The sequence below is a fragment of the Hyperolius riggenbachi genome, chromosome 8 (genome assembly GCF_040937935.1).
Source record: "Hyperolius riggenbachi isolate aHypRig1 chromosome 8, aHypRig1.pri, whole genome shotgun sequence".
NCBI classification, from domain to species: domain Eukaryota; kingdom Metazoa; phylum Chordata; class Amphibia; order Anura; family Hyperoliidae; genus Hyperolius; species Hyperolius riggenbachi.
In genome coordinates, this window is record NC_090653.1 from 237,499,899 (window position 1) to 237,788,256 (window position 288,358).

A 288,358-nucleotide genomic window follows, 5' to 3' on the forward strand; every position below is an offset into this window, starting at 1 on the left:
TGCGTAGATGAGCAGAGTAGTGTGTGTGCCAGACAGCTCATGAGTGGGAGAGCGGAGAGGAGACTGTCGTGTGTGTGTGTGTGTGTGTGTGTGTGTGTAAGAGCGGAGAGGAGGCAGGCACCAGGTGGCCCAAACCGTTTGTCCAAAGGCCCGCCCCCTAGATTTTGCCGCTTGAATCACGTAATTCAGGTGGCTTCATGGTAAGTCTCCCCCTGAGTCCTCCCAAAAAACAATTAGTATCACCAAAACAGCATTTTCTAAAATAACAAAATTAGGCGTTTCTCCAAAATAACATAATTAGACAGCCGGTGCCAGTTAAAAACTAGACCCTGTGATAGATCACTAGTAGCAGACGGTACCCCACGACAGTCCCCCAGTAACAAACAGCACCTCAGTAACAGACAGTGCCCATGACAGGCCCCAGTATCAGACAGCACCCCTTGATAGTCCCACAGTAACACACAGTAACCCATGATTAGTGATGTTCGTAATAGTAAATTTCATAATTTCGCGTAATTTTCTTAACAACAATTACAACCATAATGGCAAAAACGTAATTGCGAAAATGTACATGACACTTCACATAACTACGAATATACACATAATTATTGTAATTACAATTATTTTCCTAATTATGCATAATTACACATAATTTCAATGATTTTTCACATAATACAATTGATTACAATTAATTTTCATGTCATTATGATAAATTAATTAAAAAATTACAAGTAAACTCAAAATTAAACATGAAATTACAAGGAAACGCAACATTATGATGACATTATGAATTACGGTGAAATTAATTACGAGTTTGCCAAAAATTACAAATTACGGTTTCTCATTGTAATTGCAAATTTTGATGCAAAATTATGCAAATGTAAAATTTAGGCTCATCACTACCCACAATAGACCCCCAGTAACAGCACCATATGACAAACCCCTAGTAACAGTATCCCAAAACAAACCTCCCAGTATCAGACAGCACCCCCTGAGAGACCTCAGTATCAGGCCTCTATGAGAGACCAAGAATGTAAGATGGAGACCCATGACAGCTTCCCCAGTAACAAAGGCAGGTAGCGAGTGGTAATGTACAGAACTGGTGGTCCTGTGAGGGGAGTTCTGGAGCTTCGTAACCCCAAACAGCTAGCCTATGTTCTCAGCTGTGCAGAACGGCTGAAACATAGCAGCTAGTCTCCTCTCCATCCACAACAATCAGGAGCCTATGGTACATGTCATGATGTGCCATACACTAGTTACGCTTCTGATGGTTTGAGTGTGCTAGGTTTGAAATCAGATTACCGTATATTATTGCTTCATGAGGTGAATTTTTAGATTGCTTTTAAAGATGGTGGGTGATCTGCTTCTGGTCTAAGGGCTGATTCAGACAGGCGTCTGCGGAGCGTTTACCGCCAGCGTTCGGGACTTGGCGTTAAACGCTCCTATTCAAGTGAATGGGAGCGTTTGTACCAGGCTTTAACCGGCGTTTACGCAAATGCAGCGTTCGGGTCCCGATTTTCCCTGGCGTTCAAGGCGACCCTGGGACAGTTAACCGCCACAGGTAATGTTTCCCTAGGGGAAGAAAAACGCTGACCGCATCCGAAAGCTACGTGAAGGCTGCTGAGAGCCCGACCGTGTCACCGCCGCAACGCCAAACGCGACGCCACAGAAAACCGGGCAGACGCCCGTGTGAACCAGCCCTAACAGTGTGCACTGCTCTATTGAAAGGGAAAGGAACAGGTGTGTAAACAGTACCCTGTTGTGGAAACTTTCTTTGAAGACACCGGACAAGGCAATCCACTGAAGAGCAGGATAGGTACTCCCGAAACGTCCCCATGTATTATAGCAGTGTTGCTTCAGTTGGGCACCATGTGATTACAACCGGGTGGGTCCCAACCATCAGCGGCAGCTGAGAATCATATAGCATGTGTACCAGGCTTTTGTTTATGCCATGTAGAGCAGACCTTGGTCAGTATACTCAGTGTAATGCAGACCTTGGTTAGTATACTCTGTGTAGTGCAGACCTTGGTAAGTATACTTAGTGTAGTGCAGACCTTGGTTAGCATACTCAGTGTAGTGCAGACCTACCTTGGTAAGTACACTTTGTGTAGTGTAAACCTTCGTTAGTATACTCTGTGTAGTGCAGACCTTGGTAAGTATACTCTGTGTAGTACACACCTTGGAAAGTATACTCTGTGTAGTGCAAATCTAAATTAGTATACTCTGTGTAGTGCAGACCTTGGTAAGTATACTCTGTGTAGTGCACACCTTGGTAAGTATACTCTGTGTAGTGTAAACCTTAGTTAGTATACTCTGTGTAGTGCAGCCCTTGGTAAGTATACTCTGTGTAGTGCAGACCTTGGTTAGTATACTGTGTAGTGCAGACTTTGGTTAGTATACTCTGTGTAGTGCAGACCTTGGTTAGTATACTCTGTGTAGGGCAGACCTTGGTTAGTATACTCTGTAGTGCAGACCTTGGATAGTATACTTTGTGCAGTGCAGACCTTGGTTAGTATACTTTGTGGAGGGCAGACCTTGGTTAGTATACTCTGTTTAGTTTAGGCCTTGGTAATTATACTCTGTGTAGTAGGTTAGTATCCTCTGTGTAGTGTGTAGTGCAGACATTGACATGTATACTTTGGATCTGATTAACTAAGGCATCTTTATTGGGGATGTCACAAATGATTCAGAAAACCTGCACTGGAATAAAACTTGCAGATTTAAAGGGAGATTGAGGGAGAGGCTTTCACCTCTTGGACAAGAACCAGCTACCAAGTACCATCTAGTGTTCGCACAAGGCTTTATATATATATATATATATATATATATATATATATATATATATATATATATATATATATATATATATATATATATATTATATATATATTAGTTCAGATGGTGTCAAATGTGTGTGGCGGCAACAATGTGAGGAGCGCAAAGAATAGTGTGTCTTGCCTACAGTCAAGCATGGTGGTTACAGTGTCATGGTTTGGGGCTGCATGAGTGCTGCTGGCACTGTCTGGGGATCTACAGTTCACTGGGGGAACCATGATGCCAACACTGAGGACCCTTTCAGAGCCAAAGGAGTGCAATATCACAGATGCCATGAGAGACCAGAGTCTTTTGTAGCGGATCATATGAATCATATTTTTATCGATACCATGCACAAGGCACTTGTCACCTTATCCCTATCTTTAGCTTTTTTGGCTGGTCACCTGCCAATTATAAATGGGGTAACTTTCTTATTGACCCTTTTCACTCACATTGTTTTTGCCAATAACTTTTAGGGCATCATTGCATTGAGTTTAGAATTGAATGTGTTTTGGAGAGTATGGGAAATTAGGATAAGAGATTTTACGTGCAGCTCCATCAGATAGTATAAAATAGCTGGTTGTCTATCGCCATCTAGTGGCCACCTGCCATGCATATTTCGTGATATATGATACTTCTATAAAAGCTAAGGTTTTTTGCTTCTAGTTCATTAAAAATATGAATAGTGTATGGCTAGCTTAATACTGCTGAATGATAGGCAGATCTGTATGAGAGCAACATAAACCACTCGCTGATGCATCGGTAATGGCCGGGGCTGACAAACACACACTAGATTGTTGGCAGAGGCTTAAAGTGTACCTGAGATGGGGACACTAAAAATGTATGCATACCTTGGCCGTCTTCCTGTCCCCTCCAGCCTGATCGCTCCCTCATCATCCTCAGTTGCCTCCTCTTAGCCTTCGGCCCGGAAAATCCTCCAGGCGGGGCCAGTGGGCGCAGGCGCAATCCAGTCAGGCACGCTCCCCCTCCTCACTCCTGTCTCTGCACCTGCGCAGTAGTACTGAACAGTAGTACTGCGCAGGCGCAGAACGTTTACGGCAAATCGGCAATATGAATGTGGCAGGAGCAGGCGCGGCCGGGCTGTGCATGTGCAGTTGACCTCGGACCAGAGGATTTTCCGGGGCCAATTACGGACGAACGGGGAGTCCGAAGAGGACGACGTGGGAGCGATCTGGCCGGAGGGGGCTGGAAGAAGCCCCAGGTGTGTATATTTTGTCTTTATAAGTCCATCTCAGGTTCCCTTTAAGTGGTTAAAGAAATAATTACTTCTGTTGGGATTTGGGCCAGGGCACTATCTGCAGAGAGTTTGCATGTTCCCCCCATGTCTGCGTGGGTTTGCTCCAAGCACCCTAGTTTCCTCCCAAATAACTAAAACATACTGATAAGATAAATGGTTTCCCCCTAAAAACAAAACAAAACAAAACAAAAAAACTGTCCCCAGACTGTGATGGACATATGGCTGTGGTAGGGATTAGATTGTGAGCTTTTCTAAGGGGCAGTTAGTGACAAGGCTTAGGCTACATGCCATGTAAAGCGCTACAGAAAATGTCAGCGCTATATAAAAACACTAAATACATTTAAAAATAATAATTAAAATAAATGATGCCCTGGTTAATTTTCCAGAATGTAGTTTGTACTTTTGTCCACCAGGTGGCAGTGAATGATTATGCTGGGCATACTACTCGTCACATGCCCATAAAAAATACCTTGTGTGCCATGCCGAGTTGGGATGTGATCTACTCTTTTGTAATTTCTGAACGCCTGCGCTAACGATACAATTTGCAGGACGAATGATTCTTCGTATGAAGGACCGGAAATGTTTGGGACCAATCTGATCAGATTGACGGGGATCAATTTGAAAATCGGATCGATTTAATTCATCTGATTGGATTGGTTAGATTTTATTTCTTTTTTTTCATACAAAGAATCGTTCATAAATGGTCGTTTGGCAAATTGTATTGTTAGTGGCCGCCTCTGATTATCAAACACTATCAGATATTTGAAATACAGTATATTTGAGATTAGGTTTGAGTAAAACACTGATTTTAAGTTCTAACAAACATCTCTTGATGTAACAAGGCAGCCCAATCGTATTTTAGCAAAGTTTTTTTTAAGAACAGATCAGGGATGCCCATTCTTTAAAGAGGAAACATAGTTTATTGACATGTTGTAAATTATTCAGGACTAGCAGACCTAAGCACAACCCCCGTCTCCTCCCGCCAGTGTCTGCAGCTGCCGGTCGCATGTCAGCACACTTGCGCACGCCCCCTGCACGTATGCACGCTCTGCACCCGCACATGCACGCCCCCTGGCCCCGTCCTCCTCCTGTCCCAACGGCCGCCCGTGCTGCACATGCGCAATAGTGCAAAAGCACAGACACAGGAGGGGACTCAGAGGCACAGGCAAATTATTATAGAGGATACCTACTTTTACATTGTTTTTCCAGGATTTAGCATCAGAAACACTTCCTATAGCTATATATTGCCGTATAGTGGTATGTATTGCTTTGCACTTCCAGTCATGTTTAGCCTAGTTTTTTTTTATCTATGCAGAATTCTCCTCTCAAAGCATTCTGGGAAAGATATATTTTTAATGGCTTCAGATTCAGAACTGTCAGTAAACAAACATTCCACAGAGATCACCTGCCAGTATTAAAGATGCCGTCACCTATGATAAATTTTAGAAATTGGGGCGAGGAAAGATTTTACGATGGACAAACACTAACTAAATTTGCAAATGAATATTGTAAAAAAAAAAATAATTATACATTTTTATTCAATACAGTTCCTCTTTAAGTAACAGATCCATTCAAGAGTATGTGGCACCAGGGGCCTGAGCAGTGTGAAATCCATGGCTGCACTGCTTTGGTAGCAGCGCAATGAATGACATTAGATCAGATAATGCTGAAATCTGATATAAAATCAACTTATACAAGATGGTACAACAGCACTTTTCACTAAAAGTGATATTCTACTAAATCAGCAACAAGACAAAAGAACTACAATAAAAAATATTCTACTCCAACACCTACCGTATATTTTTTTTACTAAGCCAAGAGAGAAATAGCACACTGCAGTCAGCTTAGTGCTTCCAAGATTGACTAGGCAACAGTGTACAGAGAGTTACTGTGCTGTTCTGTGTACCAGAATCCACGCCGTTACTGGTGCAAGTGCAACCACACATGGGTCCATTGTAATGAATAGGGAAATGACGGAAACAGTCAGTTTCCCTATTCACCACCAGCCACAACTCTGCATAAGTGGCAGCCTACATGCACATTAATTAAATATGCAGATACCAGGTAGCTCTAGGCAAAAGTGGGACGTCAGAGGTCATTCGGAAACCATAATGATGGGGCTCCTCCCCATAAGCAATACCAGCCCTCATAATCCTTGATATATCAGGGGTACTCTGCAAAAGGGGCACTGCCTTGTCCTGTTCTCACAGGCAAGAGGCTGCTTTCCACATACAGTGCCCTGGAGTAGGTGAGTATAATTATAAATAGTCCAATACTGCTGCGCTTGTACTTCTCAGGAATCCAGCAAGCATATGTGGGGAAAAGAACAGAGAGGGGAACATAGGGTGTAACGTAGGAACTGCTTCACCCTCAGTGTAACTCCACACACTACCAGAGAAAGTGAATAAGACCCAAACGCACCGGGACTGCCACCACCTCTCCCTATGAATTGGCTGCTTACCCCCAGTATTCTTGCTATCATGCACAATCCCCGGCAGCCATTGCCATCAGATATAATATCCTAGAGTCAGTATAATTATAAGGGGAAATTATTGGTGGGCTCTGGAAGCCCTCTTTAATATGAGAACCCCTGGATATGTATAATTGATTTTGATATTGTGGGTGTATTTTTTTGCACAGTGTGTGTGTTTATCTCTTTATAAGAAGGGGGCATACATTATCTATTTACCTGGAAGGGTGCAGATACCTTGGGAGCTCCTTATTAAATCTTTGACAATGGATGTAAGGGCAATCCCAAATGGTGAACACCACACCCACTTGTTATAAAAAAAAATATTTTGAGGGGGATACACAGAAGGAAAAAGAAAAAGGTCCGTTCAAAATTTGCAAACTTTATTAACATACACAAAAACAAAGTTCCAAACTCTTATTTTTAAGGAAGCAAAATATGCTGTATTATTCCACTATAGATACAAATTGATGTACGATGGAGATGACACTGGTCCGTTTTAGACTTCAACAGGTCCTTTATCAAGCTTTTAGATTTAGGTATATAAGTACCAGGCGTGTGGAAGACACAATTCCTACAACACTTCCCTTTACAGGCAATGGTGTCTTCTATGCTCCTGAGTCCTGGCACTTTAAGATTTATACCCTACCATATACGGCACATTTACAAGAATAACATATAAAAGCTTGATAAAGAACCCATTGAGTTCTGAAATGGACTATTATCGTCGCTACTAAACATCAATTTTTATCTTTATTGAAATAATACAGCATATTTGGCTGCCTGGGGAGTTTGGAACTTTTTTTGGTGTATGTTAATAAAGTTTACTGATTTTGAACTGACCTTTTTTCTTTTTCCTTCTTTCTAAGTATCCACCTCAAAAAACTCCTCATTAAATACAACTTCCAGATTCCATCCCCACTATTATTCCCACCTGCTCCTGGTCACCGGACTTGGAAAAGAGCCTCTTGTCCATAACATAAGGACAATGGTGCTTTGCAAATGGGAATGGGACATTTTCTGCTTCTATTTGCTCCCTTTTCCTGACTATACTTTGATGTAAAGGGCCATGTCAGTTGGTATTACTCTTGGGGTGGACGCCTCCTTCATAGGCTCTGAATTCCCACAGGTAGATTTTTGCAGTGAAGCGGAGTTTCCCTTCAAGGTTTGGGCCTCACATACGACCTCAAAACTGTGGAACCAAGTGTCTTACCTAATTCACATCTGTCTCATTTGCAATACACAATGTTTAGCTGGGGGAACTGACAACAAGGAGTTAAACTTACTGATCCCAAGTGAACAAAGTGAGTTTTCATTTAACTAGTATTCAAATTTGTGTTGAGCTTTTTGCCTGGATTTCTTTTAATAGGCTTACGGTTACCTAAGCTATTTTGTCTAACATTTCCTCCTGCAAACCATCCCATAAATGGTGAAAGAACGTAGAATGATGTTTAGAAATACCTGGTACATTTTGCTTTTTAGCATTCTGTAGATTCCCTTGGGCTCTGTTGGCACCCACTCATGAGCAACCCACAAAATGCAGTCAGATGTGCTGTTTCTGGACATTTTGGTGCCCCAGGCAAGGTTGGTGTTGTTATTCCGCCTCCTTTCCATGCTATGCAGATGCTTGTGTAATATGGAGAATTTTTGGTTACCTTCTTCAGACTAACCCGAAGAAAATGAGAAAAACAACGTAGTATTCACTCCCATATTCTAATTAAAATATTAAGCATGCATTAATCGCTTAATAACAATATAAATATGAATTGCCATGCTATTGTTTTTGCTCATCAGAAGGTATTGACCGAATTGCATTTAAAGCAATCCTTATGCTGGTAATACACCATAAGATTTTTTGGCAGATAGATGGTTCGATAGATAATTTCTGACAAGTCCAATCTGATTTTCAATCGGTTTTCTGATCGATTTCTCCTAGAAGTGAATGAAAATCAATCAGAAAAAAGATTGGAAAATTGATCGGACAGTAAATCTGAAAAATCTTGTGAATTTCCAGCATTAAAGGAAACCAGAGACGCTGCAAAAGAAAGATGTGATACTTACCCGGGGCTTCCTCCAGCCCAATAAGCACCGCTGAGTCCCTCACCGTCCTCCCGCGTGCCTCCATTCAGCCGCAATCAGCCCCAGTAACTGGCTAAGTTGCGTCAGTCAGATCCGCTGAAGCCCCGGGTAAGTATCAAATCTTTCTTTTGCTGCATCTCTGGAACGCTTTAAGTGAGAAAAAGATAAAAGTTAGATACTTACCTCAGTAGTGGCAAGGGGGAAAAAAGGTGCCCAAGGAGTAGTAAAACTGCGTTAAAACAGCTAAAATTGATAATATTGAGGTGACTTACTTCAAGGATGACACATTTGTATGGTAAATAAACGAACTTTAATATGCATGAGGCACTTTGACTTTTTCCTTGCGGTAAGCCACCTCAATCTTTCCAATTTTAGCTGTTTTACTACTCCTTTTTCCCTCTTTTATTACCCACCCTCCTTCAGGAGGGGTATTCTATGTGGTTAGGTGTTTTATCCCAATAACCATCTGGAATCTGTTATTAAGAGCGCGACCTCGTCCAGTGGAGCTGGACACCCGAGTGGAGTAGGGTTTGTTGATCTCCACCTGCCTTCAGTGGTTAGTTGCCTATATGCCACCCTCCTTTGTGAGCACCACAATCCACCACTAGATATTTTACTCAACACTGGGACTTATTGCACCATTGGGACTCCTGTTGTCTCTGTGTCTTTTTCCTCTCATGGTGTTTTTTGATCACCCAACACATCAGTAGTGGCAAACCTCTGGCTAGGAGCACAGTTGTTAAAAAACGCATCTGCACCGGGGCATGCATGAGTATCGTCCGCACTTGCCCAGTAGAGGGAAGTGCTCATGAACAAAGGGAAAAAAACTGTGCTTTCTTCTACTGATCATACTCACAAATGCCCAATACGGACGTGCTTATTCACAGCCCTGCTCTGGGTCAAAAGATAAAGAGGGACCCAGCAAAGCCTTTGGGCCATCCAGAGGTTTCTGAGGTAAATAGTTAACTTTTAGTTTTTTTGGATTGCTTTAATCAGCTATAGTGTTTAAATTGCATTGATCAAAACCGAAAGTATCGTACTGTTTAAGTAAGAATAGATTGTGTTAACCCTTTTTACTTAGCTCAGATTAGATAATGGGTTCCTTTTTATCTGAATAAAAGAGGTGGTGACCTTTACCGTAAAACAGTGTGAAGTAAAGTGCGTTTTTCATGCGTTTCCTCCTGGCCTGTCTGGTTTCCCAATTCAGCCTGCTTCCACACATCAATTGCATCCATGAGATTGGATGGTCTGTGAGCTGAAGCAGATTGGGAGGCACAAAGCGTCCGGCCAGTAGGGGGCATGTGTTAGTCATAACTACTTCCTGTGGTAAAATATTACACATTTTAACCACTCTTACTGAAAATAACCCTTTCCTAAATAGATGGCACCCTTTTCTCCATACACAGAGTATGCCCAGAGTATGCCCCTTTGTCATTTGTACAAGAGATTATTTGCATATTCAGAAGTGATGCTTTGTGGTAGACCACAATCACTCACTTAAAGCTTAATTTTAGCAAATATCTTCTGTTTTAAGAAGGCAAACTACCATGGCTGGATTTGTGGGCAGGCCACAAAGGCCATGGCCTAAAGCGGCAGCGTGGCTGGGGCGCTGTTGCAGCTGACAGATCAGCTGTTTCAATCACCAGTCTGTGTGGCCGCCGGGCTTGTAATCTAGTGCCGCTCCGTCCTGCTCGCTAACCTTCCCGCACTTTGTAAACATAAATCCAAACTACACTGAGTGTTGCTTTTTAGTAGGAGGGCTTTTAGGTCTCTTTTAGTCCCCTATACTTTCTGTAACGATTGGTGTCAGCAAGCACCGATACCTAATTATATGGTGATCTGCAGAATCACCAATAATGCAAGTATAGCGTGACACGGAATAAACGGATGCAAGAAGGTGCTTGGTGCAATAAAGTATCTCTAGGGTACAGAAATACAAGCTCCAGCAAGCTGGAACAGCAGACAATGATATACAGTGTGAATCACAAGTTTGTGGAAAAGTCCACCACACAGTAATTCCTCAGAGGTGTGGTTACCTCTGAATGGGAACCCCGTGTATGAGATCCTCCAAAGGATGTAACAGAGGAGTCTCAGCCTCTAGCAGCAAGGGTTTGCTAGAGGCGGTCGTCTCAAAGAGGCAAGCCTCTGATAGAACCCTACAGTGGGAGACGTTCCACTGAAGGGAGAAAGGTCAGACAAAATAAGGTTCGGCAAAAGATCAGGCGGTAACAGTACAGAATCGTGAGACAAGAGAATAGTCAGAAACCAAGTCAATAGTCGATAACGGTACGGGCTGGCGAAGTACAGAATCAGGAAGCAGAAGAATAGTCAAGAAAGGCACAGAATCATACACGGTAAATCAAGACAGTATAATATGTGTATATATTGGCGATAAACCAAAATATAACACAATATCAAATACAAGGCTGACTAGGTGTGACAAGAGCCGGGGTCCTGCCGGATTATCACACGGGAACTGACTAGGTCTGAGTGCTGACACAGGGTATAGCAAACACAGACGAAGTGTGACTGAAAGGCACTTCCTTATATACTGCCTGGGAGAGAAGTCTCCACCATCAGAGCAGGCTAAAATGTCAGCTGACCTACAGGTCAGCTGACACGCTTTCTAAGAGTATAAAGGCGTGTCTGGCGTGCGCGCACACCCCCTAGAGGCAAGATGGCAGAGCCCTGGAGAGCAGCATGCTGGTGAGTTTGGAGCACAGTGCTCGGACGGGTTGGCGCAGCGGATGCGGACGAATTTCCACATCCCGTGTTGGAAAGTCCGCTTGCCGGACTGGATGCGACCATTTTTCCGCAATCCATCCGGCGTTGCGGATTTTTCGTTACACTTTCCTAGTAGTTTTGAGTAATCCCGAGCTGCTTTGGTATTCTGTCAATTGTACAAGCATAAGGGGGAAAAAGTTAATCTGCTAAATTTTTTAATTGCCCTCTGATGTACAGTGGCTTGCAAAAGTATTCGGCCCCCTTGAAGTTTTCCACATTTTGTGATATTACTGCCACAAACATGAATCAATTTTATTGGAATTCCACGTGAAAGACCAATACAAAGTGGTGTACATGTGAGAAGTGGAAAGAAAATCATACATCATTCCAAACATTTTTTTACAAATAAATAACTGCAAAGTGGGGTGTGCGTAATTATTCAGCCCCCTGAGTCAATACTTTGTAGAACCACCTTTTGCTGCAATTACAGCTGCCAGTCTTTTAGGGTATGTCTCTACCAGCTTTGCACATCTAGAGACTGAAATCCTTGCCCATTCTTCTTTGCAAAACAGCTCCAGCTCAGTCAGATTAGATGGACAGCGTTTGTGAACAGCAGTTTTCAGATCTTGCCACAGATTCTCGATTGGATTTAGATCTGGACTTTGACTGGGCCATTCTAACACATGAATATGTTTTGTTTTAAACCATTCCATTGTTGCCCTGGCTTTATGTTTAGGGTCGTTGTCCTGCTGGAAGGTGAACCTCCACCCCAGTCTCAAGTCTTTTGCAGACTCCAAGAGGTTTTCTTCCAAGATTGCCCTGTATTTGGCTCCATCCACTTTCCCATCAACTCTGACCAGCTTCCCTGTCCCTGCTGAAGAGAAGCACCCCAGAGCATGATGCTGCCACCACCATATTTGACAGTGGGGATGGTGTGTTCAGAGTGATGTGCAGTGTTAGTTTTCCGCCACACATAGCATCTTGCATTTTGGCCAAAAAGTTCAATTTTGGTCTCATCTGACCACAGCACCTTCCCCACATGTTTGCTGTGTCCCCCACATGGCTTGTGGCAAAGTGCAAACGGGACTTCTTATGTTTTTCTGTTAACAATGGCTTTCTTCTTGCCACTCTTCTATAAAGGCCAACTTTGTGCAGTGCACGACTAATAGTTGTCCTATGGACAGTTCCCCCACCTGAGCTGTAGATCTCTGCAGCTCGTCCACAGTCACCATGGGCCTCTTGACTGCATTTCTGATCAGCGCTCTCCTTGTTCGGCCTGTGAGTTTAGATGGACGGCCTTGTCTTGGTAGGTTTACAGTTGTGCCATACTCCTTCCATTTCTGAATGATCGTTTGAACAGTGCTCCGTGGGATGTTCAAGGCTTTGGAAATCTTTTTGTAGCCTAAGCCTGCTTTAAATTTTCTTTGGACTTCATGGTGTTGTTGCTCCCAATATTATCTTAGACAACCTCTGAGGCCCTCACAGAGCAGCTGTATTCGTTTTGACATTAGATTACACACAGGTGCACTCTATTTAGTCATTAGCACTCATCAGGCAATGTCTATGGGCAACTGACTGCACTCAGACCAAAGGGGGCTGAATAATTACGCACACCCGACTTTGCAGTTATTTACTTGTAAAAAAAAATGTTTGGAATGATGTATGATTTTCGTTCCACTTCTCAGGTGTACACCACTTTGTATTGTCCTTTTACGTGGAAATCCAATAAAATTGATTCATGTTTGTGGCAGTAATGTGACAAAATGTGGAAAACTTCAAGGGGGCCGAATACTTTTGCAATCTACTGTATTTATACATATTGATCAGGTCAACTCTTCAGCATCTTTTTTCAAAACTAAATAAGGGCTGGTGCACACCAGAGCGGTTCTGAAGCAATTTTTAAAACGCTTGCAGGGGGAAACCGCTTGGCTAATGAAAGTGAATGGGCTGGTGCACACCAGGGCGGTTCGTTTTTCCCCTAAATGCAAACTGCGGTCCTGCAGCATTTTTTAGATTTCTGAGGCGTTTCTGCCTTAATGTTAAAAGTATAGGAAAGTGAAAAACAGCTCTGAAAAACGCTAGATCAGAGCGGTTTTCCAGGCGTTTTTGTTACAGAAGCTGTTCAGTAACAGCTTTACTGTAACAATATTTGAAATCTGCTACACAAAAACGTTCTGAAAAAAACTTTGTCAATGCCCTTTCTATAGTGTGGTGCCCAAAACGTTATCACTTTGGAGTGAGAGTTCTCCTTAAAGAGAGTCTGAAGCTAAAACGCGGCAGAATGCGGTCATTAAACCTCCCCAAATACCGGGGCAAAATTCCACAACTTTCGAAGTGATAGATTTTGCTGCCCGGGGAGGCAGAGCTTAGCGCGCGGTAGCTCTGCCTCCATTAGCGTCAATCCCTGCTGATCGCCGCCTCTCTCCCCTTCCCTCTCCGTGAAAGAAGACTGAGAGGAGCAGGGAGAGTGGGCAATCAGCAGGGATTGACGCGAGTAGAGGTAGAGCTACAGTGCTAAGCTCTGCCTCTACAAAGAAGCGATCCCCCTCATTTTGCCCCGTGGATTTGGGGTGTTTAATGATATCGTTCTGCCTCGCGAATGTGGCGTTTTAGAAGTGCTGATAGTGCTAAAGATAAATGTCTAATAAAAAGATGATTTTTTTTAAAGGCTTCAGACTCTCTTTAAAGAGAACCCGAGGTGGGGTTCTGACAATGCTATTCGCATACAGAGGCTTGGGTGTGCCTATGCTGCCCAGCCTCTGTTGCTATTCAGATCCCCCCTAAGCCCCCCCCCCCCTGCGCTCTGCTATTCCCCATAAATCACAGCCGCGCTGTCGACAGTCGCAGCGGGCTGTGTTTACCTATGTACTGTCAGTCTTTGCGTTCCCCCCGCCTCCTGCGTAGCTCCGGTCCTCGCCCGCGTCCCTTCCCTCCCCGGCGATTGGAGGGAAGGGACGCGGGCGGGGACCGGAGCTATGCAGGAGGCGGAGGGAGCTGCGAGACTGACACCACAGAGGTAAACACAGCCCGCACAGCACGGCTGTGATTTATGGGGGATAGCAGAGCGCAGGGGGGGGGGGGGGGGCTTAGGGGGGATCTGAATAGCAACAGAGGCTGGGCTGTATAGGCAGACCCAGCCTCTGTATGCGGATAGCATTGTCAGAACCCCACCTCGGGTTCTCTTTAAGGGCCCTTTTCCACTTCTGCCTGTGTGTACGCCCACAATCAAGCTGTGGTGCCTACCCGCAAGCAGTAATTTCCACTAGCCGCGATTGCGCAGTTTACCCATCAGGAACCAAGCACAATCGCATCAATAATCGCGCAGCCTGACGTTTGCATGCGGTTAAAAAGCAATGCGCAGTAGTGGGAAACGAGCACTGCAATTTACTTGTAAATTGCGTTGCTCTGGTGATCGGCAAAACTGCTGCAATCTGCTTTTTTAAGCAGGTCGCAGTCAGTGCAGTGGAAAAGGGCCTATAACTCTTCTGCTGTGAAATTAGCAGCAGCTTTTTGACAGTGTTGATGACAAGTAAAAAACAGAAACATTTATACTACAGTTTACACAGCTTTATAAAGTGTAAATTGACAGGGTGGTCTTTAGAAAAAGGCAGATCTATCGTTGAAGCAGCTTTTTATTACCATCAGTGCCCAGCTAGTATATCCTAATTCCTGATTACACTTTGCATTATATTTTTCTGGGTGAATCTGATATGGACATGCAAATGGGATGATCAAACTCATATTTCTACTGTTTGTGCAGAAGCTAAACATGACTAGTCTGCTCTGCAGCATTCATGAGAAACCAGCACTTTGAAGTGCTTGGCTATATAATATTGCATGAACCTGGTTTTGACATGTTTGTGATCACATTATCATTTAGAGTCCACCAGGACTAACTGTGAATTCAGAACCCCAACCATGGTGACCACTAATGATCCAATCATTTTCAACCAATCTTACCATTTCTATGTAATATAAGGGACTGTCTATAGTATCCATTCACTATATATTCACTCATTTTACTCTTCTACTACATAAATTTGGTAAGATTGGATGAAAAAGGTTGGATCATTAATGGCACCATTAGGGTCCATTCACACTTGAGCGGGAATTGTGCGATTCACGAACGATCGCGATTAGCATGTATAGAACCACTAATCTCCCAAAACGCTAGTGTCCAGTGATTTTTCCTCGTTAATTGCGGAAAAAAAATCACTCCCGCAAAACGCCAGCTGTAATCGCTAGCGGTTTGCGATTTTAGGTGTGAACGGGGCCTCAGTAATGACAGGAAATAATTTTTCTGATTCTGTTTCTGGCTTAAGAAGCCATTGCTAAGTCACCAAAGACTTTGCTTAAACTCAGATCTGCCAGACTGCCACAAGAGTACATTTGTGTGGTTTTGGGGTATGTATCTGGTGCAATAAAAGCATGTACCCTTTGAAGCTTGTGGGTATCTGGTATTTACAGCTTTATGTCATTAGGGGTTCTTCTAGAGTGAATACTGTTTATGATTTTGGAGTCTTCGAAGGGTAATCGTAGACTTTTGTTTTGTGTGTCTATGGCCCCACCACTCCTCCTCCTATCTTTCCTTATTGGTCTTTAGTTTGATGAATGACTTCACTGACCAATAGGAAACTCTGTAGCTCAACTAAGTTAATTTGACTTTTTTTTTTTTAAGTAGTCAACAGCGTATAGGTACAAACAGAAATCTGATAGTCAAACCCTCATTGGTGATAGTTATAAGAGTTCCCCGTCTTCTTTGACCATCAAATGATTGGGAGAAAGCAACTGGCCTCAGTGGAAGTCTTTAGGGCAGTTTTGTTTGTCTCTAGACATTGCGGGGAGCCTCCTGCTTTAGCTCCCACTCCTCTCTAAATGCAGAGTACAAGCAATGTTCAAGAACTAACAGTAATGGTCAGATGAGTATCAGCCAAAATCATCACAAATGTTAATTTTGCCAAATAATACTATGTTTTATACTGTATATTACTTTAATATGTGGAAGAGATGGATATTTTGACATTAAAGAGGAACTTCAGCCTAAACAAACATACTGTCATTAAGTTACATTAGTTATGTTAATTAAAATACTGTCATTAAGTTACATTAGTTATGTTAATTAAAATAGATAGGTAATATAATCTCTTACTCACCCTGTTTTAAAAGAACAGGCAAATATTTGATTTCACGAGGGCAGCTATCTTTTTGGTTGAAAGGAGGTGACAGGGAGCATGAGACACGGTTCCAACTGTCCTGTGTCCTGATCACCCCTCCCAGTTGCTAGGCAACATGAATAACAATATAGGAAATCCCATCATGCTTTGCACAGCATCAAGGGAAAAATGCCTGGGCTGTTTTCTTTGATGGGGCGGAACTTAGCTTTTGTGCAGCTAAAAATAAGGCTTAGGTAAGAAAAACAAAGTTCTGATGCTGTGAAACTGTTAAAGAGACACCAAACCTTTTCAGTGCTGCTTATATTTTCAGTCTGGAGGTTCACTCTAGGTTTTTTAGTAAGGATAACCCCAGTGTAAACTATTGTTGGGGTCGGATCAGGAATCAGTTTGCAGGAACCCATTACTATCACGAGCACCATAGCCTCTACCCCCTATTGTTTACATGTACACCCAACTTTTTATGCTATCTCCACGAAGCAATTTTTCATATAACAATAACAATAATATTTATATAGCGCTTTTCTCCCTGGGGACTCAAAGCGCTGTGACCCTGCATTATGCAGTCTCAAAGGCTAGGGAAAAGAGGTGAGTTTTTAGCCTTTTTTTAAAGCTGTCCAGAGAGGGAGCCTCTCGTACTGATTGTGGAAGTGAGTTCCATAGAGTAGGGTCTGCGTAGGAAAAGGCCCGAGCACCAAATGTTAAGTGTATCCTGGGAATAATCAGCTTCATCTTGTTGGCAGAGCGGAGGGTGCGTGGAGGGGCATAAAGTTCCAATAGATCCGCTATGTATTTGGGTCCCATGTGGTGTAGAGCCTTGAATGTCAGCAGGCAGATCTTAAAATTGATTCTCCATTTTACTGGCAACCAGTGAAGAGTTTGCAGTACTGGGGTGATGTGTGAGCTGCGGGGGGCATTGGCTAGGAGTCTTGCTGCAGCATTCTGTACTAGCTGTAAGGGGCGCAGAACCTTATCTGTAGATCCGATTAACAGGGCGTTGCAGTAGTCTAGGCGGGAGGATACAAATGCGTGAACCAGGGCAGGTAGGTCTTCAGCTGGGATTAGGTGTTTTATTTTCGCTATATTTCTTAGATGGAAGAAGGAAGACTTGACGACAGCTGATACCTGCTGTCTGAGTTTTAGATTTCCATCCAGGATCACCCCAAGGTTTCGCACAGAGTCTTTATACTGTACAGTATCTCCCCAATTGCTAGTTTGAGGTGGTGAGCGTTTTGAACTTTATCCATCATGTGTGGACCACCTACCACCAACACCTCTGTTTTGTCAGAGTTCAGCCTCAGCCAGCTGGTGTTCATACAATTTTGTAAATCCACTAGACACACATTTATGGATGCTGATGGGTCTTGGGTGCCAGGCTTGAAGGACAGATACAGTTGTGTGTCATCTGCATAACAATGGTATCCTAGGCCATAGTTCTGGATTATTTTGCCCAGTGGGAGCATGTAGACTGCAAAGAGTAATGGTGATAGTACAGAACCCTGTGGAACTCCATAGGGAAGTGGCACTGGATTAGAGTAGTGTGTGCCCACTGCCCAGACATACTTGCTGTGTCCTGCCAAATAGGAAGGTCTGAAACCAGCTAAGAAACAGTACCCCTTAGGCCACAGTAATTCTTCAGTGGGTGGATTAGTATTTCATGATCCACGGTATCAAATGCTGCAGACAAGTCAAGAAGAATCAAAATTGAGCAATCACCCTTGTCCCTTGCAGTAAGTAGATCATTCATTACTCGGACTAATGCTGTTTCAGTGCTGTGCCTTTTCCTGAATCCTGACTGAAAAGTATCAAAGATGTTGTTATCTGTAAGCCTGGCTTCCAGCTGGTTGGCGACTACTTTCTCGATAACTTTTGATAGGAATGGTAAGTTCGCAACAGGTCTGTAGTTGGTTACAGAATCAGGATCTAGTGATGGTTTCTTCAAGAGGGGTTTTATGATTGCTTTCTTTAGTTCTTCTGGGAAAAGTCCACTTTGCAAGGAGCACTGAGTGATTTTGTGAAGTGCTGGCCTGATCAGCTCTAGGCACTGCATTAAGGATCCAGTTGGGCCAGGATCCAGGTCGCAGGTAGTGGGGCGGAGACTTTGAATGAGAATTCCAAAATCTTCTTCACTCAGAGTGTCAAAGACTTGCCATGGTGGTACGGTAGTAGGCAGATGCAAAGTCCAGTGGTCAATTGATGTTGGTGTAATGTTGGCACGGATGGTAGACACCTTGTTTGTGAAGAAGGCAGAGAATTCTTCACACCTTTCCCTGGAGAATGTGGTTGGGGCTTTTAGGCAGGAAGGATTGCAGAGTGATTCCACTGTGTGGAATATGGTATGGTATGCTTTATGATATGCAATATATTAATATGCATCTTGTTACTGCAGAATTCACTATAGCATAATGTACTGTCTCTTGTCTACAGTTTTGTCCCCACGTTTATTGCCTGATAAAGCGGGCTCGGCCTGCGAAACGCTTTGCACTTTTGGGGTACTATATAATATATGTGATTGCTACTGTTCAGACAGTCTTTCGTGTCTGCTTTATGGAGGTAAGTCCACCACTTCCTCCTAGCAAATTTTAAACATTTTATCCACTTTTATTCTGCTGGCGCCTCTGTTCTCCTACTGCAGGAATCTTATGCTTACTTTGCTAAGTGGTACTGGAGGGTTGTGCTGTAAAGCACTGACTAAAGTACATGTGATTATACATGTTACAAGTCATCCCTTTCAACTGGTAATCACTTTCCCCAGCAGCCTAAAACACAATCCCCCACACGCAAAGCAATCAGTGTTCAAAATACCCCCCAATTACATTACATCACCTCTACCTCCCCCCCCCCCCCGGCCAGAGGAGGACTCCCAGCAGAAGCTGTTCATTCACTCAGTGCCCGCCGAAGTACATCATTGCACCAGCCAGTGAAGTATACCCGGCTGACAACCTGATGTCTGTAATGATCTGCGCTGCTGTCTGCCTGTGATCTGCGCTGCTGTCTGCCTGTTTGGCCATTTGTTAGGTCTGAGTGCTGCAGGTCCCTGGAAAGGAGACCTGTCTCCACTCTGCAAGCTGCAGAGTTGCTGTTCTGGGGAGGAATTTGCATCCACTTGTCATGCAAATTGCTTAGCTGCTTCCTCTGATGGCTTGCAGTATAAAAACCATTTCCTCCCAGAATTCCTTGCTGGTCATGATGGTTTGTTCCTGCTAACTTACCTGGAGTCTCAGCCTTTGCTAATTGTGTGCTAAGATTATCTTAGAGTAATTCCTTGGGAGTGCACTAGCATTCCTTCTAGCGTAGTCAGGTTGTATTATCTGTTTTGTCTTGTACTGTCTATCTGTTGCGATTGTCTTGTCGCCAGCGGCGGTCGACAGGAAATCGTTCTGTCTGTTGGGATTGCATTTGCCCTAGCGATAGTGGCGGTGGTTACTTCTGTACTCTGTCTTAGGGGTGCAAGCCAGAGCAGCGGTTGCTACTGGTTGCTCTATCTGTCTGTCTGTCTGTCTGGATCGCATCCACCCTAGCGATGGTGGTGGTGGGGCCTTCTGTACTCTGTCTGGGAGTGTAGGCCAGAGCTGCGGTTGCTACTGGCTACTCCTTCTGTCTGTCTTGTCTGGAACGAACGTTTGCTGTAGGCTCAGTGAGATAACCGTTTAGCAAGCGTTTGCGTTCTCTATTCGTTTTTGTGTTACATTGGTTAGTTAGGGTTGGCGTGCTTTGTCTCTGTTGCACTTTTCGTGCGGAGACCGTGCCATTAGCGTGCTTTGTCGCTGTTGCACTTTTCGTGCGGCGATCGCGCTTAGCGAGTGCGTTTGTTATTTTCCTTGGTGTTCTGATCATTGTTATTTGCTGTGTCTTTCTTGCTACACTTGTGTTCTGTCTTACTCGGTCTTGTGTCACTGTTGGCAATCGCCACTCTTGCGACTGCGTTCCCACTTGGTTTCCGCTGTTGTGTGTTCACCATCGCCGGGTGGCGACTAGATTGGTGGACACACATACATTCTGTCTCTGTGCTCACTTTCTCTCTACAGGTGCATTGCACCCAAGCTGGGTTCTGTCGTTTTATACGCTTGTGGAGGACTTCCGCAGTGTCAGCGCACATCTTGTGCGCTGAACATGGCGATAATTCCACAATCGTTACAATGTCAAATTGGACAGCAGCACACCTGACCGGATCTGAAATTGTATTTGAAGCCAGTGAATGAGTACTCGCTGGCTTCCATGTGGATGGGTAGTGCCAGCACTGCTATTTCATATGCGGGCCACCGATATTTAGAGGTATAGCGGACCGCATCTATAAGTAATACAATTTGACACTGGGGGGGCCAGTGAAAAATCCTCAGAGGGCCACATTTGGCCTACGGGCCTTAGTTTGAGGACTGCTGCTCTAAAACCTCACCATTTCATCTGCAGAAGATACAAGCATTCCGCACGACACACCCCACCTTAATCCAGCCATAACCCCTTTTGGGTGGACTGCCTTTTAAAATGAATCAATCATATATGAATTCAAGATGATCCTTCCGTTCAGTGCTACATTGTGTACATGTCAAAGTGTAGCTTTCTTTTTAACTTGATAATCCCATGAGTCACCGGCAGTACCATGTGACTTATTAGAAGTGTCACCTTTCTGGTTTCGGGTATTTGTGATGTGCTGTGTATTACCGGTGTAATTACCATGGATGTCTGGGTAATTTCAGCTAACATTTAGAGAATTGAGCTTCTGCAGGGAGGACAGCAGAACTATTATAATTAGCTGCTGGCTGGCATGCTGGCTGATTTCTAATAGGTGCTGCAGGCATGGAGTGCTCAGGTGGACTAGGAGCAAGCAATTAATGTGTCAAGTGCATACCACATGTGTCTGGCAAAGTGCTTCACTGAACATAATATAAGCATTGAGAAATGGGGAGAATGTTATAAGAAACTGCTTAAGGCTGCGTTCACAGTGGGACGTTAACTACCTGCGGACCGAGCGAGTATGAATCTACGGCGGGCAGGGGGCGCTGTGGTTCTGACCGGACGTAAACTCTACGTCCCATTCACCGCGCGCCCTTGCCCGTTCCCACCGCTCTCGCCACTCTGTCCCCGCCGCAATGTGATGCCCTGCCGCCTCTATGACGGCAGAGCACTGTGAGCCGGGCAGGAGCCGTTTTCATTGGCTCCTGGCCCTGTCATTCATGTAAGCCGTTCCCATTGGCTTACATGGAGTGACAGGGTCAGGAGCCAATGAAAGAGGCTCCTGAGTCTGACCGGTGCACAGCACTCTGACGTCATAGCGACGTCAGAGAGAGCAGCCTGCGGCGGGGACAGAGCGGCGTGTCCGGCGGGAGCGACGAATTATTGCAACGATTAGTCGGGAAGCGGTGGTTTGCTGGACCAGCACCCTCTGATCTTTAAAGGGGCAGAGGGTGCTGGTCCCGAAGGGGTTAAAGTCCCACGTTACAGCAGCCTGTAACGCAGCCCAACTCACAGTAATGAAAAATCAATGTGCTGTTCACAGTGCCCGCGTTGCGTTACATTGTAGCGCTACACGTTGAATGAAAGTGCAGCATGTTGTGCGTTATACTGGGCTTTAGCTGCGTTAGACTGCTTGCACATGCTCAGTGACTAGTCACATGGCTAATTAATATTCACTGCACTGTGGTAAAGTAACCTGGACTCCTAGTGTTGTCCAGATCATGAATGAATCGTTCATTTGATCCGGATATTTTTTGTGAGTCGAATCGTCCGGATCATCACAATGAACGATTCGGTTCACAGTGGATGTCTGTCTGGAAGAAACAAGAACATACAAAATGTACAGTGCAGGGAAAGTCTGTCCTGCTAGTCATTTCACCCCCAGTCTGCTTCCCTAGTAAAATGATTCAAATGATTCGGTCAAAGATCCGGATCTTTTCAATGATCCGATTCAAATCATCCGAATCCTTGAAAAGATCCTGACTTCCCATCACTATCCTGGAGCGTCTGTTCTATCAGTATAGATAGATTGAAAACAGCGCACCAAGAGCCGTATAACGCGGCTCAATCTGACGTCCAACTTCAACACCACCATGCGTTGCTTTAGGGGCACGTTATGCGACCTTAACGCCCCCTAAAATGCAACGTCCAAGTGTGAAAGAGGCCTTAAGGAAATCTGAAGTGAAAATAAATTGATGAGATAATAAACGGATCTATCCTTCTACTTCCAAAAATTACTTTTTTAGGATCCCGAAGTTTTCTTTTCCATGTATCAGCTAAGAAAATAATGTTTAATGTTGTATTGTGTCATATGCTGACACAGTCTTTCTGTGTCCCAGAAGCTAAAATATATGAACTATTGACCTTTTTTATCTATCCCCCACACTAAGAAGCTATTCCCTGCCAGGAAAGAGTTTTAAGACTATAATTCCTTGCCAGTGTGGGTTACTTTATAGTTTGACTAAAGGTGCGTACACATGTCCAACTTTTTTGAACAACTTGTCGTCCGACTTGTCATTTGAACTACTTGGAGTGTAAACAACGAGTCGTTCTTACATCGTACACACTGACCAACAAAGCGGCTGATATGCTAATTTACCTAATTTACAGTGCTGCACAAAATTATTTATACCCCTGGAAAATTTTGATTGAAAGTTACTTTTATTCAACCAGCAAGTAATTTTTTTTTAATATTCTTTATTTTAGATGAAAATCAACTGAAGTCAACATATAGCAATCTGATTTAACATAAAATCTGCAAAGGTTGGTGAGAAAAGGCATTGCTATACAGTACAAGAATTTAGGAGACGCAGCTCTAATAGCATACAATCATTCTCACTATTGGTACAACTCTATTAACAAGCATATAGAACAGTTAACAATCATCGTTTTTAATTAAATTAACTCAAATGTCCATGACCGGGTGAGCCGGACATGGGTTCAAACTTGTAGAACTCTAACCTATACATACAATCTTCACAAATATGTGTGACGAAACCAGATACTCCTCCTTTTATAAATCATATAAAGCTGTCATCTCGAGTCCAGTCCAGGTGCGGTTCCCTATCCCCCCGGTCCCCCTCTAAAATACACCATCGTGACTACCAATCTATTTTGTTATGTCGCGTCAACCCCATTATGGACTTCAAGGAGCATGTTCCAGTTCTATTCCAATATATATATTAGGCGGCCTTGTCTTCAAATAATTTTTCAGATTCTCTAAACATTGACCAAAAGGCCCATGTTTTTTTAAACACCTCAGGTCTATTTGTGGCTGTGAGTGTAAGATCCTCCATTAATTGGATATGATCTATTTCTTTCACCCGCTCAGAGGAATTTGGGGGAGTATTGGTCCGCCATTTTCTGACAAGAACGACATTAATGACCTTCAACATGTGTCTAATAGCTGATCGTTTGTAAGATTTCATAGACCAGTCGTTACAGTGTAGAAGATAGAACTCTGGCTCGAATGGTGTGTTGCGATTGGTGACGTGTTTTACTAGTCACTCAACTTTGTTCCAGAATTCTTTTAGACTTGGGCAGTACCATAGTAAGTGTGATAAAGTACTTTGGGCGCCATGACATCTCCAGCACATTTCATCAGTTTCTGGATACATTTTATGTAGTTTATAGGGGGTGTAATACCACTGAGCCAGGATTTTATCACTAGTTTCTTGGATCTTAGTTGACAATGATGACCTGTGAGCATACACACACACATTCTTTCTATTTGAGCTGCTGTGAATGAGCATCCCAACTCCCTTTCCCATAAATTGAAAAAGGTAGTTTCTTGTTTTGTCTGAGACGTTAAGATCAGATAAATTCTGGAAAGTGTTTTTTTCCGACGGGCCTGCTTCTGTACATAGTTCTTAAAATTCCGTTAACTGCCTTACCTGTGCTGGCACTATTCTTAAATATTTCAAATAAATGTCTGATCTGGAAATAACCCCACCAATCCAAGCCCGGCTTTCTTTGCCTTAATCTGAGTTCCTCAAGTGCCATCCAGTCCCCATTCAAAGAAATATCTGCTAGCTTCAAATGTCTCAGGTCTTTCCAATGTTTGTGTGCATATGCCCCACAGTTCAAGCAAGTCATTTTTTGATGGGAAATTACATACGGTAGGTGTCTCCCAAAAATAATAAGATGATGTACAAAAGGCATTATTGTGGAAAAAAAAACTATTCTCAATTTTTATTTAAATTTGAGCAAAAAGTGTCCAGTCCAAAATTATTCATACCCTTCTCAAACTGTCACAGCCTGTAATAAATATGAGTCACATCACATGGGCAGAAAAAACATTAACAAGCTGTGTTACTCTCATGCTCTAGCGCAGTGTTCCCCAACCCTGTCCACAAGACCCACCAACACTGCATGTTTTGCAGAAATCCACACAGGTACTGTAGGTATTCTGTGCATGTTTGTGGTTTTCTGTAAAGCATGTACTTTGGTGGACCTTGAGGACAGGGTTAGGGAACTCTGCTCTAGCGGATGTGCATGGACATGTGCAGGAAGGATGCATCAAGACACCAGGCTAGCCTAATGAAATTGTGGGCTGGCAGCAGGACACTGCTGTAACCTCTGCAGCTCCAGAGAGTGCTGTGCCAATGTATTCAGTTACTCAGCATTTGTCTGATTACCTGTTAAGACCTCAGCTAGTTTGATCGCTGCCTACCCTGACTTTTGACTTGAAACAAACTGACTGTGTTTATTCGCTGCCTGCCCTGACCAATCTCTTGTTCATTAAGATTGCTGTCTAGTTTGACCTTGTCTCCAGTCTTCAGCCAGAACCGCACAGTCAAATCAAATCAAATGAAAAATAGCTTTATTGGCATGACCAAGCTTCAATACAGACATTGCCAAAGAAGGGGGAATGAGGGACATGGGATGGGATGGGGGTGCAGTGAGTTAGCAGTTCGTGGACATTTGGGGGGGGGGGGAGGGGGAGTTTACAGTTCATTTATGCTCTTCTCAGTCTGTGGCATGCTGTGACAGTGTGCAGTGATTGTCACTGTGGATTTCTCTTCTCCTAGCAGAATGCAGTGTTTTCTATCATCCTCTAATGTGTGAAAGTCTGGAAATCAGTTCCATCAGTTTCCACAGTCTGTGCTCCACTTGGTAGTATCTCCTGTTCTCTTGGTCTCTAGTGGGGCAATTCCAGGAGCCAGGACCTGGTGACCACAAGCAGTAAAGTGAGGTTGCAAGGATATTTTCCATTACTCACCTTTCTCCTGCCACTCTTCTGATGCAACATCTTTCATGCAGGGGCAGGGCCTCCTCCATGCAGCTGACAATCACAAAGCAGGGCAGAGTGACTGATGGGGTGCTAAGAGACCTTACCTGCTGAGCTCCAGGCTCCTGCAGCTTAAATGGAACACCAAATGGTAGATATTAGATAAGGGACTCAGGTCCTGGAGTGAACCTTCAGTTCTGATGATGCTACAGGCACAAGCCTTGGCAGCTTGTGAATAGAAATGGAACTATTTTTCCCTTTTCATTCAAACAGAATCATAAAATCTATTCAACTATTTATACCTATGGCCTAGGAACTCTCATTTGTTTGTTTATTTGGCTGATGGTGCCAAAATTTATGTTTTCGCTCCTGATATCTCTGCTATGGCATTTTGTGCTCGCAACTGTCTTAAAGCGGATCCGAGATAAAATACTAACTATAACAAGTAACCTTCTATATATCTTATCTAAAGTTTAAATAGTTTACACAGAATATCTAGCTGCAAACAGCTTCAACAGTTTATGATTATTTATTCCTGTGATACAATGAGAGCGGCCATGTTCTGTTTGTCACATTACACACAGGTAAGCTGATCTGTTTCTCCAGCCCTCAGCCTGTGAAAACTTCACTCCCATCTTCTCCTCCCTCCTCCCCTCTGCCTCTGAAATCTCTGGCTAGTAACCTTCTCCTCCTCCTGCCCAGACTGAGCTCACATAAGCCCTTGCTACTAAGGCTCAGAGTGCCAAGGCACTCTGGAGAAGCTGTGGGAGAAGCTTGTTTAGTTTATAGGGAATTAGAGTATTAAAACAAAACAAAAAAAGTATTTGGCTTGAGGAATGCCCTTTAAACTATATGAAAGGAACACAATTATGCAATGATTAAAAGTTTATCTTGGATCCAGCTTAACTACTCTAAGACCGCTTCACGCCAATGGGCGTGGCCGCAGTGGCAGCCCCAGGACCGCCTAACGCCAATTGGCGTCAGGTCTAGGGGGCCGGCTACTGAAGGAGATCACGCGCAGGGTGCGCGCGCATCTCCTTCTCGGGGGGCGGAGCTCCTCCCCACTTTCAGTCTCCGAGTGGCAATCGCCGCTCGGGAGACTGTTAGACGGCGTGATCGATGTCTATTTACACAGTACAGCGCTGTGATCAGCAGCAGCGCTGTACTGGGGACAGCAGTGTGACATGGCTGACCCCCTGGGGGACAAGAGAGCGATCGGCTCTCATAGGGTAAAGCCTATGAGAGCTGATTGCTCTATGATTGGCTGGCTGGGGGGAGGGAGGGCTTTAAATAAATGTAAAAAATAGTAAAAAAGCAGAAACATAAATATTGATTATAAAAAAACCAAAAACACTTGGGGGGGGGGGAGGGGGCGATCAGACCCCACCAACAGAGAGCGCTGTTGGTGGGGAGAAAAGGGGGGGGGGTCACTTGTGCTCTGTGTCGTGTGGCCCTGCAGCTTGGCCTGCAGTGGCCAATAATGAAAAAAAAAGCCTGGTCTTTAGGGGGGTTTACCACTGTGGTCCTCAAGTGGTTATTGTCATTTTCTCCTCCATGTCCTCCTGCTTCCTGATACAGGGCAGAATTAAAAATTATGCATTTTCCCCCTTTTGATTCCATTGTTTTTTCTCAAATAACAATAATTAACAATGACACACTGATTTATCACACTGTTGTAGGTATCCGTTGTTTGTGCCACTCCTATAATAAACTATAATAATAAACAATAGATGGACAGATAGGCATCAGTATGTTCATTAATATGAATTCTATTCACATTGCACTGCAGCAATATGTACCTGTGACTCATATCGCAATACTGCGCATAGTAATAACATGTAATAACATAAACAGCATCTGAAGTATTACTGCACAGATAAACACACAGCCTTCCTGACACACATTTCTGGCAGGCACACAAATCTCCTTGGCAGACACCCTCTACTGCCATGCTGGGAAGAGCTGACTTATTTGCATCTCTTATAATGTTTCCAAAATTAAGAAAAAAAAATGAAACAGGAAAATGAGAGGGTATTATGTGACTGGCTCACATTTTTAAAAAGGTAGTAAGGTTGAAAGGTACTGCCATGTGACATGATGAGATAAACGTGCCATTCAAGGCGTAACTACAAATCATGCCCCCCCTCCCCCATTTTCCCTTGCCAACCCCTGGTGATGCTCACAACCTGGGGGCCCAACTTGCAAGGGTCATGAAGTGCTGTTAAAAAGGCTCGGAGGGGGACCCCACATCATGTTTTTAAAATTTCCCACACTCTGAACAAAAAAAAAATATTGTAGTGGTTCAAAAGAATAGGTAAAGTTGCCAGGGCTCCTTATACAGCCATATAGCGGCTGTATAGCATCCCTGGCCAAAGCGTTGCCACATTTCCACAGGGTTTCCAGGTGGTCATTACACACTGCGTACTGACCACCTGGAAACCCGTCATGAAATTCACTGCTCTTTCTTTCAATATATGTAAATCTACACACTACCAATCGGATGATGGATTATCTGTCATTTAAAGAGACCCTGAAGTCTCTTTTTTACCCTTTTTTATTTTTATTTAGTCCTGTTCAGCATTAACTTCTAAGTTTATTTGCATTTTTGAAAACTTTTTTTCTTCATTAAAAAAAGGAAAAAGTTTGCGCTTGTGTGGATGAATGTGTTGCTGCTAGAGGTGGGCTTGGCTCAGACCCAATGATGAAGGAGAAAATGTGTATAGTACCTCAGCGCAAAAAGGGTGTGGGCACCTCCAAACTACCCGCCCACCCACCTGGTCGATGGCAGCGAGACCTACGCAAGCTCATCCCTGGCGTCCTTGCTGACTCCCTCCATGGCCTCTCCTCCACTCTCCCCACACTAAACTGTTCTAATCTTGCTGCAGCTCAGTATCACCAAACTCTCCCATCAGCCCTAGAGAAAGCTGCACCAATATTCCGCCACAACCGACCCCCTAACCCCCATCCCTGGCGCACTACCCATACTCGCAACCTCCAGAGGGAAACACGTGCCACTGAACGAAAATGGAGGAAAACTCGACTAAACCAGGATTTCTTACAGTACAAGACTAACCTGCTGCAGTTCCACACCGCCCTTGCTCATGCGAAGCAGGAATACTTTACCAAGCTCATCGGAGCACAAGCTTCCAATCCCCGGCGTCTTTTTGGCACCTTCAACTCCCTGCTCAAACCCCCCCCCCCCCCCCCCACCTTATGTTTCTTCCCTCTCTGCCACAGATTTAGCCACCCACTTCACCAACAAAATAGTCTCCATCCGTCAGGAAATATCCAATCTTCAATCTTCACCTCCCACCCGCTCACAACCTACTCCTCCTCCACCCTATCCTCCCCTCACCTCCTTCTCTCCTACTACCACTGAGGAAGTCAACCACCTACTGCAGACTTCCCATACCACTACCTCCCCCCTTGACCCTATCCCTTCTGATCTACTTCAGCCTCACTTCACGGATCTGGCCCGAGTCCTCACTACACTGTTTAACCTCTCCCTATCCACAGGCACCTTCCCCTCAGACTTCAAGCAGGCCACCGTACTGCCCCTGCTCAAGAAACCCTCCCTCGACCCCTCGCTACCCTCCAACTACTGCCCGATCTCCCTCCTTCCCTTCGCCTCAAAACTCCTTGAGCGTCTGGTACACAAACGCCTGACCCAGTACCTCAATGCCAACTCACTACTAGACCCACTGCAATCTGGATTTCGGCCTGCCCACTCAACCGAAATGGCTCTCACCAAAGTGGTCAATGACCTTGCCTTAGCTAAAGCTGAAGGTAAATACTCCATTCTCCTCCTCCTTGACCTTTCAGCAGCTTTTGATACAGTAGATCATCCCCTACTCCTCCAGCCCCTCCAATCCATGGGCATTCATGATCTCACCCTGACCTGGCTTTCATCCTACCTCTCCAACCGCTCCTTCACGACCTCCTTCAATGAGTTCTCGTCCACCCCCAACCACCTCTCAGTGGCAGTCCCCCAAGGCTTGGTCCTTGGCCCCCTACTGTTCTCCCTATACACATCCTCCATTGGCAAGGTTATCTCCTCCATGGGTTTTAACTATCATCTGTATGCAAATCTACCTCCACACCCCTGACATATCCACCACTACCATGGACAAGGTCTCCTCCTGCCTATCTGCCATCTCCTCCTGGACGTCCGCTAGGTTCCTGAAACTAAATCTAGACAAAATGGAATTTATGATCTTCCCACCCCGGTCATCCCTGGACCTCCCAGATGTGCAGGTCACTGTTAACCACACTACCATTCGCCCTACCTCTTAAGCCCACTGTCTGGGAGTCAACCTGGACTCCACACTCTCCTTCACTCCCCACATTCAAAACCTCACAAAGTCCTGCAACTTCCACCTTCGTAACATCTGTAAGATTCGCCCCTTCCTGACCTCTGCCACCACCAAACTCCTCATTCATGCCCTCATAATTTCCCGCCTCGACTACTGCAATGCCCTTCTGTCTGGTCTCCCTATGACCTGAATAGCCCCACTGCAGTCCATCATGAATGCGGCAGCCAGAATTAGCCACTCCTCCCATCGCTCCACCAGGGCGGCTCCCCTTCGTGAATCCCTCCACTGGCTTCCTATCCAGTCCAGAATCAGATTCAAGATATTGTGTCTGACCTACAAATCCGTCCACAAAACCTGTCCAACCTACATTTATGATCTTACTTAGAGATACACACCAAGCCGCTCACTCCGCTCCTCCAATGAACTTCGCCTGACCTTCCCCCGCATCACCCAGTCCCATGCACGCCTCCAAGACTTCTCAAGAGCCGCTCCAACACTATGGAACTCCCTACCTCCAACCATTAGGGCAGCCCCCTCCTTCAACACCTTCAAGAAGGTCCTCAAAACTCACCTTTTCACACTGGCCTACCACCCCTCATAATTGCTCTAAACCCACAGCTGAACTCTGGTCCCCTACCTCTCGTGTCCCTACCTCTCCCTCTAGATTGTAAGCCTTTGGGCAGGGTCCTCCTCCTTTTGTGTCCTACCTGATCATGCACCTCCATTACTGTGCACCCATGCTATGCATTTGAGTGAACCTAACTTGCATAATCTCCATGCTCCCCTCCAGTGACTGACTAAGCATTACCTTGTACTCATACTTTGCTGTGTGATCTGGTTTTCTTGTATTCCTGTATTGTCATATTGCTGTTTGTCACCCCTAAATATTGTCTGTAACCTAAATTAATGTCCAGCGCTGCGTAATATGTTGGCGCTTTATAAATACAATAAATAATAATAACTTGCCCCGGGCTATGGAAGCCCACTCCAGATGTAAGCAGATGACAGTGCAGTACCTTAATAGAGGTTACATCTAGGTGCCCAAATACTTGCTGTAATCCTGATCTCTGTATATCAAGTAATCCCGATATCACAGCGGCGGGGGATGAGAGCTAGCTCACTCTACCACTTCCTGTTTCCGGTCCGTCAAACCCTACTGCCAGTAGGGTGCGTGCTGCACTGCAATGTAGTTCCGTGCGCCAATAAAATCGCACCGGGAAGCCTAAAAAAAAGAGATAGGCAACATATAGTGCAGAGCGAAATGAGTGGCCAGCGCCTAGGAATCACTTACTAGAAGCAGAGCTTGTTTATTGCACATAATAAAACACGTAGACTCCTTTTTTGTTCATTGTTCCCACTCTTCTTCTTAATATATCCTGCAAATCTTGTGTCTCTATCATGTACGGGGACCTTGCTATTAACTGCTACAGGCGGCGGCCATTGACTAATGTTAAATGCAAACGCAAACTTTTAACAGGAAAGTTAACACTAAATGCAAACAGCGAAAGTTCGCCCGGGAATGGTTCGGCCTGGCAAACTGTTCTGCCATCACTAACTGACTCTGATGGTGCCCACACATGGTACAATTTTTTCATTTTTTTTCCAATTAGATCATTTCATTCGATTATTGCGTTAGATCGAATATAAAGATTTTTCCAACGTGTTTGATTGGATTTTTATTGAAAAAACCTGGATAATCGTTTGTTTTCCTTGATAAAAAAAAGATTCTTTTTCACTTTCATTCAATTTGATCGTTTTGGTCGATTAAATGGGAAAATTGAACGTTTTTATTGTAATAATAATGGCAGTATTTGTATAGCGCCTTTCTCCTGTCGGACTCAAAGCGCTTGCGAGGCAGCCACTAGAGCGCACTCAGTAGGCAGTAGCAGTGTTAAGGAGACTTGCCCAAGAAACTCCTTACTGAAATAGGTGCTGGCTTACTGAACAGGCAGAGCCGAGATTTGAACCCAGGTCTCCTGTGTCAGAGGCAGAGCCCTTAACCATTACACTATCCAGCCACTGCACCATTGTACCGTGTATGGGCACCATAACCGTCTAAGACAGAGGTGCCCACACTTTTTCAGCTTGTGGGCTACTTTAAAAAAAATTAGCAAGTTAAAATGATCTACCTATGTACAATTTTAGGAGCACACTTGTATATGTTACGGCCAGAACCCGAAGTTTGGCCACTTCTAGTTCTGGCTGGCCACTTCGGGTTCTGGCCGGCCAATGTGCGAACTGGCCGCTGCGCTGCGGGCAATGTGAGAAATGGAATAATTCCTGTAATGTTAATGTATCTTCTGGCCGCAGCGCAGCGGGCAAATGTATCACATCTTAGCTAATATGAAATTAAGCCGGCAGCAATGTAACAGATGGAGCCGCCGGCTTTTGCTTTGCCTCTCTCTCCTTCTCTTATGGGCAGCCGAGGGGGGACACGCGTGTCCCCCAGAGTCATTCTTCGCGGCAGGAGAGCAGAGCGGGGTGGCTGCAGACATTGCTTCTGCCAGCACCCACTCTGCAAGAATGGCAGGATTCCCTGCCGCAACGAGCGACTCTGGGGGGACACGCGTGTCCCCTTTCCGGCTGGCCATAAGAGAAGGAGAGAGAGGCGGAGGAGAGAGAGGCAGAGAAAAAGCCGGCGGCTCCATCTGTTACATTTCTGCCGGCTTAACTTCATTATATTAACTAAGATGTGATACATTTGCCTGCTGCGCTGCGGCCAGAAGATACATTAACGTTACAGGAATTATTTCATTTCTCACATTGCCCGCAGCGCAGCGGCCAATTCGCAAATTGGCCGGCCAGAACCCGAAGTGGCCGGCCAGAACTAGAAGTGGCCAAACTTCGGATTCTGGCCGTAACATATATACAGAACGGAAAATGTACTGGGGTCGGGATCTACCATGAAGTCCTTGGCAATCTACTGCTAGTTCGCAATCTACCTAATAGGCACCCCTGGTCTAAGAGTTTGTGGTTATTTTTACCTACTTTCTCAATATAAACCTATCTGCATATTAACAGATTCAGCAGAGACTACTGCAGATCTTCATTTGGTTAGAGAGTGCCTAATCTCCCATAGACTAACACTAGGTGGTGCATGTACATGCTTAGTCTAGGAATTGCCAGAGGACAATGAACTGTGATATCCTATGGGCCACGTCACATAAGTTTCTGAGTCACTATCGCAACTACTACCAGCAATCATAGCAAACAGTTGCTATGGCTAGTCGCTAGAAAGCAAAAACTGAAATGAGTAATTGCTAGCACTAGAAACTAACTGCTATTACTATTAAACTTTATTTATAAAGCGCAAACATATTGTGCTTTGCTAGTAAATGATTAGTCACTGTTGCTACGGGATAAAAGACCCGAGTCCAGGGATCCTGGAGATCATTCTTTACCAATTTTCAGATTTTTGTGCGTTTTTTTGTGGGGGGTTTTTTAATTGCAGATTGACATTATTATTTAGTATTTATATTGCGCCAACATCTTCCGCAGTGTTGTACAGAGTATATTGATAATGGGAATCGATAAATTAAAAAAAAAAAAAATCAATCAGCCAGATACTTTTCTGTATTCTGTGTTACCTAAGGAGAGGGAAGGCTCTTGGTCCTATAGAGCCTTCTTGCTCATCTTTCGGTCCTCGGTAGCAGTATTCCACCAATTTGGTCAAATACTGCTCTCTCTGCCGCCGAAGGAGGCTTTGGACGACGGGCCACTCCATACTGCGCATGCGCCCTCTCTCGAGCACTTGCGCGTGCCCAGAATAGAGCTGCTTGTCTTCGGGAGGACTTGGCTACCGAAGACTTCCGAAGTCCCCCGCGGCGGGGGACAAGCTCTTAATGGAGGGGACTGAGAGTATAGCGGGAAGGCTCTATAGGACCCAGAGCCTTCCCTCTCCATAGGTAAGTATCTGGCTGATTTTTTTTTTATCGATTCCCATTGACTTTAACTGTCCCTCAGAGGGGCTCAGAATCTAATCCCTACCATAGTCCTATGTCTATGTATGTATTGTGTAGTGTATGTATCGTAGTCTAGGGCCAATTTAGGGGGAAGCCAGTTAACTTATCTGTATGTTTTAGGAATGAGGAGGAAACCGTAGTGCACAGTGGAAACCCACGCAGTTATTATTGAATAACTGCTGCAAGAGGCACGTTATCCGTTATCAGCCGTACATTGTTGTGTATAACAAACATTTATTGGTAACAGAAGAAAAAACTATAAAAGCAGTATAGAGCTACTTGTTCAGTGTGGGAGAACATTATGCACTAATGAATGAACGCTATATACAGACATGGCTAAACCCATATGGCGAGCTTCATTCCTGAGGCACTAACCCTGTCAAAACATGTGAATGTCAGCAGCGTGGCTGAGCTTAACATGGACGCTGCCTCGGGCACCATAAGTGAATATTTCATAAATCAGTGATCACGCCGCCTACGTTTCTGCAATCTGTCAATCGATTCCTCTCGTCCGCTGCACAGAACTAGTAGTATGTGAAGTAAAGAAAGTCGAGGCACTGCTGCAGTAAAAAAGAGAGGTACCTTTAATCCACGGTGTTCGGACACAGCGGGGTATACAGTGGGGGTGAGGGGATGCCTGACAGCTGTTTCGCTAAGAAAGCTTCTTCAGAGGCAAAATGTAAGGAACAATTAGACCCAAGTGATGTCCAGCATTAAGTAGCCTCACTTACCACCTCTCGGTAGTTCGCAACGCCCCCAGGATCGCGGACACGGCGTCCCGGCATATAGGCTCCGCCCCCGGAAGTGACGTACACTCTGCTTCAACCTATCGGGAAGCGGCAAGTCTCCCTGCTTCCTGTGTGTCGTCATGAGCCGGGTTATGCGTCACAGCCTGCCCGTTCGCCGGCCAAATCCCAGGTTCTGGTTGCTATAGTGATCATCAGCCATAGCTGTAAACATACAAGGGGACACAACCGTCAGAGTATTCAAACAAAGAAGACACACATTACAAATAGGACCATTATTAGCCACAGAGCTGCTACGAAAATAAAGATCAATAAATATATAAGGATAGAGTATTAATATTAGTACTTAGAAAGAAAGCAATGGAGCTCATTCCTTTCATTAAGCCCAATAGGGCCACAAGCTCCAGTTTCAGATATTAATCTGGCTTCATTCTGGAGCAGAACCTGCTCATGATTGCCTCCCCTATGTGGAATGGGAACCTGCTTTAAACCCATAAACTGCAGTGAGGTGGTATTCCCATTATGGCATTCCCGCATGTGTTTAATAAATCTGCCAGCACCTACGCCTGTCAAAACAGAGTTGACGTGCTCCTGGAATCTGGTACATAACATGCGGGTAGTCTGACCTATATAGAATCTGTTGCATGAGCAGACTATCGCATACACCGTATTTTTAGATCGGCAATGCAAAAATTGATCAAACTTAATAAATTTAGTGCCAAGATATGCGCTTTTACCTGTTTTGAACTGTGCACAATGGTTGCAATTTCCGCATCTGAAATTACCAACCGGAGTGTATTTTTGCAACCAGTTCTGCTCATGCACCGATCTACACTCACTGTTGGTGATTACATCACCAATTGTCCGTGCCCTCCTGAAGGAGACCAGCGGTTTATGGCCGGTCACGTCGGATGGACCCACATTCATCTGAAACTCACACCAATGCTTTTGAACTATTGCCTTAATTCTGTCTGACATCGGAGAATAGTCAAATACACAGGTAAATGGTTGTTTAGCAGATCTTGGACTTCTTATGGCCCTTTTCCTATTAGTCAGCAACTCCTCCCGGTCGCGGGCATCTGCCCTGCGAAATGCCTGATTTAAATCGTTCATGTCATACCCCCTAATGGACAGTCTGATGGCTAATTCTCTACTCTGATGGATGAAATCATCCCTTGTAAAGTTGTTCCTTTTCTCAGCTCTGTGGCTAATAATGGTCCTATTTGTAATGTGTGTCTTCTTTGTTTGAATACTCTGACGGTTGTGTCCCCTTGTATGTTTACAGCTATGGCTGATGATCACTATAGCAACCAGAACCTGGGATTTGGCCGGCGAACGGGCAGGCTGTGACGCATAACCCGGCTCATGACGACACACAGGAAGCAGGGAGACTTGCCGCTTCCCGATAGGTTGAAGCAGAGTGTACGTCACTTCCGGGGGCGGAGCCTATATGCCGGGACGCCGTGTCCGCGATCCTGGGGGCGTTGCGAACTACCGAGAGGTGGTAAGTGAGGCTACTTAATGCTGGACATCACTTGGGTCTAATTGTTCCTTACATTTTGCCTCTGAAGAAGCTTTCTTAGCGAAACAGCTGTCAGGCATCCCCTCACCCCCACTGTATACCCCGCTGTGTCCGAACACCGTGGATTAAAGGTACCTCTCTTTTTTACTGCAGCAGTGCCTCGACTTTCTTTACTTCACATGATCACTGTTTATCTCTGAGTAGCACGCTGCAACATGGAGTACATAACCCGGTGAAACCCAGGACCTCTCTGCCCGCATTTAGTGCCTGTCTTTTCCCCTCTCACTGCCGTATCTACATTGTTGTCTCAGTGCACAGATGCAAGAGGCAGATGAACCGTTTGTTGAGGCTCCAGGCACGTCTGTGGACACTGTTGCTGAATTGAAACGCCTCCAAGCTGGTAGGTCAGATTGGGAGACATTTTTCACTGACACAGCGAGCGGGTCCAGCTCCACTTCCAGCAAAACAGTGGGGGTGAAGGTCATTGAGCAAGATCTCAACCGCCTGTCTGACAAAGAAGTTAAACTTTTTTGGACTGTAGCCACTCTTAAACGCTACGAATCTAAGGCGATAGCATCCAGAGGCTTTCGAAATTATAGGGAGGCAAGCGAGTATAGGAATGATGCCGAATTTATGAAGGAATGGGATGAGGAGCATTTACAGCATGCCTTAAGACTGCAGTCCATTGTCCTTAAGAGAACTGAACGAGAGTACAACAGTACGGTGGCTGAAATCACCCTATGCAAACAAGAGCTCTTGAAACTTACTTCTGCTGACCATATAACCAAAGTTGAGGAAAAAATAGAAAATCGGTTGGTACCGATACAAGACGATATCAAACAGAGGAAACTTGGCAAGTTTAGACGAGATCGTCAGGACTTCAAGGAGGGTAAAGTATTTGATTGGGGACAACCTAACAGAAGATCCAGGTTTAAAAGGAGAAAACCATCACTTGATAACAAAGGTTACTGGACTACAGATTCAGGAAGCGACTCAAGCCCAGAGGAGGGCCGAGGCAAACCTAAACAACAAGCTAAACCCCAACCAAAGGCTAAACCAAAATCTGCCTTGAAAACCCCTCCAAAGAAAAGATGTGTCGAGGTCCCTTTAGAAGAGCCATCAGAAGAGGACGAGGAGGAAGGACCAGGTTCCACCAGAACCCCGAACAAAAGAGTTACATGGGGGAGGGGGACCTATGGGAGGGGAAAACGCAAGAGGAGATAGAGCATCTCCAAAAGGTTGAGACTGACAAAAACCTCCAAATTATCAACTTATCTGGGGTACAACTACCAACGGGTAGTGAATCGCTTCTTAAGAAAGGCCTCAACTATTCCCTCACTTGCAGTTTCAACAAATTCAACTTTGAGGTAGATTGGTATAAAACCATACGTAGGTTGAACATCGCACTATGGCAGGAGGGGAAGAATGAAATGCCAACTGAAGAGATTCGTTTAAATAGCCATACGACCATTAGCAACCTTGGCTTCTTTGCCCACAATCTGAATAATAGTCGAGATCAGGAAGTTCTACGTGATTTAGAACAACTATGGACTGAGAGCAACCCTGAAACTGAAATGCAGGTGGATGTAATGGCCTTGCCTAATGAGGAGTTTCGCCCTTGTAAATCTACCAAGGAGTTTAGGTCAGCACCCGGATCACCAGTGGACATTCTCAACCGAAGGGTCCTTCAGGACATTCAGGCTCTTATATATCCAGAGACCGATCCGAATATAACCAAGGAAGAGAGAGCTGCCTTAGAATGGCTTAGAGATAACCAGCAAATAGTCCTGAAAAAGGCTGACAAGGGGGGAAACCTTGTTGTGATGTCTAGGGAGTTTTATGTCAAGGAAGCTCTTAGACAATTGGAAGGATCGGATGGTTTTTATGCCAAATTGAGAACCAATCCCATACCACAACACAGGACTATCCTGCAAAGCCTTTTGAGACAGGGAGTGGAAAAGGGACTCATTACCAAACGAATGGGGGAGGGTTTGCTACCAGAGTACCCTAGGAAGCCTGTTTGGTATTTTCTCCCCAAGGTCCACAAGGACCCGCTTTGTCCTCCGGGACGCCCGATTGTGTCAGCCAGGGGCTCATTGACTGAGCCTCTGTCCAAATTTTTGGATTTTAAATTAAGACCTTTTTTGAGGGTGGTACGCACCCACCTGGCTGACACCTTGGACGCCCTGGGGAAGGTTGGGGGTGTGGAACTTGGGGAGAAAGAGATCCTGGCCTCCATAGATGTAGTCAATCTCTATACCCGCATTCCCCAATCCCAGGGGGTTCAAGTGATTGGAGAACTCCTGCTTGAATGTGGGGAGGAAGATCTCTGGGTAGACTACCTGATGCAATGTTTAAGCTTTGTGTTGTCACATAATGTCTTTTTATTCAATGACAGATGGTATCATCAAAGATCCGGAGTAGCCATGGGAACGCCGGTAGCCCCGACGTTTTCCAATCTTTTTCTTTGGTTTTGGGAGAAAAAATATATCCTTGGGACTTCAAACCCCTTTGGGGAGAAAATTGGCCATTGGTATCGCTATGTGGATGATGTGGTTCTGACCTGGAGGGGCACGGTACGTGAGTTTGAGGATTTCCTCATCTATATTAACTGTAACGATCTCAACATGCAGTTCACAGGGGTGCTGGCTAATCCAACTTTGCATTTCCTGGATTTAGAGCTGTATGTTGAGAACAGGTTTATACGTAGTAGGGGATATCGCAAAGATACTGCTACTAATTCCGTGCTCCTCCGGTCCAGTTTCCACCCTCCACATACGATCCAATCTATCCCCTATGGACAGTTTGTTCGGCTGAAAAGGAACAACTTTACAAGGGATGATTTCATCCATCAGAGTAGAGAATTAGCCATCAGACTGTCCATTAGGGGGTATGACATGAACGATTTAAATCAGGCATTTCGCAGGGCAGATGCCCGCGACCGGGAGGAGTTGCTGACTAATAGGAAAAGGGCCATAAGAAGTCCAAGATCTGCTAAACAACCATTTACCTGTGTATTTGACTATTCTCCGATGTCAGACAGAATTAAGGCAATAGTTCAAAAGCATTGGTGTGAGTTTCAGATGAATGTGGGTCCATCCGACGTGACCGGCCATAAACCGCTGGTCTCCTTCAGGAGGGCACGGACAATTGGTGATGTAATCACCAACAGTGAGTGTAGATCGGTGCATGAGCAGAACTGGTTGCAAAAATACACTCCGGTTGGTAATTTCAGATGCGGAAATTGCAACCATTGTGCACAGTTCAAAACAGGTAAAAGCGCATATCTTGGCACTAAATTTATTAAGTTTGATCAATTTTTGCATTGCCGATCTAAAAATACGGTGTATGCGATAGTCTGCTCATGCAACAGATTCTATATAGGTCAGACTACCCGCATGTTATGTACCAGATTCCAGGAGCACGTCAACTCTGTTTTGACAGGCGTAGGTGCTGGCAGATTTATTAAACACATGCGGGAATGCCATAATGGGAATACCACCTCACTGCAGTTTATGGGTTTAAAGCAGGTTCCCATTCCACATAGGGGAGGCAATCATGAGCAGGTTCTGCTCCAGAATGAAGCCAGATTAATATCTGAAACTGGAGCTTGTGGCCCTATTGGGCTTAATGAAAGGAATGAGCTCCATTGCTTTCTTTCTAAGTACTAATATTAATACTCTATCCTTATATATTTATTGATCTTTATTTTCGTAGCAGCTCTGTGGCTAATAATGGTCCTATTTGTAATGTGTGTCTTCTTTGTTTGAATACTCTGACGGTTGTGTCCCCTTGTATGTTTACAGCTATGGCTGATGATCACTATAGCAACCAGAACCTGGGATTTGGCCGGCGAACGGGCAGGCTGTGACGCATAACCCGGCTCATGACGACACACAGGAAGCAGGGAGACTTGCCGCTTCCCGATAGGTTGAAGCAGAGTGTACGTCACTTCCGGGGGCGGAGCCTATATGCCGGGACGCCGTGTCCGCGATCCTGGGGGCGTTGCGAACTACCGAGAGGTGGTAAGTGAGGCTACTTAATGCTGGACATCACTTGGGTCTAATTGTTCCTTACATTTTGCCTCTGAAGAAGCTTTCTTAGCGAAACAGCTGTCAGGCATCCCCTCACCCCCACTGTATACCCCGCTGTGTCCGAACACCGTGGATTAAAGGTACCTCTCTTTTTTACTGCAGCAGTGCCTCGACTTTCTTTACTTCACATGATCACTGTTTATCTCTGAGTAGCACGCTGCAACATGGAGTACATAACCCGGTGAAACCCAGGACCTCTCTGCCCGCATTTAGTGCCTGTCTTTTCCCCTCTCACTGCCGTATCTACATTGTTGTCTCAGTGCACAGATGCAAGAGGCAGATGAACCGTTTGTTGAGGCTCCAGGCACGTCTGTGGACACTGTTGCTGAATTGAAACGCCTCCAAGCTGGTAGGTCAGATTGGGAGACATTTTTCACTGACACAGCGAGCGGGTCCAGCTCCACTTCCAGCAAAACAGTGGGGGTGAAGGTCATTGAGCAAGATCTCAACCGCCTGTCTGACAAAGAAGTTAAACTTTTTTGGACTGTAGCCACTCTTAAACGCTACGAATCTAAGGCGATAGCATCCAGAGGCTTTCGAAATTATAGGGAGGCAAGCGAGTATAGGAATGATGCCGAATTTATGAAGGAATGGGATGAGGAGCATTTACAGCATGCCTTAAGACTGCAGTCCATTGTCCTTAAGAGAACTGAACGAGAGTACAACAGTACGGTGGCTGAAATCACCCTATGCAAACAAGAGCTCTTGAAACTTACTTCTGCTGACCATATAACCAAAGTTGAGGAAAAAATAGAAAATCGGTTGGTACCGATACAAGACGATATCAAACAGAGGAAACTTGGCAAGTTTAGACGAGATCGTCAGGACTTCAAGGAGGGTAAAGTATTTGATTGGGGACAACCTAACAGAAGATCCAGGTTTAAAAGGAGAAAACCATCACTTGATAACAAAGGTTACTGGACTACAGATTCAGGAAGCGACTCAAGCCCAGAGGAGGGCCGAGGCAAACCTAAACAACAAGCTAAACCCCAACCAAAGGCTAAACCAAAATCTGCCTTGAAAACCCCTCCAAAGAAAAGATGTGTCGAGGTCCCTTTAGAAGAGCCATCAGAAGAGGACGAGGAGGAAGGACCAGGTTCCACCAGAACCCCGAACAAAAGAGTTACATGGGGGAGGGGGACCTATGGGAGGGGAAAACGCAAGAGGAGATAGAGCATCTCCAAAAGGTTGAGACTGACAAAAACCTCCAAATTATCAACTTATCTGGGGTACAACTACCAACGGGTAGTGAATCGCTTCTTAAGAAAGGCCTCAACTATTCCCTCACTTGCAGTTTCAACAAATTCAACTTTGAGGTAGATTGGTATAAAACCATACGTAGGTTGAACATCGCACTATGGCAGGAGGGGAAGAATGAAATGCCAACTGAAGAGATTCGTTTAAATAGCCATACGACCATTAGCAACCTTGGCTTCTTTGCCCACAATCTGAATAATAGTCGAGATCAGGAAGTTCTACGTGATTTAGAACAACTATGGACTGAGAGCAACCCTGAAACTGAAATGCAGGTGGATGTAATGGCCTTGCCTAATGAGGAGTTTCGCCCTTGTAAATCTACCAAGGAGTTTAGGTCAGCACCCGGATCACCAGTGGACATTCTCAACCGAAGGGTCCTTCAGGACATTCAGGCTCTTATATATCCAGAGACCGATCCGAATATAACCAAGGAAGAGAGAGCTGCCTTAGAATGGCTTAGAGATAACCAGCAAATAGTCCTGAAAAAGGCTGACAAGGGGGGAAACCTTGTTGTGATGTCTAGGGAGTTTTATGTCAAGGAAGCTCTTAGACAATTGGAAGGATCGGATGGTTTTTATGCCAAATTGAGAACCAATCCCATACCACAACACAGGACTATCCTGCAAAGCCTTTTGAGACAGGGAGTGGAAAAGGGACTCATTACCAAACGAATGGGGGAGGGTTTGCTACCAGAGTACCCTAGGAAGCCTGTTTGGTATTTTCTCCCCAAGGTCCACAAGGACCCGCTTTGTCCTCCGGGACGCCCGATTGTGTCAGCCAGGGGCTCATTGACTGAGCCTCTGTCCAAATTTTTGGATTTTAAATTAAGACCTTTTTTGAGGGTGGTACGCACCCACCTGGCTGACACCTTGGACGCCCTGGGGAAGGTTGGGGGTGTGGAACTTGGGGAGAAAGAGATCCTGGCCTCCATAGATGTAGTCAATCTCTATACCCGCATTCCCCAATCCCAGGGGGTTCAAGTGATTGGAGAACTCCTGCTTGAATGTGGGGAGGAAGATCTCTGGGTAGACTACCTGATGCAATGTTTAAGCTTTGTGTTGTCACATAATGTCTTTTTATTCAATGACAGATGGTATCATCAAAGATCCGGAGTAGCCATGGGAACGCCGGTAGCCCCGACGTTTTCCAATCTTTTTCTTTGGTTTTGGGAGAAAAAATATATCCTTGGGACTTCAAACCCCTTTGGGGAGAAAATTGGCCATTGGTATCGCTATGTGGATGATGTGGTTCTGACCTGGAGGGGCACGGTACGTGAGTTTGAGGATTTCCTCATCTATATTAACTGTAACGATCTCAACATGCAGTTCACAGGGGTGCTGGCTAATCCAACTTTGCATTTCCTGGATTTAGAGCTGTATGTTGAGAACAGGTTTATACGTAGTAGGGGATATCGCAAAGATACTGCTACTAATTCCGTGCTCCTCCGGTCCAGTTTCCACCCTCCACATACGATCCAATCTATCCCCTATGGACAGTTTGTTCGGCTGAAAAGGAACAACTTTACAAGGGATGATTTCATCCATCAGAGTAGAGAATTAGCCATCAGACTGTCCATTAGGGGGTATGACATGAACGATTTAAATCAGGCATTTCGCAGGGCAGATGCCCGCGACCGGGAGGAGTTGCTGACTAATAGGAAAAGGGCCATAAGAAGTCCAAGATCTGCTAAACAACCATTTACCTGTGTATTTGACTATTCTCCGATGTCAGACAGAATTAAGGCAATAGTTCAAAAGCATTGGTGTGAGTTTCAGATGAATGTGGGTCCATCCGACGTGACCGGCCATAAACCGCTGGTCTCCTTCAGGAGGGCACGGACAATTGGTGATGTAATCACCAACAGTGAGTGTAGATCGGTGCATGAGCAGAACTGGTTGCAAAAATACACTCCGGTTGGTAATTTCAGATGCGGAAATTGCAACCATTGTGCACAGTTCAAAACAGGTAAAAGCGCATATCTTGGCACTAAATTTATTAAGTTTGATCAATTTTTGCATTGCCGATCTAAAAATACGGTGTATGCGATAGTCTGCTCATGCAACAGATTCTATATAGGTCAGACTACCCGCATGTTATGTACCAGATTCCAGGAGCACGTCAACTCTGTTTTGACAGGCGTAGGTGCTGGCAGATTTATTAAACACATGCGGGAATGCCATAATGGGAATACCACCTCACTGCAGTTTATGGGTTTAAAGCAGGTTCCCATTCCACATAGGGGAGGCAATCATGAGCAGGTTCTGCTCCAGAATGAAGCCAGATTAATATCTGAAACTGGAGCTTGTGGCCCTATTGGGCTTAATGAAAGGAATGAGCTCCATTGCTTTCTTTCTAAGTACTAATATTAATACTCTATCCTTATATATTTATTGATCTTTATTTTCGTAGCAGCTCTGTGGCTAATAATGGTCCTATTTGTAATGTGTGTCTTCTTTGTTTGAATACTCTGACGGTTGTGTCCCCTTGTATGTTTACAGCTATGGCTGATGATCACTATAGCAACCAGAACCTGGGATTTGGCCGGCGAACGGGCAGGCTGTGACGCATAACCCGGCTCATGACGACACACAGGAAGCAGGGAGACTTGCCGCTTCCCGATAGGTTGAAGCAGAGTGTACGTCACTTCCGGGGGCGGAGCCTATATGCCGGGACGCCGTGTCCGCGATCCTGGGGGCGTTGCGAACTACCGAGAGGTGGTAAGTGAGGCTACTTAATGCTGGACATCACTTGGGTCTAATTGTTCCTTACATTTTGCCTCTGAAGAAGCTTTCTTAGCGAAACAGCTGTCAGGCATCCCCTCACCCCCACTGTATACCCCGCTGTGTCCGAACACCGTGGATTAAAGGTACCTCTCTTTTTTACTGCAGCAGTGCCTCGACTTTCTTTACTTCACATGATCACTGTTTATCTCTGAGTAGCACGCTGCAACATGGAGTACATAACCCGGTGAAACCCAGGACCTCTCTGCCCGCATTTAGTGCCTGTCTTTTCCCCTCTCACTGCCGTACAGAACTAGTAGTAGTAGGGTGTTGTACCGCGTTAGCCATCAGTAAAAGCGAGCGTGTCAGCAGCGTGGCTGAGATTTATGGGGTCTGGCTGAGCACAGGGGGGATTTAGGGGGGGATCTGATTAGCAACAGAGGCTGGGCTCTATAGGCAAACCCAGTCTCTGTATGGGGATTTCGTTGTGAGAACCTTGCCTCGGGTTCTCTTTAAAGCTATAATGGCCAAAAATTGAGAAATAATGATTTTTTTCCATTTTTTTCCTTTTTTTTCCACCCAAAGAAAGCCTAATTAGTGGCGGAAAAAACAAGATATAGATCAATAAATTGTGATAAGTAGTGTTAAAGTTATTAGCGAATGAATGGGAGGTGAAAATTGCTCTGATGCATAAGGTGAAAAATCCCCGTGTGCTGTGAGGGCTCATTTCCTGCATGCAGATTCGCTCAACCAATACAAGTGGATGGCGCCGTTTCCACTTGTCAGGAATTCTGTGCGGATCGCTATGCAGAAAAAATCTGCACAGCAGAGCCATCAGAATTTGCACACCCGCACGCAAATCATCGGTGATGTAACTAAATAGGAAAACCGCAAGCACATGAGTCTTGCGGTTCACCCTGGCGTTTCCGCGTGCGTTTTCGTTTAAAAACCCATGTCAATGCTTGCCGGCATTGACATGGTTAAAATCGCGTCATTAAAATCGCGAACGATTTCGTGTGAAAATCCGCATGGAAACGTCAACGAATCCGCAACCGTATGCGGATTCGTTGACGCGTTTTCCGCGAGCGAATCGCACCGCACAAGTGGAAACGTACCCTAATGGTTAAGTCTATGTGATATTCTCAGTGTGACGTTAGTGTTGGAATGTGTTGCGTTATGGTAATGCACTGCTGCAGTGAATGAGAGTAGGTGTACACATAACATAACATGAAAGGCTGTGTTTTATGTCATTTGTATATTTTATGTGTTTTTTTACTGCATTTTTGGTGCATTTGTGTTAGCCTTTTTTTTTTTTTTACCACAATTGCGTTTTTAAAGCGTTTTGCGTGCGTTTGAATGCATTTGCGGTTCGCATATTCAAAACGCATGTGCTTTTTACAGTTGTGTTTTATGCAAATTAATAGAAAGACAACAGGAAGCGGAAACATATCACAAAACAATTTTTTACAAAAACGCATAGAAAAATGCATGAAAAACGCATACCAATGCTTTTCCATTTACTTTCATTATGTGCGTTTTTGAATATTATGCAACAAAACCAGCATTTTTTAAAATGGCAGGCATAGAAAACGCATATGCGTTTTTTATATGCTTTTTTTTCCTGCTTCCCATAGGCTTCCATTAGTGGCAAAAATGCAACATTTTCCGCAACGCTAGCGTTTCTGCTAAGTGTGTATCTAGCCTGAACGTTCAACGCACACGTTAACAGATAAAGGGAAGCATACTTCATTTTTATATGTTTCACTGTACGCAACAGTAATGTGCAGTACGACCTCTTTGGATCTGTTGCGTTGTTTTCCTGTTACACAGGGAACATAACGTAACATTCCACTGTGAACCTAGCCTAAGGGTCCTTTCACACTAAAACCATTGCAATGGAGAATATCATTGCATCGGAATACGATTAAATTATATTCCTATGGTATGTTAACTTTGTATGTGGTAAGTCCTGTTGGAGAAAGGCCCAGTATAATGTGTGTTTACCGGACATCAAGCACCTTTACAGTGGTGGTGAAGTATATTCCCATTTAACTGTATGCTTCACTGTATGTATCCCCCGGAGGTCTAGCACGCATTGTGACTTTTCAGCACCATATCGATGCAATAGCATCACAGTGTGCACAGTGCGAAAGGACCCGTACCATCAGTCTGCTGACAGGAAGTGGGAATATCTGAGGAATGGGACTTCATAAAGGACAAAGTTAAGGTATATGGCTATTAATGCTGGGAATACACCATGAGTTTTTTTAAGCAGATAGATAGATAGATAATTTCTGACAGGTCTGATCTGATTTCGATTGCTCTTCTGATCGATTTTCTCATAGAGGTTAATAGAAATTGATCAAACAATTGGAAAATCGATCGGAAAGTAAATCTGCCAAAAAAAACTCATTGTGTATTCCTAGCATAATGCTTCAGAACAGAACAAGTAGCTTTGATGTAAACAAAGACATCAGAATTCAGGTACACTTTCCAGATCAGACAGATGTCTGCAGACATTTATCTCCAGGTATCAACCGTGTCATAATTGAGATGAATGGGAGTGTTCATCTCGTGTTGTTTACTCGGTCGAATTTTTCCCAGATGCTCCTATATCCCATAGAAGCGTACTCTCACTGCATCGCTTTTGCAATTATCACCAATCGCAAACACGCTGCATGCAACATTTTCCAGGTGATTGCATTGTGATTCTCATTCACTAAGAGCAGGGTCTCCAAACTTTTTCGGTCAAGGGCTGGGTCAACATACTTCAAACAAAACAAACAAACACAGAACATTTATATTGCGCTTTTCTCCTGGCGGACTCAAAGTGCCAGAGCTGAAGCCACTAGGATGCGCTCTATAGGCAGTAGCAGTGTTAGACTTGCCCAAGGTCTCCTACTGAATAGGTGCTGGCTTACTGAACAGGCAGAGCCGAGATTTGAACCCAGGTCTCCTGTGTCAGAGGCAGAGCCCTTAACCATTACACTATCCAGCCACCGCCCTTCAGACTGCTGGGGGGCCGGAGTATACATGAAATGATGTATAAAATCAAAACAATGAGCCTAGGTATTGTAGACATTGCCTATTAACATGGGCAGCCCTTATGTCTACCCATTTAACCAGAGCCGATGTTATGCCCCCAACACAGCATGCGCAGGTAGTATGCACCCCAACACAGCATGTGCAGATAGTATGCACTCCACTACAACATGTGCAGCTATCCACCAATACAGTACAGATATTGTGACCCTAACATAGCAAGTCATATGTGAGCCATAATGTCACCCAATGGCCTGCAAAAACCTGCAGCACAATCTCCCCCATACACACATGATCGCTGTAGTAACATATACAGCACAACCCTCCATTTCCCCTTCGCAATCATAACATTCCTGCACAGCACTGAGCAAAATTTATGTGATTATGCTTGTTACAAGTCATCCCCTCCACCCAGTAACCCAGAAGCCAGCAAATGACTGCTTTCTTGCTTCCATGTGGAAGGTTTGCGCCAGAGCTGCTATTCTAAATGCGGGCCACCGATATTTAAAAATGCAGCAGACCGCATCTATAAGTAATACATTTTGTGTGTGGGGGGCTGGTAAAAAAAAGCCTCAGGGGACCGCATTCGGCCAACGGGCCTTAGTTTGAGGACCACTGACTAAGAGAGTCACAAAACGCAATCAACGGAAAAAAGTAATGCAAAATCACAATCGCTGAGCGATTACAAGTATGAATGGGCCCTTAGAGTCTATCCCCCCTGGGGCTCTAAACGCAACAAGATGACAAACAATGTCAACTGCTTTTCTGCGTGGTAGCAAAAAGATTGGTTTTGTTGCCTTATAATGAGCCACATGAACTGGCCCTATGAGCAGGGGCGTAACAATAGACCCTGCAAGGGATGCACCACAGGGCGAACACGGTAAATCCAGCGCTGGAGACTTGGGCGCAGCAGCGCAGGAGACTTGGGCGCAGCCGGCGCCACCATAGGCCGCAATAGGAACTACGGCTATCGCAGGCACAGGGAGTAACTTCAGCGCCGTCAGAAGACGGACCTGAAGTTGCTTTTAAAACAATAATTCGGGATTATTTCATTCCCCCACTATCCATGTCGGCCTGGAGGGGGAATAGTAATTAACACGGGCCGGACTTGTGCGGCAGCAGGATCAGTCATATACTGGCTGTGTCCTGCGCCCAAGTCTCCGGCGTCGTTCTCTCTCGTACGCCCACAGGGAGGCCCAGAAGCTGCAGCTGGGCCCACGGGGGTAGAAGTTTCTTTTCCCTGTCCCTAGAGACTGACAGCTGAGGGCACAGAGATAAAAAGCTTTATGCTCTCTGCACAACTGTTCTAATGACTTTGTTTGCTCAGCCACTGATAAGGAATCATACAAAGTTGTGTAAACAGTTCCTATTCAGTGAGCAGGGTCTTGTGTACAAAGCCCTGCCCACACCCTTCCCAAGTGCTGTGTACTGTAGTGATGCTGGAGGAGTCTGCAGAGCCAGTTCTGCTCCATCAGAGGTGGACAGCGTGAGTGTAATAAGCTGAGGCTGGGGGTACACTCTGTATGAGTTTCCTGCACACCACATGTGTGAAAACATGCACGTTTTATCACAGAAGCTAATGTAATTGACAAGAGAAAATGCTTGCCGTCTGCTTTTATTTGCATGGGGAAAACACATTCAGATGTGCACTACCAAAACATTAGTTGGTTCTCAGTTTACCTGTGCAGAAAGGGGAGGGGGGACATCCAAAGTTCGGAGGAGGGGAGGGGGGCAGTGATTTCTAGTTACACCCTGGCTACAAGCACCTTTTTTTTTTTTAGCTTTCACAGACTGCATCCAATGTAATGCTGTATAGTCCAAAAAAAAATATATATAACAGTATATTATCCTATCCAAGCATTAACAGATGACCCCTTTATTACACGACCAGCCTATACATATGCGTATCCTCCTAGACTGGCTTGGCTTATGAAAGGCACTAAATTATGCAGACCCAGAACAAGTCTTTGAGGGTTTCTCTCCTTCCTCCAGACCTCCACCAGTCACTTGACTGCATCCCCCCGCTGACACACGTCACGCGCTTGTATCCGTGCCCCAAACATCGCTGCTTGCATTGAATTGATCTTTCTTCCAATCACAACGCTCACGTATCACCTAATCTCCAATCAAAAGCGGCGCCCCCTGTTACCAGCCAATAGAATGCCCCCATTGGGATCCTGTCAGCCAATCCCTGCGCGCCTGTTGGAGCTGCGTCACCGCGGTCTGCTGTGATTTTTGGGTACAGAGTCGGTATTCTGAGAGATGAACAGTTGGCGGCAATTACGCAGACTGCGTAGCGAGCTGCTTGTGCGCGGCGAGAGAGCGAATGCCGTGGCTGTGCTAACGCTATTGGCGTAACTCGGCTGCGGGGCTCTGTGGTCAGAAGGCGGCTGGCGGAGATTTGAGAGCTGGTGACGGGGTGACAGCGCAGGTAGGTGACAGGTGGGTGTCACTTATGTAGAGGATGCTGGACTATGAGGTAATGTGATAATGTATATGGAGGTATTGGAGATAAGAGATCCAGGCATCTTCTCATTATCAATCTGAAAAATAAGTCCTGACTAGAGAACATTGCTCAATTACCTTTTACTCCTGTTGGCTTGAATGATGTTATACGTTAGCTGTTACCATATGTAATATCACCATTGTCAGTGTGTCAAAAATTAAGGGTATATATAGTGGTTTTATTTTTAGCATATTTTTCATTTGATTTCATAGTCGTGTGAAATATTGCACACATTTCATATCACAAGTATAATGCTACAAATACAGGAGCATAATGGATAGCGCCTCACCTTGTGGTTCATATATGAGGAAAGACATGATCTGCATGGAGTTTGTATGTTCTTCCAATGTTTGATTGGGTTTGCTCCAAGCTCTGGTTTCCTCCCACATACCTGTAACATGCTGGTTTAAATTTCCACCACTTGGAGTTAAAAGATACATGAATTGAATTGCTATATTAAAGTTTTTTTACTTTTTTGTCCCTGGCCACACAGGGAACCTAAACTGAGAGAGATATGGATGTTTCCTTTTAATCAATACCAGTTCCCTGGCAGTCCTGATCTCTTTGGCCGAAGTAGTGGCTGAATCACACACCTGAAACAAGCATGCAGCTAATCCAGTCTGACTTCAGTCAGAGCATCTGATCTAAATGCTTTTTCAGGGGCTGTGGCTGAAAGTAACTGGCTATGTAACCCATCCTGTCTAAAACCTACTATAACTCCCTCAAAGGAGCTATGCGAGAAATTTGCTTGCTACTTTGCTGACAAAGTATCCTCTATTCGGTCTCTCATTCAGTCCACAGCACCTAAGACTTTTTCAACTCCTGGAAATAGTTGCAAAAACCACCTAACACCCTGGACTGACTTCAAAAGTATCAGTGAGGAAGAGATCTCAGACATCCGCCGTCGTCTCCGCCAGACAACCTGCGACCTGGACCAACTAAACATATGCTGAAATGCCCTGACCTGCTTGGTCCAGCATTTCACAAAATAGTACATTGCTCTTTGCAAGCAGGGTGGTTTCCTACCTCTCGAAGGCCTGGTGCACACCAGAGGAGTTTTTCTGAGCGTTTTGAGTTTTTAAATCTGCTGCTAATGTTATCCTATGTGTCTGTGCACACTGGAGCAATGAGGTTTTGTAAAAAACCCCATAGCATTACATTGGGAAGAGCTTTTGAAACCTCTAAAAGCTCTTCCCAATGTAATGCTATGGTTTTTTTTTTTTACAAAACCTCATTGCTCCAGTGTGCACAGACACATAGGATAACATTAGCAGCAGATTTAAAAACTCAAAACGCTCAGAAAAACTCCTCTGGTGTGCACCAGGCCTAAGGCTGGTTTCACAGTGGGACGTTACAGGCGCACGTTAGAGCAGCCTGTAACGCACCCCACCACACAGCAATGAAAAATCAATAGGCTGTTCACAGTGCCCACGTTGCGTTACAGTGTAACGCTGCGCCATAATATAACGTACTGCATGCAGTACTTTGTAAGCGGCAGAGCCGCGTTAGACTGTTTGCTTATGCTCAGTAACATTGGGGAGGAGCGGCCAGGCACACGGCTAATTAATATTCACTGCACTCAGTGACGTGCAGTGTTTACTTCCTGGAGCGGCCGCTCTGTGCGGCGATTGGCCGGCGGGACCACGTGATGCCGCATGCGTCCAAGAGTGCGCATCACGGACGCCAGAGTGAGCTGCACAACGCGGCTCACTCTGACGTCCAAAGCAGGGAGCACCAGGCGTTGCGTTAGGGGCACGTTATGCGACCATAACGTCCCCTAAAACGCAACGTCCTGGTGTGAAACCAGCCTAAAAGAAGGAATCATCAAGCCCCTTCTTAAAAAACCTTCCATGGATGCAGATGCTATGAGCAGCTACAGACCTGTCTCCAACCTCCCCTTCTTAGGTAAAGTTATTGAAAAGGCTGTCTATCTGCAACTTGAAACCAGGCTGTCAGTAAACAACATCCTGGACCCTCTACAATCTGGCTTTAAGGGCCTTTTTGCACTAGCCTGCGATTTGCTTCTGATCGCAAATCGCAAGGTACATTAAACTAATGGAAACTGCAGCAGCAATTTCCATTAGTGCGATCCGATTGCGATGCGATTTTGGTCAAAGCGCAATAGTCGTCCTGCCGCATTTTGTATGCGATTGAGCTGGACTATAATGAGTATAATAGCTCAATCGCATGGTGGAAATTGAAACGCGATTGCGATCGCATAGTGGAAAAGAGCCCTAAGAAACACCACAGCTGTGAAACAGCCCTCATCCAAGTCTGCAATGATCTGCTCATGGCAAGGGACAGAGGGGAATGCTCCATCCTAGTCCTGTTGGATCTCTCAGCGGCTTTTGATACAGTTGACCACGAAATCCTGCTTAATAGACTGCAGGAGTACTGTGGCATCAGTGGATCAGTCCTCCAGTGGTTCAGATCATTCCTGACTGACAGAACACAGAGAGTATCCCTAGGTCCTATAATGTCCAAACCTGCACCTCTACAATTCGGAGTGCCACAAGGATCAATCTTATCCCCTCTGCTGTTTGCTATCTACATGTTGCCACTCGGTACACTTATTCAACGTCATGGCCTGACGTATCACTGCTACGCCGATGACACACAGCTATACCTGTCCTTCAAACCTGGGGGAACAGACCCTACTCCAAAAATAAACTCTTGCTTAGCTGAGCTACAGGCATGGATGAATGAAACTGAATGCTGACAAAACTGAGGTCCTGTTTGTCCAAAGCCAGCACTCGCCATCAAAACAGCTCTATCTTAAAGCAACACCAATCAGGATTGGGAATTCAGACATAAACAGCTCCGACCTTGTGCGCAGCCTTGGCGTACTAATCGATGGGGAATTGAGTTTCAGAAACCAAATTTCATCTGTAGTTAAATCTTCCTACTTTCATCTGAAGAACATTGCGAATATTAAACATTGATTCCCCCAGAGGATCTTCCAATCCTGGTCCACGCCTTCATCACATCACGGCTGGACTACTGCAATGCCCTTTATGCTGGCCTCCCCAAAAAGGACCTGCGTCGCCTGCAATTAGTGCAGAATGCTGCTGCCAGATTGCTAGCAAACCAGCCTCGCCACTGTCACATTACACCGATCCTTCGCTCACTGCACTGTCTACCAGTAGAATGGAGAATACTCTTCAAGATTTGACTGCTGACATTCAAATCCCTGCACAATCTGGGCCCTGGATACATGAAGGACTTGCTGAAGCTGCACCACACCTCTCACAACCTCAGATCAGGAAGTTCTATAAACTTGGACACTCCCAGAGTGCACCTAAAAAAATCTGGAGATAGAGCCTTCTGTCATGCTGCCCCTACTCTTTGGAACTCCCTGCCACACCCAGTAAAGACAGCACCATCCCTGGAGCTATTCAAATCCAGACAGAAAAGCCACCTGTTTAGCCTGGCATTTCCAGACTTATAAAATTCTTCCTCTGTACCACGATGGTCGGAAGCCATGCTTATGCGCTTTGAGTCCCACGGGAGAAAAGCGCTTTACAAATGCTATTTGTTGTTGTTGATGAAAGTATTGGAAACACAGGATCAACAGGAGAGTCAGGCAACTGGTATTATTTTAACCACTTCTGTGCCAGGGGGGTATTTTTCTGATCGGTGCTGCGTGGGCTCTCCAGCCCGCAGCACCGATCAGATAGCAGCCAGGGCGATCAGACTTCCCCTCTTTTTTCCTCACTAGGGGGATGTCCTGCTGGGGGGGTCTGATCGCCGCCGGCTGCTTGCACCCCTCCGCAGCGCTTCCTGGCCTCCTTCCCCTTCCCTCCATCTTCCTCCCCCTGTGAGCGGCGCAGGACGGATTTCCGTCCTGCGCCTGATGGGATAGGCTTTAGCCTATCAGATGCCGGCGATCCCTGGCCAATCAGAGGCCGAGGATCGCCGATCTCCTCGACGGCGCTGCTGCGCAGCAGCGCCGTATACATGTAAACACCGGGGAAGATCTTCCCCGCGTGTTTACATTTACCCTGCAAGCCGCGATCGGTGGCTCGCAGGGTGTTCACGGAGACACCCTCCGTGAACTGACATGGAACGCCATGGAATCCACTTCAGGATTCAGGGGCGTACTTAAGCGTACACAGAATCCTGAAGTGGTTAAAAGGAAAAATCCATATCTTCTCAGTTTAGGTTCCCTTTAAGCTATAGTTCAGTCGTCGACTATCCCCTCTGTAATGATCAGCGACTCAGCCGGGGTTGGTGGTTTCTGCACATGCGCGCAGCTTGTGATCGTGCTCTTATGCCCAGGACAATTCTGCGCATGCTCAGTGCTACTGCACGCACACATAGAAAGCTCCAGGATACGGGAGCGCAATCCCATGCATGCGCAGAAGCCGCTGATCATTCCGGAGGGTGAAGCAGGCAACTGGAGAACAGCAACGGAACTGCAGCGAGCGAGGCAGACACAGATTTCCAGAGGCTGGGAGAAGACCCAGGTAGGTATGGTAAGTAGTGCGCATGCACAGGGAAGCCACGCTTTGGGGGTCCCACCACTGGAACGAGACTGTGGAGGAGTAGAGGGAAAGGCTCTTTAAGATTCAGAGGCTTCCCCCTCCTGAGGTGAGTACCTGTAGGGGCACTCTTCTTGTTTTCAGGTGCACTTTAATGCAAACTATGCAGCTTGAAATTTTGCCATTCAAATGCATTTGCTGCTAATTGTGATTAGCTCAATTTCAAGCTGCATACACTTTGCATTAAAGGACTACTGTAGGGGGTAGGGGGGAAAAAAAAAGAGTTGAACTTACTGGGGCTTCTAATGGTCCCCCGCAGACGTCCTGTGCCCGCGCAGCCACTCACTGATGCTCCTGTCCCCGCCTCCGGTTCACTTCTGGAATTTCCGACTCTTTGTCCCCTTACAGTACTCCTTTAAGTTTGCATGCAAGTTGGAATTCTTATCATCTCATTGACCATCTATAGTTGTGATCACACTTGGCCTCCTAGACTACAGAGCTGGGTTCACGCAATAGCGTGAAAAAGTAGCATTTTATGCAGGTGCGTTTTCAATTTTTTTGTATGCATTTTTTGTGCGGTTTGCACTTTGCATCTGTGAATCGCAGTTGTGATTTGAATGCGTTTGTTTGCATTTCTGGTGCGTTTGCGGTTCGCTAATTTGCGTTTTGTATGCGTATTGCATGTTTTGAATGTGTTTTTTTTTTCCTGTGTTCTATGCAAAATAACCAGGAAGTAAAGAGGAAGCGAAAATACATCATCAACATTTAAAAAACAAAAAAAAAAGTATAAAAACGCTATGAATATGCATCACTATAGACTTACATTATGTGTGTTTTGTCAGCTATCCTGCATAATTTGCAACAAAACCAGCGTTCGTGAAACGCATACAGGTCTCCGCATCTTTATCTGCGGGATGCAGCATTTACGCAATGCTAGCGTTTCTGCTATGTGTGCACCCAGCCTCAGCCAGCCCCTGTCAGCCACCATATTTGTTCTTCGCTGCCAACCTATTGGTAATGGTTATCTCTGTACGTGTTTTTGTACAGTGGTAATCATTGGAGATGGTTAATAAGATGCAAGTTGTTCTGAGTAGATGCAGAATTATGCAGATTTTGTATGCAAATTTATGCAGCTTGAAAATGGAGCAATCGAGTTCCACCTTGGCAGAATTCAGTTGGTGCATTTTCAAACTGCATTTATTTGCTTACAAAATTTGCATAATCTGCATTATTTCAGAATTTGCATCTCGTTGACAATCCCTAATTATAACATACTAGTGACCTAAGCCCGTTTAAAAACGGGCTGTAGGTCTGTCGCCATGTGCGCACATGCTCGGCCGGCCTGCGTCTTGTCCCAATGACTGTGTCAGTGCAGGACATGCGCAGTAGCGCAAAAGCACTGACACAGGGACATGGGATGCAGGGACACCTGTACTTTATTAGGTAGGATACAGTGTTGGACAGAGTCCAGTGTAAATCTTGCATCGGTGACCATGGCTCTGTAGCTACGCCACTGATTGCATGGAATTCATGAACTCAATCGCCCGCAGTCTCTTAGTCTATTGTCTATAGGCAATTGTATACGGTATATCCTAGATTTCAACTCCTGGTACACATTCCCCAGAGACTACTTCAGTTAGGGCTGGTTCACACTTGGAGCTCAAGCACACACATTGCTGCAAGAAATTTTGCAATTTTGCCACAATATGCGATTCCCGTTCAGTAGAACGATTGCTGTTGATCAGCAAAGTGCTGAAAAGCTCTCCAGAAGCACCCTGGTGTGAACCACCCCCCATGTTCGGCTTGTACTTGGTTTTCTGGTTGTCAGTCCAATATGGTAAATTGTGAGATTTAGGGCTCGTTTCCACTATCGCGAATCTGCATGCGTCCAACGCATGCAGATTCGCACATGGTATGCAAGTGGGTGGGCCTGTTTCCACTGTAGCGTTGGTGATGTGCGTTTTTTCAGCGGTAAAAAAACGCACAAAAGAGCCAACGAATTCGCCTGCGAGTGGAATGCATGCGAATCGCCGCTAATGTATTTAATAGTAAAAACGCATGCGTTTGTTACATGCGTTTTTACCCGCGATTTCGCGTGCGATTTCGCACCTTTTTCAATTTTATTTTGCCCTGGCAGTGTCATGGTTAAATCGCGGGTAAAAACGCATGTGGAAACGCATCCGCATGCGTTTTTACAAGCGTCGGAATGCGGCCGAAATCGCGTCGCAACAGTGGGAACGAGCCCTCAAAATCATGATGAATCATATTAGCCTGAACAAGTATTTATAGTTAATTGAGTGCATCAAGCTACATTGCAAATGTGTTATTGCACAATTCTGGAGTAATCCTAATACATATACTGTATATAAATTAGGGGTACTAACAAGCTAGTGGGAACACACCAATTGCATATTGTTAGCAATGTGATTAAATTACCTAATGCTAGATATACACGTTACGTTTTTCCGTTCGATTGATAAATTCCCTCATGTCCGATATTCCTCTCGATCGTTTTACCGCTTGATTTCTCATAGAAGTAAATGGAAAAAAAACCGAGTGGAAAATAAGAGAACCAAGTGGAGAATCAAGCGGAAAAAAAATGATCAAGCGGAGAATTGAACAGTAAAAACGTATCGTGTGTACCCAACCTAATGCACCGCTAATCTTCAGAGTAAACATAGCTAATGGGCAGAGGACCCTCTTTTCAAACAAGTGGATTCAGCATTGGCCGTCAAATAGGATGGAATGTTACACATACTGTCCAGTTCTCATCTCTCCTCACTCTGACTAATGGGCGACGGATAACTAAGCACTACTGTTCTCTATGCATTAGGGGTTGAACAGAGAGTTCTAACTGTACTTGCAAATCCCCAGACAGTTAGGAAGCAGAGGCTAGCAAACCAAAGGCAGTAGCTGCCTGACAAGCAACTTTGAGGCCTTGTTCACATTGCATTTTGCTTCCGTTTGCGTTAGGCGGTTTTTGAAGTGTTTTTTCTGTCCGATTCCCGGTGCTTGGGTGGGGTTTTTTTTTGGGGGGGGGGGGGGGGGGAGTTAGCGCTTTCCGACACATTTTTTTCCCGAGCGTTTTGGTAATTCACTCCCTGACACAAGTCAGGAAGTGAACTCTTTGATCCGGAAAAGAATACAATGTATTATTACAAACGCAATCGCACCACAAAGCGGTTTTGTGAGCGTTTTATGTTTTTCCTATACCTTTCATTATAGCAAAGACGCCCTAAAATGGCTCAAGCACCGCTTTTGAAAACTGACAGCGCGTGGAACGCTTAAGTGAGAACTACACCATGGCACAACATGGTGTAGCCGCTTTCTGTGCGTTTTGAAAAAAACGCCAGTGCTTCAATTTTACAAAAACCGCCTCAACTGTGAACAAAGCCTTAGATCTGTTGATTGGCAACTAGCATCTTCACTACTCTTTATGGCATCAAGTCACAACTTTCTTGGACCTTGGTGGTTGAGCAGAAAATTATCCTAACAGGCAAATCTCCATTGACACAGGAAGTGGAAGTTGTGTTAGGCCTCTTTTCCGCGAACTGTTTCTAGGCAGTGAAATGCCTCTCAAACTCTCACAACTGCTTGTTGCTACATGATAACTGCTCACTGCTGCCTGGCAACTGCTTGCTAAGCACACAGCTCAACAGTTCGTGGAAAAGAGGCCTTAGTGAATCAAAGCAACTAGATGCTGATAATTTAGTTGGCAGTTTGGTAATTAGGGCCTCTTTTCCACATACTGTCGAGCTGTGTGCTTGGCAAGTAGTTGCCAGGCAGCAGTGAGCAGTTACCAGGCAGCAGTTGTGAGAGTTTGGCCTCTTTTCCACGAACTGTTGAGCTGTGTGCTCAGCAAGCAGTTGCCAGGCAGCAGCGAGCAGTTATCATGCAGCAACAAGCAGTTGAGAGAATTTGAGAGGCATTTCACTGCCTATCAACAGTCTGTAGAAAAGAGGCCTAAAAGAACATCTGTCTTCATAGTAATTGACAGCTTGTGGCTTTTATTTGCTAGCATGAATTTTCTACTTCCTTGGTCACTGGAGTTGTAGATAACGCATGCTCGTGGTGATTTACATTGTTAGAATTATCTATTCATCCAAAGCCTGCTAGTCCAACCACCAGGTGGAGCTGTAAATTAGTATAACATTTTCATGTGTACTATATAAAGGGTACCTGAAGTAATGTGTAAAATGATATCAATGTGTAAGTACAATTCTAGTCCTACGTAGAACTTGCCTGATTTTTTTTTTTTTTTTTTTTTTACTGTGAGGGTTAACAACTTCAGCCTACAGTGTTGTTAACTTTATGCATCCGAGCAACTTTTACCTCCCATTCACTCGCCAATAACTTTTATCACACTGAAATGATCTATATCTTGTTTTTTTCCGCCACCATTTAGGCTTTCTTTGGGTGGTACATTTTGCTAAGAATTATTTTATTCTAAATCCATTTTAACAGGAAGATTAAAGGTAGCCATACACTGGTCGATTTGCCATCAGATTCGACCAACAGATAGATCCCTCTCTGATCGAATCTGATCAGAGAGGGATCGTATGGCTACCTTTACTGCAAACAGATTGTGAACCGATTTCAGCCTGAAACCGTTCACAATCTGTTGTGGTGGTGCTGCCGTCGCTCCCCTCGCCCGCATGCCCGCATACATTACCTGCTCCGCCGGCGCGACACCAGTCCCCAGGTCTCCGCTGTTTTCTCCGCTCTGGTCTCCAGGTCGGGCATGCTTTACTTCTTCCTGCCCGGCAGGAAGTTTAAACAGTAGAGCGCCCTCTACTGTTTAAACTTCCTGCCGGGCAGGAGGAACTGAAGCATGCCGGAGACCAGCGCAGACACAGAGCAGCGATGACCGGGGGTAGTCGCGCCAGCGGAGCAGGTAATGTATTGTTGCTCTATTGCGTCGGTCGTCGGGCACTCTAACGCCGCTAGCGACGCGCTCCCTACCAGCAGGCGATCGACGGTAATTTTCCGCACGGAGCGATCGACGGGATCGGACGAAATGGATCGAAATTCGGCGTGTAGCGTGAACGATTGGCAGCAGATTTGATCCCAGTGATCGAATCTGCTGTCGAAACGGCGGCAAATCGGGCCAGTGTATGGCTAGCTTTAGAAAGAAATCCAAAAAATTCATTATTTCTTCTCATTAGTTTTTGCCCATTATAGTTTGAAATGAATACATGCTAACGTAATTAAAACCAGGGCTGTGGAGTCGGAGTCGTGGAGTCGGGCAATTTTGGGTGCCTGGAGTCGGAGTCGGGAAAAAAATGCACCGACTCCGACTCCTAATGAATTTGTAACTGTAATTAAAATAGAAAATATGATAAAATATTCTATTTCTCAGATAAGTCATTAAAAATAATGTATATATATATATATATACAGTATATATACAGTAATAGCTGTGCTTAGTCCACAAAAATGAAATAAACCAATCAAAATTAGTTACTTGTGCTGCTTCAATAAAGCAGTCCCCGTATTTTTAAGGTCAGATATACATATCTGATTGTGACTGTACATATGATGTGTACACAGGAATCTCTTATATATACTAAATAACATCTATGCTGTAAGAATAAAGCCTGATGTGTAGCTGTGTCACTAATAGAGATGGTCATCGAGATGGAAATAATTCTGCATTGATGCTGATTTATGCAAATGTATGCACTCCCTTTGCTGATGAAATCAAATAATTTGATATGTTATTAAAATTTGGTTTGGTGACTACAAATTAAAGGGTAACTGAGACGGATGAAAAGTAAAGTTTTATACATACCTGGGGCTTCCTCCAGCGCCCTTCTGGCTAATCAGTCCCTCGCTGTCCTCCACCACCCGGATCTTCTGCTATGAGTCCTGGTAATTCAGCCAGTCAGCGCTGTCCGGCCGCATGCCGCTCCCACAGCCAGGAACATTCTGCACCTGCGCAATACTGCTGCACAGGTGTAGTATGCTCCTGGCGGCGGAATGTGTGCATGCGCACTACGCCTGACTGGCTCAAGTACCTGGACTCATAGCAGAAGATCCAGGTGGTGGAGGAGGACAACGAGGGACGGATTATCCTGAAGGCGGCTGGAGGAATCCCCAGGTATGTATAAAACTTTAATTTCATCTGTCTCAGGTTTACTTTGTTACACAGTAGTACTATACTCTACATATGCACTCCCCACAGAGCTGCAGGGAATCCACTGAGAATGCTGTGCACATTGAACACAGAGGTGTTGTCTGTTTACAGTCTCCTCATTCCCCTGCAGAGTACCTGCACATCATTCTTACATGTACCCACACTTACATTGCCTAGGGCCTCATAGATGTACTTTGTTCCGGTTTGTACCTTTTACAAGTACTCTTACCAAGGACTAGTTTTAGTCTAAAGGGAATAAATATAGTAGTCTACATATCCTTCTCACTTCAGTTGTCTTGTAAAATTCCTAAGCGTTGGCAGTTAAGAGACGAATTTCATGTTACATACTTTTAATCAACAAAATTGTAATATGCAAATTAGAGGAGTCGGAGTCGTGGAGTCGGTGGAATCCTAAACTGAGGAGTCGGAGGATTTTTGGACCGACTCCACAGCCCTGATTAAAATATGTATTTTATTTGCCCATTTGTCCCGCTTATTACACCATTTAAATTATGTCCCTATCACAATGTATGGTGCCGATATTTTATTTGGAAATAAAGGTGCATTTTTTCAATTTGCGTCTATCACTATTGACAAGCCTATAATTTAAACAATATTTTATATTATATTTTATATATATTTTATATTATATATTACATTAATATACTCCTTTGACATGCATATTTAAAAAGTTTAGACCCTTATTTTATTTTTATTTTTTTGTAATTTTTTTTTTTTTTATTAAAACATTTATTTGGGTAATTTTTGGTGTGGGAGGTAAACGGCTAATTTTAAATGTAAAATAATGAATTTATTTAATAAAAAATGGATGTGGGTGTAGTTTTACTATTTGGCCACAGTCAAAAAGTCCTGGAAGCGATCGATCTTGCTTCCAGGAACTAGAAAGAAGAAGGAAAACTTTTTTTCTTTTTTATTCGTCGGTTTTTCTGCGGGGGACTTAGAACGATGAATGGGAATTATATTCCCATTCATTGATCTGTGGGCTAACGGCAGGCGTCGGGAGCGCGCGCCTCAGGCAGATGCAACAGCACAGCCTATCTGGATGAACATATTCGTCCAGATAGCCTCAAGTGGCTAAGAATCCAGCATTCTAAATGACAGATTATATGGAGCCAGTCTGCAGTATAAGGGCTGGAACCCACAGGAGCGCTTTTGGCAGCGTTTTGGCAGCACTGCGATACGCTAGCAGTTTGCCAAAACGCTGGGCTAATGTTAATGGATGGGGCAACTTCCACAGGAGCGTTTGCGTTTCCCAGAAACGCAAACGCAGGACCTGCAGCATTTTGGGAGCGTTAGCGCTTCAATGTAAAGTATTGAAACGCTAGCAGAAACGCTCAGCAAAACCTAAACTGAGCGGTTTTGCTAGCGTTTTGCGGTTAAGCACACTGTAACAAAATGAAAAATAATTCACAGGACCAATCAGGATAAAAACGCAAAATGCTAGGCACCCGCTGGGGAAAAAAAATACAATGTTGCAAAACACGACCAAAAACGCGCATGAATCTGCTTGCAAACCGCTCAGACAAAACGCTAGCGGTTGCATTTTGCGTTTGCGGTTTTCAGTGGGTTCCAGGCCTAAAGCTACATTCACACTTTGTAATGCTGCTTACTACACTGCAATGCACCACCTATGAGACATTCACAGTGCAGCAGGGGCGTGCAATATAATGGGTTGCATGCATTGGATCACTGCTAAACACGCGCATTGACAGAGTGAAGCATACTTTTCATTGACTGTGTGCTTCACTGTAGCAGACTCAATGCGACCATAATGTGCGGCACTGCTTTCCCGATCCATTGCACCCCTACTCTCATAGGGGACACGGCGGCCACTGTGGACTTGGGGACCCACCACACCGGTGAACGTTCCATCGAAATATCATTGCATTGGGATGTGATGGCGGACCATCGTGAGAAAGGAGCCCAACTCTTCCTGATAACTAGGGATGTTCAAAGGTATGCAAATTATTCTGAGTTCATACAGTATTATGCAAATTATTTATGCATATTGAAAATGGACCAATCCTATCCTGCCAAGGTGAAATTGGATTGGTAAATTTACATACAGAATTTACATAATCCTGTAGGAAAGATTTGCATCACATTTTACCACCCCTACTGATAACTAATTAGCTATTCAAACTCTGTTTGGCTGAAGCTGGCCCCCACAACTGCCATTCGAGTGTAATTTAGATGCAGCTGAATGGGAGTGGTTGTAGCACCATGCGTGTCAAGCGCTGACTCACAGCGGTGTTACCATGTGGCATAAAGCAGATAGCCAGTGAGATTCCGGTTGGCATGAGAATTTCATGCGATTAGCATGCAATTAGGAACTTAGCCAATCAAATGAACTTAGGCCTGGAACCCACTAGAGCGTTTTTTAAACATTTGAGGCCTCCTTTCCACGGACTGCTGATAGGCAGTGAAATGCCTCTCAAACGCTCTCAACTGCTCACTTCTGCCTGGTAACTGCTTGTTGCTGCATGATAACTGCTTACTGCTGCCTGGTAACTGCTTGCTGAGCACACAGCTTAACAGTTCGTGGAAAGGAGGCCTTAGGGAGTACTTTCACTCGCTAGCAATTTTACTGAATGCTAGAGATTTCCCTAAACGCTTTGCCAATAAATGGATGGGACAGATTCCACTAGAGCGATTGCGATTAAGGCAATCGCAGGCCATACAGCATTTTGGGAGCATTTCCATTCTAGTGAATTGTATAGGAGCAACGAAATCGCTCCCAACATCGCTTGCAAAACACTATCACAAATCGCTAGCGATTGCAATATCACTTTGTGCTTTCTAGTGGGTTCCAGGTCTCAGAGCAGTTCAAGCTACACACGTATTTGCATGCAAGGTAGAATCTCAAGACACTCCACCTCAGCTCGTTGACTCACCTTCCCTGCCCATAGTTTATTTATTTATTGTATTTAAAAAAGGGCCAACATATTACGCAGTGCTGAAAGATTTAGGCCTCTTTTCCACGAACTGTTGAGCTGTGTGCTCAGCAAGCAGTTGCCAGGCAGCAGTGAGCAGTTACCAGGCAGCAGTGAGCAGTTGTGAGAGTTTGAGAGGCATTTCACTGCCTAGAAACAGTTCGTGGAAAAGAGGCCTTACTGATCTGCTATAGCAGAGTGAGGCATCTGTACAGCGCCTGGCTTCCAAACCATCACCCAAGTAATCAACTTTTGATCCTTTTGAGCTCCAAGCACCATTACAGTACTGCTATGCACATGTTCTGAAAGTAACTGATCGCTAATACAATTCTCATTCACAGATGTCGTTAGCACTTCAGTGCAATAATGTTTGCAGCCCAGCCACCTGCATTGTATAGTGTGAATGGGGCCTAATTGTTTGCAAGATAAAGCCATCAGTACAATGGCCTCAATTCACTTAGGCCTCTTTGCCATGGACTGTTAAGCAGTGAAATGCCTCTCAAACTCTTACAACTGCTTGTTGCTGCCTGGTAACTGCTCACTGCTGCCTTGTAACTGCACACTGCTGCGAGCACACAGTTCAACAGTCCATGGAAAAGAGGCCTAAGCATTACCGCATTCAGTAATGCTAAAAAACAGCTGATTTGACTGATCATCTACCCAAATTCCAATTCTCTAAACTTATCACCACACAGAAACTTAGAATAATTGACTAGTGAGGTAAATTTCTGACTTGTACGGTAAATACCTCAAATATTAAATTGCCATTCATAAAGATTTACTGATTCGGTAAATCGGGCAAAAGTGTTCGATATTTTTCTCCAGCTCTGACCAGCCGATAACTCACTCTCTCCATGCGGTAACTTTGACAGGCAACCAATAGGGAGAGCCACACAGTCCTGCTTCTCATCCTGATTTGCCTGGCACCCTGGAAGGCGGGACTTCACTGTAGCAGAGCAGGTGAAAGAGACTTTTTAGGAAGCTTTTCTGCATCCCTTTAGATGTGAAAATCTGTATACTGTTATACATCTAAAGGGATGTTGGGGATGCACTGGACAGAAAACCAGACTCCTATACACACACACCTTCCTGCCTGACTGCTGATCTGCTCCACAGCTGGTAAGCGAGACTTAGGGCCCGTTTCCACTAGAGCCAATCTGCATGCAGATTCGCATAACCAATACAAGTGGATGGTGCTGTTTCCACTTGTCAGGAATTCTGTGCGGTCTGCTGTGCAGAAAAAATTTGCATGGCAGAGCCGTCAGAATTCGCATGCAGCACGCGAATCGCCGATAATGTAATTTAATAAGAAAACCGCAAGTGTATTAGTCTTGAGGTTTTCCCGGCGTTTCCGCGTGCGATTCCACTGAAAAACTCATGTCAATGCTTGCCGGCATTGACATGGTTAAAATCGCATAGCACAAACCGCGAGCAATTCCGCGTAAAAATCCGCATGGGAACGAATCCGCACCCGCATGCAGATTTGTTGACTCGTTTTCCGCAACAAAATCACAACGCACAAGTGTGAAACGGGCCCTTAGGGCTCGTTCACATTATGAGCGATTGCTGCTGTGGTTTTTGTTTTGTTTTTTTTGCGCTGGCGATTTTACAAATTGTCCTAAAAGCGCTTGTGTAATGATTTCCTATGACAGTGTTTCTATGTAAGCGTTTCGATTTTCTCAAAATCAAACACGATACATGTACCATTTTATGCACGCTTTGGCTCAATGGAAGGTATAGGGAAGTTGCAAAGTGCTTGAAAAAGCGCTTTGTATAGCGATTTTTGGAGCGCTTTTATGAATAAGTACATTGTATTTATTCATTTCCGGGTACAAGAGTTCACTTCCTTGCTGAGCAAAAGTGCTTAGGAAATTGCTCAGCGCTGGCGACTTATAATGTGAACAAAGCCTTGCCGAGCAGGGCTTAGTGAATTGATGCAACATTGTTTGATAAATTACCAAACTTCTACCTCATGCGGAAAATCTGAGGTGAATTTGAGGAAAAAGTGTATTTCACCAAACTAAATCATTGTACTGAACTGCCTTTAGCATATTGAGGCCATCGTGGAGCTTTATGGAGTACGTACTCTTGCTAATGCAATGCTAGGGGATTTTTATACAATCACATCGCTCAAGTGGGATCACACCCATAGCATTACATTAGCAAGAGCTCAGAAAAGCACTCCTAGTGTGTTCCAGGCCTAAAAACAGGATCGCAACGAAGGGGTAAAGCGGGATTGTGCAGAGTGCGTGCGTTGTGATGCATGCAGATAAGGAAATGTATGCTTCACCACAGCTGTAGACATGCACGTTATGTGGTACTGCGCAGCATTCCTCGCATTATGCCAATGGACTTCTCCCACATCTATCGTGCCGATGTGAAAGTACCATTACAATATAATTGCATCATTGTCGGTGAATTGACTAAGTTCAGGGGAACTTTGGTCATACTCTGCTCAGCTTGTGTCTTTTCAGTGTAATGGTATGTGTACAGTAATCTGCCATATGAGATGGTGACAGTAGTGAGTGTCAGTGCTGGTGTGGTGGGTAGGAGACACTGGAGGTATGAGTAGTGACAGGAATATAGTGGCCTTCCGGGAAACTTCGCCACATCTCTCTGCACCTGTGGTGATAAATCAGCTTTACTGTATCCACCACATCATTATTCCCTGTATACTTTCTGACCAGTATGACTTCAATTCAGTAAGCATTACCTATGCGGTAAAGCAGAAAGCAACTGATTTTACTAAACATTTTGTGAAATGTCAATTCACTAAGGCTGTTACGACATGGAAAACTGGAGTTACCGACTCGTGAGGTAAATTACCTACTTGCAAGGTAAATACTTAAGAAATGTCTATTCACAAATAATTAAAAATTGGTGAGATGCTTGGTATTTTGCCTCCAGCTCGGAGCTGAGGGCCCATCCACACTCGCTTAAAAAAAAGTACCTGTTTGGGATGTTTTTGTAAGGTCCGCTCAGTACAGGAAGCGGATCCGGATCCACTTGTTGCGTTGCGGTAAACGGAGCGGAGAGTCCAAACTTTGCACTTTTTTCCAGACCGGCCAGGAAAATGTATGCAATGAAAGCCCATGAGAGCAGACAGTGTCTTTTCTCAATAGGCTAGTCGCCACGTCCACTTCGATCATCGCCGTGATGTAAATACTCATGTAGCCAAGCTTGTAGAAGAAAAAAAACAAAACACAGGGTGAGCAGGAGCACGATCTGGTGTAATATCGTCAGGTAACTGGTAGCGATTATGAGTAGTAGGTGTTATACTCACAAGGATGGGTTGCTGAAAGGCAACCACTGTTACAGCAGGTAGAGAAGGACCGTACCCACTCAGCCTTGCTTCTAATGAAAGGATTGTTTGCAGCTCCAAGGAAAAAAGTTAGTACCCCTGGATGAAATCAAATAATAGCTCACTACCAGATGGAATTATTATTACCACCATTCAACCCCAATGGCCTTGCATTATTGTTATTTAGTGTTTATATAATACTGACATATTTTACAGAAATGCACAGCACCTTTCTCCACTGTTATAGTGCTGATCCCATTGGCTGTGGACTACAATGACAGTACTGTATATACATAGATTCTCCAGCTGTATACCTCTTAACAGTATATGCATAACCTGCACCATAACAGTATATCCATAGCGTCCACTGTCCTGTCTACTCCATTACAGTATACAGTAGCCACTAGCTGCATACTCCATAACAGTATATGTAGCATTCACTGTCTGTATACTCCTTACCCTGATATAATAACCACTAGTGGTATATCAGCCACTGTCTGTATACTATATGACAGGTATCTAGTAGCCACTGATTATGTATTCCAGGGCTGTATACTCTGTGATAATGTGTGGCAAGCCTCTTGATACATACAGTACTGTGATTATACATTAGCCTCTGTATTCTTCTTGAAACATTGTATTAGTCTCGGTCTGTATTCACAATAAGCAGTAGCCTCTGGCTGTATAGTAAATTTATAGCCACTGACTAGACTGCTTATGCAATAGCAGAAGGCTGAATACTGCACAAGAGTAAATAGTAGTCATTTTGTTATGACTTCATTCACAGTGGTGCGTTGCGTCGTAACGGGCGCATTATAGCGCAGAATGTCACAATGCACCATGTATGCAATGTTCACAGTGCAGCTGGCTGCTGTGGTTTAATGGCATCCACAATGCCCATTGTGAACCTAGCCAAAAACATGGTAACCAGGGTCTCTATACTACATAAGGGTAAATAGTACTCGCTGCCAGTACATTTTGTTATAGTGTATAGTATTCAGTAGCTTCATACGACATAAGGAAATATAATTGTCACTTCCTGTACTGTATATATTGTTGTAGTATATAGTAGTTGTTTGTGTATTTTGTTGTATTACTGCATGCTCAACAGTTGGTATATCAAGCACTGCCTACATACTGCTGCAAAGAATGTACACCAACTGACACTTTCATTAGTGGCTATGCTCTGTGTTGGGTATGCAGTAAGGGCCCATTCACACTTGAGCGTTTTCCTGGCGATTTCGGCAAAACGCTCAAACGCTAGCGCTTTTCAAAGTCTATGGGCCCGTTCCTACTTGGGTGATTTGCGCTAATTGCCGCAAATTGCCCAAAAACGCGGAACGCATTGCCTGCACCATTTTCAGGCGATTTCCCGGCGATTGCGTTTCAGTGCTATAAAAGCGCTAAACGCGATCGCGGAGAAATCGCTGCAGTGTTCAGTGATTTTTTTTTTTTCGTGTGAAATCGTGTACAATTCACTCCTGCAAAATGCCAGCAAAAATCGCTGGCGTTTGGCAAACGCAAGTGTGAATGGGCCCTGAATGACGTTGCATTGTGTATAGGGAATTACTTGCAGGGAGTGGTCTGCGATTGTGTGATCCCTCCCTTTATTGTAGAGCAGTGGTTCCCAACCCATGTGCCGCGACACATACATGTGTCGCGGCAGCTTCGGGTATGTGTCGCCGTGCTCTCAGAGGAAAGCAGCGCAGTGGAGGGAGAGCTGTGGGCAGCGGCGGAGAAGGGGGCCATCTCCCCCCCTTCTCTCACCTTAGAGTGCTCTCCCTCCCTGGCTCTCTCCTCCGGAGCTAACTGCGGTAAGGCGTTTGCAGCGGGCGGGACTTACCTTCCGTGTCGCTCCAAGCGCCGGAAGTTCTGGTACCGCAGACGCTGCTCTGGTCTGGATCAGACCAGAGTAGTGGCAAATCATCCTGCGACGAGACCAGACGGAGAACACGGAAGGTAAGTTCCGCCCCTCTGCCAGCCACTGCACTTCGTTCCAGAGGAGAGAGCGAGGGAGGGAGAGCACCCTGGGGTGCCGCTCTCCTTCCCTCGCTCTCTCCTCCTGGGGGGGGGGGGGGGGGTGCACCTGGCTACATATACTGGGCATATATACACCTGACTACATATACTGGGGACATATACCCCTGGCTACATATACTGGGCATATATACACCTGGCTACATATACTGGGCATATATACACCTGACTACATATACTGGGCATATATACACCTGACTACATATACTGGGTATATATACACCTGACTACATACACCCCTGGCTACATATACTGGGCACATATACCCCTGGCTACATATACTGGGCACATATACCCCTGGCTACATATACTGGGCATATATACACCTGACTACATATACTGGGCACATATACACCTGACTACATATACTGGGCACATATACCCCTGGCTACATATACTGGGCATATATACACCTGACTACATATACTGGGCACATATACACCTGACTACATATACTGGGCACATATACCCCTGGCTACATATACTGGGGACATATACCCCTGGCTACATATACTGGGCACATATACACCTGACTACATATACTGGGCACATATACCCCTGGCTACATATACTGGGCACATATACCCCTGGCTACATATACTGGGCACGTATACCCCTGGCTACATATACTGGGCACGTATACCCCTGGCTACATATACTGGGCATATATACCCCTGGCTACATATACTGGGCATATATACCCCTGGCTACATATACTGGGCATATATACACCTGACTACATATACTGGGCATATATACACCTGACTACATATACTGGGCATATATACACCTGACTACATATACTGGGTATATATACACCTGACTACATATACTGGGCATATATACACCTGACTACATATACTGGGCATATATACACCTGACTACATATACTGGGCATATATACACCTGACTACATATACTGGGGACATATATACTGGGCACATATACACCTGGCTACATATACTGGGCACATATACACCTGGCTACATACACTGGGCACATATACACCTGGCTACATACACTGGGCACATATACACCTGGCTACATACACTGGGCACATATACACCTGGCTACATACACTGGGCACATATACACCTGGCTACATACACTGGGCACATATACACCTGGCTACATACACTGGGCACATATACACCTGGCTACATACACTGGGCACATATACACCTGGCTACATATACTGGGCACATATACACCTGGCTACATACACTGGGCACATATACACCTGGCTACATACACTGGGCACATATACACCTGGCTACATATACTGGGCACAAATGCTCCTGGCTACATATACTGGGCACATATGCCTCTGGCTACATATACTGGGCACATATGCCTCTGGCTACATATACTGGGCACATATACCCCTGACTACATATACTGGGCACATATACACCTGCCTACATATACTGGCCACGTATACACCTGCCTACATATACTGGGGACATATACCTCTGGGCACATATATCCCTGGCTACATATACTGGGGACAACTAGCTGTTTGTCATTATGTGCATTTACTGGTGAAAAGCTGTCTCTTATGTGCATTTACTGGTGAAAAGCTGTCTCTTATTATGTGCATTACTGGTGAAAAGAGGTCTCTTATTATGTGCATTTACTAGTGAAAAGCTGTCTCTTATGTGCATTTACTGGGGAAACGCTGTCTCTCATTACCTGCATTTACTGGTGAAACGCTGTCTCTTATGTGCATTTAGTGGGGAAACGCTGTCTCTCATTACATGCATTTAGTCTACGTGTCACGGAGATCTGAACGTTTGGTTTGATGTGTCACGACTCCAAAAAGGTTGGGAACCACTGTTTTAGAGCTTTTACTGACTTGAGTCTGCTCTGCCTCCTCCAGCTGGTGGTGACTGAGTGTGACTCACTGCTACCAGTTCTGTATCTCATTAGTCACCCTGCTGTCCCTGAGTTTTAGGGAAAATTCTATATTTAAAGATTTGTCCCAGGTTTGTTTTGATCAGTTGCTGGGCACTACTGTGCTTCTATGTTTACATTTAGTCAAGCTTGAAAAATAGTTGTGCAGTGTGTACAGAAGAGACAGCCGACCTATCCACAGGATATGGCTATCACACCGCCATAGCTGTAGCACACCCTGTTGTTAATATATCCTTTTTATGCTGATCTGCTATTTTGGGAACATGAGTTCCGGAGCCTATGAATATTTTTAGGCCAGGTGTTGTCTCCTTCCAGTGTAGATGACTGTTTCCTGGGGGCTACATGTCAGCCATGTTCAGTGCATGCCTCTCAGTGTTCTTTCAGAATTTTTTTCCAGCTGGGTGGCATGAAAAAGTAGCCGGGTGGGGCGAGATGAAAGAATGCAGGGCCAGTGCTTCTCTGCACATTTCTGCTTGCAGCAGAGGAAGAGGTGAGCCGATGACAGCCGGGTGCTCACCAAAACTAGCCGGGTGGAGCACCCGGCTAAAAGAGTCTGGGGAGAACACTGCCTCTAATATTAAAATCCTCTAATATTAAAATTTGTGATGTAGATTAGAGTGTAACCGCTGATAGAAGACAGAACCGAACATTGAAATCTCTCTGCTATGAATCAAGAGAGGAAGACAGGAAGTACAGGCCAGGAAACCGGGAGTACAACGCATTAAACCATCAAATTAAATGAAGACATAAAACTTAATTTATTATGCATGAACACAGAAATGATAGTCATTAGCGGAAAACTGTAATGGTTGTTTTACTCCGGTACAGGGTGATCTCTTTATACACAAGTTTAACTTATACTCATCATGGCATGATTATGAAGTAACAAAACTCATGCAGGTCTGCTAAGGATGCTGGAATTGGCAGAGATGCAATCGTACATATAGCATGAAGGTTTTTGCTAACAAACGTACAGCGCTTTACTCAATTTACAAATATTCAGAGATCTGGAAATCTACAGAGATATGCATAATATAAATGAACAGCAGAGAAAATGCATCTAAAATGTTTCTTTCTAATCAACAAGTATTAACTGTACATACGGGCTGCACGATTTTAGGGAAAAATCGAAATTGCGATTTTTCTCTCAGAAATTGCAATTTTCGATGTTTTTTTATTTTTTAATTTATTTATTTTTCAAAACATGCTTTTGCACTTTAGGGCAGCGCAGCGGGGGGCAGTTCATGTTGACGATCTAGTGCAGCAGCAGCTTTCATAGTGCCCGCACTGCCCAGTCCGCTATCTGTAGTACCTTGTGTCTGCCTGGCCCCACTGTGCGCGGATTGGCCAGAAGCAGTGAATATGTATAAGTGTTAATGAGCGGGGGCGGATCCACTCGAGCGGGCACATACAACTTTACCAATCACTGGATAGCGATGGAATGACGGCAGCGGTAGGCGGAGCTGTACAGAGCATACCGCTGCCGTCATTCCATCGCTATCCAGTGATTGGTAAAGCTGTATGTGCCCAGCCGCTCGCTCGAGTGGATCCGCCCCCCGCTCATTAACACTTATACATATTCACTGCTTCTGGCCAATCCGCGCACAGCGGGCCAGACACAAGGTACACTACAGACAGCGGACCGAAAAACCGAAGGTACTCACGATCAGCAGATCGTCTTGCCACGAACCGCGGTTTCAGTTTTAAACCGATAAACCGTGCAGCCCTACTGTACATATATTCCCTACTGCTTGAAGATGCACTGAAATTTGTTACTCTACAGAGATTCACGGAGATTCATTACTCTACGTTGATTCACTGAGATTTACTCTACAGAGATTCACTGAGATTTACTCTACAGAGATTCACTGAGATTCATTACCCTACATAGATTCACTGAGATCTACAGAGAGTCACTGAGATTTGGTATTCAGTAGAAGTTTACTAAAATCTAGTGCTTTACAGAGATCTGGTACTTTACACAGGTTTGCAGAGGCCTGTGGTTCCTACACACACTCTAGAGCAGTGATCTGCAAACTTGGCTCTTCAGCTGTTAAGGAACTACAAGTCCCACAATGCATTTGCCTTTATCAATCATGACTGTGGCTGTCAGACTCCTGCAATGCATTGTGGGACTTGTAGTTCCTTGAAAGCTGGAGAGCCAAGTTTGTAGATCACTACTCTAGAGGAAATTGACTGAGTTGATCTTGCCTCTTAGTACTATATCCCCTTGGTGCTATATTAGTTGACCATTTTTGTCACATGGATATGTGATCCTCTTAATATTTGAAATAAACCACCCTAGCGGATCTGTTCTCCGACCAAGAACGATTTACTGATATTTCTTGCAGAAAATATTGTCCAAAATGACTGACATCACTGTTTCAGCTATTCCTGGTGTCATGTCAATGGTCAGGTCTTAGTGTTAGTTTTCTGAATAATGCTGAATAAATCCTGCTTTACTCAGGCCGTCTAACCTCACCATAGCAAGCTGGGCATGTGTATGGTGCTGTCCTGGCACTAAACCCTCTGTATCGATGAACGCTGCTCCAAGAACTGGTAGGAGTGATGCTTATGTCACTGTGTCACCGTGGGAAAGGCAGAGTCATGCCTGTGGGTGTCATATTGTGTCACATACTGACATTTCTGTCATGGGATCTCGCAGCGAGTCTCAATATCAACACGTCATTTGACACTACATCATGATGCTGGCTTTATCGGAAGCCTGCCCTACTATGTTACTGAAGTGCACCTGTCATTTACTCGTGGCAGAAGTTATGTGATATAAACTGTTAGCCATCATATTGCCCCCACCCCAGTTAGTCACTACAGTACAAAAAAGTATTGTTTTTTTAAAATTTGTACTTGTAAGAGAAACAGCAGGCTAAAATGTTAACTGTAGCCCCCTAAAGAGAACACATGAAAACTATGACACTGCAGATAATTTGTGCTTAAAGGGCAACTGAAGCAAGAGAGATATGGAAGCTGCAATACCAGTTACCTGGCTATCCTGCTAATCCTCTTCCTCTAATACTTTTAGTCATAACCCCCTTAACAAGCATGCAGCAGATCAGGTGTTTCTGGCATTATTGTCAGATCTGAATAATTGGCTTCATGCTTGTTTCTGGCATTATTCAGACACTACTGCATCCTAATAGGCCAGCAGGACTGCCAGGCAACTGGTATTGTATAAAAGGAAATAAATATGGCAGCCTCCATATATTTCTCACTTCAATTGTCCTTTAAGATCCTTGCTGTTGTAGGGCTGGTGGTCCGTGTCTCTACCCCATAGACTTGTACCAGGGAGAAAGTGAGCAACTTGTCAGGCTGTTTCTTGGGTGGGGGGGGGGGACTGTGTGTTGACAGGACTGTGCATAGCAGCAGCACACTGATGAGTCATCATACTCATTCTTCTGCATGGAAACAATGGTTACCGTTTACATGTCTGAGCCACCCTCCCATTGACCTTTTACCAGTATGTGTGCATGACAAAACACTAACCCTTGCTTATCACTAAGTTCTTACTTACTAGGCTGCGTTCACAGTATATACATTGCTGTGTGCATTTCGGCAATGCATATAGTGTGTGATATGCAAGAAAATCAGAGCTATGGGGGGGGGGGGGGGGTTATGAAACACAACAGAGCTGCACGGAGCGGGCCGGCGGCGCATCAGGGCCACCGTACACTTGCTAGAATTTTGCATTGGCCATATAAGCTAAGAACCATCTGTAATATAAGGTTTAAAGCAAACCTGATGCGAAAAAACGCTTGATCTGATGAATTGCATGTTTAGTACAGCTAATGGATGGAGCATTAGTAGCAAAGAAAAGTCAAATTTTTATTTTCAGTTGTATAGCTTTTTTAAAAAAAAAAATTTTTATAACATTGCATGTCACAATTGCAGTTTTAAAACCACACTCTGTATTCTAAGCTATAGAACAAAGCAGAATTTATAACCCTTTAAACTTCTCTGCAGTAAAACCTTATCACAAGATTTCTCTCCCTGTTTCCTGACTGTTTAGGTGCTTCAGAAAACAGAACTGTATTCCACCCAAGTTGGGCCACCCAAGAACCAGTGTTAATCAATTGGCTAGTACACACTTCAATGTGTTTTCCCCATGCAGATAAAAACTGACATCAGTGAAGCACTGCACGCATTTTCTCTATCAATTACATTAACTTCTGTAATAAAATGTGCATGTTTTCACACATACAGACACGTATGGTGTGCTGAGAACGCACACAGAAAACTGACAGATCAGTCCCAGCTTCATATTACACTCACTCTGTCTGCCTCTGATGGAGCAGAACTGGCTCTGCAGACTTCTCCAGCATCACTACTGTACAGAGCACTTTGGGAGGGGTAGAGAGGTTGGGGTCAGGGTTCTGTACACAAGACCCTGCTGCACACTGAATAGGGAATGGCTACAAATCTTTGTATGATTACTTATCAGTGGCTGAGCAGATGCAGTCACTAGTCCACTTGTGAAAAGAGCAGAAAGCTTTTTCTCTCCATGTTCCAATGCTGGGAATATACAATGAGTTTTTTTCGGCAGATTTACTGTGCAATCGATTTTCCAATCCTTTTTTTTTTTTATTTTTTTTTTTTTATTGATTTCCATTCACTTCAATGAAAAAAAATCGATCAGACAAATGAACAAAATCAGATCAGATGTCCATCTATCTGCCAAAAAAACTCATGGTGTATTCCAAACATTAGTTGTCACTCTCCAGGGGCCCCCTGCGACTTCTCCTCCCACGGGCCCCACTGCGGCTGCATCCCTTGCATCCCCTATTGTTACGCCACTGTTTTCCTGTACTGGAAAATATGAGCCTATTTTCTTTGGTACTTATATTGTATTTCTTATGCTGGGAATACACAAATGTGTTTTTTTTTTGGCAGATTTACTTTCCAATCGATTTTCATTCACTTCTATGACAAAATCGATCAGAAAAACAATCTAAATCAGATCGGACCTGTTGGAAATTATATATCGAGCCATCTGTCTACCGAAAAAACGTATGATGTATTCCCAGCATTAGTTGTACTGCACATACAATTCATTATCTTATACGGTTTTTTTTGCTTCAGGTTTGCTGTAAAAGGAACTAAAGGGTATCCTTGGGTAAGAAAATAAATACTTAGGGCTGGAAACCACAAGAGCGGCTTTGTGAGCATTTTGGCAGCGCTGCGATATGCTAGCGCTAATGTTAATGGATGGGGCAACTTCCAGAGGAGCGTTTGCGTTTCCAAAAAACGCAAACGCAGAACATGCAGCATTTTGGGAGCGTTAGCGCTTCAATGTTAAGTATACAAACGCTAGCGTAGTCGCTTATCGAAATGTAAACGAAGCGGTTTTGCTTGCGTTTTGAAGTTACAGCACACTGTAACAAAATTAAAATTGAGAGGACCAATCAGGATTAAAACGATCGCTAAACTGTACACAACCGCTGACACATAAAATACACTTTTTAAATCCGCTCCCTAAAACGAGCATGAATCCGCTTGCAAACTGCTCATACAAAAGGCTAGCGGTTGCGTTTAGCGTTTGCGGATTTCAGTGGGTTCCAGGCCTAACTGAAGAATGGGGAAGCCTCTGGATGTTGTAGAGGATTCCTGTGTTGTTGCTGCCGCAGCTTGCCTGATCCTCCAGAAGATCCAGGCCACACTCCTCTTCAGCAATGCCTGCACAGTAGCACGGAGCCACTCGTGCCTGAAGGGGGACCGTGACCCCAATCTTAATTCTGTCAAGTCCTTGTCGGTGAGCCTTTGTTCAGCAACAGTGGACAGGAGGATGGTGTTTGAATCCTCTTTAGGACCGTTTCACACCGTGGCGGTGCAACAAATTGCCGCATTGCTACCGCAGCCTAATGAAAGTCTATGGGGATGAAAGTGCCCGATTTAACACTAGCGCATACCTATGTTACCGCACAGCGATCGGCTTCAGCGCGGAAGTCATGTTAGTCTATGGCGAAGCAGGGTTCTTTAAACACGTTGGCGTTGTAACGTCGCGGCACGCATGCGCAGAAGCGTAATTTTACATGACACTTCCATGCACTTCCGCGTACCCGAAACAGGAAGTGACTGCAAGCGTGCTTCACTTCCTGTTTGGACGGATGCCAGACAGGGAACACCGTGTAGTGTGAAACCAGCCTCAGGATCCAGAAACTTCCTTCTTCTTAGAAAACTACCGGTACGTCTTTTTTTTAACCTGAGGTTAGCCTCGAGTGCACTTTAACTGGCAGCATTGTTTGTCCCCTTCCCATCTGAGAGCCAGGACACAAAGGAATACAGGAGACAGATTCAAGATGACTCAGCTATATATAAAATTACATTTAATGCTTTTTAATGAACCCATAACTGGATCAAATAGAGTTGTTTGTTGTGAGTTGGGCTTTAATCTTTTTAGTGCAGAGTAGTTTTCCTCCTTCCATGAGTGAGAGCAGTGATCATTACACAGACTTGGCTATCCTCCACTGGAGTGCAGCTCTGCTTGTTTACAGGCAGAATACATCTCCCTTGCCTGTCCTTGACTTGGGATATAAACGAAATTATGGTCGGTCACAAGGGAACTCAGGGCAGGGCCGTTCTCACTCCCTGTAATTCTCCATGAACTTTGATGTTTTATGAGGAGAGCTGGAACATTGCTTATTTTCTGCTGTTCAGAGCTCTGAAAAGCATTTCGTTGCTCAGTAAATTGCTCCTGCTGCATCCAGAAAATGGACTTTCGCTCTTCCAGGCTAAGCTAGTTGTGATTATTGAGAACAGTACTAAAGAACCCATTACAGGTTACACAACGTGGTAATCCGATCCTGCAGGCCTAAACTGGTTGTTTTGGTGCCTGTGCATTTTGGATGTAGAACTCATTGAAGCATGAAGGTACTGAAGGGTTTTTTTTTGTTTGTTTTTTTTTTTGAACATTCTCTTTTTCTAGCTGTCCGTCTGACTTGAATCAGAGAGATGGATTATTTGCATTACAGCATAACTGTAAGGATAGTTGCATTATTATTTAATCCTATTTCATGCTAATTTTTTATGCGTATTTTGTGGACAGTATTTGCAATGCTCAATAATTTTTTGGTGCACTTCACATATAAGTTTTTTGCATTATTAACTTTTTCTTACCACCACCAATGCTGTCTTCCCCTCAGGGCTGTGGAGTAAGAGTCGGAGCAATTTTGGGTACCTGAAGTCTGAGTCCGTGTTTTCAGAAACTGAGGAGTTGGAGTTGCATGATTTTTGTACCCACTCCATAGCACTGCAAGGTCTATGGCAGGGGTTCCCAAACGTTTGGGACCGAGGGCCGGGTCAACATACTTCAGACTGTTGGGGGGCCGGAGTATACATAAAATGTTGTAGAAATCTTTGCAGGCCAGACGGTGAAGCATACCCAGGTGAAAATCTGCAGTCCAATTGGACAGCAGTGTCACCTGATGTGAAATTTAATTGGAAACCAGCCAATTGATGCTTTGTGGCTTCCGTGTGGATGGGTGGTGCCAGCTCTGTTATTCTATATGTGGACCACCAATATTTAAAGATGTAGCTGACCGCATCTATAAGTAATACATTTTGTGTGGGGGCAGCCGGTAAAAAAGCCTCAGGGGGCCACATTCGGCCCGCGGGCCTTAGTTTTAGGACCACTGCTCTATGGAGTCTGAGTAATTTGGATACCTGGAGTAAGTGGATTCATAAGCTGAGGAGTCAGATGATTTTTGTACCCACTCCACAGCCCTGCCTTCCCATCCAAATATCTCCTACAAATGGAGCAGACGAGGATCTGGAAAACCAGTGGAAAAAAACCCATAAACAGCATTCATTATTTAACCTCCCTGGCGGTCAATTAAATCCGCCAGGGAGGCAGCGCAGCACTATTTTTTTTTAAATCATGTAGCTAGCCTACATGATAGCCACAGAGCAGCGGCATCCCCCCCCCCCCCACCCCCTCTGATGGCCTCCGGCGATCAGGCGCATCAGGAAATCCCGTTCTAAACGGGATTTCCATGAGGGCTTCCTTCGTCGCCATGGTGACGGGCGCAATGACATCATCGGTGTCGTGACGTCAGAGGGAGTCCCGATCCACCCCTTAGCGCTGATTTGCCAGGCAGCACACGGGGGCGGGGGGGGGCACCCTCTAACGCGGCGGGTAGCGGCGAATCGGCGCGGAGTGGCGGCGATCGTAGGTAACACACAGCTAGCAAAGTGCTAGCTGCGTTTATAAAAAAAAATTATGCAAATCGGCCCAGCGGGGCCTGAGAAATCCTCCGCAGCGGCTTACCCCGTGTCCAGCACGAGGTTACCGCTAAGGAGGTTAAAAATGTAATATGAAGACATTTAAGACCAGAATCCCACTAGGAGCGATTTTTCTGAGCACTTTGCGATTTTGAAAGCTCTTGCTAATGTAATGCTATGGGTGTGATCCCACTTGAGCGATGTCATTTTATTAAAATCCCCCATAGCATTGCATTAGCAAGAGCTTTTTCAAATCACTATCAATTAGAAATCGCTCCTAGGGGGTATCTAGCCTAACTGCCATGCCATGCAGTTTGCAGTGGTAGCCGGCCTCTGAATGCTGCATGTTGTGCTTTCCAGAAATCCAGTAGCTATCCTGCTACCCAACTGCCTATGTATGTATTCCTGAAGTGCAGTTATACAGAAGCAGGAAATGTGGGCGCCTGCATTCAGCAGACGTTTGGGCACTGCCATAGGCACCCATAGAAGTAACAGCTGTGGGTGGAAATGTGAGCACTCACAGCCGCCTGCAATGCAAAATACGGCTACAGATAGCTGGCGCTTGCACCTGCTATTTGTTACCATATTTTGCATTGCATGCGCCCAAATTTCCCCCTATAGTTTAAAATTCTATGGGCACCCGTGGCGGCACTTGAAAATGTTTTCCTACGGACTGGCGTCGGGGGTGGTTAAGGTTAGCATGAGGGGGGTGTTTGGGGTGGGGGTGGGGCAAGATTGGCCATGGGGGGTTAAGTTTAGTTGTGGGGTGGAAGCTGTGAGTAGGGGTTCGTTAAAGTTAGGCATTGGAAGTGGGAGTATTCATTGTGAGAATATGGTTATATTTAGCTGTAGTAAAATATCGGTATCTCTTACTGATATTTTAATTTCACTTAGTAGTAGAATATCTGTAAATTTACAGATATTTTACTAACCACTTTTCTGGGTGCCCAATGTTCTGCCTCCCCTCTGCCTCTGCTCCTCAACAATTCTCCGTTCCCCGCCTCCAGCTAGTTTCGTTACTCGACTTATACGTCGAGGCGGGTCCACTGCGCCTGTGCAGCCCTGCCAAGCGTATCCCCTTTCCTCGTTCCTGTCTGCAATAGCGCTATTGCAGACTAGAACGCGAAGAAGGATACGTGTGGCCAGAGTTGCGCAGGCGCAGTGGCCCTTCGGCAAAAACTTAGCTGGAGAACGAAGAATCATGGAGGACCGGCGCAGGAATAGATGGCTGCAAGGGGCTTGCAGAAGCCCCAGGTAAATTAAACTCTTTATTTTTAGAAGATCTTTAGTTCCTCTTTAAATCTCCTTTTTAAGTTTTTACTGTTTTATTGTTTTTGTTCAATGACTCATTCATTGAAGTATGCCAGAGCTAAAAATCTATGAACTATTGATCCTTTTTATCTCGTTCCTGCTCTCAGAAGCCATTTTCTGCTAGGAAAGTGTTTTATAGTTGTAATTTCTTATCAGTGAGGATCACACTGTAGTCTGACCCACTCCTGACTCAGACAGGAACTGCCACTTACATATCTGATGTTTCACTATTTCAGGCAGAGAAAGAAAAAAAGAAACACTGCGTAGTTGTGTGTGTTAGGCACTGTACATACACATGTGTATCTCATCATGTAACATGTCACCTAAGGTAGCCTTTAAATGGCACAGAGGCAAACTGATTAGATTGACCCTAGTCTACATTAAGGATATTAGACTGTGACTATGTTTATGCTTTGGTTATTAAAGAGGAACTCCAGTGAACATTTTACTGTTGGCAGGTGATGTAGCTGCTGCATGGTTTTTGGCAGTTGGAAACCGCTGTAAACAGCTATTTCCCACAAAAGTTTGAACTTCTCTTGTGGGAGGGGTTACTTGTGGAAGGGGTTTCACCACAATACCAGTCATACAGCGCCCCCTGATGGTCTGTTTGTGAAAAGGAATAGATTTCTAATGTAAAAGGGGGTATCAGCTACTGATTGGGATAAAGTTCAATTTTTGGTCCAATTTTCTATTTAAATTGTGAGCCACTCAGAGGGACAGTTGGGTCTTTTTTGTACAGGTGGCTGAACTGTGCAATCATCAGGCAGTTTAGGCTTCCATCTGCTGGACACTGAGGGCCATTCAGCTGTAATTTGATGCACCTGAATCACAGCGTTTGCAACCCCATGAAAAACAAACAATGCATCGTACAGTGTCTGAACACAGCAGTGCTCGAATGTGACCCATTGTGTTCCTTGCCTTTCCACCCCCAGTTGCCAAATGCTATCTAACGCCCGACCAGTGCCCTTAACCAGTACACTATCCAGCAGTGGGAGGAGACCTTGGGCAAGACTCCCTAACAGTGCTACTGCCTATAGAGTGTGTCCTAGTGGCTGCAGCTCAGGTGTTTTGAGTCCTCCAGGAGAAAAGTGCAATTTTAAATGGTTCTTGTCTTGTCCGTCTGTGGGAGCCGCTGACAGGTGGTAAATTCACCTGCTTCAACTTCCCATGTGAAAGAAGCCGTCGCGACATGAATTGTTCAATGTACTCTGTAATGTGATACAGAGAATATTACAAAGCCATATACTGTACATGCAAATAATTAGTTGCTCAAGCAGCATGTACTGTGCTGTGGAGAGCAAGAAGCATCCGGCTGCAAGCCATTGCGGGGAAATGTAACAGCAGTCAGGTTTGTAACCACAGGACTGGTGAAGAGGAGGTGGCTGGTATTGGGCGTACCTATAAGCCCATTAACTTGTCACCTGACATCATTTTGATTGATCTTTTGGATGAATATATTCTGCTGTGTGTATAGTATTTTAATCAATCCCCTGGAAGAGGTAGGTAGATAAGGATATTTTGAAACCTCATTTATATACTTGTTCCAGTTGAGTGATTTGTTGTATAGCCAGAGAATCAGCACGATGTCCATTATGCAGGGCGTAAGTAATGATATATTTTTCTTAGGACAGGACAGGTGTACTTGAAATTTGAAACAGTGCCATATTGCCTATTGCTACCATCCTCTATGCTGTTCCTGTTTGATAAGAGAGGCTGCAGAGTGCTCTGGCATACTACTGAGTCTGGGCTTCACCCTATAGAAGCCTGACTTGCAGTTACTGTATCCATGCCTCCTGTCTCACACTTGAGCTGGTATTTTCATTGCTGCTAAGACAGACTTTGTCGGAGGGGAATGTGCCCACCCAACATCTCCACTGCAGAGGCTAGTGTAGGCAATTCCTAAGGACAAAGATGGCAAAACAACCCCAACAGAGGTTCTAATCCTTCCAGCATCAGCTCTTGGGCAAGTGGTCAAGCCACCTTTTCAACAGGCCCCTATCTTCGAACCCCCACTCTAGTCTCTTCTCCTTCTGGACATGTCTGTGTTCCCTTTCCAGGATTGGAGAGTGCTGATGGGTACATATAATAACCTTTTCCTGTGGAGTGACTTTTAAGTCTCTCTCCCTGAACAGTTACATGTGTGATGTGTGTTACAGCACAGGAAATTTGTTATATGTACTCTGCACACTCCACAGTTGATCAGTGCAAGAGAATATACTGTATGGAGATATATGGGAGCACTAGGCGGTACATAGTGAGCTACCCTGCTGAACTTAATGCTCGGTAATAAGATTATTATTATTATTTAGTATTTATATAGCGCCGACATATTACGCAGCGCTGTACAGTGTATATATTTATATCTTGTCACTAACTTTCCCTCAAAGGAGCTCACAATCTAATCCCTTCCATTGCCATATGTCTATATTATGTAGTGTAAGTACTGTAGTCTAGGGCCAATTTTTTTTTTTTTTTTTAGGGGGAGCCAATTAACTTATCCGTATGTTTTTGGAATGTGGGTGGAAACCGGAGTGCCCGGAGGAAACCCACGCAGACACTGAGAGAACATACAAACTCTTTGCAGATAGTGCCCTGGTTGGGATTCGAACCAGGGACCCAGCGCTGCAAGGCGAGAGAGCTAACCACTACGCCACCATGCTGCCCATAAAGATGAGGGCCTTTGAAGCTGCTGGACGCATAATGGAGGCACATTTAGATATTTAATGTAATTTACTTGTACTGAGCAAAAAAAAAAAATGACTAGGGCATATGTAAGGGACTTGAGATGTAATGGAGCACATGCTATAAAGTGCAGAGTTCATGAGGCATGTTACAGGATTCAGAGTTACTGACAATGCATGTAATGGGCTGCATGGTTGCTGGGGGTATATCTGGGGCTGCACATTGAATGGGATGTTAGGGATTTCAGATGTGAGGGGCCTGGGAACTTACCCCATTCCTTATACTTTGTCACATTAGTCATATGTGGCTGCCTTAAGGGAAGACTAAGGCCTCTATTCCACAGGCAGCTGAAGGTGGGGAATTCCCCCCCATGTAGTTGCATTATTCTGAGCATGGAGTTGCTGTGTATAGACGTGAGGCGTTTTTCGCCACCAGGTTAACCAGGGCTGTGGAGTCGGAGTCGAGGAGTCAGAGCAATTTTTGGGTACCTGGAGTTGGAGTTGGTGGTTTCATAAACTGAGGAGCCTAGAGGTCCGGGGCCCCTGGCCATCGTGTGAACCAATCGTGTGTTTTTGAGTCGGAGTTGGAATCTGATGATTTTTGTACTGACTCCACATCCCTGCGGGTAATGCTGTCGCATGTCAAATGGCTAAATTGCTTGATAAACGAGCTGTTCGGCCATCCATGGAAAAGAGGACTCGGGATCATTGCACATTATGTGCACTGCGTTGCGGTAGAAATACAACGCTAACGAAAAGTCACATCAGACGTTAGACACTGGACGCGTCACGTTCTGATACATACAGTGAAGCATACAGCACCATTGATGTATGATTCACTGCTGCTGTAAATGCACACGGTACCCTATAAACACACTGTATGCAGTGCATTACCCTGACAAAACCCACCACATTGCACCGCAACGCACACAATGTGCTAGCGGAATAGCAATATCATTGCATCACAATGTGATGATATTGTCTGATGCGATGCAATGGTCATAGTGTGCAAGGAGTCTTATGGTGCCTATACATGGTACAATTTTTTTCATCCAATCTTACCATTTCTATGTAATATAAGGGTACTGCCTAAATTATCCTTTCAGTATATTCACTCAATTTACCCTTATACTACTTAGAAATGGTAAGATTGGATGAAAAAAATTGTACCATGTATGGGCACCATAAGGCAGAGAACACAGTAGCTGAGATTGTGCACGTTTTGTTGCCGGCGACAAAACACGCATGAATCGACAGGCCATGGAAGTCATTAGCCTCCCTCGGAAAATGCTTGTTGTGACAGTCCGCAATTTTCCATGTGTTTTTTATTCTCACAGCTTTTCACTTTTTCCCGCACGATGTGCGCGTTTGCATATACAGTATATTCCACCTCAACTGAAAAATCACAGAACAATCATGGCAAAACGTTTGCGGAAACCGTGATCGCAAGAACCAACGGAGACCCGGGAATCGGGTCAGCAAGCAGATCTGAGGGCTGGTTCACATTGGGGCGATTATTCAGCGTTTTGCTGATTGCCAGCAATCAGCAAAGTGTTGCTACAATGTATCCCTATGGATACATTCACACTGCAGCAGTTGCGATTTTGATTAATCGCAGCAGCGTTTCAGGGGCGATTGCTCTGTGATTCTCGTTCTATTGAACAGGAATTACAAGCACAAAGTGCGCTGAATCACAAGATTTGGGCTGCCCAAATCGCGGACGCAAACGCAGCAGGGAGCAGTTACCAGGCAGCAGTGAGCAGTCATCAGGCAGCAGTGAGCAGTTACCCGGCAGCAGCAAGCAGTTACCAGGCAGCAGTGAGCAGTTACCCGGCAGCAGCGAGCAGTTATCATGCAGCAACAAGCAATTACCAGGCAGCAGTGAGCAGTTGTGAGAGTTTGAGAAGCATTTCACTGCCTATCAACAGTCCGTGGAAAAGAGGCCTTAAAATGATGCCTGGTCTCCCAGAATGCTCTGGGAGGAGAATTTTGCATATCTAATCAGCCTAGGGTAAGCATGGGTGGGGCTACATACCAACTAGCAATATATAACTACAGGAAGTGTTTCTTAGGCTGAAAATTAACGTAAAAGTGGGTATGCTGAATAATGTGCTGCTCTCTATTATATGTCACTGGAGTTCCTCTTTAAAAGGGACACATATTGGAAGCTAGAAGGCAAGAACAAACAGTTCTTCAGCCAGAAGCTTCATGCATGAGGTCCAGTGTGATGACAGGTGCAAGGGAATGGGGTGTGCCCTCAGCATCACGTAGTGTCTATTAGCCACGGAGAGGCAGTGTGCAGCTTTCTCAGACGTGTCTCACAGTGCTGTCTGTCAGTTTCTCTTACACGTTGCCAGTGGCTTGGGTGTCATGCTGATCTTTTGGCTTCAGTACTGTCTGAGTCACACATCTGCAAGAAGCATGCAGCCAGTAGAGTCAGAGTGGAGTCAGGGTCTCCTGATCTGCATACTTGTTCTGACTCAGAAGGTAGAGGGTCAGCTCAATTACTAGGCAAGTAATTGTCCAAGCACAGTCAGCCATGGTTTCTTGTGTATGTGCACCACTTGGTGAGAATTCTGATGACTGCTAGCTCTGGTGACACCTGTGGCTCTGCAGTGTCTCTCTGGTGTCACTGACTATGTAGTTGCATAGCCAGAGGACTGTCTGCATAGAGGAGAAACACACACTTATTTTAAGTTGTGAATTATTGAAAGTTTTCTGGGTATTAATATGAGCACCGCTCCATTCAGACTGCTTGATTAGAGCACATATGGCAGCCCATGCTTCTTTGCAGAGGTTTAGCGCTTAGATAAATATGGCTGTTTACTTATGTAGGCAGGTATACTGTGATGTGTGGATCTATACATAGACCTTGGTAGATCTGTATAAATAACTGCATCGGAGAACAGATCTCTGTACATCTGCTCTGTTTAGTCATGTTGTCTAACGGTGGCTTTCAAATAGCAAAACAAGACATTACAGTTGTCTACCTTGTGCCATATGTGAAGATTGGCATTGTAGCGTGGCAAAGCCTACAGGAAAGGGGCAGATCTAGCGGATTACCTAGGTACATGTTAGAGCTCATTCAAAATGCTGCACTAAACCATGCAGGGAAAATAGTGGAACACGCAACAGACAGTTACTTTTAATCGTGACCATTTGGATCATTGTGATGCATTACATCCCGAGGGGGTTGGCAGGGCAGGATTTATCACAAGGCACTGTAGGCACGAGCCCACAGGCGCATGATGGAACGGTGGCTCACTTCTCTCCCCGAGTGCCTTCCGCCCTCCTTCCTTATACAGAGTCCTAAACAGAGCATAAGTGTGAGGTTACTTACCTACGCCAGGGGTTCTATCTCGTTTGTTGCTCATCCCAATATCGCATGGCGTTACCACCGCACACCCAATCGGGCAAGTCTGTCCTACATCTTGCAGCATGTCCGATCAATACATGCCACCAATTTCAACCCAAAATTGGTCGCATAATCGATCAGGCATGCTCTTGGCAGCTCCAGTTTTTTTTCATCTGACCTAATTTTAATCGAATCAGATGGTCAATGGCCGTCATGAGATGTATGGCCACCTTAAGTCACTTCAGGTGTCCTTTAAAATGCCATTTTCAAGCGTTTGCTTGCCACAGAGTATATTGAGGATTTTAGTTTGCTGCTGTTATATTAACCCCTATTAATGAAGTAGCAGAATCTCAAACATTTTCACTTTAGTGCATCTTTCAATGAAAAGTCAAACAAACAGCTACAAGATCATTCCAGAGCATTTTCACATTTTGCAGATGCTCACATCATTGTTGTTTTTGTTTAGGGCTGACAGCTGGACAGTACAAAGCATCAGATCCATCTCAGGATAGGGATAATGCTTTCTCCTGCCAGCAGATTGTTTCTCTTTCTCCAGCTCAGACAGTGATGTGTTTGTTTTGTTGCAGCGCTGCTGATGATCGGGGTGAAGATGTGCCTATGAGAAGGGTGCTGGATACAGAGACAAGCTGCTCTCCTCCCCCCTCCACCTCCCACAGAGCCGGTAGAGGCGGAGTCTTTAGCAGTCTAGTGCTGAGTTCAGATTCCTGCTGCTCACTGGCTGAGCCTCCACAGCCTCAGGAGGAAGAAGCAGAGAGGCGACTGTACAAGATTACAAGCTCTATTGCTTCTGATCGGAGATAAAAGAGCCATCCAGACTTTAGACCCTCAGGAATTACCAGGAAGAAGTCACTTACCTCTCAAGGAAAGGGATAGTGCAGAAGATACAGTCCAGGGACCCCTCCTCTGCTGGTTTGGAGCTTGCGGGTCCTCTCTTCCTACCCCTGGAGATGCTCCAAAGACTGTTCCTCTCTCTGATAAATTCTTGGGGCACCCATTCCCGAAGGAAGGCCGGACACCCCAATCACAGATACATAAAAGTTGACGGCAGATAAACGTGACATTCAGAAGTTGGCTTCTGAAAATTCCTTTGTATCCCCCCCTCCGTAATCCTTTACGTCCCATCTGCTTTCTCTTATCCCGAAACGCCTGGAGAAATCTGTCTTGGGGGATCACTCATGGCTTTCCTGACTAAGAAGAAGAAATTTAAGTTCCAGACCGTCTTTACCCTGGAGGAGCTGACAGCTGTCCCTTTTGTGAACGGGGTCCTCTTCTGTAAGGTCAGACTGCTGGACGGAGGGGACTTTGTCAGTCTGTCTAGCAGGTAAGTGTCACAAAAACACAATCTACTGTATGAAAACCTCAGTGGTGCTGGAGACGTTTCCCGTGGCAACTAGTTTAATCCCATGTTGTGTTTGAAAGATGACCCTGGTTGCCATGGGCAATAGTCCCTCATTTGCTACCACTTCTTTTTCATCTTTCAGTCTCTCTGTGCCTTTGGCAGCTTCTCTGAATGGCTGGCCTGTTTGCATGCAGCACAATGTGAAGAGTGTCAATTGGGCCTTTTGTTGGTTACATATTTAGCATTTTTATTGGTCTATTTTCCATTGTAAGCTAAAAATAGACGCAGGCCGGGTAATCTAACTAGAGAACAATATAGTAGTGCGAAGTTCGCAGGCAGTATAGATTATATCTGACTCCTGACAGCTCAGGGTCGTATTGACTTATTGGTGTTTATACTTAGTGGGAATTGACACTCAGTAGGCAAATAGCAATTTAAGCTTTGAAGCTAGTCCTGACCTGCCCTGTAGAACTTTCTATTGATCAGTGACATGAAAAATTATATTTGCAAGCATGTTAGGAAATATTAATGAGAACACATTGATCATTCTGTTATGTATTTGACCAGTTGCGCTTTTATATTGTACATCTGTTTCCAACATACCACATAGACATCTAACTTCAATGTTCATATGAGGTGGCAGTCCTATGTCTGTACAGGTGTTTCCTGTCTGCTGCAGCAACCACTTCTCAAAGTATACCAGTTACCCATGTAGTATTATTTGACTTGGTTGCTTTTGTATCCTCTTTAGGGGGACCCCTCTTGTTTTACCTGTCCATAGTTTATTTTATGTTGCTTAGTTCATCCCTTGTGTGTTTTTGTAGTGCTGTGCAGATTGTAGTCACTAGATAGTGCTTTGCATGGCCTGACATATCAAGTCTGTATCCAGACTGCAGATGTAATACTGCTATCAACATCATAAAGAGTTGCCCCTGCAGATGTCTGTAGTTAATGCTGGATACATACAATGCAATTTTTGCATCACTACTTTAGTTTATGAAACGCAGCAGGAAACCTCATAGGGAACAGTTCTCCAATCACAGCACCCTCTACAGATCGAAGTGTTGTTATTGGTCGAATAGCGAGGGTGTAGTATAGTACAACTTATCTGAAATTGAGAGGGTATTATTATTATTATTATAATTATTAGATAATAAAATATTATTTATGTAGAGCCATCATGGTGTGGCAGACTGTGCAGAGCAAGATATAACAGGTGTGTAGCGACATTGAAAAATACAGATGGTGGCGTAGTGGCTAGGAATCTTCCTTCAAAATTGGCCTTGGACTACAATAGGGACATTAGACTATATAATGACCGTGTCTAAAGCCTTGTACAGGACGAGGCATGTTAGCTGGTGGGGATCAGAACCTGATCCCTCTGGCAACACTGCAGGGCTGACACGGTACAGACACGTCACTAGCTTACTGGCTACATGGCCTGTTGCTATGTGCGGTGGAGCAGTGCTAGTTCTAATTTACCCGATGGGAAAATGCCGTGGCTGGATGTTACGAAGCTCTCAGATGCGTTGAAACGTAACGCTCTGGAAGTCTTCGTCTAATGTGAAAGTTAACATGAAAGTCAAATAGACTTTCATGTTACCTTTCTAAACTCAATCTAGGAGCGATCCGACAAAACGCACGGATCAGCTCCTAGTGTGAAAGAGCCCTAATGGCCCATACTCACGGGCTACGTTTGTGGCCTGTCGCTAGCACACGTGAGCGTGTGCGCGACAGGCCGGCGATAGCTCCTTGCCAGGTCCCTTTGCGTACACACGCTGAAGAGGGATCAGCGGTGCGACGGAAGCTGTCGCCGACGTTCCTCCCCCCCACCGCCGTAAGCGCCGTGTTCTGAATAGAGGTTGCTGTCGCTAGTCCGCATACACACGCGGACTAGCGACAGTTGCGGCGACCACGCCAATCGCCTGGCGACAGCAGCGACTGTTCGGGGTGCGCGTGCCATACTCTCAGGCAACCTGTCGCCGCAACACGCGCGCGCCACGTGGTTGCGGCGACAGTTGTAGCCCGTGAGTATGGGCCATTAGATTTTTTTTTTTTTTTTTTTTTGTTCAGAGGTGAGGAGACATTAAAAAATCTCAGGTTTTTACTGCAAGGTAGTGGGATAACCAAGTACAGGAATTGGGGGTGGGAAATCTTCCCATGGGCACATAGTGTACAATAAAGGTGCCCATAGACCTAATGATTATGGGCAGATTCGACAAAGAGACCAATTTTATCTCTAATCTAATCTGAATAGAGATAAATTTGTCTCTTGTCGATTCTGCCCATACACTACAGGCCGATTCCCATCCGATTTCAGCATTAAATCTTCAGGGAATAAACATACATATATCCAGGCACATCACCTCTAGTTAGGACATTAAATAAATTATTAGGGAAAGGGAGGTGCTGAAGGGTGTGTGGCTAGAAACAGCCACACCCCCTTCAGCACCTTCCTTTCCCTAATAATTTATTTAATGTCCTAACTAGAGGTGATGTGCCTGGATATATGTATGTTTATTCTTATCATTGACCCCTGTGGCTAGGGTCCAATTTGGTGCACTCCCTCCTTCCCCTGTATGTTTGTCAGCATGCAGACAGCTTATGCTGGTGTATGTGCATGGTGCACATGGACACATAACGTTAGCTCCCTTGTGCGATTGGTAAGATGCACTGTCTTTCCCAGGAGAGGAAGTTAGGATGTGTGCTCCTAATCCATTGATAGGTTTGATGCAATGAATGTGTTTGCATGTCTGCACTATGCATGTTACAGGGCCAGAGTTAGGACACCTATGTTTACCTGGGTACTTCTACGCAGTATAGGTGACTAAGCATAAGAATGCATTCTTCTGTGAACTAAAACCCTGGCTTTTAATTTAGCTGTAGGGATAACCGTTGTGCCTGGATGAGTAAATCTGTGAATGCATTTGTTTGAACTTTTGCTAAATCTTCAGGGAATCGGCACCGCCACTGCCCCCAATGTATAAATGTATACATTTCAACCTGCCAGTTACTTGTTAGAAATTCTGGAATTATTGTGTTTTATATGTATATAAAACAAACAAGGCAAGCAAACCTGTGAGGTTTGCTGCAGTGCATTTGGGATACTCCCCTCAGGAGAGGGAAGTCTCTGGATCCTGGAGAGGCTTCCCCCATACAGCTCAGTCAGGTCGTTCCAGCGCTGAAACCCCCAAACCTCGCTGGCGCAGTAGCACAGATCTGCTCGGGGATAGGCAGAAAAAGCTTGTGCTATTACACATGTGCATGCCATCGACAAGGGCTTATTGATGGTCTTTCAGGGGATGCAGTGGTGGAATGGCCGGAGGAGGAGGATGGGTGGAGCCTCTGGAGTTGAGGTGAGTACCCCTTTTTTGCCCTTACAGGTACACTTAAAAGAAAACTAATAGCTGCTAATTACACAAAATCATTAATCTTGTATACAGTTGTTTCAAGTTATTTTCCCTCAATCAGTGCAGTGTATATTTCTGAAGGATTCTGTATGTGAAGGGCTTGTGAGAACAGCAGTACAAGGTACACAGTTATATACATCCCTCACACATCCTACTGCAGTGGTCCTCAACTAAGGCCCGCGGGCCGAATGCGGCCCCCTGAGGCTTTTTCACTGGCCCCCCACTCTCAAAATCTATTATTTATAGATGCGACCCACTGCATCTTAAATATCTGCGACCCACATAGAGAATAGCAGTGCTGGCATCATCCATCCACATGGGTCCAATTGGACTGCAGGTTGTCGCCTGGGTATGCTTCACTGTCTGTAGCAAAAATGTTCTTTGGGCACCACATGAATGGCTGCTTCTCTGTGTGGCAGGACATACTATCTGCACATGCTGTGTGTGTGTGTGTGGGGGGGGGGCATACTATTGGATTTGGATAAATGGGAGACATAAGGGCTGCACATGTTAACAGGTAATAGTTTACACTACCTAGGCTCAATGTAATGTTTTCTACATTTCATGTATACTCCGGCCGCCCAGCAGTCTGAAGTATATTGACTCAGCCCTTGACCGAGAAAGTTTGGGGACCCCTGTCCTACTGTATGCACTGCTACATGCAATAAGCCTGATAGAGTTCACAGAACCAGACTGAGTACTCAGAGAAATGTAAATGGATGTCTATTGTCTCACTGGCAGACACTAGGTGACAGGATATGCTAGTGTACATTGCCAGATGTGACCCACATAGGGTTCAATGACCCTGAGTACTGTGCCAGCTGATCTCCATTTATCTTTGGAAAGTGCCTATGTCACAGTGACCTGGAGGAGTCTGTAGAATGATATATTTCTGTGCACTAAATCCCCAACAAAGGACAACTAAAGGACTTGTTATTCTGGGTTTGTGTGTCACATTATGCACTCGGTGCAGCACGGAGGAAAGTCAGCATTCTAGCTCCCTGAGGAGAAGCTGCACATAGCAAGTCCACTTTCTTTCCACTATTATTATTATTGATTTATAAAGCGCCAATATATTCCGTGGCGCTGTACAAAGTAAGAAAATCTCACTCTGATGCCTTTAGCCTGGTACACACATCCAATTTTGATTGGCAATGATGACCTCTGATAAGCTATTTTTACCCTTGTTAGGTTACAAAGTGTCTGATTCATGTTTGTTTGCAGTATAAGCTAGCCCACAAGCTCAGTCTGGATGTAGCCAAACCGCTCTGACTGGTGGAAGCCTTAAGGTACATACACACGTCGGATTTTCGCAAACGATCCGTCGTTTGGACGTTTGAACGACCGGTCATTTGGACGTCAAATCGGGCGTGTGTACAGTCTGTCATTCAGCTGATAAGACTGGTCTTGAGCGATCCGCTTGGCGATGCCGCTCACAATCAGGAAGTAGTGTGATCGGCATTGCAGAGGAGAAGACAGCGTAGACCTGCAGCTCTAATGTTTGCTGGAGCCTGGGGAGACTGTCGCTGTATCTCCTGCCACCAACAAACTGTTATTAACTTACCAAAGGTAAAAATGCATTTCAGGAAAAGTTCATTAAAGCGCAATAAAAAAATTTTTTAGCAAAATTTAAAACAAAAAAATGTATGTTTTGAAGCCAATAACATTAATACGCTAAATAGCGTTTTATCAGCGTTATCATTTAGAACCATGCACCATTTTTTCCCCAGCGCAGTTTTTGCCTGTATGCGGATTTTGCACCCATGCCACAGCCCTGTTTATAGCAATCAGGTGTACCTCTAACCGCCCTACCTGTAATAAGCAGCCATTTCTCCCTGCTTTTTTTTTTTTTTTTTTTTGTACACTTTTTGGATAAACACATGGAAGATGTGGAAGGGCATATACTTTATTACACCCTTAGCAGAGAGGAACAAGTCAGGCATTGATTATAAAACTCTGCAGAGCTTTAAGGCTCATACACACATTATTATTATTATTTAGTATTTATATAGCGCCGACATATTACGCAGCGCTGTACAGTGTATATATATATATATATATATATATATATCTTGCCACTAACTGTCCCTCAAAGGAGCTCACAATCTAATCCCTACCATTGCCATATGTCTATATTATGTAGTGTAAGTACTGTAGTCTAGGGCCAATTTTTTTTTTTTTTAGGGGCAGCCAATTAACTTATCTGTATGTTTTTGGAATGTGGGAGGAAACCGGAGTGCCCGGAGGAAACCCACGCAGACACGGAGAGAACATACAAACTCTTTGCAGATAGTGCCCTGGCTGGGATTCGAACCAGGGACCCAGCGCTGCAAGGCGAGAAAGCTAACCACTACGCCACCGTGCACATCAGACTATAGTCTTTGGAAAATGAAAGATCACAGACCAATCTTACCACCCTTCATGTAGTATGAGAGCCATACTCTACACAGATCAAGCAATCATCCGCAGATCTGAAAATCCAACCTTGTGGATCTGATCTGCAGATGAATGTCAGTTAAATCATGTGTATAATGATCTGCAGATCTCATAGACTATCATTGCAATTTGCAGGAATGGATTTTTGGCAGGAACAGATCTTTTGCAACTACAGATCTTTTGAGTGTGTGCAGCATGTTTGTGTGCAGCATCTTGCAAAGATTTTTTTTCTGATGGGGAGTTCAGCTCCATAGAATAGACTGTGTAGGCATGGCTCTCATACTACATGAAGGGTGGAAAGATTGGTCTGTGATCTTTCATTTTCCAAAGACTATAGTCTGATGTGTGTATGAGCCTTTAGGCTAGTTATACACTAGGACGTTGCGTTTAGGGGATGTTATAGGGTACATAACGTGCCCCTAACGCAACGCCTGGTGCTCTCTGATGTGGACGTCAGAGTGAGCCGCATTGTGCAGCTCACTCTGGCGTCCGTGATGCGTACTCTTGAACGCATGCAGCATCACGTGGTCCCGCCCGGCCAATCGCCGCACAGAGCGGCCGCTCCAGGAAGTAAACACTGCACGTCACTGAGTGCAGTGAATATTAATTAGCCATGTGCCCGGCCGCTCTCCCCTCCTCCCCAACATGACTGAGCATGTGCAAACAGTCTAACGCGGCTTAGCCGCCTATAAAGTACTGCATGCAGCACTTTGCTGCGTTACAATGTAACGCACCGTGGGCAGTGTGAACAGCCCACTTGTGTTACATTGCTGTGCGTTGGGAGAGCGTTACAGGCTGCACTAACGTGTGCCTGTAACGTCTCTGTGTGCAAGAAGCCTAAGTGTTAGCCACAAAGAGTGAATCTGTCAGCAGCACAGGGAGAAGGTGGGTGGGGGCGGTTCTGTGTCCACAGTAAGGGCCCTTTTCCACTAGCAATCGCTAGCATTTGTGCTAAACGTAAGCAATTCAGCATGTTGCTAATTTTTTTCGGCTATTGAGATTTTGCTTTTGAGATGAGGGACAAGCAGAATTTTGCTTAGCTGGGGCTTTTTCCAGCCCCCTATGGTCTGTGCTGTGGTCTTTCAGCTCCTTCAAGCTCCTACCGGTCTGATCTGTTGTGCCGCTGTCAGCCCAAAAAAGTCCACGACCTGGCTGAATTGCAGGCTACTCTGCATGTGCTGTCCCGGCTGCGGGCCTTCTCGATCACACTCCCAAGGCTGGGAGCATTCTGCGCCTGCACACTTCATACAGACTTGTGCATGCACAGAGCGCTCCTGGCCATGGGAGCGCAATCGAGGAGGCTTTTTTTTCTAGGACGGTCGTGACCCTTTACACCTTTTATATAACTATTGTTGTTTACTCTGAAACTGAAAACATGTTTTTCAGAATACTGTGTAACCTGAAAGAACAGAAGCAACTGTATTTAATTGCATGTTTTGAAATTAGCACCTGTCAGAAGGTAGAGAACAGTGCAGATCTGTAGCACAAAGGGTTACCTAACAGTTCCTAAGAGCAAGTTTAAGGTTCATGGGTTTAATTGCTGTGCCTCAGATAGAAGTAGAAATAATGATGTTACCCCCGTGTAATATATTGTAAATTGTTGTGCCTTTCTGGTAATTGTCCTGGCAACAGCGCACTTCTCCATGCAGCCCTGCGTAGGTTTCCATGACGCGGGAGCTGCAGGTAAAAGGCTCGTGTGCACAAAGTACAGTCTGTGTTTGTACAGGTGAGGATGGCAGCGGCTGGTCCCAACCTGCCCTTTGCACCGCTCTTGCTTCATGCCCTGCCTGCCTGCGGAAAGCTCTGGAAGCAATCCAGGCACTCTGCAGCATTACATGTGTGTCCTAACATGGGAAATTTCCTCTGCCCCCTTTACCGGAACCACTATGATCTTCACAATTACAGTATATAATTAGAAAGATTGAACAATGTCATCAGGATATGACATGCAGAAGATCTACGCTAGCCATACACTGTTTAAAGATGAACTGCAATGAACATAACATAATGAATAGAATTTCTTATGTTTTACAATATTCATCTATAGTTTCGTCAGTTTGCCCAGTGTAAAATCTTTCCTCTCCCTGAAATATATCACTGGTCGTGACATCTTTAGTTCTGCCAGGTGATATGTACTGAATGTTTATTACTGAGAATTCTGTGCAGAGAGGCAGATATTGCTTGCTTGGCAGTAAGAAAAAGCTGTTATATTCCACAATGCAAGAAGGTTCACAGACAGCAAATTGTCAGGACCATGGACCACAATATCAGCCATACAAACCCCCCCTGGTGGTCTATTAGAGAAAAGATACAGATTTCTCATGGGAAAGGGAGTATCTGCTACGGATTGGAATGAAGTTCAATTCTTGGTTATAGTTCCTCTTTAAACTAGGTCACTGATCGCATAATATCCAAGTCCGATCTACTTCAGATTGAGAAAATTATTGATCTAAAAATCAGTACTGCACAAAAACAATCTTTCTCGATTGGAAGCAGATCAGACATGCTGGAAATTATTAGTTAAGTCGATCTGATGGTGATGGTGTGTATAAGCCTTTAGACTGGGGATGACGTCTGTCACAATGCCACCCCTCTTCTCCCCTCCATCAGGTGGATTGCGCACATGTTCAGAAACACTGATCTGAGTGAAATATAATTGAAAAATGCATTCGATGTCCAATGGAGATACATTTTCCATCCTGTTCCATCGAGTGCTTTTTCATTATCTAGATCTAGATATTGATTTGTTTGTATTGATTGATCCTGCAGAATTAGAATTAATATAGTGCCCTTTTGCACTAGGAAACACAATTGTTTCCTTCAATTTCCACTACCGGAATTGTGCTGCAAACCATCGAGTGTATGACACAATTGCGGTGTGTTTGTGATTTCCAACAGGAGAAAAGAAAAACTCACTGGGAAAATAGTTTGTATTGCCGAATCATGGAAATGCACAAATGCACCAAAAATGCAACAGGCCAGCGATCTTTGTAAACAATTGAATTGCACTAGTAGAAAAACAGGACCTTGATTTACATGTTAAGTACGATCTGCAAAATGGGAGCAATCTGGTTTCTGGATGGAAACACGCCTAGTGGAATTGCCCTTATAATCAATTCCATAAAATAATCTGGTTGTTGGCCAATCAAACACAATCTATCAGTGTATGGCAAACTTTAGCAGATATATCCAATTTGCAAAAAGCTTCCTAAAGTTTTTGAGATTTTTTCTATTTTATTTTACATATCTTGTATTTTTTTTTCTTTTTTTAGCTTTAGAATATCATCATGCATTTTATCTTTTCCAATCCCTATTACAGATGACTTCTTGTAGTCTCCAAGCAAGTGACCGTATGTTGCTTACATAACCCCTATTACTTTGTGTACAGACGCTGACTGTGGGAAAGATGTTAGGCAATCCTTGACTGTGAATGTATTTCTTTTTAATGGCATAGCAGCATTATGTAACAGCAGGATGTCCCTCACACACAGAGCAGGTACACAAGCCTGTCCCATATGTAACAGCAGTATCTCCCTCACACAGAGAGCAGGTACACAAGCCAGTCCCATATGTAACAGCAGTATCTCCCTCGCACACAGAGCAGGTACACAAGCCAGTCCCATATGTAACAGCAGGATGTCCCTCACACACAGAGCAGGTACACAAGCCTGTCCCATATGAAACAGCAGTATCTCCCTCACACAGAGAGCAGGTACACAAGCCAGTCCCATATGTATCAGAAGTATGTCCCTCACACAGAGAGCAGGTACACAAGCCAGTCCCATATGTAACAGAAGTATGTCCCTCACACAGAGAGCAGGTACACAAGCTAGTCCCATGTGTAACAGAAGTATGTCCCTCACACAGAGCAGGTACACAAGCCAGTCCCATATGTATCAGAAGTATGTCCCTCACACAGAGAGCAGGTACACAAGCCAGTCCCATATGTAACAGAAGTATGTCCCTCACACAGAGAGCAGGTACACAAGCTAGTCCCATGTGTAACAGAAGTATGTCCCTCACACAGAGCAGGTACACAAGCCAGTCCGGTATGTAACAGCAGACGGTGTAATCTGAGACTGGCCACACAAACCCTCTGCACACTGGAGTTCATTTGTTGGAATCTAAAACATGATAGACATAAAAGAAGGACTAGAGAATCCTCTCCTGTATGTCTTGCTTCGGAGGAGTGTGTATCTCGCAGGTGACCGTACTGGTTTGAGGCTAGAAACTGCTGCAGGAGAACTCAGTGGGCCGATATATTTCACTTTTTCTCCTAAGCTTTCTCCTAGGAGAGAATTTTTCATCTTCTCTTTAAAATAACTCCTACAACTGAAAAAGTTCCAAAAATTAGGTGAAAAGGTACTATTGAATGTATTTTATTTTCTTGCTCACTTCTGGTTTAAAGTGTACCTGAAATGTAATAAAGACAAGCATTTATTATACTTACCTGGGGCTTCCTCCAGGCTCCTGTAGGCCATGGGCTCCCTCAGTGTCTGTCCGGTTGCATCTGCTCCTCCACTGTCAGCTCCAGTAAAGTCCCTGACTGAGCCAGTCAGAGACTACTGCATGCCTCCTTGGCCACAGTCCTGTGGCGGGGAGCATTCTGCAACCTGTGCAGTTACAAGCCTTAACTAACTGCACAGAATGCTTCCGGCTATGGGAGTGTGACCAAGGAGATGCCTAGCGCTGTAGTTCCTGACTAACAGGGCTGTCTGCAGGAGAAAGGAGCGGCCTGGGAGGATGACAACAGAGCCCACAGCTCACAGGGCGGGAGGAAACCTCAGGTAAATATAAATGCTTGTTTCCACTCTTCTCATGTTTCCTTTAAAGGATACATGAAGTAAAACCGAAGAGAAAAGTTTTATTCACCTGGGGCTTCTGCTAGCCCCTAGCGGTCTAACCATTCCAGCGCCGAAGTTCTGCCTTGCTCAAGGCCGCAGCTGTCCTCTCAGTAAGACTGCGACCCGTGGCTGGATTGTGGGTTGGGCCAGCTATGAGTGCAATCACCAGAGGCGTGCGGCCTGTACATGCACAGAAAACCATGACCCAGCCGCAGGTAACGATCAGCAGGAAGTGAATCTGATTGCTCCAATCCAAAGCTTCATACAACTTTTATGCAAGTTGTAATGTTTAGCATCCACTTGACTGTTCCTCTTGATACATCAGACATTTGTTACTGCATCAAACAATAGAAAATCATGAACAGGAGGTTGTGCTCGTTTTACAATAAATCTGCTTGAGAGGGCTGCACTGCATATTATTAACGAGCTCTAAGCGACTACATGATCTTTTGTATTAAGCAATGTGATCATATTTATAAGAGACTGACTAGCGTATGGCAGGTAGGGACCTGCACGTGTGATAAGAGAGGGCGGCACAGGAAGTCACACAAACACACACACTCCCGCTCTCTCTTCCTACAGGTGAGTTGAACTTGTGTTCATTTGAAAACCTCCAATTGTGCACCAAGAAGTTGTATTTAAAACTTCCCTGTATGTAACTGGCTGTTCAAAGTGCAGACGTTCACTTTACTTCCTCTTCAGACAAAGGCAGACAGTGACTGATAAGCACAGTCACACTGCATCACAGGCTCTCATGTATGCATCTCTCCACACACAGGACTCTGTCACAGTCACACTGCATCACAGGCTGTCATGTGCGGGGCTCTATCTAATTCACTTTTTTTTCCTAAGTTTTCTCCTAGGTGACATTTTCACATCTTACCAATAAATGCCTTTTAAAAGATGCATGAGAGAAAAGTTTTACTCACCTGGGGCTTGTTCCAGCTCCTAGCAGTCTTACCATTTCAGCGCCGAAGTTCCACCTTGCTCGAGGCCGCTGCTGTCACCTCTGTAAGATAGCGGCCCGCACCTGGGTCATGGTCTTCTGTGTGTTAGCTGCGCACTTCTCATGATTGCGCTCTTGTAGTCTGCCCAGCCCACGACCCAGCTGCAAGTCGCAATCTTACAGAGGTGACAGCAGTGGCCTCGAGCAAGGTGGAACTGCAGCGCTGAAATGGTAAGACTCCGAGGGGCTGTAAGACGCCCCAGGGGAGTAAAACTTTTCTCTTATTTTAATTCATCTTCTGTTTTCTTTAAAGTATACATGAGACAAAACAGAAGAGAATTGATCCGTTTTTACGCTTGAATCCATTGATGGGATCCGGCAAGTTTTAACTTCCCCTTCGTGATCCAGCGGGTGATCGATCGTTTAGGAAATACACCATAATTGGCCACCTTTATACCAGCAGCATTCTGAGAATGACAGTGAGGTAGTGCAATGTGGGTGAGCACGCAGTGCTCTTCATTCTGGTATGTTTTATACAGTGTGCCCCCCCCCCAACTTTCATTGAAAGCGTTTTGAACAAAAATGCATCTGTTTCTCGGTATTTCTGAAACGCACAAAACCACAGCGCTTCAATGGAGACTTTAGAAAGTAATTTCTATGCTCTTTCTGATGTCCTTGCAGAACGCAGGATGTGTTGCCTTCTCACATGAAACGCAACGCAGGAGCGTGGACAGGCCCTTAGAGTCCTTTCACACTGAATCTATTGTGGTGCAGTGCAACGGACACTAAAATCGTGAAGTAATGCACCTGTATTGCAATGGTGCATTCACATTGTTGCATCAGCAGTGCGGTGCGACAGATTCCATTGGAATAGGGTGCAGCATGCTGTGCATCACCGGAAGGTGGAATGTAGCGGTTGTGGTGTAAGCAAGCGTCTATGTACGCTCCACTGTATTCCGGTAACGTGCAATGCAACATTTCAACATCGTTGTGGTGTGATTCCATTTTTAAGGTGTGCAGCACAACATGTATAGTTTGAAAGTCCCTTACAGTGTACCCAAGGTGACATGAGATAAACATGTGTATGTACAGTACAAAACATATAGATAGCCGGACTGTTTTATTCAGGGCTGTGGAGTCGGTAGAAAAATCTTCCGACTCCTCAGTTTCTGAAACCACGACTCCGACTCCGGGTACCCAAAATTGCTCAGACTCCGACTCCTCGACTCCAACTCCTTAGTCTAATCCTTAACAGTTCTGTGGATTTTGCACAAAAATCATGCGACTCCGACTCCTGACTCCGACTCCTCAGTTTCTGAAACCACGACTCCGACTCCGGGTGCCCAAAATTGCTTCGACTCCGACTCCAACTCCTACTCCACAGCCCTTTTATTTGTTTTATTTTGCAGCCTGAAAGAGTTAATTTATAGGCATGGAAGTGACAGCTTCTGTCTCCTCAGCACTTTGTCGGGAATGTAGTAAACATCACTGATAAACAAATTACATCCATAAAAGTTTTCCTGGCAGAATACAACTTCTGAGGACAGGAGAGAGAAATACATGCACTATTGACCTTTTTCTAACTCTAGGTCACTTAATAGGCTGCCACTGATTAGAGGCCATAAAACATTCAACCTATACCTTTTGTAAATGTTTACATATAAGAGAAAACCTTGGGATACTTAAAAAATAAGTCATTTTTAGGAGTAGGAGGATAAATATAACTGTTTATCTTTTCAGTTTATTTTCACCTCTGGTTCACATTAATAAAGCAGGGATTGTCTTCCTTGAACATTACTGCACAGCGCTGAACTGAACGTGATTGGAAATGCATGTTCATGTACAAGTCTTGAAAGCTCTTGCTGACTTTCCATGCCATTTTAGACTTTCACAGCTGGCTGTAAATTGTCACAGAAAGATCATTTTTAATAAGACCGAATGACAAAATGATTCGTGTCGCTTTTGTGTGGTAGATTTATTTATTCTTGTTCTTTATACTAAAGTGGAATTTCAGTGAGGGAGCCAAGCCTTCCATTATATGTGTTTCTGTCCTGCTGGCTCTGCTCTCCTGCCATTACCTCATTTGTTGTCATTCTGCCTGTCCGCTCTTCCGCTGTGCTGCTTTTCCCCAGGACATAGAAGCACTCTGCTCTCTCTGGCACAACCTCTGCTAGCAGCGCATTGCTCGGCGGTACGCTGAACGGTGGAGGATGACCTGCCTGTTAGCGGCACGCTGTGCCTTGTCATTACAGCACATGACCTGGAATGTGACTCTCCACTCTCCTCGGTGCTCCTTTAATGATTGATAGACCTGCCACTTTACATTCAGGATATTTCTTTATCTCCCCAAACACTTTACAATCCATTTACTGCGTGAGGCCCATTCAGCCTACATTCTGCACTATGTATAATTCATCACCTGGTGAGATTAGCTTGTGTTTTCCTTCTAGGCAGGGGATGGAGCGGCATGCATCATTTACTTGATGATGTTACATAACTTGGCAGCATTACTTCTGGTGGCGCAGCCTCTCCCCAGTTCGCTAAAGCCGTGATGATTGCAATGATGATGGCAGTGTGGCAATTAAGACAGTTTAATACATTTTGCGTCAAACTTCTCTTGCTCCTTAGTTGCTGCTTGTCAGCCTCACAGTTGTGGTCTGTATGGCTGACCTGAGTCACAGCCACAGAGCTTGCCTCAATGTCAGCTGATGAAGATATCGGAGCTTTCTTTCTTTTATATGCATGTCTGTTTTTTTTTTTTTCCACTATTGCGAAAATCGTAAAATTTAAAATTAGATTTAAACACATAAAAATAAGAAGTAAGTAAAATGAGCTGTAAATTACTTTTCTCCTATGTTGCTGTCACTTAGTAGAAGGTAGTAGAAATCTAACAGAACCGACAGGTTTTGGACTAGCCCATCTCTTGGGGGATTCTCTGGGTTTTGTTTAGTTTCAGAAGCACTTCGTGAATGGCAGTTGCTCTGTCCAACTGTCCAAAAAAAGTGTACAGCAAACAAGAAGGCTCGCCCGCATCTTTGTATAAATCATTTTTAAGGAATGTCTTCAAAAAGAATAAAAGCCTTGCTGAGAATCCCCCATGAATAGATGGACTAGCTCAAAACCTGTCGGTTCCGTCGGATTCCTCCTACCTACTGTAAGTGACAGCAACATAGGAGAAAAATAATGTATAGCTCATTTTACTCATTTTATTTGTATGTATTTATGTAAATTTTACGATTTTCGCAATAGTGGTCCTTTAAAGACATTAGTTAACTCATAAACTGTAAATTTATTGGCTGTTTTAACTAGAACTTGCTGCTTTTTCCGCCTTTGTGTCTACTCTCCGTTGGTGTCCGCAGCACACGGATTTGGGCCAACAAGTATCACAGATTTGTGTGCAAATAACGATATGGCTTTATAAGATATGGCTACATTTGCACTGTGAACAGAGTTTTTCAGTTCTAAGAAAGCTTATTACGCAAGATATCTGGATCATTAAAGGGCATGGGAAGCACACAGCTGTACGTGTCTGCTGCTTACTGAGCTGCTTCTGGGGAAAAGGTCTGCTATCTCCATCCAGACAGTGGCATAGCTAAGGGCCCATTTCCACTATCGCGAATTCGCATGCATTTTTCGCATGCAAATTCGCATAGCAATACAAGTGAATGGGACTGTTTCCACTTGTCAGGATTCCTTTGCGTTTTTCTGTGCAGAAAAAATTCGCATGGGCAGAGCCATCAGAATTCGCATACCGCTATGCAAATCGCATACAATGGGCTTGATTCACAAAAGAGTGCTAACTGTTAGCACGGGCGTTTTCGCGCAAATTTTCACATTGCGCGCAATCACGAATTTTCACGCAAAACGATAACGTTTTCGCACGCAAATGTGAATTTTTCCACGAAATCGTTATGGTTTTCGCGTGAAAATTCGCGTTCGCGCGAAAACGCCCGTGCTAGCAGCACTCTTGTGAATCAAGCCCAATGTATTTAATAGGAAATTCGCATGAGGTTTGAGTATGCGAATTTTCATGCGAATTCGCATAGAAACAATGGAAAAGCACACCAGCACTGCCATGGTTAAATTTGCATGCATCGTCATCCATGCGAATTCGCATGAAAATTCGCATGGACCTGCATGCGAAATTCGCATCCGCATGCAAATTTTTACCGCAGCGATTCGCACCGCACAAGTGGAAATGCAGCCTAAAGGGCCCCAGCAGAAAGTTTTCTTTTGCTGCTGCCTTTCCCCCGTAGCATCATTTTTCACTGGGCCCCTGGTACTGTAGCTTATTCCCTGCACAAAATCCAGCAGTGAGATGAAGTGCCTGAATGCAGAGTGGGGAGCAGTTTATAAATGCTTGGCGCTATGCAAGGAAAACGTGGCAGTTTTCATTTCCACTTCAACAATTACAGATTCAAGGCTTATGCAGGGCCCTCGGCAGCAGAATTGGAGCAGGGGCCCATCCCCATCACAATGTCTGCATCCCCTGTTTCTACAGCACTGCAAACAAGTTAGGTTTTAAACAGGTCTTTACATGTAGCTACATAATGGCAATTTTGAGCGACCGAAAACAATATTTACATTTACTTACTTTATTGCATTTAGATGCTGTTTACACTCTGCATGGGAGAGGCAAGTGTAGGCAGACTAATGTGTAATTAAAAGAGAACCAGCTACAAGAGGCTTGTGCAAGAATCTGAGGGTTGTTCGAAAATGAAAAGGAGAACTTGATTGCCTATTAGTCCTTTTTTTGTTGAATGTTTCCTACTCAGCACTATTCTGTTTACTTTGTAGTAGTGGTTTAATAAAGCTTTATAAAAGTGAGTGAGGGATTATGGGGTCGTAGCTGTGCGCTTGCACACACAGAAAACAAACTCATTTTAACCTGTAGACTGCCTTTCCTGCATGTATTTTTTTCCCAAAAATAAACTTACACACCAGTGTCCGCTAATTGTGTTTATTACATGTCTTGCACAAATCTACATGTACCAAAATCCACATTAAGGTTGCCACTACCGATACAATTTCTAATGAAAAATCGTTAGAGCGATCAGAAAATCTGATCGGATTGGGTGTAAATAATTTCCATTGATGGACACCATCGATTACGAACGATTGGATTTTCATCAAACCAAAACTTGGATTTTCTTGTCAGTTGTGATAGATAGGAAGCAAAGATTGGTTTGTTGATGGTATAGTGAGCAATTTCACTTCCGATCAGAATTATCTGATCGCTCAAACGATTTTTCACTAGAAATTGGATTTTTAGTGGCAAGCTTACGTCTGTTGGCATTGTCGCTGGGGTGCAAATAAATTTGAGATGATTGCGAATTATACTGATTATCATGGTACAGAATGATCATTATTATGAAAGTAATGTGAAAATCTAAAATGTAAATGGACTAATCAAATATTGCAGTGACCATTTCATTGGTCCATTTTCAAACTGTATAGATTGGCAGGAACATTTGCATAATTATGCATCAACTTGGAAATATTTGCATATATCAAGCAAAGTAGAAACTTGGCATCGAGACAAAACTTTCTACTTAATGCCTTATGGGTAAACGAAAATGCCTATAGATGTCCACAGCAGGCACAAGTAGTTCTGCACTAAACTGCTTTTTGACATCCGTGGTGTATGGATCCGGAAACAGACATCTGTGGCAGTCTCAGGGTTAATAAATCCAGGGCAAAGGGTATGTGCCCACCGCTTTATTCGCTTACCTTTCTACAACCGCCTACAGTGAGCTGATGTCACGCTTGCATGTACTCTCATCTCGCCTGCCAGAGCAACAGAATTTTCTGTTTCCACAAGGACAGATATATGGCATTTTTAAACCCTGGAATCAAAGTGGACCTGAACTCTTGCCAAAGCTAATATGTAAACACTGGATGTTAAGTTAACCCTTCCTCTGCTTCCATGAAACCAGGAAGTCGACACACTGTATTTATTGCAGGAGTTCTGTAAGCTGTAACAAAGAAATGTTTTTAAAGGGTATTATGCTGATGATTATCTTTTACAGCAGAGAGGAAGTTCTGAGTTCAGGTCCACTTTAACCTTACCTGCACAGCTCATGATTCTGAATGAGGTCTAACAACTGCTTCAGACACTAAGGGCTCTTTCACATCAGAGCTTGCGTTGGAGAACGCTCAAAGCATTCGTTTTGTTGTATGCGTTTTAATGTGTTTTGATATGGGTTGCACTGCAGTGAGTGTGCGTTTTCAATGCGTTACAGCACATAGGAAAATGCAGGTAATTTTTTTTTCTTTTTAGTTTTCAACTTTCTACATTGATCCTCTGTTGCATTCTGGGACTGATTGCCTGCGTTAACGGTTTAAAAACATGCATAGTGTGCGTTTTACATTGACTAACATTGTAACGCATAAAGCTAGCGTCAGCCGAAAAACTGCGCCTGGGTGCAGTGTAACGCAACGCACAAAAACGCAGCGTTATATGTGAAAGCTAAAATGAAAGTCTATGGACTTTCATTTTACCTTGGGTAACGCAAACTTTACCCGTTGCGTTGAAACACAGAAAATCTTCCCTAATGTGAAAGAGCCCTAAAAAATGATATCTCTGTCTCTGCACCTACCCTGCTAGAAGTTTGTTTACACTAGAGGTCTTGGCAGGGTCATACAACTATTGATTTCACAGAGAAATAGTATGGTTAAAGAGTTGACTTACTACTGAAGGGATACAACACGGGCAGATTTGATCAAAGTAAATAAATCTTACAATAAAATCATACAGCAACTTGTATATGGCTGCCTTCAAGGTATCAGGTCCTTAGTTTTATCTCTGTAGACAAGAGATCAGATGAGTGGCATATTTAACATTTTTTTCGAATCCCCTGGTGCAGTTGGCTGATGGTGTAACGGTTAAGGGCTCTGCCTCTGACACAGGAGACCAGGGTTCGAATCTCGGCTCTGCCTGTTCAGTAAGCCAGCACTAATTCAGTAGGAGACCTTTGGCAAGTCTCCCTTACACTGCTACTGCCAATAGAGCGCGCCCTAGTGGCTGCTGCTCTGCTCTGGCGCTTTGAGTCCGCAAGGAGAAAAGCGCAATATAAATGTTATTTGTCTTCTCTTGTCTTGTATTGATTTGCACCATCCCAGGCACTCTGTGAGGAGTGAAAGCTCCATGAACTGTTGTGTAAACAATTCCTGACAGTGTGTTGCTAGATCTGTATGCTGAGTTCACAAGCTGTACTGGCAGTCAGACAAGACATCACATAGGCTTCTGTGCTCTGCTACTCTCTTCTTGGGTGCATTGAATACCTGGCGTTCTTCTGACGTTGTTCGTCACTCACCTTGAAATGGTTTGTTGCAAGGTACATCAGGTCCTTGGAACAGCGAATTGAGATATCTTTGTTTGTTAAACTTTGATGCTCCCAGCATTGCAGCAAAGGGCGTAGCGTGAAGATCACATTCTGGTCTTTGTATATTTCCACTGTATTCAGAACAGTCAGTGATGGGCCACTGCATTCCCTTACACCTTAACAATCACTATCTGTCTAAGAGTTCATTCAGTCGTGTCTCGCTTTGTATGTGCGTGGAGCAGCATCGGGCTCACGTTATTTACTAAAAACACGGTTCATGAACTGGAGAGGGTCTGTAGGTTCATTCTTAACCCCAATCTGTCCATAAGTTGAAACACTTTTCCATCTCTGTTCCCTATACCTCCTCTATGACCCCCAGTGCCTCCAGTGTTCCTCTCTGTGACACTTCTGTCCCCCTGTGACTTCGGGGCACTACACCAGGGGTAAGAAACCTATGGTTCGGGAGCCAGATGTGGCTCTTTTGATGGCTACATCTGTCTCGCAGACAAATCAGTAGAGGTTGATTCACTAAGCTACATTGCTCAAGCAGCACAGCTTAGTGTGGCAGCGCAAATAACGTTTCTAAAGTAGGCACGCTACTGCTGTAGCATGCACCAATGAGAATAACCATGTTAAAAATTAATTTTAAACAACAACAACTACATATCTGGTATGTATGAAGGACTGGGTTGCTATAGAACAGGCTGCTCACTTTAGTTGATCACTGATCATTCTAAATAGTCTATTTATTTGTGTCCATAGTTTAACAGTCACTATTACTTATTTGCTGGTAGTTACAGATAGTTTCTGGTAGTTACAGATTGTCCAGCCAGCTCATGGTGAACCAGATCTCCCAGGAGTGTGTAAGGAGGTAAAAGGGACCAAAAAGCCCTCTTACTAAACACTATGCAAAACAGAAATTTGCCTTCTTAAAACAGAGGTATTTGCAATTATTTAAGTTGGAGTGAGCATATGAGGTGTCCCACAATGCATCACTACTGAATATTCAAATTGTCCCTGTGTTATCCCCGAAAGCTATACACGCCTCCAGAACTCCTGGAATGCAAATGTGTCAGCTTGTTAATATTACAGAGCCACAATAATCCAACATGCATACAGACTGTTTGGGACTCTTTGATCCTCGTCAGTGCATGGCATGAATTAATATGGCTCTACTCTATGGGGAAGCACCCACATATTTGCTGGTAGGACTAAACCTTCATATATACTCCAGACTAAACTCAGCCAAGGCCTACATGTAAAAAGAGCATACATTTGGGCACCAGGTGAAGCCACTAGTAGAATATGGGCAATACTGTCAGTTTTTTTACTAAGGCATCTACAACCAGTTAACATTAATCTTCCCCATAGCTGCTCCTAAAACTAGCCCTACTGCAAGCACAGATGTAGCCGCAATGAACAGTACTATTTATGGTGGTGCCCAGATTACCAGGCGCTGCGTTTCAAATTGCCTGCCTCGCTGCCTTGGCTTAGTAACTAGCACATGTACAGGTGTCCCTCAAGGTTCCTTAAAGATCTGGCAACAGCTGAGCGCATTGTTCTCCTCCTTGCCCTACCTGCAGAAACCAAACTGTCGTCCCTCCCCATAGCGATAAATGAAGCATGCATCTGTATCGGCTCATGCATGAAACTGTCCACTTGGGGAGCAGTCTCAATCCATACAGGCCACCATTATTGATTGTACATACGTAGCTTGAGAATACACTTTTATATTGATGACTGTGTTTTAGAACTCATCAGAACCTTTTGCTTCAGGACATTTTTGTTATTTCTTGCAGTGACACTTTGATAAACAAATGAAACTGATCCAGCCATCTATCTGTAGGGCTTCTTGTTCCGTTTGTAATTGCCTTCTGTACAACATCATCTCTCAGGCCAGAAAGTAAATTAGCACAACTCTCTTACCACTTATAGATATATTGTAGAACCAAAGAGTAGGAAATTCTGGGCACCAGTTGCTTTGCAAGTCACCTATTTATTTGCTCCCCAACACCTTCAAAACATAACAGCAATAAATCCTGGCCTTACAGCCGTTTCGCAGAGAACCTGCTTCTTCAGAGGCAGCGGATCACTTATAGATATCACTCTTGTTCTTCAGATATACTTTATGCGGCTTTTCTCTCAGTCTTACCCTGCATACCATAGCAATTTTTACCAAAGTCAACCTGTATAAGAGGAATGTAGGGACTGCCATTGTTATTACTTCAGAAAATTGCCAGGTAGATCTTTTGGTCTCAGTTGCTTAGCACATGCCTGGTACAAACATGCAGCAAGTGGACGAGAATACCTGATTTGCACATTTTTGAAAAGGATCATATTGGCCAATATCAGCAGGAAGTTCTGTTTTGTCACATGGAAGTTCAGAAAAGCATGATTATATAACATAAAGCACACACAGTATAAACTGTGGAGGCCCACATATAGACTGGGGGCTATGAAGCAGACCCCCATAAGTAAGTAAATCTTTACTGCCTCCCCAAAAGCCCACACCATTTAGGAAACCTCCCTTAAGAACCAGAAGTGAGAGGCATATGGTGGCCGCCATGTTTTATTGCCTTTTAAAAAATGCCAGTTGCCTGGCAGTCCTGCTGATCTCTTTGGCTGCAGTAGTGTCTGAATCACACACCCGAAAAAAAGCATTCGGCTAATCCAGTCAGACGTCAGTCAGAGCACCTGATCTGCATGCCTGTTCATGGCGAAATGGCAAGTCTATGGCAAAAAGTATTAGTGGCAGAGGATCAGCAGGACAGCCAGGCAAATTGCATTGTTTAAAAGTAAATAAATATGTCAGCCTCCCTATTCTTGTCATTTCAGGTTACCTTTAAAGGTAGGTTCATTTCACATGTTATTTAAAGTGGACCTGAACTCAGAACGTCCTCTCTGCTCTAAAAGATATGCAGCAGCATAATAACCTTTAAAGAAAAACACTTCTTTGTTGCATCTGATACAAATGCTAAAACAAATCTGCAGTGTGTCTACTTTCTGATTAATGGAAGCAGACATATTGTTACCATCCTGTGCTTTCAAATGAGCTTATCTGCCCTCTCTGCCACGGCAGTCATGTGACACAGGGGACAGATTAAATTACGATTAGACACAGATGAGAGGGAATTAGACCAGCTAAACTCTCTAAACACATACATAACTCTCTAAATACATACATTTCTCTATGTTTTCCTTCTGCCCTGTGCAAGAGTTCAGTTCCACTTTAAACGTAGGAGCAGCCAGGTGCTAAGTTTACTTTTAAGGCAGCTTTGAGTGAATCCTGTTCATCTGGCGGTATGTTTATGGATTACAAGAGGAGACCAGATCACTCAAGGGAATCTCGCACAAATATTGACAAAACATAAAAACCCCATTATCCAAACAATGTCAGCATTACTGTCATGCTGTTTATACATTACAGCAGTGCAAAGAATAATGGGAACATGCAGTCTACAGGAACCCTCAGTAACAAGCCAGGTGTTGTGTTTTACATTCTAAATACAAAAAACAAATTCATGTCATGCTTTGCTCCTCTGCATTCCTCTGCCCCGCATATTGAATAAACTAAGATATGTGTTTTGATAATGGCAGCCCAGCAGCCGTAGAGGATTTGCTGTCACATGATTTTCTTGGACGTGCCTAACAATTTCCCTGCGTCCAATCTGTGTTATCTTCCAATGTATCCTGCACACTGGGAGCAAAGTGTCATAACCCAGTGGGAAATTGTCCATAACATCGCTCTGTCCCTGCGGCCTTCCTCTCTCCATTCCTGTTGTGTAGGAAGTAGCGAGTTTATCATGAAAAATCCTTCCTGCAGCACTGCCCTGGGTCCTGGTCCCAGCCTGCTGCAGCTTATCTCAGGAATGCAGGGATCTTATCAGCACAGCTCCCTTTAACCCCCTTGGATTTTCAGTCTCCATGCATCACACAGCAGTTGTTTAACCACTAAATGCTCAGAAATGCCATTTTTTATATATGACAAATAATTATCTAATACCTGGGTTTCTGGCAGGTACAGTGATCCCCGCTTCACTTAAAGAGCCTATTCATGTATACATTTTAAATTCTGTTGATCCTCTTCTAAAATGCATTTATAATTACTGTATAATAATAATAATAATGGCAGTATTTGTATAGCGCCTTTCTCCTGTCTGACTCAAAGCGCTTGCGAGGCAGCCACTAGAGCGCACTCAGTAGGCAGTAGCAGTGTTAAGGAGACTTGCCCAAGAAACTCCTTACTGAAATAGGTGTTGGCTTACTGAACAGGCAGAGCCGAGATTTGAACCCAGGTCTCCTGTGTCAGAGGCAGAGCCCTTAACCATTACACTATATATATACTCGCATATAAGCCGACCCGCATAGCCAAGATACCCGCTTTTCCCTCAGAAACCAGGAAAAAGTGATTGACTCGCATATAAGCCTTCTCCCAAGTATAGCCCCCTCCACAGTAGCCAGATGTGCCCTAAGGATAATACAGCTGTGTCTCAAGACGCCACTGGATGGCATCGTAGATATGAGACACAGCGATTGCCACAAAGGAAGAATCCCCAATCATTGCACCGATGCACATACCACTCTACAAGCCAGGGGACACAGGTAGTCTTGAGCAGCGCACTCTGCACACCATGTTGCAGGGGATGGGGGGCACAGACACAGCAGGGAGCTAGCTGGCAAGAGCAGGCTCACTAGAGCACAATCCTTACACTCCTCTGCCAGTAACAAAACCTGCTCTACCATCTGTTCTGCTACATTGACTCACATATAAGCCAAGGGGGGTAACTTTTAAGCACAATTTCTTGCTGAAAAATTAGGTTTGTACACAAGTATATAAGGTACCTGCTAGGTCTTTCTCCTCCAACTCATTTCCTGAGCCACGTGCGCGCTGGTTCGTAGCCCTGCCCCCTTGCAGAGGCGTGCTGTGACGCTCTCTCTATTTGAGATAGAGCAAGTGTCACAGAAGCGCCACAGCAAAGGAGCATGGGTAGTTAGTTGGGGGGGGGGGGGGGAGAGCCAGGGCAGATAGTTAGATAATTATAGCTTAATGTTTCAAGAGGAGCCATGGAATGAAAAATTTAGACTAAATGAGCGCTTTTGTCCACTCCACTGGACAAAAAAAATCTAAAGGTAACCAGACACAGATTGATAAAGGTGCCCATTAACGGTACAATTTTTCACTAAATGCGATCTTTTGATGCGATTTGAACGATCGTAACTAATTGGAAGGCAATTATCGCTTGTTCACATTTACTGAACGATTCTTTCTTCAAATTCGATCATAAAATCCAACTTTCAGATCGATTTTATCCTATTTAGCAATCGACTGAAGAATTGTTCCTTATCGACTGCTTTCATAAACTGTGAATTTTCTATACTATTCGATCATAAAAATTGCATCGAAAAATCGCATTTGGTGAAAAAATAGTACCGTGCCCACTAACTGTACAATTTTCAGGGAAAAATTGCCCAAGCGATCAGATAAATGCGATCGGATTGGCAGAAATGAACCTCGATGGACGACTGTACGATTCTAAAAGTGATTGTTCAACGACAATTAAATTGATCCGAAAAAGATTTTTATAATAGGTTCTAATGTATAGGAAGTACAGATTGTCTCATTGATGTATTATGACCTTTTTATTTCCACATCCATCTGATCGGCCAAATCTTTGCAAAAAAAAAATTTGCACTGTTAAAGTTGTCTTTCAGAATCTATGTATTAGAAGGGGAAACTGAGTGAATATACTTTGAATGGAAACTTTAGGTAGTCCCTAATATTACACAGAAGTCAATCCAGATTGTATCATTAATGGGCACATTTGATACACACAATGAGATCTGCATGCAACTTCCTTGGGATGGATTGATCCAATCATTTTTCCTGGAAAATAGATGGGAACATCAGACAAGTGTGCAGATGTATATGATGGCTCTGACCAGTGGCGTAGCTAAGGAGCTATGGGCCCCTATGCAAGTTTTACAATGGGGCCCCCCCCAAGCACTCTATACATAACAATTGATACGGCGCACCAAAATCTGCCAAGAACAAAAACAGTGTCAGAGGTGCAAGAAGGGGATGGGGAACAGTGTGTTAATGATTACCACTATTCAAAGTATCTCTAGAAGATATTATTATGAGTATAGGACTAATAAAGAGCTAATACTGTAGTTGTGGGAGGGCCCTTTTTGGGCCCCTCTGGCCCAAGGGCCCCGATGCGGTCGCTACCTCTGCACCCCCTATTGCTACGCCCCTGGCTCTGACACCCAATTGGTTGTGCCCAGTAGGATTTGGGGGCTCAAACTGGTGCCACCCAAAGTTTTGCTGGTCGACCCACTTAATTTTAGTTCCACCCCTGGGGACACCTGTAAACACAGTAGACCCTCACCAAAAATTTCTGGGAGTGGCAGTGAAAGTCTACCACGTGTATGTAACTAAGTAGTGTACAGATTGCAGATAATAGAGTGTTCAAAGCATGCTCTATTTGTCTTTTTTGTTTGTTTGTTTCTTTAACTGTAACTATTGACTTTAGTTTGTCCAACAGTTTTGCAAAGACAAGCAAAGTTTGCTCAGTTGAGGGTAAAGCTGGCCATACACTGGCCCGATTTCCCGCCGATCGACAGCAGATTTGATCACTGGGATCGAATCTGCTGTCAAATAGTTCACACTAAACGCACCCGACCGATTGATTTCCTCCTGATATCAATCGGTCCGTCGATCGCGCCGTGCGGGTAATTACCGTCGATCGCCCGCGGGTAGGGAGCATGTCGCTTGTGGCATACGATTCGGGGCATTTCGACGTAGGTATACATTACCTGAGGCTGGCTCCTGGGCATCCCGTCCATCACTGCTCCCGTCATGGCACCTCCGGCATCCTCGTATAACCTCCGCTGTCACGCCAGCGACAGTACAAATAGAGGACGCTCTATTTGAACTTCCGCTGTCACTGGTGTGATAGCGTAAGTTATATGCGGATAACGGGGCCGGAGGTGCCACATGACAGCGACAGCACGCCCTGGAGCCAGCCTCAGGTAATGTATGCCGGGGGGGGGGGGGGGGGGGACAGGCGGCAGCTCAGCAGATTGTGAATCGGTTTCAAGCTGAAATCGATTCACAATCTGATCAGATAGGGATCGCATGGCTGCCTTTACTGCAAACCGATTCGATCAGAGAGGGATCTGTCTGTAGGTCGATCTGATGGCAAATCGACCAGTGTATGGCTACCTTAAAGGTAAAGGCACTACTAAATGCAACGACTAGTCCGCTGGACCCTCCCGCTGGGCGGTCTTTAGCCGAAAGTATGCGCGTGTGTACGCTCTGTCGACGGACTGATAAGTCTGTTTCTGAACAATCCGCTGAGAAACTAACTGAAATCAGTCAGAAAATCGCTCAAAAAATCGATCAATTCTCAAATCGGACATGCTAGAAATAATCGATCTGGCAGATAAATCTGCCAAAAAATTGTATGGGGTGGATCCAGTATTAGAAACTGTTCTAATGAAATGGGAGAGTGAGATGAGCTGATGGCTGCCAACTTTGTGATGAACACAAAATAAATCAAAGCAAGCTAAGGCCTCATTCACACTAGAGACGTTGCTGTACACATTGCACTGTGCTTTTTGCTAGGTACAGCTTTTTCCATTGATTCTAATCTACCTCGTTCACATCTATGCGCTTTGTTAGGCCCAGTGCACACCAAAACCGCTAGCAGATCCTGAAAACGCTAGAGGTTTTTGAAGCAGATTATCAGAGTGATTCTAGGCATGTTTAGAGTCGTTTTCTAAACATGCCTAGCGTTTTTGGGAGCAGATTTCATATGCTGTTACAGTAAAGCTGTTACTGAACAGCTTCTGTAACAAAAACGCCTGGAAAACCGCTCTGATCTAGCAGCAGGAGGCACGTTTGCAATTTGCTAAAAACCTCAAACCGCTGGTGTGCACCAGCCCATTGAAATACATTAGCCAAGCGTTTTCACAGGGGGATGTGGTTGGCGGAACACTGCTAAAACCGCTCGGTGTGCACTGGGCCTAGCTGTCCATTTGAGAAACGTAGTGTTGCATGCATTTCTGTGCATTGCACTGTGAAGCGCTCAGCAATGCAAGTGAATGGGTGCGCTTTTTTAGTGTATAAAAGCCCATAGCAATGCGCTTTGGAGATGCGCTTTTTTACCCCATTTAAAAAAAAAATGTCAAATGAAAACAAATCTTTATTGACAACTGCTCCATCAAATAAGCAAAGCATGCTGAACAAAAACACGTTTAAGGGCATGTGAAGCGCACTGAAACGCATGCCAATTTGTTTCTGAACGCACCCAGTGTGAATGAGGCCTAACTGCTAATCTCCTAAAGCAGGGTCCGTTCTGCAGCACAAGGGAATGCTTGTACATATATCACACAGTCGCCTCATCCGACCATAAATTATTAGTTTTGGCCCTAAAAGTGTATTGTCTGTATAAAGCATTATGCATCATAGTGACATTGATGTAACATTGACTCTTTAGTGATTTGTCTCACGTGAATGTGGTTTGGAGGATCCTGACAGGCCCTCTGTGTACTGCCAGCTTTCAGGGTGTCATTTATCAAACTTTCCTCGGCATACAGCCTCACACACTCGCAGCCAGTAGATTGCTTCCAGTGTCAGCTCTAACCCAAACACTTGTGGGTGTGGGATCCAGGTTGTGGTTGTGAGGAGAATTCCGACCTCCAGTAATGAAAAGCCTGCATGAGAACAGCCGTGATATCCTGGTGGCCACAAGCCCACAGTACTTAGTGAGAAGGATGTAGCGGAGAACATGCTTCTAATAGCGTATCTGTCATTGTGAATAATGAATACAGAATCTTATGTTGGGTGCAATCTGGCTGCCTTGAAACAGAGGCTATTTTTTCCTTTGCAGGAGGAAAAAGTAGTACCCATGATGCATCACTTCAAGATGTGGATTTGCATATGCAAATCCTATTTCTTGGCACTTGCAAACCAGGCAAACACTCAGAGCTACTGGTTTTATAGCATGCTTATGAAGTATTGATTTTACTAATAACTTGTACACAGCTGTAACAGGCTGTTTTTGCCTTTATCAGTAAATGGATGGGACAGCTGTCAGGAAACTGGTTTATAGGTTTCTATAAAGTTACAATGCTGTACGTGTGCAAAAAAAAAACAGGAGTTCTGGATGTATGACTGGCTGATAAGCGCTTAAAGGACAACTGAAGTGAGAGGGATATGGAGGCTGCCACATTTATTTCCTTTTAAACCATACTAGTTGCCTGGCAGGCCTGCAGAAGTGTTTGAATCACCCACCTGAAACTAGCATGCAGAAAATGCAGTCAGACTTCAGTCAAACACCTGATGTGCATGCTTGTTCAGAGTCTATGGCTAAATTTTAGAGGCAGAGGATCAGGATGACAGCCAGGCAATTGGCATTTTTTTAAAGGAAGTAAATATTGCTTCTCAGCTCAGTTATCCTTTTAAAGGAAGGATCTGCCTATTCAAATCCAATGTCTTCAAGTGATATGCTATGGTTGTTGCTTCTTGTTCATGCTAAGATGGAGATATCTTCTGTGTTAAGAAGGCAAAATTCTACTAACATAGTAGACAGGGACAGAAATACCATGAGACACTTTGAAAGCATGTTGTTAGAAGACTTTCAGAACTGAAAGCTGCAATCCCCTCTCAGCCATATACCTGCCATGTTGCTGCGGGATCCAGTACCAACGGTGAATCTAGCTAGAGCACCAGCTGTAGAGCCTACTGTTTGCGCTTCCATCATATCTACTACGTCACTACTACCAGATTTTAGCATCCTGCTATGAAAAATACAGTAGACTGGTACATGGCCTTACTCCAAGCTTTCTGCCTTGATACAGCTATATAAGGCCTGGTTCACATTAGCGTTCCCTGTCCGGATCCGCCTGATGGGATCCGGACCGTATACTGTACAAACGGAACGTACGTTACGCATAGCAATGCAAAGGCTATGCGGACGTTCACATGCGTACGTTCCGTACAGTACGGAGCCGGACCGGATCCGGACTCCGGACACTTTTCCAACATGCGCTATTTTTTGATCCGGCTCATCCGGCCCACACACCCGAACCGGAGCCTGACTGCACCATCCGGATATAGAAACCCAATGGGAAACGGAAGCACAGAACACACTGGAGACAACACCGGACGTTCTACCCCACTTCCTATGCGTATCATAGCAGCCATTTCGGATGGGGACACATGGCCCAAAACAGCTCCAGCACGTGTGTCACTGCTGCTCCACTCCAGATATGCTGGGCCCCAGCATATCTGGAGTGGAGCAGCAGTGACACACGTGCTGGAGCTGTTTTGGCAGTATGTCGGAGGTGGAGGTGAGGCCTACAGCGGAGAACCTGATTCTACAGGTGCACCTTCTGCAGACCCCAACAAATTTTAAGGTATTTTTTTTTTCCCCCACGGATCCAGATGGCAGCCTGAAGCAGTCCTGATGACCGTACGGTTCCAATCCGGATCAGGTCCTGATACGATCCGGATCTGGTTAGTTTTGCATGCCAAAACGCAAGTGTGAACGGGGCTTAACAGTTGAGCACTCTGTGTACTCCCTATCATATAGTGGCGGATTCTATTTCTACATAATGTATAATATCTGAAGTTGAGCTCTCATGAATATGGCTTCTCCCCATAAAACGGCCTCCAGTTTGAGTAGGAGGACCTGGATTAAGTTGGGGATGGGCAGCATTTAGCGGTTGAAGAACATCTGCAGCATTGTCCGAGATCGCCCATCCCATGGCAAGTCTGAGTAATCTTCATAAAACTCCACCTGAAATTTTATAATACACAACTTTCACATGAAACAATGCAGTGGAAACATTCTGAAGGCGAGTTGGCTCCAACAAGTTAATTTACAATATGAAAGGTTGGTCATTGCGGGTGAATGGAAAACTAAAGACGACATCCAGCCAAATTCTCCGTTATGGAGTTTACATTGCATCCAGAAATCTCATGAAGCGAAATAATACGAACTTGTGTCAAGACACAGCCCTTGTTACTTATTACACCACCGCTTACACTGGTTACCTTTTGTTCACTTGGTCCAAGTCTCTGTTAGACTTTGGGCTGGTTGTCCTGAGCTGGAGATCAGCAAGGGGCATACGTGTTTCAAGAAACCTGGTTTTGGTGGCAAAACCCTACCTCTCTCACCTGAGTTATATCAGAATCTAGTGAGGATTACTAGAGTGGGTTTGTAGTATTACAGCAACATGCAGCTTCTACAGCAAGAACTTAATATTTATGAAAAAATTGGTCTCTGTGGGTTCTATATTTCTCCCAACAACACTCTGTGACCCAGTAGAGAGTTGCAGTGTAAAAGGGCACCGGGGAAATATGTGTGCGGGAAATAGTCGTTAGTCGAATATCTGTGAAATGCAGTCGTCTACTATTGGGCAGTGGTAATTCCGATGGTAAAATATTGGTAAACTTTATGGATTATTCAATGGCATTCTGTAGCCGGTGACTGTGGTTTTGCTGGGCGGAAGTGTCTATGATCCAGTAACTGGAGGTCTGTGAACAATGTCTGCGTCATTGAGGAGGAAAGTAGGAATTGTTTTATACATAGGCCAAAAAGAAATTCCTTTCTGGAAGCCCACTTAAAGGGAGAGTCAGAGGATTAAAAAAAAAAAAAAAAATCTACTTACCCGAGGCTTCCTCCAGCCCCTGGCAGCCGATATGTCCCAGGATCTCCTCTCCGTTGGAGATGTCGACCTCGCCAGGTCAGGATCATCTGCGCCTGCGTGAGCGCACCGCTTGCGATCCCACTTATGTGACCTGGAGCATTCTGCGCAGGCATGTTGGCTGCCGGGCTGAAGGAAGCCCCAAGTAAGTCGATTTTTTTAAAAAAAAAATTTGTAATCCTCGGATGTTTCCTTTATAATGTTAGCTTTATAATTCAAACAATCAGACCTCCTAAATAAGGGCCAATGTGCAGACTCCTATGATCAGTTTTATGTCAAATCAACTTGCTTGACTGGAGTAGGAAGTTTGGGCTGGTGTACAGGGACCTTTTGTCTTCAGGTCGAGTTCAGCTAAGTTCAGATTGACCTCAAGTTGTCCCCCAGTTTCTCATTTACAAGTATAGCTGGGACTTACACTGAAGGTAAACTGAACTCAAAGTTCAGTGAACTCAGAGCAGAAGATGTGTCTAAAATGATGTGTAGCCTGGAGAATCCTTATTTACTGTGTTCAAGCTAAGGATTACCTTTTTATTATCTGAACTAATAATAATAGCAGATACTTGTGAACTGTCTGTTTGCCTGGCTGTCATCCTCTGACTCTGATTGGCTGATCCAGAAGGCGAGTGGAGATCCGGTATTTGGACAACACTGACTCCGCCTACTGCTTACCTCATTCAGGGCTGTGCATAAAGACACTACTGTAGACAAACGATCAGCATGACAGCCAGGGAACTGGCATTTATTAAAAGGAAACAAGCATGGCAGCCTCCAGCTCAGATATCCATTATCAGCTGTACTTTTTTCTCAGTCTCCATAATTTAATCCACAAGCAAAAAGGGATTTGTGTGTTGCTGTGAAAACCAGAACAATCAGAAACGCTTTCAGAGACAGGTAGTGAGGGAGAACTTTGTTTTACGGAAGAGGAACTTGAGCCTGTTTATAGAAAGAGCTCTTTGTCTCTATCATGCCCGGCATGCAGGGAACCCGAGAATCCAGGCCATCCTCTTAGTTCTGGTACATGGGAAAGGTACGGCTCCTGAATAGACAAGTGTGATAACCATTCATGTCGTGTCTGCAAGCATAAAGGGAAGAGAAGAGAATGAACAAACAGGCAAGGGCCGTCCGGGAGAAGGGTGGGCGATCACCCCCTCTCCATCTGAGCACTAAAGTGATGTTTGTGATACATTCCTTTATTGTGTCCAAAATATCCAGTGAAACTTGAAGCCAGCGCTGGGGGGCTTGTAGGGGAAGTTTTGGGCAGGAGGCAGCGCAGAACATCTGAAGGCAATTAGAGCACAGCTAGCCCTGCACCTTGTAAAGCTCCAATCCTGCCAGATCATTGTCTGCAAACGTGGTCAGAATACTTTAAAGAGAACCTGCCACAAATGGGATCTTGCAATAACCTGAATATCCACTTGTTTAATCATATTGTCTCCGTGATTCTTTTACTACTAATAAAGGAACTTTTTGAGCATGCTGTTTTATTGCTCTAGGTGCATAGATATTTGCCTATGCAAGTTAATGAGAAATGAATGGGCATTGAAAATTGATCTGGTCCTGAAGTGGTTAAAGCACTCCTAAACTGAGAGGGATATAGGGATAGTCTCTGTGTTTGAACTAGACCACACCCACTTTACCTGAGTTGTCAATAGTATTTTATTCACATGGCTGGCATTCTTTGCCTTCTTTTCCTTTCCCTTCCGTCCCTTCCTCTCTATAATAAGCTACTTGTGCTTATGTAAGAATTGCTGACCCCAGATAGTCCTATTATCCTATATACTATTTTACAAGTGCACATTGAGAATATACAGTATATGTTCATTTGCATGCTTGTTTCTGGTGTGATTCAGACACTACTGCAGTCAAAGAGGTCAGCAGGATGCCAGGAAACTGGCATCCTTTCAGAGTAAATGGATACGGCAGACACCACAACTCTCTCACTTCAGGTGTCCTTGAAAGGGAACCTGAAGCGAGAAGTATATGGAGGCTGCCATATTTATTTCCTCTTAAAGTGGATCCGAGATGAACTTTTATTCCTTGCATAATTGTGTGCCTTACATATAGTTTATAGGGCATTCCTCAAGCCAAATACTTTTTTTTTTGTTTTAATACTCTAATTCCCTATAAACTAAATAAGCCTCGCCCACAGCTTCTCCAAAACGCTAAGGCACTCAGACCCATGTAGCAAGGGCTTATGGGAGCTCAGTCTGGGCAGGAGGAGGTTACTAGCCAGAGATTTCAGAGGCAGCGGGGAGGGGGGGAGTGAATTTTTCACAGGCTGAGGGGTGGAGATGCAGTTGCAGATTACCTGTGTAATGACGACAAACAAAACATGGCAGCTCTCATTGTATCACAGGAATAAATCATCATAGACTGCTTAAGCTGTATGCAGCCAGATTTGCTGTGTAAACTTTAGATCTAAACTTTAGATAAGATGTATAGACAAGTTACTTGTTATAGTTAGTTTTTCATCTCGGATCCACTTTAAACAACACCAGTTGCCTGGCAGCCCTGCTGATCTGTTTGGCTGCAGTAGAGTCTGAATCACAACACAAACAAGCATGCAGCTAATCTTGTCAGATTTGACAAAAATGTCAAGAGACACCTGATCTGCTGCATGCTTGTTCAGGGCCTATGGCTAAAAGTATTACAGGCAGAGGCTCATCAGGATAGCTAGGCAACTGGTATTGCTTAAGAGGAAATAAATATGGCAGCCTCCATATACCTCTCGATCCAGGTTATCTTTAAGTCTTGTGCTGATCTACTTCCTCCAGAAGTTCCAGTGTTATTGACTCAGGACAAGTATGCATATCAGATATAATAAGTCAATCCCGACTTCATGATTGTTTCAGGTGAGTGACACAAATAATTAAGGTGAAAGCTCAGTGTGACAGGCAGGCATTTCTCTATGTGACTAAACATTGGCAGCCTCCATTATCCTCCCATATCAGACAAATGTGAGAGCGGCGGCTATTGATGGCTATCATTCTGTAGTTGAAGGATTAAGGACTGGCACATAGTTTGTCAGGTACTAAACTGTACATTAGCTATGCTTCTATTGCCAGCAGCATAGGTAACAGTAGCAGTTTCCTCAGCTCCTCATTTTAATGCAGTCTGGCACCTTTTGATTTCACCGACAATTTCATTTAAACAAGCCTGTGTGCGAGGATCGACCCCCTTGCATTGCGTGGGCCCGGTGCATTGTTATTTACAGCTATTTTGGTTCCAATCCCTGAAAAAAAGGTCAGCTAACAGTACAGCCCCAGCATCCTATCTCCATGGAAACCAGAAATTTTTGATGCTTTTAACCTCTTCCAAAGCATTAGAAAGGACAAGTAGCTTAGCAGCAGCAGATCCTCAGTCAGAACTACACATGAACAGGTTAAGCTATTCCGATCCTGTGCTTTTGCTATTGTATTACAGTTCACTAATCCCTTATTCTTGCCATGCAAGAATATCCCTGTTTCATTCAGTGTCCCTTCCTGGCCATCTGTCCTCCTCTCTGCTGCTCTAATCACCATCCAAGTGCCTACAGAATATTACAGTGACAAGATTCTCAGTAGTATTGCGATATACTTAATGGCTGTAATATTCCATCCTCGTATGTAATAGGCAGCTAGGAGATAGCAGCTTCGCTGATGCAACTGGATAGGCCTCCGGGTCTCAGGTAAACACAGATCTGACAGCTCGCAAGATGTGCTGCCAGCAATTCCTCTCTCGCTGTGTCAACATTAACTTGGCCTCCTGGCTTTGTAATTCCAGCTCTGACCCAGGCTTTGGTGTGGTACACTAACCTGTCATTCTAGCCATGCCTGTGTCATTAATCAGCCAGGGCCATCATCTGCGGGTAACCCCAGTCACGTTGTCTGTAGCCAGGCAGTGTGAAAAGACAAAAGGATGGTGCTAGTAACTAAGTGATAAAGTGCTGCTCCTCGGCATTCATTACAGCCGGGCCTCAAGCTGACCGTTAGTAGGAAAGGGAAAGTGATATAGTATTGTATTGCCGGTGGACATTATAGACGCAGATTGGCTGTTAATTCTAGGAAGGGTCCAATGTTTGTTCTACAGTCAGCAGCTGATCATCTGGTTGTGGTGATTATGAATCGTACATGCCTTGTAAATCGTGCCTTTATAAAAGTAGAGCTGATTGCTAAATTAAGGGATTTTGGCAAAATCCTGCTTGCTGTTTGTTACCTTGCAAAGCATCCTGGTAAGCTGGGAACTTGGAGCACTGAATATATTAATACCACCACCTTGCCACTGAAAATGATCATTATTACTACAAGAGTTAAGGTGGCCATACGCTCATCGAGTTCACCTGTCGATATCCAGCCAATTCGATCACTGTGATCTAAGTGGCTAAAAATTGATGCGGCGGGTGGCCTGATCAATCGATTTTTGGCTGAAATAGATCAAATAGATTGATTGGACCTGGCAGAAGATCTAGGTCGATCAGTGGCGGGTTGAAAGCGGTGGCAGATCGATGGCCCATAGCATTGCACTGGATAGAACAGTGCAATTCTGCAGTTCGATAGATTTTTAATAGATTTAATTTTGAACTCAATCTATTGAAAATCTGATGGCCATCTACAGTGTAAGTGTATGGCCACCTTTAAAGGACATCTGATGCAAGAGGGATATGTAGGCTGCCATATTTATTTCCTTTGAAGTCATACCAGTTGCCTGGCTGTCCTGCTGAACTTCTGCTTCTAATACTTTAAGCCATAGCCCCTGAATAAGCATGCAGCAGATCAGGCGTTTCTGACATTATTGTCAGATCTCTAAACACTATGCTGAAAGAATACAAAACACTATATATGCGTGTTGTAGAGAGCTATAGAGCTACTGTATATAGCTCTGTAGCTCTCTACAACAATTGTCAGATCTGACTGGATTAGCCACATACTTATTTCAGGTATATGATTCAGACACTACTGCAGCCAAAGAGAGCAGGGCTGCCAGGCAACTGGGATTGCTTAAAAGGGAATACATATGGCAGCTTCTATATTCTTCTCACTTCAGTTGTCCTTTTAAGGGAGAAGCACTTGATCAGTTTATCACATGACTGATTTGTGCTTCTCTGATTGGCCTAAACTCAGCCTTTAGCCCTTTTTATTGGCCAGAAAGCCTTGCAGCTCCAGGCAGGTGGGGACTCCAAACTTCTGTTTACAGTACTGAGCACCTGCGGTGTCTGGGTTCCTAGGACACACTATAATATGGGTTAATGAATATGCGGACAGCTCTGTTTATAAGCGCCTGCTAGTTTATGAACCCCCCCATCAGAGCGCAGGTTTGCTACAAGTCACCCGGCGTTCATACACAATTAATTCAAGCTTGTTATCCATGGCAGAGCCGACACCGCCGGCAGAGAGCACCTGCTGTGTTACATTATAGCCAGGCTGCTTTCACATGGCTGTCTTCCTTGTTCTATCTGCAGGTGCTCCAGTCCCGACTCTGCAGTCTCCCAGGGTCCAGCCATGCAGCTGCCCTGCAAGTCCGCTGCATTACACACAAGGGACTGTGGCATCCTTGTTATTGTCCTTTTGTGCGCTCTGGTACAGGGCAAGGGGAGGACGCTGATGCTATTGTTATGCTGGAGTTTGGAGAAATTCCATCCCCGCTGCTCCATAATGTGTCTTTGTGTTCTCATACAGGCCTGAGTGGCAACCGCTGTGCAGGCGGGGGAGGGGAAGGAGAGCCCTCCAACTTGGGCTGTTCATCTGCAGATTTCTGATCTAACTTCCATTGTTGTGGAAAGTGTCACAGTTAATGCCTGGGAAGGGGGACACATTTTATGGGGTGATTGTGACACCTGCAACCTGTACAGATTCTCCACCATGAATGACATTTGGCTTGTCATATAACCAGCAGCTGGTGACCTCATTAGAATGGTCTTTGACAGTGTGCCTGAACCCTGGATGTCTTTTCTTTACTAAAATGTATTTGTTTGTTCACTTCTGAAGCTGTATAGGATTAGCTATATATCTTCACACTGCCTCTAAGTCCCACCCCTTAGATATTACCACTTCCTGCTTGTACCCTTGATGTATACAGGCAGGAAGTGGAAGTATCTGAGGAATGCAACTTAACAGAGACAAAGTAAAAGATCTGGGGAGAAAATACAGATACCTTTTTATTGATCACTTCCAATCTTTCAAGTCCATCTATTGGACTTATTGTTTTATTGCTGTATGTCACCCCTAAATATTGTCTGTAACCTTAACTAATCTCCAGCGCCGCATAATTTGTTGGCGCTTTATAAATACAATAAATAAATATTGAACTTATGATTGGGGAGGTACACTGGGGTGGTAGGTAGCATGTTCCCTGGTTCAGATCTGGGCCAGGACATTATCTGCATGGAGTGTGGATGGGTTTCCTACCATTTCCCAACAACATACAGATAAATTAATTGGCTTCCACCAAAAAGATATGAATATGGTAAAGCTAAAGCTGGCCACTAACGGTCCAATTTCTAGCGAAAAATCTTTCGAGCGATCAGAAATTCTGATCGGATTGGTTGTAAATAATCTTCATTGGTGGACACAATCGATTATGAACGAGTGAAAAAAATGTCGCCCGAATGAATTTTCGTCGAACGAAAATTTGGATTTTCTTGGTGGTCGTGATAGATAGGAAGCAATGATTGGTTAGTTGATGGTGTAGTGAACGATTTTTTGTCCGATCAGAATTTCTGTTCGCTCGAACGATTTTTCGCTAGAAATTGGACCGTTAGTGGCCAGCTTTAGCCATCTGAAGCACTGCTAGTAAAAACACAGTGTACTCTGCAGAAGATATCTGTGCTATAGAAATACCAAATCAATATATTCTCTAGTCAACTCACAGGACCTTTTTAACAGTCTTCCTTACAGTTCCACTTAGAGGGCTATAGAAATGCATAATAAAATTAACAGTTGATAATTTTATTCAAATCTCTCACCAGCTGCTTCTTTGGGTTTCTGAGTGCTTAGCTCTGTATTGCGCATGCACACACACACACACCGTACGCAGCCGCTTGTCTTCATAAGTACTACGAGACCCAAGTACTTCCGTGTATTCCAAGGAAACCCGAAGGCCTCTTTGGCATTGAAATAGGAGGCTGGAACAGGGGAGGGCGCTGGTGAAACGAGGGACATAGAGAGGAATGGGAAGGCTCTTAGAGATCCAGAGCCTTCCCTCCTCTTAGGGGGGTATCTAACTTTTTTTTGTAGCAGGTTACCATTGTCTTTTAAAGCGGACCTGAACTCAGAACTTCCTCTCTGCTCTGAAAAATACGCAACAGCATAATAACCTTTGCAGAAAAACCTTTCTTTGTTACAACTGATACAAATCTTGCAATTAATATGCAGGGTAGTGGGTGTCAGGACACCTTCTGAAAAAGGACACAGGGAACAAAAACGGGGAGCCCAATGGTGCAACACGTCAATACAATCGGGTAATTGTAGGAAGTGAAAATCTACTCACAAATGTGGGTTGCGGAGGGGCAACCGACCGCAGGAATCAGGTGGAGACAATAAACCCGACTCCACTCGGGGAGGTCACCGAGGACCTGGATGCGGTCGCACTCCTTGGGTAAAAGAAAGGGGACAGGTGTCTACCGTGGTGTACACCACGCGCAGTCTGTCTCCACCCCTCAAACGGGACACATGTGGGGGTACAAGATGCACTAGACAATTGTAAAGAGGTGCCCTAATAGTAGATAAAAGCATCTAAAAATAGTTTAAAATTGACAAAAACTTGAGGTAACAAATCTTTGTAACAAAAGATTTATATATAGCACAGGCAACGCGTTTCGCGGGTCCAAGCCAGCTTCCTCAGGCCAATACAAGTGCCAAGCTAAATGGAATATTTAGCCAAGGGAGCCAAATATTAGACAGGCTAAACTTTCTAAATACCTACAGGGTGCATTACTATATGTTTTCCTTCTGTACTGTCCTAAAGTTCAGGTCCACTTTAATCATGAAATTTCATTGAAGGTAAACCTGAATTATGTAGTTTACCTTGCGGTTCCTTTGTTTTTCTAGTTCATAAGAACACTTGACAACAGACTCCAGGTAATTCCTGGTGTAAGTGTGTGTTTTGTTGTATGAGGGGGGGGGGGGGGGGTTGCTCTTCTACATTCTCCCTTTTTCCCAGCTTGGACTTTGACCTTCTCTGATCCCTGAAGAATGTAAGGAATGTGTTCTTGGGAAACTTGTTCCTGGCAGCAGGTCCAGGACTCTGCCTAGGCCACTAGGTAATATCCCAGTAGGCCGCCTCTGTGTGTATTATTATCACTGCACAGCAAGGCAGCAGATCTCCTTATCTCTCATTAATTGTGCACTACTGAGAACCTTGTGAAGTTCTTTCACTTACAATCAGGTTTATCTGTGGAGTTAACCACCCTGATAAGTACAAGGAAGTTGGGTGCATTCATAGCTAGATAAGGCTTAAAAATCAAATAATGCAAGTCCTGTACTGTAATGTATATTATCACGCAATGCTGGCTCTCTGTTGCTTCACTGTGCCCTTCAAGCTCCAGGAGGCAAAATCGATTGAAGCCAATGACCTGTGCTGCAGCGTGCTATAATAAACCCTGATTTCTGCTGCCTCTGCAACCAGGCAGAATGAAAAATATGATTTCCCTCTATGGAGAGTCACATTAGAAATGGAATGTAGAACTTCATCCCAGTGTTTGTTTCTTTAGTTTTGAGGAGCCAAAGCGGTCCACACTGGAATCCCAGCCTGAGCACACACTACAATGAACCAGAAAAACACTTTATTTTGTATTCATACAGTGCTGACATCTTCCAAAGCGCTTTAAAGCGCGTACACACGCCTGATTTATTTAAACGACGGGTCGTCAGATCCGTCAAAACCAGCCTAATCAGCCTGCCGACACTGTACACACGGAAACTGTCACTAGAACAGCCTCCCCGCGGGCAGGTCTAACGACCCGTCGTTTGAATCAGGCATACCTAAATTGATGTCCAGCGCTGCGTAATATGTTGGCACTTTATAAATACAATAAATAAATGTGTACGTGCCTTTACAACCTAGGTACTCAATGTGTGGTACGCGTACCCGAGGGGGTACTTCTGATGGTTCCGGGGGGTACTCAGGCTTGATATACTTAACCAAGAATAACAAATTTAGAGTTTTAGAAAATGATAAATCTTATTTAAACAACACCAAACTAGTATTTTCGCTAATTAAAAAACAATAGTAAATGTTTGGAAATTGTTTAGAACCAATTATAATGTTCTGCGATTAAATATATATTAGTCAAAGGGTACTTGTGATAATGTTTACTTTGCTAGGGGGTACTTGGTGAGTGCAGGGTTTGTAAAGGGGTACATACCAATACAATGTTGAGAAACACTGCTTTACAACCTAGTCTTGTCACTAACTGTCTCTCAGTGGTGCTCACAATCTAATCTCTACCATAATCTCTTGTCCATATCATTGTTTAAAGTGAACATGAACTCTTGCACAGGACAGAATGAGAACATATAGAAATGCACCCTGTATGTATTTAGAGAGTTTAGCCTGTCTAATTCACCCTCATTTGTGACTAATCACCAGTGTAGTTTGATCTTTTAGCTGTCAGCTGGCTGCCTCGGCAGAGCAGGTCATTTGTAAACACAGGATGCTATCCCTACGTCTGCTTCCATGTAAGCAGGAAGTAGACACACTGCAGATTTACTGTACGATTTGTATCAGCTGTAACAAAGAAATATTTTTCTTTAAAGGTGGTTATACTGTTGTTTATCTTTTAGAGCAGAGAGGAAGTTCTGAGTTCAGGTCAGCTTTGAAGCAGCAAAGACTGGAATTGGTGTCAAGCAGGAGGAAAGAGGACACTCATGCAGCATTTACGGATTTCAAATTCTCATTGTGATCATCTTTAAAATTTCTGGCTCTACAATTGGAAAACAATGCTGTGCACTTAGTGTGCACAGAGATATGCTTTATGAGGCATCAGTTTTCTTCCCTCCTGTGACTGACGTAGCAACAGCATAGATCTCGTGCCTGTGGAGTTTTATGAGGCTGGGCAGGTTAATTACTGAGACATAACTCGTTTGGAGGAATCTTGCAATGCGGCCTTATCAGATAGAGGAAAATATTTGGCGTGGCCGTGTTCTTTGGCAACGAGTGTGATGTAGCGCTAGTTACAAATCTCAGTACATGTCGACACACGTATGAGGTCTGGCAGGTTAACTATGAAGGGGAAGAATGGCAAACTGGGGCTCCCTAAAATTAAGGTCAAATTAACACAAAAACTGCCACTTATAATGGGTGACGCAGAAAGTGTGAACGACAGGTGCGTGGCCGCAGAGGGGGGTGGTGGAGATGGGCGGGGCCATGCATATGACCCTGTCGCCACACTGTGGCACAAAGAATATGAATACTGATTGTTGCAGCGCAGTGAAGGGGCCTATAGTTATCAGCTACATTTGGGAAGTAATGATTAACAAAAAAATTCAAAGAAGAAAAGAATGCAATACAGTCAGAGGTAGACCTAGAGGCTGATCCTCTGACTTGGCCCATTCAGAGAGCATTCATACAGGAAAAGATATCCCAGAAACATGTAGTGTATGCTGTAGCTACAGTGGTTACTGAGCCACTGCAGGATACCAGAATTTAGCCGGACTACATTGAAAGCATTACTGTGCAATGTATGGGACTTTGGGCTGGTTCACACTACAAGAGCTATTTAAGCGCTAGAGATTTGAAAAGCTCTTGCTAATGCAATGCTATGGGGGATTTTTACAAAATCGCATCGCTCCAGTGTGAACACACACATAGGATAACATTAGCAGGAGCTTTTAAAATCACCAGGTGCTTAGAAAAGCTCTTGTAGTGTGTACCAGCCCTGAAGTTGCACTTTAGCATGCAGCTATCTAATCCATAGTTGCTTTCAGTAAGTGGAAGAAGTATGTGTATTATTTTATCACCTGCTTTTTAGGTGATTGCACGCTAGCCAGACCAAACATGGTAAGGCACAAAGCCACACTATTTTTTTAAATGCTTATAAAACTATTTTAAGATCACCTCATTAGTGAGATCTGCCAGTGTTGCCCACACATGCCAGCAGATGATTATAATGGCCTTCGGCTCTTCTGCTTTGTTCTGCCATGCCCAGGCTGGGTGCCCTAGGCTCCTATCAGTCAAGCACTGCACACAGGACCTTTAATTGCCAAGCAGAACCGCAGTAGAGCTGCAAGTTCCTCAGCATGGCTCTAGTTCCACACAATGGCATAAGAGTAACCCTAGTCTGTGAAATAATAAGGCTGAAGGGCTGCTAAATGCTAGGAAACCATCTATAAACAAACAGTATTTATTCATCACTGAGGCTGAACAGTAATATGAGAAGACTGAAGCTCTGATCAGTATGATGAATGTGAATGGGGTGTCAGTGGGGAAGAGGGTACAGAGGAGCTATAATGACGACAGTTGCAGTATGCTGATTTGAGCCTTTTTGTATTTTATGGTCTATTCACACCTCTGCACTTTAATTTTTAGGAGTAGGAGCATAAATGCAAGTGTTCATCTCATCAGTTTATTTTCACTTAAAGGGACACTTAAGTCAAACAAAAAAAAATGAGTTTTACTCACCTGGGGCTTCCAATAGCCCCCTGCAGCTGTCCGGTGCCCTCGCCGTCTCCCTCCGATCCTCCTGGCCCCACCGGCAGCCACTTCCTGTTTCGGTGACAGGAGCTGACAGGCTGGGGACGCGAGTGATACTTCGCGTTCCTGGCCACAATAGCGCCATCTATGCTGCTATAGCATATATCATATACCATATAGCAGCATAGAGGGTGCTAATGTGTCTGGGAACGTGAAGAATCACTCGCGTCCCCAGCCTGTCAGCTCCTGCCACCGAAACAGGAAGTGGCTGCCGGCGGGGCCAGGAGGATTGGAGGGAGACGGCGAGGGCACCGGACAGCTGCAGGGGGCTATTGGAAGCCCCAGGTGAGTAAAACTCATTTTTTTTTTTGTTTGACTTAAGTGTCCCTTTAAGTCAGTTAGTCAAACTCTGCATTTTTTTTTTTAACTTTCTCTCTGACAATAGCGCCTGCTTTACAGGAAATCCGAGGTGAGAGGGATATGGAGGCTGACCTGTTTATTTCCTTTTAAATAATGCACATTGCCTGGCTGTCCTGCTGATCCCCTGCCTCTAATATTTTAAGCCATAGACTCTGAACAAGCATGCAGATCGGATGTCTATCTGACAAGATTAGCTGCATGCTTGTTTCAGGTGTGTGATTTAGACACTACTGACCAGAAAGATCAGCAGGAGTGCCAGGCATCTGGTATTATTTATGTGTGTCTGGATAGTGTAATGGTTAAGGGCTCTGCCTCTGACACAGGAGACCTGGTTTCAAATCTCGGTTCTGCCTGTTCAGTAAGCCTGCACCTATTCAGTAGGAGACCTTGGGCCAGTCTCCCTAACACTGCTACTGCCTATAGAGTGCGTCCTAGTGGCTGGATAAGTGTAATGGTTAAGGGCTCTGCCTCTGACACAGGCGACCTGGGTTCGAATCTCGGCTCTGCCGGTTCAGTAAGCCTGCACCTATTCAGTAGGAGACCTTGGGCCAGTCTCCCTAACACTGCTACTGCCTATAGAGCGCATCCTAGTGGCTGCAGCTCTGGCGCTTTGAGTCCGCCAGGAGAAAAGCGCGATATAAGTGTTCTGTGTTTGTTTTGTTATTTCAGCAAGGAGTTTTTTGGGCAAGTCTCCTTAACACTGCTACTGTCTACTGAGTGCGCTCTAGTGGCTGCCTCGCAAGCGCTTTGAGTCCGACAGGAGAAAGGCGCTATACAAATACTGCAATTATTATTATTATTATTTAAAAGGAAATAGATTTGGCAGTACCCAGAAGGTATTTGCACACATTGCTTCCACATTTTTAAGAGGTAACTTTTTGCTGTTGCTGCTGAGGTGAACTTTAAAAACCTCTTTAGCTTTAAGTAGGCAAAATTGTACAGTTCTTTTTCAAGGGGGGTCTGTGTGGATTCCTTTAGGCCAATTCAAGTAGGTCTGGTAGTTCTAGTCCTTCACATCGCCTGGTCTCCTCCCGTAACAGCTGTGTTGGATTTTTCTGTACAGAACATCTTTGTGCTGCTCACATTGCCAGTTGTGAAGACAAGATTAGTGCTGCACATCCCCGCTAACCACTCTTCCCTTGTTGCCTGTTGCAAAGATGTTGCTATTCCACATCCTTCATCCTTTCATGTAGTCTGATAAGGTGTGATCAGTATTATTGCACTTCTCATGATTTCTGCAGCCGATATGCAATCAGTATTAGAGATCTTAGCAGGAACTGTGTCCACTCACTATGTTGATTTGAGCTGACAGTTACATTTCCGAGTCCCCAGGCTGCACAGTGTTTATGGTTCATCCTGTCCCCAGTTGCTGCTTACATCAGATAGTTGTTATCTGTGTATCATGATCTGTGCCTTTTATACTCCCTAGTGTCTGATAACAAGAGAAACAAGCTTGCTGCAAGTTATGTTTTGGCTCCTAGCAACCTGCCAGACATAACACTGCCGTATATAATCCATATCTCTACTGTTAGTACTAATAAGGGTATTGTAAGCCCATAATAGCCGATCTTGTGTGTAAATGACAACTGTTCTGCTATTGACTGTTACCACCTGATCTGTGACTCTGGCTATGGAAATGGCTCAGGCATGTAATATTCTGTACCACAGGGGACTTCTTCTCCTTCAAAATCTGGGTTATCGCCCCAGAGAGGCTGTGGTATCTTCTGCATAAGCTCAGTACATAGAATAGAGAGCTTAGATTTACACAGATTGGTGCATTTAAAACTGAAGAGAAAGTAAAGTAGTCACCCTGTGCAGCCAGTTAGCATGCTTGTTTTATTTACAGGGGGCCTAGCGCCCTATACCTACAAAATGTGAGTACAGTAGCGCTTTGTTTTACACAGGCTGTGTCACTTGTGTAAATACATGTAAAACCATTTGTCTGCTGTAAAAAGAGGATGACAACCTTATTTGGATTTGTTGTTCTAAAGTTTTACCCAGAAGTTCTAAATCCTTCTCTATGACTTTTCTAGCCTCCATAATGGTCAGAAAACCCATCCATTCCATTAAAGTAAACTCTTGGTAACTAAACATTCCAAAGAGATCACCTGCCAGTACTAAAGATGTCACCACCTGTGATAAATTTCAAACTGTAAATCAGGGAGAGTCAGGGACAGAACACTGACTAAATCATTACTAAATTAATATTGTAAAAAAAAAAATGTGTTTAATCATTACAGTTCCTCTTTAAAGTGGGAGAAAACTGACATAACATTCAATAAAAATGTGTGTTTTCCTACTTTGTATTACCCATACAGTTCTATTTTCTTTTTGTGCACAATTTATATTGTCTGTCTACAAATACCAAATTCCCAAAGTACAGTTTATCTGCTCTGAAAGCTGCCATTGCATTTTATTGCATAGCTGCTGTATTTATACATTAAAATATATCTAGTGAGCACTTCTCAGCTCAGTACAGCTTAGTTTCAAAGTACAAAGTAATGTAAACAAAAGATAAAGAGACACCTCTTTGGATGCAGCCAGAAGCTGCCCACTGAAGCAAGAAGCTTTCCACTGAAGAATAAAGTGCTGTGTTTCACTGTTTGAATGCTGTTCTGCTACAATTTTTTAGTTGTAGTAGATTTTATGCTGTAAATAATCGTTTAGCGCAAAGAGTAAATGCTGAGATTCGTACCACTTTAACTTTTTAGATAGAGGGGATGGGTCACATACAGACACAGTTTATTTGTCATTCACCCAGCAGTGCTTGGCTAAGGAGTCTATTGAATACTCTGACATGACTGGTGACCTCCACACCTGGCAAGTCTTCAGATCTCTCCTCTCCTGTCTGTGTGTGCGCGCTGTATAGGAAACATAAGCAATAAGGCACATAGTTATTCCAGCCTAGTAAGGATGCTTTAATGTTAAGTAGTGGCTGGATAGTGTAATGGAAAGGGCTCTGCCTCTGATGTAGGAGTCCTGGGTTCAAATCCTGGCTCTTCCTATTCAGTAAGCTGCACCTATTCAGTAAGGAGTTTGTTGGGACTACTGAGTGCGCTCTAGTGGCTGCCTCGCAAGCGCTTTGAGTCCGACAGGAGAAAAGCGCTATACAAAAGGAATTAAAGTGTGGAAATTCAAATCATCCCAAATGCCCATTTATGACTGTCTTTTTAGGCTTCAGAGCCTCAGACCCTGGCACTGAGATAAGCAAACCAATCACAATGGCATCTCTGTTTCTCCAGTTCCATTGCTGGCCTATATTTAAGCTGGAATTGAAAATCACTGGAGGATTTCAGTGCAGGTTAGAGTTACGTGGAAGGGAAAAGCAATTACTGAGAAGTAGGGAGCTGGAGGCTGTGAGCGCTCCCTCCCCTATCTCCTCTCATTCAGATGGGACACATTTGTTATATCTCAGTCTTGTGCATTCAGCCGTGAAGCAGAGGAAGCTCCGCTTAGATGTGACAGTTTGAGCTGCCGTCAGCTGCAATCACACTTCACTGCATTGCTGCACCGCTGTTGCCATCCCCATCAGCTTAATTACAGGAAATTGTTCACTCAGTTCCTAGAAAAGTCCAGCTTCAAATAACTATATTAGGTCAGACGTCCTGGGGCCTGGTTTATGCATACAGCTGGAGCTAATATGGAGCAGTTGCCCAGAGCAACCATCAGGATTCAGCTCTTGGCTCAAACAAGGATTGTGATTGGTTGCTGTGGCAAGCTGTTCCATTCTATTGGCACTTTGTACATCAGCCTCTTTGTATTGTGCGCAGCTATCCTATCAGGAAAGTTTGGGAACTCTTATGTTTGCCACACACATTTCCATTGTGATATGGGAGACCTGGAAAACTTAGATCTAATTGTTTGAATTAGATCTAAGGTCTAGGTCAATGAAAAACGTGCAATCTTTTTAGATACATTTACAGTATACCTAAGTAGCTCATGGTGACTAGGAAAGTATCGGGGACTGAAAGAGACCAAGCTATAGGCTTGCTATACACCAGCGGTTCTGGATGTAAGCCTGGCTACAGGGGCATAAATAGACCATTTGCATATTCAGGAGTGACGCATCATGGCAAACCACATTTGCGCACTTAAAGTGGACCTAAACTCAGAACTTCCTATCTGCTGTAAAAGATAAGCAACAGCATAATAACCTTTAAAGAAAAACATTTAATTGTTACAACTGATACAAATCCTGCTTTTTTTGGAAGCAGACATATGCTTAACATCCTGTGTTTAAAAATTAGCTGCTCTGCCAGGCAGCCAGCTGACACAGCTGAGAGATCAAATTACAGTTGTCTAGTCACAGACGAGGGGGGATTAGAAAGGCTACATTCTCTAAATACATACGGGTTACATTTCTCTATGTTTTCCTTCTGTTCTGTGCAAGAGTTCAGGTCCACTTTAAAGCTAAATTATTGCAAATACCTTCTGTTTTAAGAAGGCAAATTACTCTTTAGATTCTTTTGTGAGCGTTTTAGATGATTGCATTAAATTGTATACATGCGTGCCCAGAAGATGCTCAAAGTTCTCTGTAATTTACCTTATCTTGTATGTAAGTTACCATTACTGCTGAGCAGTTTCTGAGAGGAAACCACACAATAAGGTGTTCAGACAGAGGTCTGGCAAGAAGTGTAACCTCCTCAGGATATTATCACAGAGCTGTGGCTTCAGCTGTTTCCTCTTGCATAGATATGACCCAGATCTGATGAGCAGCAAGGTGGACTGATCTCACAGACTCTTCATACTGCATTGCTAGTGAGAATAAGGGTGGCATACTGTGGTCATCTCTCTCTCCTCAGCCGTTTAGTCAAGCCTGAGTCTTGGTCACCTAATGGGCTTTTACATTGCCAGGATTGTGTATCAGCCACCGATGAGTCTTGTTCCTGCATTATGTGGCTGAAGTATTAGTCTGTACAATGCAATTCAAAAGCAATTTTGACCATACTCTTGGTCCGTTAATAAAACAATTAGTGTGTAACTCAATATAAAGCTACCTGAAGACGTTCAGTGGTGATTGCCTACCCAGCCCCAGTCATTTCCAGACTCCTATCTAGGGAGGGAACACAGGAAGTTCAGCTTACAGCAGATCCTCAGGTGTCACCTGAGCAGGAAGTTCCTCTAAAGGCTCATACACACATGCAACTTTTCCCACGTGGCCAATACAACGACATGACCGACCGCAGGACCAACCCATTACATGACTTTTTTCTGTGCACCAACTAATTTGCATACTGTGCATGCAAGCGAATCATGGACTGCACAATATGACCGCATTCAAAACTAGTACAAGTCATTCAAATGACTTGTACACAGGTGGCCAGCTGCGCGATATCAGCCCAAGAGTCGTGTAAATTAATCCGCCGGTTGGATTGGGCGATTTGCCTGATCAGTCGCTCGTTTAGTCGTTTGTCACGCGTTCTCAGCCCGACTATCGTCCAGCAGAGCAAGTTTAGAGGATAGTTGGGCTGAAAAGTTGCATGTGTGTAGGAGCCTTGACAGAAAGACTGGCAGCAGTAAAAACTGTACAGGGAATTCAGGCTTTCTCTATATTATACAAAACTTAAAGTTCCCATTCACATTTGTCCAATTGCTTTTACAGTTGAGAAAAATGTATTGCTATGTTTGTCTACTACAGAATATTTAGTGCAGATTTTATTGATCCGATGTTTGAATGTGCCAAGCATTATAAGTCGTGTAAGCACTTATTTTATTGTTCCCATTACAGTGTGTTTAGTCTGATCCGTGTGCCTGGCTAATAGTCTCTTTTTTTCTACCAACAGGGAGGAAGTACAGGAAAACTGTGTGCGCTGGAAAAAGAAGCTGACCTTTGTCTGTAAGATGAGTGCCAACCCTGCCACTGGCGTGCTGGACCCCTGCATCTGCAGAGTCTCTGTCCGGAAGGTGAGCAGATGACAACTGTGACCCACCAGGGGGGAGGGGGAGCGCTATTTGGTATTTGCCTGAAGACTCCATTATGTCTGCTAAGCCTTATAATCTGAGCGTGCGGCCCAAGGATTTAGCGTGATGCTGAGACCAAGTAATTGTTCACTCGGGGGTTATACAACTGAAGCGGAAAAATGATGTCATTGTCAGAGAGAGACAGAGCTACACCAGCATGGCTGGGAGATTGTGCTTCCTAAGGGATCTGCCAGTCCACGGTGCAGCCATTTTGTTCCTGCTTGTTAATATCAGTTCAGCTCATAGAGCAGTTGTATTCACCGCTACCGTTTACATTACCAATATTTTACTAGAGACTAACCCTGCCCCCATTCTCACTCAAACTTTCCTCTCCTAACACTTACCCACCACCGAATGCCTAATGTTAACCCCCCTCACTGAATGCCTAACATTAACCCCCCCCCCCTCCCCAGTGCCTAACACTACCCCCCCCCCCTTCCTAGTTCCTTACACTATCCACACCACCAAATGCCTTACACTAAACCCCCGCCTTCCCCGTGCCTTACACTAGCCCCACCACCAAATGCCTTACACCCCCCCCCCCCCTTTAGTGCCTAACACTAACACCACCCCGTACACACACATCAAATGCCTGACACTAACCCCCTTCGCCGAAGGCCCAACACTAATTTTGCTCTAGTGCCATTTACTATACACTACTCCCCACCACCACCGAATGCCTTAAAGAGACACTAAAGCGACTAAAAATATATGATATAGTGAATTGGTTGTGTACTATGAATAATTACTAGAAGATTAGCAACAAAGAAAATATTCTCATACTTTTATTTTCAGGTATATAGTGTTTTTTCTAACATTGCATCATTCTATAATATGTGCAGATTACACAACACTCAGCATTCAAAATGAGTCTTTCAGAGCAGTCTGTGAAGTAATGACCTCTCCTCTAGCAGAGGAAAAGTAAATAGTCCAGGAACAGTTGAGATAATAAAAGTCAGATAACAGCCCTCTCCAAGACTAACTTAGTCAGAGAGCTTAATGGCTTGTTTGCATAGAGATAACAACTGGAGTTTCTCAACTCTTCCTGTACTGGAAACAATTACACTGATGTATCTGATCTTAATGTTTTATTTCTTAGCTGTGTTACACATACAAATCATAATATCATCATTTTTTTTTCGCTTCAGTGTCTCTTTAAGGCTTATACACACGTGCAACTTTTCCATCCAACTTATGGCCAAACTTGGTCTGTTGGATAATAGTTGGGAGTGTGTATGCATGGAAAACGACTAGACAACAAACTGGTAATAGGCAGTTTGCCCGACCCAACTGACCGATCAACTCACATGACTGTTAGGCTGATATCGTGCAGTTGGTCACGTGTGTACAACGTAGTTTGAAATCACTATTCCCTGTACAGTAGCTGATTAGCAGCTATCCTCATCGGGTGCCCAACTCAACGCCTGGGCTTCTGATTACCTATGATTTGCATGGACTTCTATAAGACGCCTGCTGATCCCTGCACCCATATGACCTGATTCCAGGTACAACACCTTACCTGTATTTTTCTCTAAGCTCTTTATTTGAAGCATGACGCAGGCATGGAAACATTTACTCACTCTGACTGTTATCTGCTAATCTGTGTAAATAATTGCGTGCACTGTTATAAAAATATGTATAGCGACCTTCATCCGGTTTGTAAAATGGAAACTCTGGGAGTTTACAGAAGTGTTTACCTCAGCTTGGCAAAAGAAAATATTCCTCCAATTAATTTCAAAAATGTATTGACACATAACTTTATGCCTAATCAAGATAAGTTAATTAGTCTTGATGGTAATTAAGCCTTCATTTCCAGTTTCTGATAAATCCTCCCTGTCGGTTTATGATTAATGATATTACTTCAGTGACTACAGCTGTGTAACAAAAACAAACAGACAATAAAAACAAACAGTGGGGAAGGGGAGTACTCTGGTCACTCCCAGTTTCTTTTTAACTGGGTTTTTTGTGTGATCATGAAGCAGTGATTTTGATGGATTGAAAATCTTATCTGACAGCAATTTTTTTTTTTTGTACACACGATACAATTTTCTGACAGATTTAATGTCAGATTATTTCCGACAAGTCCGATTCAATTTCCGATCAATAATCCATAGAAGTGAATGGAAAATCGATCTGAAATCAGATCATCGGACCTATCGGAAATAATCGATCTGACAGTAATTCTCTCAGAGAATTGTATTTTGTGTACCTAGCATTATGCCTGGTACACACTATGCACTTTTATTGCAGATTGTTGAATAGATTATTTCTGATTTCCGGTCATTTTTCTGATTGATTTTTATAAAAGTGATTGGAAAATTGATCAGAAAAACGATCTAAAATCAGATCAGACATCTCAGAAATAATTGATTCGCATATCAATCTGATGGAAAATTGCATCATGTGTACCAGGCATTACAGCTACTCTTTGCCTGTGTAGGGGGTTATGAAAACCTGTAAGAAGCAAGTTAACTACTCATACACTAGCCCAGCTAAACCTCGCATTGTACAGTTTTATATAGACAGAAGGGTTAGAACTACTGTCCATGTTTTATCGCACAGTGTCCCAAATGGGGGAGTTCGCTATTATTTCCTGTGTTTTGTGACCTCTATGAGAGAAACCAGAAGTAAGATCCAGTTCACAGGATCGGCTTCCAAGCAGAAAAGCGTTTGGCATCGGTTCTCGGCGCTGAACCACGTGGACACCATTAGCTGTCTATATGAATTGGCCCTAAGGGAAATTTACAGGGTCACTGTCCACAGTAAATTCCTAAGTATGGAGAAATGCCAGCACATCCAAAACCAGGCTGCATGTGATTGACTTAACAGCAACATACCTCTTAAAGGCATAAATGCACCCAATTGCATCTGAAACAGGTGCTATAATTTACACTTATAAAGGATGTTAGCTTCCAAAACAGTTTGCACACAAAACAACCTGCAATAGTTCCTCCCACTGCAGTGAGGTCATCCTACTGGTAGGGACCCTAACCTCTATGCAACGTCTGTGTGACCTCGGAGCAGGCAAAGGATTTTATGTAGTAAAATCCTAACAGAGCACACTCACTCAAGAAAGTAACACTGTGAGTGTTGTCCCTGATTAGGAAATGTCCCCTTATTTTCTGTCATTAGATCAACAGGAAGGGAGTGTAGTTCTCCACGCTGTGAGCCCAGACAGCAGTAAAATCCTAGCAGCGGTTCTAACTCTTCCTTTTCCTGTGTCTGAGGATTCCATTGTAGCTGTGATGAGATGACAGAGTATTACAGCAGCACATAAGTGACTGAGGTGTATCCTGCAGCACGGTGACCGCATGTGAATTCTATTAATGGAGTATTGTGTCTGTGTGCTGCAGTCACGCAGTGATATGTGGGGTGTTATGTGTAGGAGGCTTCTCATGGTGTACTCAGCCTGGGAGACGTGGGCAGAGTGTGTATGGTGCAGGAGGGAAGCCGTGGGCTGCATTGCTCTCACATGATGCTGCTATAGGTAGGTTTCACTAGCACAACGATGGCGTGCAGATAAGTGTCCGAACTGAAGAAGCTACAGGAAACGTTAACTGTACAGATAGATGTGGGTCACAGATTGTTAATGCTGCTTGTATCATGGCCTCACAATGGAAATAATAATCTGTCTCTTCCTGTTACAGGAACTAAAGGGTGGAAAAGCGTTTTCAAAGGTAAGACTGGGGGCATAAATCAGTCAGTAGTCTCTAGTTTTTCCTACTGTTCATCCTGACTGGACACAAACACTGATTACTGTTTTTAACACGCTAGAGCAGTGCGCGTATTGTTGTACCGTGTAGCAGCCCATCCTCACATAGTAATATTGCTGTTTACACTGCTTCAGTAATTAAAGTGTAACTGAAGGGGAAAAAAGTGCTCCTATGAGGAACTCACATGGAGAAAGGGAAGCCTCTGGATCCTAAAGACGCTTTCCCCATCCTCCGCCGCAGACCCGTTCCAGCACTAGGACCCTCTGAAGAGAGCTTGTTGACAGCTCACGCATGCGCACTGGCACAGACCTGCTTGGCTTTCTTTGGAAAAAGCTGAGCCAGATCGAGCCGTACTACTGCACAAGCATGAGCCGTCTGCACAGTAGCATGGACCCAATCAGGCTCGGCTTCTCCAGCCAGAGCAAGATGATGCTACTGCACAGGGAGGTCACTCTTCAGGTGTCCCAGCGCTGGATCCTGCTAGCTGAGGAGGATGGGGGAGCCTCTTTAGGATCCAGAGGCTTCCCCCTTCCGAGGCAAGTATCTACATTAAAGTGGACCTGAACTCTTGCACAGGACGCCCCTGTGTCACATGACTGCCTATGGCAGATAAGCCCATTTGTAAACAAAATGTCTGCTTCCATGAATCAGGAAGTAGAAACTATGCAAATTTTAGGATTTGTATCAGCTGTAACAAATACTTTTTTGGGTTAAAGGTTATTATGCTGTTGTGTATCTTTGAGCATAGAGGAGTTCTGAGTTCAGGTCCGCTTTAAGCCTATGCTCTTGTAACTAGAAGAATTTGGAAACTACCATACATTTCTTCCTTCCCTGATATTGTGACACCACAATGATTCTGCAAGCATGTTTGTTGCAGGGGTGTCACAAAAACTAGTTAAGCTGTAGGAGCTATTTTTTTCATATAAAAATATGATTTTAGTTTTTGTTGCAATTTTAAAAAAAAGTCTTTGCATTGAGCACTGTTACCATGGTTGCAAAAAAGAGCAATTTGAACTTCCTGTTAGTTTTGCAAATTCTTATCTGGCTGCAGATTGAAAAGGAAATATTATTTTCAATAACATAAAATTAGAAAGTCTTGCACAGCAGCGATCTTCATTCATGGCAGTTGTGATTGCAATTTACCTTGAATGTTTCATTATGATGCCACATTTTTAGTGAATATAACAAAGCGTAGTACTGGGCAAAACATAGATAATGCAATGTTTGTACATAATGTGTGTATAATTTGTGTGTGTGTGTGACTGGTTCTCTTGAACAGATATTGTGTATAGAAATACAGGCAGCTCAGGATGCTGTATGTTTACATTGATTCGTAACTGGCTAGTTAGTCACAGATTTCAAAGTAAGGTAGTCAGTGTTTTGGAAATAGTAACATGCACAATGTTTACCGGATCACTAGGAAGAATAGCAGCAGATTCTTTGTTTACGTCACATGACACATAGCCCAGACATCAGTCAAGCAATGTCACACTGTCATCGGGGCGGACGGGGAAAACAGCATGGTCAGCACACTAAGGAGGAAGCTGAATGGAAGACGCTATGGGCTGAGCATCCTTCCACTTCAGGCCCCTTCCTATGTGGGTTTCCTGACACTATGAGGGGATATAGAGACCCCCTGCCAACAACACCATGTGACGCAAACTGCAGGTCCTGGGAAACAAGAGGCCAGGTGCTCACAAACACTGCTAGAAAATGTGTATTTCTTCCTTTTCCACCAGAGATGCGTGACTGACGGCACTGAATAGAACGGGCGTAAACCGTGTCTAACCTTCTTCCCACAATGCCTGAATGGGAGTAGCACTATAATATTTGTTATTGTTGAGTACTTGTATAGTGGTGATATCTTCTGTAGTACATAATACTTAGGGCCCGTTACCACTAGAGCGATGCATGCAGATTCGCATAGACAATACAAGTGGATGGGCTTGTTTCCACTTGTCAGGATTTCTTAGCGTTTTCTGTGCAAAAAAAAACCTGCACGGTAAACCCCGCAGAATTCGCATACCGCATACCACTATGCGATTCGCATACAATGTATTTTATAGGAAATTTGCAAGTGTTTTCATATGCAAATTTTACCGCAAATTCGCGGGCGTTTTCGCATAAAATCAATGTAAAAGCACACAGGCACTGACATGGTTAAATTCGCATACTTACTAACATATGCGAATTTGCAGTAAAATTTGCATACGCATGCAAATTCGTTTTGCGTTTTCCGCGACTAATTCGCACCGCACAAGTGGAAACGGGCCCTTAGTCACAGTCCTACAGACGAGCTCACAATTGGCCCACAACAGATTGCTAAGCAACAGGCAATAAATGAGCACTTACTTACACACGCATCTCACTTGTGCGCAGTACATTATACACTATACATTTCTTAAAGGACCACTACTGCAAAAATTGTAAAATTTAAAATACATGTAAACACAAGCAGATAAGAAGTACATTTCATCCAGAGTAAAATGAGCCATAAATTACTTTTCTCCTATGTTGCCGCCACTTACAGTAGGTAGTACAAATCTGGCAGAACCTGACCGGTTTTGGACTAGCCCAACTCCTCACGGGAGATTCTCAGGGTTTTGTTTAGTTTCAAAAGCACTTAGTGAATGTCAGTTTCTCTGTCTAACTGCCAAAACAGTGTGCAGCGTGCAGGGAGGCTGGCCAGCATCTTTGTAGAAATCCTTTTCAGGGAGTGTCTTAGAAGGAATAAAAGCCTTGCTGAGAATCCCCCATGAAGAGATGGACTAGTCCAAAACCTGTCGGTTCTGTCAGATTTCTACTACCTACTGTAAGTGACAGCAACACAGGAGAAAAGTCATTCATGGCTAATTTTTTCTCTGGAAGAAACATACTTTTTATTTGTATATGTTTACATGTATTTTACATTTTACAATTTTTCGCGATAGTGGTCCGTTAACTATAGCTAAACAACATGTCTGTACAATGCTCAATCCCTGAACTGCTGTCCTGATGACTGATTAAAAATTATTAATGGTGATATGGTGGCTGGATAGTGTAATGGTTAAGGGCTCTGCCTCTGACACAGGAGACCTGGGTTCAAATCTCGGCTCTGCCTGCTCAGTAAGCCTGCACCTATTCAGTAGGAGACCTTGGGCAAGACTTCCTAACACTGCTACTGCCTATAGAGCGCGTCCTAGTGACTGCAGCTCTGGCGCTTTGAGTCCGCCAGGAGAAAAGCGCGATATAAATGTTCTGTGTCTGTGATAGATTGAGCATGTGGACGATGTTTCAGGGCCGTTTTAAAGCTCACCTGAACTGAGAGGGATATAGAGGCGGCCATATTTATTTCCTTTTAAACTAAACCAATTGCCGGCCTTCCTGATAATCCTTTGGCTGCAGTAGTGTCTGAATCACACACCTGAAACAAGAATGCAGCTTATCCAGTCAGACTTAAGTCACAGCTTCTGATTTGCTGCATGCTTTTTCAGGGTCTATAGCGAAAAGTATCAGAGGCAGATGATCAGCAGGGCAGCCAGACAACTTGTATTGTTTAAAAAGAAATAAATATGGCATATCTTTCTCACTTCAGGTGTCCTTTAAGGGGCAACCAATTAGTCATCCAAGCAATTAGTAATCAGTAATAATTAAACACGGTGGCAGTATGTTAGTATGCTTGGGTAACACATTATTTTCCTGTAACTAGAGTGGGCAGATATAGAAGATTGCTTTGTAATCATTCTCCCATCATTCTTCACTGTGAGCCTTGCTCTTGTATGAGTCTCTCCTTGTAATCAGTGTTGTTTTGTTTCCAGCTGGGCTTTGCTGACCTGAACCTGGCCGAGTTTGCGGGTTCTGGATCCACAGTACGCTGCTGCCTTCTGGAAGGCTACGACACTCGAAATACCAGACAGGACAACTCTATTTTAAAGGTATCATTAGTCATCTCTATGTTGTGCTTTTCCAGATTGCATCACACCCTCCAGCCATTCCAGACCTTCTCATCTCTTTGTCCTTCAGGATCTCTCTTTTTTTTTTACCTAAGCCTATCTGAAAACAGCACCAATAGTCCCACACCAGGCTTCATTTAATAGCAAAATCTGAGTATGAGCGGACATTTAATAAAGTCTCTGCAATTTACTACCGGTATATCCAGTTCAGTCTTCTGACCATTCAGCCACACAGGTCTGGGGCCACTAAATAACATGCAGTTTACTGTATCCAGTTCAGTCCTAATAACCTGCACAGCAGAATGCTGGTCATGTACGTATCTCACCTGTATAGAGGAGAGTTGTTGTTGAGAAGACAGACAGGCTTATGGGTAGAGTTTTGTCACCTGATCATTTTTGGTCGCAGTCTACTTTTTATACAAGCGTCTGCCAAACTAACAATCTGCTGAGTAGCTAATAATGTACAGTAAGTGAAGTCAGCCAGGGGAAGGCTGCCAGACACAGAACCAAGCAAGCATGGGAGATGCTGGCGAGCGGTCCCCTGAATTGATCACCAAAGTTTGTTTTAACTACAAAATTGTACAGTGTCACGTGTGTATGATTTATGCTGGGAATAAACCATAAGATTTTTTTGAGCAGATAGATGGTTCGATAGATAATTTCCAACATGTCCAATCTGATTTTCGATCGTTTTTCTGATCTATTTCTCATAGAAGTGAATGGAAATCGATCAGAAAAACGTTTGGAAAATCGATCAGACAGTAAATCTGCGGAAAAATCTTATAGTGTATTCCCAGCATTAAGCACAGGATTGTTGTAAGAAGTGGTTGTTAGTATGTATTTGCACTAGTTCTGGATTTCTCAGAAGGAGGTTTGTATTTGTGAACATTCTGATTGCCATGTGTGGGACCATTATGGAGAACCCACCCTCACTTCCTGTCTTGTAAGAGGAGCTTCCTGTTTCTGTACTCTGTAATAGAAAGCCACTGGCCTTGTCACTAGCAGAGATCACACCGATGAGGGTTCTCCCTTCTGATCCAATGTCTCTTCAATCTCAGGAATGATTCTGTCATGCTGAAATCTAATAGCCTGTTATTACATGTAATTGTTTTAATTAGATCCTGGCATTGTGTGACAAATACTGCTGACATCTTCTATGGTATGTCCTCTACCAAAGTACATCTTGTACAGCCAGAATTTCCCTCATCACATTCCTTCTCTAGATGTGCTTTGTTTATATAGACCCCTCTAGCCATCAGCAAACCCTGAGCTGGCTAGATCCCCCAAGTAGATTGAGTGAAAGAGCTCCCCACAAGGCTGGGAGAGGTAAACAAGATCACTTCCACCCAGCTGATCTAAAAGAGTTTTGGGAAAGGGTACACAGAATTTTAGTGTCTGCAAAATCTGCTCAGGCATTATTTATTTATGCACCTACAGTATATGCCCACGGCAGGTATGGGAGCAGAGTTTCCCTTTACTTTTTACATTACCCTGACTTGTTTGATGGCTTTTACTAATACCATTGTAACCACAGATCATCATTTAGTAATTATTCCTGTTTCCTTCATAGGTAACTATTGGAATGTCTCTTCTGTCTGGAGACCCCTGCTTCAAAACGTGAGTGCTGGTGTTATTTGCGTTTCTGTGGTAAAGAGCCACAAAAACATGAAAATCAGAGTAACCTATTAACCTTTCAGTGTAGTTTGCCTTCTTAAAATAGAAGGTATTTGCAATAATCCAGCTTTAAGTGAGCGACTGTGGTCTCCCACAATGCATCACTACTAAATTTTCATATTCGGTAGTGATGCATTGTGGGAGACCACAGTCGCTCACTTAAAGTGGACCTGAACTCTTGCACAGAACAGAGGAAAACCGAGAGAAATGCACCTCATCTGTGACTAATCACAAGTTGTAATTTGATCTCTTCCGCTGTTTCAGCTCCTGCCACGGCAAATAGCTAATTGGTTAACACAGGATGTTAACAATATGTCTGCTTCCATTAAAGCAGGAAGTAGGCACTGCAGATTTATTGCAGGATTTGTAACAGCTGTAACAAAGAAATGTTTTCCATTATGGTTATTATGCTGTTTCATATGTTTTAGAGCAGAGAGGAAGTTCTGAGTTCAGGTCCGCTTTATTAAAGAAAACCTGAACTGAAAATTAAAACTCAAAATAAGTATACACAAGTCATACTTACCTTCCATGTAGTCTACTCCTCAGTGTCTTTCTCCTCTCCCGCGTCCTGTTTGTTCACTGTGATCAAGGGAATTTTCCATCCTCCATTTTGAAAATGGCCATTACCCATAACAGCTTTCTGGTCAGCACACAGTTAAACTGTAACATTGCCCATTTGAGCCATAGGGAAACATGGACATCACCTGGCATGTCAGTTTTCCTCCCAGCTATAACTGACAGCAACTGATATTTTACTGACAGCAACTGATATATTTCAGATCTGACAAAATGTTGTCAGAACTGGAAGGGATAATTGTCAGAAGAAAATGGTGAGCTCCTGAGAGGAACTGATGGCAAGGTAACTATGTAATGTTCATTTGAAGTTACCTCATGTGTTTATTTTAAATATTTTTTACTCAGTACAGGTTCTCTTTAAAGCTGAATGATTGCAAATACTTTCTGTTTTAAGAAGGCAGACTACACTGAGCAATGCTTTTTAGTAGGAGGGCTTTTCGGTCTCTCTTAGTCTCCTATATTTTCCTGGTGGTTTTGGGTCACTCAGGGTATCCTATCATTAACCTATTAGAATTGATTGTTCACTGACCTGTTCATAGTAATTGCAAGCCCGACTGTTAGTGTGCTCAGTGTACTACAGCTCTGCTGTCTTCCCATATCAGCTGCATAGTAGGGTGAGGTTGTCGCATCAGATGAAATATAAGGTGTTATATGGATCATATACTTGTGTGGTTAAAATGGGTCTCTGATAAATGTTATTTATTTAGTATTTATAGCAGTGACATCTTCCGCAGCACTTTTCAGCACATACCGTATTTCGCGCCGTATAAGACGCTCCGGAATATAAGACGCACCCAGATTTAGAGGGCAAAAACCAGGGAAAAAATATAAACTAAACCTGGTGCGTCCATATTTCAGGAACGTCTTGTACATTACCTCCCCCAAATGGTGCTCTCCTGTGTCCCCCTGTCTCCCCCAGGTGTCCCTCTGTCACCCCCAGGTGTCAGTGCTGTACCCCCAGGTGTCCTCCTGTCACCCTCAGGTGTCCTGCTTTCTCCCCATGTGTCTAAGTGTCCACCTCTAAGTGTCAGCCTGTCACCCCCAGGTGCCAGCCTGTTACCCCCAGGTGCCAGCCTGCCTCCCCCAGGTGCCAGCCTGTCAGCCCTATGTGTTGTCCTCCACTCTGTGTGTCGTCCCCGTCGCGCCCGCACGCTTGCTTGTTTGTCTGTCTATTTATCGCCCGCCCGCCCGCCTGCTTGTCTATCACCCTCCTGTGTCAACGCCCCCCCCAAACCCCCACACCCCTCCCCGGTGTGAAAAGCGGCAGAAGCTTACCGCCTCCATTTTGCCCGCGGCGATTGAAGACATCCGGCTCCTGTGTGCGGCTTCCTCTAGTGCCGGCTCGTAATGACGCGTAATTGATGATGCGTCATTACAAGCCGGCACTACAGGAAGCCGCACACAGGAGCCGGATGTCTTCAATTGCCACGGGCAAGATGGCGACACAGGAGGGGGGATAGACAAGCGGGGGCAAGGGGGAACGCAGCCACAGCAGACACACAGGCGACGGCAGGTCGGTGGTTCGTATCGGCAGGCGTCCATAAGTCGGGAATTCCCTGCCTTTTCCGTATAAGACGCAGGGACTTTTTCTCCCCATTTTTTGGGGAGAAAAAGTGAGTCTTATACGACGGAAAATACGGTAGCCATGTCACTAACTGTCCCTCGGGGGGGCTCACTATCTACTCCCAACCATAGTCTTATGTCCATCATAACCTAAGGCCAATTTTAAGGAAGCCAATAACTTATCTGTATTGTTTTGTGAAGTTGAAGGAAACGGTAGTGCCTGGAGGAAATCCACACAAACATGGGGAGAACATACAAACTCCATGTAGATAGTGCCCTAGCCCATATTTGAACCAAGGACCCAAGCTAGATTACCTATGGCAATGGTGTTGTTTTAAAGAGACACTGAAGGGAAAAAAATATGATATAATGATTTGTATGTGTAGTACAGCTAAGAAATAAAACATTAGCAGCAGCGATATGAGTCTAATATTGTTTCCAGTACAGGAAGAGTTAAGAAACTCCTTAAAAACAAGAAGAGAATCGAGAGCCCAATATGGTGCAGTATTGTCAGGTAAAATGAAGAGTTCAATACAATTTTATGTGTATATCCTCACAAACACGGGTTACCCATAGGCAACCACTTTAAATGCAGGTGGGGAGCATTAGGACCTGACCCCACTCAGGTTAAGAAGTCGCTCTCTGTAGATAGTAGATGGGGATACACCCCTCCACCCAGGGTGGACTAGAAGATCAGCAAAAGCTCGGTATACAGAGGCGCCAGTGTGGAGTAAAACGTTTTCAAAACTGTTTAAAAGCAGAGGGGGATGTTAGGGTGGACTTACCTCCCTCTTACAAAAAAGAAAATTCACTCGAGTCTCGATAAAACAGAATCGACAAATAATTTATTCAACTGCACAAATGCAACGCGTTTCGCGGGCGTGACCCCGCCTCCTCAGGCAAAAATGGAGCACAACTCAGTGGGTCAAGCAGTAGGTTTGAGCGCCTCTGTCTGTCTGTTAAGAAACTCCAGTTGTTCTCTATACAAAAGAGTCATTGAGCTCCACGACTTTCAAAGTCACAGAGAGCTCTGTCTTCTGAAGCTTGTTATTTTAAGTACCAGTCACTGTATTTTCTTTTTCTCCCCAGAGGACAGGTCAATAGTTCACAAGACTGCTCTGTAAAATAATTTAGAATGCTGAGTAGTGTGTAAACTGCAAATATTAGAGAATTATGCAATGTTATAAAAAAACACTATATAACTGAAAAGAAAAATATGCAAATATTTTCTTTGCTACTAATGTAGTAATTATCAGTACTACACAACCAATTCATTATATCATCATTTTTTTCTTGCTTCAGTGTCTCTTTAAGCAGCAAGCACATTCCTCATATACTTTACAGCATCCTTTGTTTGCCAGTCTACAATCTTGACTAAATTCAGTGTCTGTTTATCTTTATTGTGAAAAGTAATGCAGCATTTATGAGAAAATCAGTTTCTGAGATACAGCATATGACTTGTATGTTTTATTCATTTATTTTTTTTAGGCCACCATCCACAGCAAAGTCGGTTTCCGCTCCTGGACAAGACTCCTCTTTGCAGATGACCTGTAAGGGGGAGGGGACAGTGCGTTCTGCAAGCGGCACCATGCGCCAAAACAAGAGCCGGCAAGCATTGCTCAGCTCAGGTACAACGCCACAGCTGATGTGTCACCACTGTATATTCAGCTTACAGGACATTTTAGGTGCATTAGAAATATTGGAAGAATGATAGGTCGCCAATAGAAGCCAATACAATTCCAGAGGTCAGTATTATTGGCTCATTGGAGATGAGACCGAACATTCAATTGGTCGATGTGCCCAACCAATCTGATTTACTCATCATCTAGTTGTTATAAACCAATCATTCTATATCATCCCGTTGTGCAATGATCAGTCTTTAGAAGGACAACCTCAATTGTATCATTTTTACTTTAAAGTGAATCCGAGGGGAGAGTGATATAGAGGCTGCCATATTTATTTCCTTTTAAACAATACCAGTTGCCTGGCAGCCCTGTTGATGTATTTGGCTGCGGTAGTGTCTGAATTACACCAGAAACAAGCATGCAGCTCATCTTGTCAGATCTGAAAATATTTTCAGAAACACCTGAGCTTCTGCATATGCTTGTTCAGGGTTTATAGCTGAAAGTATTTGAGGCAGAGGATCAGCAGGACAGCCAGGCAACTGGTATTGCTTTTGTTTGCGATTGTGATTTGTTAAACATTTTCTAAGCGATTTTTGTTTTCGTTTGAAGGAATGGGATTTTTTGTTCCCTGCATTCCCTTAATTACGATTGCTACATAAATTCTACATGCAGCATTTCATACAAATCACAAGCGCTGTAGGGGAATCACCCTCTTAAGGTGCGTACACACGCCATACTGTTGCGAACGACGGGTCGGTCAGACCCTTCCGCTGGGCAGATGTTCTGCTGACAGTAGCACGTGTGTACATGCTGTCGGCAGACTGATAAGACTGTTTCTGGCAGATCCGCTCAGCGGGAGGGTCTGACGGGCCCGTCGTTCGCTACAGTATGGCGTGTGTACGCACCTTTAGGGTTCCAGTCCTAACGCTCTGCCGACAGCCAGCAATTGACGGCGATAATCAAGCACGCAGGGAGCACTGCAAGTGGGTCCCGGGCCCTTAATGTTTGGAAGAGGAGAGTAGTGTATTTTGCAACTGTGGAGTCTTGCTTTAATTGCTAAAGTCACTGGAGAGCAACCACAACACCAGACATAGGGGCGGCCCCTATTGCCCTATTATATTTCCAGGTTAGCAGGCATCTTAGAAAAACATGCACATGGCTACATGGGAAAAACGTTTTCAAAGAATGTAGATTTACAAGTGGCATTGAAAGCTCTGATCTGCATTGTTTCCCATGGGAACTGATAGCGGTGGGTTAGCTGAACAGCTGCACTGTTACTGCCAGGCTAAATTCTTCCCAATCCTCAGCTGAGCCTCTTACTATTTCTTCCTTCCAGGGGTCTTCGAGGAAGCTGATCAGAATCTCTCCAGCCCTGAAGAAACGTCTCATTCAGGCCACTCGCGGAACTCCAGCCAGGCCAGCCAGCAGTCCAAAGTGTCAGGTAACTATCTCCACATCATAAACCGCTGTGAATCTGTGGTGGCCTTGGGCTTTGTCTTTACGCTAATTGAAAAAGTATTTAAGGTTCAAGTCCAGGTAAAAACCAACCTTCAAACATGATGTTGATGTTCAGTTGATGATCATAATAATCCTCACATTTGTAGATCGCTTTTCTCCCGTCAGACTCAAAGCGCTTGAGAGCTGCAGCCACTAAGGGGCGCTGAACAGGCCATCCTAGGTAGTCTAGTCTTGCCCTCTGATTCCTTCTCAATAGTTAATGGGCTGAAGCCAGAATTCAAACCCTGGTCTCCTGTGTCAAAGGTGGTGTCTTTAAAGTGTAAATCTCGCTTCAGAGCTCATATTCAGCAGGAGCATGTTTGCCCCTGCTAAAACGCCGCTATCCCGCCGCTAAACGGGGGTCCCTTCACCCCCAAATCCCCCCTTGCAAAATCCATGACCAACTTGGTCGTGGATTTTGCTCCTCCTGGAGGCAGAGCTAACGGCCGCAGCCCTGCCTCCAGTCTCGTCTATCAGCGGCGCATCGCCGCCTCTCCCCCGCCCCTCTCAGTAAAGGAAGACTGAGAGGGGCGGGGGAGAGGCGGAGATACGCGTCTAAGAGACGCGCATGAGGCAGGGCTGCGGCGGTTAGCCCTGCCTCAAACAGGAAGTAATCCCCCGCTGCACAGAGGGGTTTTGGGGGGTCAGGGACCCCCATTTAGCCGCGGGATAGCAGCGTTTTAGCAGGGGCAAACATGCCCCTGCTATCTGAGGTCTGAAGCGAGATTTATTCTCGCTTCAGACTCTCTTTAAGGAAAAATATATACTTGCCTTAGAAGAGCGAAGCCTCTAGATACTGCAGTGGCTTCCCACATCCTAGCCCTCACCATTGCCCCATGTGGACCCTGATAGAAATCTGACAAGAGCTTTTCTGATTTCACTCCTCTTGATGCACAAGCGCGGCTGTACGGTTCCTGCGCTAGTATGGCCGCGCCTGCACAGTAAGCCAGAGCCGCTGGTGCATGAGCATCTCCATGCTGCTTCACAGGAGCAGCCTTGCTTACACTAATGCAGGACGGCCACACTTGTGCATGAAGAGGAGCACCGTTGCAATCTTCAGGAGGGTGGCAGCAGCAGGAAGCCTCAGGAGGATCCAGAGGCTTCCCTCTTCCTAGGCAAGTATCTCTCTCATGTTCTCTTCAACCAAGGGTCTAATAAGGCACTGTAAGGCACGTGCCTTCAGGCATCTGTTGATGGAAAGGCGGCTCGCTCCTCTCGCCAAGTGCCTCCCTCCTGCCTTACCTATGCAGAGTCCCAAGCGGAGTATAAATGAAAGGTTACTCACCTGGGTCTCTGAATTCCACTGACCAGAACTCCAGTTGGGGGCACCTCTAGCTACCTAATACTTGGGGGCACCTCTAGCTACTTAATACTTGTTGTATCAGCCGACTGATCAGTTGATCAGTCCACACATCCTTTGTGATTGACTACTGCAATTGATTGGTCTATTTCCAAGCTCATACATTTTTTTATCAACTCAACTTTGCACGCTATGAAACCGGCGGTGAGTGCAACATCTGCTACCGCCGGGCAGACTGATTCCTGCCCCTACCTCACTGCGCGCTGCACATCATTGTCAAATGCCACCAGCCAGTTTGTATTTTTGCAGCGGTTCCCTGTTTGTCCAGTGTCTGCAGCAGATACAGGGCTCACAGATTTTACAGTCACTAGAAGATCAGGGGAGATTAGTTTGTACTTTTGATTTTTGCTGCCAGATTCTGTCACAGCTGCACTAAAACCTCCCCCCTCTCAATGGCCTTTTATTCCGCATGTAAAAATCCAGCTCCATTAATCTTCCTCGAAAAGAGGTTAGCTTTATGTAAACAAGCCGAGAGGCTCCTTCACAAATATCTCTGTAAAAGTTTCCATATTGCCACATGCTTTACATATTTGGAATTGCATTTACATTTTCACTGAAACTAAGCGCAGCCTGTTGCTTCATCTGTACTATTAGGATTGAGGAGGCTATAATGTTAATGCAGTTTGAGAACCAGGATTTTTTCTGAAGGGCAGGTTCCACATAGGGGAGGTTTATAATAGTGTGCCTTTGGAGTGAGCCTCACTATTTGCCTACTTGGGTGCTGCTCCTCTGGCTCCTGGCACATATGAGATGCGCCATCTTCTCCACAGACTGGTCACATCTGCCGAATTTTCTAGTTCCCGGCAGTGTCTTGTATGCGCTGCAATGCATGCTGGGAGATGTAGTCTGTTAATGCATTGCAGAGCTCGCGACACCTCTGGGAACGACAAAATTCTGCAGATGTGGCCAGACCGTGGAGAAGATGGCTCATCCCTTACTGGCTGGGAGCCAGAGGAGCAGCACCCAGTATGCAAGTAGTGCGCATGAGGCAATTTGTAGTGTAGTTGCGTAAAAGATTCCGGCTGATACAGTTTGCTTGTTTACTCCTTGATAAGCCAATGCTAGGGGGTTTAGCTGGATTATCCACAAGGCACCTTAGACAGGTTCCTGGGGCCTGAAGAGAGACCAGGGACCTGGTTGACACTACTACCCACCAAATATATAAATCAAATTGGCCATCAGGGACTGGCCAAAGTTGCTGTCATGCCTAGGGCTCCATGTCTCTGGTTTAGTATGGTCTCGTTCTTCCCCTGCATAGCACTGTAAGCTGATAGACAAGCCTGAGGGTGACTGGGTCATGTCTGCGCATTCACCCACTGTCTATTTTCCATGTCTGGCCTTCGTTTTATTGCTTGTCCCTGTGCTTGTAAAAGTTAAAAGGAGTTTGTTAAACTAACAAAAAAGTGACTTCAAAGACTTCTTTACTGAACACTGCAGTCTCCTCACAGCCTAACCAGCATTTGTCACCGGCACAGGTCACAGCTCAGAGCACTCCCGCTGTTCCAGTATGTCGGACCTGACTCACAGACGCAACACGTCCACCAGCAGCAGCGCCTCCGGGGGCATCAGCATCACAGCCGACGTACCTGAGGGAGAAAAGGAAACCAAACCAGAGAAGCCCCCGCGGCCAATCAGACCACCCCTCCTCCTCGACAGACAGTCCAGGTATTCCCTACATGACAGATGCTAATTGATGGCGCTAAGCCTTTGGATCTTGGCAGAAGGCAGCGTTTGCGGTTTCCCCATGTTAGGAAAGTCCTATTTCTTTGCAGATGGTCATATTCAATGCCAGCAGAAACAAATAAACTTCTGTCTTTCAAATGTCAAGTTAGTGATGGAGACCGTGAGCGTCTCTGCAGTCTCTGCATGGAATATGTGATGTGAGTCAGCTGGGTTGAGTCAGGCTGCAGAGCTGGCTGCGCTGTCTGTGGATTCCATAGCCAGCTTCTGTGACACACACACAACTCGTGATCCCCTCGCTTGGCTCCTGCCGTGGATTTTTATTGTTAATCAAGAGATTCCTTTTTCCTAACGGTTTCTTTTGCCCCCTGTTGCAAGGCCTCAATGTTCCATCTGGCTCATCCATAGAACGGAACAAAGTTATCATCAGAGCTGATTAGCTTCCTTGTTTTTGTCCATCTGAGTTTCTGACCTCCTCTAACGGTTTGAATTTGGATTTAAAAGCCAGTTAATGAAAGCAGCCGAGCATATTACAACGTCACAGATGTGACAATGAGTAGAGAGGAGCTAAACGCACGCTATGCTTTCTTATAGAAAGCACTGTGTTGATTGTGAACTAGAGGGTAATATTGGAAACAGTTTGGGTGCTGCCATAGGCACCCATAGAAATTTCAGCTGAATATGGATATATGGGTGCTGGAGTTGCCTGATAAGTAGCAATAGCAAGCACATTTTGCAGGGATGGGGGCAGTTAAGGTTAGGCATTAGGAAGGGGGGTTTTAAAGTTAGGTGGGGGAGGGGTAAGGTTAGACATGGGAGGGGAAGGGTTCTGTGTGAGAATGGGGTTAGCTTTAGCTGTAGTAAAATATTGAGAATGTTTATCAATACCGTATTTTAAGAACGAATATTACCACTGAAAATCGTAAAATATTGTTAAATGTTACCGATATTCTACTATCGGCTCTTGCTTAGCTTAATTTCCTATGTTAAATTTTTCAGACAACCGTATACTCAGCATCCTTACTGTACCAGTTTGGTCTTGGATTTCTTCCATCCTGAATAAAAGGCCCTGTAGTCTGTATTTTGTGTATTGCACATTCTTGTAAAAGTAAATTCAAATGACCTGACTGGCTGGGCCCTGTAGCACCTTTTCCTGTTGAGAAGTAATGTTGTGTTCTTGAACAGAAAGCACTCTAGAATACTCCTGTCCCATGAATCAGGGCAGGCCCGTTTCTAGGGCCGTGCGAGCGCCCTGGGCGCAGAAGGAGTTGTGGGCGCTGTAATGGAGGGGGGAGTCAGCCGCGGGGAGGGCAGCCTGACCTCTCCTGCCCTCCATGCTACCCCCTCCGAGTCTGACTGCAGGGAAGGGAAGCGCCGTGTAGGGAGGGCAACTCACCTCCCTGGTTCCAACCGCCGCTGGTCTCCTCTTCTCTTTATAGCCGCTGATACGCACACTGCTTCCTGTTTAGCCGGAAGCAGCGTGTGTATCAGCGGCTGTGAGGAGGAGACCGGCGGCGATTGGAACCAGGGAGGTGAGTTGCCCTCCCTACACAGCGCTTCCCTGCAGTCAGACTCGGAGGGGGGAGCACGGAGGGCGGCCCGCAGAGAGGAAGGGAGGGGGGGGCACCTACCTAATCGAACCACACTGGGGGGCACCTACCTAATCTAACCTATACTGGGGGGCACCTACCTAATCTAACCTATACTGGGGGGCAGCTACCTATTCTAACCTATACTGGGGGGCACCTACCTAATCTAACCTATACTGGGGGGCACCTACCTAATCTAACCTATACTAGAGGGCCCCTACCTATCTAACCTGTATTGGGGGCACCTACCTACCTAGCCTATACTGGTGGCAACTATACTGGCTACCTATTTTGGAGGCACCTACCTAACTAACCTATACTGGGGGCAACTATACCGGCCACCTATACTGGAGGCACCTACCTGGCTAAACTATACTGGGGGCAACTATACTGGGGCACCTATGCCTGGCTACCTATACTATGCCTAGCTACCTATACTGGGGGGACCTATAGCTGGCTACCTATACTGAGTGCAACTAGACCTGGCTTACCTACACTGCGGGCATGTATACCTGGCTCCGCGGGGGGGGGGGGGGGCGCAATTTTATCCCTCGCCCTGGGTGCATTTTAGCCTAGAAACTGCCCTGAATAAGGGTGTAGGCACACACTAGACTATCTCTGTCAGCACAGATCACATGACCTCTTCTACCTCCTCCCTCTGCTGGTCTGTGATTTTGAGCCCAGCACTGCAGCTACAACAGAGTTCTCTTAAAGTGAATGGGAAGTGAGAGGAACAAGGAGGCTGCCATCTTCATTCCCATATAAACAATGCCATTTGTCTGGATGCCATGCTGAGTTTTTTGGATTTAGTTGTTTTTGGGCCACACAACTGCAACAAACAATGCCGCCAGTGGACTCAGACCAAAGTCAAAGTATCTGATCTGCATCCTTATTTGGGGCCAGTGACTTAAAGTATAAGAGGCAGAACATCAGCACAGAAGTCAAGTAACTGGCATTGTTTATAAGGGAATGAAGATGGCAGCGTTCATATTCCTCTCACTTCAGGTTAACTCAGGTCTTTTCTTAAAGGGACACTTAGGGCTATTTAAAAAAAGGAGTTTTACTCACCTGGGGCTTCCACCAGCCCCCTGCAGCTTGTCTGGTGCCCACGCAGTCTCGCTCGGATCCTCCTGGCCCCGCCGTCAGCTACTTCTGTTTTTGGCGACAGGCGCCGACAGGCCTGGGAACGCGAGTGTTTCTTCACGTTCCTGGCCGCAATAGCAGTATAGAGGGCGCAATTGAGGCCAGGAACGCGAAGAATCACTTGTGTTCCCAGGCCTGTCGCCAAAAACGGAAGTAGCTACCAGTGGGGCCAGGAGGATCCGAGCGAGACTGCGTGGGCACCGGACAGCTGCAAGGGGCTGGTGGAAGCCCCAGGTGAGTAAAACTCCTTTTTTTTTAAATAGCCTTAAGTGTCCCTTTAAACTCTACCATTTTTAGAAGCATTTTAAGCATATCTTAAGGTTTTATTTCAGTAATTTCATTACAGGCGCATATGGAGAGTGATTCAAGATTCAAGCACTTTGTCATTGCGTGACACAACAAAATTACTTTTTATGACCGCCTCATATAAGGAACCTTGTGACAGAAGCAATAGGGTGGAGCAATGACCACAGCTGTATGTAAATTAAATGCAAAATGATTGGGAGAGAAATTATCTGCAGACCAATCATAAATGACCAATAAACAATTGCTACATCGGTCACTGAAAAACTAACTGTGGTGGTATATATATCATTCAGTACTGCAAATGTAGCAAAGTGTGAGGCCACTCACTGGGCTTAATTCACTAAACCGAGATAACTCAAATATCACACCTTATCAAAGTTAACACACCTTATCAGAGTAGCATAGTGAGCGCTACAAACTTACGCCTGCTAATTGGCAATGGCACTCGTCCTGCCCTGAGCCCCTGCGGTTCGTAGCGCTCACTATGCTACTCTGATAAGGCGTGTAAACTTTGATAAGGTGTGATATCTTTGATAAGGTGTGATATGAGTTTTCACTGTTTAGTGAACCAAGCCCCATGTATGCAGGAAGTTGCACGGAACAAAGGATCAGTTGGAAAGCCATCATAAATGTGTTTGTTTTTCGGGGGGCATTTCAGAGCATGTGGGGTGGCATACAGCAGTCTTCTATATGTCCTGCTTGCTTTCCCTGCAGGAGAAAGAAGGACTCTGTGGAAAGTCATCCCACGTGGGTGGATGATACCAGAATTGATGCAGACGACATTGTGGAGAAGATCATGCAAAGCCAGGACTTCACAGATGTCACTAACAATGAAGGTGAGGGAGAGGAATGCGTATGTGGGATGTACAAGCGTGCACAAGTATGTGAACTCCAGGAATGCAGCGTACAATGCCGCCTCCCACCTCACACCACTACTTCCACCCTTCACACACAGCTGTGCCCCTCACTGGCAACACCTGCTCCATTCTGTGCAACGCACAGAGGCTCCGCCTTCTATGGAAATACTGCAAGCATAACATCCTAGTGTTGTATAAAACATTTCTGCCTATTCCAGCTTTGTCTTTGAAGTGAACCCGGGGTGAGAGTTATATGGATGCTGCCATATTTATTTCCTTTTAAGTAATATCAGTTGCCTGTCTGCCCTGCTGATCCTCTGCCTCTAATACTTTTAGCCATAGCCCCTGAACAAGCATGCAGCAGATCAGGTGTTTCTGACAGATCTGACAAGATTAGCTGCATGCTTGTTTCTGGTGTATTTCAGACACTACTGCTGCTAAATATATTATCAGTACAGCCAGGCAACTGGTATTTTTTAAAAGGAAACAAATATGGCAGCCTCCATATCACTATCACCTTGGGTTCACTTTAAAGTGATAGTGAACATAGATCAAATAATCCTTGAGTTAATTCCTGCAGTCTTATAAATGAATACAGTTTATATGTTATGTTTGGCATTGCTGTAGCTTTGCTTACAGACACCCATATATAGTTACCAGTATATGTTGGGTGAATGGTTTTTGAATTGCAAGAGGGATCAGTTAAAAAAAGGCTTCTCCTCAACTCGTCCTAGGAACACCCCCTTGTTCATTATTTAGCTCAAATGCTCCGCCCTCAAAATTCCCAGCCTTACTCTCTGCTGGCTGCATGGAATGATTTGCCTCTGCTGTGCCACAGCCACTACAAGTTTGCCTAAATGCTAGAAGAGCAAAATATTTTCACTATAAACTTTGTGTTTTGCTGCAGTGAAGACTGCAAGTTTTGATGCTCGTGTTCAATCTCATTTCAGCTAAAGTAAAAATCCAAGGATGCCACTGGAATGGGCAGCTGGCACAATAAGGTGCTCGCTCCGATGGTCATTTGTCTGCATCAGCTCCCTGCAGTGGTGCTGTAGGTTGGTGAGGCTGGCATTAAAAGATGCATGCCAGTCATCTCCTGATAGTACTGCCTTTTTCCTGTGGCCACCTTGTATTTTAACGTGACCATGTAGCGGATCCATGGATATCAGTCCACTGTTTAATAAACAGACTTTTTAATAAATGCATGGATAATCTTTCCTACCCTGAAAATAGTGTATGATTTTCTTCCTTTCCAGACATAACAAAGAACCCTGCAGGTCACATAAACCTGCTTACTGACGTTAAAATTTCCACTTCCTGATGACTCATGCTGTCTCCTCTCCACCTAGACAGCATGATTCATCAGAGCAGATGAGAGATCCTGTTGGCTTTAAAGGATACCAGAGTCCAAACACAGATGAGAAATGGGGGGAGCAGGCATGTATGGTGAGCTGTCCTGAATCTCAAAAAATGTCTGCTTCCTGCCACCTCCTGTAGCTGCAATTGCCCCGTGGCTTTGTCTGCTGGACGGCTGGGTCAGGAGCATTGCGGCTTTCTGGGAGTGCTGCACGCAACCTCTGCTGACACACGTACATCAATACGGAACCCCTGGCCGGGAGCGATCTGCAGTGTTTCATTATTGAGACCGGGGGGGGGGGGGGGGGGTGGCTGTGGGGAGCGGTGAGCATCAGGACAGCTCACCATCCATATCCCCCCCCCCCCCCCTTTCCTTTTTCTCAGCTGTGTTTGGGCTCTGGTATGCTTTAACAAGCACTGTTCTCACTGACCACTTCAATAGTCAGTACTGCAGTTTGCAGGTGGCTGGATAAGTCAGGTAGAAAGCTTTATCTCTGCTGTTATTTAACACTTCTGATTCATATGCATGGATCTATTACATCTATTACAGGGTCAGGGTTGCTTTAAATGTAACTTGTCATAATGGAACTATGGGGGTTGCCATTAATGATGTCATTTAGGAAATGTTAGTTCTATGGATCTCATGCCTATTCTGTGAGATCACTGTAACAATACAAAAGCGTAGAGCAGGTTCTTTGACTTAATTGCCTGAAAGCTTTTTCAGTGACACCCCACGTAGAAAAGTGTGGAGGTTCTGCGTAAAACCCAAGTCATTAGATCTTTCTTAACAGAAGGCAGTAAAGGCATCCTATGTGCTGCCATCATGACTAGTGCATGTTCCAGGTACACCGAGTGTCAGAGCGGGTATTATAAAAGCAGGCATGTCACAGATAATGTGCTTGCCTGTGGAGTGACGTTCTGCAATAGCGTTTTTGATACGTAAACCTCTTTACATTCCTCGGGCTGCATAGAGACACTTTCCAGCAGGGCTCACGTACAAGTGCATATTTCCCATTATGTGCGATTAGTTGTGATTGTGCTCTATAGACGTCACTGCAGCTCACACTGTCTTCTGCCTCTCTATATTCAGACAGTCACCTGAGGCTCTTCGTCAGCAGAGACGGTTCAACCACTCTCAGCGGAATCCAGCTGGCTAATAGGTAAGCAGAACACTCCTCCTGTGCTGTATACTGTATCTGAGACACTGTACCTCCTCCTGTCCTGTATACTGTATCTGACAGACTGTACCTCCTCTCCTCCTGTCCTGTATACTGTATCTGACAGACTGTATCTCCTCTCCTCCTGTGCTGTATACTGTATCTGACATACTGTACCTCCGCTCCTCCTGTCCTGTATACTGTATCTGACAGACTGTATCTCCTCTCCTCCTAGGCTGTATAGTGTATCTGAGACACTGTACCTCATCTCCTCCTGTCCTGTATACTGTATCTGACAGACTGTACCTCCTCTCCTGTGCTGTACTCTGTATCTGAGAGACTGTACCTCCTCTCCTCCTGTCCTGTATACTGTATCTGACAGACAGTACCTCCTCTCCTGTGCTGTATACTGTATCTGAGACACTGTACCTCCTCTCCTCCTGTCCTGTATACTGTATCTGACAGACTGTACCTCCTCTCCTGTGCTGTACTCTGTATCTGAGAGACTGTACCTCCTCTCCTCCTGTCCTGTATACTGTATCTGACAGACAGTACCTCCTCTCCTGTGCTGTATACTGTATCTGAGACACTGTACCTCCTCTCCTCCTGTCCTGTATACTGTATCTGACAGACTGTACCTCCTCTCCTCCTAGGCTGTATACTGTTTCTGAGACACTGTACCTCCTCTCCTCCTGTCCTGTATACTGTATCTGACAGACTGTACCTCCTCTCCTCCTAGGCTGTATACTGTATCTGAGACACTGTACCTCCTCTCCTCCTGTCCTGTATACTGTATCTGACAGACTGTACCTCCTCTCCTGTGCTGTACTCTGTATCTGAGAGACTGTACCTCCTCTCCTCCTGTCCTGTATACTGTATCTGACAGACAGTACCTCCTCTCCTGTGCTGTATACTGTATCTGAGACACTGTACCTCCTCTCCTCCTGTCCTGTATACTGTATCTGACAGACTGTACCTCCTCTCCTCCTAGGCTGTATACTGTTTCTGAGACACTGTACCTCCTCTCCTCCTGTCCTGTATACTGTATCTGACAGACTGTACCTCCTCTCCTCCTAGGCTGTATACTGTATCTGAGACACTGTACCTCCTCTCCTCCTGTCCTGTATACTGTATCTGACAGACTGTACCTCCTCTCCTGTGCTGTACTCTGTATCTGAGAGACTGTACCTCCTCTCCTCCTGTCCTGTATACTGTATCTGACAGACAGTACCTCCTCTCCTGTGCTGTATACTGTATCTGAGACACTGTACCTCCTCTCCTCCTGTCCTGTATACTGTATCTGACAGACTGTATCTCCTCTCCTCTCCTCCTAGGCTGTATACTGTATCTAAGACACTGTATCTCCTCCTGTCCTGTATACTGTATCTGACAGACTGTACCTCCTCTCCTCCTAGGATGTATACTGTTTCTGAGACACTGTACCTCCTGTCCTGTATACTGTATCTGACAGACAGTACCTCCTCTCCTGTGCTGTACTCTGTATCTGAGAGACTGTACCTCCTCTCCTCCTGTCCTGTATACTGTATCTGACAGACAGTACCTCCTCTCCTGTGCTGTATACTGTATCTGAGACACTGTACCTCCTCTCCTCCTGTCCTGCATACTGTATCTGACAGACTGTATCTCCTCTCCTCCTAGGCTGTATACTGTATCTGAGACACTGTACCTCCTCTCCTCCTAGGCTGTATACTGTTTCTGAGAGACTGTACCTCATCTCCTCCTGTCCTGATTACTGTATCTGACAGACTGTACCTCCTCTCCTGTGCTGTACACTGTATCTGCGAGACTGTACCTCCTCTCCTCCTATGCTGTATACTGTATCTAAGACACTGTACCTCCTCTCCTCCTGTATTATATACTGTATTTGAGAGACTGTACTTACTCTTTTCCTGTGCTGTATACTCTATCTGAGAGACAGTACCTCCTGTGCTGTATCTGAGAGACTGTACCTCCAGTGCTGTGTACTGTATATTTATGATGCTGTTAGTGCACTAACATGGCTACAAACATCTAACTTCATTAAACTTTATAAAAATAACATAAAAGCTCTTTGCAGATGCAGTTAAAGTTCTGAGTTTAATTATAGCTTCATATAATGGCTGCTCATAACAGAGTGGCTATAGGTGAAGAGTGATATAATCAAAGTTCAGTGTCAGTATTGATGGCACGGATGTTTCAGAACATGTGTTCCTTTTTGAAGCCTAAGCCACTATGATTAAACATAAACCCTTGAACAGTGTCATCCCTTATACACTTGTTTCCTAATCAGTGTTCTCCCCAGAATTTTTTTCCAGCCGGGTGGCATGAAAAAGTAGCCGGGTGGGTTGCAACCAGGGGAAAGCAGGGCCGGCAACTCTGCTTACAGCATAGGACATCCCTGTACCCCCTATCACGTCCTCTGCAACCCCTATCACGGCCCATGCATTCCTGCACCCCCTATCACATCACATTCATCCCTGCACCCCTATCACGTCCCATGCATTACTGCACTCCCTATCACCATGCGTCCCTTCGTCCCCATTACTCTCACCTAATACTTTACTGCAGCTCCACCTATCTCCCAATAGACAACTCAAACAATACTATTTCCTTATAACATAGGTTATTGCACTCTGACACATTTCATACAATACTGTACCACTATCACATTCCACATATCACTGCACTTCAGTATGCTCCCTTACATCACCCGCCACACTCCACATGATTGCACCGACCTACAGCTTATTAGTGATCACATCCCATCACCCTACATTACAGCACATACATTGCAGCATTACTACAACCATTCTATTTATAAATACACAACCATTCTATGATTATTACACCCTGCAGTATAGGGCACCCTCTGCCCTGATCCAGTATGCTTGCACTTTAACACCGCTTCCTCCCCTTAACCATACCTCCCAACTTTTTGAGATGAGGAAGAGGGACACTTAAGCCACGCCCCTGCCACAACCCCATCACAACCCTATTCATGCATACTATAAAGATTTCATAAGAAAAATACGTTGTTTTCTAATTCAAACCACCCTGGTCCTTTTTATCCTGGTTCATTTTCCTTCATGTTCCTCATGTTTCATAGTAACATTTTACCATTCGTGATATATCAATTTAAAGTATGGGAATAAAATTTACAGTCAAACACATTTTTAGTCGAGAGGTATATAGGCCTGAAAGAGGGACAAATGAGGAGGAAAGAGGGACAGGACTCCCAAAGAGGGACAGGTGGGAGCTATTTAACATTTCCCAATGTCACCCCCTCCCCCTGCTCACCCCTTTGGCAGCCGCGATTAGGATGACTTGAATGGCCTCCTTGATGTAGTAACGCTTGTCCACAGCACCCTGTCCTGCCGCTCTGCTGGAACACTGTGACCCACTTCCTCAGCCCGCTGGTGCCCGGCTTCTGATTGCAGTACGGCTTCACGCTGAGTGTCTTCACACAGCCATGATCGGCTGCGAGGAGAATACACGTGCTGCAGGCAGCCCAGGGGAGCCACTGGCCAGGCCACTGTACGGACGGGGGATGGGTGTACTAGAGGTGACCGGAGGATGTGCTCCCTAGTTCCGGCTGCGCTGCATCATATAGCGCATTGCTGCACATCGCTTCTCTCCCATATCCCTGCGGCAGCGATCTGACGATCGGACAGAAGAGAACTCTACAGGCGGGGAGCGCAGCCGGAACTAGGGAGCACATCCTCCGGTCCCCTCTAGTACACCCATCCCCCGTCCGTACAGTGGCCTGGCCAGTGGCTCCCCTGGGCTGCCTGCAGCACGTGTATTCTCCTCGCAGCCGATCATGGCTGTGAAGACACTCAGCGTGAAGCCGTACTGCAATCAGAAGCCGGGCACAAGCGGGCGGTAGAGGTGGGTCACAGTGTTCCAGCAGAGCGGCAGGACAGGGTGCTGTGGACAAGCGTTACTACATCAAGGAGGTTGCCGCTGATCTGAAGATATAACAGGCGCCAGAAGGGCAGCGCGGCCTGGAACTAGGGATTGCTATATTCAGAGGGAGACCCGCTCTATGCGGGGAGACGGCAGCGCACATGAGCGTGTGATGCGGGCGGGCCTTGGAGCACCCGGGCGGGGTTTCAAAACAGCCGGGCGGCCCGCCCACTTAATAGGTCCTGGGGAGAACACTGCTAATGCAGTTTTTAATGTATTCCAATCGTGGATAGCATGGAGCTGATGGGAATCCTTTTTCACCAGTCATACCTAACGGAGCTGTGAACTTGACAGGGACCGGTGTCCTCTGCAGTCAGACATGGAGTACTCGCCCCCTGAGACAGGTCCTGGCACATGTGGGAATCACATCATCAACTGCCACACTATTGATTTATACATATTATTATAATTTAGTATTTATATAGTGCTAGCATCTTCTGCAGCACTTAACAGAGTACATAGTCCTGTCACTGACAGTCCCTCACAGGAGCTCACTATCTAATCCATACTACAGTCCTATGTCCATCAAGGTCTAGGGCCAATATGAAGATTTTAGTGCTATGATTGGTTATTGTGACAAGCATAATAATTGATGAACTAATAAGAGGGTATTTCCCCATCAGGTCCATGCTATCCATGATTGGAATATCTAATATAAATACATATCTATACATCTAATATATATCTATTTATCTAATATAAATACATATCTAGTGTACCTATAACGGTACTAAGCTCAGTAGAGGGAAGCCTTCGGGTAATCCAGTGGCCTCCCCCGTTTTCATCCACCAGCCCATTCCAGCGCTGCGTTCCCCCGAAATGCTCGTCATCGGCTCATGCATGTGGTAGCAGGGCAGGTCCGTGCTGCTGGGCAGACACAATACGGCTGTGCGTCCGCAAGCTTCGGGGGGTCTCCGCACTGGATTGACCTAGTGGAGGGCCGGGGAAGCTTCCTGAGGTAACCTGCAAACCTCACAAGCTTGGTTTAAGACTGTACTGTTAGAGGTTAACAAGTGTTACATAAGCAGCTGCTAAATCATAGAGGCAAAGGTTTCAGAAAGGATAACAAGTTCTGAAATGTCACCACCATATAAACCATTATAAAATGAGCTTTGATTACATCACGCTAACCTTTAGAACATTTAAGAACTATAATTAAACTTTGAGCTTTAACTGCAAGTGAATGGTGCCAGCGTTTTATTTCTACCCAAGGTACATCTCTGTCCCTGGCGTGTGACCTATCCTATAATTTCTGTAAGAATATAAATAATGCCATGCTGTAAGTCAGGCAGAACAGTTCCTATAGTGAGGGCCACAATGCCTTCATTTCAGTAAGAAGCTAGCATAGCGGCCTATCAGAACTCTCCTCCTGGTCTATGCACTATATTGCCTGGATGGGAGGTCACAACATGTTATTAGTCTCTGCCGTCTGTAATTAAAGAAGTCCGTATAAAAGGCCAATGTTTAGGATAGAAGGCAGGGCCGGGGAGCTTGTTCCCTGTGTTGTTTTTTTACTCGGCACCGAAGGCCACAAAGTTCCCTTCAGTGTTTTGTCATCTTTGCAGCCTGCTTAGCAGGGAACATGATCCCCTGTGTAATCGGAGAAGGAAAGCAAATCGGCTTCTGACATATTGTGAAAGTTTTTATGTGAAGCGCTTTGACCTCTTGCGGCCGCAGTGCAAGTCCCGCCTCCTCCCTCCTGAGCTTTCCAGAGATCTGGATTCCATCACTATTGCCTTAGCTTGGAGCGGAGATCCCTTCTACGCAGGGTGGGAGTCTGGGCTTTGTCTTACAAGCCGTGGATCATAATGCTGACCATCCGCACTCTAACATCCTGACGTGTTATATACAGAGGATTAACACACAGACACAGCTATATAAGTGTATAACCAGGTTTTTCAACTTCTTGTATCATTCATTTAAACTACTTTTTACTTAAAGTGTCAGCAAACGCCTCAAGTTCTCGTTTCCATCTGCACGTTGCTGATTGCATTTTCAGCAACGCGCAGGAGGAAGAGGCAGCCAGCAAGCAGGGACAAGTGGCGATTGGGCACCAGTCCTGTCATCCCAGCACACAGCAAGGTTATCAGCTGTGTGCGGGGATGACAGGACAGGTGCCTGATCAGTACAGTAGCATATGTGCAGATCCAAAAATGGCACAGTACAAAGGAGCAGGAAATGTTCTGCTAAGAGACACTTCCTGATAGAAATATGACATCCCCTGAAAATAAGCCCTAGCACATCTTTTAGAGCAAAAATTAATATGAGACACTGTCTTATTTTCGGGGAAACATGGTACATTTGTAGAGCCACATCAACTCAACATGCAGGCAGCCTGTTTTGGACTTCCTGGTTCTCATCAGTGCATGGCAGGGATTGATGTGACTCTGTGTGATACACAGACAGGCGTGCTGTGTTGGACAGGATTAGGCTATTGCCTTCAGTCTGTACAGCAATCCTTGCACAGACATGTACACAGGGCTAGGCAGAGCGGAATGTACTGTGGCATGCTGAAGGGGAGGAAACCTGTCCAATATCTGTAGAAGTGCAGTGGAAAGGTCTATGGGAGTCTAATGGAGACAAATAAAATATAAAGAAAGTCACATGTCATTGCTCAGTGTATAAAAACCATTGTTTATTTTAACATGTCTAAAATCACAGAAGGACACACACATAAATATATATAAATAAAAGTAAAAAACCTGGATCATCAAAATCCAGAAGGGTTAATACAATTCATATTACTCAAGCATAGGAAGTTACCACCTAATCTAATTGGACATATTTCACTATCTGAATGACCAAGACCATCATAAGTGCCTCATACAATCATCAAAAGTTTAAATAGTAAAGGTAGGTACATTAAGGCCGAGCATATGGCTCGACGCGTTTCGTGAAGGACAAAAATTCACTTCCTCAGGAGTTCTTTGGCTCTTGACCAACGTATCATCATTTCCTGAAATGTAAAAATACAGCATTGTCAGTCCTGGTGACATTCAGTCCAGAGTAGATCCAGGGTTGCCATGCACCATGGTGATTGGGGGTGGGGGGTAGAAATATCTGTAGAAGGCTTTAAGCTACACACATGCTAGAGCGTAGTCCCCTCAAATGATCACTGTCATAGTTTCAGGTGACAATCTAGCATCTATACAGGTTCCCCTGGTGTCCTACAGTGATCTCTCAAACTGGATAGAGGTCCGTACACACGCCGGACTGCAGGCAACGACAGGTCTTCCCGCTGGGCGGGTTTTCAGCAGACAGTCCGGCGTGTGTACAGTCTGTCGGTGGACTGATACGGCTGTTTCTGAACGATCCACCGGGCGGATCGCTCAGAAACAGCCGTATCAGTCTGCAGACAGACTGTACGCACGCCGGACTGTCGCTGGAACGCCCACCCAGCGGGAGGTGACGACGGACCCGTCGTTGCCTGCCGTCCGGCGTGTGTACGGACCTTAATACTCATCTGACAGCTGTTGTAGTTACAGGTGCTAGTGAGCTGCAGTATGACGCCTCCTGCTCCTTCCTTCCTCCTTGGCACAGAACCTGCTAATCAGCACAGAGCCATGCAGCACATCTGTACAGTGATTGGTTGTAAACTGTCCCCCAAAGTGATCATGAAATATAAGTTTTGGTGACATTGATCCAGCATGCATGTGTAGCTTTATGCTAGGTACACATGATGCAATTTTCTGACAGCATTACTGTCAGATTGATTATTTCGAGCATGTCTAATTAAGTTTTCTGATCGATTTTCCATTCATTTCTATGGAAAATTGATCGGAAATCCGATTAGATATGTTGGAAATGATCAATTTGACAGTAAATCTGTCAGAAAATTGCATTGTGTGTACCTAGCATGCTGCTGTGAATTGTTCCTTAGCTTAAGTACACCCAAACGATTCATAACAAGTAATAAATGTTAAAGCTCTGTCCACTCTAGAGCCGGTCAGTTTGTCCAGTTGAAAAACATGACTAAATGATTGCCCAGATCAACATTATTGGTCTATTGAGCTAAACACTTTGTATTCACTTTAAACGGCTATTTTAGAAGTACAAATGGGAACAGGCAGCACTTTGGCCTCTGAGGCACACTGGCACTCCTAGGTTAGCCACATTTGAATTGCAGCCTATAAGCCTTTTAATGATGAATGTGTATGTGAAAATGCAGGCCTGTGTAAAGCGCACAAGCCCGTGCATGCTGATGGCATTACATAATGCTCTGTGCTTCTCCTTTCAGAGTCTCTGCCGGAGCGTTTGAACCCGTACTCATCGAGATTCGCTAAAGCCAAGAAAGGCTGCACATCCAGTCGGCTCTCCCAGGCTCTAAGCCAAACTCTGCATTCCAGGTTGGAAAGCTGGGATCTTCACAGGAGGGGTGGACCAGGCGCACAGCATGGGGCTGGAAGCCCTCATCAGACTCCCTCCAAGTCCCCCTTCTTCTGTTCCTGTTTCATCCTGGCACTTGTCCATTTGTCGTGTGCACATATCCAGCGTATTTGAGCTCCTCAGCCTGTGACAGTGTTTTCTTCTGCTTCTAATCAAAGAGGATGGGACAAGGCATCTGGCCAGCACAGACCAGGCTTTCAGCATTCCAGCTCCTTCTTGGAGCTCCCTGACTGCATGGAGCAGGAGAGAGCAGCAAAGACAAAAGCATCTTCTTACTGAGTGACAACTGCAGCCATCTTGTTTTCTTCCCCCTTTGCTTGTCTTTTAAAACCTCCGCAAGCTCAGCGGGCCATATTGGCACTGGTAAGATCTCATTAATCAGTCCCAGGTGCTACATCTGACACGTGAGGTTGCAGTTCAACAAAAAAAGATATGCAAAAATCTGATGTTGCTATGGCAATCAAATTTTGTAATGCAAGTTGACTCTCAAAACGAATCCAGGTTGTCCACTGAACACAAGACACCTGATGTGCAGCTTAGACAGCCAATCACAAAACAGTAATAGGAACATGTGATTCTCAGTTGTCACTGTATGATCTACATTTATTTCCAGAGATAGCTCACCGCTCCGGTTCAAGGGCCTTTTTCTGAATGTATGTATTAGCATTGTTTTGTATATGTTTAACATATAAAGTAGTTTTATTTTTTAAAGTTAAAAACCTGTAAAGCACTTGGTGCTGCAGCTGTTTGTTGCTGGCCTGCTCGTTGCAGACTTGCAGTTGCATCTCACTTCTTTCTCTTCCGTTTGTCTGATCGCAGCACCTTGTAGTATCATAAGTAGCAAGGGGGAAGAGGTGACTGCATGGCATAGGCCAGTGATGGCTAACTTTGGCACTCCAGCTGTGGTGGAACTACAAGTCCCATGAGGCACTGCAATACTCTGATAGCTCTAAACAGAACTCGGGGAGGCAGAGGCATGGTGGGATTTGTAGTTTTGTCACAGCTGGAGTGCCAAGGTTAGCCATCACTGGGCTGTGAGTCTGTAGGAGGCGTGGCTTCAGCTGTCAGCAGGATAGCAGATGAGACCAGCAAAAATCAACTGCTGTACCAGGTACTTCACATATTTTTATAGTATTTGTGGATCAAATTTTATTTGTATTAAGGTAAAATAAAAACATTGCTAATTATTGCATTAAAAAATGCAGGTTCCTGAACCGGAGCTTTTGTTTGCTAATGTGCACTCGTAGTCAGTTGCAGCCCAACTTGATCCAAAAACTAAACCATGCAAACTGTAGTAGCAATCAAGTTAAAAAGTATGTAAAATTTTTATAGAAGGAAAGTGGTGGGCAGAATAACCTATTCCATGGGCCAAATGTGCTTGCCACTGCAGTATATCTTGCTTCTTTTCCTATCTAAATTTAAGCGGTGGGTAATCAGTCAGATGCAGCCAAGTCGAGCAATAGATGCCAGACTACAATACCCAAAATTCATGCATTACTGTAAGGTACATTTGCAAGCAAGCAGTATTTGCTTTGTTCAGCTTATGGTTCAATTGGGCTTTAAGAGAGAGCTTGGTCTGCAACCTGACCGAATGATGTAGACAACCTGGTGAACTAATGACTATCTTGCCTTTGCCGGTCCACTTGTCTTTCCTTCTGACACGGTACCATTCCTGTAACCTGCAACTAAGTGACTTTGGGTTATTCTTTCTAGAAAGAAGTCAGTGCAGAACAGAGGCTAATCCTTACACAAAGTCATAGAAAACAGCTGGACTGTTATTGAATTGCCCCCTGGTTGGGGCCCCAGAATGCAGCAGGTCTGCAGACGCCCGCTGGAAGGGGGTCACGTGACGCAGCAGGCCTGTAACTCACCCTTAAGGACTCCGCTGGTAGGAGTCACAAAGCGCAGCTGAGCTGTGCAAATCCTTAAGGAACTACTTGAAGCACAGCTGGACTGTGACACTATGTTTTAGGGAACCACCTCTGGGGAGGCACAGCTGGATGGTGTATCCCACAAGCACGCCCTTCGAACGAGGGTCCGCTTTTTTCTGTACCGGAATCTTTCTTCAACGCATTCCACGAATAGCAAATCCCAAGAGGCAGTTGTCACCAGGGGCGATCTGTGCGGGCCACAGCTCCCGTCTCTCTCCGGAGCCAGTCCTGTCCGCTCCCAGCTCATCCGCGCTCACTGTCGCATGGCGAAGTCTGCACAATGATTTCAGAAAGCCAGCAGGCTGGCATTTCATTTCATTCCTCCGTCTAATCTAGATTGTCGATGTGAACTGTTCTTTTTGTCTTTCTGTGGAGTCATCTGGTGCTCAGGGTCCTGTTTATTTGTATTCATTATATTTCTCGTGTAGGGAGAGCTGCAGGGGCTCTTCTGATTTGGTTTAGGCCGTGCACACAACAGTTCCCACTATTCATGGTCATTACCAGCCATGTACAACAAGCCAGCTGTACACAGCTCACACTGCAGACACCGTAAGAAGAGTGGCTCCCTCTAGTGACCGACTCACTGAATGCCCATTTCAGCGCCAAGAAGTCAGTACCTTGCTATCTTCTTGTTCTGAAACTGGTGGTCTGTGAGTGTATTAGAAGGAAATTGCATTCCTTTACATATTTTACAGTGCAAGCTGTGTTCACTGACTGTTGTATATGCTTCACTCTTTAGCTGGCCTTAAATATAGCCAGGTGGATTAATGTTATATCTAAGGTGGGTGCACACGTCTGATTTTTCCAAACGAACGGTCGTTCAGACTGGTTGTTTGGACATCAAGTCAGACGTGTGTACAAACAATTGTTCAGCTGATCCGCCAAGCAGATCCATCAAACCCAGTCTTATCAGCTGAACAATAGTTTGTACACGCGTCTGACTTGATGTCTAAACGACCGGTCGTTTTGAAAAATCAGACGTGTGTACGCACCTTTAGGTCTGAAAGTCATCATTTATCTGTGGATGCTTCCAAGCAGTAGAGATGTCCTCAGACTCGTATCTATCAGCTGGGGATATATTTGCCTGCCCCCCTTCCATTAAATTGATGATCCAATCTTGACTTGTAAGATGATGCCATAATGTGTATATATCTGTATATCCAACTAGGTTACTCCCCATTGCCTTCCTGGTATCTGATAAGAGGTCGTAAAACTTCTGTGTGACTGTGAGAAACAATTTTGAAAGAAGGGGAGGAGCTCTGAGTGAGGAGATAAATTGAGTAAAGGCTTCGTTCACACTTAACAACACAGATCGCAATTGCGATTTTGCATTGTGGTGTTCCGTGATTTTTCAACGCTTGTGTTTAGCGATTCTCATTCTAGTGAATGATAATCGTGATGCGATCGATGGAAAAATACTACATGCAGCATGTTTGCAATAGTCGGAAATTGCTGCAGTGTGACTAATCCTATAGGCAAAAGGCGCCTATGAGGCTTTTAAGGCTGTATTCACAGTGGCGTTCCCTAGGACAGCAAGAATGAAATGGATTGGGTAAGCGGCGCCGTGCGTTATCCGCCCGTTGCATCATATACAGTGAAGCATGAAGTCATTGAAAAGTATGCTTCACTGTTAACATGCATGTTTTTGCACACCCACGGCACTTTGAATGTTGCTATAGGCAGTGCATTGCAGTGCGGCAAGCCACGTTACAAAGTGGCCATTATACCTTACCACAACGCACCAGTGTGAACATAGCCTCAGGGCCTGAGCTGAGTACACTTGTGTGTTGCTGATTTCTGCAGCACATGTCAGTGTGCTATATGCAAGGCCATAAAAAGCTACATCCCATGCAGTTTTTATGATACTTTTTTTTTTTTTTTAATGTAACGTACAAGTGTGCTCAGGCCCTAAGTCTTCACTCAATACACAAAAAAGGCAGAAGTGGAAGGCAGTAAACCCAAGTTATGCCCCTTACAACCAAACCAGAAAGTTGTATTCTAGGAAACCCTCAAATACAGTCACTACTACAGACCCACATCGATGTCATCATGCTACAATTCATTTCAGGTTCAGGTTTTTCGTAAACTTATTTCAGTGATTGGATCTTGCTTGATGCATCCAGCCAAGTCATTTGTTTTAGGATAGTGTGGAAAGGGGTTGGAATCATTTTTGGGAACTTTGTTGCTCTCTGTGTTTCTTATCTGTGGGAATTTCCTCTACTTCCTATCCTGACAGGAAGCAGTTTATACCTCCAATAGGGACACAGACAGTAGTTTGTTTTTGTATAGTGGGCAGATATTTCAGATGATGCCTTATTTCCTGTCCCAGTAGTATTGGGGTTCTTTTAAAGCCATTAAGGTATTAGGGACAGGAATCAGCAGGATACCACTGATGGAAGTTCCGCTTTTCCACACTATTCAAAACTAGCCAAAGTACAGTATTTGGTCTAGAACTGAAAAAAAATGAGGATCTCCTCAAAGGAAGTGACCTCTAGTAGCAGCATGAAACTTTGCCAGTTGTGGTTACTGGTGTAACAGCAGCTTGTGCGAAGTTCAGTCATTGTCTACAGCTTTGTGTCAGGGGCGGACAGAGTGACACCTACACTCCTCTTACGATCTATGTATGGCCAGCAGTAATGGACCACAAACAGCGGGAACTGTCATGTACACAGAGCCTTCTCCAGTCGATGTACGAGGTGTAAAGTGTGGCGTCACCTCAACAGTAATCACATTCTGTCTTTGGAACATACCCCATGACCAGCCACCTCTTCCACCACCTGCTTGATTGTGAATTTGTCATATTTCCTCAATAGAGATGGAACTCTAAGCGGGATGAGCGGCCAGATCCGCCGTATCACCGTTACCATTCCACCATAATGACCACTTTTGTTCGGGGCACTTTAATGATTGTTTGAGTTGGTGCAGGGAATTTAAATGTTGGTATTTTTGTTCCTCCTTTTGGAGCATCAAAGTTCTACAAAAATAACTTTACAAAGTAATTTGATGTTGAATCCAAAAAGCATGTAATGTTTCCTGTTAACAGTTAATTGCAGTACCTTTGCTGATTGAATCCTAAGCACTTGAGGGGTTAATTGACTAACCGCCATTTTGCCACACTAGTTTGTCCCATGCGTGTGACAAGAGAGTAATGCTCAGATTTCATTTTGGATTATAGACTGAAGAACAATTAGTTGGCGTTATAAATATCCTTGTTATCAGGGTGTGGTAATGTGAGATTATTACACTCTGTGAGGTAACAGAGAGACTCCACAATGGCTAATCCGTGGGTTAGGCAGTCTGTGGCTTTCCAGCTAGATCCTTATATAACTGAAGTGAATTTCCCAGCATGCTCTTGGAGGAGAGGAGGTTTGTTAAATGACCAATGGTTCCCAGCTGCAAAGTCACCTGGAAACTGTTGTCATTCATTCTGTTGTTGGTATACATACACCACGTTTTGTCTTCTTAAGCTTAGACTGACTGTAATCTTTAGTGGTGCACACTTTTGATGTCTAGAAACTCATCCTCCAGCAATGGTACCAGGACGATGTGTTCTGCAGCTCCAGTGGAGAGGAAATCTGGAGAGGTGGACAGATCATGAGGTACTGGGAGGCAAAGTCTACACAGGAACAGGGCTTCACTTGTTATGAGCAATCTCTTTGTAGACTCCGCCGGTTAAGACTGCTCTTTTTTCCCTCTAGCCACTAGAGGTCAGGAGACAGACTTGTTCTGAATAACAGAGTGTGACCTCTAGAGGGTGAAAGGAGCAATGCTCCTGTTTTACTTATACAAACCTAAAGTGTTTTAATGGTACAGTTATCTTATAAACTGTGTTATATAATTGGTGTCTATATACCACGTTGGCATGCTGGGAGAGCCACAGGCAGTTTCACCCATGTGCCATGCTAGCTGCCATCTTATTGGCTTTCCAAACTGGAGCTCTTGGTGACATCACTGAGGCACAAGAGAGATATGCCTCAGTGCTGTCAGCTGTTCCTAGCAAATCAGTAGGCAGTTATCGATTATCTGTTCACACCACCATTTGTGAAGGTGGTAGGTCCACATTATATTGTGGCCACATTAGTCTCAGGACTTTCTGACCAGATCACAGAATGCGAGGCTGAACTAAAATTTGCACAGTGTTGGATGTCAGACAGAGCCATAGATAGAGGTGTAGTGCAGGTACCTCATGGTTCTAGCTGTAATGATACTACTGCACACGAGTTCTCTTTATGCCTCCCTTTAATATAGTATTAATAATATACTTGTTGATGATAACTTATTTCTTTAGTGCACCACTCTACATACTTCTGTGATAACAGTCCTCCTATTGAAACTAGCCAAATAACAAAACGACTCTGTGCATCGCTACAGACAAAGTCACGCAGATTGATTGCATGTTATTGCTTAAAGGGTACCCGAAGTGACATGATGAGATAAACTTGTGTATGTACATTGTCAAGCATACAAATAACTATGCTGTGTTCCTTTTATTCTTTTTCTGCCTGAAAGAGTTCATCTTCAGGTATGCAAGTGACCAATTCTGCAAAGTCGGTGCCAAGTTGGACTAAAGTGTAACACTCACTGATAAGGAATTACAGCCATAAAACTTTTTCCTGGCAGAGAATAGCTACTGAGTGCAGGGGGCAAATTTAAAAAAAAAAGGTCAAATCGCTCATATATTTTGAATTAGAACTTTCTCAGACTGTGAGAAGGACTATATCATTGATTAGAGACAATACTTTTTTTTTAGCTGATATACAGAGACTGTGGTATCTTAAAAAAAAAAAAAAACATTTTTAGGAGTAGGAGGATAGAAACAATTGTTTATCTCATCATTTTATTTTTTACCTCGGGTTTCCTTTAAAAAAAAAAACACATGTAAAAGTAAAGCTCTCATTTTATTACACATAATGGACTCTGCACCAATTTGTGAAAGTAGACTTTGTCACCCCAACCAGTTGTTTGTGATCATTGTAGGTGACAGTCTGTTTATACCGGCATCCCTGTACCTGGGTGATGAAAAAAGCTTTGGCATGGGAACTACAACCAAGCTGAGTAGAAAGCTTTTGTTTCACAAATCTGAGCTTAATTTGTTACGTAAGAAAGACAGTGCACTTTAAAACAAATATGTATTTTTTACAGGGTGACTGAGCTGTATATATAAATCCTAATGACTTGTTTGAGCACTTCAACTACATTCCCTCGTCTGTCCCCCAAAACACAAAATCTGTGCAAATTTTGGCTCTGCTCCAACTGTGGCCGGTCTTTTGCTAAAGCGTAGGTAAAATAACCACTATTTTTGTGCTCTTTCTAAATTGAGTAATGAGAAGAGTTCCCAAGATGATTTGTTTTGTACGTATAAAGTTTATGCAGAGAATATATAGAACACATAAAGCTATTTTTGCAAGAGGAACAGTCCAAAGCTGCACATAATTTAGAATCTATTGGCAATGTGAAGAGTGTATAGTTTTCAGAAAGCTAAATAAAAGGATTCCGCTTCTATATTTTTGTTCTCTGGAGTTTGATAAGCTTGAGACATTTCATTGTTACTACATCTCGCCTGTTCAGTTGTTACCTTGTAATAGCTCTTCTGAATCCAGCTGTGATCAGAGGTCTTCGGGAGAGATTGGGGCAAAATAAAGATTTCTTTGGTTAATGCAATTCTTGTCTGTCTCCTCTGTTTATTAATGGTGTACTATAGTATTCTATCGATGAAGACGTGTATTCACAGCCCTGGGACTTCAAGTAGTTTTTCCAGGCCGTGATTATACCCTACCTGGTGCAGTAAGTAGTTAATCAATCCCCCATAGCTCCTCCACCATTAAATGAAAATTAATCGTAGTGCCAAGTCATGATTGATAAACTACAAAATCAGTAAGAAGGTGATAAGCCAGTTATGCTGAGGGCAGTATATTAAAAACCAATTCAATCTCTGATCGAATCTGATGGAAAAATCGACCCACGTATGGCCAGCTTCAGAACAGAGCTCACAAAACAGAATGTTGCCTTCTTTAAACAGAAGGTATTGGCGATTGTTCAGCTTGGAGTAAGTCTATGAGGTATCCCACAGTGCGTCACTGCTGAATATGCAAACCGTCCCTTTGTTGACCAGAACCGTTGGCATGCAATTATGTGTCAGCTTGTTCATTGTACAGACACATCAATGCATTCCAGCAGTTCTGGAGGTGAGTTTAGCATTCAGGGACAACAAAGGGATGCTTTGCATATTCACTAGTGATGCATTGTGGGAAATTTCATATGCTCACTTCAACCAGAATAATCGCAAATACCTTCTGATTTTAAGATTACTTCCAGTGAAAATAGAGTTTGTAATGACCGGCTTTGTTTGCATGATGTGGGTTGTGGGGCGAAATACCTGTCCTGACGTCATCCATCCAGACAGGTGATAGCTGTTTATTTAAAATCGCTGCTAGGGCTCTGCACGCCCAACTGCGTGGCCGCGCACCATCCCCAGCTCTGCAGCTACGCAGGCGGAGGTTTCCTAAGCCCTTCAGCAGTCTTCTGAAACATAACTACTGCTGCACTGCCGAGGAGGAGCGTTTCTCTGCTCAAATACTTCAGAACCCCCCCTTCCCCCATATCCATCCTCCTGTAGACAGAGCATGTCATTACAGGCTTTGTCTATTTTCGCTGAAAGACAGTGTGATGCACCCAGGAAGCGAGATCGCAGAAGCGGTCACTCAAAGTATCGCCGTTCGTCAGTCAGGAAAATCGCGTCGGGTACACAGCTTAAGAAGGCAAATTTCTGGTTTGCATAACATTTTTTATTAAGGAGGGTTTTCGGTCCTTTGTAGCCCCTCACACACTGCTAGGAGTTCTGGTTCACCATGAGCTTGCTGGGCAATCTGTAAAACAGCTCAGTGAGTGTGCAGCGTGCATTATCCTGCCAACCTAGAGCTGTGGTTTAATAATACCAATTATGGGTAAATCATGCTAAAAGAAGAAGCAGAAGAGAGAATACACATAATTAGTATGCCCTGTATAATCAGGTCAGTTTTCAGTTTCACTTCCACAAAGGTCGCGTGTTTTCTCGCTGCACATGAGCGGCCTGATGTCAGCTTGCCTCATCCTATATGCATCTGTCTATAAACAAATGATGTGGGCAGAAGTGTAGCCATTCAGCTCTACAGGATGTTCAGCATTGCACAGCTGAATGTGTCACATGAGCTGGGAAAACATCAGCGGGGCACCTGTGTGTAGAGACCGCAATATAGTATAGACTCTCCTCACAAATACTGTAGCTTCTCCACATTCAAAGCAAAACTGAAGTGAAAATAAACTGATGAGATAGATAATTTCACCTATAGCCCTACTATTTAGGCCAGAAACCCACTAGGAGCGATTTTCTGAGCGCTTTGCGGTTTGAAAACTCTTGCCAATGTAATGCTAATGGTGTGATCCCACTTGAGCGATGTGAATTTATAAAAATCCCCCACATCATTGCATTAGCAAGAGCTTTTTCAAATCACTAGCGCTTAGAAATTGCTCCTAGTGGGTTTCTGCCCTAAGTAGGACTTTCTGGGAATCCCAGAGCCTTGGCTTGGTATATAAAAGTTAAAAATAAAAGGTTTAAAGTTTGATGGCCACTATAAACCACAGGCCGATTTCTGATCAATTTCAGTATGAAATTATTCAGGAATCGGCCTCATTGCCCAGCTGCCCCGCCTGCATCCCCCAAATGTACAGGTACTCCTCCTCCCGTCCCCCCCCCCCCCCCCCCCGAATCCGGAAGAGGAGTGCGGAAACTGGGCTGGTAAAGTATTAATACAGAAGCACTGGGTATGGGGATAAATCTACAATAGGGGGGGACAGTGGCCAGGGGTTTCCGTTGCGTTGGCCGTTTACGATTACATGCCGTTACCGCCACGCCCCCAAACAAGCATGTTGGCCTGAGATTTTCCAGCATGTCCGATCGACACATGCAACCAATTTTGGCTTGGAATTGATGGCATCGTTGATTGGACATGCTTTTGTTGGCACTCATTTTCATCCAATTCAATAACAATTATTGAATCTAATGGTCGATGGGCTGCCAAATCTGCAGATGTATGGCCACCGTTACTGTCTAATGCCTGGTACACACCATGCAATTTCCTGTCAGATTGACGGCTGAATCAATACTGGCAGGTCCGGTCTGCTTTCAGACCAATTTTCTGATCGATTTTTCGATTACTTCTATAAGAATCGATAAGAAAAATGATGAGTCACAATGCAGCAGCCGAGCGACGTGTTGTGTGTCTATGAAGGGGAGCAATCCCTGTACATACTCCGCTATCTGCAGAGAAGCCTGTTCTGTTCTAGAAAGACAGGATAAGTGGGAGGGGACAACAAAAGGATAAAAATAGCATTAGTCACTAGTGAGCCAAGAAATTGGATCACTAATGGTGTTGTCAAGAATGTTGGGGGGACATCCGCATTCCTGCTAGATTTCTGCCTGAGATGACCATGATTGTTTAAGCCGACAAAAATAGTATATTTACACAGAACCTTTGTGTTCAGTTCCCTTTCAGTTTATGTGCAGGCTCTGTCCCAGCTGTTCCTGTAAATGATGTCAAGATAGCCATACATGTAGATTTTGGCAGCAGATTGGCCATGAGATAAACCGCAGGCCGATTCTTGATTTCAGCACGACAACCTTGTGACACGAGCTTGCCGTCCCCCTAATGTTTTATGTCTCTCAACTGCAACCTGAATTATCGCAAATTTTTTCTGTTTTAAGAAAGCAAACTTTTGTTTTCCTTAGTATTTTAGTAAGTAGCTTTTTAGGACCATTGTAGCCCCTCACACCCTCCAATGAGTTCTGGGTCACCATGAGCTTGCTGGTATTCTGTACGTCTAGAAAAGCCAGGTGACCATCAGTGGTGTGCAAAAACTGCTATCTTGCCTAGGACCGTTTCATCCACTTCAGTGTGGAAGAGGTCAGCGCAATATAAATATGCAGTAACTCATTACACAGAGGTGCGTGACCATATGCCAATCCCAGCTCTTATCTGTTGTGCAGAGCAGCACCCTCAGTGTAAACCATTATGTTTGCCGAGCTAACATCAGAGGATGGGCAGATGGAGCCTGTATTTAGCATTACCTGCCCTTCTGATGTCACAAGGCAGGTGATAACATACTGATCACACACCCCACCCCTGGGAGAACTGAGACACCTGAAATAGCTCCCAGCCTGCAGCACGTGCTCTGTGGACGCTCTGTACAGTCCCTGGAGGCGCCAGTGCTGGGGTGTAACCATGTCACAGCGTGGACCCTGCAGCGGCTTCCTCACTCCTTGTCAGAAGAATCAATTCAAAGATGATTTCACTTCAAAAGCAAAGAATTGTTTCTGACAGGTTTATTTCATAAGTGCAGTCATACGACAAGCAAACGGAAATGAGGTTTTTTTTTTTTCACCTTTAAAGACCAGAAAGTAGATTTAATGACTCAGAACTCCACAATATTTTTCTGATTGGCTGCCTCCCATACCTGATTGCCCAGAAGGCAAATCGCTTAAAAGTGGGCCTGAACTCTTGCACACAAGGAGAACACAGAGAAATGCACCTTGTATGTATTTAGAGAGTTTAAGCTGTCTAATTCCCCCTCATGTGTAATTAATCCCAAATTGTAATTTGGTCTCTCCTCTTTGTCAGCTGGCTGCCATGGCAGATAAGCTCATTTGAAAGCACAGGAGGTTAACCATACATGAAAGCTGTAAGTAGTCGCACTGCAAATTTATTGTAGGATTTATATCTGCTGCAACAAAGAAATGTATTTCTTTAAAGGTTATTATGATGTTGCGCTTCTTTTAGATCAGAGAGGAAGTTCTGAGTTCAAGTCCGCTTTAAAGGACAAGTGAACAAAGAAGTATATGGAGGCTGCCATATTTAATTCTTTTTAAACAACACTAGTTGCCTGGCAGCCCTGCTATTCTATTTGCTTTTTTTTTTTTTTTTTTTTTATACAATTTGTTAGTTAAAAATGCATAGCACTGAGTATTGTATGTGATTTTCTTGGGTTCCCAACGACTTTGACACAAGTGCAAACATAAAAAAAATATAGCAGGCTGGATGTTTGCACTTGGGTCTATATTGGATACAAACAATCACTAGCCCACTGCACTCATGACACTGACATCAAGCTGGAACACTAGCAGCATTAACAACAACTAGGTTGCAAGATTATGCGGTTGAAGAAAGGGGACACTAGCTTGCAAAACATTGTGCACTAGACTCTTACACCAGCGATGAGGTCTCCCCGCTACGGCAAGGGTCCCTACTCTACCTATACCAGTCAGTCAGCAAGCAAGCAAACACTTCATGCTCATAACCTGGGATTCCTGCAGAGGCACTGTCTGGTTTTACCATTCTAGGGAACAAAGCATGCACATAAATCAGTCTAAAGGGGCCCATACACTTATACTATTTCCCGCCGATATACAGCAGATTCTATCACTGTGATCGAATCTGCTGTGAAATCGTTGCGCAAACGCTGACCGAACGATCGATTTCCGTCTGAAATCAATCGTTCCCATCGATCTGTCCGCGCAGAAAATTTCGCTCAATTGCCAGCGGGTCAGGAGTGCGTCGATAGCGGCGTTCGAATGTCCGACGACTGACGCTAGCGGCAATACATTACCTTTTCCGCCGGCGCGTGTCCCTGCTGTCCCTTCTCCACGCTGGGCTCTGGCTGACTTCACTTACTTCCTATAGGGGGAAGCTTAAACAGTAGAGCGCCCTCTACTGTTTAAATCTTCCCACGACAGGAAGTAAAGTGAAGCTGGAGCCCAACGCGGAGAAGAAGAGAGAGCGGAGAAGAGGCAGCGAAGACCGGGAGACTTGCGCCGGCCGGATCAGGTAATGTGGTAATGTATGCGGGGGGGGGGGGGGTGGAGTTACAGCGGCAGCTCCACAGATTGTGAATCGGTTTCTTAGTGAAATCGATTCAAAATCTGTTTGCAGTGTAAGCAGCCAATAGATCCCTCTGATCAGATTCGATCACAGAGGGATCAATCTGGTGGCAATCGACCAGTGTATGGCAGCCTTTAGATTGCCTGGGAGCAAAAAACTGCACTACTTACACTATCCAATAAATGGGCTGTTCTGGCACGGGGGACAGGAGAGCTACAGCCTTCAGCCAGACCACAATGGTTATTAAGACAATCGGTTCGCACTAATGGACACATGTTATTGCGATTTCCATTATGCTGCTGCTGTCCTGCCGTTTTGCAGGGCACAAACTCTCCGCAAAGCGCATAGAGTGACGAGCCTAAAAGACAAATTAAAAAATAGGAAAGGAGGGTGCCTTTTAGTGCAAAAATATTAAAGGGTACCCGAAGTGACGTGACATGAGCTAGACATGGGTATGTACAGTGCCTAGCACACAAATAACTATGCTGTGTTCCTTTTTTTCTTTCTCTGCCTGAAAGAGTTAAATATCAGGTTTGTAAGTGGTTGACTCAGTCCTGACTCAGACAGGAAGTGACTACAGTGTGATCTCACTGATAAGAAATTCCAACTATAAAACCCTGTCCTAGCAGAAAATGGCTTCTGAGTGCAAGAAAGAGGTAAAAAGGGAAATTTCTTATCAGTGAGGGTCACACTGTAGTCACTTCCTGTCTGAGTCAGGACTGAGTCAGCCACTTACATACCTGATATTTAACTCTTTCAGACAGAGAAAGAAAAAAGGAACACAGCATAGTTATTTGTGTGCTAGGCACTGTACATACACATGTCTATCTCATCATGTCACTTCGGGTATCCTTTAAAGGCATTGAAGCAGCTTTTTTTCCTGCAGTTTGTCCTGGTTTCTAATACCAATAGGAGCTGCCACTCCCCCTCCTCCCTTCCCTCTGCCCTTATTTATCCAGGGGAAGGTGTGAAGGTAATCAAGTGTGACTTCTCTAAACTGTTTGAATCCCAGTATGCTATCTCCCCACACCCCCTGCTGATGAAAGCTTTTGTTTGCTCATTGCTACTGCTGATTACAGCAGTCCTTATCTGCCTACTATTTCTGTGGATGGCAGGCTGCGGAAGTAGGGTAATAGAAGCCTCTAACAAACATTTAAATGTAAAAAGAAGAGGTAGAATGGATTTTTTTTAGTAATGAGCCACATTGTTAGCATGCATTTTACTGTGCTAGTGAGATGCCCTGGCAGCTAAACATGCTGCTCGGTTCACTTTAAAGGTCAGAACAAGTCAAGTTAGAAGGACCATGAAGAATTTATGAGCAAAACATGCTGCAGTGGTAACATAAGGAATGCTAAAAAAAAAACACCCTACACTTTCTAATAAGCAATACAATAATGTAAAGGATGAACACAATGTACCCTCATAGTAGTAGTAAATAATGGCCCTCATAGTAGAATACATTTATTTATACAGACCTGTACATACAGTAAGACCTGAAAGAGAAGCAGCTGAGGAACAAAGAGGAACACAGGGATTTGGTTCAAAAGTAGAGATTGTTTCCCCAGAAGCAGGACAATGAAGACTCATGTTGGCCAACCCCGGCCAATCCACACTGAGTACACTGCAGGACGACTGTATATTCAGTACTTCTAGAGATAGTGGTTGGTGATGTACATTTTGTGTAATTCTGTCACTCAGCTACACCTTGAAGTACTCCAGGGAGTCCAGATCACTGTAACTGTCGGCCAGGCTGGTTTCCGCCTGCTTCTTGACCGGGCAGCAGGCTGAGCACCAGATTCGGGGTTCAGAGATGGCCTGACTGTCCTCTAGACTCTGCATGGGGCGCAGAGCGCAGGTACCTGAGGACCCAAACACATTCAACGTCAAACTGGCAGTATTTATTTGCAACTTACAGACAGTGTCGGCTCTACCTATGGGCATGCTGTGGCACTACCCCCCCCCCCCCCCAATCACTGTGCCCCCCTGAGTGCCCCCACTCACTGACATACAACTCTCTATGCTTTCAAGATCCCTTGTAATTAATGTATCTGGATGACACATATTTGCAAAAAATCTCTCTACCGCCTTCTGATTGTATGTTCTAACATTGTCAGTCAACAGGAAAAGAGTCTGAAGAAGGCTTACTAGCTAGGAAGCTTACGGTTTTCTTTTTTAATTAGCAAATACATGGTGTTATTATGATTCAAAACTTTCTGTCTGTAAAATACAAGCAATGTAAGACTAAGGAAGCAGGAGGAAATAAATTATATATAAAAGTACAAATTTTATTAATGACCAAAATACAAACACACATATATGTAAATCTATTTAAAATTGACCAGAACACACAGGTGGGCCACCATGTCTAGGCCAGATGGAAAAATGTAGGGGATCCCCTAAAAAAATATTGATAGTGCGCAATCCATCAAATATCTTAATGCAAAAAAGGGGGAAGCGACTCCTAGCAGGTAACATTGAAACAAAAGACCTTGGAGAGAAATATATCATTGGTTTTAAAGGCCAAGTGTCCAGGACCTAAATGGAAAAAAAAAAAAAACATCCTAGTAGAAGAGCACAGGTGTATCAGATACTGGCTGTGTTGCTGCAATGTTTCATTGGTTTTAAGGGCCAAGTGTCCAGGACCTAAATGGAAAAAGACTTCCTAGTAGAAAAGCACAGGTGTATCAGATACTGGCTGTGTTGCTGCAATGTTTCATTGGTTTTAAGGGCCAAGTGTCCAGGACCTAAATGGGAAAAGACATCCTAGTAGAAAAAGCACAGGTGTATCAGATTCCGGCTGTGTTGCTATAATATTTCCAGTGATTTGCAGGATCAAAAGGCTGAATAACGGCTGATAGAGAGATTCAATCCATCACAATAGGTGGTCTTACTGCATATGTTATCACAAAATAATTGATGTGCAGGTCCACAGGTCAGGCAAGCTGTCTCAATTATGAGCTATAACAATGGCCAGGTGCACAGAGGTAGATTGATAGGCACACACTGTATGTGGCAAACACTTCGGGCTAATAAACAAAAATTTATATTCACAGCAAGCCTGACACATCCGCAAGCCCCAGGAGCAACAAGCAATTCACCAGAGTTAGTGCCCCAATCAGAAGCACATTCTGAGACAGATTCACAGGCAAGTGTTTAAACCACAGACATATGCAGGTACAGATGGTGTGATATTAAAGTTGATATAGTTCATTCATGGAACAGTCCGCCAGGGTCCTCCCTTCAGCAGCATCAACTTGATATAGACAAACTCAAAATTCCAGCAAACAGCATATAGCAGCATATAGGTGCATCCTAGGAAGCTGTTTCAATGATCATATGGTAAACAGTGGTTACTCCATAGGAGGCTGTTTTCAAGTCACCAGTAGAAATGCATATCATTGAGGTATACTCATCTGAGTAGCTGGTCACTGCAAAGTACATCCACAGGAGCCCATGTGCTGCCACCACAAGTGTGTCTGGTCACAAAGAGAGCCTTAGAAGCCAACCGGTTTCACTGGTGAGATTACCAGCATCATCAGGGCAGGCTCAGAAGTTTTGCTGCCTGTGGGAGAGAGGAGCCGGCCTAAAATGGCACTGGGCGGCCAGAGGATGCTACCACGCCCCCCCATGACCACTCCCACCCCACCATCACAGGATGCAGGTGGTGAGTGAGAGGTGGAGGCAGAGGCGTGATGCATCCAATTCTCCGCATGTACGCACGGCGTTCCCCCCACGTCCGCATGCGGTGATGCGGATCAAAGGAGGGAACGCATATATGCGTACAAGTGCACGCACAGCGTTTCCTTCGCGTCCGCAACCGCCAAGCGGATCAAGTAGGAGGGAACGCGTATATGCGTACGACTGTACGCGACCCACAGAGACCCCCAACAGGGCCGCTATGGAAATGCGGCCGACGCAAAAGGGCTCCGGGAACGCTGAGGGGCACGGACTATTAAGACCCCACCCCCTGATCGATGGTAAGGAGAAAGGGTGGCCCGGCTGTCCCGCAGGCGGGTCCCCTGGGCCGCCCAGTCGCCATCACCGCCGGAGCGCCACCATAGCCGCGGCCAAGTGTGCCCAGGGGCAACAGGAAACGGGGCAGGGGGGGAGGGAAGGGCCACGGGGGGAGGAGGACAGGGAAGGCCCACAGGCAGGCCACGGGCCAGCAGGCATTAGCCCAATATATGGTCCATGTCAAGCCAAAGACTGGGCCGACCCCGAGCACCCCCCCCAGGGCACAGCGATCCCCCACCAACCCCACCCCACATCCAGGACCACCAGCAAGTGCGGCGCGCCGGGGGGGGGCATAGCTACCACCTCCCACAGGATCAGCAAAGTAATCGAAAAAAGTTACATATTGAAAAAAAACATAATATAATAATGCAAAAATATTTCCATTAATAATAAATCCCTAATAGCTATATATAATTAAGTAATCATAAGCAAAAAAATAGAATACGAAAGTAAAATGAAATAATGATAAATAAACTGTTGTCCTGCCGATAGGGGACCAAACGAGAGGAGACCAAGGACAAAGTGGAGCAACGGGGGGCCACGCCAACCCACCAACCACCATCAAGGAAGTGTCAAAGATCATATCTAAATTAGATGGCATAAAAGGTTTTAAATCAAAAATATATATAAGGGTCGGGAAAAGACCCGGTTCGGGCGCAAAAAGGCCGCCAGCTTAAGCACAGCAAAAGGAAAATATGAAGATTCATCCTTAGAAATTGAACAAAAATAATGAAAAATAGAGAACATATGGCCATGAGCCAGAGCACTGCTGTCACAGAAATGGGGCGAAATCAATACCTTCATTAAGGCCCGGTGTCCGAAAGGCCTTAAGTTTGTAAATCCAGAAGGCCTCACATTGGAGGAGTCTCCCGTCCCAGTCCCCTCCCCGTGGGTCCCGGTGTACCCTATCCAAGCCAAAGAATCGAATTTTCCTGGGGTTACCCCCCTGGCAAATTGCGAAGTGTCGGGCTACAGGTGTCTGGTGTCCCTCCTGGATACCATAAGTGTGTTCATAAATACGTCTGTTAAGGGATCTGCCAGTCTTGCCCACATAAAAGGCCCCACAGGGGCAGAGGAGGAGATAAATGATCCCCTCCGTCTCACAGTTAACATAATGTCTGGTAGTTAATACAACGTCTCTCATCACAAGGGGGCACTGTTTACCGACATAGATGTACCTGCATTGGTTACAGGAATGACATGGGTAAGTGCCCAGAACTGTGCAATTACATAATTTGGTTTTGCCTCTACCTGAGTAGTGGCTACGTGTCAAGGTATCACCTATGGTGGTGGCCCGCCTGTAGGTAACAGAGGGCTCCCTCGGAACAAAGGGGGCAACACGCTGGTCGCCCGTGAGCACATGCCAGTGTTTTTGAAGTAGGGCGCGGACCTGAAAGTGATGATCATTGTATTTGGTAATGAAGGAAAGACCCCTATCTAGTTCATTTCGAGACTTTTGTCCCGATGATTGATTGTATAGGAGAGTAGATCTAGGGGTATCGCAAGCTCGATGATAGGCTTTCTTTAGGTATTTTTTGGGATAACCGCGAGCCCTAAATCGTTGCTGTAAATCATTAGCTTGGGCATGGAAGTTCCTGTCATCAGAGCAGTTCCGTCGGGCTCTCAAATATTGCCCGACAGGAATACTTCGTATCTGGTGTGTGGGATGAAAACTTCTTGCATGAAGCAAGGAGTTAGCTGCTGTGGGTTTTCTATAAAGATCCGTCTGTAATACTCCCTGGTCGTTCACAGAAATCATAATGTCCAAAAACGGGATACTGTGAGTATCCATAGTCATGGTAAATTTGAGGTTGAAAACATTATTATTTAGCAAATTGACCAGATCAAACATCTGTTGTTGTGTTCCTGTCCAGATTAAAAATATATCATCGATATAACGATGCCAGGTAAGTACATGCCCCAAAAGATCACTCAGGTTCGCATCTGAAAAAATACATCGTTCCCATTCCCCCAGGTACAGGCATGCATAGGACGGGGCACAGGTGGTCCCCATCGCTGTGCCCTGCACCTGTAGGAAATGCCAGGAGTCAAACAAAAAATAATTGTTCTTGAGAATAAACTCCAATAGCCTTAATAAAAACATATTATGAGGAATGGCATCAATGGGAAGGGTCGTCAAAACCGATCTGATCGTCTCAAGTCCCTCAGTGTGAGGGATACTGGAATAGAGGGCCTCGACGTCAAGGGTGACAAGCCAGGCACCAGTAGGGATGCTAATATCATCTAAAATGGTAAGTAGATGAGTCGTATCACGTACGTAAGAAGGTAATGCCCTCACATGGGGCTGTAAATGCGCATCCACATATCGACTTGCATTTTCAGTCAAAGAGGCACACCCCGATATAATGGGGCGTCCAGGGGGGTCTGTAGTGGACTTATGTGTCTTTGGGAGGGCATAAAAAGTTGGAATTCTAGGATTGGGATTCCACAAGAAACGATAAATCCTTTTGGAAATAATGCCTATCGACAAGGCATCTCCCAATATATCCTGAAAGTTTTGATGGCTGGCTTGCATCCTCGACGCCGAGACCCTCTCATACCACTCAGTATTGTTCAAAATGTTGTAATACATCCGTTCATATTGGCATGTACTCATGACAACCACATTGCCCCCCTTGTCCGAGGATTTGACCACCAAATCTGGGGCTGAGGATAAGTCCTGTAACGCCCTACGTTGATCAGGGGTGAGGTTAGAAGGGCAACCCCTGCCTGTGGGCAAAAGTTCCAAATCCTTCATTACAGATTGTGCAAATACCTGTAAGCTTGATATCGAGGACAAGGCTGGGAAGAATTTAGATTTAGGTCTAAGTTTCATTGTATTGGGTCGTTCAATCACAGAGTCTCCTGAGACAGAGGGACTTGGTGGATCAGGGGGGACACTGGAGAATGCCTGTAGATCCATAAGATCTCTAAGGATCTGCTGATCCTGAGTATTATTGACCAATGGAGAGAAATGATCCTCTCCAGATGTATTTGCATAGCGTATTTTCAAAGCCACACGTCTGCAAAATAAGTGAAGATCCTTGACCAACTCAAACTTATCCAGATCAGCTGTAATTGAAAAGCCCAATCCAAGACTGAGCACGGTAATATGATGTTCATTTAATTCAAAGTCTGAGATATTGATAATTTGCTTTTGCATCGTCTCCAAAGAAATCCCCTGTGATCCCCCTAGTGAGATTTGCCCTGCTTGGTCTGTGGCCCCTGTTTGTCCTTTTTCTCTTTGTGTTTGTGGGTGCCCCCTTTGTTTCTCGTGTCTTGCGGGTCCAATCCTAAAAAAAGACGATGAAGATGAACCATGTGGTGGCCCACCTGTGTGTTCTGGTCAATTTTAAATAGATTTACATATATGTGTGTTTGTATTTTGGTCATTAATAAAATTTGTACTTTTATATATAATTTATTTCCTCCTGCTTCCTTAGTCTTACATTGATCATATTGAGAAGTCTCAGACTTGTGGAGGATTATCTGTGATAGGAATTTTTAGGACCCATTTGTCTAAATTGTAAAATACAAGCTCTAGTCTCCAGCAATGCTTAGCTACTAAGATAAGGAATCGCACACAGTGTTTCTCTCCCTCCTGCCTCTTCCCCCTCTCCTTGCTTGTGTCAGACACAAGTTGGGGGCTGGAATGATTTGTCTGTGATCTGTCCACACAGGAGCTTGCTAGAATATATAAGTCCTGTTCGTGATGTTTACATTTGGTTCCTATCATTGCTGAACTAGTCTTAATTTTATCACCTGAAGTAGGCAAAAATATCTAAAGCTTGCCATACAAAAATCGATTTTGATCACCCAAATGGGCCCTGCTAGCCAGCCATTGTGGCCCCTTCCCTCCCCCCCCTCCCCCACCCAAACTGCCACTGCCTAAAGAGGGAAAGTATTGAACATCCACAAATAAACAATAGAGAAACCTGGGCTGGAGGCAAGTAGTAACAAGGACCAGACATAGAACCAAAACTAAAGGTATCCACTATCCCTTCCCCCCTCCTGATACACAGATTAAGCAGATGTGACATGTAGTCATCCTCTTCCATTAGCGGTATACATGCAACCGGGTCTATAACAGAAACGTGGGAGATTCCAAAGATGGATTGGCACCGCGCAGTGGGTGACACAGAACAAGTAATGTATAATGCACACACGGGGTACAGTTATACACTAGAAGAACATTACCTGGGGTTTTGTCGGGTTCGCCACTTGTCCTGACTTCGCTCACAATTACCGCTGTGTAACCGATTGAACATGACGGCCCGACATCTCACAGCATGTCCGATCAATACATGCATCCAATTCTGGCCTGAAATTGGTTACATTGTCAATCGGGCATGCATTTGGCTGCACCGATTTTCACCTGATTCGATGATAATCGGATGGTTCTGGAGGTCCAATCTGCCTGGGAAGGTGTGTCAGGTTGGCCTTAATAATATGTCAAAAAATGGTGTGTTTGGCATGTTCGTACAGCCTAGGAGAGCATTGAGGGCCTGTTTCCACTGCAGCTGCACGCGTCTGCGAGAAGTGTGGCGGCACTTCCAGATCTGCGGTTACGCTGACGAATCCCATGAGCCGTGCCATGCACGGCTATGGGATTCGCACAGATTTGGATGAAAAAGCCGGCCGAATCGCTAGCGCAAGCGATTCGGCCGGCGGCTCTATTACTCCCTATGCCAGAGTTTCCCCGCGCGATTTGCCTGCGGGGAAAGTGCGGATTTGGCCCGATTTCCGCACAAGTGGAAACAGGCCCTAAAAATAACGAAATATTCATTTTCAGTGTTCTAGTGTTGTCTGTGCCTTGCCAGAGCAGATGAGTGCAGAGGACACAGGGTCTTCTTTGAACTTCTGACAGAGGTCTAGAAGTGTTAACACCCCTGGGGTCTTGGAGACACTATTTATGGGACAAGGTCCTTCAAGTAGGTTTTGTCAACCTCTGATTTATGGCCCATCAGCAGGGGAGCTTGGAAGCCAGGAAATGTGTGATGAGAGAAAGTTTATTACATCTGTGTTCTCTGGAAAGTGATAGCTGGAAAGGGATACCATTTGGTACTCTGGGACATTGCGATCGAAATATGATGTATTGGATATGAAATATATAGAATGTGTCACAATCCAGTCCAGGCTTTCTGGTTTAATCAAGATCTCCCCACTACAGCAGCAACATCGAGAACATTTTACAGTAAATCCAGGCTGCCAGGAACGTATAAGAGAAAAGATCTTGCTGTGGGTATATGCATGAAATTGCCGTAGTACAAGCACTAATGCCTGTCACACACCTTGGGCTTGATTCACTAAGAAAAATAGCACGCCTTATCAGAGTTAACATGCCTTAGAGTTAACAGGCCTTATCAGAGTAGTAACAAGCGCTACAAACTTGTGCCTGCTAAATGGCATTGACAAGAGCTCCACTCGTCCTGCCCTGGGCACCTGCGGGTCAAATCACTTCAAAGGACATTATCCCCGCACTATGATTGGCACAATAGGCTGCCTGTCACTTGACAGGAAACTCGACAGGCAGCCTGATTTATTCTAAATGTTTTTTTACTGGAAAAAAATAAGAAAATAATGGAAAAAAATTAATTATTTCTCAGTTTCTGGCCATTATAGTTTTAAAATTAAATGTTCTCCTGTAGATAAAACCAACACATTGTATTTTCCCAGTTGTCCCGATTATTAAACCGTTTAAATTATGTCCCTATCACAATGTATGGCGACAATATAATTATTTTGAAATATGGGTGTTATTTTTCTGTTTTGTTTTGGGTTTTTTTTGTAATGTGTGTGTAATTTACTTTTTGGCCACAAGATGACGCTGGTGAACACTCCCGTAATAGGAAGTATGTGACAATCCAGCCCCGCGATCCCGTCGAGATCTGCTCCCGTTAGCGTACGCAGGCAGTACGGGCGCAAACGGACAACGAGACCGGTTGCTGGATCGTCAGAGGTAAGAAAGAAAAGGGGGACAGAGCGTGCCAATCCCGTCTAATCTGCTCCCGTTAGCATACGCAGGAAGTACGGTGAACAGACTGACAATAAAGATTGGTCGCGCAGCTGCCGACAATATGTAATGGGACAAACATCCACCAATCCCGTATTACTAGGCCACTGTTGCCATGCAGGTCTCATGCACTAGAGACTGCTGGAGGCAAATTCACTGTGTGCGTAGTAAACGGTTAAGATTGGTTGGAGGTGCCCATACATGTACAATTCTGATTGTATATACAATCGGTAAACTAAAAATATCGATTTCGCGCTGGAAATCGGGTAAATAAAGTAGACTGCCACCACTCTCTCAAGTTCAGGGAGGAAAGAGACTCCCGCTATCATAATACGGTAGCCAGCCCAATCACGTTCAACACGCTCAAGTCACCGTTCGGGGAATAGTCACTTCCGACGGCTTAAAGACTGTGAGCAATGTGACGTTAAAGAAAGGTTGCTGGGTCCCTATATGATGCAATCTCGAATTGTATTTACCATCGAGGAACGAAAGTTATCGATTTCGCACAGGAAATCTGGTACTAGCTAATCCTAGAAGGAAGAAACGGTTATTTACAACCTAGCTAGCAAATCAACAATCATAAGCAAATCATAAAACAATGCGGTAGTATGACTGACTCTTCAGAGGGCAGATTCGTTATAGCAGCAATCAGATGACCAGAACAGGCACAAGACTGAACGATAAAATCGTTAGTTTATTTCTAAACTACATACACACAGCTTATTTTAGAACAGATTGATTGACAGAGAGAAGGCAAGAAAAGGAACAGGATGTCTGATTATATACAGTTCAAATACCGTTATTGGCAGGCACGTGCACAGGGGGGTGCTCTGGGTGCCCAGGCACCCCCCTTTTTAAAATCTTCCAAAAAAAGCCCCTCTCGCCTCGCAAAATAAGCTCCGCCCCCGACCGCGATAAGCCCCGCCCATCCGCGGGAAGCTCCGCCCCCGCCTGGGACACTTTCAAGTGAAGTGGCCCAGACAGAAGTCCTAGTGTGGCATACTGACCTCTCCCTCCACCTAGGACCCATAGTGACCTCTCCCTCCACCTAGTACCCATATTGACCTTTCCCTCCCCAGTACCCATAATGACCTCTCCCTCCACCTAGTACCCAGTGACCACTCCCTCCCCCAGCAGTCACAGTGACCTCTCCCTCCACCTAGGACCCATAGTGACCTCTCCCTCCACCTAGTACCCAGTGACCTCTCCCTCCACCTAGGACCCATCTTGACCTCTCCCTCCCCAGTACCCATAGTGACCACTCCCTCCACCTAGTACTTAGTGACCTCTCCCTCCACCTAGGACCCATACTGACCTTTCCCTCCCCAGTACCCACAGTGACATCTCCCTTCACCTAGCAATCACAGTGACCTCTCCCTCCACCTAGGACCCATACTGACCTCTCCCTCCCCCAGCACCCATAGTGACCTCTCCCTCCACCTAGTACCCATATTGACCTCTCCCTCCACCGAGTAGCCAGTGACCTCTCCCTCCACCTAGTACCCAGTGACCTCTCCCTCCACCTAGGACCCATATTGACCTCTCCCTCCCCAGTGCCCATCGTGACCTCTCCCTCCACCTAGTACCCAGTGACCTCTCCCTCCACCTAGGACTCATACTGACCTCTCCCTCCCCAGTACCCACAGTAACATCTCCCTTCACCTAGGAATCACAGTGACCTCTCCCACCACCTAGGACCCATACTGACCTCTCCCTCCCTAGTACCCACAGTGACATCTTCCTTCACCTTTCACCCACAGTGACCTCTCCCCTACCCAGCACCCACAGTGACCTTTCCCTCCATCTAGCACCCACAGTGACCTCTCCCTCCCCAGCACCCACAGTGACCTCTCCCTCCCCAGCACCCACAGTGACTTCTTCCTCCACCTAGCATCCACAGTGACTTCTTCCTCCACCTAGCACCCACAGTGACCTCTCCCTCCCCCAGCACCCACAGTGACCTCTCCCTCCCCCAGTACCCACAGTGACCTCTCCCTCCACCTAGCACCCAAAAAGTGACCTCTCCCTCCCCAGTTCTAGCAGTGATCCTGCCTACCCCAGCACCCATACTGACCTATCCCTCCCCCAGCACCCACAGTGATTTTTCCCTTCCCCAGTGGCTACCTTCCTGTCCCCTGCAGCACCCACAGGGACATCCAATCCCAAAAGCAGCACCTACAGTGACCTCTCCCATTGCCAGCTCCCACAGTGGCCTCTCCCAACACCCAGCATCCACTCTTTCCTCCGGTAACTACACAGACTTCTCCCAGCACCCACAGTGACCTCCCCTTCCTCCAGCACCCATACTGATCTCTTCCTTCCACAGCACCCACAATAGCCTACCCTTCCCCCAGAACCCACACTGACCTCTACCTCCCCTTAGCAGCAACTATGCCATTCATAGCAGCACCCAAAGTGACCTCCCACCCCCTGCACCCACAATGACCTCTACCTCCCAAGACCCACAGTGATCTCCCCCAATGGACCCACAGTGACCTCCCTTTCCTCCAGCACCCATACTGACCTCTACCTTCCACAGCACCCACGGTTACTTCTCCCCCCAGCAACCACACTGACCTACCCTTTCCCCAGCAACCACACTGACCTCTACCTCCCCTAGCAGCAACTATGCCATTCATAGCAGTACTTACAGTGATCTCCCACCCCTTGCACCCACAACAATCCCACCAATATTCAGCTCCCACATACATTACACTCAACCAGTAACCCCCACTATAGCAAGCACCCAGTACTTGCACCGAGCACCATGCACCCAATACTCACATCCGGCCTCAATATGGCATTTAGTACTTGCACCAAACAGCCACATGACACCCAATACCTGCACCCCTTCACCCTATAGCTGGCACCCAGTACTCACACCTACATGGCACAGTACTTGCACCCAGCCCCAACATGGCACCCACTACTCACACCAGCACACAGCCTCCACATGGCACCCACTATCTGCACCCACATAACTAGTACTAGCACCCAAAGTACCTGCACTCAGAACCCACATGACACAATGCCCAACCATAGCTAGCACCCAGGCATGGCACCAAGTATTTGCACCTATGTGATACCCAGTACCTGCACACAACACCCACATGTTTCATCTGCAGTAGTTCCAGTTGCACTAAGCCTCCACTTGGTGCCCAGCACCCACACCAAGCACTCACATATGGCATCCAGTACTTGCACCCAGAGCTCACAAGGGACTGAGTACCTGCAATCAACACCTACAATGATACACACCCATACAGCCAGAATCCACATGACACCCTCTGCCAGCATCCAGAACCCACATGGCATTTAGCATCTGCCTTTAGCACCCACATGACAACAAATACCCTACTAGCCAGCACCCATAAGTCACCATGTACTCACTCCCAGTACCCACTTGGCACTCAGTATTTGCACCTAAGACCCACATACCCCCATAATCAACACCCACATGGCACACTACTCACACGTCACCAAGTTCCAAAGCCATTATGTGCACCTCGTACCCATCCATGGCCAGCACCCAAATAGCACCCAGTACCCATCCTTGGTCCGAACCCATATGAGACTCAGTACTCTCCAATGTCACACATCCAGACCACACATGGCACTCCCTACTCACTCATGTCCAACATTCACATGGCTCCCTGTACCAATTAGCACTCCCATGGCACCCACTATTGTTTATCACCATCTGCTACTCATTCAGCACTCAATACTGCATAGCACCCACTGCAAATATACACCCAATACAAACTAGACCTTGGTACCCAAAGCAGCTTGATACAGACTTTACTGCTAACTTGCGAACACTTAGCGCCGGTTAGTGAATCAAGCCCCAAGTATCTGCACCCAGGCCTAAAATTGCACCCAGTACTCACACCTGCACACAGCTTCCACATGGCCCCCGCTATCTGCACCAAGCACCTACTTAACCCGTACCTGCACCCAAAGTACCTGCATTCAAAACCCATGTGATGCCCAAAGCCCACCCATAGCCTGCACCCAGTACAGGCATGGTGCCAAGTATTCACAGCCATGTCACATCCAGCACCTGCACCCAGCATCCACATGACATCCAGAACATGCACCCAGATTTTACATGGCACTAAGTATTTGCAATCAACACCCGCATGGCACTCGATACCCAATGATAGCCAGAACCCACATGACACTCAGTACTTACACCCAGAACCCACATGGCACCCATCATCTGCATTCAGCAGCATGACAATCAATACCCCCTAGCCAAAAACGAGGTGGGGGGGGGGGGGGCATGCGGGGGGAAGGCATTGCCAGGCCCCTTTTTTAAATTTGAGCACCCCCCACTTAAGGACCCTCTGCACGGCCCTGGTTATTGGTAGTCCATGCGGCAATCGCAAGTGTTTGGCGAAAGTCCCAAAATGGCGGTTGCCATGCGGCCAACAGGCCTTTGTTAGAAAGTTCAAAGATGGAGGTTGGCCCGTGTCCCTGCGGGCTGCCAGGATGTTACTAGGCATCAGATTGAAGGTAAAGGACACAGAGCTTTCTGGGCTCTGTATGGTTATAGCCCCCACTCCAGCAAGGAGGGGTTAGGGGGCGTGGATCACACACCTCTTTGGAATAGGAGATCTCTGCCCCTCTCATAGAGACAAAATTTTACCTGAATCATGATAAGTGTGCTCATCTGCAAACCGTACAAGTTGTGTTAAATCTAATAACATTTTTAGGTTTGTCAGAATTTATCAAGAACGTTGATACCAAACTTGGGGGTTTAGAGTGAACGGTGACCCCAAAATGCATATCTCTGCTTTGGCAGGGCTTACCTTGAATTCAGAAACATCCAATCGTGTGGTTGGTTCCGAATTTCAGAATAAGCGGGTTCTTAAGGCCGTTGCCTATTTGGAAAGCCATCTTTATGGCAAAAGATGGATTTCATATTTGTGAGGTCACAGATAGGTTTCCTACTAGTCACTGAGAAAGCCAGCTGTAGTCTCTAAGTGGCTTCTGCAGGATGTTAGCAGGACCTCCTGTGGCTGCTCTTTTCATGTACGGAGCTGAGAAGCCACCAAGTCTGGGTTAGGCAGTGGAGGTGTGAGATTTCCCTCTTTCTGCCTGGTTGGGGGTCCCTGAATGCACAGGACCCTTGGTCACATGGAGGTGCTGAGAAACTAGGTAACGAGCATTTGCTACAGTTGACCAGGGAGAGGAACTGTTAACCCCTGGCTTCCCTGATCTTTTTGTAAACCAAGTCTTTCCCTCTGCTGTCACTTTTTAATAGTGGCGACAGGGAATATTTTATAAGGCTCTAACTACTTTTTTAGGACGAATAAACGTTGATTCGTCACAGAAGTGTTCACTTCTTTTTTTTTTTTTTTTTACTTTTAACTATGCTGTAACTATTTCCTGTTTTATGAATGGACGTGGCCGCTGTTCGCAGTCACGTCCATTCATTCCACACATTGCAATTGGGTAGAGGACCACTCGGTCCTCTTCCCCAATCCCAGATCGCGGTAACCCGACAGTAAATAGTGGCGGGAGTGGCGTGCACATATGCGGAGCGGCGGCGCGAGCGTGTGACGCTGTTAACGGCAACAGGACGTTTTAATAAGTCAGGTTGCCATTAACTGGTTAAAGTGATTGGACCCGCAGGAGCTCAGGGCAGGACGAGTGGAGCTCTCGTCATTGCTAATTAGCAGACATAAGTTTGAAGCGCTCGCTGTGATACTCTTATAAGGCATACCAACTCTGATAAGGTATGTCAACTCTGATAATATGTGTTAACTCTGATAAGGCATGCTATTTGTCTTAGTGATTAAACCCCCTTCATTCTTGATTGGCCAACTTTACCACTTTACTGTAATATAAGGGGTAATGGATTTGAACACAAATTGTGTAGGTAAGCTCTCATACTACTGTAAATGAAAGTGGTTAAATTGGCCAATCAAGACTGGATGTGTGTGCGCACCTTTAGTCACTGTCAATGGCCTTGATTCATTAAGCTGTGTTGCTAAAGCAGTGCAACTTAAATTAAGCAGCGAGAGTTAAAACTGCCTGACTGCACGCCATGCGCAGTAGTGCTGCGTAGCGTGCGCTCCTAAATTACGGAGTTTCAATACAACATAGGGGCTTTCTGTAAGCCCACCTGAACTGCCTTTGGTGCCAATTACAGCGCTGCTCTAGCATACTGGCTGTTCTGGATTGGGCAATGATCTTGTCACAGTATATGCACACAGGACCATTGCTCAATCCAGAACCCCCAGTAGGCTAGTACAGCGCTGCTATTGGTGCCAAACGTGGTTCAGGGGGGCTTACAGAAAGCCCCTATGTTGTATGTGCTACGTGACAGGCAGCATTTTGGCCCACTCAAGATCAACCTCACATACACTGACCACATAGTGGGACACAGGAACAACCAATGGCTGTTCCTGTGTTCCCCTATGTGGTCAACTTACCTCACATCTCGTGCTAGGAGTGGCCAGTGCTTTAAAGGTAGTGCGCATAATTTAGGAGCGCACACTATGCTCTAACACAATGAAGGCAACAACTTAAGGCTTTTTCAATCTAATAGGATTCTTCAAAAAAATCTATACCATATGATCTCCAGTGTTTATCAACCTCAGATAATAAAACCCTATGTAACATTAAGAAGACAGAGGTCCGTCAAACAAACCTTTATAAATACAGAGGGGACATACCAACTACGTAGATATGGTGTCCTTAATGGGCATTTAATCCAGGACCTCAGCAAGAATGCTGACCTTTCTTTCATTTCTACCATGCTGAATGTGTGAGTGCAATAGAGACCATTCATAGTTCTGAGACCACGTGACCATCTTGTGGTCCACATCTACTCACCAAACAAGAGGTAAGTGGCCAGCGACACAGCAAACATAATGAGAAGGATGGTTCCGGGACCCACATCTTCTGCCTGGCACTTGCCAAAACAGATGCAGGGGCTCCGTACATAAATCTCCAGCACTTCACTGCTATTCATCGTGGGTGGAAACGTGACCGAAGTGTCTGAACTACAGTTAAAGTGGACAATGGTTCTCATGGGGCTCTCAGAACTGGCTGGAGAAAGAAAGGAATACGTGATGTAGACACACAATGTACAATAAACAGCCTATAAAAGTGGAGAAAAATTGGATTAAGGCCCTCATCTTTTTAGTTCAGGTTTAAATAGCCAATGAAGAACCTGATTCATTTCTACATGCAAAACTATACCTTTAAAATCAAACTAAAAACTTCCCATCTTCTCCAATTGATTAGCCACACTAAAATCAAAAATCAATTCTTTATTTTTATCTGGTAATTAACCACTTAAGCCCACAGGGTTGAAATTTTTTTTACATCCGAGCAACTTTCACCTCCCATTCATTTGCCAATAACTTTATCACTACTCATCACAATGAATTGATCTATATCTTGTTTTTTCCGCCACCAATTAGGCTTTCTGTGGATGGTACATTTTGCTAAGAGCCACTTTACTGTAAATGCATTTTAACAGGAAGAATAAGAAAAAAACAGTAAAAATTCATTATTTCGCAGTTTTCAGCCATTATAGTTTTAAAAGAATACAATGCCTCCATAATTAAAACTCACGTATTGTATTTGCCCATATGTCCCGGGTATTACACCGTTAAAATTATGCCCCTATCACAATGTATGGCGACAATATTTTATTGGAAAATAAAGGTGCATTTTTTCAATTTGCGTCCATCACTATTTAGAAGCCCATAATTTATTAAATCATATTGATATACTCCTTGGACATGCATATTTAAAAAGTTCAGACCCTTAGGTAACTATTTATGTTTTGTTTTTGTTTTTTATTATTGTAATTTTTTTTTAATTTAAACTTGTATGTGGGTATTTTTTGGTGTGGGAGGTAAACAGGGTTTTTTTTAATGTATTTAAATGTGTTTATTTAATACTGTGTGTTTTTGGTGTAATTTGCTATTTGGCCACAAGATGGCCACAATCAAAAAGTCCTGGGAGCGATCGATCTCGCTCCCAGGCAGAAGAAAGGAGACCAGAGTTTAGAAAAGCCGCAGCGTCTGAAGAGACGCTGTCGGCTTTTCTCCGGGGGGGGGGGGTCCGATCAGCGAAAGGGGGGGCCCGCAGGAGCGCGCGCGACCCGCGGGAGTGCGCGCAGCCTGACTGGACGAAAATTTTCGTCCAGTTAGGCTTAAGTGGTTAAAGAGACACTGAAGCGAAAAAATATATATGATATAATCAATTGGTTGTGTAGTACAGCTAAGAAATAAAGCATTAGGAGCAAAGACATAAGTCTAATATTTATTTCCAGTACAGGAAGAGTTAAGAAACTCCAGTTGTTATCTATGCAAATAGCCATTGAGCTCTGTGACTTTGAAAGTCATGGAGAGCTCTGACTCCTGATTAGGTTATCTCAGCTGTATTGTGTTTTGCTTTTGCAGAAAACAGTTCAGGACAGGTCAAAAGTTCACTGCCTGTTCTACAAAAACTTTTAGAATGCTGATTAACGTGTAAACTGCAAGTATTAGAGAATGTTGCAATGTTATAAAAAAAAAGCTGTATAACTGAAAATAAAAATATGAGAATATTTTTTTTGCTACCAATGTTCTAGTAATTACCCCTACTACACTTACCAGTTCATGATATCATAATTTTTTTTCCGCTTCAGTGTCTCTTTAAGAAATGAGGATGCTAACCAGGCAATCCAAAAGTTAAAAATCACTCTTATGTTTGTTGTCGATAAAAGATAATTCCACAGTTTACCTGGCTCTTATTTGGTTCATTGCTACACAAAGGAAGTTGCAGGGCATGCTGGGTTGTCTTTTTTTGCTTCTTTACTTTCCCCTCAGACTTAACTAATGCAGCCTAAGTGGCTGAAGCTGCTTTTCCCTCCTGTTTTGCCCTCCCACATTTCTGGTTCTCTCTCTGATTGGCCAATATTTCTAGAGAAGAATATATGCTGAGAAGCTGCAGAGTCACACAATGACAATGCACTTTCTATTGCAGAGCTGGTTGGGAGTGTCTAAACACTGTCTGTATTTGCTTTGGCCTCCCTCCTCCAAGAGTAAGGGAGGCAATGACATCAGGATTGGCTTCAGACACAGGAATTTCAAAATGGTAAATGCCTGAAACAGTTTTCTCTTTATTTACTGTATAAAACTCACTGAAATCAAAACCTGGACAGTGCAATACATATGTAAGTATTTATCTACTTATATATATGTTGTTGCTTTTTTGTTTTTTTTAGATAGTAAAGCTAACAGCTCCTCTTTAACGGGTTAATAGGTTTAGCTTCATTTTCTCTTGGGACTCTATTAGTGTGCAGAACTGCGCTCTCCATGAGAGACTGTTGTTTTATCTCTGACTGCAGGAGATAATGCAAATTAATAGCAGGGAGCTCCTGTGTGCAAGTTAAACTGACAGAAAACTGCACATTATGAAAAATTGCAGTGCACTGCCTTAAAGTTTTAAAGTATGTATGACAAGAAGCAAAGCTACCTAAGGTAAGCATGAGGTGTGTCCATGCAGGATCCACATACCTCTGTGCATTATTATTTATTTCCTCTCGTTTCCCCAGGTCCCCATAATTTGACTTTTGGCTAATATAGATTGTAAGCTCGCAAGGGCAGGGACCTCCTCCTAGTGTTTCTCATACTGCTGTAATTTTAACATATGTATATGTACCAACTACATATAAACTATGTATGTATCTGTATTTATTCTATTCAATGTCATGACTGTACAGTGTCTTGTATTTCTTATGTATATTTGTTCCCCATTATTTGTTTGTACTATGTACAGTGCTACGGAAGATGTTGGCGCTATATAAATAAAAAATAATAATAATAATATTACATGACGGGACTGAATGGGGCAGGAAAGAGGAGGGAATGGGATGGTGATAAGGAGGAATACACAGCAAGCCTGCCTCTTCCTGTCTGAAGATTTGACTCTAGCCAAAAATCAAAATGTTCAAGAAGTGATTACGGGGATTTCATAGAACAAGGAGATGGACGGACAATACACAGAGGTATGTGGATCTGGAATGAGCATACAGTATGTCTGTGCTTACCTTAGGTAGTGTTGCCTCTGGTCGGGTATATTTTAACTGGATATTACATTATTATGTAAGATGTCTACTTTCATTGCTAGCTGCTGTCATGGGGAGGTGGGGAGATTTCTGAAAATGTGGTGCAACTCAACTATCTCCTGAGCATCCCCCCACTAGTGTTGGGCGAACACCTAGATGTTCGGGTTCGCGAACGTTCGCCGAACATCGCCGCGATGTTCGGGTGTTCGCGCCGAACTCCGAACATAATGGAAGTCAATGGGGACCCGAACTTTCGTGCTTTGTAAAGCTTCCTTACATGCTACATACCCCAAATTAGCAGGGTATGTGCACCTTGGGAGTGGGTACAAGAGGAAAAAAAATATTTGAAAAGAGCTTATAGTTTTTGAGAAAATTGATTGTAAAGTTTCAAAGGAAAAACTGTCTTTAAATGTGGAAAATGTCATGTTTCTTTGCACAGGTAACATGCTTTTTGTCGCCATGCAGTCATAAATGTAATACAGAGAAGAGGTTCCAGGAAAAGGGACCGGTAACGCTAACCCAGCAGCAGCAGCACACGTGATGGAACAGTAGCAGGCGCAGGAGGAGAAGGCCATGCTTTTTGAGACACAACAACCCAGGCCTTGCATGAGGACAAGAAGCGTGCGGATAGCATGCTTTTTACCGCCATGCAGTCATAAATGTAATAAAGATAAGAGGTTCAATAAACAGGGACCGGGCGTCAACGCTAACCCAGCAGCAGCAGACGTGATGGAACAGGAGGAGGCGCAGGAGGAGAAGGCCACGCTTTCAGGTGCAACTCAGGCCTTGCATGAGGACAAAAAAATGTGTGCGCAAAGCAATGCAATGAGTAGTTTTCAGGACACAATGGGCTATTCGGAGGAGCTATTCCCACCCCCACAATCTTCTACCTGTGAAAGGTCAATGGAACAGCCACAAATGTTGTGCCCGGATTCACAACCTTTTTCTGTGGAAAATGCACCTCGCACTGAAATGCAAGGCGAGGCCGAGGATGAACATGACGTCAACAACTCAACATGACGCAAAATGGGGGCGGAACAGAAAGCTGCTTTCAATGTTTTGAAGGCCTTAATTGCCTCCGGTGGCCAGTTAGATGCATCATTCATCACACCCAAATCCCAGAGCAATGTGTGCAGGAATTTGAATCGCAGGAGGTGTACCGAGATCATCTGGACAAGTGACCAAGTGACCAAGTGACAAGTGACCAAGTGACCAGTGACAAAGTGACCAGTGACAAAGTGACAAAATGACAAAGTGACAAAATGACCAAGTGACAAGTGACAAAGTGACAAGTGACAAAATGACAAAGTGACCAGTGACAAAGTGACAACTGAGAGGTTGTTCTGGGGAGCTCCACTGCACTCAGTCGCATATGAGGAGAGGTCTCGTCGGGACTGCTGATCCTCCTCAGCTTGCTCAAAGCCTTGAGGGTTCCTGAAGATCCTCTGCTTGGAGTTCGCCGGGGTTCAGCTTGGTGTCGGGGTCGGCGGCGTCCTCCTCACTCCAACGTGGCAGATCTTCTGTTGAAGGAAAAAAAAAAAACATTGTTAAAAGTCCAGTACCGCTTCTGAAGGACTCACCAAGAGATGCAGGAGCGCTTTAATCTAGCGCACCATCGCTCGCTGGGTGATGTCCCTCCCTACGCGCTGGAATTCTACGCTGCACATGCTAGCACGCTTTTGCGCAGTGCCGAGGCGCATTCCAGCAGCTAGCTACCAAGCTTCTGTGGATCTGATTGGGCCACCATGTTGGATCTCTGCCAAGTCCTCCAAAATTTTGAGCAATCCACGTTGCGTGACTGAGCAGTGACAACTCTACAGTCAGCATTACAATACCACTGCTGTGTTTACTGAAGAAATCAATGTTGAAGATGGAAACCGCTGGCATGATGCAAGTGGGGGATTCTGAAGATGAAAACGATCAGCGTGATGATACCAACATCAGGCAACCTGCCTCAGGAAACGCTGGTCCCAGCTATGACAAAGAACAGGACGAGGAACAGCTGGAGTTGGAGCAGGAATTGGATGCCCCCACTGCCGATGGAAAGAGCGGTGCACGTTGCACTTCCACAATTTAGCGGGAATGGACAGCAGAAGAGGAAGAAAGTGATGCTGGTGACGAATATGGTGCATCACAACAATCACAACGCTCACAAGAACATGAAGACAGAGGAGTCTGGCAGGACTCTCTGGCACACATGGCTCAATTCATGCTAGACTGCATTGAACGCGGCCCGCGCATTATTCACTATTCATTATTATTCATTATTCTGGAATCTGGACATCACCAATTACTGGGTTTATACCCAGTTTATACAAACACAATGTTAAAAAACTGATTGAAGAAAGTGTCAGACAGGTCAAAAATGGAACAATTCCAGCAGGCCCTTGAGGATGGAGACTTTAGAGAGGAGATTGACATCCTCCTCCTTCTCTAGCCAGTTGTACGCCGACAGACTGACTTCAGCAAACCCAGGAGGACCAGGAGGGCAGCAAAGAACACAAGCTGCTGCTAGTGCCGAAAAGGGAATGGTATTGGCAGTGTCCTTGGAGTGGGAACATTTTCTGACACCCATGCAGCAGTCCACAGAACAGCAATCGGGCAGTTCCACGTCCTCCAACACCAATCGCCTGGAGAAGATGGTCAAGGTCCAGGACTACATGTCAGATGGCGTAGCTGTGTTGAACAATCCATCTGCAGACAGACGGTGAGTGTGACAGGCAGCACAGAAGGACCATGGCAACTCACTCATAGTACCACAGTTTGATAGTGCTGCCCAAAAAATTATATGGATCCGTGGACCCGGGCACTGCGGGCAGTACTGGGAAGTGGGAACGCAGATTTTAGTACCTAAACACACGATACAACATGTTTTCCGGGGTCGGACTCTGAGGCACATACAGATGGTCCCGATCATCATCCTCATCATACAACTCTTCTACTGAGATCCCAGCAATATACACACTGACTGGCAAAGTACGCAATGCTATATAGTCTGGCTGAGCGGTGTACACAGAGTGGCAGTACACACAATGCTATATAGTCTGGCTGAGCGGTGTACACAGAGTGGCAGTAAACAATGCTATATAGTCTGGCTGAGCCGTGTACACAGAGTGGCAGTAAACAATGCTATATAGTCTGGCTGAGCGGTGTACACAGAGTGGCAGTACACACAATGCTATATAGTCTGGCTGAGCCGTGTACACAGAGTGGCAGTACACACAATGCTATATAGTCTGGCTGAGCGGTGTACACAGAGTGGCAGTACACACAATGCTATATAGTCTGGCTGAGCCGTGTACACAGAGTGGCAGTACACACAATGCTATATAGCCTGGCTGAGCGGTGTACACAGAGTGGCAGTAAACACAATGCTATATATAGCGTGGCTGAGCGAGGTACACAGTGGCAGTACACACAATGCTATATAGTCTGGCTGAGCCGTGTACACAGAGTGGCATTAAACACAATGCTATATATAGCGTGGCTGAGCGAGGTACACAGTGGCAGTACACACAATGCTATATAGTCTGGCTGAGCCGTGTACACAGAGTGGCAGTAAACACAATGCTATATATAGTGTGGCTGAGCGAGCGGTGTACTACTGTTCCCAGCAGCGACACACAATGACTAGGGGGGACCCTGGCTAGCGTGGCTGGAGAGCGAACTACCCTGCCTGCCTACCCAAAGCTAAACCCACAGACAAATGGCGGAGATATGACGTGGTTCGGGTATTTATTTACCCGAACCACGTGACCGTTCGGCCAATCAGAGCGCGTTCGGGTCCGAACCACGTGACCCGTTCGGCCAATCACAGCGCTAGCCGAACGTTCGGGGAACGTTCGGCCATGCGCTCTTAGTTCGGCCATGTGGCCGAACGGTTTGGCCGAACTCGAACATCACCCGAACAGGGTGATGTTCTGCAGAACCCGAACAGTGGCGAACACTGTTCGCCCAACACTACCCCCCACCCTTTCATGGGCAGCCTCACCACATGCACAGCCCCTCCTCCACATGCTATTGTCCTTACCCCCCACGTGCACCACTTCTGTATGCAGTCCCCAGTGGTTCTTAGGGAAATAGCTCTTCCAAGTTCAGCAGCTGCTCTCTTCTTCCAGCAAGATAGCCCAGTCTGACAGGCAACCTATTATGACATGACACCAGCCCTGGTTTATAAGCTTGTCCCATAAGTTGTGCTATATCCCTGCCGCTGTTCACTTAATGTGCTGCGTGTTTTTTGTGCTCTAAGCAGTGTGTCTAGTTTTGTCTTGGGCAGAAAGTAGAAGCTGCCCTGACCACACCCACAGCATAACACAGCCACACCCCTTTTCCAGCCAAAATAGTAAAAAAAAAGGGCGCATGCAGCAAGTAGACTGTGGGTGCCGCCAGAGTTAAATATCGTTATTTGGGTGCCAGAGCATAATTTTGGGCGCCCCCTATATATTGGGCACTGTAGGCACCCAAATGCCGATATTTTTAGGCACCTCAAGTGACAAACGAGAATATGTGGGGTTGTTTTGTTTTTTTTCACTCTACCAGCACTAGTGGAAACGGGCCCTTAGATAGCTAGTGTGGGGGGGTTTAGACAAGTAGTGTGTGTGTGTGTGAGGGGGAGGGGATTAAGGGTTTGGCATTAGGTAGGTAGTGTGTGCAGGGGAAGGGAGGAGTTAAAGTTTAGGCATTAAGTAGGTAATGTGTGGTGGGGGGAGGGGTTAAGGTTTAGGCATTGCATAGGTCAGTGATGGCTAACCTTGGCACTCCAGCTGTGACAAAACTACAAATCCCATCATGCCTCTGCCTCCCCAAGTTATGCTTAGAGCTGTCAGAGTGTTGCATTGCCTCATGGGACTTGTAGTTCCACCACAGCTGGAATTCCAGGGTTAGCTATCACTGACATAGGTAGTATGTGCGGGGGAGGGGGTGTTAAGGTTTATTCATTAGGTAGGTAGCGTGTGCGGGGGGGGGGGGGGGGGTGGGGTGGGGTTAAGGCTTAGGTGTTAGGTAGGTAGTTTGTGCAGGGAGGGGTAAGTTTTAAGGGTTAGGCGTTAGGTAGGTAGTGTGTGCGGGGGGCAAGAGTTAGGTAGGTTGTTTGTGCAGGGAGGGGAGGAGGTTTTAGGTCCAGGCATTAGGTAAGTAGTGTGTTCGGGAGGGGGGGGGGGTTAAGGGTTAGGCATTTAGGAGGGTTCTGTGTGAGAGTAGGGTTAGATTTGGCCATAGTAAAATATTGGTATTTAACACTGATATATTACTATCAGCCTTTTCAGGCGCCTTTATTTGACGGACACTTTTCCAGCAACCCCAGCCCCTTTATTGGGGAACATGTGTCAGTTAACAAAGTCTGCTGGGTTTTTTGTGCATCCTACTGACCTAGCTTCACTACTTAATCACATTAGAAAAGAACACTGTTTTGTGTTTTGGAACACAATGAACATTTCCAAAATCTTCATAATCGCATCTTAACCTCCATTTGGAAGAGGGAAGGAATTATAAAGGCACAGATGACCTCTTTTTCACTCCGCTGGCCATATTCCCTCCAGTGGAGATGTAAACCCGCCTAGAATGGAATGTTTGCTTGCTTAAAGGAGAACTCTGATCAGGTTCCATTACCGTATATGAAGTTTTGAGTAGTGATGTTAGCTCAGAGTATTATTTCTTTATTTAAGTATTTATATGGCGTCGACATCTCCTGCAGCACTGTACAGAGTATATTGTCTTGTCACTAACTGTCCCTCAGAGGGGCTCACAATCTATTCCCTACAATAGTCATATATCTATATCGTGTAGTGCATGTATCATAGTCTAGGGCCAATTTAGCCTCTGATGAGTCCTTGACGGACGAAACGCATAAGGCGGAGCTTGGAGCGCCTGACGTCACTGGGAGCAGGTTACAACCTATATACGAGAGGAAGCGCCATAGCGGAGACGGGACGCCGAATCCGCACTGGGGGTGACACCGTAAGGCTTACGGGAGGCCTGATATGCGCACTATTCATTCCTATGACGTGAGTGCACCTTAGCGCAGGGCATTGGCAGTTATTGTTTTATGGTTTTACACTATGTTGGCCTTGTTGTTTTTATTGTGATTTTAAGAGGAATCTGGATTAAACTCTTTTGGAGATCTGAAGCTGCTAGTTCGTTGGCTTATTGATTCATGTGAGAGACCCACCTGAAAAACGAGGTGGATTACATCTGGTGAGCCTGCATTTCTGTAGGGGTCGTGTGGATCGTTGCACTAAGTGTGGAGCACGTGTGGAGCACTATAAAGCACTGGGGTGTCAGTGTGTTAAGTTTAACAGTAATGCACTATGTCCAGGTTTTAATCCTGCAGGTTGAGATGTAAGAAGAGGAGCGCTGTCTACATATATACTAATAGGCCAATTTAGGGGGAAGCTAATTAACTTATCTGTATGTTTTGGGGGTGTGGGAGGAAACCGGAGTACCTGGAGGAAACCCACACAGACACAGGGAGAACACACCGACTTTTTGCAGATGTTGACCTGGCTGGGATTCCAACTGGGGACCCAGCACTGCAAGGTGAGTGCGCTAACTACTACACCACCGTGCTGCCCATGTAGCTATGAGCAGCTATGAGTACATAGCTACTCGTAATCGAAATTTATATTAGACAGCGCTGCCCGTGGCAGACGGCTAGTTAACTCACCTATGCAGTCACTTATAGCCAATGCGTTCCTCTCGCAGTCCATGTAATGCCACAACTTCCTCTTTCCGTGTTTGAAGGAGGAAGTAGTGGCGTTACGGGGATTGCGGGTGGAACGCATTAGCTATATACGGCAGCATAGGTGAGTTAACCCCCTCCTTCCCAATCTGCAACAGGCAGCATTATCTAATTTCAATTTCGATTACGAGTAGCTACGTACTCATAGCTACTCATAGCTTACATCATTAGTTCTGAGTATGTTATGTAGACTTTCATGTTGTTTTATCGAGAGATGCAAGAGTTTGTAATGAATGTTGCATAAAGGAGCGGCTTTAGATTACTGCAGTGCGCAGCCATATTCACGCAGGCATGTGCAGTACGGCCAGACCCATACACAGAGTAACCACAGCCATGTGAACGTATCTGACAAGCTCTTGTGGAGTATGCTCAGAGGGACCCTGCACAGACCCTGCACAGCAATGGTGGGTAGATATGGCCTGAACTGTTAGCCGGCGGACAGTTCCCAGCAGATATTGGCTTTTCGCGTTGACCCCCCACCCCAGAGTCAGCACAGCAGACGCATGGCAGCCAATCAGCTATCCCTCCCACCTGAACCGCCCCCAGCCCCCCACAGATCAGAAAGCCAGCACAGCAGCCATTTTACATTCTGTGTTTGGCTTCTGTGCTAGGCAGATCAGGGAGAGTGAGCAGCTGACAGGGATAGCGTTAGTTAGGCCTGTGTTCTTTGTCCTCAGTGCAGATTCTTGCTACTACCACAGTGTCCTGAACCTCTAATAGCCCTTCTTAGGGCTGGTCCCTTGTTTTTCCTGCAATTGTATTGCTGTTCTGTGTGTCCAGTGCACAAATATGCTGTTGGAGGTGATAGTTGTACATAGCATAAACCTGTCACCTGACCTGCGTGAAGTGACAATCCGTTCCTCCCTGGCAGAGTTTTTCTCTTTTTTTTTTTATATTGTAATAACATGCTGCTGTGATTTCCTGTGGCCCTAGCATATTGGCCAGTGTCCAGAGGCCACATACCTTGAACTCACAAAATGCAACAGAAGTAGTTGACTGGCTAACACAGCAGCACAGACCATGTTCTACCACTTCTGCTAGGAACCTTGCCGCAGCATTCTCATCCTCCTCTGATATGAGCACTCCATAACATCAGGGTGGCTGGATAGTGTAATGGTTAAGGGCTCTGCCTCTGGCACTGGAGACCAGGGTTCGAATCTTGACTCTGCCTGTTCAGTAAGCCAGCACCTATTCAGCAGGAGACCTTAGGCAAGTCTCCCTAACACTGCTACTGCCTATAGAGCGCGTCCCAGTGGCTGCAGCTCTGGCGCTTTGAGTCTGCCAGAAGAAAAGGGCTATATAAGTGTTTATTTTTGTCTTTGTCATTGATCTACCTCAACCCGATCATAGGGGCTGGAAAACCGCAATCGCTAGCACTCACACGAACGTGTGCACAAGTATGGCGACTGCCACCACTACACAAAGACTGCCGCCGAGAAGACTAACATTTATGTCCTGGAGGTGTCAACTAGTAAAAACAATAATTCTGTGACCTGGCATTATCACTAAAGCTCTTTTCGGTTGTTTGCGGTGCGGTAAATGTGGCGTGTCATCTGTCAGGCAGGGGACACACTTGACTGTTTTCGTGTGTGTTTTCTGCACAGAAAAACTGAGAACTCATGTTAATCAATGACCTTGCATTCTGCACATTTTGTCAGTTTTCTGTATCAATTACATTAGCTGCTGTGAAAAAAACGCGCGCAGTTTTCTGAATAGAAACACATTTAGTGTGCAGAAAACGTGCGGAGAAAATCGCACGCAGAAAACTGAAAGACAAGTGTGTTCCCTGCCTCAGTGGGAACCAGGCCTAACCCTTACACTACCTGATCGATGTGTACTTACGCTGACATTTTTAAACACTTTACTCCTCAATTTTAGGAATGTAATGTGATTTGCCCTTCAGAGATTAAAACACGACTCTGGGTCAGCTACATCATTTTTAGTGGGACTTTTGCCATGGATCCCACTCCAGCATGCCACGGTCCAGGTTTTAGGCCCCTTTAAACAATTTTTCCATCTCTTTTGTGTCCAGAAACAGTCCCTGTAGGTCTTAGAATTCACCTACCCACTGAAGTCTATGGTGGTTCGTGACATCACTAACGGTGGGCTTGTGGATGGATGCCTTCCCAGCTCTCCCCCTCCCATATCTGGGGCTCTCTGGAATGCACGCTCTGTAGTCAACAAACTAGCCCACGTCCATGATCTGTTCATCACTAATGCTTTCACCTTCCTGGGGCTCACTGAGACATGGCTAACCCCATCTGATACTGTGTCTCCAGCTGCCCTTTCATACGGTGGCCTCAAGTTTAGCCACACACCTAGATCGGGTGACAAACATGGGGGTGGGGTGGGAATTCTTCTTTCCGAACACTGCTCCTTTACACCGCTTGCACCTGCACCTTCTCATGCTTTCTCTTCCTTTGAGGCTCATGCTGTCCGCATCTACTCCCCTCACCATTTCCAGGTTGCTGTCATCTACCGTCCTCCTGGACCAGCCTCCACCTTCATTGACCACTTTTCAACATGGCTTCTCCACTTTCTATCCACTGACATTCCTTCCATCATCATTGGGGACTTTAACATCCCCATAGACACTAACTGTTCCACTACCACAAAATTCCTCTCACTCACCTCATCCTATGACCTCTCCCAATGGTCCTCAACCTCCACCCACAAAGATGGCCACACTTTGGACCTAGTTTTTACCCGGCTCTGTCCCGTTTCCACATTTAATAACTCTTTATTCCCCCTTTCAGATCACAATCTCATAACGTTTACAATCAGCCCCTCCCTGCCTCCTCCAGCTACTGTAGTGCAGCCATCACGCTTATGCAGGAATTATCGCAACCTCAACCTCTGCTCCCTAGCTGATTCTCTAAAACCCCTGGTCTCCCTGTCATCCTACACTGACCCCGAGTCAGCATCCATCTACTACTCCACCACAGTCTCTGCTGCCATGAACACAGCCGCCCCTCTCACCAACTTCAGCCCCCGCCGCATCAACAGACAGCCCTGGCTGACTGAACCCATCAAACAACTGAAAAGACAGTCCAGGGCAGCAGAACGGCAGTGGAGGAAAAGCTCCAATGCAGATGACTTCGCCCACTATAAAAACACGCTGCTCCAGCTCAGGGACGCTCTCTCACTTGCAAAGCAGTCATACTTCTCTACACTTATTTCTTCACAATCCCATAACCCTAAACAACTTTTTAACACCTTCAACTCTCTTCTCCACCCCCCGCCTCCCCCTACAACCACAAGCTTTTCTGCAGAAGACTTTGCAGCATATTTTGTGAGCAAAATTGAAACGCTACAGAACAGCTTTCAAAAGCAACCCTCTTCACCGGTCCAATCACCTCTTCCTTTTTCCTCTCCTCCCGGCAGCTCCCCTACTATTAACTATCCCTCTCGACATAACCACTCACCCACTCAAACCCCCTCCCTGCTAACAATCTTCTCTGCCTTAACTGAACAGCGTCTTTCTTCACTAATCTCTAAAGCTCATCTTACTACATGCGCCTCAGACCCTATTCCCTCTCATCTTATCCCCCAGCTCTCCTCCCCCCTCATTCCTGCTTTAACAACACTGTTTAACCTTTCCATCTCAACTGGCATTTTCCCTTCTTCATTTAAACAAGCTATCATAACACCACTAATCAAGAAACCCTCTTTAGACTCTACTGCCCTTTCTAACTACCGCCCAGTCTCTCTCCTTCCCTTTGCCTCCAAACTGCTGGAACGCCACATTTACGCAGAGTTGTCTAACTTTCTCTCCGCTAATTCCCTGTTGGACCCCTTCCAGTCTGGCTTCCGCCCTCAACACTCTACGGAAACCGTTCTCACTAAGGTTGCCAATGACCTCCTAGTTGCTAAAGCCAAAGGCAGATTTTCGGTACTAATACTCCTAGATCTGTCCTCTGCCTTCGACACTGTTGATCATACCCTGCTTCTCCAGACCCTCTCAACACTGGGAATCAAGGGCCTAGCACACTCCTGGCTCAACTCTTACCTGTCTGGACGTTCTTTCATGGTCTCCTATGCCAATACCAACTCCTCTCCACGCCCACTGTCTGTGGGAGTACCACAAGGGTCCGTCCTTGGACCCCTCCTCTTTTCCATTTACACCCATGGCCTGGGACAGATAATAAGCTCTTTTGGGTTTCAATACCACCTCTATGCTGATGACACCCAAATTTATTGTTCTGCCCCAGACCTCTCCACACTACTATCAAAAGTCCCCAAATGTCTATCCGCTGTATCTACATTTATGTCATCCCGCTTCCTTAAACTCAATATGAGCAAAACAGAGATTGTGATATTTCCACCTTCACTTTCTGTTCCACCTCCCATTGTCACAATCAATGTAGAGAACACCCCAATAGCATCAACCCCCAAAGCTCGTTGCCTAGGGGTAACTCTGGACTCTGAGCTCTCCTTTAAACCACATATTAACACTTTAACTACCTCCTGCTACTTCCATCTCAAAAACATTTCCAGAATCCGTCCCTTCCTTTCACAAGAAGCAACTAAAATGCTTGTGCATGCCCTAATCATCTCCCGTCTTGACTACTGCAACACCCTACTCTGTGGTCTACCAAAAAGCAGACTGGCACCTCTCCGATCCCTACTAAACTCTGCGGCCCGTCTCATCCTCCTCTCTTCTAGATCCTCTGAGGTAGCCCCTCTCTGCCAATCCCTCCACTGGTTACCAGTTGCCCAAAGGATCCAGTTTAAACTTCTCACACTTGCATACAAAGCTCTACACAAGCTGTCGCCTCCATACATTTCCTCTTTAATCTCCAGATACCTCCCCGCTCGGACCCTCCGTTCCTCACAGGAGACCCTTTTGTCCTCCAGCCTAGTCACCTCCTCTCACTCTCGCATCCAAGACTTCTCACGGGCGGTCCCTCTCCTTTGGAACTCTCTCCCTCAGCCGGTTCGTCATGCCACGAGTCTGGAAACCTTCAAACGTACTCTGAAAACACACCTGTTCAGAAAAGCCTATAATTTGCTATAGGCAGCACTGAAGGCACACTGGCTCACCCACTAATCCTGGTGTTTCCTTCCCCTTTGTTTCCTCCCCACTACCCTCTAGATTGTAAGCTCGCAAGGGCAGGGACCTCCTCCTAGTGTTTCTCATACTGCTGTAATTTTAACATATGTATATGTACCAACTACATATCAACTACAGTGGTGTGAAAAACTATTTGCCCCCTTCCTGATTTCTTATTCTTTTGCATGTTTGTCACACTTAAATGTTTCTGCACATCAAAAACCATTAACTATTAGTCAAAGATAACATAATTGAACACAAAATGCAGTTTTACATGATGGTTTTTATTATTTAGTGAGGAAAAAACCTCAAAACCTACATGGCCCTGTGTGAAAAAGAAATTGCCCCCTGAACCTAATAACTGGTTGGGCCACCCTTAGCAGCAATAACTGCAATCAAGCGTTTGCGATAACTTGCAACGAGTCTTTTACAGCGCTCTGGAGGAATTTTGGCCCACTCATCTTTGCAGAATTGTTGTAATTCAGCTTTATTTGAGGGTTTTCTAGCATGAACCACCTTTTTAAGGTCATGCCACAACATCACAATAGGATTCAGGTCAGGACTTTGACTAGGCCACTCCAAAGTCTTCATTTTGTTTTTCTTCAGCCATTCAGAGGTGGATTTGCTGGTGTGTTTTGTGTCATTGTCCTGCTGCAGCACCCAAGATCGCTTCAGCTTGAGTTGACGAACAGATGGCCGGACATTCTCCTTCAGGATTTTTTGGTAGACAGGAGAATTCATGGTTCTATCTATCACAGCAAGCCTTCCAGGTCCTAAAGCAGCAAAACAACCCCAGACCATCACACTACCACCACCATATTTTACTGTTGGTATGATGTTCTTTGGCTGAAATGATGTGTTACTTCTACGCCAGATGTAACGGGACACGCACCTTCCAAAAAGTTCAACTTTTGTCTCGTTGGTCCACAAGGTATTTTCCCAAAAGTCTTGGCAATCATTGAGATGTTTTTTAGCAAAATTGAGACGAGCCTTAATGTTCTTTTTGCTTAAAAGTGGTTTGCGCCTTGTATATCTGCTATGCAGGCTGTTTTTGCCCAGTCTCTTTCTTATGGTGGAGTCGTGAACACTGACCTTAATTGAGGCAAGTGAGGCCTGCGGTTCTTTAGATGTTGTCCTGGGGTCTTTTGTGGCCTCTCGGATGAGTTTTCTCTGCGCTCTTGGGGTAATTTTGGTCGGCTGGCCACTCCTGGGAAGGTTTATCACTGTTCCATGTTTTTGCCATTTGTGGATAATGGCTCTCACTGTGGTTCGCTGGAGTCCCAAAGCTTTAGAAATGGCTTTATATCCTTTACCAGACTGATAGATCTCAATTACAGTACTTTTGTTCTAATTTGTTCCTGAATTTCTTTGGATCTTGGCATGATGTCTAGCTTTTAAGGTGCTTTTGGTCTACTTCTCTGTGTCAGATAGCTCCTAATTAAGTTATTTCCTGATTGAATCAGGTGTGGCAGTAATCAGGCCTGGGGGTGACTACAGAAATTGAACTCAGGTGTGAAAAACCACAGTTAAGTTATTTTTTAACAAGGGGGGGCAATCACTTTTTCACACAGGGCCATGTAGATTTGGAGTTTTTTTTTCTCACTAAAAAATAAAAACCATCATTTAAAACTGCATTTTGTGTTCAATTATGTTATCTTTGACTAATAGTTAATGGTTTTTGATGAGCAGAAACATTTAAGTGTGACAAACATGCAAAAGAATAAGAAATCAGGAAGGGGCAAATAGTTTTTCACACCACTGTATGTATGTATCTGTATTTATTCTATTCAATGTCATGACTGTACAGTGTCTTGTATTTCTTATGTATATTTGTTCCCCATTATTTGTTTGTACTATGTACAGCGCTACGGAAGATGTTGGCGCTATATAAATAAAAAATAATAATAATAATAATCAGGAAGCCGCTGGACCATCAAGAGACTTCGCTCTACTTAGGTAAGTATCTATCTTTTCTTTTAGGGGCATGTTACAGGTTTGCTTTAACCTCTTGACGACCAGCTAACGCCGATTGGTGTAAACTGGTCGTCTGCAGGTTACCATGGAAATGGCCGCTCGATCGAGCGGCCTTTCCATGTCAGTTCACGGAGGGTGTCTCCGTGAACAGCCGGAGAGCCGCCGATCGCGGCTCGCCGGCAAAATGTAAACAGGCGGGGAAGAAATCCCCGCTGTTTACATCATACGGCGCTGCTGCGCAGCAGCGCCGTAAGGCAGATCGGCGATCCCCGGCCTCTGATTGGCCAGGGATCGCCGGCATATGATAGGCTGAAGCTCACAGGGGGAGGGAGAGGGACGGAGTGCCGAAAACGCTGTGGAGGGGGGCTTTGAAGAGCCCCCCCCGCAAAGGACAGCAAGCCGGCGGCAATCAGACCCCCCCAGCAGGACATCCCCCTAGTGGGGAAAAAAGGAGGGTAGTCTGATCGCCAAGGCTCACTCGTGATCGGTGCTGTAGGCTGGAGAGCCCACGTAGCACCGATCAGTGCAGAAAGCCCTGGTCGGCAAGTGGTTAAGGAATCTGACATGTTAATAACTCAGTGAACACCGACAGTATAACAACGATTAACACTTATGAAGTTAATTATACAGCTCCTTTGCTGAGGCTCAGAGAGTATGAGATATGCTTACTAGTGATGGGAATTCCGGCTCTTCTCAGAGAATCGGCTCTTCTGAATCAGCTCCCATTAAAGAGCCGGCTCTTATGACTCTGAATCGGCTCTTCATTAAATATCACTAGACACCCCTCAGAATCGGAGTAAAAGCCCCGCCCCTGTCTCCATGACAAGTTGACAACTCCAGACTGCTTCTCTGACTGGGGCAATCCCTCCTGCTACTGCTCTGCCCCATACACTCCTACAAGCTGCAAGAGGAGGACTACATCTCCCAGCATGCCTCAGCGCCCTTTATTACAGAGCAAATCTGAGCTGTGTGGGGCGGCTGAGGCATCGGCTCTTTTAAAACTGAGAACCGGCTCTTGTCGTTCGCAGCAAAGAGCCGGCTCTTAGAGCCGGCTTGTTCCCGAACGACCCATCACTAATGCTTACCAAGCCTAACCTGTTCTTTTCTATCAACCAGGAAATCATAAGGCCACTGTTTAGCTCGCATCAGTATTGGAATTTATATATATTGATATGGGGTAGGTACAGCAGCACAGGGCCGTTTTCAGGCAAAGAGGCATTCAAGGCCATCGCTTGGAGCACCATTGGTTCTAAGGGGTGCGCTGCAGTGCTTGCTGACAATGATCACTATCAGCTGCACCCTGTGTCCCCCTGCTAAGCAGCACATTTTGCCATGTTAGCTTCATGCAACCCAGGTCACTGCAGAACAATCCAACACGAGGCGTAGATTTACATACACATACACCATCTGACAGCTTAGTAAGCATAATAAACAAATGTTACCTTTTTTGCATAGGTTTTAGTAGCTAAAAACCCTAATTTAAAAATGTGCTTAGGTGACCGGAAATAACAGAGGAGCTATCAAACCTGGTTCTCTAGTCAAGGCTGCTGCTACTTGGCTTTGTGCTGCTCTAACTGCAGGAGGTTGGACAACAGACTAAACCTTTGTAAAAGATTGCAGCCTCCAGTTATGGAAGTCTATGCCTCTACATACATAGACATAGGACTCTGGTAGGGATAAGATTGTGAGCCCCTCTGAGGTACAGTTAGTGACCAGACAATATACTGTGTACAGCGCTGCGTAATATGTTGGTGCTATATAAATACTTAAATAAATATGGTGCAGGATGTACTCTTGATCAGGTATTTCAAAAGTGATTTACTTGACATCAGTTAGTCCAGTGGTTCTCAACTTTTTGATCTTTGCCAGTGACCCCTGGGGAGGTGGGGTGGCATAAGGTGGGAAGGGGCTACATTTGACAAGTACATGGTGCTGTTGTTTCTAGGCCCCTGAATTTGACACCAACATTAAACAGCTCCTAAAAACGTGTACCTTTCTTTTAGTTCCCCAGTTTTTTTTCATAGCTTTAGTATGGCCCAGCTTTGTCCTGCTCACTGATCACTGAAAAAGACCGACTGGCAAGGGGATTTGGGGCTACTTGGGTCACCAAGAGATAAAGGTCAGTGGTGGAAATTTAGAGAGATGTGGCAGCCAGTGATGCCAACTGAGGTATATTCCGGGTCCAATAGTATATGCTGAGATGCTGAAATTGGACACATGTTGAACACCAACAGGGCCAGGGGCTAATACAAGGAAGCCTCTAGGCATAGGCAGTACAGGCCATTGCCTGGAGTTCCATTGGTCCTGGGGGTGCCATATTGCTGGATTAAGCCACGCCCCCTGGATGAAGCCACTCACTCTGAATAAGCCCCGCCCCATTGGTGTTTTATTACTTGCTTCTGCTGCATCTGCTCAGCTGATACTGTGTCCCTCTGTTCTTTGTACAACCTTTCCCCCCTTTGTACCTCCTTTTGTCCCTTTTGTGCCTCCTTCTGTCTCCTTCAGTCCCTTGTGCCACGTCTGACCCCCTGTTTGTCCTTCTGTCTCCCTTTGTGCCTCCTTCTGTTTCCATGTGCCTCCTTCAGTGCCCCTGTGCCTCCTCTGGCTCCCTCTTGTCCCCCTGTGCCTCCATATGTCTCCTTGTGCCTTTCTTTGCCCCCCCCCCCCTGTGCTGCCTCTGCCCCCCCCCCCCTCCGTTTCTCCTTCAGTCCCACTCTGCCTCCTTCTGTCCTCATGTGTTTCCTTCTGTCTCCCTTTGCGCCTCATTCTGTCTCCATGTACTTCTTCAGTCCCCATGTGCCTCCTTCTGTGCCCCTTTGTGCCTTCTTCTGTCTCCCTGTGGCTCTGTCTGTCCCTCTCTGCCTCCTGTCTCCCTGTGCCTCCTTACACCCCCCTCTGCCTTCTTCTGTCACGCTTGTGTGCCTCCTTCTGCCCCCTTTGTGTCTCCTTCAGTCCTCTGCGTGCCTCCTTCAGTTCCCCTCTCCCCCCTTCTTTCCTCCTGTGCCTCCTTTTGTCCCCCATTGTGCCTCCTTATGCTTCCCTTTGTGCCTCCTTCTGCTCCACTTTGTGCCTCCTTCTGACCCCTTGTGTGCCTCCTTCAGTCCCCCTGTGCCTCCTTCTGTCCTTTTTTGTGCCTCATTCTGGCCCTCATCCCTTTTTCTGTCCCCCTGTACCTCCCGCTTTCCCTCTGTGTACCTCCTTCTGTCCTCCTGTACCTCCTTCTGTCCTCCTTTGTGTCTCATTCTGTCCCCCATTGTGCCTCCTTTTGTTGCCCATTGTGCCTTCTTTTGTCCCCTAGTGTGCCTTCTTCTGTTCCCTTGTGCCTCCTTCTGTCCTCCTTTGTGACTTCTTATGACCCTCATGCCTCCTTCTGTCCCCCTGTGCCTCTCTATGTCACCCTGTGTGTCTTATTTGGTACCCCTGTGCCTCCTTTTGTCCCCCTTTGTGCTTCCTTCTTTCTTCCTTTGTGCGTCATGAAAGTGGAGCCCTGCTTATGTGTATTTTTTGGTGAAACACTGCTGCAGTAAGTGTATTTTCTGGTGAAACGCTGCTGCATTATGATTATTTTCTGGTGAAATGCTGCTGCAATATGATTATTTTCTGGTGAAACGCTGCTGCATTACGATTATTTTCGGGTGAAACGCTGGCACATTACAATTATTTTTGGGTGAAACACTGCCGCATTCTGATTTATATTTTACATGGGGGGTGCCAGGGTGGGGTGGGGGACATAGTGGCTGCCACGTGGAGGGGGGGGAGGCACCACAGGCTTTCTCGCCTGGAGTGACAAAATGGCTAGAGGCGCCCCTGGGCTAATATTGTCTGCTGACAAAGGAGAGTGGCCCATGGTTGGTTGCTGATAAAGATGGGGAGCCCAAGCTGCCTGGGAGTTGGGAGACCCATGGAGAGTGGTGACAGCAGGCCCGTTTCTACAGGCGTGCGACCAGTGCCACAGCACGGGGCGCAGTGCAGCACTGAGGAGAAGGAGGGCGCAGACAGAAGGATGAGACTGACAGAGAGAGGGTGACGCTAGTTGTAGAGGAAAGAAAAGCAGTACTGCGATCACCCCTCTCTCTTGACTGATTCCTCCCTATCAAGTAATCACCACGTGGTGACACTGACTTCCTGTAGGGCATTGCAGCAGCCATCAGGGCACTGAAGCAGTCGGATTGCTGCTGATGTGTTCCTGGCTGAGCGTGGGGGACTGGGGAGGAGAAGTAACAGTCAGGCAGCTGAGGGCTGAGGCTCTGCTGGGGTCGCAGTCCATCATGACAACAAGCAGCTGTCCCGATCTGGAACACTTAGGAGAGTTTTCCCAGCCGCCATAATCCCCGCCCCCAATCTCGGAAGCCCCGCCCCCACATGGGATATGGATGATAGGATGACTGGCTAATGTGAGCCATGCCATCCACATGCAGGAAAGGCCATCTGTAGCCCATGGAAGCTGATTTAGCAGCAGTGCCTGGAAGGTGGAAGTGTACCTGTCCTGGTCCTGGAGGAAGCCCCATCTCATGTCCAGAGGAAGCCCCGCCCCCCTGCACAGGGGAGAGGTCACCCCAGCCTCCTGTACACTAAGGAGTGCTTGTCTGACAGGAAGAAGACCAGCCTGGAGGAAGCCTTGCCCCCTTAGGACAGTAGAGGAATGGACACCTGCAACCAGAATAGTAAGTATAAATCTACTTGCCCCCACTGTCTTCAACGACTTTTCCCACCCCCCCCGCTAGCTCCGGTGACCTTCTTGCTCCACCCAGTAGCCCCAGTGACCTTTGTCCTGCCCCCACTAGCCCCAGTGACCTCCTCCCTCCCCTCACTAGCTCCAGTGACCTCCTCCCTCTTCCCCTTAAGCTCCAGTGGCCTTCTGCCCTCTCCAGTAGCCCTAGTGACCTTCTGCCCCCCCCTCCCCTGCTTCTCCCTCCACCCTGGTAGCCCAAGTGAACTTCTTCCTGCCCCTGCTAGCCCCAGTGACCTCATCCCTCCCCCCATTATCTCCAGTGGCCTTTTGCCTACCCCCAGTAGCCCTAGTGACCTCCTCTCCCCCCCCCCCCAGTAGCTCCAGTGATCTCCTCTCTCCTCCCCCACTAGACCCAGTGACCCTCTGCCTCCCCCCTCTATCTCCAGTGAATTTCTCCCTCCTCCCACTAGCCCCAGTGACCTTCCTCCGCCCCCCAGTAGCCTCAGTGACCTTCTGCCACCTCCCAATAGCCCTATTGACCTCTTCCCTCCCCATCTAGTCCCAGTGACCTTCTCCCCCCCCCCTACTAGCCCCAGTGACCTTCTGCCACCTCCCAATCGCCCCATTGACCTCTTCCCTCCCCATCTAGTCCCAGTGACCTTCTTCCTCCCCCCACTAGCTCCAGTGACCTCTCCCCCCCCCCACTAGCTCCAGTGACCTCTCCCCCAACTAGCTCAAGTGACCTTCTGTGTCTCCCACTATCCCAAGTGACCTTCTCCCTCGCCACACTAGCCCCAGTGACCTTCCTCCCCCCACTAGCTCAAGTGACCTTCTGTGTCCCCCACTATCCCAAGTGAAGGCATAGCCCCAGTGACCTCCCTCCCCCCGTTAGCTTTAGTGACCTTCTGCATCCCCCCCTATCCCAAGTGACCTTCTCCATCCCTCCCCACACTAGCTCCAGTGATTTTTCCCTCCCCCCCACTAGCTTCATTGACCTCTGACGCTTTTCCCCCCGTTGTGGCCACTCAGTGGGAAGAGGGGGGACGCTCCTCTTTGCTCTGATCTAAGTAGTACTCTAATGCCTGGTACACACCATGCAATTTCCGTCAGATTGACAATCGAATTGATAAAAAATCGATCAAAAAGATTATCAGAAATCAGATCGGACCTGTCAGAAATTATTGATTCGACAGTCAATCTGACGGGAAATTGCATGGTGTGCACCAGGCATTTTCTGCTATATAATCTTCTGTGTATGATCTATGGATTTGAAGCTGGAAGTGAGTTAGTTTAGTTCCTGCTTAATTCCTGCTTAGAAAAACTGCTATGTGATCTCCTGTGTTGGCTTAGTAGGTGCTTGCTTTATTTCTGAACTCTACCTCTGTTTTGCTTTATTTCTGAACTCTACTGGCCATACCCCCCCAGTATAGGTGGTATAGCCAGTTAAAAATTGTAAAGGCCCACACCCAATACGCATTTTTTTACGGCAATTTTCACGACAACCATGAAATTTGTTTTTGCAACGAGAATTACCTGTGGGTACAGGTGTGTGAGTAGCACAAATGACATTTGGTGAAGTGCGGTGATAGCGAGCACAACGGATCGGATAATTAAGATGCCCTATGACTCTCACGTAAAGTACCATGATTGTTGGGGGGGGGGGGGGGCGTATTTTTTGACACTCGCCCTTGGTGAAATTTATCCTAGAAACTGCACTGGGTGACAGAGATCGATAGTCAAAAGTTACTACAGACAAACATGGAGGCCAAAGTTACCTGCTTTCAGAGAGCGTACACACAGACACAATCCATGTCTATACAAATCTAGGAAAACATCTGTACCTAGAAATACTTTGCATAGATTTCCCCCAATATGCGATATAGTTCCGAGTCCTTACCTTTATAGGTGACTGTTAGAGTCTTACTTTCATTGCTGTAAGCAAAGTCATTGTCTTCGTGGCGGCCGAACCCTTCATATTGGAGAAAGTTCCCTTCAGTCTCTATCTCTCTGCAGAAGCAAGCCAGGAGATAATGTTAGTTGTTTTGTAGCAGAGCTATAGTTTTTTGTCCCTAACCACACATAGAACTAAACATTTGTACAAATCCTATAAATATACATCATATTGCTGTCTATGTGTTGCTTTTAGGCTGTACAGCTGCAGTAATGCCAGATTGATGCCCTGTCCAAATAGCGAGGGGAGCTTCTACAACTGAGTCTTGTGTTCCTTGAAGTGCCCTAAACCACGCTGACCCCCCAACCAGTGTATGTTTGGTCCAACAGTTTACATACTGTGCAGTTTTAGAGGGCAGTAAAACACAGTCATATACAGACCTCAGAACCGCTAATAACTGTGAATGGAGACTAAATCTGTTCTCTAACCAGGCGTTAAAATTACAGCGGAAGAGCCCCGCCTTCTCTTCTTTATTATACTCATACTATGCTTACTGTAGGTTTTATAGCAAGCGCATAGTTCAAGCACATTTATCCACATCACAAAACATGAACTGCAGCACACTCAATGTTAAAGTGGACCTAAACTCTTGCAGAGGACACAAGGAAAACATGGAAATCCACCCTGTGTGTTATTAGAGAGAAGAGACTGTCTAATCCCCCCTCATCTTCTAGTAATTACAAGAGTAATTTGATCTCTCAGCTGTGTCAGCACAGAAATTCATCAGTCCTCGGCAGACACAGCTGATATATCAACACAGGATGTTAACCCTATGTCTGCTTCTATGAAAGCAGGAAGTAGGACACACTGCAGATTTATTGCAGAAGTTCTGTAAGCTGTAAGAGAGAAATGTTTTTCTTTAAAGAGACACTGAAGCGAAAAAAAAAATATGATATAGTGAATTGGTTGTGTACTATGAATAATTACTAGAAGATTAGCAGCAAAGAAAATATTCTCATACTTTTATTTTCAGGTATATAGTGTTTTTTCTAACATTGCATCATTCTATAATATGTGCAGATTACACAACACTCAGCATTCATAATGAGTCTTTCAGAGCAGTCTGTGAAGTAATGACCTCTCCTCTAGCAGAGGAAAAGTAAATAGTCCAGGAACAGTTGAGATAATAATAAAAGTCAGATAACAGCCCTCTCCACGACTAACTTAAGGTGCCCATACACTCGTCAGATTGGCAGCAGATAGATAAGAAATGCATCTGATGATCTATCTGATGCGTTTTTAGAACATTTTTTACCAGGATAGAATTCCAATAGATTTCAGTTTGAAATCTATTGAAATTCGATCTGATGGCATTTTTTTGCCATCAGATTTCCATTAAAGAGGAACTGTAACGACAAAACGGCCCCTGGGGGGTACTCACCTCGGGTGGGGGAAGCCTCAGGATCCTAATGAGGCTTCCCACGCCGTCCTGCGTCCCTCGGGGGTCTCGCTGTAGCCCTCCGTACAGCCGTGACGCAATATTTACCTTCCTGGCTCCTGCGCAGGCGCTCTGATGCCTCTCGGCGCCGAAGTAGGCGGAAATACCCGATCACCGTCGGGTCTGCTCTACTGCGCAGGCGCAAGTTTCCGGCGCCTGCGCAGTAGAGCGGACCCGACGGAGATCGGGTATTTCCGTCTATTTCCGTGCAGAAAGTCGCCACAGCGCCCCCGCTGGAGCCAGCAAAGGTAAATATTGAACTGACAGTCGGCACAGTCGCCGGCTGTTCGGAGGGCTGCGGCGAGACCCCCGTGGGACAGAGGACGGCGTGGGAAGCCTCATTAGGATCCGGAGGCTTCCCCCACCCGAGGTGAGTACCCCCCAGGGGATCTTTTTAATGTTACAGAGTCTCTTTAAGGCCAGTGCAAACTGATAAGCAATCTCATCAGATCGACCTAAATTTTCCATCCTGCCTGGTCGACGGAAATCCATCGAAATCGATCGAAATTGGCCATCGATCGGTCCATTGGCCAACCGATTTGCAAACGATCAATCGATCGATCGATCGGGATTGATCGGTCGGCCAGAAAATCGGCTGAGTGTATGGGCCCCTTTAGTCGGAGAGCTTAATGGCTTGTTTGCATAGAGATAACAACTGGAGTTTCTCAACTCTTCCTGTACTGGAAACAATTACACTGATGTATCTGATCTTAATGTTTTATTTCTTAGCCGTGCTACACATACAAATCATAATATCATCATTTTTTTTTTCGCTTCAGTGTCTCTTTAAAGGTTATTATGCTTGCTTGGAATGCATAATAATGCAATAACACTCTAAAATAACACAGAGACTTCTATTAAAGTCTTCCATCGCACTTACCTCACCCTCTAAGAATATCTAAATAGTGTTCCTCTATACTTCCTGGATGCTTCAGAGGATGTCAAGATGTAAGTAAATTCTGGCATACTTGATGGACTTGCCCAATTGTTAAGGCAATATGGTCTACATTGTATAGAATGGTTAAAGGGGCACTACAGCGAAACATTGTAAAATTTAAAATATGTGCAGACATATACAAATAAGAAGTACATTTTTTCCAGAGTAAAATGAGCCATAAATTAAGTTTCTCCTATAATGCTGTCACTTACAGTAGGCAGTAGAAATGTGACAGAAGTGACAGGTTTCGGACTAGTCCATCTCTTCATAGGGGATTCTCAGTAAGGCTGTTATTCTTTAAAAAGATATTCCCTAAAAAGGATTTAAACAATGATGCTGGCCAGCTTCCCTGCTCGCTACACAGTTTTTTGGCAGTTGGACAGCGCAACTGCCATTCACTAAGTGCTTTTGATAATAATTATATCCCTGAGAATCCCCTATAAAGAGATGTACTAGTCCAAAACCTGTCACTTCTGTCAGATTTCTACTACCTACTGTAAGTGACAGCAACATAGGAGAAAAATAATGTATGGCTCATTTTTCCCTGGAAAAAAATGTACTTTTTATTTGTATATGTTTGCACATATTTAAAATTTTACAATTTTTTGCTGTAGTGCCCCTTTAATATTTTATTTAATAAATCAGCCCATGTCCAGTTAATGCACTTCTTAATGCGAAAATTGATACATTATCCCAAATGGAAAATAAATTACTTGCTAAGTTTGCATCATCAGTTAGAAGCCAAATGGCTTTCTAAAGAACTAGATTGGAACCAAATTGTGGCCAAAATTAACTTTATTTGCCAAAAATGAATATCTTACGAGTTGTATCCAGGACAACTTTAATACCTTTTCTAAAATAGGGAAACCTTGGCTCAGTTCTACGTATGGTTCTCATTTACTCCTATGTATTCGGATTTGACACTCTCTTCGTTATCTCAGACACTGCCTTTTTTTCTTTCTTTCTTCTTCTTTATGGATGCACTGGATATTTTGTATTATTTTAGGATTGTATTTTCTATATACTACTTTGCATATCCTATTGTTTACTCAATTGATATTCACTCTTCACTTCAGTTCCCCACTGTTATGACTGTAGCTAAGCGTCAACAAGTATGTACTGTTTATCTTCACTTTCAATAAAGATGTTTGATACTAAAGGTTATTATGCTGTTTCTAAGAGCAGAGAGAAAGTCCTGAGTTCATGTCCGCTTTAATCAATGGGTGGTCCAGGGTGAATCACATAATGTACGATTTTTTGTTCACATTACATGCACAGAAGACATTGGGACAGCCAGCTGCCCATCACAGCTGCAACTTCACCACACATGTTCTATTTTTTACAAAAAAACCAATAAATATATTTTCCCACCCAAAAGTTTGTGGTGTCCACAAGTGTGAACCTATTATTATTATTTTTACATATTCTGTGGCGCTGTACAAAGTAAGAAACAAACGTGGGGTACATAATAATACAATGATATACAGTACACCAATATACAACATACAGAGTTGGTACAAAAATACAGAATCAGTACAAAGAACAGAATCAGTAATAACAGTGACAGTATTAATATGAATAAATGTGTAATAAAATCCAAAACACAAAAGGGTGAGAAAGCGCAGCCTTTGTGAGCTTACAAGGGGTGGGGCAGCCTACAATATTCATACCTAGAGGCAGTGTGTGTAAGGTTATCTGGTAGGAAGTACAACTTAGCCAGAGGTCAATAGGTAAACTGTACTAAGGTAGAGCGCGTATGCTTGACGGAAAAAAGAGAGTTTTGAGAGCATGTTTAAAGTGAACCTCCGGACTAAAAATCTACTCAGCAGAACTGAAACGGATTGGTGTTTCTTTAATAGTTTCACAGCATCAAAACTTTGTTTTTCTTACCAAAGCCTCATTTTTAGTTGCATTTTTAGCTAAGCTCCACCCATCAAAGAAAACAGCCCGGGCTTTTTTCCCCTGATGCTGTGCAAAGCATGATGGGATTTCCTATGTTGTTATTCACGTTGCCTAGCAACTGGGAGGGTGATCAGCATACAGGACAGTTGGAACTGTGTCTCATGCTCCCTGTCACCTCCTTTCAACCAAAAAGATGGCTGCCATCATGAAATCAAACATTTGCCTGTTCTTTTAAAACAGGGTGGGTAAGAGATTATATTACCTATCTATTCTAATTAACATAACTAATGTAACTTAAAGGAATACTGTAGGGGGGATCGGGGGGAAAATGAGTTGAACTTACCTGGGGCTTCTAATGGTCCCCCGCAGACGTCCTGTGCCCGCGCAGCCACTCACCGATGCTCTTGCCCCGCCTCTGGTTCACTTCTGGAATTTCAGACTTTAAAGTCTGAAAACCACTGTGCCGGCGTTGCTGTGTCCTCACTCCCGCTGATGGCACCAGGAGCGTACTGCGCATACCCAGTATGGTCTGTGCCTCCGCCGTGCGCTCCTGGTGACATCAGGGGAAGCGAGGACACGGCAACACAGGTGCAGTGGTTTTCAGACTTTAAAGTCTGAAATTCCAGAAGTGAACCGGAGGTGGGGCCGGAGCATTGGGGAGTGGCTGCGCGGGCACAGGATGCCCGCGGGGGACCATTAGAAGCCCCGGGTAACATCAACTCATTTTCCCCTGACTCCCCTACAGTATTCCTTTAATGACAGTATGTTTGTTTGGGCTGAAGTTCCTCTTTAAAGATATCAAAGGTTGAGGAGCGACAGATGTGTTGTAACAAAGGATTCCAGAGGAGGTGTGAAGCATGTGCGAAATCTTGTATACGTGAATGCAATTAATAGACAGATTTTATGCAGATTGCAATGAACAGCAGATCGGAGGAGGATAGAAAGCAGCAGACCATACCATTAATACATTTTATGCAGATTGCAATGAACAGCAGCTCAGAGGAGGATACCAAAGCAGCAGACCATACCATTAATACGAACCTAGCCCTTCTTTACCTGGTGACCACACACACAGCCACTCGGGAGCAGTTCACAAGAGCCCTGGGTTCACTGAAGGGCTGGCAGGGGCTGAAGGTGACGGACTGTTCAACTCTCTTCCCCTCCACATCACGCTGCACCTTCCAGTCCCTGAGCAGGAAGCCATCCATGTTCTCCAGGTGGGCCAGGTTGAGGACTCCAGAGCCATCCTTCATCAGACACTTGCAGGGGTTCACTTTAATGCAGCCAGATGGGTCCCCCAAAACAAGCCGAATACAGCACAGCAGAATGATCTGTATTACTCCCATCACTGCAGGTCAGTATGAGAGCAGAGCTCAGAGGACACGTGTAGCACCTGGGTGACAAATAGCACAGACAGACCCATCCCTGAGTAGCAGCACACTGTCAGAGGGCTTCATGGCCACCATACTCTCAGTTTCTGTCTAATAGACTCATTTCTAAACACATTAAATGGAATGATCGCTTTTGCAAGTGTCGCCCTGCTGTGATAAGCAGTTCTCCTCAAGTCACAGATAAATAAGTCATTAAAGGACACCTGTATGGAGGTTAAAAAAAAAGAGTTTAACTTACCTGGGGCTTCTACCGGCCCCTGCAAACGTCCTGTGCCCATGCCGGGTCAAAACAATCCTCCTGTCTCCCACTTCTTGTACTGTGCCTGTGCGGGGCGCTCCCGACGATGTGAGCAAAGACATGTGCGGCCCGGGCTGTGCAGGCGCAATGGCAGGCAACTACAAGGATGCAAAAATGGAAGGGAGCTGTGGCGGGGGACCGAAGGATCTTTTTGTCCCGCCGCCTGCACAGGACATCTGCAGGGGGCTTGTAGAAGCCCCAGGTAAGTTAAACTTTTTTTTTTCTCCTTACAGGTGTCCTTTAAAGCGGGAGTGTCACCATAAAAATCTAAATTCAACAGCAAATGGTCTGAGTGTATTAAGTGATAAAGATGCTAATCCTGCATTCAAAACTTTAAAAACTTTTTCTGCTGTTATGATTTGGAGTTATCACATACTTAAAGAGACACTGAAACGGAAAAAAAATTATGATATTATAATTTGTATGTGTAGTACAGCTAAGAAATAAAACATTAAGATCAGATACATCAGTCTAATTGTTTCCAGTGCAGGAAGAGTTGAGAAACTCCAGTTGTTATCTCTATGCAAAAAAAACATTAATCTCTACGACTAAGTTAGTCATGGAGAGGGCTGTTATATGACTTTTATTATCTCAACTGTAAGTGAACTGTTTTCTTTTTATCTGCTAGAGGTGAAGTCATTACTTCACAGACTGCTCTGAAAGACTCATTTTGAAAGCTTAGTGTTGTGTAATCTGCACATATTAGAGAATGATGCAATGTTAAAAGAAACACTATATACCTGAAAATAAAAGTATGAGAATATTTTCTTTTCTGCTAATCTTCTAGTAATTATTCATAGTACACAACCAATTCATTATATCATATTTTTTTTTTCGCTTCAGTGTCTCTTTAAGGAGCACTGGCCCTTTAGTAGTCAGTGCCAAACAGTTGCATGATGGGGGTTCTTTTTATCTATAATATATTCCTCCTCTTCCCTTTATTTCCCTGCCAGCTGCTTATCTGAAACACGATCCCCTGCTCTATTGTGTTTACAAGCAAGGCTGAGGTGACTCAGCGATTGGAGGAGAAAAGAAAAAAGTAAAGGACAGAAATGACATCAGGATTTAGCCTCAAACTGTGGGCAAAAAACATGGCCCCCACCAGGAACAGAATTCTCTTCATTTACTATATAACATTTACTGAAATCAAAACATGGACAGAACAATACATGTGTTATGTAAGTAGATCAAGTATTTATCTACTTATATATGTGTTTTTTTCCTGGCATAGTATGGCTAATCCTCCTGCTTTAAAGTACCCTATACAATAAAACCCCTACTTCCCCTGTAACTGTGTCCATGTTTTTTGCCAGCGCACATGCGCGGCACACAGGGCAGGCGTGTGGGCACACGGTGGGCGGGCATGTGCGTGCTGTGATGTGGCAGCAGTGGTGAAATGGGCGGGGGAGGAAGGGGACTTGAGAGGGGCCGAGGCCTAGCACCCGTTATTGTGACAGCCTAAGGCCTAGTAGCTATATACTTATTCTAAGACATACCAACTAAAGTTGTTTAGGTGATACTTTTAATGACTAACTACAAGATTTCCTTGCAAGCTTTCAAAACTTTAAATTTCTTCTTCAGGCATTATACAGACCTGGGAATCCTGCTGCAGGGCCAGTGAAGTATTAGATATGCTGCAGGGCCAGAGAAGTATTAGATATGCTGCAGGGCCAGAGAAGTATTAGATATGCTGCAGGGCCAGAGAAGTATTAGATATGCTGCAGGGCCAGTGAAGTATTAGATAATTTGTGTGTCGAGGCAGTGCAGTACTTTGCGCACCGCCATAGGCTCCTACGTTAACAGCTGCAATCAGCGACTAGCAGTGGTAATTTGTACACTGATAAAATAGCTAGTAAGATAGCATCTCCAAAGCCGCCTGCTATGCAGCGCCTGCTATTTGTAGCCACAGCTCCCAAGGATCTGGGACCGGTTAATGAACTCTTGTGAGCATTTTTGTGTGCACACTTCTATGCAAATTTTCAGATTGCGATTTCTGTGCATACTAATAAAATTAATGTACACACAAAATGTAATTTTTGTTGCCATCGACTTGCATTAAAAACTAATTGCAAATGCAGACGAATGCAGAGATAATGCAATGCCACTAAATTACATTGAATGAGTAACAACCATGATTTCCATAAAAATGCAAAGTGCATGTGAATTAAGTGGAAATGGGCAGATGTTTTCTCTCTACAGGTGCAGAGCCGAGACAAGGTCCTCCAGCACCCAAGGCTGAGACACCAAAGTGCGCCCCTCCTTCCCTCCCACCCCAGCTGTCACACACTGATTGCTATTAGAGTAAGAGACGCCCCGGGTCCTCAACTCCCCCACACCTTAATCTCTAGTTATCTGGCTTGCAGTAACTGCCATGAATCCCCTTTTCTGATTTCTCTCTGCTTCAAACACAATAGGGGAATAATAGCGGAGTAAGTTGTGCTCCCCCTCCTACACTGCGCCCTGAGGCTGGAGCCTCTCTCTCCTCTGCCTCGGCCCAGCCCTGTACAGGTGTCTTCTTATTTTGCATTTGCTTCATTAGCTTTATTTTTTGTGTGATGTTTATTTAAATAAGCAAGACGTATAGCGGAGCCAGGCAACGTTCGGATTAACGTTAATGCCATGGTGCAGGCAGTATGTATAAATGGAGAACAGGGTGTGTATTTACACATCCTAATGAATGGACAACATGAGTTGATGCAATGGTTATTCTAGGTGTATGTTAATTTATGCCGTCTGAAAACAGACCTTTCAAATGCAGCATAGATTGGCTGCATAAAGAAATTCAGCATACCATCTGCATCATCACAAAATTATTTGCATGCCATTGAGTCCAGGGCTGTTTCTGACAATGTTGGTGCCCCAGGCAAGTCAGCGTCTGTCTTTTGTTAAAATTATTTAAAATTATCATCCATTCCTTTGTTATTGGAACAAGCAGTTGTGTATAAGGATTCCATAAAGAATAGCTAAGAACAGTTTTGTGGTGCCCGCTCCTAGAGACATCACCTTAGACATCTGTCTAGTTTGCCTGTGCCTACAAATAGCCCTGTTGGCGCTAGGACGCAGAAGGAGGATAACATAATTAACATTAGGTAGGGGGACCACTAAGATAGTATTTTACAGTGCAAGGTGTTAAAGTAAATTTAATCTGGTATTATAGTCATTTATGTGTTTTAATAATCTTTCTCTGTTTTACCTAAACTAGCCCCACCCTTTGTAGACATGGCTTCAAGATATGTTATTTCCTTTTCCCTTTTAAAAATAGTCACTACACCCAGCCTACTTCTTGGACGTGGTAATAAAGGTCAAGCCCAGTCTTTCAGACAACAAATCATGGTCCAAGGGGTTTAGTTAAGTCAGGAAATATACCTCTATACAAAGTTAGGTTATTGCCAGCAGAGACAGTCAAGTCTCTGAACCCTCAAAGGTGATATTGTGTGAGCAGCCCTCCTGCACGGGTCATGATGTCTAGAACCAATAGAGGGACAGTTGTATCTTGTCTCCGCATATGAGCAATAAATCGTCTTAACTTGATCCTAAGTGTGGTCTTGATGAATTTCCTTCACACAAGGATAAGAAAGCAGAATTGAATATAATGTCATTGGGTATTAAGGAGAGGAATATCCGGACTCCCACAATGTGCCCCCACACTGGCATCCACTGCATTGCTGGATGTTGACACCTCAGAAGCAGAAAGGAACAGGGCCAAGCAGTCAGTTCTGGCGCCCAGTTAAAAATAGTGCCAGCCAAATAATGGCACCTGGTTACGCACAATATTTTTTTAAAACCGATATTTATCGTTTTGACTAAAAACAGTATTTATCGTTTTTACAAAAAATGATATTTGTTTTTACGAAAAACAATATTTTTCGTTTTTGAGAGTTTAAAGTTCCTTTCCTGGACATGTGTGTGTGTGTGTGTATATGTATGTGTGTGTGTGTATATGTGTGTGTGCGTGTATATGTGTGAGTGTGTGTGTATATGTGTGTGTGTGCGTATATATATATATATATATATATATATATATATATATATATATATATATACTGTATATATATGTGTGTGTGTATATATGTGTATGTGTGGGTGTATATATGTGTGAGTGTGTGTGTGTGTGTGTCTTTGTATATATATATGTGTGTGTGTATTTATGTAGGTATATGTGTGTGTGTGTGTGTGTGTATGTATGTATGTGTGTGTGTATATATATATATGTGTGTGTGTGTGTATGTATTTATGTAGGTGTGTGTGTGTGTGTGTTTGTATTTATGTAGGTGTGTGTGTGTGTAAGTGTGTATGTGTGTATGTATGTATGTACGTATGTATACACACACACACACACACACACACACACACACTGGGAGCAAAACCCATATTCAACACATTTCAAAACGATATTTATCGTTTTATGACTTACATTTCAAAACGATATTTATAGTTTTATGGAAGTCATAAAATGATAAATATCGTTTTTAGTGCGGCGCCATTTTTTAACTCATAAAACAATAAATATCGTTTTATAATGCAAATTAATGCGGCGCCATTTTTACACTGTAGGCTCTGGCGCCATTTTTAACTGATCCCCAGTTCTGAGATACCCACAGACAGTGGTGTAGCAAAGGGGGATGCAGAGGTTGTGACTGCAACTGGGCCCTTGGGCTAGAGGGGCACCAAGGGGCCCTTCTTCAACCACAGTGTTAGCTCTTTACTGGTCCTGTGCTGGTAATGATCATTTCTATGGATGCTTTGAACAGTAGTAATCATTAACAAATTGTTCCCCATGCCTTTCTTGCACCTCTGACACTGTGGTTGTCCTTGCACCGTGTCAAATGTTATGTACAGAATGCTTTGGGGGCCCCAATGTGAAACTTGCACTGGGGCCCATAGCTCCTTATTATTATTATTATTTATTGGATTTATATAGCGCCAACATATTACGCAGCGCTGTATAATACATAAGATTACAAGTAATAAAAAGCAATAAGATACACACCACAATACAGGTAATACAATGCCATATCATACATTGGAGTGGTAGTGCTAATAATACAAGTTCACATATTCTGTGTAGGGTGTACAATCAAGTATGATACATAAGGGGAGAGGGCCCTGCCAAAGGCTTACAATCTAGAGGGAGGGGTGGTGACACAAAAGGAAGGAGGTGTATGAAGAGGTTCTCGGCAGAGAGAGTTAGGGCAGCATCGAGGTGGGGTAGGCCTCCTTGAAGAAGGGAGTTTTCAGTGCTTTTTGAAGGTGTTGAAGGAGGGGGCAAGCCTGATGGGCAGTGGGAGAGAGTTCCACAGGATGGGGGCAGCTCTAGTGAAGTCCTGTAGTCGAGCATGGGAGTGTGAGATGTGTGGGGTGGTTAGGAGGAGGTTGTTGGAGGAGCGAAGTGGGCGGCAAGGTGTGTATCTGCTGACCAGATCAGAGATGTAGGTCGGGCAGTACTCGTGTATAGCTTTGTATGCCAAACATAGGACCTTGAAGCTGATTCTGAAGCGAATTGGAAGCTCTTTAGCTATGCCCCTGCCCATACAGCGAGCAGAGACCCCTGACAGCCTAGGCAGGTGCCTGGGGCTTAGTGGGTGTCAAGGGGCCCATCTAACACCTTCTCTGGCCTCTATTTATTTCAGCTTACAAAAAGGACCACAGGGGGGCAAATCTACTACCTTGCCAAGGACTCCTTTACATCCTAATCCATCTCTGCTTGTGACCCAGCCACAGACTCATGTACAGGGGACGGTTCTGCTTTCTTTCATGTCTATTGTGGACAGGACAGAGGCAGAGACTTGTCAGCACACCAGTGAAATTACAGGGATGTAAATGAGTAGGTGCCTATGTGACAGGATTAAAGGCAAGACTCATACCCTGTACACAACGCAGCTTTAAATAACAGGCAAAACTTAAAATAAAGATAATTATCAGGTTGCCGCAGCACAGTCCTGGTGTACCGTTCCAGCAGATGGAAAATTACAGAAACAACAGATGTGATGTTCAAATCAAAGCATTGTACGCACGTGTGTAAAAATAAACCCTGCGTATTTATATGCCCTAAAATAAGCAAGCTAATAGGTATCATTAGGCCCAGAATGTAATGGCAGGATGCATTTTATTTATGTTTCTTAGAATACAGAAAAGATTACAGTGACTGAACAGCACTCACATCTTTGTGCCATGTTATCTACTGCCACTGTGCAGCAGTTAGAGATTGTACAGAGCAAAAGACTGAAATGAGTCACATGATATCAAGACGTACTCAACTGTGGGTTACATGGTCAAATCCATCACTTATACTGTATCAGGTAAAGAGATGCCTATATTTTAATGGATCTGGCAACCTTGGCTGGACTGGAGGGATAGAAATAAAGGCTGATGCTTAAATATTTTTTGTTTCATACACCTCACTGTGTGCTACTTGATGGTTTATACTTTTACTTACATATCTGGCTATTTAATGAGATATCTTGACCACTGCTATACGATACTTTTTTTAACTTTGATTACTATTATTCACTTTGTGTGACGTTTACACCTTGATGCAACAATTCTGTGTTGATTTGCTGTCTTAAAACGGAATGAAACCCAATACAACCAGCATTTTTTTTTACTAGAACAGCATTCAAAGGGTTACACACAGGACTTCAAAGTTCAGTGCAGAGAAATCTGGAGGCATCTGAAGCGGAGATAATGTTATCTTGTGTTTACTTAATTGTATCAAGTGAGGAATGTGACAAATTCTCTGACTGTGCAGAAGCTCCTGGACACAGACAGACACTCAAAGCATTTCTGCCTTCAATACATACTGAATAAAACCAGTTATGAATAAAATGCAAAGTCAGCTCTCAAAGCAAAAAAACTGTACTTTTGGGAACTTGTAATTTCTAAATGAATAATAATACTTATGCACAAATGCAAATATGATAACCATATGGCATATAAAAAGTAGGAAAACATGTTTTTATTGAATATTATGTCAGGGTTTTCTTCCACTTTAAATAAAAGATTTGAAACTAAAAATATGCCATTAGGGTTCAAATGATGAGCCATGAGACAGTAGCCTCTCATATAGGCGTAGATAACTAAAGTTGGAGAACATTAGAGAATGTAAGCAGTTGACTGGATGCCTAAAAAATTGCTAGCTATTAGGTGGCAATTGTTTGACTAAACAGAACATAGGGGTTGATTCACTAACAGAAATAGCGGGAGTAACCTCCTGTTACTTTGCTATTTTATCAGCGCGCCTTAAAGAACAAGTGACACCCATGCTAACCTAGGAATAAAAAACACATATATAAGTAGATAAATACTAGTCCGACTTACATAACACATGTATTGCACTGTCCACATTATGATTCCTTTGAATTTTATAAAGGAAAAGCAGAGAATCCTATTCTAGACAGTTTCCATTTTGGTTACCTTTGAATGAAGCTAATCCTGACATAATTTCATCCCTCACTCTTTTTTCTCCTCTTGCTAATTGTGCATTCACTACCTGTCCTCCTCCCAGAGTCTTCAGACAGTCCCACTGAGGTCTATACTAGGAAGTGCACTGTCTTATGTCATTAGAAGGAGGGGTAAATAAAGGGAAGAGGAGGAATATATTATAGATAAAAAAGACCCCCTCCCAGCATGCAACTGTTTTACCAGCTGATGGCAATGGCAATTAAAGGGCCAGTGCTCCTAAGGTATGTGATAACTTCACACCATAACAGCAAAAAAAGTTTTGAAAGATGCCGACAGGAAGAGGCATCGCTGACGACCGTCGTCAAGGGGACTTCGCGAGAGCATCGGGCGGTGAGTACAAAGCTTAACAGTTTCTCCACAACTATGGAATTCTGCATAACCTCAAACATAACACAGTTCTAAGATAAGAACGGAGGATATTTGTTAGAGTGGAAACGTGATAGGATGCCATCTGTGCAATAAGTCTATTTGTAAAATTTCCTCACTACTAAATATTCCATCGTCAAAAGTGGAAGCAGTTAAAAGCAACAGCATCTCAGACACAAAGAGGTAGGCCATGGAAAATCACAGAGAGGGGTCAGTGCAGACTGAGGCGCACACACATTGCACAAAAGTTTCCCACTTTCCACAGAGTCAATGGTTACAGACCCCAAATTCCTATGGCCTTCAGATCATCTTAATTTGTAGAGAGTTTCATTGAATGGGTTGCTGTGACCAAGCAGCTGCTTCCAATCCTTAGGGCTGGTTCAGACGGACGCTTGCAGAGCGTTTACTGCCAGCGTTCGGGGCTTGGCGTTAAATGCTCCCATTCAAGTGAATGGGAGAGTTTGTACCAAGCTTTTACGCGCGTTTGCACGAACGCGGTGATCAGGTCCCGATTTTCACTGGCGTTCAAGGAGCCCCTGGAAGCTACATGTTGCTCCCAAGGGCGGTTAACTGCGACGTGTAATGTCCCCCTAGTGGAAGAAAAAAGCGACCGCATCCGAACGCAATGCGAACGCTGCTGAAAGCCCGAACGCATTGCCGCCGCGACGTCAACGAACGCGACGCCTCCAAACGTCCGTCTGAACCAGCCCTTGCTTCACTAACTGCAATGCAAAACATGGGCTGCAGTGTAAAGCACGCTCCCACTAGACTGTACAGCACTGGAGATGTGTTCTTTTGAGAGACAAATCATGCTGCTATTGTCTGACTATCCGATGGATAAGTCTGGGTTTGGCAGATGCCAGGAGAACAGTGCTTGGCTGGGATCCAAGTAACTCTTTTCTGCAGTTTGTCTTGGTTTCTAATAGCTGTAGGCGCTGCAATTTCCCCCCTACCCTACCCTCTGCCTTTAATTATCCACGGGAAGGTGTAAATTTAATAAAGTGTGACTTCTCGAAACCTTTTGAAGTACAGTGTTCTATCCTCGCCGCCCCGCTGATGGAATTATTATTATTATTATTATTGAAAGCTTTGGTTTGTTCATTGCGAATTACAGCAGCCCTCTGCCTGCTCTTAGTGAGGACGGCAGGCTGCGGAATTAGGGAAGTAGGGAAGGGCAATAAACGCCTCTAACAAACATTTAACTATAAAAAGAAGAGGTAGAGTGTATTTTTTTTAGTATTGAGCAAGATTGTTAGCATGCATTTTAATGTGCTATTAAGATGCCCTGGGGCTAAAAATGCTGCTCAGTTCACTTTAAGCTTGGCCCATTAGTTCCAGTGGCTCCTTAACTCCATGCTTCAGGATACCAAGACAATGTCATCCTCCTCCCAAGTTGTTTGGAAAAGTTTGAGGATGTTACAGCACAACTGCACAACGGTGCACAAAGCAAGCTACTTCACTGGCCAGACTGCAAGCTATACCTTATCATCCATCAGCAGTGCCTGATCTCACAAATGCTCATGTAAAGAATGGTGAGAAGTTCCCATAAACACACTCCTAAACCTTGTGGAAAGCCTGCCCAGAAGAAAGGAAGCTGCAAAGGGTGGGCCAACTCTATATTAAGCTTATTTAGCCTATGGATTAAGAATTTGATGTCATTAAAGTTCATGTGTGTGCAAGGCAGGCATCTCAATACATTTGCCAGTTTAGTATATCAAAAAGGAAGCTGAGTACTGTAGGATGTTCTTTTTGATTTGCTCTAACAGTAGATTTTGAAGGATTATCTTTTGGGAATAAAATCCCTTCCTCAAATCCTGAACATACGGACTTAACTAGCAATCTTTTACATAATATTATATTATGTAAAGGTCTGAAAGCTGAGTTGGAATGTTCAAGATCTGACAAAAGGAATTCCTCCAGACAGCTAATCCTCCAAGAAATGACTGTAGTGCAAATATCAAGATTATCACCTGCTGTACTCAGTATCTTTTTTTTTTTCCTTCAACAAGTGCATTAAAACCAATATGATGAAATAAGCAAAGCAGTAATTAAGCAGTTGGGCATATCAATTATAGAGATGGCCCGAACGGTTCCCAGCGAACTTCCGTGGTTCGCGATCGCGGAGAACAGCAAACTTTTCTGGAAGTTCGGTTCGCCCCCATAGTGCATCATGAGGGTCAACTGTGACCCTCTACATCACAGTCAGCAGGCACATTGTAGCCAATTAGGCTTCACTCCCTCCTGGAGCCCCACCCCCCTTATAAAAGGCAGGCAACGTCAGGCTTTTCACTCACTCGTGTGCCTGCAGTAATTAGTGAAGGGATAGAAGCTGCAGACTCTCAGTCTCTCATAGGGAAAGCTTAGTTCGGCTCTTGTAGGCTAGTTAGCTTGCTCCTTGCTTATTGCTAAAAAAGCACCCAACAACAGCTCTTTTGAGAGCTTTTTTTTTTTTCTGTGCGTCTCACTGACAGTTGTGTTGCTTAGACAGCCTTGCTAATTCCTACTGTGTGTGCCACTGCCAGGCCCAGCACATTCAGTGACTACTACCTGTGTGTGTGACAGGTGCACATTGTAATACCTGTGCTGTCACAACAGCCTGTTTATTTTCTGTGTATTGGTATGCCCTTTCTCCACCTGCACTTTTTAGTTACATAGTATGCCCCACTAGCCACTCCCTGTTCTCAGACTCCAGCCTCAATGAGCAGTAGGGCTGTAGAATTATTGTATTTTACCTCAAAGATAACTCAAAGATTACTAAGGAATCTATAACTCAAACAGAATTCAAAGATATCTTGTATCCTGTACATTCTCAACTGGATTAAAGAATCATTGGAACCTACAAGCAGTTTTCTTTGTGAGTAAGCTATCTGCCCCTGTGTTACTCAGCAAGGAGATACACCATCCACACAGATTGGATCTAAGGACGGGTACCTCATGCACAACAGACACTTGTGACAGAATAGTAAAAAAACAATCTACCCTGCTGTTGTTCTATCATTGAGCTACCACAGCCCAGTGACCATAGGGGCTTGAAAACCACCACGGCCTGCACTCTGGCCATGGTGTGCACCAGTCCAGCATGGCCATCACAACACAAACAGCTGTTTGTGGTGCGTTACACAGTGAGTTTGGTGTGTCAGTGTGAAGCAGTACTCTAATTACACTCCCTGATTGATGTATACATATGCAAGATGTTTTAAAGCACTGGGCTTGAAAACCACCATGGCCTGCACTCTGGCCATGGTGCACACCAGTCCAGCACGACCGTCACAACACAAACAGCTGTTTGCGGTGCGTTAACACAGTGAGTTTGGTGTGTCAGTGTGAAGCAGTACTCTAATTACACTCCCTGATTGATGTATACACATGAAGAAAACCCAAGAATAATTCCTATCTAGAGTGTGTACATTATAAAATATAACTTTTATTAATATAATTAAAATAAAATCATATGCCTAATTGACCTAACTGAGGTAGGTTACAAAATCAATGATCAGATATTAATCATTTGTAAACATACATCTGATCAACCTATTCCTCACTAAGATTGCTAAAGTGCTATAAAGAAACCCCCCACCACCAATCCGACATGTTTCAGCTCCCCATTTGGAGCCGTCGTCAGGGAATAAAGTGCTAAGGGCTAGGGTGCAAGGTGCATATCTTATAAATTAACAATCATCACATATAGAAAACAATAAATGAGAGCTGTGCTCAGGGCCGGTTTAAGCAACAATGGGGCCCCAGGGCAAAATAAACCTGGGGGGCCCCCCCAACATATACCCCGGAACAAAAATCGGCATTAGGGGACCTTTTTTGCAGCTGGTATAGTCAGGGTGTGAAGTCCCAATCGGTCGGAGCTCCACATTCTGGCTATCCCAGCCTGCATGGGGGACAAGGGGTTAAAAAAGTTTCAGGAGGGGGGACCCCACATAATTTAAAAAAAAAAATTCCCACACTCTAAACGTAAAAAAAATTGGGAAAATAGAAAAAATGCCAGGGATCTTCATACAGCCATATTGCGGCTGTATAGCGATCCCTGGCCAAAGTGCTGCGGCTGCGTATAGACCCCCTGGAAACCCCGTCAGGAAATTCATTGCGGTTTCGTTTGATGCATGTAAAATTACACTACCGTTAGGTTTGCTACTAAAAGTGACATTTACCGCATTTAAAACTATACTTTTTTCCTTCTAAACTTTAAAATCGATTTTCTCAAACTATAAGGTCTTTTTGAAAAATTGTTTTTTCCTCTTATTCCCAATGATCTCCTTAACATATCCTGCAAATTTAGAGTTTTTAGCATTTAAGGTGGATTTGTTATTAACCATTAAAGTCGGCAGGTTTTTAAATGTGTTTTTTTTTTCCTTTGAAACTTTAAAATCGATTTTCTCAAAAACTATAAGGTCAATTTGAAAAAAAATTTTTTCCTCTTGTAGCCACTGGGGGCCCCTACAAGCTCTGGGGCCCTGGGGCAGCTGCCTCCTTTGCCTTAATGGTAGCGCCGGCCCTGGCTGTGCTCTCTAGCTCAGTCAGGGATCAGGGATGCCTGACTGAGCTAGAGAGCACAGCTCTCATTTATTGTTTTCTATATGTGAGGATTGTTAATTTATAAGATATGCACCTTGCACCCTAGCCCTTAGCACTTTATTCCCTGACGACGGCTCCAAATGGGGAGCTGAAACATGTCGGATTGGTGGTGGGGGGTTTCGTTATAGCACTTTAGCAATCTTAGTGAGGAATAGGTTGATCAGATGTATGTTTACAAATGATTAACCACTTCTGTGCCAGGGGTATTTTTGCTGATCGGTGCTGCGTGGGCTCTCCAGCCCGCAGCACCGATCAGCTAGCAGCCAGGGCGATCAGACTTCCCCCCTTTTTTCCCCACTAGGGGGATGTCCTGCTGGGGGGGTCTGATCGCCGCCGGCTGCTTGCGCTTGCGGGGGGGGCTCTTCAAAGCCCCCCTCCGCAGCGCTTCCTGGCCTCCTTCCCTCCCTCTCCCTCCCCCTGTGAGCGGCGCAGGACGGATTTCCGTCCTGCGCCTGATGAGATAGGCTTTAGCCTATCAGATGCCGGCGATCCCCGGCCAATCAGAGGCTGGGGATCGCCGATCTCCTCTTCGGCGCTGCTGCGCAGCAGCGCCTTATACATGTAAACACTGGGGAAGATCTTCCCCGTGTGTTTACATTTACCCTGCGAGCCGCGATCGGCAGCTCGCAGGGTGTTCACGGAGACACCCTCCGTGAACTGACATGGAACGGCCGCTCAAATGAGCAGCCGTTTCCATGCAATCCACTTCAGGATTTAGGGGCATAGTTAAGCGTACGCAGAATCCTGAAGTGGTTAATATCTGATCATTGATTTTGTAACCTACCTCAGTTAAGTCAATTAGGCATATGATTTTATTTCAATTATATTAATAAAGGTTATATTTTATAATATACACACTCTAGATAGGAATTATTCTTGTGTTTTCTTAATATTAATCAGGTTATGTGAATTGTGATGTATACACATGCAAGATGTTTTAAAGCGCTTTAGGCCTGCAATTTAGCATGCAATGTGATTTCTGCCCTTAAAACGCTGCTTTGCGTCAAATCCAGATTTTTCCAGGGAACTTTTGGCGTCTATCCCACTCATCCATGCCCCCCTCCAGGTGTTAGACCCCTTGAAACATCTTTTCCATCACTTTTGTGGCCAGCATAAATGTTTCTAGTTTTCAAAGTTCGCCTACCCATTGAAGTCTATTGCCGTTCGCGGAAGTTCGTGAAACGTAAATCGGAGATTTGGGCCATCTCTAATCAATTAGCACACTTTAAGTATTTTTTTTAGCATCTATGTAGATCTGTACCTTAAAGAGAACCTGAGGTGGGTTCTAAGAATCCAATTAGCATACAGAGGCTGGGTCTGCATATAATACCTAGCCGCTGTTACTATACGTCTCCCCCTGCACTCTGCTATGCCCCATAAATCAATCGCCGTACTGGCGACGGCTGTTTACATGTGAAGTGTCAGTCTGCCACTCTCCCGCCTCCTCCATAGCGCCGTTCCCTGCCCACGTCCCTTACCGTCCCACTGATTGGAGGGAAGGGACTCGGGCGGGGACCGGCGCTATGGAGGAGGCGGGGGAGCGGAAGACTGACACTTCACATATAAACAGCTGGCTGGCGACACACTGCATGTCGCCAGCACGGCATTTTAATTTATGGGGGTCAGCAGAGCGCAGAGGGGGTCTGGGGAGAAACAGTATAGCAACAGAGGCTGGTCATTGTATGCAGAACCAGCCTCGGTATGCTAATTGGATTCTTAGAACCCACCTCGGGTTCTATTTAAGGCCTCTTTTCCACGAACTTTTTCTAGGCAGTGAAATGCCTCTTAAACTCTCACAACTGCTCACTGCTGCCTGGTAACTGCTTGTTGCTGCCTGGTAACTGCTCACTGCTGCCTGGCAACTGCTTGCTGAGCACACGGCTCAACAGTTTGTGGAAAAGAGGCCTAAAGGGAGTCTGAAGCAAAAATAAAAACAAAATGCAAATACTTACCCAAGGAGACGGAAGGCTCTGGGTCCTAAAGATACTTCCTGTTCTCCTCACAGTCCCCGAGTTCCACCGCTAGCTCCCACATTAGCAGTCTATGACCAATTGGTCGTATTCTGCTCTCTTCCACTGGGCTTCAAAAGTCTTCAGACGCATTCGGGCTCCCGTAGACGGGCTGCTCCATACTGCGCACGTGCGAGCGCCCTCTCTAGCGCACTTGCGTGCGCAGTATAGAGCCGCCGGTCTTCAGGAGTGCGAGTGCTTCCGAAGACTTCGGAAGCCTCCCACAGGCAGGAAATTAAAGTGTGGGAGACTCCGAGGGAATAAGGACACCATGAGGAGAACGGGAGGGCTCTATAGGACCTAGAGTCTTCCCTCTCCTTTGATATGTGGTATGTGGGTTTTTCTCATTTCAAACGTATTTTAACCCTAAAAGGTGGACAGCTGAGGAGAGTTGTATCCAAAAGAGGGGCCATATTTCCAATATAGGGAAAGCTAGAAGCATAACTACTGGGGGAGCAGCCATTGCAGCTGTATAGGGGCCTGTGCTGTGAAGGGCCCTAGTTTCTTACTCTTCCTCCCATCCAATACAGGCCCCACACAGAACTGGTGTTGTTGTAGCAATACTTGTTGAGAGTGGGAGTAGTCCATGTGGCAAGGACATGTTGGCCACACTCCCTACACGATCCCTGGCTAGCAAATCGGCCCTCTGGTCATAGAAGTTAACAGGGTAAACTTGGAAAAGATCCATCACATTTTTGCTGGGGGTGCAATGAATTGTAATTATGCCAGTACACAATTGGTAGCTCAGAGATCTTGCTAGTAGCAAAGCGTGTAGCAGTTGTCCCCAGTGGCATAATTGTGCTTCTGAGAACAGAAGAGAGATAAGGAGGTTCAATAGTTCATAGATTTTAGCTCTGGCATACTTTAATGAATGTGGTATTGAGCAAGGACAGTGAAACAGAAAAAACTTAAAAAGCAGATTTAAATATAAAAAAACTAAAAACGGTGGGATGTCTATAAAAGTCATTTTAGGAGGAGGAGGATAGATACAATTGTTTATCTTTTCAGTTTATTTTCCCCTCTTGTTTAAAGTCTAAGGGAATTGAATCTAAAAAAAAAAGCCAGATACTTACCAAAGGATAGGGAAGGCTCTGGGTCCTATAGAGCCTTCCCGTTCCCGAAACACTGAAATGCACACTTTATTTATCTCGGACTCACCTGTGCTTTCTTCTATCACCGTCTTCTTTTTTCCAGTCTTCCGTCTCATCTTCTGTCACCTTTCCCGAAACGAAACACTGAAATGCACACTTTATCTCGGGCTCACCTGTGCTGTCTTCGATTACCGTTTTCTTTTTTCCAGTCTTCCGCCTCATCTTCTGTCACAATTCCTGAAACAAAACACTGAAATGCACACTTTATTTATCTTGGACTCACCTGTGCTGTCTTCTATCACCGTCTTTCTTTTTTCTAGTCTTTTGCCTCATCTTCTGTCGCCTCTCCTGAAAAAAAAAACACAAAAATGCACACTTTTTTTTATCTCAGACTCACCTGTGCTGTCTTTTATCACCATCTTCTTTTTTCCAGTCTTCTGCCTCATCTTCTGTCACGTTTCCTAAAACGAAACACTGAAATGCACACATTATTTATCTCGGACTCACCTGTGCTGTCTTTTATCACCAACGTAGTTTTTCAGTTTCCCGCCTCATCTTCTGTCACCTTTCCTGAAAAGAAACACTGAAATGCACACTTTATTTATCTCGGACTCACCTGTGCTGTCTTCTATCACCAACGTCGTTTTTCAGTTTCCAGCCTCATCTTCTGTCACCTTTCCTGAAACAAAACACTGAAATGCACACTTTATTTATCTCGGACTCACCTGTGCTGTCTTCTATCACTGTCTTCTTTTTTCCAGTCTTCCTCCAGTCTTCCGCCTCATCTTCTGTCACCTTTCCTGAAAAGAAACACTGAAATGCACACTTTATTTATCTTGGACTCACCTGTGCTGTCTTCTATCACCGTCTTCTTTTTTCCGGTCTTCCACCTCATCTTCTGTCGCCTTTCCTGAAACGAAACACTGAAATGCACACTTTATTTATCTCGGACCCACCTGTGCTGTCTTCTATCACCGTCTTCTTTTTTCCAGTCTTCCACCTCATCTTCTGTCGCCTCTCCGGAAACGAAACACTAGAATGCACACTTTATTTATCTCGGACTCACCTGTGTTGTCTTCTATCACCGTCTTCTTTTTTTCCAGTCTTCCGCCTCATCTTCTGTCACCTTTCCTGAAACGAAAAACTGAAATGCACACTTTATTTATCTCGGACTCACCTGTGCTGTCTTCGATCATCGTCTTCTTTTTTCCAGTCTTCCGCCTCATCTTCTGTTACCTTTCCTGAAACGAAACACTGAAATGCACACTTTATTTATCTCGGACTCACCTGTGCTGTCTTCTATCACCATCTTCTTTTTTCCAGTCTTCCGCCTCATCTTCTGTGACGTTTCCTAAAACAAAACACTGAAATGCACACTTTATTTATCTCGGACTCACCTGTGCTGTCTTCTATCACCGTCTTCTTTTTTCCAGTCTTTTGCCTCATCTTCTGTCGCTGGTCCTTAAACGAAACACTGAAATGCACACTTTATTTATCTCGGACTCACCTGTGCTGTCTTCTATCACCAATGTCGTTTTTCAGTTTCTCGCCTCATCTTTAGTCACCTTTCCTGAAACGAAACACTGAAATGCACACTTTATTTATCTTGGACTCACCTGTGCTGTCTTCTATCACTGCCTTCTTTTTTCCAGTCTTCCTCCAGTCTTCCGCCTCATCTTCTGTCACCTTTCCTAAAACGAAACACTGAAATGCACACTGTATTTATCTCAGACTCACCTGTGCTGTCCTCTATCACCAACGTCCTATTCCAGTTTCCCGCCTCATCTTCTGTCACCTCTCCTGAAACGAAACACTAGACTGCACACTTTATTTATCTCGGACTCACCTGTGCTGTCTTCTATCACCGTCTTCTTTTTTTCCAGTCTTCCACCTCATCTTCTGTCACCTTTCCTGAAACGAAACACTGAAATGCACACTTTATTTATCTCGGACTCACCTGTGCTGTCTTCTATCACCGTCTTCTTTTTTCCAGTCTTCCTCCAGTCTTTCGCCTCATCTTCTGTGACCTTTTCTGAAACGAAACACTGAAATGAACACGTTATTTATCTTGGACTCACCTGTGCTGTCTTCTAACACCGTCTTCTTTTTTCCAGTCTTCCACCTCATCTTCTGTTGCCTCTCCTGAAACGAAACACTGAAATGCACACTTTATGTATCTCGGACTCACCTGTGCTGTCTTCTATCACCGTCTTCTTATTTCCAGTCTTCCGTCTCTTCTTCTGTCACCTTTCCTGAAAAGAAACACTGAAATGCACACTTTATTTATGTCGGACTCACCTGTGCTGTCTTTTATCTCCGTCTTCTTTTTTCAGTTTCCCGTCTTATCTTCTGTCACCTTTCCTGAAACGAAAAACTGAAATGCACACTTTATTTATCCCGTACTCACCTGTGCTGTCTTCTTCACCGTCTTCTTTTTTTCCACTCTTCTCCCTCATCATCTGTCACCTATCCTGAAAAGAAACACTGAAATGCACACTTTATTTATCTCAGACTAACCTATGCTGTCTTGTATCACCATCTTCTTTTTTCCAGTCTTCCGCCTCATCTTCTGTCACCTTTCCTGAAACGAAACACTGAAATGCACATGTTATTTATCTCGGACTCACCTATGCTGTCTTCTATCACCATCTTCTTTTTTTCTAGTCTTCTGTCTCATCTTCTGTCACCTTTCCTGAAATGAAAAACTGAAATGCACACTTTATTTATCTCGGACTCACCTGTGCTGTCTTCTATCACCATCTTTTATTTTTCCAGTCTTCTGCCTCATCTTCTGTCACCTTTCCTGAAACGAAACACTAAAATGCACACTTTATTTATCTCTTGACTCACCTGTGCTGTCTTCTATCACCGTCTTCTGTTTTTTCCAGTTTTCTGATTCATAATCTGTCACCTTTCCTGAGAAGAAACACTGAAATGCACACTTTATTTATCTCGGACTCACCTGTGCTGTCTTCTATCACCATCTTCTTTTTTCCAGTCTTCCGCCTCATCTTCTGTGACGTTTCCTAAAACAAAACACTGAAATGCACACTTTATTTATCTCAGACTCACCTGTGCTGTCTTCTATCACCGTCTTCTTTTTTCCAGTCTTCTGCCTCATCTTCTGTCGCTGGTCCTTAAACGAAACACTGAAATGCACACTTTATTTATCTCGGACTCACCTGTGCTGTCTTCTATCACCAATGTCGTTTTTCAGTTTCTCGCCTCATCTTTAGTCACCTTTCCTGAAACGAAACACTGAAATGCACACTTTATTTATCTTGGACTCACCTGTGCTGTCTTCTATCACTGTCTTCTTTTTTCCAGTCTTCCTCCAGTCTTCCGCCTCATCTTCTGTCACCTTTCCTAAAACGAAACACTGAAATGCACACTGTATTTATCTCAGACTCACCTGTGCTGTCCTCTATCACCAACGTCCTATTCCAATTTCCCGCCTCATCTTCTGTCACCTCTCCTGAAACGAAACACTAGACTGCACACTTTATTTATCTCGGACTCACCTGTGCTGTCTTCTATCACCGTCTTCTTTTTTTCCAGTCTTCCGCCTCATCTTCTGTCACCTTTCCTGAAACGAAACACTGAAATGCACACTTTATTTATCTCGGACTCACCTGTGCTGTCTTCAATCACCGTCTTCTTTTTTCCAGTCTTCCTCCAGTCTTCCGCCTCATCTTCTGTGACCTTTTCTGAAACGAAACACTGAAATGAACACGTTATTTATCTTGGACTCACCTGTGCTGTCTTCTAACACCGTCTTCTTTTTTCCAGTCTTCCACCTCATCTTCTGTTGCCTCTCCTGAAACGAAACACTGAAATGCACACTTTATGTATCTCGGACTCACCTGTGCTGTCTTCTATCACCGTCTTCTTATTTCCAGTCTTCCGTCTCTTCTTCTGTCACCTTTCCTGAAAAGAAACACTGAAATGCACACTTTATTTATGTCGGACTCACCTGTGCTGTCTTTTATCTCCGTCTTCTTTTTTCAGTTTCCCGTCTCATCTTCTGTCACCTTTCCTGAAACGAAAAACTGAAATGCACACTTTATTTATCCCGTACTCACCTGTGCTGTCTTCTTCACCGTCTTCTTTTTTTCCACTCTTCTCCCTCATCATCTGTCACCTATCCTGAAAAGAAACACTGAAATGCACACTTTATTTATCTCAGACTAACCTATGCTGTCTTGTATCACCATCTTCTTTTTTCCAGTCTTCCGCCTCATCTTCTGTCACCTTTCCTGAAACGAAACACTGAAATGCATACTTTATGTATCTCTTGACTCACCTCTGCTTTCTTCTATCACGTCTTTTTTTTCCAGTCTTTTGCCTCATCTTCTGTCACCTCTCCTGAAACGAAACACTGAAATGCACATGTTATTTATCTCGGACTCACCTATGCTGTCTTCTATCACCATCTTCTTTTTGTATAGTCTTCTGTCTCATCTTCTGTCACCTTTCCTGAAACGAAAAACTGAAATGCACACTTTATTTATCTCGGACTCACCTGTGCTGTCTTCTATCACCATCTTTTATTTTTCCAGTCTTCTGCCTCATCTTCTGTCACCTTTCCTGAAACGAAACACTAAAATGCACACTTTATTTATCTCTTGACTCACCTGTGCTGTCTTCTATCACCGTCTTCTGTTTTTTCCAGTTTTCTGATTCATAATCTGTCACCTTTCCTGAGAAGAAACACTGAAATGCACACTTTATTTATCTCGGACTCACCTGTGCTGTCTTCTATCACCGTCTTCTTTTTTCCAGTCTTTCGCCTGATCTTCTGTCACCTTTCCTGAAATGAAACACTGAAATGCACACTTTATTTATCTCGGACTCACCTGTGTTGTCTTCTATCACCGTCTTCTTTTTTCCAGTCTTCCACCTCATCTTCTGTTGCCTCTCCTGAAATGAAACACTGAAATGCACACTTTATTTATGTCGGACTCACCTGTACTGTCTTTTACAACCGTCTTCTTTTTTCAGTTTCCCGTCTCATCTTCTGTCACCTTTCCTGAAACGAAACACTAAAATGCAAAGTTTATGTATCTCTTGACTCACCTGTGCTGTCTTCTATCACGTCTTCTTTTTTCCAGTCTTCCTCCAGTCTTCCGTCTCATCTTCTGTGACCTTTCCTGAAACGAAACACTGAAATGCACACGTTATTTATTTCGGACTCACCTGTGCTGTCTTCGATCACCGTCTTCTTTTTTCCAGTCTTTTGCCTCATCTTCTGTCACCTTTCCTGAAACAAAACACTGAAATGCACACTTTATTTACTTCGGACTCACCTGTGCTGTCTTCTATCACCGTCTTCTTTTTTCCAGTCTTCCGCCTCATCTTCAGTTGCCTATCCTGAAACGAAACACTGAAATGCACACTTTATTTATCTCGGACTCACCTGTGCTGTCTTCTATCACCGTCTTCTTTTTTCCAGTCTTCTGCCTCATCTTCTGTCGCCTGTCCTTAAACAAAACACTGAAATGCACACTTTATTTATCTTGGACTCACCTGTGCTGTCTTCTATCACCGTCTTTTTTTTTCTAGCCTTCCGCCTCATCTTCAGTTGCCTTTACTGAAACGAAACACTGAAATGAACACTTTATTTATCACGGACTCACCTGTGCTGTCTTCTATCACCATCTTCTTTTTTCCAGTCTTCCGCCTCATCTTCTGACACCTTTCCTGAAACGAAACACTAAAATGCACACTTTATTTATCTCGGACTCACCTGTGCTGTCTTCTATCACCGTCTTCCTTTTTTCCAGTCTTCCTCCAGTCTTCCGCCTCATCTTTTGTGACCTTTCCTGAAACGAAACACTGAAATGAACACGTTATTTATCTTGGACTCACCAGTGCTGTCTTCTAACATTATCTTTTTTTTTCCAGCCTTCCGCCTCATCTTCAGTTGCCTTTACTGAAACGAAACAATGAAATGCACACTTTATTTATCTCGGACTCACCTGTGCTGTCTTCTATCACCACCGTCTTTTTTCAGTTTCCCGCCTCATCTTCTGTCACCTTTCCTGAAATGAAACACTGAAATGCACACCTTATTTTTCTTGGACTCACCTGTGCTGTCTTGTTTCACCGTCTTCTTTTTTCCAGTCTTCCTTCAGTCTTCTGCCTCATCTTCTGTGACCTTTCCTGAATGAAACACTGAAATGCACACGTTATTTATCTCGGACTCACCTGTGCTGTCTTCTATCACCACCGTCTTTTTCAGTTTCCTGCCTCATTTTCTGTCACCTTTCCTGAAAAGAAACACTGAAATGCACACTTTATTTATCTCGGACTCACCTGTGCTGTCTTCTATCACTATCTTCTTTTTTCCAGTCTTCCGCCTCATCTTCTGTCACCTTTCCTGAAACGAAACACTAAAAGGCACACATTATTTATCTCTTAACTCACCTGTGCTTTCTTCTATCACCGTCTTCTGTATTTCACAGTCTTCTGCTTCATATTCTGTCACCTTTCCTGAAAAGAAACACTGAAATGCACACTTCATTTATCTCGGACTTAACTATGCTGTCTTGTATCACCATCTTCTCTTTTCCAGTCTTCCGCCTCATCTTCTGTCACCTTTCCTGAAACGAAACACTGAAATGCACACTTTATTTATCTCGGACTCACCTGTGCTGTCTTCTATCACCGTCTTCTTTTTTCCAGTCTTCCTCCAGTCTTCCGCCTCATCTTCTGTGACCTTTCCTGAAACGAAACACTGAAATGAACACGTTATTTATCTTGGACTCACCTGTGCTGTCTTCTAACACCGTCTTCTTTTTTTCCAGTCTTCCGCCTCATCTTCTGTCACCTTGCCTGAAACGAAAAACTGAAATGCACACTTTATTTATCTCGGACTCACCTGTGCTGTCTTCTATCACTATCTTCTTTTTTCCAGTCTTCCGCCTCATCTTCTGTCACCTTTCCTGAAACGAAACACTAAAAGGCACACATTATTTATCTCTTAACTCACGTGTGCTTTCTTCTATCACCGTCTTCTGTATTTCACAGTCTTCTGCTTCATATTCTGTCACCTTTCCTGAAAAGAAACACTGAAATGCACACTTCATTTATCTCGGACTCACCTGTGCTGTCTTCTATCACCGTCTTCTTTTTACCAGTCTTCCTCCAGTCTTCTGCCTCATCTTCTGTGACCTTTCCTGAAACGAAACACTGAAATGAACACGTTATTTATCTTGGACTCACCTGTGCTGTCTTCTAATACCGTCTTCTTTTTTCCAGTCTTCCACCTCATCTTCTGTTGCCTCTCCTGAAACGAAACACTAAAAGGCACACATTATTTATCTGTTAACTCACCTGTGCTTTCTTCTATCACCGTCTTCTGTATTTCACAGTCTTCTGCTTCATATTCTGTCACCTTTCCTGAAAAGAAACACTGAAATGCACACTTCATTTATCTCGGACTTAACTATGCTGTCTTGTATCACCATCTTCTCTTTTCCAGTCTTCCGCCTCATCTTCTGTCACCTTTCCTGAAACGAAACACTGAAATGCACACTTTATTTATCTCGGACTCACCTGTGCTGTCTTCTATCACCGTCTTCTTTTTTCCAGTCTTCCTCCAGTCTTCCGCCTCATCTTCTGTGACCTTTCCTGAAACGAAACACTGAAATGAACACGTTATTTATCTTGGACTCACCTGTGCTGTCTTCTAACACCGTCTTCTTTTTTTCCAGTCTTCCGCCTCATCTTCTGTCACCTTGCCTGAAACGAAAAACTGAAATGCACACTTTATTTATCTCGGACTCACCTGTGCTGTCTTCTATCACTATCTTCTTTTTTCCAGTCTTCCGCCTCATCTTCTGTCACCTTTCCTGAAACGAAACACTAAAAGGCACACATTATTTATCTCTTAACTCACGTGTGCTTTCTTCTATCACCGTCTTCTGTATTTCACAGTCTTCTGCTTCATATTCTGTCACCTTTCCTGAAAAGAAACACTGAAATGCACACTTCATTTATCTCGGACTCACCTGTGCTGTCTTCTATCACCGTCTTCTTTTTACCAGTCTTCCTCCAGTCTTCTGCCTCATCTTCTGTGACCTTTCCTGAAACGAAACACTGAAATGAACACGTTATTTATCTTGGACTCACCTGTGCTGTCTTCTAATACCGTCTTCTTTTTTCCAGTCTTCCACCTCATCTTCTGTTGCCTCTCCTGAAACGAAACACTAAAAGGCACACATTATTTATCTCTTAACTCACCTGTGCTTTCTTCTATCACCGTCTTCTGTATTTCACAGTCTTCTGCTTCATATTCTGTCACCTTTCCTGAAAAGAAACACTGAAATGCACACTTCATTTATCTCGGACTTAACTATGCTGTCTTGTATCACCATCTTCTCTTTTCCAGTCTTCCGCCTCATCTTCTGTCACCTTTCCTGAAACGAAACACTGAAATGCACACTTTATTTATCTCGGACTCACCTGTGCTGTCTTCTATCACCGTCTTCTTTTTTCCAGTCTTCCTCCAGTCTTCCGCCTCATCTTCTGTGACCTTTCCTGAAACGAAACACTGAAATGAACACGTTATTTATCTTGGACTCACCTGTGCTGTCTTCTAACACCGTCTTCTTTTTTTCCAGTCTTCCGCCTCATCTTCTGTCACCTTGCCTGAAACGAAAAACTGAAATGCACACTTTATTTATCTCGGACTCACCTGTGCTGTCTTCTCTCACTATCTTCTTTTTTCCAGTCTTCCGCCTCATCTTCTGTCACCTTTACTGAAACGAAACACTAAAAGGCACACATTATTTATCTCTTAACTCACCTGTGCTTTCTTCTATCACCGTCTTCTGTATTTCACAGTCTTCTGCTTCATATTCTGTCACCTTTCCTGAAAAGAAACACTGAAATGCACACTTCATTTATCTCGGACTTAACTATGCTGTCTTGTATCACCATCTTCTTATTTCCAGTCTTCCGCCTCATCTTCTGTCACCTTTCCTGAAACGAAACACTGAAATGCACACTTTATTTATCTCGGACTCACCTGTGCTGTCTTCTATCACCGTCTTCTTTTTTCCAGTCTTCCTCCAGTCTTCTGCCTCATCTTCTGTGACCTTTCCTGAAACGAAACACTGAAATGAACACGTTATTTATCTTGGACTCACCTGTGCTGTCTTCTAATACCGTCTTCTTTTTTCCAGTCTTCCACCTCATCTTCTGTTGCCTCTCCTGAAACGAAACACTAAAAGGCACACATTATTTATCTCTTAACTCACCTGTGCTTTCTTCTATCACCGTCTTCTGTATTTCACAGTCTTCTGCTTCATATTCTGTCACCTTTCCTGAAAAGAAACACTGAAATGCACACTTCATTTATCTCGGACTTAACTATGCTGTCTTGTATCACCATCTTCTCGCTTCCAGTCTTCCGCCTCATCTTCTGTCACCTTTCCTGAAACGAAACACTGAAATGCACACTTTATTTATCTCGGACTCACCTGTGCTGTCTTCTATCACCGTCTTCTTTTTTCCAGTCTTCCTCCAGTCTTCCGCCTCATCTTCTGTGACCTTTCCTGAAACGAAACACTGAAATGAACACGTTATTTATCTTGGACTCACCTGTGCTGTCTTCTAACACCGTCTTCTTTTTTTCCAGTCTTCCGCCTCATCTTCTGTCACCTTGCCTGAAACGAAAAACTGAAATGCACACTTTATTTATCTCGGACTCACCTGTGCTGTCTTCTATCACTATCTTCTTTTTTCCAGTCTTCCGCCTCATCTTCTGTCACCTTTACTGAAACGAAACACTAAAAGGCACACATTATTTATCTCTTAACTCACCTGTGCTTTCTTCTATCACCGTCTTCTGTATTTCACAGTCTTCTGCTTCATATTCTGTCACCTTTCCTGAAAAGAAACACTGAAATGCACACTTCATTTATCTCGGACTTAACTATGCTGTCTTGTATCACCATCTTCTTATTTCCAGTCTTCCGCCTCATCTTCCGTCACCTTTCCTGAAACGAAACACTGAAATGCACACTTTATTTATCTCGGACTCACCTGTGCTGTCTTCTATCACCGTCTTCTTTTTTCCAGTCTTCCTCCAGTCTTCTGCCTCATCTTCTGTGACCTTTCCTGAAACGAAACACTAAAATGAACACGTTATTTATCTTGGACTCACCTGTGCTGTCTTCTAACACCGTCTTCTTTTTTCCAGTCTTCCACCTCATCTTCTGTTGCCTCTCCTGAAACGAAACACTGAAATGCACACTTTATGTATCTCGGACTCACCTGTGCTTTCTTCTATCACCGTCTTCTTTTTTCCAGTCTTCCGCCTCATCTTCTGTCACCTTTCCTGAAATGAAACACTGAAATGCACACTTTATTTATCTCGGACTCACCTGTGTTGTCTTCTATCACCGTCTTCTTTTTTCCAGTCTTCCACCTCATCTTCTGTTGCCTCTCCTGAAATGAAACACTGAAAAGCACACTTTATTTATGTCGGACTCACCTGTGCTGTCTTTTATAACCGTCTTCTTTTTTCAGTTTCCCGTCTCATCTTCTGTCACCTTTCCTGAAACGAAACACTAAAATGCAAAGTTTATGTATCTCTTGACTCACCTGTGCTGTCTTCTATCACGTCTTCTTTTTTCCAGTCTTCCTCCAGTCTTCCGTCTCATCTTCTGTGACCTTTCCTGAAACGAAACACTGAAATGCACACGTTATTTATTTCGGACTCACCTGTGCTGTCTTCGATCACCGTCTTCTTTTTTCCAGTCTTTTGCCTCATCTTCTGTCACCTTTCCTGAAACGAAACACTGAAATGCACACTTTATTTACTTCGGACTCACCTGTGCTGTATTCTATCACCGTCTTCTTTTTTCCAGCCTTCCGCCTCATCTTCAGTTGCCTATCCTGAAACGAAACACTGAAATGCACACTTTATTTATCTCGGACTCACCTGTGCTGTCTTCTATCACCGCCTTCTTTTTTCCAGTTTTCTGCCTCATCTTCTGTCGCCTGTCCTTAAACGAAACACTGACATGTACACTTTATTTATCTCGGACTTACCTGTGCTGTCTTCTATCACCAACGTCGTTTTCCAGTGTCCCGCCTCATCTTCTGTCACCTTTCCTGAAACGAAACACTGAAATGCACACTTTATTTATCTCAGACTCACCTGTGCTGTCTTTTATCACCGGCTTTTTTTTTCTAGCCTTCCGCCTCATCTTCAGTTGCCTTTACTGAAACGAAACACTGAAATGCACACTTTATTTATCACGGACTCACCTGTGCTGTCTTCTATCACCATCTTCTTTTTTCCAGTCTTCCGCCTCATCTTCTGACACCTTTCCTGAAACGAAACACTAAAATGCACACTTTATTTATCTCGGACTCACCTGTGCTGTCTTCTATCACCGTCTTCTTTTTTTCCAGTCTTCCTAAAGTCTTCCGCCTCATCTTTTGTGACCTTTCCTGAAACGAAACACTGAAATGAACACGTTATTAATCTTGGACTCACCTGTGCTGCCTTCTAACATTATCTTTTTTTTTCCAGCCTTCCGCCTCATCTTCAGTTGCCTTTACTGAAACGAAACACTGAAATGCACACTTTATTTATCTCGGACTCACCTGTGCTGTCTTCTATCACCACCGTCTTTTTTCAGTTTCCCGCCTCATCTTCTGTCACCTTTCCTGAAATGAAACACTGAAATGCACACCTTATTTTTCTTGGACTCACCTGTGCTGTCTTGTTTCACCGTCTTCTTTTTTCCAGTCTTCCTTCAGTCTTCTGCCTCATCTTCTGTGACCTTTCCTGAATGAAACATTGAAATGCACACGTTATTTATCTCGGACTCACCTGTGCTGTCTTCTATCACCACCGTCTTTTTTCAGTTTCCTGCCTCATCTTCTGTCACCTTTCCTGAAACGAAAAACTGAAATGCACACTTTATTTATCTCGGACTCACCTGTGCTGTCTTCTATCACTATCTTCTTTTTTCCAGTCCTCCGCCTCATCTTCTGTCACCTTTCCTGAAACGAAACACTAAAAGGCACACATTATTTATCTCTTAACTCACCTGTGCTTTCTTCTATCACCGTCTTCTGTATTTCACAGTCTTCTGCTTCATATTCTGTCACCTTTCCTGAAAAGAAACACTGAAATGCACACTTTATTTATCCCGTACTCACCTGTGCTGTCTTCTTCACTGTCTTCTTTTTTTCCACTCTTCTCCCTCATCATCTGTCACCTATCCTGAAAAGAAACACTGAAACGCACACTTTATTTATCTCAGACTAACCTATGCTGTCTTGTATCACCATCTTCTTTTTTCCAGTCTTCCGCCTCATCTTCTGTCACCTTTCCTGAAACGAAACACTGAAATGCACATGTTATTTATCTCGGACTCACCTATGCTGTCTTCTATCACCATCTTCTTTTTTTCTAGTCTTCTGTCTCATCTTCTGTCACCTCTCCTGAAACGAAACACTGAAATGCACATGTTATTTATCTCGGACTCACCTATGCTGTCTTCTATCACCATCTTCTTTTTTTCTAGTCTTCTGTCTCATCTTCTGTCACCTTTCCTGAAACGAAAAACTGAAATGCACACTTTATTTATCTCGTACTCACCTGTGCTGTCTTCTATCACCATCTTTTCTTTTTCCAGTCTTCTGCCTCATCTTCTGTCACCTTTCCTGAAACGAAACACTAAAATGCACACTTTATTTATCTCTTGACTCACCTGTGCTGTCTTCTATCACCGTCTTCTGTTTTTTCCAGTTTTCTGATTCATAATCTGTCACCTTTCCTGAGAAGAAACACTGAAATGCACACTTTATTTATCTCGGACTCACCTGTGCTGTCTTCTATCACCGTCTTCTTTTTTCCAGTCTTTCGCCTGATCTTCTGTCACCTTTCCTGAAATGAAACACTGAAATGCACACTTTATTTATCTCAGACTAACCTATGCTGTCTTGTATCGCCATCTTCTTTTTTCCAGTCTTCCGCCTCATCTTCTGTCACCTTTCCTGAAACGAAACACTGAAATGCATACTTTATGTATCTCTTGACTCACCTCTGCTTTCTTCTATCACGTCTTTTTTTTCCAGTCTTTTGCCTCATCTTCTGTCACCTCTCCTGAAACGAAACACTGAAATGCACATGTTATTTATCTCGGACTCACCTATGCTGTCTTCTATCACCATCTTCTTTTTTTCTAGTCTTCTGTCTCATCTTCTGTCACCTTTCCTGAAACGAAAAACTGAAATGCACACTTTATTTATCTCGGACTCACCTGTGCTGTCTTCTATCACCATCTTTTCTTTTTCCAGTCTTCTGCCTCATCTTCTGTCACCTTTCCTGAAACGAAACACTAAAATGCACACTTTATTTATCTCTTGACTCACCTGTGCTGTCTTCTATCACCGTCTTCTGTTTTTTCCAGTTTTCTGATTCATAATCTGTCACCTTTCCTGAGAAGAAACACTGAAATGCACACTTTATTTATCTCGGACTCACCTGTGCTGTCTTCTATCACCGTCTTCTTTTTTCCAGTCTTTCGCCTGATCTTCTGTCACCTTTCCTGAAATGAAACACTGAAATGCACACTTTATTTATCTCGGACTCACCTGTGTTGTCTTCTATCACCGTCTTCTTTTTTCCAGTCTTCCACCTCATCTTCTGTTGCCTCTCCTGAAATGAAACACTGAAATGCACACTTTATTTATGTCGGACTCACCTGTACTGTCTTTTACAACCGTCTTCTTTTTTCAGTTTCCCGTCTCATCTTCTGTCACCTTTCCTGAAACGAAACACTAAAATGCAAAGTTTATGTATCTCTTGACTCACCTGTGCTGTCTTCTATCACGTCTTCTTTTTTCCAGTCTTCCTCCAGTCTTCCGTCTCATCTTCTGTGACCTTTCCTGAAACGAAACACTGAAATGCACACGTTATTTATTTCGGACTCACCTGTGCTGTCTTCGATCACCGTCTTCTTTTTTCCAGTCTTTTGCCTCATCTTCTGTCACCTTTCCTGAAACAAAACACTGAAATGCACACTTTATTTACTTCGGACTCACCTGTGCTGTCTTCTATCACCGTCTTCTTTTTTCCAGTCTTCCGCCTCATCTTCAGTTGCCAATCCTGAAACGAAACACTGAAATGCACACTTTATTTATCTCGGACTCACCTGTGCTGTCTTCTATCACCGTCTTCTTTTTTCCAGTCTTCTGCCTCATCTTCTGTCGCCTGTCCTTAAACAAAACACTGAAATGAACACTTTATTTATCTCAGACTCACCTGTGCTGTCTTCTATCACCGTCTTTTTTTTTCTAGCCTTCCGCCTCATCTTCAGTTGCCTTTACTGAAACGAAACACTGAAATGAACACTTTATTTATCACGGACTCACCTGTGCTGTCTTCTATCACCATCTTCTTTTTTCCAGTCTTCCGCCTCATCTTCTGACACCTTTCCTGAAACGAAACACTAAAATGCACACTTTATTTATCTCGGACTCACCTGTGCTGTCTTCTATCACCGTCTTCCTTTTTTCCAGTCTTCCTCCAGTCTTCCGCCTCATCTTTTGTGACCTTTCCTGAAACGAAACACTGAAATGAACACGTTATTTATCTTGGACTCACCAGTGCTGTCTTCTAACATTATCTTTTTTTTTCCAGCCTTCCGCCTCATCTTCAGTTGCCTTTACTGAAACGAAACAATGAAATGCACACTTTATTTATCTCGGACTCACCTGTGCTGTCTTCTATCACCACCGTCTTTTTTCAGTTTCCCGCCTCATCTTCTGTCACCTTTCCTGAAATGAAACACTGAAATGCACACCTTATTTTTCTTGGACTCACCTGTGCTGTCTTGTTTCACCGTCTTCTTTTTTCCAGTCTTCCTTCAGTCTTCTGCCTCATCTTCTGTGACCTTTCCTGAATGAAACACTGAAATGCACACGTTATTTATCTCGGACTCACCTGTGCTGTCTTCTATCACCACCGTCTTTTTCAGTTTCCTGCCTCATTTTCTGTCACCTTTCCTGAAAAGAAACACTGAAATGCACACTTTATTTATCTCGGACTCACCTGTGCTGTCTTCTATCACCGTCTTCTTTTTTTCCAGTCTTCCGCCTCATCTTCTGTCACCTTGCCTGAAACGAAAAACTGAAATGCACACTTTATTTATCTCGGACTCACCTGTGCTGTCTTCTATCACTATCTTCTTTTTTCCAGTCTTCCGCCTCATCTTCTGTCACCTTTCCTGAAACGAAACACTAAAAGGCACACATTATTTATCTCTTAACTCACCTGTGCTTTCTTCTATCACCGTCTTCTGTATTTCACAGTCTTCTGCTTCATATTCTGTCACCTTTCCTGAAAAGAAACACTGAAATGCACACTTCATTTATCTCGGACTTAACTATGCTGTCTTGTATCACCATCTTCTCTTTTCCAGTCTTCCGCCTCATCTTCTGTCACCTTTCCTGAAACGAAACACTGAAATGCACACTTAATTTATCTCGGACTCACCTGTGCTGTCTTCTATCACCGTCTTCTTTTTTCCAGTCTTCCTCCAGTCTTCCGCCTCATCTTCTGTGACCTTTCCTGAAACGAAACACTGAAATGAACACGTTATTTATCTTGGACTCACCTGTGCTGTCTTCTAACACCGTCTTCTTTTTTTCCAGTCTTCCGCCTCATCTTCTGTCACCTTGCCTGAAACGAAAAACTGAAATGCACACTTTATTTATCTCGGACTCACCTGTGCTGTCTTCTATCACTATCTTCTTTTTTCCAGTCTTCCGCCTCATCTTCTGTCACCTTTCCTGAAACGAAACACTAAAAGGCACACATTATTTATCTCTTAACTCACGTGTGCTTTCTTCTATCACCGTCTTCTGTATTTCACAGTCTTCTGCTTCATATTCTGTCACCTTTCCTGAATAGAAACACTGAAATGCACACTTCATTTATCTCGGACTCACCTGTGCTGTCTTCTATCACCGTCTTCTTTTTTCCAGTCTTCCTCCAGTCTTCTGCCTCATCTTCTGTGACCTTTCCTGAAACGAAACACTGAAATGAACACGTTATTTATCTTGGACTCACCTGTGCTGTCTTCTAATACCGTCTTCTTTTTTCCAGTCTTCCACCTCATCTTCTGTTGCCTCTCCTGAAACGAAACACTAAAAGGCACACATTATTTATCTCTTAACTCACCTGTGCTTTCTTCTATCACCGTCTTCTGTATTTCACAGTCTTCTGCTTCATATTCTGTCACCTTTCCTGAAAAGAAACACTGAAATGCACACTTCATTTATCTCGGACTTAACTATGCTGTCTTGTATCACCATCTTCTCTTTTCCAGTCTTCCGCCTCATCTTCTGTCACCTTTCCTGAAACGAAACACTGAAATGCACACTTTATTTATCTCGGACTCACCTGTGCTGTCTTCTATCACCGTCTTCTTTTTTCCAGTCTTCCTCCAGTCTTCCGCCTCATCTTCTGTGACCTTTCCTGAAACGAAACACTGAAATGAACACGTTATTTATCTTGGACTCACCTGTGCTGTCTTCTAACACCGTCTTCTTTTTTTCCAGTCTTCCGCCTCATCTTCTGTCACCTTGCCTGAAACGAAAAACTGAAATGCACACTTTATTTATCTCGGACTCACCTGTGCTGTCTTCTCTCACTATCTTCTTTTTTCCAGTCTTCCGCCTCATCTTCTGTCACCTTTACTGAAACGAAACACTAAAAGGCACACATTATTTATCTCTTAACTCACCTGTGCTTTCTTCTATCACCGTCTTCTGTATTTCACAGTCTTCTGCTTCATATTCTGTCACCTTTCCTGAAAAGAAACACTGAAATGCACACTTCATTTATCTCGGACTTAACTATGCTGTCTTGTATCACCATCTTCTTATTTCCAGTCTTCCGCCTCATCTTCTGTCACCTTTCCTGAAACGAAACACTGAAATGCACACTTTATTTATCTCGGACTCACCTGTGCTGTCTTCTATCACCGTCTTCTTTGTTCCAGTCTTCCTCCAGTCTTCTGCCTCATCTTCTGTGACCTTTCCTGAAACGAAACACTGAAATGAACACGTTATTTATCTTGGACTCACCTGTGCTGTCTTCTAATACCGTCTTCTTTTTTCCAGTCTTCCACCTCATCTTCTGTTGCCTCTCCTGAAACGAAACACTAAAAGGCACACATTATTTATCTCTTAACTCACCTGTGCTTTCTTCTATCACCGTCTTCTGTATTTCACAGTCTTCTGCTTCATATTCTGTCACCTTTCCTGAAAAGAAACACTGAAATGCACACTTCATTTATCTCGGACTTAACTATGCTGTCTTGTATCACCATCTTCTCGCTTCCAGTCTTCCGCCTCATCTTCTGTCACCTTTCCTGAAACGAAACACTGAAATGCACACTTTATTTATCTCGGACTCACCTGTGCTGTCTTCTATCACCGTCTTCTTTTTTCCAGTCTTCCTCCAGTCTTCCGCCTCATCTTCTGTGACCTTTCCTGAAACGAAACACTGAAATGAACACGTTATTTATCTTGGACTCACCTGTGCTGTCTTCTAACACCGTCTTCTTTTTTTCCAGTCTTCCGCCTCATCTTCTGTCACCTTGCCTGAAACGAAAAACTGAAATGCACACTTTATTTATCTCGGACTCACCTGTGCTGTCTTCTATCACTATCTTCTTTTTTCCAGTCTTCCGCCTCATCTTCTGTCACCTTTACTGAAACGAAACACTAAAAGGCACACATTATTTATCTCTTAACTCACCTGTGCTTTCTTCTATCACCGTCTTCTGTATGTCACAGTCTTCTGCTTCATATTCTGTCACCTTTCCTGAAAAGAAACACTGAAATGCACACTTCATTTATCTCGGACTTAACTATGCTGTCTTGTATCACCATCTTCTTATTTCCAGTCTTCCGCCTCATCTTCTGTCACCTTTCCTGAAACGAAACACTGAAATGCACACTTTATTTATCTCGGACTCACCTGTGCTGTCTTCTATCACCGTCTTCTTTTTTCCAGTCTTCCTCCAGTCTTCTGCCTCATCTTCTGTGACCTTTCCTGAAACGAAACACTAAAATGAACACGTTATTTATCTTGGACTCACCTGTGCTGTCTTCTAACACCGTCTTCTTTTTTCCAGTCTTCCACCTCATCTTCTGTTGCCTCTCCTGAAACGAAACACTGAAATGCACACTTTATGTATCTCGGACTCACCTGTGCTTTCTTCTATCACCGTCTTCTTTTTTCCAGTCCTCCGCCTCATCTTCTGTCACCTTTCCTGAAATGAAACACTGAAATGCACACTTTATTTATCTCGGACTCACCTGTGTTGTCTTCTATCACCGTCTTCTTTTTTCCAGTCTTCCACCTCATCTTCTGTTGCCTCTCCTGAAATGAAACACTGAAAAGCACACTTTATTTATGTCGGACTCACCTGTGCTGTCTTTTATAACCGTCTTCTTTTTTCAGTTTCCCGTCTCATCTTCTGTCACCTTTCCTGAAACGAAACACTAAAATGCAAAGTTTATGTATCTCTTGACTCACCTGTGCTGTCTTCTATCACGTCTTCTTTTTTCTTCCGTCTCATCTTCTGTGACCTTTCCTGAAACGAAACACTGAAATGCACACGTTATTTATTTCGGACTCACCTGTGCTGTCTTCGATCACCGTCTTCTTTTTTCCAGTCTTTTGCCTCATCTTCTGTCACCTTTCCTGAAACGAAACACTGAAATGCACACTTTATTTACTTCGGACTCACCTGTGCTGTCTTCTATCACCGCCTTCTTTTTTCCAGTTTTCTGCCTCATCTTCTGTCGCCTGTCCTTAAACGAAACACTGACATGTACACTTTATTTATCTCGGACTTACCTGTGCTGTCTTCTATCACCAACGTCGTTTTCCAGTGTCCCGCCTCATCTTCTGTCACCTTTCCTGAAACGAAACACTGAAATGCACACTTTATTTATCTCAGACTCACCTGTGCTGTCTTTTATCACCGGCTTTTTTTTTCTAGCCTTCCGCCTCATCTTCAGTTGCCTTTACTGAAACGAAACACTGAAATGCACACTTTATTTATCACGGACTCACCTGTGCTGTCTTCTATCACCATCTTCTTTTTTCCAGTCTTCCGCCTCATCTTCTGACACCTTTCCTGAAACGAAACACTAAAATGCACACTTTATTTATCTCGGACTCACCTGTGCTGTCTTCTATCACCGTCTTCTTTTTTTCCAGTCTTCCTAAAGTCTTCCGCCTCATCTTTTGTGACCTTTCCTGAAACGAAACACTGAAATGAACACGTTATTAATCTTGGACTCACCTGTGCTGCCTTCTAACATTATCTTTTTTTTTTCCAGCCTTCCGCCTCATCTTCAGTTGCCTTTACTGAAATGAAACACTGAAATGCACACTTTATTTATCTCGGACTCACCTGTGCTGTCTTCTATCACCACCGTCTTTTTTCAGTTTCCCGCCTCATCTTCTGTCACCTTTCCTGAAATGAAACACTGAAATGCACACCTTATTTTTCTTGGACTCACCTGTGCTGTCTTGTTTCACCGTCTTCTTTTTTCCAGTCTTCCTTCAGTCTTCTGCCTCATCTTCTGTGACCTTTCCTGAATGAAACATTGAAATGCACACGTTATTTATCTCGGACTCACCTGTGCTGTCTTCTATCACCACCGTCTTTTTTCAGTTTCCTGCCTCATCTTCTGTCACCTTTCCTGAAACGAAAAACTGAAATGCACACTTTATTTATCTCGGACTCACCTGTGCTGTCTTCTATCACTATCTTCTTTTTTCCAGTCCTCCGCCTCATCTTCTGTCACCTTTCCTGAAACGAAACACTAAAAGGCACACATTATTTATCTCTTAACTCACCTGTGCTTTCTTCTATCACCGTCTTCTGTATTTCACAGTCTTCTGCTTCATATTCTGTCACCTTTCCTGAAAAGAAACACTGAAATGCACACTTTATTTATCCCGTACTCACCTGTGCTGTCTTCTTCACTGTCTTCTTTTTTTCCACTCTTCTCCCTCATCATCTGTCACCTATCCTGAAAAGAAACACTGAAACGCACACTTTATTTATCTCAGACTAACCTATGCTGTCTTGTATCACCATCTTCTTTTTTCCAGTCTTCCGCCTCATCTTCTGTCACCTTTCCTGAAACGAAACACTGAAATGCATACTTTATGTATCTCTTGACTCACCTCTGCTTTCTTCTATCACGTCTTTTTTTTCCAGTCTTTTGCCTCATCTTCTGTCACCTCTCCTGAAACGAAACACTGAAATGCACATGTTATTTATCTCGGACTCACCTATGCTGTCTTCTATCACCATCTTCTTTTTTTCTAGTCTTCTGTCTCATCTTCTGTCACCTTTCCTGAAACGAAAAACTGAAATGCACACTTTATTTATCTCGGACTCACCTGTGCTGTCTTCTATCACCATCTTTTCTTTTTCCAGTCTTCTGCCTCATCTTCTGTCACCTTTCCTGAAACGAAACACTAAAATGCACACTTTATTTATCTCTTGACTCACCTGTGCTGTCTTCTATCACCGTGTTCTGTTTTTTCCAGTTTTCTGATTCATAATCTGTCACCTTTCCTGAGAAGAAACACTGAAATGCACACTTTATTTATCTCGGACTCACCTGTGCTGTCTTCTATCACCGTCTTCTTTTTTCCAGTCTTTCGCCTGATCTTCTGTCACCTTTCCTGAAATGAAACACTGAAATGCACACTTTATTTATCTCGGACTCACCTGTGTTGTCTTCTATCACCGTCTTCTTTTTTCCAGTCTTCCACCTCATCTTCTGTTGCCTCTCCTGAAATGAAACACTGAAATGCACACTTTATTTATGTCGGACTCACCTGTACTGTCTTTTACAACCGTCTTCTTTTTTCAGTTTCCCGTCTCATCTTCTGTCACCTTTCCTGAAACGAAACACTAAAATGCAAAGTTTATGTATCTCTTGACTCACCTGTGCTGACTTCTATCACGTCTTCTTTTTTCCAGTCTTCCTCCAGTCTTCCGTCTCATCTTCTGTGACCTTTCCTGAAACGAAACACTGAAATGCACACGTTATTTATTTCGGACTCACCTGTGCTGTCTTCGATCACCGTCTTCTTTTTTCCAGTCTTTTGCCTCATCTTCTGTCACCTTTCCTGAAACAAAACACTGAAATGCACACTTTATTTACTTCGGACTCACCTGTGCTGTCTTCTATCACCGTCTTCTTTTTTCCAGTCTTCCGCCTCATCTTCAGTTGCCAATCCTGAAACGAAACACTGAAATGCACACTTTATTTATCTCGGACTCACCTGTGCTGTCTTCTATCACCGTCTTCTTTTTTCCAGTCTTCTGCCTCATCTTCTGTCGCCTGTCCTTAAACAAAACACTGAAATGCACACTTTATTTATCTCAGACTCACCTGTGCTGTCTTCTATCACCGTCTTTTTTTTTCTAGCCTTCCGCCTCATCTTCAGTTGCCTTTACTGAAACGAAACACTGAAATTAACACTTTATTTATCACGGACTCACCTGTGCTGTCTTCTATCACCATCTTCTTTTTTCCAGTCTTTCGCCTCATCTTCTGACACCTTTCCTGAAACGAAACACTAAAATGCACACTTTATTTATCTCGGACTCACCTGTGCTGTCTTCTATCACCGTCTTCCTTTTTTCCAGTCTTCCTCCAGTCTTCCGCCTCATCTTTTGTGACCTTTCCTGAAACGAAACACTGAAATGAACACGTTATTTATCTTGGACTCACCAGTGCTGTCTTCTAACATTATCTTTTTTTTTCCAGCCTTCCGCCTCATCTTCAGTTGCCTTTACTGAAACGAAACAATGAAATGCACACTTTATTTATCTCGGACTCACCTGTGCTGTCTTCTATCACCACCGTCTTTTTTCAGTTTCCCGCCTCATCTTCTGTCACCTTTCCTGAAATGAAACACTGAAATGCACACCTTATTTTTCTTGGACTCACCTGTGCTGTCTTGTTTCACCGTCTTCTTTTTTCCAGTCTTCCTTCAGTCTTCTGCCTCATCTTCTGTGACCTTTCCTGAATGAAACACTGAAATGCACACGTTATTTATCTCGGACTCACCTGTGCTGTCTTCTATCACCACCGTCTTTTTCAGTTTCCTGCCTCATTTTCTGTCACCTTTCCTGAAAAGAAACACTGAAATGCACACTTTATTTATCTCGGACTCACCTGTGCTGTCTTCTATCACCGTCTTCTTTTTTTCCAATCTTCCGCCTCATCTTCTGTCACCTTGCCTGAAACGAAAAACTGAAATGCACACTTTATTTATCTCGGACTCACCTGTGCTGTCTTCTATCACTATCTTCTTTTTTCCAGTCTTCCGCCTCATCTTGTCACCTTTCCTGAAACGAAACACTAAAAGGCACACATTATTTATCTCTTAACTCACCTGTGCTTTCTTCTATCACCGTCTTCTGTATTTCACAGTCTTCTGCTTCATATTCTGTCACCTTTCCTGAAAAGAAACACTGAAATGCACACTTCATTTATCTCGGACTTAACTATGCTGTCTTGTATCACCATCTTCTCTTTTCCAGTCTTCCGCCTCATCTTCTGTCACCTTTCCTGAAACGAAACACTGAAATGCACACTTAATTTATCTCGGACTCACCTGTGCTGTCTTCTATCACCGTCTTCTTTTTTCCAGTCTTCCTCCAGTCTTCCGCCTCATCTTCTGTGACCTTTCCTGAAACGAAACACTGAAATGAACACGCTATTTATCTTGGACTCACCTGTGCTGTCTTCTAACACCGTCTTCTTTTTTTCCAGTCTTCCGCCTCATCTTCTGTCACCTTGCCTGAAACGAAAAACTGAAATGCACACTTTATTTATCTCGGACTCACCTGTGCTGTCTTCTATCACTGTCTTCTTTTTTCCAGTCTTCCTCCAGTCTTCCGCCTCATCTTCTGTCACCTTTCCTGAAAAGAAACACTGAAATGCACACTTTATTTATCTTGGACTCACCTGTGCTGTCTTCTATCACCGTCTTCTTTTTTCCGGTCTTCCACCTCATCTTCTGTCGCCTTTCCTGAAACGAAACACTGAAATGCACACTTTATTTATCTCGGACCCACCTGTGCTGTCTTCTATCACCGTCTTCTTTTTTCCAGTCTTCCACCTCATCTTCTGTCGCCTCTCCGGAAACGAAACACTAGAATGCACACTTTATTTATCTCGGACTCACCTGTGCTGTCTTCTATCACCGTCTTCTTTTTTTCCAGTCTTCCGCCTCATCTTCTGTCACCTTTCCTGAAACGAAAAACTGAAATGCACACTTTATTTATCTCGGACTCACCTGTGCTGTCTTCGATCATCGTCTTCTTTTTTCCAGTCTTCCGCCTCATCTTCTGTTACCTTTCCTGAAACGAAACACTGAAATGCACACTTTATTTATCTCGGACTCACCTGTGCTGTCTTCTATCACCATCTTCTTTTTTCCAGTCTTCCGCCTCATCTTCTGTGACGTTTCCTAAAACAAAACACTGAAATGCACACTTTATTTATCTCGGACTCACCTGTGCTGTCTTCTATCACCGTCTTCTTTTTTCCAGTCTTTTGCCTCATCTTCTGTCGCTGGTCCTTAAACGAAACACTGAAATGCACACTTTATTTATCTCGGACTCACCTGTGCTGTCTTCTATCACCAATGTCGTTTTTCAGTTTCTCGCCTCATCTTTAGTCACCTTTCCTGAAACGAAACACTGAAATGCACACTTTATTTATCTTGGACTCACCTGTGCTGTCTTCTATCACTGCCTTCTTTTTTCCAGTCTTCCTCCAGTCTTCCGCCTCATCTTCTGTCACCTTTCCTAAAACGAAACACTGAAATGCACACTGTATTTATCTCAGACTCACCTGTGCTGTCCTCTATCACCAACGTCCTATTCCAGTTTCCCGCCTCATCTTCTGTCACCTCTCCTGAAACGAAACACTAGACTGCACACTTTATTTATCTCGGACTCACCTGTGCTGTCTTCTATCACCGTCTTCTTTTTTTCCAGTCTTCCACCTCATCTTCTGTCACCTTTCCTGAAACGAAACACTGAAATGCACACTTTATTTATCTCGGACTCACCTGTGCTGTCTTCTATCACCGTCTTCTTTTTTCCAGTCTTCCTCCAGTCTTCCGCCTCATCTTCTGTGACCTTTTCTGAAACGAAACACTGAAATGAACACGTTATTTATCTTGGACTCACCTGTGCTGTCTTCTAACACCGTCTTCTTTTTTCCAGTCTTCCACCTCATCTTCTGTTGCCTCTCCTGAAACGAAACACTGAAATGCACACTTTATGTATCTCGGACTCACCTGTGCTGTCTTCTATCACCGTCTTCTTATTTCCAGTCTTCCGTCTCTTCTTCTGTCACCTTTCCTGAAAAGAAACACTGAAATGCACACTTTATTTATGTCGGACTCACCTGTGCTGTCTTTTATCTCCGTCTTCTTTTTTCAGTTTCCCGTCTTATCTTCTGTCACCTTTCCTGAAACGAAAAACTGAAATGCACACTTTATTTATCCCGTACTCACCTGTGCTGTCTTCTTCACCGTCTTCTTTTTTTCCACTCTTCTCCCTCATCATCTGTCACCTATCCTGAAAAGAAACACTGAAATGCACACTTTATTTATCTCAGACTAACCTATGCTGTCTTGTATCACCATCTTCTTTTTTCCAGTCTTCCGCCTCATCTTCTGTCACCTTTCCTGAAACGAAACACTGAAATGCACATGTTATTTATCTCGGACTCACCTATGCTGTCTTCTTTCACCATCTTCTTTTTTTCTAGTCTTCTGTCTCATCTTCTGTCACCTTTCCTGAAACGAAAAACTGAAATGCACACTTTATTTATCTCGGACTCACCTGTGCTGTCTTCTATCACCATCTTTTATTTTTCCAGTCTTCTGCCTCATCTTCTGTCACCTTTCCTGAAACGAAACACTAAAATGCACACTTTATTTATCTCTTGACTCACCTGTGCTGTCTTCTATCACCGTCTTCTGTTTTTTCCAGTTTTCTGATTCATAATCTGTCACCTTTCCTGAGAAGAAACACTGAAATGCACACTTTATTTATCTCGGACTCACCTGTGCTGTCTTCTATCACCATCTTCTTTTTTCCAGTCTTCCGCCTCATCTTCTGTGACGTTTCCTAAAACAAAACACTGAAATGCACACTTTATTTATCTCGGACTCACCTGTGCTGTCTTCTATCACCGTCTTCTTTTTTCCAGTCTTCTGCCTCATCTTCTGTCGCTGGTCCTTAAACGAAACACTGAAATGCACACTTTATTTATCTCGGACTCACCTGTGCTGTCTTCTATCACCAATGTCGTTTTTCAGTTTCTCGCCTCATCTTTAGTCACCTTTCCTGAAACGAAACACTGAAATGCACACTTTATTTATCTTGGACTCACCTGTGCTGTCTTCTATCACTGTCTTCTTTTTTCCAGTCTTCCTCCAGTCTTCCGCCTCATCTTCTGTCACCTTTCCTAAAACGAAACACTGAAATGCACACTGTATTTATCTCAGACTCACCTGTGCTGTCCTCTATCACCAACGTCCTATTCCAGTTTCCCGCCTCATCTTCTGTCTCCTCTCCTGAAACGAAACACTAGACTGCACACTTTATTTATCTCGGACTCACCTGTGCTGTCTTCTATCACCGTCTTCTTTTTTTCCAGTCTTCCGCCTCATCTTCTGTCACCTTTCCTGAAACGAAACACTGAAATGCACACTTTATTTATCTCGGACTCACCTGTGCTGTCTTCAATCACCGTCTTCTTTTTTCCAGTCTTCCTCCAGTCTTCCGCCTCATCTTCTGTGACCTTTTCTGAAACGAAACACTGAAATGAACACGTTATTTATCTTGGACTCACCTGTGCTGTCTTCTAACACCGTCTTCTTTTTTCCAGTCTTCCACCTCATCTTCTGTTGCCTCTCCTGAAACGAAACACTGAAATGCACACTTTATGTATCTCGGACTCACCTGTGCTGTCTTCTATCACCGTCTTCTTATTTCCAGTCTTCCGTCTCTTCTTCTGTCACCTTTCCTGAAAAGAAACACTGAAATGCACACTTTATTTATGTCGGACTCACCTGTGCTGTCTTTTATCTCCGTCTTCTTTTTTCAGTTTCCCGTCTCATCTTCTGTCACCTTTCCTGAAACGAAAAACTGAAATGCACACTTTATTTATCCCGTACTCACCTGTGCTGTCTTCTTCACCGTCTTCTTTTTTTCCACTCTTCTCCCTCATCATCTGTCACCTATCCTGAAAAGAAACACTGAAATGCACACTTTATTTATCTCAGACTAACCTATGCTGTCTTGTATCACCATCTTCTTTTTTCCAGTCTTCCGCCTCATCTTCTGTCACCTTTCCTGAAACGAAACACTGAAATGCATACTTTATGTATCTCTTGACTCACCTCTGCTTTCTTCTATCACGTCTTTTTTTTCCAGTCTTTTGCCTCATCTTCTGTCACCTCTCCTGAAACGAAACACTGAAATGCACATGTTATTTATCTCGGACTCACCTATGCTGTCTTCTATCACCATCTTCTTTTTGTATAGTCTTCTGTCTCATCTTCTGTCACCTTTCCTGAAACGAAACACTAAAATGCACACTTTATTTATCTCTTGACTCACCTGTGCTGTCTTCTATCACCGTCTTCTGTTTTTTCCAGTTTTCTGATTCATAATCTGTCACCTTTCCTGAGAAGAAACACTGAAATGCACACTTTATTTATCTCGGACTCACCTGTGCTGTCTTCTATCACCGTCTTCTTTTTTCCAGTCTTTCGCCTGATCTTCTGTCACCTTTCCTGAAATGAAACACTGAAATGCACACTTTATTTATCTCGGACTCACCTGTGTTGTCTTCTATCACCGTCTTCTTTTTTCCAGTCTTCCACCTCATCTTCTGTTGCCTCTCCTGAAATGAAACACTGAAATGCACACTTTATTTATGTCGGACTCACCTGTACTGTCTTTTACAACCGTCTTCTTTTTTCAGTTTCCCGTCTCATCTTCTGTCACCTTTCCTGAAACGAAACACTAAAATGCAAAGTTTATGTATCTCTTGACTCACCTGTGCTGTCTTCTATCACGTCTTCTTTTTTCCAGTCTTCCTCCAGTCTTCCGTCTCATCTTCTGTGACCTTTCCTGAAACGAAACACTGAAATGCACACGTTATTTATTTCGGACTCACCTGTGCTGTCTTCGATCACCGTCTTCTTTTTTCCAGTCTTTTGCCTCATCTTCTGTCACCTTTCCTGAAACAAAACACTGAAATGCACACTTTATTTACTTCGGACTCACCTGTGCTGTCTTCTATCACCGTCTTCTTTTTTCCAGTCTTCCGCCTCATCTTCAGTTGCCTATCCTGAAACGAAACACTGAAATGCACACTTTATTTATCTCGGACTCACCTGTGCTGTCTTCTATCACCGTCTTCTTTTTTCCAGTCTTCTGCCTCATCTTCTGTCGCCTGTCCTTAAACAAAACACTGAAATGCACACTTTATTTATCTCAGACTCACCTGTGCTGTCTTCTATCACCGTCTTTTTTTTTCTAGCCTTCCGCCTCATCTTCAGTTGCCTTTACTGAAACGAAACACTGAAATGAACACTTTATTTATCACGGACTCACCTGTGCTGTCTTCTATCACCATCTTCTTTTTTCCAGTCTTCCGCCTCATCTTCTGACACCTTTCCTGAAACGAAACACTAAAATGCACACTTTATTTATCTCGGACTCACCTGTGCTGTCTTCTATCACCGTCTTCCTTTTTTCCAGTCTTCCTCCAGTCTTCCGCCTCATCTTTTGTGACCTTTCCTGAAACGAAACACTGAAATGAACACGTTATTTATCTTGGACTCACCAGTGCTGTCTTCTAACATTATCTTTTTTTTTCCAGCCTTCCGCCTCATCTTCAGTTGCCTTTACTGAAACGAAACAATGAAATGCACACTTTATTTATCTCGGACTCACCTGTGCTGTCTTCTATCACCACCGTCTTTTTTCAGTTTCCCGCCTCATCTTCTGTCACCTTTCCTGAAATGAAACACTGAAATGCACACCTTATTTTTCTTGGACTCACCTGTGCTGTCTTGTTTCACCGTCTTCTTTTTTCCAGTCTTCCTTCAGTCTTCTGCCTCATCTTCTGTGACCTTTCCTGAATGAAACACTGAAATGCACACGTTATTTATCTCGGACTCACCTGTGCTGTCTTCTATCACCACCGTCTTTTTAAGTTTCCTGCCTCATTTTCTGTCACCTTTCCTGAAAAGAAACACTGAAATGCACACTTTATTTATCTCGGACTCACCTGTGCTGTCTTCTATCACTATCTTCTTTTTTCCAGTCTTCCGCCTCATCTTCTGTCACCTTTCCTGAAACGAAACACTAAAAGGCACACATTATTTATCTCTTAACTCACCTGTGCTTTCTTCTATCACCGTCTTCTGTATTTCACAGTCTTCTGCTTCATATTCTGTCACCTTTCCTGAAAAGAAACACTGAAATGCACACTTCATTTATCTCGGACTTAACTATGCTGTCTTGTATCACCATCTTCTCTTTTCCAGTCTTCCGCCTCATCTTCTGTCACCTTTCCTGAAACGAAACACTGAAATGCACACTTTATTTATCTCGGACTCACCTGTGCTGTCTTCTATCACCGTCTTCTTTTTTCCAGTCTTCCTCCAGTCTTCCGCCTCATCTTCTGTGACCTTTCCTGAAACGAAACACTGAAATGAACACGTTATTTATCTTGGACTCACCTGTGCTGTCTTCTAACACCGTCTTCTTTTTTTCCAGTCTTCCGCCTCATCTTCTGTCACCTTGCCTGAAACGAAAAACTGAAATGCACACTTTATTTATCTCGGACTCACCTGTGCTGTCTTCTATCACTATCTTCTTTTTTCCAGTCTTCCGCCTCATCTTCTGTCACCTTTCCTGAAACGAAACACTAAAAGGCACACATTATTTATCTCTTAACTCACGTGTGCTTTCTTCTATCACCGTCTTCTGTATTTCACAGTCTTCTGCTTCATATTCTGTCACCTTTCCTGAAAAGAAACACTGAAATGCACACTTCATTTATCTCGGACTCACCTGTGCTGTCTTCTATCACCGTCTTCTTTTTACCAGTCTTCCTCCAGTCTTCTGCCTCATCTTCTGTGACCTTTCCTGAAACGAAACACTGAAATGAACACGTTATTTATCTTGGACTCACCTGTGCTGTCTTCTAATACCGTCTTCTTTTTTCCAGTCTTCCACCTCATCTTCTGTTGCCTCTCCTGAAACGAAACACTAAAAGGCACACATTATTTATCTCTTAACTCACCTGTGCTTTCTTCTATCACCGTCTTCTGTATTTCACAGTCTTCTGCTTCATATTCTGTCACCTTTCCTGAAAAGAAACACTGAAATGCACACTTCATTTATCTCGGACTTAACTATGCTGTCTTGTATCACCATCTTCTCTTTTCCAGTCTTCCGCCTCATCTTCTGTCACCTTTCCTGAAACGAAACACTGAAATGCACACTTTATTTATCTCGGACTCACCTGTGCTGTCTTCTATCACCGTCTTCTTTTTTCCAGTCTTCCTCCAGTCTTCCGCCTCATCTTCTGTGACCTTTCCTGAAACGAAACACTGAAATGAACACGTTATTTATCTTGGACTCACCTGTGCTGTCTTCTAACACCGTCTTCTTTTTTTCCAGTCTTCCGCCTCATCTTCTGTCACCTTGCCTGAAACGAAAAACTGAAATGCACACTTTATTTATCTCGGACTCACCTGTGCTGTCTTCTCTCACTATCTTCTTTTTTCCAGTCTTCCGCCTCATCTTCTGTCACCTTTACTGAAACGAAACACTAAAAGGCACACATTATTTATCTCTTAACTCACCTGTGCTTTCTTCTATCACCGTCTTCTGTATTTCACAGTCTTCTGCTTCATATTCTGTCACCTTTCCTGAAAAGAAACACTGAAATGCACACTTCATTTATCTCGGACTTAACTATGCTGTCTTGTATCACCATCTTCTTATTTCCAGTCTTCCTCCAGTCTTCTGCCTCATCTTCTGTGACCTTTCCTGAAACGAAACACTGAAATGCACACTTTATTTATCTCGGACTCACCTGTGCTGTCTTCTATCACCACCGTCTTTTTTCAGTTTCCCGCCTCATCTTCTGTCACCTTTCCTGAAATGAAACACTGAAATGCACACCTTATTTTTCTTGGACTCACCTGTGCTGTCTTGTTTCACCGTCTTCTTTTTTCCAGTCTTCCTTCAGTCTTCTGCCTCATCTTCTGTGACCTTTCCTGAATGAAACACTGAAATGCACACGTTATTTATCTCGGACTCACCTGTGCTGTCTTCTATCACCACCGTCTTTTTCAGTTTCCTGCCTCATTTTCTGTCACCTTTCCTGAAAAGAAACACTGAAATGCACACTTTATTTATCTCGGACTCACCTGTGCTGTCTTCTATCACCGTCTTCTTTTTTTCCAGTCTTCCGCCTCATCTTCTGTCACCTTGCCTGAAACGAAAAACTGAAATGCACACTTTATTTATCTCGGACTCACCTGTGCTGTCTTCTATCACTATCTTCTTTTTTCCAGTCTTCCGCCTCATCTTCTGTCACCTTTCCTGAAACGAAACACTAAAAGGCACACATTATTTATCTCTTAACTCACCTGTGCTTTCTTCTATCACCGTCTTCGATATTTCACAGTCTTCTGCTTCATATTCTGTCACCTTTCCTGAAAAGAAACACTGAAATGCACACTTCATTTATCTCGGACTTAACTATGCTGTCTTGTATCACCATCTTCTCTTTTCCAGTCTTCCGCCTCATCTTCTGTCACCTTTCCTGAAACGAAACACTGAAATGCACACTTAATTTATCTCGGACTCACCTGTGCTGTCTTCTATCACCGTCTTCTTTTTTCCAGTCTTCCTCCAGTCTTCCGCCTCATCTTCTGTGACCTTTCCTGAAACGAAACACTGAAATGAACACGTTATTTATCTTGGACTCACCTGTGCTGTCTTCTAACACCGTCTTCTTTTTTTCCAGTCTTCCGCCTCATCTTCTGTCACCTTGCCTGAAACGAAAAACTGAAATGCACACTTTATTTATCTCGGACTCACCTGTGCTGTCTTCTATCACTATCTTCTTTTTTCCAGTCTTCCGCCTCATCTTCTGTCACCTTTCCTGAAACGAAACACTAAAAGGCACACATTATTTATCTCTTAACTCACGTGTGCTTTCTTCTATCACCGTCTTCTGTATTTCACAGTCTTCTGCTTCATATTCTGTCACCTTTCCTGAAAAGAAACACTGAAATGCACACTTCATTTATCTCGGACTCACCTGTGCTGTCTTCTATCACCGTCTTCTTTTTTCCAGTCTTCCTCCAGTCTTCTGCCTCATCTTCTGTGACCTTTCCTTAAACGAAACACTGAAATGAACACGTTATTTATCTTGGACTCACCTGTGCTGTCTTCTAATACCGTCTTCTTTTTTCCAGTCTTCCACCTCATCTTCTGTTGCCTCTCCTGAAACGAAACACTAAAAGGCACACATTATTTATCTCTTAACTCACCTGTGCTTTCTTCTATCACCGTCTTCTGTATTTCACAGTCTTCTGCTTCATATTCTGTCACCTTTCCTGAAAAGAAACACTGAAATGCACACTTCATTTATCTCGGACTTAACTATGCTGTCTTGTATCACCATCTTCTCTTTTCCAGTCTTCCGCCTCATCTTCTGTCACCTTTCCTGAAACGAAACACTGAAATGCACACTTTATTTATCTCGGACTCACCTGTGCTGTCTTCTATCACCGTCTTCTTTTTTCCAGTCTTCCTCCAGTCTTCCGCCTCATCTTCTGTGACCTTTCCTGAAACGAAACACTGAAATGAACACGTTATTTATCTTGGACTCACCTGTGCTGTCTTCTAACACCGTCTTCTTTTTTTCCAGCCTTCCGCCTCATCTTCAGTTGCCTTTACTGAAACGAAACAATGAAATGCACACTTTATTTATCTCGGACTCACCTGTGCTGTCTTCTATCACCACCGTCTTTTTTCAGTTTCCCGCCTCATCTTCTGTCACCTTTCCTGAAATGAAACACTGAAATGCACACCTTATTTTTCTTGGACTCACCTGTGCTGTCTTGTTTCACCATCTTCTTTTTTCCAGTCTTCCTTCAGTCTTCTGCCTCATCTTCTGTGACCTTTCCTGAATGAAACACTGAAATGCACACGTTATTTATCTCGGACTCACCTGTGCTGTCTTCTATCACCACCGTCTTTTTCAGTTTCCTGCCTCATTTTCTGTCACCTTTCCTGAAAAGAAACACTGAAATGCACACTTTATTTATCTCGGACTCACCTGTGCTGTCTTCTATCACCGTCTTCTTTTTTTCCAGTCTTCCGCCTCATCTTCTGTCACCTTGCCTGAAACGAAAAACTGAAATGCACACTTTATTTATCTCGGACTCACCTGTGCTGTCTTCTATCACTATCTTCTTTTTTCCAGTCTTCCGCCTCATCTTCTGTCACCTTTCCTGAAACGAAACACTAAAAGGCACACATTATTTATCTCTTAACTCACCTGTGCTTTCTTCTATCACCGTCTTCTGTATTTCACAGTCTTCTGCTTCATATTCTGTCACCTTTCCTGAAAAGAAACACTGAAATGCACACTTCATTTATCTCGGACTTAACTATGCTGTCTTGTATCACCATCTTCTTATTTCCAGTCTTCCGCCTCATCTTCTGTCACCTTTCCTGAAACGAAACACTGAAATGCACACTTAATTTATCTCGGACTCACCTGTGCTGTCTTCTATCACCGTCTTCTTTTTTCCAGTCTTCCTCCAGTCTTCCGCCTCATCTTCTGTGACCTTTCCTGAAACGAAACACTGAAATGAACATGTTATTTATCTTGGACTCACCTGTGCTGTCTTCTAACACCGTCTTCTTTTTTTCCAGTCTTCCGCCTCATCTTCTGTCACCTTGCCTGAAACGAAAAACTGAAATGCACACTTTATTTATCTCGGACTCACCTGTGCTGTCTTCTATCACTATCTTCTTTTTTCCAGTCTTCCGCCTCATCTTCTGTCACCTTTCCTGAAACGAAACACTAAAAGGCACACATTATTTATCTCTTAACTCACGTGTGCTTTCTTCTATCACCGTCTTCTGTATTTCACAGTCTTCTGCTTCATATTCTGTCACCTTTCCTGAAAAGAAACACTGAAATGCACACTTCATTTATCTCGGACTCACCTGTGCTGTCTTCTATCACCGTCTTCTTTTTTCCAGTCTTCCTCCAGTCTTCTGCCTCATCTTCTGTGACCTTTCCTGAAACGAAACACTGAAATGAACACGTTATTTATCTTGGACTCACCTGTGCTGTCTTCTAATACCGTCTTCTTTTTTCCAGTCTTCCACCTCATCTTCTGTTGCCTCTCCTGAAACGAAACACTAAAAGGCACACATTATTTATCTCTTAACTCACCTGTGCTTTCTTCTATCACCGTCTTCTGTATTTCACAGTCTTCTGCTTCATATTCTGTCACCTTTCCTGAAAAGAAACACTGAAATGCACACTTCATTTATCTCGGACTTAACTATGCTGTCTTGTATCACCATCTTCTCTTTTCCAGTCTTCCGCCTCATCTTCTGTCACCTTTCCTGAAACGAAACACTGAAATGCACACTTTATTTATCTCGGACTCACCTGTGCTGTCTTCTATCACCGTCTTCTTTTTTCCAGTCTTCCTCCAGTCTTCCGCCTCATCTTCTGTGACCTTTCCTGAAACGAAACACTGAAATGAACACGTTATTTATCTTGGACTCACCTGTGCTGTCTTCTAACACCGTCTTCTTTTTTTCCAGTCTTCCGCCTCATCTTCTGTCACCTTGCCTGAAACGAAAAACTGAAATGCACACTTTATTTATCTCGGACTCACCTGTGCTGTCTTCTCTCACTATCTTCTTTTTTCCAGTCTTCCGCCTCATCTTCTGTCACCTTTACTGAAACGAAACACTAAAAGGCACACATTATTTATCTCTTAACTCACCTGTGCTTTCTTCTATCACCGTCTTCTGTATTTCACAGTCTTCTGCTTCATATTCTGTCACCTTTCCTGAAAAGAAACACTGAAATGCACACTTCATTTATCTCGGACTTAACTATGCTGTCTTGTATCACCATCTTCTTATTTCCAGTCTTCCGCCTCATCTTCTGTCACCTTTCCTGAAACGAAACACTGAAATGCACACTTTATTTATCTCGGACTCACCTGTGCTGTCTTCTATCACCGTCTTCTTTTTTCCAGTCTTCCTCCAGTCTTCTGCCTCATCTTCTGTGACCTTTCCTGAAACGAAACACTGAAATGAACACGTTATTTATCTTGGACTCACCTGTGCTGTCTTCTAATACCGTCTTCTTTTTTCCAGTCTTCCACCTCATCTTCTGTTGCCTCTCCTGAAACGAAACACTAAAAGGCACACATTATTTATCTCTTAACTCACCTGTGCTTTCTTCTATCACCGTCTTCTGTATTTCACAGTCTTCTGCTTCATATTCTGTCACCTTTCCTGAAAAGAAACACTGAAATGCACACTTCATTTATCTCGGACTTAACTATGCTGTCTTGTATCACCATCTTCTCTTTTCCAGTCTTCCGCCTCATCTTCTGTCACCTTTCCTGAAACGAAACACTGAAATGCACACTTTATTTATCTCGGACTCACCTGTGCTGTCTTCTATCACCGTCTTCTTTTTTCCAGTCTTCCTCCAGTCTTCCGCCTCATCTTCTGTGACCTTTCCTGAAACGAAACACTGAAATGAACACGTTATTTATCTTGGACTCACCTGTGCTGTCTTCTAACACCGTCTTCTTTTTTTCCAGTCTTCCGCCTCATCTTCTGTCACCTTGCCTGAAACGAAAAACTGAAATGCACACTTTATTTATCTCGGACTCACCTGTGCTGTCTTCTATCACTATCTTCTTTTTTCCAGTCTTCCGCCTCATCTTCTGTCACCTTTACTGAAACGAAACACTAAAAGGCACACATTATTTATCTCTTAACTCACCTGTGCTTTCTTCTATCACCGTCTTCTGTATTTCACAGTCTTCTGCTTCATATTCTGTCACCTTTCCTGAAAAGAAACACTGAAATGCACACTTCATTTATCTCGGACTTAACTATGCTGTCTTGTATCACCATCTTCTTATTTCCAGTCTTCCGCCTCATCTTCTGTCACCTTTCCTGAAACGAAACACTGAAATGCACACTTTATTTATCTCGGACTCACCTGTGCTGTCTTCTATCACCGTCTTCTTTTTTCCAGTCTTCCTCCAGTCTTCTGCCTCATCTTCTGTGACCTTTCCTGAAACGAAACACTAAAATGAACACGTTATTTATCTTGGACTCACCTGTGCTGTCTTCTAACACCGTCTTCTTTTTTCCAGTCTTCCACCTCATCTTCTGTTGCCTCTCCTGAAACGAAACACTGAAATGCACACTTTATGTATCTCGGACTCACCTGTGCTTTCTTCTATCACCGTCTTCTGTATTTCACAGTCTTCTGCTTCATATTCTGTCACCTTTCCTGAAAAGAAACACTGAAATGCACACTTCATTTATCTCGGACTTAACTATGCTGTCTTGTATCACCATCTTCTCTTTTCCAGTCTTCCGCCTCATCTTCTGTCACCTTTCCTGAAACGAAACACTGAAATGCACACTTTATTTATCTCGGACTCACCTGTGCTGTCTTCTATCACCGTCTTCTTTTTTCCAGTCTTCCTCCAGTCTTCCGCCTCATCTTCTGTGACCTTTCCTGAAACGAAACACTGAAATGAACACGTTATTTATCTTGGACTCACCTGTGCTGTCTTCTAACACCGTCTTCTTTTTTTCCAGTCTTCCGCCTCATCTTCTGTCACCTTGCCTGAAACGAAAAACTGAAATGCACACTTTATTTATCTCGGACTCACCTGTGCTGTCTTCTATCACTATCTTCTTTTTTCCAGTCTTCCGCCTCATCTTCTGTCACCTTTACTGAAACGAAACACTAAAAGGCACACATTATTTATCTCTTAACTCACCTGTGCTTTCTTCTATCACCGTCTTCTGTATTTCACAGTCTTCTGCTTCATATTCTGTCACCTTTCCTGAAAAGAAACACTGAAATGCACACTTCATTTATCTCGGACTTAACTATGCTGTCTTGTATCACCATCTTCTTATTTCCAGTCTTCCGCCTCATCTTCTGTCACCTTTCCTGAAACGAAACACTGAAATGCACACTTTATTTATCTCGGACTCACCTGTGCTGTCTTCTATCACCGTCTTCTTTTTTCCAGTCTTCCTCCAGTCTTCTGCCTCATCTTCTGTGACCTTTCCTGAAACGAAACACTAAAATGAACACGTTATTTATCTTGGACTCACCTGTGCTGTCTTCTAACACCGTCTTCTTTTTTCCAGTCTTCCACCTCATCTTCTGTTGCCTCTCCTGAAACGAAACACTGAAATGCACACTTTATTTATCTCGGACTCACCTGTGCTTTCTTCTATCACCGTCTTCTTTTTTCCAGTCTTCCGCCTCATCTTCTGTCACCTTTCCTGAAATGAAACACTGAAATGCACACTTTATTTATCTCGGACTCACCTGTGTTGTCTTCTATCACCGTCTTCTTTTTTCCAGTCTTCCACCTCATCTTCTGTTGCCTCTCCTGAAATGAAACACTGAAAAGCACACTTTATTTATGTCGGACTCACCTGTGCTGTCTTTTATAACCGTCTTCTTTTTTCAGTTTCCCGTCTCATCTTCTGTCACCTTTCCTGAAACGAAACACTAAAATGCAAAGTTTATGTATCTCTTGACTCACCTGTGCTGTCTTCTATCACGTCTTCTTTTTTCCAGTCTTCCTCCAGTCTTCCGTCTCATCTTCTGTGACCTTTCCTGAAACGAAACACTGAAATGCACACGTTATTTATTTCGGACTCACCTGTGCTGTCTTCGATCACCGTCTTCTTTTTTCCAGTCTTTTGCCTCATCTTCTGTCACCTTTCCTGAAACGAAACACTGAAATGCACACTTTATTTACTTCGGACTCACCTGTGCTGTCTTCTATCACCGTCTTCTTTTTTCCAGCCTTCCGCCTCATCTTCAGTTGCCTATCCTGAAACGAAACACTGAAATGCACACTTTATTTATCTCGGACTCACCTGTGCTGTCTTCTATCACCGCCTTCTTTTTTCCAGTTTTCTGCCTCATCTTCTGTCGCCTGTCTTTAAACGAAACACTAACATGTACACTTTATTTATCTCGGACTTACCTGTGCTGTCTTCTATCACCAACGTCGTTTTCCAGTGTCCCGCCTCATCTTCTGTCACCTTTCCTGAAACGAAACACTGAAATGCACACTTTATTTATCTCAGACTCACCTGTGCTGTCTTTTATCACCGGCTTTTTTTTTCTAGCCTTCCGCCTCATCTTCAGTTGCCTTTACTGAAACGAAACACTGAAATGCACACTTTATTTATCACGGACTCACCTGTGCTGTCTTCTATCACCATCTTCTTTTTTCCAGTCTTCCGCCTCATCTTCTGACACCTTTCCTGAAACGAAACACTAAAATGCACACTTTATTTATCTCGGACTCACCTGTGCTGTCTTCTATCACCGTCTTCTTTTTTTCCAGTCTTCCTAAAGTCTTCCGCCTCATCTTTTGTGACCTTTCCTGAAACGAAACACTGAAATGAACACGTTATTAATCTTGGATTCACCTGTGCTGCCTTCTAACATTATCTTTTTTTTTTCCAGCCTTCCGCCTCATCTTCAGTTGCCTTTACTGAAACGAAACACTGAAATGCACACTTTATTTATCTCGGACTCACCTGTGCTGTCTTCTATCACCACCGTCTTTTTTCAGTTTCCCGCCTCATCTTCTGTCACCTTTCCTGAAATGAAACACTGAAATGCACACCTTATTTTTCTTGGACTCACCTGTGCTGTCTTGTTTCACCGTCTTCTTTTTTCCAGTCTTCCTTCAGTCTTCTGCCTCATCTTCTGTGACCTTTCCTGAATGAAACATTGAAATGCACACGTTATTTATCTCGGACTCACCTGTGCTGTCTTCTATCACCACCGTCTTTTTTCAGTTTCCTGCCTCATCTTCTGTCACCTTTCCTGAAACGAAAAACTGAAATGCACACTTTATTTATCTCGGACTCACCTGTGCTGTCTTCTATCACTATCTTCTTTTTTCCAGTCCTCCGCCTCATCTTCTGTCACCTTTCCTGAAACGAAACACTAAAAGGCACACATTATTTATCTCTTAACTCACCTGTGCTTTCTTCTATAACCGTCTACTGTATTTCACAGTCTTCTGCTTCATATTCTGTCACCTTTCCTGAAAAGAAACACTAAAATGCACACTTTATTTATCCCGTACTCACCTGTGCTGTCTTCTTCACTGTCTTCTTTTTTTCCACTCTTCTCCCTCATCATCTGTCACCTATCCTGAAAAGAAACACTGAAACGCACACTTTATTTATCTCAGACTAACCTATGCTGTCTTGTATCACCATCTTCTTTTTTCCAGTCTTCCGCCTCATCTTCTGTCACCTTTCCTGAAACGAAACACTGAAATGCATACTTTATGTATCTCTTGACTCACCTCTGCTTTCTTCTATCACGTCTTTTTTTTCCAGTCTTTTGCCTCATCTTCTGTCACCTCTCCTGAAACGAAACACTGAAATGCACATGTTATTTATCTCGGACTCACCTATGCTGTCTTCTATCACCATCTTCTTTTTTTCTAGTCTTCTGTCTCATCTTCTGTCACCTTTCCTGAAACGAAAAACTGAAATGCACACTTTATTTATCTCGGACTCACCTGTGCTGTCTTCTATCACCATCTTTTCTTTTTCCAGTCTTCTGCCTCATCTTCTGTCACCTTTCCTGAAACGAAACACTAAAATGCACACTTTATTTATCTCTTGACTCACCTGTGCTGTCTTCTATCACCGTCTTCTGTTTTTTCCAGTTTTCTGATTCATAATCTGTCACCTTTCCTGAGAAGAAACGCTGAAATGCACACTTTATTTATCTCGGACTCACCTGTGCTGTCTTCTATCACCGTCTTCTTTTTTCCAGTCTTTCGCCTGATCTTCTGTCACCTTTCCTGAAACGAAACACTGAAATGCATACTTTATGTATCTCTTGACTCACCTCTGCTTTCTTCTATCACGTCTTTTTTTTCCAGTCTTTTGCCTCATCTTCTGTCACCTCTCCTGAAACGAAACACTGAAATGCACATGTTATTTATCTCGGACTCACCTATGCTGTCTTCTATCACCATCTTCTTTTTTTCTAGTCTTCTGTCTCATCTTCTGTCACCTTTCCTGAAACGAAAAACTGAAATGCACACTTTATTTATCTCGAACTCACCTGTGCTGTCTTCTATCACCATCTTTTCTTTTTCCAGTCTTCTGCCTCATCTTCTGTCACCTTTCCTGAAACGAAACACTAAAATGCACACTTTATTTATCTCTTGACTCACCTGTGCTGTCTTCTATCACCGTCTTCTGTTTTTTCCAGTTTTCTGATTCATAATCTGTCACCTTTCCTGAGAAGAAACACTGAAATGCACACTTTATTTATCTCGGACTCACCTGTGCTGTCTTCTATCACCGTCTTCTTTTTTCCAGTCTTTCGCCTGATCTTCTGTCACCTTTCCTGAAATGAAACACTGAAATGCACACTTTATTTATCTCGGACTCACCTGTGTTGTCTTCTATCACCGTCTTCTTTTTTCCAGTCTTCCACCTCATCTTCTGTTGCCTCTCCTGAAATGAAACACTGAAATGCACACTTTATTTATGTCGGACTCACCTGTACTGTCTTTTACAACCGTCTTCTTTTTTCAGTTTCCCGTCTCATCTTCTGTCACCTTTCCTGAAACGAAACACTAAAATGCAAAGTTTATGTATCTCTTGACTCACCTGTGCTGTCTTCTATCACGTCTTCTTTTTTCCAGTCTTCCTCCAGTCTTCCGTCTCATCTTCTGTGACCTTTCCTGAAACGAAACACTGAAATGCACACGTTATTTATTTCGGACTCACCTGTGCTGTCTTCGATCACCGTCTTCTTTTTTCCAGTCTTTTGCCTCATCTTCTGTCACCTTTCCTGAAACAAAACACTGAAATGCACACTTTATTTACTTCGGACTCACCTGTGCTGTCTTCTATCACCGTCTTCTTTTTTCCAGTCTTCCGCCTCATCTTCAGTTGCCTATCCTGAAACGAAACACTGAAATGCACACTTTATTTATCTCGGACTCATCTATGCTGTCTTCTATCACCGTCTTCTTTTTTCCAGTCTTCCTCCAGTCTTCCGCCTCATCTTCTGTGACCTTTCCTCAAACGAAACACTGAAATGCACACGTTATTTATCTCCAACTCCCCTGTGCTGTCTTCTATCACCGTCTTCATTTTTCCAGTCTTCCACCTCATCATCTGTTGCCTCTCCTGAAACAAAACAATGAAATGCACACTTTATTTATCTCAGGCTCATCTGTGCTGTCTTGTATCACCATCTTCTTTTTTCCAGTCTTCCGCCTCATCTTCTGTCACCTTTCCTAAAACGAAAAACTAAAATGCAAACTTTATGTATCTCTGACTCACCTGTGCTGTCTTCTATCACTATCTTCTTTTTTCCAGTCTTCTGCCTCATCTTCTGTCACCTTTCCTGAAACGAAACACTAAAATGCACACTTTATTTGTCTCTTTACTCACCTGTGCTGTCTACTATCACTGTCTTCTTTTTTCCAGTCTTCCTCCAGTCTTCCGCCCTTATCTTCTGTGACCTTTCCTGAAACGAAACACTGAAATGCACACGTTATTTATCTCGGACTCACCTGTGCTGTCTTTTATCACCACCATCTTTTTTCAGTTTCCTGCCTCATCTTCTGTCGCCTTTCCTGAAACGAAACACTGAAATGCACACTTTATTTATCTCGGACTCACCTGTGCTGTCTTTTGACACTGTCTTCTTTTTTCCAGTCTTCCGCCTCATCTTCTGTGACCTTTCCTGAAACGAAACACTGAAATGCACACGTTATTTATCTCCAACTCACCTGTGCTGTCTTCTATCACCGTCTTCTTTTTACCAGTCTTCCACCTCATCATCTGTTGCCTCTCCTAAAACGAAACACTGAAATGCACACTTTATTTATCTCGGACTCACCTGTGCTGTCTTGTATCACCATGTTTGTTTTTCCAGTCTTCCGCCTCATCTTCTGTCACCTTTCCTAAAACGAAATACTGAAATGCAGACTTTATTTATCTCTGACTCACCTGTGCTGTCTTCTATCACTATCTTCTTTTTTCCAGTCTTCTGCCTCATCTTCTGTCACCTTTCCTGAAACGAAACACTAAAATGCACACTTTATTTGTCTCTTTACTCACCTGTGCTGTCTTCTATCACTGTCTTCTTTTTTCCAGTCTTCCTCAAGTCTTCCGCCTCATCTTCTGTGACCTTTCCTGAAACGAAACACTGAAATGCACATGTTATTTATCTCGGACTCACCTGTGCTGTCTTCTATCACCACCATCTTTTTTCAGTTTTCTGCCTCATCTTCTGTCGCCTTTTCTAAAACGAAACACTGAAATGCACACTTTATTTATCTCGGACTCACCTGTGTTGTCTTCTGACACTGTCTTCTTTTTTCCAGTCTTTCGCCTCATCTTCTGTGACCTTTCCTGAAACGAAACACTGAAATGCACACGTTATTTATCTCCAACTCACCTGTGCTGTCTTCTATCACCGTCTTCTTTTTACCAGTCTTCCACCTCATCATCTGTTGCCTCTCCTGAAACGAAACACTGAAATGCACACTTTCTTTATCCCGGACTCACCTGTGCTGTCTTCTATCACCATCTTCTATTTTTCCGGTCTTCTGCCTCATCATCTGTCACCTTTCCTGAAAAGAAACACTGAAATGCACACTTTATTTAAGTCGGACTCACCTGTGCTGTCTTTTATCACCATCTTCTTTTTTCGGTTTCCCGTCTCATCTTCTGTCACCTTTCCTGAAACGAAACACTGAAATGCACACTTTATTTATCTCGGACTCACCTGTGCTGTCTTTTATCACTATCTTCTTTTTTCCAGTCTTCCGCCTCATCTTCTGTCACCTGTCCTGAAACGAAACACTAAAATGCACACTTTATCTCTAGACTCACCTGTGCTGTCTTCTAAAACCGTCTTTTTTTTTCCAGCCTTCCGCCTCATCTTCAGTTGCCTTTACTGAAACGAAACACTGAAATGTACACTTTATTTATCTCGGACTCACCTGTGCTGTCTTCTATCACCACCGTCTTTTTTAAGTTTCCTGCCTCATCTTCTGTCACCTTTCCTGAAAAGAAACACTGAAATGCACACTTTATTTATCTCGGACTTAACTATGCTGTCTTGTATCACCATCTTCTTTTTTCCAGTCTTCCGCTTCATCTTCTGTCACCTTTCCTGAAACGAAACACTGAAATGCACACTTTATTTATCTCGGACTTAGCCGTGCTGTCTTCTATCACCGTCTTCTTTTTTCCAGTCTTCCTTCAGTCTTCCGCCTCATCTTCTGTGAACATTCCTGAAACGAAACACTGAAATGAACACGTTATTTATCTTGGACTCACCTGTGCTGTCTTCTAACACTGTCTTTTTTTTTCCAGCCTTCCGCCTCATCTTCAGTTGCCTTTACTGAAACGAAACACTGTAATGCACACCTTATTTATCTCGGACTCACCTGTGGTGTTTTCTATCACCACCGTCTTTTTTCAGTTTCCCGCCTCATCTTCTGTCACCTTTCCTGAAATGAAACACTGAAATGCACACCTTATTTTTCTTGGACTCACCTGTGCTGTCTTGTATCACCGTCTTCTTTTTTCCAGTCTTCCTTCAGACTTCCGCCTCAACTTCTGTGACCTTTCCTGAATAAAACACTGAAATGCACACGTTATTTATCTCGGAGTCACCTGTGCTGTCTTCTATCACCACCGTCTTTTTTCAGTTTCCCGCCTCATCTTCTGTCACCTTTCCTGAAATGAAACACTGAAATGCACAGCTTATTTTTCTTGGACTCACCTGTGCTGTCTTGTATCACCGTCTTCTTTTTTCCAGTCTTCCTTCAGTCTTCTGCCTCATCTTCTGTCACCTTTCCGGAAAAGAAACACTGAAATGCACACTTTATTTATCTCGGACTCACCTGTGCTGTCTTCTATCACCGTCTTCTTTTTTCCAGTCTTCCGCCTCATCTTCTGTCACCTTTCCTGAAACGAAAAACTGAAATGAACACTTTATTTATCTCGGACTCACCTGTGCTGTCTTCTATCACCGTCTTCTGTATTTTACAAACTTCTGCTTCATAATCTGTAATTCTTTCCTGAAAAGAAACACTGAAATGCACACGTTATTTATCTCGGACTCACCTGTGCTGTCTTCTAACACCGTCTTCTTTTTTCCAGTCTTCCACCTCATCTTCTGTTGCCTCTCCTGAAAAGAAACACTGAAATGCACACTTTATGTATCTCGGACTCACCTGTGTTGTCTTCTATCACCGTCTTCTTTTTTCCAGTCTTCCGTCTCTTCTTCTGTCACCTTTCCTGAAAAGAAACACTGAAATGCACACTTTAATTATGTCGGACTCACCTGTGCTGTCTTTTATCTCCGTCTTCTTTTTTCAGTTTCCCGTCTCATCTTCTGTCACCTTTTCTGAAACGAAAAACTGAAATGCACACTTTATTTATCCCGTACTCACCTGTGCTGTCTTCTATCACCGTCTGCTTTTTTTCCACTCTTCTCCCTCATCATTTGTCACCTTTCCTGAAAAGAATCACTGAAATGCACACTTTATTTATCTCGGACTCACCTGTGCTGTCTTCTATCACCGTCTTCTTTTTTCCAGTCTTCCTCCAGTCTTCCGCCTCATCTTCTGTGACCTTTCCTGAAACGAAACACTGAAATGCACACGTTATTTATCTCCAACTCACCTGTGCTGTCTTCTATCACCGTCTTCTTTTTTCCAGTCTTCCACCTCATCATCTGTTGCCTCTCCTGAAACGAAACACTGAAATGCACACTTTATTTATCTCGGACTCACCTGTGCTGTCTTGTATCACCATCTTCTTTTTTCCAGTCTTCCGCCTCATCTTCTGTCACCTTTCCTAAAACGAAAAACTGAAATGCAGACTTTATTTATCTCTGACTCACCTGTGCTGTCTTCTATCACTATCTTCTTTTTTCCAGTCTTCTGCCTCATCTTCTGTCACCTTTCCTGAAACGAAACACTAAAATGCACACTTTATTTGTCTCTTTACTCACCTGTGCTGTCTTCTATCACTGTCTTCTTTTTTCCAGACTTCCTCCAGTCTTCCGCCTCATCTTCTGTGACCTTTCCTGAAATGAAACACTGAAATGCACACGTTATTTATCTCGGACTCACCTGTGCTGTCTTCTATCACCACCATCTTTTTTCCGTTTCCTGCCTCATCTTCTGTCGCCTTTCCTGAAACGAAACACTGAAATGCACACTTTATTTATCTCGGACTCACTTGTGCTGTCTTCTGACACTGTCTTCTTTTTTCCAGTCTTCCGCGTCATCTTCTGTGACCTTTCCTGAAACGAAACACTGAAATGCACACGTTATTTATCTCCAACTCACCTGTGCTGTCTTCTATCACCGTCTTCTTTTTACCAGTCTTCC

General features: G+C 44.3%; 1 protein-coding gene, 1 long non-coding RNA gene and 1 pseudogene across 4 annotated transcripts; 1 reads left to right on the forward strand and 2 right to left on the reverse strand.

The window, feature by feature from the left end:
- The window catches only part of LOC137527667 (zinc finger protein 665-like), a 12,007-nt pseudogene extending 3,813 nt beyond the window's left edge, over positions 1-8,194 (reverse strand).
- Positions 8,195-25,467: 17,273 nt separating this feature from the next.
- On the reverse strand, positions 25,468-49,400 carry LOC137528486 (uncharacterized). The gene is made up of 3 exons (XR_011023410.1): positions 49,311-49,400; positions 31,030-31,235; positions 25,468-25,638 (listed from the first exon to the last, which is right to left on the reverse strand). It is a non-coding gene; the product is annotated as an uncharacterized lncRNA (long non-coding RNA).
- A 227-nt stretch (positions 49,401-49,627) lies between these two features.
- Positions 49,628-176,260, forward strand: EEIG1 (estrogen-induced osteoclastogenesis regulator 1). 3 transcript variants are annotated; one of them, XM_068248389.1, is made up of 12 exons: positions 49,628-49,798; positions 86,852-87,606; positions 136,111-136,231; positions 139,936-139,965; positions 143,799-143,915; positions 145,504-145,550; positions 149,235-149,374; positions 150,708-150,812; positions 153,704-153,893; positions 157,661-157,782; positions 160,250-160,319; positions 168,520-176,260. In XM_068248389.1, the coding sequence occupies exons 2-12, from the start codon at positions 87,461-87,463 to the stop codon at positions 168,563-168,565; spliced, it is 1,134 nt and encodes a 377-aa protein (XP_068104490.1). In that variant the 5' UTR covers positions 49,628-49,798; positions 86,852-87,460; the 3' UTR covers positions 168,566-176,260. The 3 variants fall into 3 exon arrangements, with proteins under 3 accessions (XP_068104490.1, XP_068104489.1, XP_068104491.1); XM_068248388.1 differs by having other exon boundaries at positions 49,628-49,787; XM_068248390.1 differs by lacking the exons at positions 49,628-49,798; positions 86,852-87,606; positions 136,111-136,231 and adding an exon at positions 137,639-137,793.
- Positions 176,261-288,358: the final 112,098 nt, after the last annotated feature.

Excerpts from the sequence above, each read along its gene's own strand:
- EEIG1 (XM_068248389.1), top strand. The coding sequence starts at position 87,461 with ATGGCTTTCCTGACTAAGAAGAAGAAATTTAAGTTCCAGACCGTCTTT. Across the intron at positions 87,607-136,110 it reads TTTGTCAGTCTGTCTAGCAG|GGAGGAAGTACAGGAAAACT; the intron begins GTAAGTGTCACA and ends TTCTACCAACAG. Across the intron at positions 160,320-168,519 it reads GGAATCCAGCTGGCTAATAG|AGTCTCTGCCGGAGCGTTTG; the intron begins GTAAGCAGAACA and ends TTCTCCTTTCAG.